Below are 286,363 nucleotides of genomic sequence, written 5' to 3' on the forward strand. Positions count from 1 at the left end.
CAGTGAGTCTTATTGTAGAAATATTTAACAAAGAGGTCCCTAGATTTGCCCTTTAAGTAACATTAAACACGGCATGTGGGTGAGGAGTTTTATTAAAAAAGAGAGAAGTGGATTTGGCAGGGCTTTCATGGTGTAGATGGAAACCTTTTCTGTTTTACTGCTCTTTGGAAGGGAAGGCTAAAATAAACAGACTGGTTTCATTGTCTACAAGCGAGTGGAACTGAAGAGTGTGAAGTGTGATCAGTCTGAGTTCAGTGCATTTTCGATTTATTCTATTTAATGAATTTTATGAGCTGGTTGCTGTGGCATCTGGGCACGTGACACAAATTAAAATCAAGCAACAGGTTTAAATTGCCTAGAGTAGACACCAAGGACACCCTCACTCCCTGTACAGAGCCATGCCAGCCCATCATAAGCCAACCACCACCATCCCCAGCAAAGGTCCATATAATCAGAGTCATGCTTGATCAGAGAGGTATGCCTTGCATTGTGCATTCATGTTGAGACTCCCCAACTGCAGTGGGCCTGGTGGCTGATGGGAGCTTATCTCACAGCTGGGAACCCTCTGTCTCCAATCTCCCAGGAATGCATTTTAGGGGAGGATGAGCCAAAGCAGCTTAGCTTAGTGGGTGCATAGACAGAGAGGTCACCTGTAACAAAGCCAGGACCGAAGCTATATCTAGGACCTTAGAGTTGGAAACCAATGCCTTGAATGTCCCCTAGCAGCAAAGGGGAAAACAGTGCAGTTCAACATGCTTATTAATTTGGTTTTAAATACACTCAACTAGAAATAAGGGACCTTTTAATAGCAAGGGTAAGTAACCATTGGAACAATTTACCTAGAGATGTGGTGGATTCTCCATCACCTGAAGTCTTTAAATCAAGGCTGGATAGCTTTCTAAAAGAGGTGGTCTAGCTCACCTGGAAGTTATGGGCTTGATGCAGAAATTATTAGGTGGGGATTTTAGGCCTGCTATGCAGGAGGCCAGATTAGATTATCACAATGGACACTTCTGGCCTTAAAAATCTAAGAGTAAAAGAGCCCACCCTGGTATGAATTAATACAGTGCATAACCCTGCTCAAGCGTACCCAACCTGAAAGGGAACCAAATCCCTGGGCTCTCGTCGCTAGGAAACTCGACATCCAGGCGGACCAAGTCAGCTGTTCCACGTGCATCCTGGCCAATAAAACCTCAGTCCCCAGGTGCTCATCCCCAGGGATCTCACCAGGTTTGCAGAGGTAGAGAGTTCTCCTTTCCTTCTGTACCAGCCTGAAATGTGATAAGCAAAGTGCCCTGTGCTGACTCATGGTATGTCTACACTATGAAGTTAGGTCAAATTTATAGAAGGCGATCTTTTAGAAGGCGATTTTATACAGTCGATTGTGTGTGTCCCCACATTAAGGCATTAAGCACATTGTATATCTAAGGGCGGAGTCGGCGGAGTGTGTCCACACTACCGAGGCGAGCGTTGACTTCCAGAGCGTTGCACTGTGGGTAGCTATCCCACAGTTCCAGCAATCTCCACCTCCCATTGGAACTCTGAGTTAAGCTCTCAATGCCTGATGGGGCGAAAACATTGTCGCAGGTGGTTTGGGGTACATGTCGCCAGTCGCCCCTCCCTCCGTGAAAGCAACTGCAGACAATCGTTTTGCGCCTTTTTTCTGTGTGGGCGCCATACTGCTTTCAGCAGACAGTGCAGTAGGACTGCCAACCATTGTCATCGTCATCCACCACTTCCGCTGCCACTCTGCTTTCCTGATGCTACGAATCCACCTTGCAGGTCCTCTATACGACCGTCGTCATCCACTGCTTCCTTGGCACTCTGCTCTCCTGGTGGTCTCGCAGGGCCGCTTCCGCTGCAGCTCCGCTCGGCTGCTCTTGTCTCACCATACCACGGCAAGCATGCAGCCCACTCAGCTGTTGTGTCCTGGCAGCAGACGGTGCAGTAGGTCTGCAAAACTGGTCATCCAACCACCGCTTCCCCTGCAACCCTGCTCTCCTGCAGACGCCATACCGCGGCAAGCATGGAGCCCACTCAGATCACTACGGCAGTTATGAGCATTGTAAACACCTCGCGCATTATCATGCAGTATATGCAGAACCAGAACATGCAAAAGCAGGCGAGGAGGCGACGGCAGTGCGGTGCCGAGAGTGATGAGGACATGGACACAGACTTCTCTCAAAGCACGGGCCCCGGCAATTTGGACATCCTGGTGGCAATGGGGCAGGCTCATGCTGTGGAACGCTGATTCTGGGCCCGAGAAACAAGCACAGACTGGTGGGACCGCATAGTGTTGCAGGTCTGCGATGGTTCCCAGTGGCTGCAAAACTTTTGGATGTGTAAGGGCACTTCATGGAACTTTGTGACTTGCTTTCCCCTGCCCTGAAGCTCAAGAATACCAAGATGAGAGCAGCCCTCGCAGTTCACAAACGAGTGGCGATAGCCCTGTGGAAGCTTGCAACGCCAGACAGCTACTGGTCAGTCGGGAATCAATTTTGGAGTGGGCAAATCTACTGTGGGGGCTGCTGTGATCCAAGTAGCCAACGCAATCACTGAGCTGCTGCTATCAAGGGTAGTGACACTAGGAAACATGCAGGTCATAGTGGATGGCTTTGCTGCAATGGCTTTCCCTAACTGTGGTGGGGCTATAGACGGAACGCATATCCCTATCTTGGGACCGGAGCACCAAGGCAGCCAGTACATAAACCGCAAGGGGTACTTTTCAATGGTGCTGCAAGCACTGGTGGATCACAAGGGACGTTTCACCAACATCAATGTGGGATGGCCGGGAAAAGTTCATGACGCTCACGTCTTCAGGAACTCTAGTCTGTATGAACAACTGCAGCAAAGGACTTACTTTCCAGACCAGAAAATAACCGTTGGGGATGTTGAAATGCTTATAGTTATCCTTGGGGACCTAGCCTACCCCTTAATGCCATGGCTCATGAAGCTGTACACAGGCAGCCTGGACAGTAGTCAGGAGCAGTTCAACTACAGGCTTAGCAAGTGCAGAAGGGTGGCAGAATGTGCATTTGGATATTTAAAAGCACGCTAGTGCAGTTCACTGACTCGGTTAGACCTCAGTGAAACCAGTATTCTCACTGTTATTACGGCTTGCTGTGAGCTCCATAATATCTGTGAGAGTAAGGGGGAGATGTTTATGGCGGGGTGGGAAGTTGAGGCAAATCGTCTGGCTGCTGATGACATGCAGCCAGACACCAGGCGGTTAGAAGAGCACAGCAGGGCGTGCTGCACATCAGAGAAGCTTTGAAAACCAGTTTCATGGCTGGCCAGGCTATGGTGTGACAGTTCTGTCTGTTTCTCCTTGATGAAAACCTGCCGCCTTGATTCACTCTACTTCCCTGTAAGCCAACTGCCCTCCCCTCCCCCCTTCGATCACCACTTGCAGAGGCAATAAAGTCGTCACTGTTTCAAATTCATGCATTCTTTATTAATTCGTCACACAAATAGGGGGATAACTGCCAAGGTAGCCCGGGAGGGGTGGTGGATGAGGGGAGGAGGGAAGGACAAGGCCATGCTGCACTTCAAAACTTATTGAATGCCAGCCTTCTGTTGCTTGGGCAGTCCTCTGGGGTGGAGTAGTTGGGTGCCTGGAGCCGCCCCCACTCTGCGTTCTCGGCGTCTGGGCGAGGAGGCTGTGGAACTTGGGGAGGAGGCCGGTTGGTTAGACAGGGGCTGCAGTGGCAGTCTGTCCCTTTTCTGCACCTCAACCATACGCCAGAGCAGATCAGTTTGATCCTCCAGTAGCCTCAGCATTGCATACTGCCTCCTCTCATCATATTGCCGCCCCCTCTCCTGTTGCTCCAGCAATCTGTCCTTTCGCACATCCCTCCTGTCCTCACGGTCCTTTAGTGCTTTCCTGGACTCTGCCATTGTCTGCCTCCACACATTGTGCTGGGCTCTGTCAGTTTGGGTGGACTGCATGAGCTCAGAGAACATTTCATCACAGGTGCGGTTTTTTCGCCTTCTTATCTGCACTAGCCTCTGGGACGGAGATGCTAGTTGCAGCGTTGAAATATTTGCAGCTGCGGGAGGAAAAAAAGGGAAATTAAGATTGAAAAAGACACACTGGCCATTTAAAAGGAGGGGGCTGATGTTTTCAGGTTAACGTGCAGCACAAACCCAACTAACCCTCCCCTCGCCCCCCAATTCTCTGGGATGATTGCTTCACCCCTCCCCCCACCGCGTAGCTAACAGCAGGGATGATTTCTTTTCAGCCACAGGCAAACAGCCCAGCAGGAACGGCCACCTCTGATGTCCCCTTAATAAAATTCCTCTATTTAAACCAGGTTACCATGAATGATATCACTCTCCTGAGGATAACACAGAGAGAGAGAGAACGGATGTTGCTTGAATGCCAGCAAACACCAGGACCACACGCTGCCATGCTTTCTTATGCAATGATTCCAGACTGCATGCTACTGGCCTGCTGTGGCCTACCATGGAGGACACAATAAGGCTGCCCTCCCCAGAAGCCTTTTGCAAAGACTTTGGGAGTACCTCCAGGACAGCTTCATGGAGATGTCCCTGGAGGATTTCTGCCCCATCCCCAGACACATTAACAGACTTTTCCAGTAGCTGTACTGGCCACGAATGCATCCCAAGTCTTCAGGGCAAATTAATCATTAAACATGCTTGCTTTTAAACCGTGTATTATATTTACAAAGGTACACTCACCAGAGCTGCCTTCAAGGTCCGGGAGCCCAGGTTGGGAGGGTATTGAATCCAGGGTGATAAACAGTTCCTGGCTGTCAGGGAGAATGGTTTCTCCGCTTGCCTGGTGTGCGCTATCTTCAACCTCCCCCTCCTCCTCATCTTCCTCATCCCCAAAACCCTCATCCCTGTTGCGTGAGACTCCCCCCTTGCAGGAGTCCACGTACAGGGGAGGGGCAGTGGTAGGGGCACCCTCTAGAATTGCATGCAGCTCATCATAGAAGCGGCATGTCTGGAGCTCTGACCCCAAGCAGGCATTGCCTCTTGGGTTTTTTGGTAGGCTTGCCTAAGCTCCTTAAGTTTCACACGGCACTGCTGCAGGTCCCTGTGATAGCCTCTGTCCTTCATGCCCTTGGAGATTTTTGCAAATATTTTGGCATTTCATCTTTTGGATCAGAGTTCTGATAGCACGGATTCGTCTCCCTATAGAGTGATCAGATCCAGTACCTCCCATTCGGTCCATGCTGGAGCTCTCTTGCTATTCTGGGACTCCATGGTCACCTCTGCTGATGAGCTTGCCACACTGGCCAAACAGGAAATGAAATTCAAAAGTTCGCGGTCCTTTTCCTGTCTACCTGGCCAGTGCATCTGAGTTGAGAGTGCTGTCCAAAGTGGTCACAATGGAGCACTGTGGGATAGCTCCCGGAGGCCAATACCGTCAAATTTCATCCACATTAACCCAAATTCGACCCGGTGATGTCGATTTCAGCGCTAATCCCCTCGTCGGGAGGAGTACAGAAATCGATTTTAAGAGCCCATTAAGTCGACAAAAATGGCTTCGTTATGTGGATGGGTGCAGGGTTAAATCGATCCAATGCTGCTAAATTCGACCTAAACTCGTAGTGTAGACCAGGGCTCAGTGTGGTCAAGCCCTTCAAGGTAAATATTAAGGGATGAAAACATTCAGCTCAACTAAATGTTTCTTCATAGGAAGGCTGAGCATCTCCCAAGGCCTGGATTTCTGGATGGAAGCATCCTCCTAGAAGAGATCCTTTGTCCCCTGTCAGAAAAGTCTATTAGACAAGCAGTGTAGCTGTAGCTGTGTCGCCCTTGGAGGTGGGATGACGTGACCCGCTAGTGTGGACCACGAACTGCTCTCGCAGTGTCCAATTGCAAAGTAGACAAAATTCCCTTTCTTCTGCCAGCGCCTGATCCTGCACTGTTTGTACTTGCAGACTGGAGTCACAGCTTGCACTAGCTGTGTGTGCATCAGGATCTGAAAAGAGATTTCAGATGATGATGTGAAGCCATTAACAGCCCTGGAACCCGTTAATGGTACTGGCTAGATTTCTATCGGAAGTGTTTACCTTGCTTTGCCAGTGGACGGCTCCCCTGCTTTGAGCCGTTCCTGGTGTTTAGATTGTTGCATAGTTTTCTGTTGAATGAACATGTGCTCTGGAGTCTAAAATGCTTTTCTCTCTCTTCACGGTTTCCAATTTTAATTTCTCTTTGTTAAGAGGATAAAATACCAGAGTGGGCCAAAATGCCAAGTGCAAACTCTCTGATGTTCTGCTGCTCAGTAAATCTGCTGTGAACGGCACTTATTTCTGTTGGAGTCTAGTTCCTATGGTTGGAATAAATGAGCCCTTAAAAGCTGTTACACCTTGTTAAATTACCTTTCTTATTGTTTATTTCCTGCTTCTGCTGCTCCAGGAAAGGTCATTTCCATAGGCACTGAGCATGTCAGGCCAGCATTCACCTCCCAGAGCCAGTCGCCAGCCAGGGTTACCCCAGAGCCTTTTGAAGGGAGGAGAAGTGAGAATGCCACTGACACTACTGAGAGGTTCTGGGATTTGTGCTGAGGGCGGGGGATGAAAGGCCGAGACAGGTGCTAAGGCCACATGTACACCCATCGTTCAGCTGGGAATAGGCTCATTTCCCCCATTTCTCTGCGCTGCCGCGGTTTCTCCTTCACAGACCATTAGCTAAAAGCAGGAAAAACCTGGTAAATCTATTTTCACTTTTTGAAAGCTTCAAGCAAGATTCCTGAAGAGGAGGTGGTGGTGGCGTGTTTGACCCATATGCCTCTGCCATAAAGCTCTGAGATTGCTGACCTCCAAGATGTTTTTGAACTAATAAATTATCATAGACATTAAGGGCTCGAAGAGACGGTTTGGGTCGCTCAATGTGACCTCTGTGCAATTCACAGGATCTTTGCCCGCATTATTCCCTCTCACAGCATTTGGCTGTCTGGAAGTCTCCCCTCCAAATACCACCCTCTGCTCTGCTTAACTTGTCATGTAATGTTTTAATGCTTGGCTCATTTCTTCCTGAAGAAGCTGCCTGGTATGAAATCTAGCCACACTCATGGTCGTGCAGCGTCAGTAACGGCTGACACCTTGAGAGCTTTATTGCAACTGGTAGGGAGATTTGTAGTTTTCAACACAAGTCACTCTCAGAACGAGCCTGGGCCAGATTCCTGAAGGATGCATGTTCCTTTGCCATTCTTACACCTTTTCCTTAGGCTGCATTTCTCCATGTCTTCTGATGAGTTTGCCCTGGATCTTACCAGCATGTTCTAAACCCCACCTCCTCAGAGACCTAACCTGAAATGCTGTGGGGCCAGCAGAGCAGCTGGAGAACAGGGAGGGGGAGGAGGTGTGAGGATGGGGGGAATGAGTGGAGGGGGAAAAAGACAAGGGAGTACATTATTCATGTCAGGGTTGGCCCTGGCCACGGGTTCTGGGCTTTGCTTGGCTTTCTCAGGGTGCTTGCTCTGCAGGCTGTGTCAGCAGGACCTTGTCCAGGAGCAGGGAAAGCCCTAAGGAGTCCTAGCCCTGTCCCCACCATGGGAAGGGATTTCTTTAATCATCCATCGGTTCCCACGTGCATGGAACTGGATGCGGCTGAGAATGCCTGGAAGCAGAGCAGAGTCATGCAGCGTGGCTCAGGGGCTTGCTAATGGGACACACGAGCCTAAGTTGCCCACTCAAACCCATCCCACCCCATTAGTCAGTCCCATCCATGGGATACTCAGCAGCCTCCGTGTGCTACATTGGGTAGGCAGGCTCCAACTGGACAGGCATCATAGAAACCACCACCTCTGGCAATAATTCATACCTGCTGGCATCCTCTTAATGCAGCGCCCTGGAGTCACTGGCCTGGCCGGGGCTGAGGCATGGTAGTGGGGCAGTGGAGGGAGGTTAGCTATGCTGCTGCTTGCGTTTGTACCAAGAGCCGGAAACCTGGCTACTCTCACCAGCACTAAATCCCCAAATACTGCTGTTTGCTGCTGGCATGGACTGGCGCCAGGCTGCTATTTTACTGTTCAGCTTTTCGCTCCTCCCTTGGCACCCATCCCGAAAGTGTTGATTGCACAGTGTGTTAGGGAACACCCTGCATCCACCGGGCTGATCCCAACTCTGCTAAGAGCTGATGGGGCCCAGCACTGTCCGAGTTCAGGCCTGTATCCCACAGCGTTAGAGCTCCTCTTTCATCCCGATGTCACTAAAGAGACTGGCCTAGGACGAGTACAGTTTACAAGAGTTTATTCAACTGGTTTCTGACTTTAGTTCTACCAAGTGGGTGCTGAACAGTTACAAGCTCCATCTGGTTCAGTTACAGCCATCTAACAAAACAAAACAAAAAGACAACTTGGAAAAAAATAAGAAAATCCACAACTTTTTCACGTCATTAAATATATTCATATATAATAACCATAATATATTAGTATGCATTGTAAAGAAACATTGCCCAAAACAGTATGTAATGGTCATAACTAAACAACATTTACAATTCAAGATATTAACAGAGATAAAAAACACAGGTTTTTCTGCCAGGTCTGTGTAACAGGAGAAAAGGTGGGTGGTGTGTGCGGGGGAGGGGGGAAGGGACACAGAATGAAACAAACAAAACAACTTTTGTTTAATACTACTGTCGAGTGATGATTGTTTTGGCATTTCAGCTGCTTTCCAGAATCGCTTGGTTGGCACCGCAGCCCTTTTACCCTGTTACAAATTCCACGTTACACGTCCTCAGGGGACCTCGGGATCTATTTACTTATTTTTGTGTTATTCAAGTTACCATAATGTTCCACCGTTGTGTGTGACCCTTAATGATAACTGCCGGTACAGAACTCTCCGAAAGCCCTTCACCCTCTCCCTGGGCCCCCGGGTTTTTCTCTCGTTGGCCTGGATGATTATTTTGGTTCTTTCCCCTGTAAGACTCAGATGCGGGTTTTTTTCACATCAGTGGAATGTTCTGACAAGGGGGAGCAGCACAGCGTGACTTTTTTAATTCACATCAGCCACTGGGCTAGCAGGGCCGAACTAATCAAGTGGATCGGTGGCTGCTTTTAGGTGGTGGGTATAAATTCCTTGCTGGCTTATTGGCTACCTCCAAATGAAGAGCTGTAGGATTCTTCTGAGGAGAAGTTGTTACCCAAAAGTTACCCATGGAAGTTGTTACCCAAAGACTATAATCCTGGCCCTTCTAAAGTCCAGGGGGGTTGTCCTTAAAGAGAAGCCAGCAACCTCTAGGAAATACGTACTTCATAAGACACCCCCTGAAAAGTAGATTGTTTTGCTTCGCTTTACCTAGTGGTAACGGAGATTGTATACGTTATGCACGCTCAGTATTCTGTATGATCGTATTACGCACAGCTAAAGAGGGATACTTGTTAGCTGTGGGCAGAGCCAAACAAGCCCCTCAGACTTGTTGGTAAGCACAAAAGTAAAAAAACAAAACCAAAAAAGACAGTATTTCTTACTAGGCTTGCACGGCAGGGGTGGGGCTTTGTTTAGAAAATCTACATTATTACGCTTCTGGTTAATAAAATTTCTGAGCGCTAGTTTGTTTTACATCTCATACTAACTATACAAACTTCTTGGTTTTCTTTTTATTTATTTTCTTTTTACTGTCTGGAGTACCCATGGCCCGTTACAGCTTTTCAGCGTATAAATATCCTCTGTTGGAGGCGTGAACATTTACTGTGTGTTCTTCCGGGGGTTCTTCCAAAAATGTTAAAGGCAGTAGTCTGAGGGTTGGGGCTTTTCTTTTTAAAGTTAAATTTTTTGTTTTGAATGCTGTCCTAGGTGCCGGGCTCCAGGTTAATAATGCTAGCTCCACAAACCCAAGCATGGAAATGTCTGCTATTCTCCGGCTAGCCATTGCGGTGAATGCGGCAAGTCCGCTTGGAAGGCAAAGCTGCGGCCCCCGAGTGACCTTGCTGCAATTCAATGCGCATTTGGGAAATGCGAGGGCAGGAGGAATGTGCTGCGTGCCAGCCAAACCTCAGAGACTGGGGCGGATACCTGTGCTTTGATGTTATACTAAATGCAAACTTGGGGGCTGGGGTTCTAAAAGGCACCAAAGGGTGCCCACCTACCACTGAAACTCACTAGGGGTTGGGCTCCTCACTCCAGCCACAGGCTACCTTGGAAATCTCAGTCAGAAAACGTCTTTAGCCAGTTGAATGAGCTTTAGGATTATCAACAGAGCATCCTCATAGCGTTACACAGCGGCCTGCCTAGAGGTCTCCTAGAATAGCAGGGGATTTTTTTTGCAAATGTTCCTTAGCTGGAGATAAGGTTTTACCGCATGTAGTGGCAGGGTGATGGGACTCAACTGGGGGTGCTGTACCTAGGAATATCCCACACCACAAGGGCGTACAGAACAGCCGGGTGCCATGAAGCACAGATAGATCTCCAAGCCAATGCAGGCTCTCAAGGACTGTACTTTGGCCCAGTCTAATTTGATCAGTTTGGCCAAAATGTTATGCTCTCAAGTACATATTTAGGCCCCTGAGGGTGAGATTTTCAAAAGCATGCAAGTGACTTAGGAGCACTAGTCCCATTGACTTCAAAATCGTTTGCCTTTAATACCAGTTGCCTTTCTTCTTTCTGTCCCACAGTCAGTAAAAGGGGATGCGGGATAAATACTTGGTTTTGCTGAACGCTCATTGCCAAGGAGCGTTCTGCATATTTTCTCTCCTAATGACTAAATTTACTTTAGTTAGTTAAGCCTTGTAATTCACACCACGGGTCAGACGAGCTCACAGGAGCTGGTTTCCCTATCCCAGCCTTGAATTTCAACTCCACAAGCCTGCTCTGCATTTCAGTGGGCACCTCTCCATTTTACACCTATTTACATCGCTGCCTTGCTTTAGAGCAGTTTATGTCATTATATAAATATTGTCAATTGCTATAAAACCAGGCCAAACTGCTGGAAAATGTCATAAAATGGATGTTTCCAAGTTTCCTAACAGGAAAAGTATCAGGGAGGTTTTGATTTTTGTAGCATGGGCATCGTAGAAATTTGAGTTTGAATTGTGCATCCAAGTTGCGCCCATTTTTTGTTGTTGTTTTACAACCAGTTGCTTGTACAAGTTGTGTGTGAGTGCAAATCTCCTTCTCTCCTTATGAGTCTAATGTGGAAGCTAAGAAAAATCTGCACCGTGGCTTTAACAAAGCAGAAGTGCCACAGGCTCCATGCAGGAGTTAAGCCCCTCAAACCCGAGTCTCAGCTGATCTGCCCCAACCTCTCCACCTAGCAGAGTGTTATAATGGTGAGGTGCTGAATATCAGCAATGCCTACAGGAAGCCAAGGGAGTTGAATACAGCCTCTATCTAGAAGAATTGACCTCTGTGGACTGCAGAGGTTCTCTCATTTATATTGGCAGATTATTGTCCTGTTTTGGGAAAGTTTTGTTTCTACAGTGGCTAAATGGGTAGAGCCTTTTGCATATAGTCACTTTGGCTAGTGTTTCTCCTGATGCAGGGCTATGCATCGTTTACACCAACTGGGGCTGAAGTAGTACACAGGTCTTTTATGCTGGCCCCTCAGCACAGGTGAATCTGCGTTTGAAGCATTGCATTATTACCTGCTGCTGTAGCACAAATCCCCAAAAGACGCACATTCAACCTGATGCTGAACAAAAATCTCCACCTCTCGTCGTCACTGGCATGAGAAATGAGACGACAGGCGGCCAGCTGTTCTCAGGGACACATGGGGACTCTCAGGGGCAGGAAGTAACGTGACTGTGTGGGCTTCCCAGCAGTTTGCCCAGTGGGGCCTTCATCTTCTGAGTAACATTTAAAGGCTGGGACAGGGGCGGGAGGGTTGGGGAAGGCGCAGAGGACTGTGAAGGGCTAGTTGGGTACAGAAGTGAAGCTACTGCCAGCAAAGACTTGGAAAGAAGCCTCTAAGCAAAGCCTGGGCACCAACCTCCCTTAGGTGCTTCTGCAAATCTTACCCTCCTGTCTCCTCAACTCTCTGGATTTAACGCAGCGATGACTGGCCATTGGCAAATGGGACCTGGATTATTAAACGCTAGACTGAGGATTGTCAGCTGGGAGGTGGATCCATATGTACCGTGATGTGGTTCCGTGCATATCTTGTGCTAACCAGCTGGCATCTAAACAGCATGCAGCTCTCCTTTGAAAACCTGGATTTGAATCCGACAGGAATAGCTGGGCCATGCTTTCAAAGTTAGGTGCATGTGTAACCCACCGACGATTGTGTCTTCTTCTAGCGGCTGCTCCACATACAGTGTGAAAGGCCTGCTGTTGTGTGGGTGCAAGCAGGTACTAATAAACAAGCACCATCACACACGCTCAACTTTGAAAATCTAGCCCTGTCTCTTAGATACTGTACAGCAGGCAATTGATTATTAGAACTATATTTTACTGAAGACCATTCAAGTAACCAGTGTTAATTGATCCTCAAATATGTCCTCAGTGATCAATTTCTAATTAGTTCCCCTACAATAATTGTCTCCTTCAACCTAAGATGAGAAAATGTGATTCAGGGGTAGGGAAGTTAATTTCCAGCAGTGCCGTTGGTTAGTTTCTTGGCTTTGGAACTAGCAGGCGTTAGCAGTTTTAAGGCAGTTTGGCGTCTGTGATCTCTTAGACACAAAGGGGCGAAATAAGCGAGGGGACCACGGGAACTGGTAACTGAACAAGCCTGGGTGCTGTGGCGATCGAGGCAGTGCAGGCCCCAATCCGGCCTCGTGGCGCAATGGTTTCTTTTTGTGAGTGTTTGTGATTTTTTTTTTCTGTACTATGAGGTGCAAACTTGGCAGTCCCACAGAAGTGATTCCCCTACATCCCACCCCCCGCCCCCCCCGACACACACAAACTGCAAAGTGAGTTCCTTCACAAAATCCCTAAGCCCAATCCCTATCTGCTCCAGGTTCTACACAAAGCAGCATGCACAGTCTCTCTTTCTCTCGCGCTCCGCTGCCACCTCTTCCTTTAGGCTTTCTTACACTTCCCCTTCTTCTCCCGTTGCTGGAACTTCCTGAGCCTCCGAGCCCATGTGTCCCTCCACTGTATCACCAAGCTGCTCTTGTCCGCTACGATCCCATTCTGGTCCGGCGAGTCTTCGTCATTGCCCAGCAGCAAGTACTTCTTCATGGGCTTGATTTTCGGGCACTTGCATGCTATGTCCTTGGAGCGGATCCACAGGATCTGGTCTCCACGCCGTATCCGGTTGGTCCCTTGTTTGTACACAGAGATGATGTTGACGGTGAACTTCCACCAGTCGCCAGCTTTGTCGGCCTTCAGGATGTGGATCTGCACAGCTAGAAATAGACAAGAAAAGGAAGCAAGTTGAGGCTTATTTTTAACTCCAGCTAATAAAGCACTTGGGACAAGGACCTGTCACCTCTGGTGACCAGCCTCTGGAGGGAGGAGCCAAAGGTCAAATAGCTTTGTGGTGACCACATGTGAAATGAGCTATTGTCTGAAGCCAAATCCCCCTGAGCCAAAGTCCACGTTGCAAAAGCCACCACACCAGTCACTGCTAATTAACTGCTATGCAGGCCATCTGAACAATGATGCCAACCATTGCCTGAGCCACAAAGAATGTGCTCCGGTCATACCCCTTAGGCGTGGTCCCAGCAAGTCAGGGATGAGGCTTGTTAGTGAGATGCTTGGAGAGAAGTTTTGCCCTGCTACTCATGAGGTACCTATTCTGGGCCTAAACACAGGGCATCAGGCTCCAGGGCCATCAGTTCAGGAGACTTTCTGAGCACAAACATCTGAAACACTAGACTTACCCCCCACCCCCAAAGCACTTGTTTGGGAGCAGTGAGGATTGCTGCACATACAGCATGTCTGAGGATGAACTGTAAAAGCAAGGAAAGGAAAAGTGCATCCCCTCTCATCTGCTCAGGCACCCACCTTACCATCACCACAGCTACTGTACACCACAGAGTATGCACTAGTGCCTTAACACCACCCCCTGGCTCCTTCTGCCCCAGACTGGTCTCTCCCAGAATCCATGACTGGTAGGTGTGAATGTCTGGGGAAGTGGTACAGAGGGTGGTGCGACCTGGCAGAAAGGTCTGAGCTTTGCGGGGTCAGTGGAGGTTTCAGCTAGATGGAATAGGCTCACTCCTACCTGAGAGTGGCAATTAAAGGGACCTGGTTCAAAGTGGTCATCTGACTCATGGCAGAGAGAGGGGCCACAGGGAGACCCCCCCAGCAGGTCAAGGTGGAGGCAGACATCAGCAGCCCAGGTGCAGAGCTGCCAGTATTCTAGCAGGGGGTGTCCTGCAGAGTCAGGGAGCGTTTGGCCTGGGTATCAGGAAATGGTTCCTGGGATAGGGTGTCGGCCTTGGAAGAGTCTCCCAAGGGAAGGGATGGAAGCCCCAGTGCCTGTGACTAGAAACGGGGCTGCGGGGAATGCTCCTGCCCTGTAGGGTCACGGACTGGCTGATCTGACAGGCCTTCATCACTCCTCTCTAAGTGGAAGGAAGAAAGCTAGAAATACGGTGGCTTCTGAATGCTGCCCATGGGAGCCTTGGTTCCAACTAGTGCCCAAGTGCTGGGCGCTGCGTATAACACTCAGATACACACAGATGCACCCAGGGCACTGGACTTCCATTCAGCCCCTCAGAGCCTTCAGTTTGCTGTGTCTTAGCTATGGACACTAACAATGGAACAAGCCAGAGCCCTCTCTGCCTGATGGCTCTGTGACCACCTCGCTGCTTGGTTTCCATGGGTGCTGATCTCTCCCTATAAGGCATTGGTTTGTTTACCAAGGGGAGTACAAGTAGGAGCAAGTGTAACTGTTTCAGACCATGGAGAGATGGCTCCTTAGCTGATGTAAATCCACAAAGTTCAAAGGGCTTCGGTGGAGCTACACTTGATTTATGGTAGCTCAGCACCTGGCTATTGTTGTTTCTGGTAGAATTATTTGCAGGCCCCTGTTGGAATTTGGTGAAGCCCTGGCCTCCAAGGTAGAAGCCTGTATGGGCCTGGGATGCGCTCTCCTTTGGACCATCCTGCCTTCAGACAGCTCAGGGTGGAGTTCTCTGCTGTGATTCCCTCCATACCTGCCCCTCTCCATTATTCAAAGCACTGCTGTTCCACCCGGGGCAGGGGAGGGGGGGTGAGGGGCAGGGATAAGGGCCAGGAGTGTCGAAGATGCACACGGACAAAGTTCAGAGTTATTCGTGGTTCTTGTGGTGAGAGAGACCTGTCCAACTTTTCTCTCAGATGTTTCTGGGCATCCTGAACTTTGCACTCCAGGCTCCATGTTCCAAACACGGCTATGATGGTAACCGTTGCCATGTTTGCCTCACCAAGGGATTTGACACTCATTATGAACTTTAAAACAATAAATAAAATAAAAAGTAAATTGGGTTCATGTTTGACTGAAGTCATGAAGGTAACCATGGTGACAAAATGCACCCCTTCTGCTTAAAGCAACAGGGAGAGAAGTGGGGGAAATAAACCATCCAGAACCCTTATTTTCCTTGGACAGAGCTGGCCAGGACTGTGCAACGAATTTCATTGCAAGATATTCTCAACATTTACTCAGCAAAACGGCTGCTTGTTAGCCTGCTCCTAGGGCTCATTGCCTTCTCCCCGGGCGCAGGACAGCTGGGGTGGTAACACGCAGCGGAGAACAAACACAATTCTCACACACACACCCAGGTCTAGAATCCCCTCTACTATTTGAGCACCTTGAGGTGGCATTAATGTGCTTATCCTCCTTGTACACCTGCCACTGAGCGGCGATGTGATCTCTTACACCCAAAACCAATACTTGGCAGTGCAAGTTAGGCATGTACATGAAAGAATGGCCATACTCCTAAAATGGGAGTAGCAAAGGTACTTAGGTGCCTAACTCCCATGGATTTCAATGGGAGTTAGGTGCCTAAATATCTCCCTAGATTGTGACATTGCAAGTCACTGCTTTTAAGATGCTATCCCTTGTACAGGCCACTCCTGGGGCATGGGGAGTTCGCCATGTTGGATGATACACTACGTGAATCTACATCAAATCTGCTATTTAGTCTGATACCTGAGCTGCTTTGATGAGGTATGTGGGCCTATTCTGCACAAATCACCAGCGTTTATGGAACATACAGCGAGCCCGATGCTCACAGGACAAGCTTGGATGCCCGAATGCACCTCAACACCATGACTTTGCAGCCAGGGCTGCTGGGTTGGGCATGAGAACGGCCCTTGAAAATGGAAGGCCTGTTACATGGCCGTGAGTGAGTGAGAAGTGGGATTTCTGTGGCTGGAGAATTTGGGCTTGGGGGTTATCTTTTGTTTAGGTTTTTGAGGAATATTTTTCCTTGGCCTTGCAGATGAGTGAGATTAGTGAAGGAGAATGTAAAATGAATGGCTAGTTTGATAGTGGCCTGCAGCTCTGCATTATCTGGACTAGTGGCTCAGTGTCCTAAGATGTCAATCTCTTTCCAGACCTAAATCTGAACTGCATGACAAGTCACGTGAGTATGGTGACCTCCATGTGCGTTCATCTAGCCATGTCGCCTAACCAAAAGGCACACGGACACCAGGGATAGTCTCTGGTTAGAACAGGCTCTGCACTGGATTAGCAAAGGAGTGCAGCTGGTCAGGAATGTAAAGGAGCTGATGGAGCTGGAGAAGGCCTGGTCGTGGCATGATGGAGGGGGTGGAGGGTGCTGCCACTCAGGACAGAGATGTGGCCACAGCACTGTGGGGGGATGCAAGGGAGTGATGTGACCATACCCTTTGGGGATTAGCTGCAACAGAAGCTGGGCTGGCCCAAGGAAATCAGAGTGGGCTAGCAAAGGGCAGCTTGCGTGACAGCTGCCCAATCTCCTTGTACAACTGGCCCATTTTCCAGGAGAGAGTCACAGCCCAGGCTGAGGCAGGTTCTGGTAACGCAGCACTTGCAAGCAGCCCTTTCTTCCCAAGACTTGATTTCCCCATTGGGAGGCTGTTACAGGATGCATTTAGCAGCTGAGTTAAATGTCCGGCATCTCCTGTGAACTCAGCCCATTCGCTTTCTGAAGGAAACAGGATCTAGGATATCTCCCACAGAGATCTCTCTTCGCAGGAGAGAGGACACACCTGGGGTTATATTGACCAGCTGCGCAGAGACCAGGTGGCTGGAAGACAGTTTAGACTAGGACAGCCTCCCCATTATTAACACAGGACTTCAGCCAGTATTAACAGTACAACATCCTCATCACCCCTCCCTCCCGGCCAGTTTGTTCCAGCTGTTTGGACAACGTGCTTTTGGAAATAGCTCTGTGTTCAGAGCTGGATCCCAGCCCTTGCGACTGCTCAGATTCAGAAGTATGCAGGGGAATTGGTTTGACCCATTCTTTCATGGGCCCATGCTGCACTGAGCCCAGGCAGCTGGGCAGCACGATCTTATAAGTGTCTCCCCTCTCCAGCTGCATCCTGGCACCACTGAGCAAACAAGACACTGTCCTTGTGTTCATGTCACTTTCTGCAAGGGAGGGAAGTACCTAGAATGGAGGTGAACAAGCCCTAAGTCCCAGGCTGACCCCATGGTTTCAGCTTCCCTTCTCTGTGCCCCTGGCCTGTTGCATTTGATCTGAGGCAGTGTCTCAGGTGCCATTCAACTGAATTAGAAACTGAATAAGTGGATCCGGCCCTTCCAGAGCAGAACACTAACCCCGCTGCCCAGAACAGCAGAACATGCGTAGATGTTACCAGCTGACTCCACGCAAGTCTCATCATACCACACCCGCCCAGTCTAACCTTCCATCTTCACAACCCCACTACTGGTGACAATGGCTGCCCAAGGTGTGCACAGCATGGGATGGGAGGGAAATAGAGCCATGTAAGCCTCTACCAAGCTGCAGAAGTTTAAGCTCCCTCCGCTTATAACCTGGGGACTACAGGAGGGGATAGTGCATCTGAGTTCAGCCTGGCTGCTGCAACTCCAAGAGGAAATGGTCCAGAGGAGTTGTAACCACCTTCCTTTTTTATGGGACAGGAAAGGAAAAGGTCTCTTACCATTGGGGGGGGGGGGAATCTGTAAAGGGAGTTGAGTAGCAGCTATTGTGCTGCCTCGCAGAACAAACCGCTCCTCCCTTATGATGCTCACTTATGTGCAGCATTCTGCACCCAGCGTATGTCAGTCAGGGCTTAAATCAACAAGGTCTGAACATCAGATGGAAGCCTTGCTGGGAAAAGGAGCTGGGTCTCTGCCAACCGCCCAAGGACCTGGATTTCCAAGAGCATCGAAAGGTGGTCCCAATGTCCATGACCAATCTGGGATTGCTGTCTTATTAGCACTTCACTGGCCAGGCTCTGGTTTTGTCCATCTTATTTGCAGAGGCCATCTGAGGCCGCAACACTGATTGGCTGCTGATGCCCACACCAGCAGCCAGCTGGAAATGTTGAGGGCGGAAGGAAAATTAGCTGGGAGTCAGCTCAGAGAAGTGGACTGAGCTGGAGCCCAAAATCCCTGCTTTTATTGCACAAGACTCTCTCCTGCCAAGAGGAAGCACAGGCTGTTGGTCAGTTACCATCTATTAAATTTGTATTAAAAATCAACCAAGCAGGCAGCTTAGCCCTGGGCAGAGACCTCTTCATGGGGATGGTGCTTGCAGCTCGATCTCAGCTTCCCCAAAGTTGAGGGAAAGGTTCTGGTTTGGTCCACTGTAAAGAGATTGGCTTGAGCCAATGTTTGGCCCCAGATTTGAATCTTCACAAAGTCCAAGGAGGCTTGGATCTGGGGTTCAGTGCAGGCTCATCTCTGCTAGCACCTTTCAGCAATGACCCCTATTGCTAATTACAGCCCATTGCTAATGGTCTTGTAAAGATATGCTGTTGAGATCTGCACAAGCAGAGGAATGAGGTAGTGATATAGGGCTCGAGGGCTGCAATCAGGCTTGGTGAAACTCCAAAGCCATGAAGTTCATGTGTTCATAAGCAAGAAGAAGAATTTTGGATGCTTATCTGTTCCTTTGAAAATGTTGGGATGAGGAGATGGTTCTTAGTTTAGCTGAGGCAGTTCACCAATCTCTGGCTGGGGTGTAGAGAGGCAGAAATTTAGAGATGGGCCAAACCAAATCCCCAGATCCAAACACCCAGACCTGGATCTGGCAGATAATGGGTAGTTTGTTTCATATCAACAAAGCCCAGTGCATGTTTCTGATCAATTTTTTTGATTGGCCAAACAGGGCTGTTCTACTCCTGCCTATCTCCCACTTCCTGAGCATACAGGTACAATGCAGTGCTGGTGTGTGCCTGTGTAAAGATGAGATGGTTTTTTTTGGCCTACATTATCTGCAGAATCTATGATCCAAAGGTTCAGTCCCTAGTCTAAGAGAGTTCAGTGCAGAAATGGTGCTATCCTTTCAGCACCACAACTGACATTTCATAGCCCAAGCGGAGACACTAACAGGTGCCATCAGGGCACGATCAGCAAGAAAATGGAAACGTCAGCTGACTGTTCCTGGGAAATCCCTCGCTCAGTTTTGGATTCTGTCATTTATGGGATGCAGGGAGCGGAAAGTGGAATGACGGTGACCCCTGGGGACATCTCGTAAGACATTCAGTGGTGTGGTGCACTGCTATCTGCCATCCCTATGGCATCTTTCACACTGAAGAACCCAAAAGCACAGTGCAAACTACTACTTGTATATTGCGGTATCCTTTCACCCACATGCAGTCACCTCTGGAGTGGAACGCAGAGGCTGTTTAACAGTGCCTAATAGCACTACTTCAACATTACACAACAAAGGTGACGTTACATCATAATCTAAAGATAGCGGGAACAGGCCTCTTCCTGGTGTCCTTTCAGAGGATCCAAAAACTAGGCCCTGTGATTGACAAGGGCTTTCTTCCAGCTCCCTTGAGTTTACACCTGTGTTCTGATACCTTCAGGATACTAGACTGCACCTGCCATGGCAACATTCAGAAGGTCCAGGAGCAACCATAGTTCTTCCATGCCTAAGAGCTGGTTGATCAGAGCTAGGGTTTGGATCTGGCTCAGGTGCTGAGTGGGATGCAGTGTAGGTTATGAAACATCTTCTGCTACACCGGATCATTGCATTATACACTAGCTTCAGCCCCTTTGTGAGACCATGTCTGGACCTAGCCAGTAGGGTGCTGGGTACTGGTGTTGGTTCTGATCCACTCTCCAGTGGTTCTGGGATGAACTGGAACCTCCTTATGGAGGAGGCAGGCTGCTTGATAGTTGTCACGCAGCCACCTCCTTCGTGTTACCACCAGCCCCTTTTATTGTTTGCGTGCCCACTTCCATGGATGCTGCCTCTGTCCCAGCCCATGTCCACTTCTTTTTGACATGTGGCCCAAACAGAACACTAATCACCCACACTGCCCTGTGCCCAGGGATCCACTCTACTGCCATCTTCACCCAGATACTCCACCACAAGCCATCCACTTTGCACCACTCAGGCAGCTGATTTAATATGTCTCAAGTTGAGCACTGAAATTGTAGGTACCCCAAATCTCTCAAATCACTTCTGAAAACCCTAGGTCATTGTCCCTACTCAGAGCTCACCCACAGCAATGGAACCAGAGGTGCATTATAAAGCCCTATCCAACTCCTTCGGTTATCAACTGCCTGATAAGAGTTTTTGGCAGCTATTGTTTACCCAAACAATTCACTGCACAAGCTACTTACTTTGTTATACTTATTTAAAGCACCAGTTCATGATATAGATTCACAGACATTTCCGGGTGGAGAAACCCATCCATTCACCTAGCCCATCCTGTGCCACTTTCACCAGAAGTGAATGCATTTCAAACAGGAGACAAACACCGGCTCTGGGCCCTGAGGTCTGCACAGAAACTTAGTCTCCGTTGCTGCCATGAACTACTGTAGGGTTGCCAGATTGGTGATGCGTGGTGCAGTCGGAATTTCCATTCATAAAAATGTCAGTGTTGTGGATTCAGTTTCAAACCACAAGGAGAGAAGGAAAACTGATTTCATTACTCGAGTAATGGAGCATTCCGAGTCGCTGCGTGTTGATGAAACAGAGCTGAAATCTGGAGGCACCTTCCTTTGGCTTGTTAACCTGTTTGTTTCTTTTGAAGAGCTGTCAGTCAAACGAAACCCATGGCAGCTGTAAGCAGAAAACGGAAGAGGAATGGGCGACCCTGCTGTATGTTGCAAAAAGTTGACATAACATGTCTCTTATTTTTGTCTTTCCTCCGATGAGGAAACTTCTTACTAAGTTGGCTTCCAGGAAAGTGCCTCGTGCGGAAATGATTATGCAGACTTCATGTATTTATTTGCTAATTGTGAGCTGAGAGGAATCAATAAAACCAGAGAGAGGGAGAAAAAATCCACTGGAAGTTACAGCACTGGACAGGAGACAAAATAAAGAGAAATCACTTTATGGGAGATCCAAGCTGGCTCGGCCCAGAGGATGTAATCATGCCACTTTTTCCGTTTTCCAACCTGCCTTTGTAGTTCTCAACAACAAAACACTTTTGATTGGATTTTATTTTTCGCCTTCCAACCTCTTCATTTACAATGCAGCCTCTTTATCCATCTGTCTGTCTGTAAGATTTACCATGAGCCATGTCAATCCTGGAGGGATGCAACCTTTGTTACGTAGGTTGAAAAAAGCCCTAATCAACCACCCAAACAAAAATCTCTGACCTGTTTAGATGACAAATGAACATTCAATCCACTGAATTAACACTTGTCAGAGCAACACATCTGCATCGAAGGCCTCATATGCAACACGATTTAATGCTAAAAAGTGTGTGTTGGGTGGAAGCTGGTAAGTCCACAAATACCTTTACAAAATTGCAAAATACATATATTTTTTAAAAAGGGCATCATGAGTGCCAGATGCTTTCATGAAATCTGAGCTCTGACCACATATTTCCCAGACTAATGTGAAGGTAAGAAAATGTGAGGATGAGCCAGTTTTTTATTTTTTTGGAAACAAGTCTTTCCAAAAAAACTTAAACCTTTGGCCGGCCCTGATCCGCACTGACAGAATGGAGAAAATTAATGCAAAGGAACTGAACAGAGGTGGTTACAGGAAACGTGGTTTGTCTAAAAATACAGTCTGTATATTTTGATGTCAAAGTCCTCTTTTTTTTTTTTTTTTTTTAATTAATGAAGTGGAAGGACTGAAGGCTTAGGTGAAAGCTTGGCTGGCACAGTCACTGCTGTTTTCATTGACAGAAAGTTTTATGCTCCAACCTTGCATCTAGAACATGTGGTTTCCCTGGAGCTGAAGGAAAAGAAATGGTCTTTCAAATATTATTTCCTCTAACTGGTGGGTGACTGTGGCCAAACGTCTGTCACCCACCTCTGGGGTTCCCGAAGGAAGCTCCTGCAGTCAGAAGGGGAGTGAAAACTCAAACCTTTGCCTTTGGTTTTCTAGTGGTAGTGTGGAGTCATCTTCCATGTCACCAGGGAGGGCTGAGTTTGGGCAGGATGATCCCCCAATGGCACATTTAGATGGACTTCTCTCCTAGGGGTGAGGGGAGACTTTCACTGTCTGCCTTTGGTTAGCATGTTAGCTGGGATGAGCCACAAAGGTCAGGGGGGTCAGTTTTCAAAAGCACCTACATGACTTAGGAGCATAAGTCTGATTTTCAAAAGTGACTTAAGAGCCCACTGACTTTCAATGAACCTTAAGTTTCTGAGGGCCAGATGTTCCAAGGTATTTAGCAGCCTAAATATGTGGATAGACGTCTACTGGGATTTTCAAAAGCACCTAAGCAGGTGAGGTGCCTAATGCTCACGCATTTCATTAGGAGATCCAGTCCTAACCTGCTTTTGGAGCCAAAGTCACTTAGGTGCTTTTGGAAGTGTCACCCCAGATCACCAGTGCACACCCCTACCCCAGATCACCAATGCACACCCCTAGTGTAAATGAGCTGCTTTGGTGCAAATTACTCTTTTTAAATGTCTGGAGTAAACCACACTGGGGTAAGCCGCCTTGTACATCAGGGCAGCACATCTGCATTGGGGGTTGCACCACGGAAATGGCATTGTTTTAGTTACCCCAGTGCATTAAAAAACAGGGCCTAAGACTGCAGGGACCCTGTTGCCCCTCAACTTGTGTCCTTGTTTACCCCCATGCAAAGTGGGGGGTCAGTGTGGAATGTTAGCAGGCCGGGGTTTTATACCCACTTCCACTCATTTGGATGGATGTTAACGATGACATAAGTTGCGAGATAACACGATAAGAATAGTCATAAGCAATAATAATAATGTTGTTATTGCTTTAAATTGCCATAAACAAGTTGTCACCTAGACAAGGTGCAGAGCAATGAAGAATCAGATACAAATCTTCAGACTCAGATCCTCAAAGGTGCCTAATTCCCACTGAAATCAATCCCATGGGAGTTTGGTGCCTAAATACTTTTGAGGACCTCGGCCGAATTCCAGAGGGAGGCGAAGGCCCTATCTTGGTTAGGAGAAAAGGTGCTTTTCCAAGGAGCGTTAGCAAATGTGGTGAGAACCACTGAGGGCACCCACTTTCTCTCACCTGTGCAAGGCCATTAGCTGCGTGTGTTGCAACCCACATCAAACCCAATGAGGCCGCTTGTTTCCATAGCTACATGTGCACCGTGTACCATAACCGCCGTGGGCCGGAGGGCAACTGAAGGACCAAACCCACGTCTCAAACTGTTCTCCCCAGCTCCACCTCAGGGGCAACCACCCAGCTCCCCCCTCAGGCTGTCTCCTCAACAGCCTCTCTAGCCTCACGTGACCCTAAGAGCCCCTCAGTGCCAACTGGCCAGGGTGATACAGGAAGATCCTGCTCCTGGGCTGTACATTCTGGTTCGCCAAAGAATATCATGTGACATCTGAAATCAAACAGTCATTAATACCATTGGGAAATGTACGGACAGATACTATGTCAGGTGTCTGCCGGTACCACGTCCCTGCAGTCTGTATCAAGGGCAGCATTGACAAGTGAGTTTCTGCTGGACGCAAGGTGATTATGCCCGTCTCTGATGCTCACATGTATATTAAGCATTGTAGGCCAGCACAGTGGAAGCTTCATTTGCATATGAAGTCAGTGAGGGGTGGGAAGTTAACAGGGAGGGTGCACACTGGACAATAAGCTCCAGGGGCTCATCCTTACTCTGGGAACAGACCATGAACTTTGGGCCTACAAGGCAAAGGCCAGGGTGACACCCCTTCTCCTGTACCTGCCAAGCAAACAGTGCATTGATAGTCATGAAAACAGGATCTGAAAACGCCAGAGGACATTTGAGGTGGGATAAATTGATTTAGCCTGCAGGTTAGCCTGCAAGGGTTGGACTGTAGAAAGCATGTTATAATTTGGTTTTATATGTAACCCTTTTGTTACCATTACCCCTGCTCCCTCTCTCTGAAATGATGATCTGTGATAATGAACTGATGGCTGGTTTCACTATAACTATATCTCAGTGCTGTGGCATTAAATGAGGTGCGGCACCTGTGATGAATCACATATGCTGGTGTGTGCACTGGTTCCTTGGGGACAGAAGACCTGTTCGTTCTGTGAGTGCTCAGTGGAGAAGGTGCTGGATGCTACAGGGGACCACCTGAAAGGTGCGCATGGATGGGGGGGGGGTGCACCTACTGGTAGCCTGCAGGGGAAAGCCCAGAGGTGCCTGTTTGGGTGGCTAATGGGCTGGTGGTGTCACGGAGCTGTCACACCTTGTCTCACTGATTTTTCTCATTGGGCCTCATTGGCTAGGCCTGCAGGTCTTGTCTGAAAATAGCCTAACATCAAACTTTGAACCCAACAAGAGGAAAATTAGCAGTGTGCATCACTTTGGGGTGGGGAGAGGGGGGCAGGAGGGCAGCTCAGTGCAACGTGGCCTCTGCGACAGCTCCAATGTTTTCCAGTCACTTGGAACCTCCCAGAGGGCAGAGAAGCCAGTGACAAATATCACTGCCGGGCGCTGTGGCCTCTCTGCAATGATGATCCCGCTGTGGTGGCCCATGAGCCCAGCATTCCAGAGTCGGCAGACAGGCCATGCTCCTATTCCACAGATGTTTACTCCACTAGCTCCTGAACCATTCCCCTGACAGAGCTGGACAACTAAGGGCTAGGGCATGTCCCTCTCGCTTCCGATCTCAGTGCAAGCTACTGCTGGGCACCCTTGTGGAGTATGATCTCATCAGAGCCTTTTGGGGTTGATTAACAACTTAACTACCTCCCTCTTTCCCCCTGCCTGGCCCCACTGGGAACTAGCTTGGCGAAGCACATGGCCAGACAGCGCAGCAAAGCTCAGGAGAGAGACATGCACATTCGCAGCCCATTCCTCCTCCCATCGTCGCTCGGAGGCCCAGCCAGCCAGCAGGGAGATCAAATCAGCATTTAGCCAAAGGAAGCTTTGACAAGCCAGCTGGTTAACAGGACTGGTAACCTCTCCCAGCGGGGAAGAAGGGAACTTCCCGCTGCAAGGCATCACCCCCATTGCATTCACAGTGGTGCTCACATGGCAAGCCACAAAGCCCACCCGATGATCAGAGGCAAAGTGGATTAGTCTGAGCCCTGGCATAAGAAATACATGATGGGCGAAATTGCTGTAATTTGTAATTGAGGCGAGCTGTTGAAGCAACCAGCGGGTGCCCCGTAAGCAGCCATGTGATGCTGCTAAGTTCCAGCAATGTACCCCCTGAGGGGAGAACAAAATCAAATGAGTCACAGCTTTCACAGAGCTCTGGCTGCAGCCTGGGCTGATGACACCAGTTTTCAACACGGAATGGCTTCTGTCCAGTTCCTGAATAGAATACCTTGGGAGCGCACAGCTCCAGCGGCCAAGAGCAGAGCAGGCATCCCTCTGGCTGCCTTCGCCTGCTTGTTTGCTTTGGGCTTTGAAAAATCAGCTAGCCACCTTCTTCTTAACTTCTCCCCTAGCCCTGCATTTGCAAAACTGGCTGTTGCTTTCCAGGCTCCCAGCCGGTGGCGCAGGTACCCAGGCAGGCCCACTACTAACTCAAGCTAGTGAAATCTGCAGGTGTGGTAGCTCAGGGTTAATTCCACAGGACAGCGCCTCGTTTGGGTCAGCAATGGGGATTCTTTCCTTAGACCATTTATGCACTCCTCTCTCAGGCAAAAGGCACATTGGCCTTGATGAGATGTCTGTCTGACTCAGGAATGAGTCAAACCAGAGTAAAGACCTTGTTTGTCTCCAAGGCCTGGTCTACACACACAGTTAGAATCATAGAATATCAGGGTTGGAAGGGACCTCAGGAGGTCATCTAGTCCAACCCCCTGCTCGAAGCAGGACCAATCCCCAATTAAATCATCCCAGCCAGGGCTTTGTCAAGCCTGCCTGGGTTTAACTAAAGATGGGGTGTGAAACTAATTCAATTAAACCGGTGCAGCTTTGTGCGTGGATGCTCTTAACTCGTTGGAAACCTGGTTTATAGCTGTTTGGCTTGCCGCTGCAAATTAACCAGTTTTGAACTGATACAAGTGTATCTACACACTGGTTTGCATTGGTTTCACTTAAATCCTGATTTAAGTGAAACCAATGCAACTTCCATCTATTGCCAGGCCTTTTGTTGTGGTTAAAGCTCTCAGAGATACAGCCCCGGAGAACGAAACGCTCTGCCTGAATACAGGACAGGTACAGCACGGGCGGCTGCAGGACTAGCCACCCACCTCTGCACTACAGCACTAACATGCCTCAGCCAGGATGGTGAGGGACTCTCCAGAGGTGGGAAGGATGCTCAGTTGTTATGGGCCATTCTGCCCTAGGTCCCTCTCAAGTTGTGGTGGCATGGACACCTCGTCGCTGGGAACTGAATCGAAACCACCGAATTTACTTTAGACACACCCTGAAACAGCCAACAGATGGCAATACGCTGCGGTGATCTTTGAACAGGGTAAGAACCGGCAGCCCCTCCCCTGTTAGTGCAGGTTACAGTTTCATGTGACATAGCTCCTGACGTCCTCCAAAGGTCGGTCTGAGGTCTTTGAACTACGAGGATGATGTGAGGACCGGATATGTCAATTAAAAAAATAGATTTTAAAAAAATGTTGGAGGCCATCATCATAAAACACCAAATGAAAGCAGCACTGTCAACCCCAAGAATTCAAAAAGCTTGAGTCAGGTCCTGAAAATCATGAGGTTGCCTTAAAAAAATCAGGAAATTTTCAGATGTACCAATTTGAGATTCTTTTTATTTGCCTTCTGGTTCCTGAATCTTTAGGGTCCCTGTTTTTAAGCTTTTCTCCTCAGTTACGAGGCCTAGAAATTTACTACTTAAAAAACAAAAACACCCGCTGCCCCTCAAGGAGCTTCTGACATAATCACAGGACTCCAGAAGCTAGAGCTTTAAGAAAGGCATCAAATAGTGTGAGAGTTGGCCATACTGTAAAAGGGTAACATTTCCTAAAATGTTCGAGCTTCAATGTTCATCTTTAATGATAATGTTAAAAATAACAGGCTGAACTTACTTTTGGGTGGCGTGTGTGTGAATTTATTGCAGAGAAGGTCTTGGTATCTTGTGGAAAGAGTCTCCAAAGAACCCCAGATGGCAGGTACTTGATGGAAAATGCCACCATGCAAACTGGGGTATCTAGCATCTCATTTTATTGTGAGCAATAACATATTAAGGGAAATGCACTGATTGCACAGGATTACTGCAATGCTTAATCAGTCAACGTTTGTAAACCACTCTGAGTGCCTCAGGTGGAAGGTGCTGGTGAAGGCTAAAGTGTGGCTGGGTTGAATCCTGGAGAATCTCAGATGGGTTTTGCTTTTGCAAGCCCTAACCCAAACCCAGTGGTGGCTCAGGGCCAGGTTCCATGCTAAGTTCATGAGGGTTTGACCTGTTTTTATAAGTGACACAGGTATCAGTTTATTCACTAATAAGCCTGACTGTGGGCTACACCCAACTATCCTTGTGGTAGCTGGGCACCCCACAAACACTAATGTATTTACCCACATTGCACTCCTGTGCTGTAGGGACATATCATCCTTGTTTGATAGCTCAGGAACTGAACCACAGAGAGATCATGTGACTTGCCCAAGGTCACACAGGAAGCCAGTCAAGAGCCAGGATCTGAACCTAAATCTAGCCAACTTTAGTCCAGACCCTTATGTGCATCTGTTCGCTTTTCACTAACCAGGGTTGGGGAATGCAAATTCTGCTACCATTGAAGTCAATGGCTGTTTTGCCACAGATGGCAATAGCAGCAGAAACAAATCCCCTGTTCCTAGCTCATCTAAACTTTCCATGTTTAAGGGCAGTCCTGTCAGCTGGTTCTAGTTCCATCCCGCCTCTCCAGCAGCGTTCATACCAGTGTTGGAAGACAGCGTTTACGCTGCGGCATTGTTTTATTGGTTAGGTTCACCCGTGTCATACCAGTTTAATATCAGAGATTTATAAGGTTTAATCTCTTGCTGTTTGAGAGGGTGTGACCCATTCAGGCCCTTTCCTTTTCGCACGGTCTAATTCATTCATGGGCCAGTTTTATTACAGCCCTGGAGGAGCAGGTTACCTCAGTGCTCCTCTCCCCCAGAATTTTCCTTTGTCACACAGCGTTCCAGAGCATATGGACGCAGTTATGCTGGGGATTTCACAGCCATTCACTCCCGCTCCGTGGACCTTCCCCCTGCATTCAGAAATATGGTTTCTCCACAGTAATACGGAGAAGAGGTCTCTCTTTTGGAGAGAGGCTTTATAAAAAGCAGAGGTATGGGTTATCCCCTGCCTCGCTCTCTCAGTCTGTCCCTAGGGGCCTCCTCAGAACGGATCGTTTTAGGTTTCTATGTGGAATACTTTTTAAAAGTTGCCTTTTCAAAACATATTTTGATTTTTCCATGTGCCGCTGCCAAGATGCCTTTCAACAAAGGGGTGGCTAACCGAAGTCTCAGCGAAGGAAGGATTTTTCCAAGAAAGGGCAGAGTGAGAAGATGATCTCACCTTTTCGAATAGGATCCCACCGTCTCCCCCAGCCCCTCTTCCAAATGTTGATTGGGAAGGGACTGGTGAGTCAAGGGAGTGGGGGTCGGCCAGCTGCTGGGCAGCATGGTACGCAATGGCAGTCAAGTGATTTGCTGGTGGAAGGCTGCCCCCCTGTCCCACTAATTCCTCTTGCTCCCCTGGGTGTGCTAAAGGGATGTGGGTGTTGGGGGGGGTCACTTCCTGCTACACTCGGAAAGGGGCTGAGCTCTCTGCTCTCAAGGAGTTTGCTGCATGGTGCACAGGGAGGACAGCTTTGGCTTTTGCTTTAAGAAGGGGCTTGTGGTTGCCTCCCCTTCCTGGGCAAGCGAAACTGTTCAAAGCCGAAGAGCACTCGCAGGCAAGGCTGGATAGCCCCCGAGATGTCAGTGGGAGTGGACAGCATTGGGTCCCTCTGGAGAGGCAGGAGGAAGGGTTCACTCCTAGTTTGGTGACACTGTTCACACTGGGATCCCCATGAAGAGGCTACAAATCTGCTCCCTCTGGTTTCAGTTGTGCAGGATTGGGTCCATGCTGGGGCAAAGGGAACCCTCCCAAGCGAGGTCAGAAGGACTGTGAACAAGAAGTCTCAATGCCCGGGGTTCCTGGGCGTAGATTTATTTTTGCATTTGGAGAGGAAGGGAGGGGGGGTGAGAGAGAGAGAGAGAGAGGAAGGAAGAGGGAGAGGGAGAGAATGTATAATGCACATGTCCGAAAGAATTAAGAGATTAACAGCTCTGGAAATTGAAACCCTCTGTTTATTCACAGGCCAGGTGTGGTGCAGCACAAACATACCAAGGGGCAGTTAATCTTTCCTTCCTTGGCCTCCTAATGACCTCAGCTTTGACCTGGAGGTGCTACCTTCTCTAGAGGTCAATACCCGTTCACTTTCTATGCTGACCCAGGCCTGTCCTCAGCCCCTCCAAAGCCACCAATTAGCCCATATCCTATTGTGCTAGGGCATGGAGCCGGGAATCCCTACAAATTCAGCCTGTGGTTTTGCTTTCTCCTTCATGGCTGCTCAGGGTTTGGCTTCACTGGGCCCGGTGCCAGAGCCTTCAGGTGAGGACAGAGCGTCTGGGACTGCCAAAGAGATTGTAATGGAGATTCCGAAGCTGAGCTGGAAATGACAGTATGCTTCCCTCCTCGGAGAGCGGAACAGCCAGAGACTCGAGGGATGGAAAAGGGCTATTTAATCCCGTCCATCTCCCTGCCAGCGCCAGACTGGCCTGTCCAGCTCTGTGCTACGTGGGCCAGGCAACAGGGGGATCCCTTAGGAAACTTATTCCATGGGAAGTTTATATTCAGTCTAAAAGTCTCCATACTTCACTAAATTATTCCTCTGCCTCTTTGGACTTCAGACCCTTCTAATACCTGCAGATTGTTACTGTGCTTCACGCTATGCGGATTTACCTCCTTCAGCTTGGCCACATGAAGTCATAACCACTTTGGGTTTCTCTTCTCTGAACTCCCTCCAACTTGCCTATATCTTTTAGTAAATAGTTGACCAGAAATGATCATCACAATTGGCCCAATTCTCTTCTCCCTCCCAGCAGTGTAAAACTGCAGTAACTCCACTAAAGCCCATGGTAAGAATAGAATCAGGCTAATATTCCAGAGCTGCAGAGAGAGGGGCCTCGGGCTTCCCTGCTTTGTGATGGTGTGTGCCTCTCTATCTGCATCCCCAAAACTAGACTAGCCCTTTTTCTTTTGGCAGCTGCTATTTCTCCCCACATGTATGAGCAGCTGGGTTCCAAACTGAATCTCGTGGTGATCTTTCTTGCTCAAATCTCTAACAGCCTTGGCCAGGGCCGGCTTTACCGTTTTTGCCGCCCCAAGCAGTGAAAAAAACTGTCGCCAACTAATTGCCGCCACGGATGGCAAAGGGAAGAAGCTACCGCTGAATTGCTGCCGCGGCCGGCAGAACAGAGAAGCTGCCACCGAATTGCCGCAGCAATGGAAACACTGCCGTCCCTTTCTGACTGCCGCCCCAAGCACCTGCTTGGAACCCTGGTGCCTGGAGCTGGCCCTGGCCTTGGCACAGATCTTCAACGGTATTAGGTACCGAATTCCCGTTTTTCAATAGGAGTGAGACACCTAAATACCTTTGAGGATCGGGATCCTTAGCCATTGCCCACTGATGCCAGTAACGAGACTCCCACTGACTTTCATAGGCCCTACCTCCCTTTGTGTTATTTCGCTCCCCTCACTGCTCCTTCACAGAGTCACAGATCCCAGGGCCAGAAAGGCCCATGTGATCATTTAGTCACAGGCACAGAGACCTGTCCCCAAACAATTCCCAGAGCAGAGCTTTTAGACAAACATCCATTCTAGATTTAAAAATTGTCAGTGAGGGAGAATCCACCACAGCCCTTGGTAAATTGTTCCAGTGGTTACTTACTCTCCCTGTTAAAAATGTACTCCTTATTTCCACCCTGAATTTGTCTAGCTTCAACTTCCAGCCATTGGCTCATGTTAGATCTTTCTCTGCCCCCTGTTGAATTGATGAGCCCACTGTTAAATATTTGCTCCCCATGTAGGTACTTATAGGCTGTAATCAAGTCACCTTAATCTTCTTTTTGTTAAACTAAATAGATGGAGCTCTGTCACTATAAAGCAGGTTTTCTAATCCATTAATCAATCATTCTTGTGGATCTTCTCTGAACCCTCTCCAATTTATCAACATCCCTCCTGAATTATGGATGCCAGAACTGGCCACAATATTCCAGCCACAGTCACACCAGTGCCAAACACAGAAGTAAAAAAACAATCTCTGTAATCCCACTCAAGGTTTCCCTGTTTATGCGTTCCAGGGTCGCATTAGCACTTTGGGCCACAGCATTACACTAGGAGCTCATGTTCAGCTGCTTATCCACCACAACCCCCAAATCTTTTTCAGAGTCACTGCTTCCCATCCTCTAACTAAGGCCTATATTCTTTGTTCCTAGATGTATATATTTACATTTAGCTATAGTAAAATGCATAGTGTTTCCTTGCAGCTAGTTTATTAAACAATCCAGATTGTTCTTTATCACTGATGCATCATCTTCATTATTTACTCCTCTCCCAATTTGTGTCATCTACAGACTTTATCTGTGATGATTTTATGTTTTTTTCCACGTCATTGATAAAAATGTTAAATAGCGTAGGGCCAGGAACCGATTCCTGTGGGACCCAACTAGAAACACGCAGTTTACAATTAGATTTTGAGACATATTGGTTAGTGAGCTTTTAATGTGTATCATGTTAGTTTTGTATCTTTCTAGTTTTTTATCAGAATATCATGTGCTACCAAGTCAAACACCTTGCCGAAGTCTGTGCCCTGGTCTACACTAGGACTTTAGGTCGAATTTAGCAGCGTTAAATTGATGTAAACCCGCACCCGTCCACACAATGAAGCCCTTTATTTCGACTTAAAGGGCTCTTAAAATCGATTTCCTTACTCCACCCCTGACAAGTGGATTAGCGCTTAAATCGGCCTTGCCGGCTCGAATTTGAGGTACTGTGGACACAATTCGACAGTATTGGCCTCCGGGAGCTATCCCAGAGTGCTCCATTGTGACCGCTCTGGACAGCACTCTCAACTCAGATGCACTGGCCAGGTAGACAGGAAAAGAACCGCGAACTTTTGAATCTCATTTCCTGTTTGGCCAGTGTGGCAAGCTGCAGGTGACCATGCAGAGCTCATCAGCAGAGGTGACCATGATGGAGTCCCAGAATCGCAAAAGAGCTCCAGCATGGACCGAACGGGAGGTACAGGATCTGATCGCTGTTTGGGGAGAGGAATCCGTGCTATCAGAACTCCGTTCCAGTTTTCGAAATGCCAAAACCTTTGTCAAAATCTCCCAGGGCATGAAGGACAGAGGCCATAACAGGGACCCGAAGCAGTGACGCGTGAAACTTAAGGAGCTGAGGCAAGCCTACCAGAAAACCAGAGAGGCGAACGGCCGCTCCGGGTCAGAGCCCCAAACATGCCGCTTCTATGATGAGCTGCATGCCATTTTAGGGGGTTCAGCCACCACTACCTCAGCCGTGTTATTTGACTCCTTCAATGGAGATGGAGGCAACACGGAAGCAGGTTTTGGGGACGAAGAAGATGATGATGATGATGTTGAGGTTGTAGATAGCTCACAGCAAGCAAGCGGAGAAACCGGTTTTCCCGACAGCCAGGAACTGTTTCTCACCCTGGACCTGGAGCCAGTACCCCCTGAACCCACCCAAGGCTGCTTCCTGGACCCGGCAGGCGGAGAAGGGACCTCCGGTGAATGTACCTTTTAAAATACTATACATGGTTTAAAAGCAAGCATGTGAAAGGATTACTTTGCCCTGGCATTCACGGCTCTCCTGGATGTACTCCCAAAGCCTTTGCAAAAGGTTTCTGGGGAGGGCAGCCTTATTGCATCCTTCATGGTAGGACACTTTACCACTCCAGGCCAGTAACACGTACTCGGGAATCACTGTACAACAAAGCATTGCAGTGTATGTTTGCTGGCATTCAAACAACATCCGTTCTTTATCTCTCTGTGTTATCCTCAGGAGAGTGAGATATAATTCATGGTCACCTGGTTGAAATAGAGTGCTTTTCTTCAGGGGACACTCAGAGGAGCCCGTTCCTGCTGGGCTGTTTGCCTGTGTCTAAACAGAAATGTTCCCCGCTGTTAGCCACGGGGAGGGGAGAGGGTTGAGGGGGTAGCCACGCGGTGGGGAGAGGCAAAATGCGACCTTGTAACGAAAGCACATGTGCTATGTATGTAATGTTAACAGCAAGTTTTACCCTGAAAGAGTGTAGCCACTATTTTATAAAATGTGTCTTTTTAAATACCACTGTCCCTTTTTTTTCCTCCATCAGCTGCATGTGTTTCACAGGATCTTCTCCTTCCCAGAGGCTAGTGAAGCTTAGAAAGAAAAAAAAACGCACTCGAGATGAAATGTTCTCCGAGCTCATGCTGTCCTCCCGCACTGACAGAGCACAGACGAATGCGTGGAGGCAAATAATGTCAGAGTGCAGGAAAGCACAAAATAACCGGGAGGAGAGGTGGTGGGCTGAAGACAGGGCTGAAGCTCAAATGTGGTGGCAGAGTGATGAGAGGAGGCAGGATTCAATGCTGAGGCTGCTGGAGGACCAAACCAGTATGCTTCAGTGTATGGTTGAGCTGCAGCAAAGGCAGCTGGAGCACAGACTGCCACTACAGCCCCTGTGTAACCAACCGCCCTCCTCCCCAAGTTCCATAGCCTCCACACCCAGACGCCCAAGAATGCGGTGGGGGGGCCACCGGCCAACCAGCCACTCCGCCATAGAGGATTGCCCAAAAAACAGAAGGCTGGCATTCAATAAATTTTAAAGTTGTAAACTTTTGAAGTGCTGTGTGGCATTTTCCTTCCCTCCTCCACCACCCCTCCTGGGCTACCTTGGTAGTCATCCCCCTATTTGTGTGATGAATGAATAAAGAATGCATGAATGTGAAGCAACAATGACTTTATTGCCTCTGCAAGCAGTGATCGAAGGGAGGAGGGGAGGGTGGTTAGCTTACAGGGAAGTAGAGTGAACCAAGGGGCGGGGGGTTTCATCAAGGAGAAACAAACAGAACTTTCACACCGTAGCCTGGCCAGTCACAAAACTGGTTTTCAAAGCTTCTCTGATGTGTACCGCGCCCTCCTGTGCTCTTCTAACCGCCCTGGTATCTGGCTGCGCGTAACCAGCAGCCAGGCGATTTGCCTCAACCTCCCACCCCACCATAAACGTCTCCCCCTTACTCTCACAGATATTGTGGAGCGCACAGCAAGCAGTAATAACAGTGGGAATACTGGTTTCACTGAGGTCTAAGCGAGTCAGTAAACTGCGCCAGCGCGCCTTTAAACGTCCAAATGCACATTCTACCACCATTCTGCACTTGCTCAGCCTGTAGTTGAACAGCTCCTGACTACTGTCCAGGCTGCCTGTGTATGGCTTCATGAGCCATGCCATTAAGGGGTAGGCTGGGTCCCCAAGGATACATATAGGCATTTCAACATCCCCAACAGTTATTTTCTGGTCTGAAAATAAAGTCCCTTCCTGCAGCTTTTGAAACAGACCAGAGTTCCTGAAGATGCGAGCGTCATGTACCTTTCCCGGCCATCCCACATTGTTGATGGTGAAACGTCCCTTGTGATCCACCAGAGCTTGCAGCACTATTGAAAAGTACCCCTTGCGGTTTATGTACTCGGCGGCTTGGTGCTCCGGTGCCAAGATAGGGATATGGGTTCCGTCTATGGCCCCACCACAGTTAGGGAATCCCATTGCAGCAAAGCCATCCACTATGACCTGCACATTTCCCAGGGTCACTACCCTTGATAGCAGCAGATCTTTGATTGCGTGGGCTACTTGCATCACAGCAGCCCCAACAGTAGATTTGCCCACTCCAAATTGATTCCCAACTAACCGGTAGCTGTCTGGCGTTGCAAGCTTCCACAGGGCTATCGCCACTCGCTTCTCAACTGTGAGGGCTGCTCTCATCTTGGTATTCATGCGCTTTAGGGCAGGGGAAAGCAAGTCACAAAGTTCCATGAAAGTGCCCTTACGCATGCGAAAGTTTCGCAGCCACTGGGAATCGTCCCAGACCTGCAACACTGTGCGGTCCCACCAGTCTGTGCTTGTTTCCAGAGCCCAGAATCGGCGTTCCACAGCATGAACCTGCCCCATTAGCACCATGATGCATACATTGGGAGGGCCCATGCTTTCAGAGAAATCTGTGTCCATGTCCTGATCACTCACGTGACTGTGCTGACGTCGCCTCCTCGCCTGGTATCGCTTTGCCAGGTTCTGGTGCTGCATATACTGCTGGATAATGCGTGTGGTTCTGAATGTGCTCCTAATTGCCAAAGTGAGCTGAGCGGCCTCCATGCTTGCCTTGGTATGGCGTCTGTACAGAAAAAAGGCGCAGAACGATTGTCTGCCGTTGCTCTGACGGAGGGAGGGGCGACTGGCGACATGGCTTAGAGGGTTGGCTTCAGGGGGCTAAAATCAACAAAGGGGGTGGCTTTACATCAAGGAGTATTTCAGGCAGGACTTCACGGAGGGTTCCAATAAGAAATGGTGCACCTAAGTTATTGTTCTTATTGGAACAAGGAGGTTAGCCTGGCCTCTGATTGATACATGGCTAGATTTACCTCGCTGCACCTTCCCTGTGAGTGACTGCACTGTGATCTAGAGGAATGAGTCCCCTAGACGGGGGAAGGAGGCAAATGAGTACAAAACAAATCTGGTCTATTTCTTGTTTTGATCCACTCCATCTATCTTTTACATCTTTGGCTGGCAGCAGACGGTGCAGAAGGACTGCATGCCATCCACATCTCATGGCTGCTCGGCAGAAGATGGTGCAATAGGACTGCTAGCAATCTGTATCACCTGCCTGCTCACCATAAGACGGTTCAATAGGACTGACTGCAGGACTAAAGAGAATGACCTGGTCAAGTCACTCCAAATTTAGTCCCTGCGCCCATGTCTGCCCAGGCGCTCCCAGCCGACGTGGCCAGGAGCACCTCGGACACGACGCTGATGGCTACCAGTCGTATTGCACCGTCTGCTGTCAGAAGGCAAGGGGTTGCTGCTACTGTGTAGCAATGCCATACCGCGTCTGCCAGCACCCAGAAGACATACGGTGACGGTTACCTGAGCGGGCTCCATGCTTGCTGTGATATGGCGTCTGCACAGGTAACTCAGGAAAAAAGGTGCGAAATGATTGTCTGCCCTTGCTTTCACGGAGGGAGGGAGGGAACGGGGGCCTGACGATATGTACCCAGAACCACCCGCGACAATGTTTTAGCCCCATCAGGCATTGGGATCTCAACCCAGAATTCCAATGGGCAGCGGAGACTGCGGGAACTTTGGGATAGCTACCCACAGTGCAACGCTCCGGAAGTCGACTCTAGCCTCAGTACTGTGGAAGCACTCCGCCGAGTTAATGCACTTCATGCACTTTGAGCATTTTCTGTGGGGACACACACACTCGAATATATAAAACCGATTTCTAAAAAACCGACTTCTATAAATTCGACCTTATTCCGTAGTGTAGACATACCCTATGTATATTACATCAATACTATTACCTTTAGCAGCCAAACTTCAGAAATAGACATCAAGTTGACATATTTATTTTCCATAAACCCGTCTTGACTGGAATTAGTGATATTATCCTCCTTTAATTCTCTATTAATCGAGTCCTCTCACCCGCTTAATGCTGTCAGTGAATGCTTCAACATATCCAGTAGCTCTAGCTGCTTGGGCTCAGCCCCTTGGAGCGGGAGGCAGTTTAACATAGTTCCTGTTCATCACTAGTTAGGCACAGACAGGAAAACCAAGGCTTGAAATGTAGGGATCTAAATAAGTGGCTGGCTTTTCAGAGGTGCTGAGCACCCATCACTCCTTCAGGTCCAATACTGATGCCATGTACCTGATCCAGGTTCCCAGTTGTGCTGGCAGAAAGGCAGATTCTCTAGTGATGCTGATGCAGCCAGCAGCATCCTATAGAATATCAGGGTTGGAAGGGACCCCAGAAGGTCATCTAGTCCAACCCCCTGCTCGAAGCAGGACCAATTCCCAGTTAAATCATCCCAGCCAGGGCTTTGTCAAGCCTGACCTTAAAAACCTCTAAGGAAGGAGATTCTACCACCTCCCTAGGTAACACATTCCAGTGTTTCACCACCCTCTTAGTGAAAAAGTTTTTCCTAATATCCAATCTAAACCTCCCCCACTGCAACTTGAGACCATTGAGAACAGTCTAGAGCCATCCTCTTTGGAACCCCCTTTCAGGTAGTTAAAAGCAGCTATCAAATCCCCCCTCATTCTTCTCTTCTGCAGGCTAAACAATCCTAGCTCCCTCAGCCTCTCCTCATAAGTCATGTGTTCCAGACCCCTAATCATTTTTGTTGCCCTTCGCTGGACTCTCTCCAATTTATCCACATCCTTCTTGTAGTGTGGGGCCCAAAACTGGACACAGTACTCCAGATGAGGCCTCACCAATGTCGAATAGAGGGGAACGATCACGTCCCTCGATCTGCTCGCTATGCCCCTACTTATACATCCCAAAATGCCATTGGCCTTCTTGGCAACAAGGGCACACTGCTGACTCAACTCAATCCTGGACAAGTGTAGCTCGAAATTCTCACCGGTGACCACAGAACTGCTGCCTGAGATCTCCATGGGCTTGGAGTCAGGCACCAATGCTCACCCTGGAGTCACATGGGCAGAAACTTCCCTGGGCCAAATTCCCTGTCCAGTTATGGTTGCTTTGTGTGTCTCCCATAGGGAAAAGCAGCTTTAAAGCTAGCTTAACTGGACAGTGTAGGATTCCTCTTGGATTGGGGAACCCTCCACGGTGTAAGGCTAGCAAAGCAGCTCCAATGCTCCCCCCGCTACCCAGCATTTGAGGCCAGGCTGGGGAATCTCAACACCTCTCTGATCCTGGATTTGGGATTGGCCCTCTGAGACCACAAGCAGCTGGAGTAAAGTAGAGCAACCCTGAGGCTGATCTAATTTGCCCAGGCAGTAGCCTGGTGGTCAGACAGCTCTGAATGGAGTAGGCACAAAGGGTGGCTTAAAGAATGGCTCAATACTTGAATCTGATGGGGGATTGCATCACATTCTAGTGCTGAGCACAACTCGGTTGGACCAGAGTATCTGGTCTAAGACCAGGCCTATGCTTTTACTAGTACAGCAACGTTGGTTGGGGGGGGGGTTTCCTACATTACTATACTGGCACAAGCTTTAGTGTGATGCAGTTATGCAAGCCTGAAAGGGCTTTTGCTGGCATAGCTTAATCTGCTTGCTGCCCTGGTATCAGCATTACCGGCAAAATAACTTTTTCGCCAGTAACCACACCTGCACTAGGAGCGTTAGCTGGTGTAGCTATAGAGGTGGAACTAAACTGGCAAACCTTTACTAGTGTAGACCTGGCCTATGCCACTGTGAATAAACAGAAGACAAATGGAGCTGCAGCAGACCAAGTACATTTGACTCCAGGGGCTGGCCTGCAGAGAAGGCTGCACCTCCATTAGAATAGAAACCCAGGGTGTAATTCTCCTTTCCCTTGCACGTTGCGTGTCATTCACCCCTGTGGAAAGTGGGAGTAAAATGCTATCCGGTCAGAATCCTCTTCTCACTCACACCATAGTGCGAGTGTCCCACACCCTCTTTGCACAACTGAGAACGACCACACAAGGTGCAAAGCAGCTGAGAAGTAATCTCTGCCATGCACTTCTTCACTAGGCCAGGAAGATGGGGGGAGGGCGTTCTCCTCACCAACTTCACCCCCAAACCTAGATACCCTCACAAACCCAAGGCTTCCCAGTACATCGCTTACAAAGCCCTGAGCTCAGAAAGTTTAACCTCCCAGTTTACCAGCTCGGTCTTGTTTTCTGTGTAACAGGGATTTAGCAAAGTCATTAACTAATTCCACTTAGTAGTAAAGTAAAAAGAATTTTGCTCTACCCCAAGTCTCATTGAGGTTTAAATTGAAGTTGAGTCCCTCTTACATGGCTTAGCTCAAAATATTTGTACAGAATATACTTTGCGGGAAACAGCCTTTTTTAAAAAAAGCACAAATAGATAAAAAATAAATAAATAAAAAGATCTGCTTTGAGTCACTGAATTAAAAAGGAAGATAAAAAGCCCTATTGAACAGAGCTATCCAGATGATAGCTTCCCGCTTTAGCTCACAAGAGAAGTAACCATGTTCAACCTAATTAGGGCCTTTTAGGACATTCAGAGCTGCTATCATTCTGTAAAGTTGAGGCAAACTGTTTCCTAATTGGCTTCCCGCTTGGGTGTCAGTCAAAAAGTCTTTATTATCACTCCGGGCGCCTTTTCAATCCTTTATTCCCTCCTGGAATGTTTCGGAAGCTGGGCTGCCCTCACCTAATGCATGCTTACAAGGCCCCGCCAGCATGAGTGCCGGCTAGCCTATGTGGCTGGGATTGCTCTCCCCCACCCTCTTCTCCTTGTTTCATATCCAAGGAGTACACATTTTGACACCCTTGGATGTTCCTTCCTTTGACTTGATACCGTTTGGTACGTTCACTCAGACACCACTGATTGAAAAAGTAGAGTCCCAAATGTTCTTTAGCCCCCAACTAAGATGGTCTACTGACCGTAGGCCTGTTTGGGCATGGGAAACTGGTATGAACTGCATTATGGGTGTGATCCTGGGGGGCACTGAGCACCTCCACTTCAGAGCCCCTTCAGTGGAAGTGAAGGGATGCTCCACTTCCCAGCAGGGTCTCAGCGCGTCACAGGATAGGATCGGAACCCAACCCCTACACAAACTTCCTTGGGACGTTGTTGGGTTGTTGTGGTTTTTTTAAACAAATGTTGCCACCGGATGGAACAAAAAATAAACAAAATATTGCAACTTCCAAAGCTCCCTCTTTCTTCCTATGCATCCCGCTAGGGTGCTTCATTGCAAGTATAGGTTTTTGTACTGTTCTATACAGGTTTTCATATTGTCTTCACAACTGTAGTATCTGACAAGAGGTTTCCCCCTTAAAGCAATAGCATGAGATTCTTGAAGCCTAAAACTTCAGTTCTTCTTTTAAAAAAATGTTTCACAAAAACCTAATAGAGATTTTTTTAGAAAAATAAATAAATAAAAACAAGATTTTTGGGGGGTGAAACAACCCTAACCATTGCCATGCTGTAAAATTCCTGCACTGCAAGACTCTGCTAGTGCGTGAGACCCAGGATCTGTAACTGACTGGAAATGATGTTGAAACTAACTTGTGAAATGCAAAAAGTCAACACACAGCTTCAAAGCTGAAAAGTGCATGTGATGTTTAAAATTATTTCCCTGTAATAAGTGAAGGCGCTACTTGTAAGTAACACTAAGGAAGACATTTGTGACAGATTTTAAATAGGATTTCAACTCCCTGGGGCTCGTGTATCAGTGGAGCAGAATTTGGCAGGGTCCTTTTTAATAATTCTGTAGTGAATGCATTCCAGCCCTGCCTGTTCATTGTTGCAGAATGGGAATGGTCTCGCATTTAAACTTCAGAACACATTTGCCATGTGGTATAAAGCAAGAATAAACAGGCAGATTTTGCATTCAAACCCTGCACGGTGGGACTGGCTGGGAAAGTCTTGATTGCTGCTGTTTCAAAGTTTGCCCTCTCCCCCCCCCTTCCCCATGTTAGAAAACAAAGATTATAAATTATTCAGGGTTTAATTCTGTAAATGCACGATGGAATTTTATTTCAGAGGGAGGGAGGATGGGTGAGAGCTGTGGGGGGGGTGGAAGAGGAGGTGAGTATATGTACAAGAACAGGGCCCTCTTCTTACTGCCCCTCTGTGCGTGCTTGGTCCCGTGAGTTCACATGAAGCTGTCAGAATACAAAGCCAAAGCAGAGCATCTCAGAACACAGCAATTTCTGCCACTGCCAGGAATTCCCTTGTATGAAAAAGATGTTGTGAAGGAGTGTTAAATGGAAATTAGTTCTGCGTTTGCAAACACTTCCAGGATGTGCCGGGCGGCTGGTGTGACTACACGTTCCGAACGAGGAGGAGGAGGTGCCATTACCACTGCTGCTGGAAACTTTGATACAGAGAGGATGCCTTTTTATTTTTTTTCCAGAGGCCTCCAGCATTCAGCTTAGCTCATCGGGGCTTGCTCCAGGCATCACATTAAAAACTGGCCCCGGATTGACACAGCAACAGTTTGAAATCAACATGTACAAGTATGCTGATCAGCCCCAAACATGACACGGGTAGGGTACGGGGCTTGGACGATAATATCTTAGCCCCCCAGCAAGGGAGACAATGGGATGGGGATACAATGCGCCACTTGTGGTGAATGGGAGGAGTGGGGATGAAATCAAGACACCCACAGAAATAAAACATGGCCAAAGAGTGTCTTGTAATTACTTCATTATTCATTGAAGACCTGATTTTAAAATATGCCTGGTACATCTCTAGGAGCATGTACAATACTGAACCTAACAGGCAACAATTACAAACAAAAGGCCCTAATAAATACCCTAGGCCAGCTCCTAAGTGGATTAGCACTGTTGAGATCACTGGAGCAGTGTATGCAATGCATGCGTGTGTGCCCCTGAACCAGCTGTGCCCATAGGAGGATTCCATGTGCCCCCGAACGCACCTGGAGGATGCCATGTTCTAGACCTACATGGCAGGCTACGCACAGTGTGGGCTCGTATCACATGAGCGAGGTCATGCTGCAGGGAGGATGCCATTTTGCATGCCCATGTAGAACTGCATGCCTGACTAAAAATGTCGGGCCCTGCCCCTGCAATGTGCTGAGTTTCACCAGCTGTGGATCTGAACACTTTTACATAGTGTATTATACATCAGTCCACTCCCCCGCTACATACAGGCAACAGCCAGTGCGTAGAGATGGACTCTGAAGATCAATATACACAGGAGGCTGATTCTCATTTAGACAAAGGCCTCTTTACCCCACTCGAGCAGCATCAAGGGGCTTTAAAGTGAATACAACTGTAATTCACACACACTTTAAGTCTTCTTTACTCTGCCACAGTGAGGTAAAGGGGCTTCCATTTAAGGGAGAAGGTGGCCCAGCTCTGCCAGGGCCCAATTCAGTTTCCATTACAGTCAACGGGAAGATTCCCATTGACCTCAATAGAAGTTGGCTCAGGGCCTCATCCTAGTGAATTCAGGACTGCAGAGGCCTTGACTGCACACAGCCTGCTGCCCCCAGTCTCCCACCCTAATAGGAAAGCCCCCATGGAATTAAACAGAAAATGATCAATTATCTGTAGGATTTTTGGACTATCCTATAAAATGTAATAGCATATTAGATCCCTAATGTAAAATTCCATGGGTGACTTTAAAAAAAACCAACCCTATAGAAATGGTCTCAGTCCCTGTAGGCATGTTTGAAGTCATTGCTACAAACTTCAGTTACATTTCTACAGAGCCCTATTGATTCCATCCCTAACAGATTGCACGGGAATTTTCCATCAATCTGATTCCTAGCACCTAGAATACCCTCAGCTAATTGCAACTGCAATGGCAACACTTGGGAAGCAGGGCTGATGTTCCCAAAAGCCAAGACTCAAACAGAGTCTAACCTCATTTAACTTCAGCTAAGCCCACAGTAAGTCTATTTACTTCTTTGGAGACCCCTCAGTGAAATGCTACCAGAGTATCTAGGATCAGAATGAGGCCCATTGGGCTCCATAGATGAGACTCAACACTTTGAATTGCATCTGACACTGGCCCAAGAACTTGTCAAAGATATTGATGATGTAATTAAATTACAGCTCCATTACAAACTTCTTTTTGTAAAGATATCTTCATGACCAAGGATCTAAGCATCAACCTATCATTAAAGGGTACAAGAAACACAAAGGGTTGATGTTTGGCTCAATACAGAAGTAAAATTCTATGGTCTGTGTTTATAGACTACATGAGCTCAGAGTCTCTTCTGTCCTTAAAAATCTATGATACTTCTCTCACATACACTAGTATGAATCAGGAGTAACTCCATAGAAGTCACTGGCAAAACTAGTGTTACAAATGAATCAGACCGTTTAGCGTAAGTATATCAGTTCCATCTGGTATTTAGCTGTGACTCTCTTATACCTTTCCCAGACCTGAAGAAGAGCTCTGTGTAGCTTGAAAGTTTGTCTCTCTCACCAACAGAAGTTGGTCCAATAAAGCTTGTCCCCTACATTTTAGGGGCAGATAGTTTAGCTTAGGATCTCATTGGGTTCATTTTATCTACATTAAATCAAAACAAAAAACAAAAGTGTGTAACCAACAGCTAACCCTTAGGGGCCAGGCTCTCTGCTGGTATTAACTGGCACTGCAACATTGACTGCAGGGGCCTCTGTACTGCTACGTCATGCAATGTGACGCATCACTTCCCCTCTTGCCAAATTATCTCGCTACTCTGCCCAGGAAGTGCCCGAGTGTAGGAAGTTAGGGCTCTGGAAGTGGAAAAGCATGGATGATCTTAACCTTTGAAGCTGGGCTTTTGATTAGATGTTCCCATCTGATCTGGAAAACTGTAACTTTCCAGACAAATGAGATGGGAGAGCTTTTGATTGTGCAAGGTCTGACTTTCCCAATGAACTGAACTCCATCCTAGCTTGAACAATCATTAAAATCCTACTGCATGAAACACACAGTATTCTCTTGCTAAGACACAGCCGACCGGTCACTGTGTCTGCAGACATTTCTCTTCCCCTACCCCTTGTTTCAGTCACTCTGAAAATTGCTAAGCACTAACGATAACCTGTAGCATGGAGACCAAACCATGAGACTTCCGTGCTATGGGGGGAGTTGTGCCTGGTGTAGCTGGATGGGGAAGAGTATATGCACTCAGATGACAAAGCAGCATTGGCCACTTGTTTTCCAAAGCCTAAAACAATTTTTAAAAGGTCACTGCCATAACTGAGTATGCAACATTTGGGCTGAGGCGTGGGCATGGCTGCAGGGGACTCTAGGTAACAGAGAATGCAGTGCTGGGCTGGGCAAGGACCCTGGGGAAATGGTATTCACTGTTCATTGCACATACTTTTAAAGCATCACTGTGTGTTTTAGAAGTGTCATTGCACACACATGCATCGCTGCGATTTAGAGCCTTGCTTAGGGCGGCTGATTTCATCTCTAAACCATAGGAAAATAATGCCTAAAATACAGGTTACACTAAAATACAGGTTACACTAAAGCATGGGGCAGGAAGGAGCAGAGATGAAGCTGTACAGGAATCCTGACCTTTCTGCTCCTTCCATATGTACCGAGTTCTTCCAAGGTGCACCTGGAAATGCACGTGGTCCCTTCCACATACACGCCCCTCACCTGCACAATCTGTGACTACGCTGGGCAGAATACATCCTGGGTTCAGACATGCTAGAGCTCATCCCTTGCAGTCTCATCTAATACAAATGAGGCCAATTGCATTTGTGGAAAGAGATGTTTTTTAAAAATCCCCCTCACTTTAAAAATGCTGAGAAGGCCAAGAATGCACAACTCACCATAGTCTTTCTTGCAGTATTTCTTCATGTTAATCTTCAGCTTCCCCTTGGACGCCTTGCAGTATGAGTCACAATCTGTAGGGGGGAGAGAAAGCGAGAGGGCAAGAAAAGATTAACAAAACAAATTAGCCTTAAAAATGCATAAAAGGCTGGGGGAGGGGGAAGCGAGAAAAGCTGCAGGCTGCCATGAATAAGCAGCATGCCTGTGATATCCATCTGCCAGGCCCCGATTGGGTCGTCTAGCAGGGGCATTCAGCAAAACCTTCCTTTCTAAAGAAAGCCTTTTACAAAGGAAGCCATCCTCCCTCCTCCCCGCCTGACGAATCCCTTTAGCTGTCTTCGCCGGGCTGCCTCTGCCTTCATGGGAGAGCCCAGGGCCTCCCTTATTGTGCCACCCAGCTCTTTTGAGAGCCACACAAATTCCCCCTGTTCTTAAACTGCAAACTGGAGCCTGATTAAAGCCCACAGAGGCCTCATTGTCACCCCTAACCCAGGCCTGTGGCAGGCTTTGGCATTCATTGCAGAGAGATTCTGGCTGGGGTCATGCTCCAACAAAAGAGGTCAGAGAGGAAATTAGCAGCCCATGAAGCATTAGCAAAGCCTTTTGGTGTCCACTCTACTGGAGTGTGCAAATAAAATACCCCAGTAGGAACATTTCATTTCTAATGGGCCCTACTGCTGTGACATGATGATTTTACTCCTCGGAACATCGGCCTGTGTTCCACTGCCACTAATGTGATGGAGCCGGGACTGTTGCTCTGGCAGCGCTGGCAACATAGTGCTGTGCTGGCTGCATTTCAGCCCACTGGGTACGGAGTTATTCCCGGTACGTCGGCGGCTCCTCCCGGCTCGGATTTTGGCAGAGCCATTCCAGTTTTGACAGGGTGGGTCTAAGTCTGGCCACATGGCTGGAGCAGACAACACAGCCTGAGGCATACGTGCTGCAACGTGATGACGTAACAGCAGTACACTGCATTGCCATAAGAACGTAAGAGCAGCCAGGCTGGGTCAGACCAAAGGTCCATCTAGCCCGGTGTCCTGTCTTCCGACAGTGGCCAGTGCCAGGTGCAACAGAGGGCAAGAACGGAACAGGTCATCAGCAAATGATCCATCCCCTGTCGCCATGACACTCCACTGTGATGCGCAAATATATTGGCACAAGGTGGTGACAAACTAACATCACATGCAACCATGCGATGGCCATGTTGTCACGGCCACACTGCACCTTGGCACTGTAACAATTTTAAATGACTTTGATGTTGGTGCTTCCACCATTGGCTTTAGAGGTTCTCCCCGAAGGGAGGAAGAAATGTAAAGGGAGTGAAAGTTTGACTCAGGCAGGAGGCCAGACTGAACCAGGGCAGATATCAACACAAAAATACCCACTCTCCAGCATCTCTCTCACCCCTCTCCCATTTTTAAGCAGTTGTTTTGTAATCCTTAAAAAAATGCAAATGCCATTGAAATGCCACTGAGAGGCACCAGAGCTCTGTGACTGAGGGCTGGGGAGGAGGAAAGCAGGAAAGGGAAGCAGTGTCAGTAAAGGGCAAGGCTGCCAGGGCACAAGCAGCTGATGGGAAGTTGCAGGTGACTTTCTAACACACCTCCCCGAGCTCATGTTCTGACCCGATTCAATCTGCTGCTGGAGAGAAGCCTTTGGAATGTTCTAAAGAGAACCGTGCAGTTTCTGCCTGCATCTCCGCTAGCGCTGGACCCGATCTTCTGAAGCTGCTTGTAGCACCATTGCCGCTTACAACCTTGTGGCCATTCTACCTCTATTTCCCCTTCATACAGGCCCCTTAAAGAACTCACTCAGTCTCCAGTGACCTTGTAAGGTCAAATCCCCTAATTCACTCTTCACCAGCACTCCTCAGGCTGACAACAGATTTTGTCAAATGTCCAGAACAAACACACAGCTTCTCAGCTTACCTTCTCTCCTGTAACTCCAGCATGGTCTGGCTAGGACTCTGAACCAGCATAACTTGCTCCTCATAGCTGCTCTGTCCATCAGCCCCAGCTCCACACAACATCCTGTTTCCAGAGCATCCCCTGTTTACACCCAGGCCACCTGTACTGCCTCTGGCAAGCTCAGCTACTTTCCCAGCCATGCCCCTCTCTGCAGCATCCTGCTGCCTTTTATATCAGAATCACTAGATTCCTCTCAGGTGGGGTTCATCTTGCAATCAGGGCTGCCTTAGCCCCAGGCTTTCCAACCCATACACAAGCCACCCTGTTACACTGCTCTTATTATTTGCATTACGGTAGTGCCTGGAGGCTTCAGCTGAGATCAGGGCCTCATTGTGGTAGGTCTTGTCCAAACCCATAGGGAGAAATGGCCCTTGCCTGGAAGACCTCACAATCTAAATAGACCAAGGGTAAAGGGGTAACAGAGGCACAGCGTGGGGAAGTGACTGGGAACTAGGAACACCTTACCCACCACTCTCCTAACCTTGGAGAGGTGCAGAAAGAATGAGAGGTTTCTAAGCCCACTAGGGCCTTTGTAGTTGCAATAGCTATTTGAAACTTGAGTTACTCTCCAGAATTGCTGGGGAAGTTTGTTCTATTGAACCTGTGCTGACTCTGGTGGGAAGTCAGCACTCCAATGCGTGACGAAAACACAGACCTCTGCATTAGCCCACTGACTTCTGCTGGGACATACCAGGCATGCCTAAGTAGAAAGCATCAATTGTGCCAGCCTTACTCCTCAGTGTATGTATCCTACTCCATGAGTACTGCCACAGATTTCTATGGAGCAAGTTACTACTCAACAGGAGCAAGAGTATCAAAATACAGTCCTGTGTTAGGTAGAACCAGTTGGAATGCACCTCCTGTATTGCTAAATATACAAGGTACAGCCAGGAGAAGTGCAGTTGCCCAACACCTTAATGTTCCATTAGTTTCAAAGAAATTTCAGTGGAATGGTATCAAATCAGCACCTATCCCAAAGGACCAGGAGTCAGGTTTTCAAAGGTATTTAGGCCCCTAAAGATGCAGATAGGCACTTAGTGGAATTTTCAAAATGTTTAGATGCCTAACTTGATGGGAGTTAGGTGCCTCGGTGCTTTACAAATCTGGGAGAATTCAAATCACCTGATCCCAGACCTGGCCAATTGTTTTGGTGCCAGGTCATGTTTAAACCCAGAAGCAGATTATTTTCTGGTTCTGGTTGGGATGTGGCCACAGTCTTGCTAAGAGACCAAGATGATAAAAATTCCATGATGGCTAATCTTCCAGACTTCCACCAATTAGGGCTAAAATCTTGCAAGATCTCAAAATCTAACTCTGATTCCACCTCCAACCCAAGCCCTAGCCCCCAGGCTAATCCTAACCAAATACACACATGGCCTCATCAGCCCATCTCCATTCGCTCCTATTGTTCTCCAGACACTAGTCTCTTGACTGCTATCAACTTTATTCCCATCCCTCAGAAGAGTGCAAATGATGATAAATTGCTTTGTGCTCTCTAAATATGATCTAATCAAAGTTGGGGCCAGAAGCAAAACCTATCATTTGAAACAACACGGTTTTCCATGCCAGAAGCCCTGCTGAGATTCCCTACCATGTTCCCAACCTGCCAAGAACCTTTTAAATGGAAAAGAATAGCCGAGGGCCAACGGATTACAGAAATCATTACGGCTTTTTGTTTTCTTCTTCTAATGTGACCCTGAATGTCAAGCAAGACTTGAAGTTTGTCCAATAAAAGATATTACCTCACCCACCTTGTCTCTCTAAGCAAGACTTGAAACACACTGGAACAGAGAGTGGATATCCCATAAAAGCATTGGCAGAAAGCTTTAGCTGGAATCTTTTATAATATCTAGCCCTTTCTTTCACTAACCCTATAGGGCTTGCATTCTGACAATCATTCAACTGCTCCATCCTCAGAGGTTTCCTGTGTAATCCTTAAACCAGTCTGCGTGTCATACCCTCTGTAGGGGTAGAGAAGGGCCAGAACTTGGTTGCAATTCATATAAAGGAGATTCTTTATGGAGGCTGCAGTCACAGACAGATCCCATGGTTCTCTCTGGCTCTCAAATTGTACTGACTAATGTCACCATGAAGAGCTACCCTAAGTCCTGGCCTGAACTTTGCAGTCATGGAAGGAACTGCTGATTACCCTGAATTCCCTTTGTTCAGACTACAGGAGATGCACTCTCCTCTTTTTGCAGTGACACTAAATGGCAGGCCAATGTTTGCAGTGGGCCAGACAACACCAGACCATCCTTTGAGGGCACCGGCCATGTCCAAGATGGGTTATTTTAATGTCGACAATGCTGAGGTCCTGTGAAAGGTTCCAGATGATGAACACTGAAAGAAAACTTGTGTGGAAGAGTCTGCAAAGAGAACAAGGCCCTGACCTAACCAGAACAGACAGGGCTCTGCCCGAACACATCTGGCTAAGCAACATGCAGATCTGAGACAAGCAATCAGATTCATTGAATATGCAGCTAATGGGATTCTAGTCAGGAACAATGGGCAGGATGTTTTCTGGATACTAATGCACTACGATGATGATTATTACCAACACTTTGCCTTCCTATAGCACTTGTCATTGCAAGATCTCTAAGCTTTATAAATACTCACTAATTAGGCTTTGTAATACCCATTTCACAGAAGAGAAAATGATGCACAGAGAGATGATTTATCCAAGGCCATACAGCAAGTTAGTAGCAGAAGAAACTAAAACCCAGGAGTTCTATCAATCTGCTGCCCTAACGGCAAGACAACACAGGGAGCAAGTTACCACATCCTGATACTTGTACCAAATGAAGTGAATGAAATGAGCAGCAGGGGTATAATGTTAGTTATAAGCTAGAGCAAAAATACCCTCTTGGATGAATGGCTAATGGTTGCCCAGCCAAATCTACCCCTGATGGTGGAGGCTGCCTTGTGTCTGCTAGCTGGTGGGGGGACATGACGAGTAGACAGAGTCCCTGATCTGGGTCAAAGCTCACTTTGGGAGTGCACCACCTCTGCTAAAACCAAACAGGAGATTGTCATTGACTGAGCCAGCAGGAGCCGTTCTGAGCATGTCAATATGGGAAGGCTTTCTGTCCATCTCCTATAGCTTGCCCTGTCTTAGCATCAGGTCCAGAAGTACTGCTGCTAGAGAAAGTGGGATTAATCCCAAACCAAGAATCACCCTGGCGTTTGTCTGGAACCATGCATCTCTTCAGGAGCTTCAGAGAAGTTCAGCAATCTTTTCTCGTGGCTTAAATTCTCTGCATTTCTCAATCACCAGGCTGTTCTCATAGTATTTTCAGTTGGGCTGAGATTAGGCACTCCAAGAAACCTGCCCTTGTGAGGTTTCCAAACCCATGAGCCTGGGATAAGATTCAGAGAAGTATCCAGACTCAACTGACTCTCCAGACCGTATGAGCTCGGCCAGCCAGTATGTACTTCCTAAACGGATATCACATTGAGTCAGCAATCAGCACATTCGAGCACCGAGGGCTCAGTCCTGCTTTTAGGGCAGGGAGTAGCATTGGGGCTGGTGATTTTTAACATGACAGGAAACAGCCTAACGGTGCCCAGCAGGGATTGCTGGTAGCTGTGGTGTGAAAACATCCTCCCTGCTTCAGCAGCTGTGGATATGGAGATACTGTGAGCCTCATGCACCAGGTGGAACCAGTTTAGTTCTTAATTAACTATCTAGTTCTCTGTTCTGGGCCTGGCACTCCCTGGCTTTCATCACTGTCAATGAAGAGTAATTCCACTGAAGTAAGGGAGAGCTGGATCAGACCTTCCTACTCTGTCCTCTCTTCCTTTTTCTTCCTCCTCACATCTCTACTTTCTGGGCCAGGGCCTCAACTGGGTTAAATAGAACTCAATGGGCCAATTCCCCAGCTGGTATAAATCAGCATAGCGCTAAAGAAATCAGGAGGGCCAGATCCCAACTCATGTAAATCAACGTAGCTCCAGTGAAGTCAATGGGTCAGATCCCAGCAGGTGTGAATCCGCAGAGCTCCACTGGAAATCAGTGCTGATTTACATCATTAGTGGATCGGGTCCCCTGGCTTTCTCTCTCTGTCTTTCACCTTCTGAGCTCTCTCCTTTCTCAGACTGCTAGATAACCCACTGGAGACTGTTTCGGATGACAAATTAAATCTCTGAAACAAAGCTCAGATTTTGTGTTTGCGAATGAGCTGTTCGCATACTTAATATTAAAAAGGTTACCTTTTAGCCAAGCCAAATGCACACAGAGAGAGCTGTAGTTTATTACACTAACGTTGCCTAATGATTAAAAAAAGATTCCGCTCGAGTCCATGAAACATCATTTCAACAGCTCAGACTCCGGTGGAAAGATTTACTGTGCTGCTGCTCCCTTGCTGAAAGCTGATCGCCGAGCCAAGCTCCAAGGGTTGCTGGGTGCGGCGGTCGGAAGTGGGGAGGAGACGCGACTTGCTGACAACTGGAATACGCTGAGCACTGCTGCAACGCATACAGACCATTAAAGGGATGCAGGATTCTCCCTGCCTCAATTATTTCTCCCTGTGTTCTTCCTCGCCATACGCCCATTGCCTACCAGGCTGAGTGGGAGTGGTCTGATCGTGAAAGGTGCTGAGTATCCACAGCTCCCACTGGCTTCCATGAGAGATGCGGGTACTGTCTTGCACACCTCATGGGTTAACAAGGGCCACCCATGGGGTAATCCTCTCTAGACGAAGGACATGGCTGAAGCATCAAGAGAGGGAGCTGCTTAGCAAATAGGTGAATAATTTTCACCTTAGACATTCTACTCACCCACTGTCTCCAGATGTAGTGATAGAGACCAGGATGACACAGGGCCTGCTGCAAGAGGGAGGGGAACCTGTAGTGTAGTGTAGGAACTGAGCTGTAAGGGCAATGGGGAAGAGTTGAGTTGCCATTTGTCCTGGTCCCATGGGGAGCAGTCCTGGGCTTGAGGTTTTGCCCTCTACTCTGCCTCTCAGAGATGGGCTGGAGGACAGAATCAATCCTAGCTTTTTCTTAACCATTACAGCTGCTGCCATGTCACTGTTCGGTAATGTTTTGGCGGCCATAGCGCTAAAGGGCCAGGTGACTTCCTTGAGTGGGTGGAGACTTTCCACCCCAAACAACTCCTTTGTTTTGAACCTTGCTTCTCCGGCGAGAAAGCTGGGTTCTCCCATCTCTTCTTGCCTGACAGACAGGATCTCTTGCTTGAGAACCTAGCGTGCTCTCCCCCTGTACCCAGCCAGCACAAATTGCATCTGGGATCCGCTGACTCACAAGGTTACACTGGCGCTCTCATGGATTAAAATCTATTTAACAAGGAGCAGGGCCGTCCCTAGTTATTCTGGGGCCCTACGCAGCCCCCCACAGGGGGTGGTGTGGGGCCCCAGGCCTCTGTGGGGAGGTGAGTGGGCAGGCTGGCCCCAGACCTCTGTGGGGGGGGGGTCTGGATTGGGGGATAGGGGGGAACCACCCCCCCAGCACTCACCACTGGCGCACCTGTGGCCAGGTTGCTGCACTTCCTGCGGCCGGTGAGTGCAAACCCGGCCCTGCTGCAGAGCTCAGGGAAGTGGGGGCAGGGCTGGAGCGGGGAAGAGGCGGGGTGGGGACGGAGCAGGAATAGGGGCCCTGGGGAAGAGCCGGAGCAGGGACTGGAGCAGCACGCAGCTGCGCAGGGCACCGGGAAATTTGAGGCACCAAATTTCCCGGTGCCCTAAGCAGCTGCATACTTTGCATATGGGTAAGGACGGCCCTGACAAGGAGAAACCACAGTACAACTCAACACTGGTCACTAATCCAGCATCTTCCATCTGAGGGCTCAAGTGCATTACAAACCTGAACTAACCGAACCATAAAAACTCCCTTCATTGTATCATCCCTGTTGCCGACAGATGGGGAAATCAGGGCCCAGAGAGGTTTAAAGAGCCAGTTTTCAAACGTGGACACCTAAATCCATATCCTTGACTCTAAATACCCATTTTAAGCACCTAAGTTCTGATTTAAGGGAGTAGATCAGCATTTGGGTGGCAAACAAAGGACATCAAATGCCTACTTTAGGCATCTATTTAGAAAATTGAAAATACAGGAAATCTGAGGCAGGGCTAAAACCCAAACCTCAAAATTCCCAGATATATGTTCCTCCCACCAGCCCATGCTTCCCTTTTCGATGGGCTGAAGACCTGCCAATATCAAAGAGAGGGAAAACATCATGAAAAAAATCCTACCATTTATAATGGGAGTGACTGGATGGTTTTCCATGAGAAAACACGAACTGGGAAGGCAGTTGATGAGTCTGAGTGTAAACTGAGCAAGAGGGAGTTTGGAAAGACGCAATTGGTACTACTTGTTTTGAGAGTGATTCAAGGTCTTAGAGCAGGTAGCAGGCAGCTGTTTTGTGTCCTTTTCAGCTTAGTAAAATATGTCAGCAATGCATTTACAGGCTTCATGGCTCTGCCTGTCCCCTTGATCTAGCTAACTCTCTGGCCGTGTGAAGGGCTTCCGCGGCTAAACACCTTGTTTGTTTTATTAATTTTTTTTTCTCCTGAAAAAAATCACTTTAGTTTAAAAAACAATGTTCTCCCTCCATCTTTTCAGGGAGTGTTAGTGCTGGTGAGAGCCAGGCATGGTGCAGTCAGGTGCTGGACAACCAGCCACACTCAGCTCAACCAGTGCACCTCCTTCCTGATCTGGGAGTAAGCTGAGTGAATAAGGGCTTTTTTGGTTCAGGAACTAACCTGAAAAGTCCAAAAAAAATTTCAGATCGATTCAAACTGAAACTATATTTTTGGATTTTTTGCTGAATCAAAAAAAAAAAAAAAGAAAAACTTTCATCTAGGTCAACCCAAAACAAGATTTTTTGTTTTTTCATTTTGTTTTGGTTAATTTTTGGGTGGTTTCCTTCCTCCCCCCTTTTTTTTTCTAAATGAACCACCTTTCTAAGAAAAATGCTTTTTGAAACCGAAAAATGGAAATAAAATGTTTTGAAATGGTCAAAATGAAATATTTGACTTTTCAGAATTTTTTTTTGACATTTTTTTCAGGCCAAACTGTTGTCAAATTCAATCCAAATTCACTAATTGTTTCAATGCTCCCCAAAATGTATTTTTTCTCCAAATTTAGTATTTGCCAAACATTTTCTGCCCAGCTCTAGCTGGAACACGTGCAAGGCAGGGACTTCCCATCATACCCAGTTGCACCCTGGCTTTAGGATGCCTACTAGTGTTCACAAGGGGAGGCTAAGCTGCAACCAGGAAACTTACTTCACTTGTGATTTAAAGATGATCTTCACAACACTACTAAAACCATACTGCCGTAGTGGAAACCAAATGCCGCTCAGATATAAAGTGTTAGAAACATTTAAAATCATTTTCAGATTTGGGTGCCTAACCTAATACTGATGTAACTACCTAAATATAGATTTAGGTGCTTAACATTAAGCAACCAGATTTGAACATTTGGCTTTAGCCCATCAGTGACTGAAACTCACCCCCAGGCCCCGCTCCTGCTGCACAGTCACAAGGTTCAGATGCACCATGGATTGCCATCTTTCACCTGCTACAACTCAGAAAGCCTCCCCTCCATGAGAAGGCTGCAGAAGTTCTAGAATTAGTGCATACAGGCTGTCTGCTGGTGTGAGGTGAATCTGGTTGTCCCCCCCAACCCCCCAGTAGTAAGCATTCTTCAAAGTGTTCGAGTTTCTTGTTCTGCGCCTTTTGGGTATGAAGTCTGGCTGTCATAGAGCAGAGCAGGGACTACGGAGTGTTTGGATTTCAAATGCTCCCAACTCTGGCACTTCATCCTATTACAAAGATCGGGTTAGTCTGAGAAATTCAGATCTGGGTCTTGCTTTGTATCTCAGACACCCCCAAAGGGTTCTGGATCTGGGGTTTTGGTTTGGGCCTCTCTGTTAAAAAGACAAGACTATAGGGAAAAACAGGCTTCACCCCCCCCTCCTCTCCATCCCCCTCCTTCACCTTTTCCCCCCAGATGCCCCCTGTACGCTCCAGTGCTGCTGTATTGTAGATGTGACTAGTAGAATGAATGAGAGGAAGGCTGTATCAAGAGGCAGCTGATGGAAAGTAAAAGACCCCATTTCAACTCGTTATGTAGCAGAATGGCTCCTACCCTGTTTATCTATTGTGCAGGTTTTAAAGAAAGGCTAAATGAGGTTTATAAAGTGCTTTGCAATTAGGGTTGCCAACTTTCTACTTGCACAAAACCAAACACCCTTACCCCGCCCCTGCCCCACCCCCTTCTCTAAGGCCCTGCCCCCACTCACTCCATCCCCCTCTTCCTCTGTCACTCATTCTCCCCACCCTCACTCACTGGCTCATTTTCACGGGGCTGGCTCAGGGGGCTAGGGTGCGGGAGAGGGTGAGGGCTCCAGCTGGGAGTGTGGGTTCTGGGGTGAGCCCAGAAATGAGGAGTTCAGGGTGCAGAAGGGGGATCAGGGCTGGGGCAGGAGGTTGGAGCACGGGCTCCAGCTGGGGGTGCAAACTCTGGGGTAGGGCTGGAGATGAGGAGGTTGGAGTGTAGGAGGGTGAGCTGGGCTGTGACTGAGGGGTTCGGAGGGCAGGAGGAGGATCAGGGCTGGGGCAGGGGGTTGGGATGAGGGTGTGTGTGTGAGGTCTCCGGCTGGGGGTGCGGGCTCTGTGGTGGGGATGGAGGGTTAGGGGTGCAGCAGGCTGGGATCGAGGGGTTCGGAGGACAGGAGGAGGATCAGGGTTGGGGCAGGGGTTTGGAGCCTGGAGGGTGGTCGGGGTGCAGGCTCCAGGTAGTGCTTACCTCAAGCAGCTCCCGGAAGCAACAGCATGTCCAGCCTTCTGGCTCCTACACGGAGACGCAGCCAGGTGGCTCTGCACGTTGCCCTGTCCACAGGCGCCGCCCCCGCAGTTCCCACTGGCTGCGGTTCCTGGCCAATGGGAGCTACTGGGGTGGCACTTTGGGCAGAGCAGCGCACAGAGCCAACCAGACAGACAAAGGCCCAGTCAGCAGTGCTGACCCGAGCCACCAGGATCCCTTTTCGACTGGGTGTTACAGTTAAAAAGCAGACACCTGGTCACCCTATCTGCAATGGTAAAGTACCAGGTGAGTGCTATGTATGATTGCTAAGGTTCCCAGCTAATACCTGACCGTCTACTGAAATAAAAGGAGTTAGAGCAGTGAGGAATTTGGCCCTGAACTTTTGGACACTTCTTCAAGGTGACCATCCAAATCTTTTGTGCTTTGCCCAGCACTAGAACCACATCAGGCTCCCATCCAAGGAGGACGGTTTTAATATTTCTGCAATTTTACCACAGCTGATGTTTCAGTAGCAACCATTAGAATAATTCTATAGAATGCCCGTTGTGCTGCCCAGACATGCTCCCTCCACACTAGCTGCTACTTTATGTCCTTTGCCGGCCTTACGTCCCAGGGGAGGGGAGAGGAAGGGATGCTGCAGGAATTGCCTTTTTATTTGCATACTTAGATATTGGACATGGATGGGGGGGTGTTAAAAATTTACTGTGCCTAAAGCACAAATGGCGGATCATTTTGGCACTGCAGAGGAATTCAATACAAAGCCTGGGTGGGTTTATTAGAGGGCTGAGTGACTTGCTGATTACTTTCAGATTTTGCATTGTGTGAATTGCAATATGAGGCACAGCCATACAGGGGACATCATCTCTTGGGATTCAGACAGAATTGTGGAGACAAGGAAAGGAATATGTATTATTCTGGTTATTTATTTTGGCTTGGAACTGATCAGATTATTATATTTCAGAGCATCCTTCTTTCTTTAGCATAAAAGCAACCTAGTGACAGCCCTTACTGTAGTCACTTTAAGAGCCATGGTTTTAACACTGTTAATTTCTTCTGCATCACCCCACACACTTTATAATATCATTGACAGGGAAATGCTGAGCGTTACCATGAAATATGGTTATCTGCAGAGTCAGTTTAAATCAGGGTGGACCCCTGTAGCTGTGATGAATTACAGTAGTTAATATGTGTAACATGCTTTGAAAATATGAAGTTCTACATAACTGCAAATTATAATTCTTAATTATTATGATTATTGCATTAGAGTGGAATTGCACGCCACTGATATGAACCCCAAATGCACCTCAAAACTCAAAGTTTGGGGAACATTTGCAAGCTATGCTTTTGGGCTGAGCCTGGGATTAAGGTGCCATAATAATATCGTAATACTTAGTATTTTATAGGGCTTTCTATGGGCAAAATACTGCACAGATATCCACGAAGGTGGGTTAAAGGACGTGGGTAAAGATTATTATCCCTATTTTACAGATGGGGAAACTGAGACAGAAAGGTGAAATGACTTACCCAAGGCCATCCGATACTTCGGTCTACACTGGACAATTACACTGTTAGAACAAAGTACCCTAGCATGATATTAAACACTCAGGCTCTGTTCAGACTTGGAAAAGGAAGTGTTTAGCAAACATATCAGCTAACAAGGAGAATGGTGTTCAGAAGGGGTGATGCTCACATGTCCAAGGACATGACAGTGCTGGTTTATACTGAGTTAGGTTCTAATATGATACAGTTTTCCAGTGCAGACAAAGCCACACAGAACCAGGATTCAGAACTCAGGACTTTCCATGGCCCAGCACTGGTCTCATTCCTCCAGGGCACGCTCCCTAATATCTGCCACCTCCTGACTTTGTCCCTGGGCCACAGGCATGAAAGGGTAAAGTCGTTGCACCAATGCAAATCGACTCAAATGTTACAATGTAGCATTGATACAGTGTCACTAGCCCAGCTTTTCTCAAACTGGGGTTCCTGACCCAAAAAGGGGTCGCAAGCTTATTGCAGCGGAGTCGCGGTATTGCCACCCTTACTTCTGCGCTACCTTCAGAGCTGGGCGGCCGGAGAGTAGCAGCTGCTGGCAGGGTACCCAGCTCGGAAACAAGCATCACTGCCAGTGGCAGCGCAGAAGTAAGGGTGGTCTGGTATGCAGTGGGGGAAGGATCATCACAGCCTTCATTCACTGTCCTCTGAGATCCAGCTCCATCAGACTCAGCCTTGTCTACACTAGCAAGGGTTGTCCGGTAGAGCTATAACGGAAAACTCTTCTAAGGCTTATTTTGCAGGTATAGCTGATACCACTTCCTTGAGATAAATTAGCTACACCTGCAAAAGGACTATTTTGCCTGCATAACTGCACCTACAGGGCTTTTGCCAGCACAGCTGTGTCAGTTAAGGGGCAGGGCCGGATTAACTGGGAGATACCATGATCACAAAGGTGGTTTTCCCAGGGCGAGGCTCATCCATTGCACTGCGGGTGTGCTGACCCCTGCGATTTCCCCAAATGCAGGAAACTTGACTATATAATTTGTGTTAGTGGGGGACTGCATTCATCCTCTCCCCTGGAAAAAAAACCAAACTCCTAGGCTAATAAAACTATAGCCTTAGGCCCTCCTATTTTCAGGCCCTGCTGTAGGCCCTCCATTCCATACTGAAGTAACAGCTGAGTGACAGTAGCAGGGCCATCGGAAATCTTTCCTCATTAGATATTGCTTTGTACAAATTAATCCATCAGGATTGTGAAATCAATGTATGGTGGTTGAAATATTTTTTGCAATATGTAATTCATATTTAGGCCTTTCCTTCCCATTAGCCTTTGGCCCCTCATAACCTTAATCCGGCCCTGTTCAGGCGGTGATTTTTTCATATTCCTGACATAGCTATGCCAGTAAAACTTTGAAGTGTAGACCAGGCCTAAGGCCACAGGCCAAAGACCGAGTCTACACTTCAAAGTTACGTCACATGAACTATGTTTGTATGGTTAAAGTGGAACCCCCCAGGGCAGATCCAGTGATACTGGTATAAAAGTGCTCATAGCAGTGTAGCTTTTTCAGGGTCAGCAAAGCACAATACGCTATACCGGTGCTTTATAACAGTATAACTCCATCTGCTTCAGTGCTTTCAAAGTGCTTCAGTGCTTTCTAAATAAAGAAAAAGACAAAAAGCCCCAGCCCTCACTGACATAGTTATGCCGGTAAAATTTTAGAAGTGCAGCCCAAACCTAAGATCTGGTCTATGGAGGAAAAGTGTACTGATTTAATAAATCAGTTGGATTTACTGAGCCAATCTAACCTGATCTGGATGAAGCTTAACCCGGTGTAGGTGCATCTGCGGCTGGGGGTTTGCATCAGTTTAACTAGATTGACTTTGAAATGGATCTAGTTAAACCAATACCCTCGACTAGCATAGATAAGGCCTGTTTCAAAGAGACACTTATGTTGCAGCGGGGCTGTTCCGTAGCTGAATAACTCTGCACTGATGAGTGCCATAGGAAGATAAGGTTCAAAATGGCACTCACTCAGGGCAGGACGTGTCAGATGCAAAGAGGGAGCCAAACTGAGTGAGGTCTGCAGCCCCACAGGCAATTCCAGCAAGGAATAACTGCCATTAACCTCACTCTTGGAACAAGAAGGTGCAGATAAGCCCACAGCAATGTCCTTTCTTCTGGCTGACAAGAAGGTGCAGATAAGCCCACAGCAATGTCCTTTCTTCTGGCTGAACAAGATTGATTGAAAAACAAATTGGCGCAAATAAAGCATGTAATTAGATTAAAGCCTCTTGCCCAGAGCTGCCGGGTTGGAAACCGAAGCCCAGGCTTGTTGCAGGAGCCAAGGCCCTATTAGTATTCCCATCTCTGCCCCTTTCATCCCCTGCAGCCCGGCGAGAATGCCACATCCAGAAGGTTCTGTTTGCCACCATGTAGTTATAACCCAGCAAGCAGGATCCTTTTGCGCCCCACTGAAGGATGCATATTGGAATAATCGTCAAAAGTCCCCACCCAGAACCTCTCTCCCCTCCCCTGCACTGCTCTGGAAACAATCGCAGCTGGAGCTTCCTCGGGGCAAGAGGAAGGCCTGACGGCTCCAACACCAGTAGCTGAAGCTAAGATGCCCCATTTAGAGCAAACATTTCGATGGAGCATCCGCCTGACTGTGCCTCTCTTTCAGTCTAGAGTTAATCTGTGTCTGGCTGAGAGGAGTGACACATGGAACTCACCCACCCCACCCCGGTACTTGGACACCCAGACAGGCCAGCAGTCCCTGGGCTTGGGGGAGTAATGGGATTGTCCCCTCCTAGAGCCTGCAGGAGTGCCAGTCCCAAAGGGTTGGGGGAGAAGCAAGGCCCCCTGGCCCCGTCTCATTGTGCAGCGCTGGCCAGACTGTGCACAGGGAGAGCAGAATCACGGTGTGCACCCTCCCCGCCAAGCACCGGGGAAGGGATCGTGTCTCACACCTGGGGAGGGATGGCCATGCAGCATCTCCAGCATGGGCCAGCGCCACAACCCAGCCCTTAACGTAATACCCGTTAATGGCCATTAACTCTTTCACTGCTGGTTCCCCATTGCCCCTGCCTGTGCTGCCATCATCTGTCCATATTCCCTGGGAAAACAAAGGGCTGTTAAACCTTCACCAGCAATGGTCTCCTTCCTCACTCTCTGCATGGAACTCTCGAGCAAGCTGCTTTGGCCACAAGCTTGGCAGTTCTTGGGGATGCCCAAACAGCCCACGAGAGAACACAGGAGAGGCTGAGCTGCCCCATGCCCCTCCCGAGCTGTACTTCCCCAGAATTCACAGCTGTCTGGTTCAGAGGCAGCAGGTCCAGAGCTGGGCCTGGAGGCTGAGGCTCCTTTCCCGCAACGTTCTGGGTTCACTGGATCAGGCACTGAGGTTTGCTCCAGTCTATTGTTATTGTTCCAGACGCAGGCAGGCAGAGGGCCCCTGAGACACATATTGTAAAGCACCAAAGCGGAGACAACAGGGAGTGATCCTGAATGAATTGGACCTCTGCCCCCAACACTTGCACATGGCCGTTCATGCTACATCGGAATCCCCCGCACTGCGTGCTCCCCTGGGCTCCTCTTTGCACCTCCAGATTCCACAGCTCAGAATGCCGAGGTGCCCCCTGCGGAGAGTGATGGGATAGGTTCCCGGGACGCTCAGCTGCCTGGAAGGCACAGTCTGCCCCAGCATGCCTGGGGTGCTCAAGCTACAGTCAAGCAGCTGAAGTGAAAGTCTGAGAACACCAGGAGGACACTAGAAAACAAGCCACCATATAAGCAACTAGGCTTTGCAGTCATTTGTGCCTTCATGTCAATGGGTGGCCACATGTCACCCCCCCCCCCCATAGCCTCAGGTCACTCTGCAGTGAAACTGCCTCAGTTTCCCCCATCAAGGAGCTTCTTAAATAAATGCCACACACAGGCTTTCCATCCAGTACCACTTGTTCCTTGGGGCCTGAGGATTTATTAATAAAACAGTCCAAAATATAAAATCCCTTCTCAACACCATCCATCTACCCGTCACTCCCAGGCCTTTTCTGCCTGTAGTCTTACTCCCAAGCAAGTTTCAGCAACCTCTGTAATCCACCCTAGTCTCCCTGAACTCCCACCTCTGCAGGTTCCTGCTGCCCTTTATAGGGGAATCAGCTGATTCCTGCTCCTTAGCTACAGGATTGGCTGGTCCGAAGCCTCTAGCCCTTAAGGGGCAAGCCACCCTGTTATATTCCACCAGAGTCTTTACTCACTTGCTTCCTTTTAAATTTGAAACAGCCACATTCCCTATCTCCAGATCCGAACCACACAGACAGTGCAGCCCTGCTCCCCAATATTTCTTTGTACACACCATCCCACCATTAACCAGATCAATTACATCCCAGCAGCCAGGCCCCAAGGTGCAGCTGCCATTGGCAACTTCTCTCCGGAGTGAATTTAAACCCTGAAGCTTTTGGCTTGTTTACTAAGATTCCTGAGTCAAACTGCAAGTGCTCAGCCTCCCTGCATCCTCACAGGAGAAAAGGATCAAATCCGAATGGTCAAAAATATTACATTGGCTGAAGGTTGGGGGGTGGGGGGGATCAGCCTGCAGCAAGTGCCTGGAAAATGCCTCATATATCCGCTGAAAGATACAAAGCGAATGAATGCAAGTCTCTCTGCTGGAGAGTCGGAAATCTCATGCGGGCGAGGAGTGACTGGGTGTGAGTCCACTCTTCACTCCATCCAGCTGAGCTTGCCTGGTGCAGGGTATAATGCGTACTGCATCCTATAAAATGGAGCAGTAGTGGCAGCCTTTCACCCTGTGCTCTCACAGTCACCGTGCTGGATTCAGGCCACTGCTCCTGAGAGTATGTCTACACTGCAGCTGCTGGTGTAATTTCCAGTTCAGCTGGACGGATGTACACCAGCTTTGGTTGAACTAGCATGCTAAAAATAGCAATGTAGCCACGGTAGCACAATCAAGACACCCAAGTACAATCCCTCCAGAGAACCTAGGTACATATTCAAGTGGCTAGCCAATGCCACCATGGCTACACTGTTATTTTTAGTGCACCAGCTCTATCAAAGCTAATGTATGTATATCTACCTGAGCTGCATCTGCAGTGTAGACATACCCTCAGGAGCCATGCCTCTTGGAGCTTGTCCTGCAGAGGTGAGCCTGAGAGCTGGTCCACACACTGAGTTGCACTGGTTTAATGTAAGGTGTGATTTTCAACTGATTTAGCTAAGCCTGTGAACAAGGCTGAGCAGCAATGCTTATTTCGCTTTAATCCAGGTTTATTTTGATTTATTTTAAAGAACAGGTTTACATTAAACCAAAATAAGCCACTCTTTAACCAAAAAAAGTATCCAACCAAGGGTTTGCACCAGTTTAAGTAAACTGATTTAACAAAACCAATTTAACTGAACCGGTGCAATTTTGTGTGTAGACAAGGCCTCATATGCACACACATATGCATGCATGCACAAATGTACACACACAGGCACGAATGCATGTACACAAAGGGACATATACACACATATGAGCGCACACACATATACACACACTCATGCACATGCACAGACATTCACACATGTGAACACACACGCACAGAGATACTCAGGCAGATACACAAGCACAGAGACATGCATGCACACCCACACATCTGCACACACAGTGAAGCTTCAAGCCAGGGTTTAATCGCATGAAACTTACAAAACACTTCTCTCCAGCCCAAACCACATTTTGTCACCAAGGGAACACAGCCGGGAGCTTTTCCTCTGGAGAGCCAGCCACAAGCCACAAGCCTTTATTCCTTGAAGAGCAAGAGCCCCCGAATTTGTGCTCCAACTGCTGACATACTTCAGAATTCCCTATTACAGCTGCCCTCCAGGATACCAACTTGCAGAAAGCTCTAGTCTGCGTGATTAAATACATTAATAGGAAACCATCTGTCTTCAGTAGCATTGGCCACTTTATAAATTACCAGCCAGCCAGCAGCTCCCTGTCAGAACGGCCCATGCACTGTACCAGCGCAGTGAGGCATGGAGCATGTACAGATGGAAAGGTTGTAACCCAGAGGCGGAGTCCGTTGCTTATTGGAATACAGTGAAAGTTTCTCTTTAGAGGTGAGCTGAACATTTTAATCCATCATCTGACGTATTTACAATCCAGGATCATTAGCAGCATACACACACTGGGCAGAATTAGTTACGCAGAGACGCCAGTGTAAATCCAGAGTCACTCTGCTGACATCAACAGAATGACTCAGATTTATATCATAGAACCTTAAAGTAGAATTTCGCCCATGGATTTTAACATAAACACATTTTAAAAGATTTATACTCAGTCCCCTTCCATTCCCCTAAACCAAGGCCTTGTCTGGGCATAGAAATTGCACTGGTTCAAAAAATGGTTTAGCTAACCCCATTTAGCAAATCCCAGTATGGACACACATATGATGGTTTAAAACTAGTTATTGTGGAGTGGTTATAGAATTCCTGGTCCTCCACAATTACCAGAGAGAACCAGCATGTGTTGCAGCAGGGAGCGTAAAAATGTAGGAACTTCCTGGTTTGGGAGGTCTCCACTTGCTGTTTAAAACATGGCTCTTGGTATCTGTGTCTACATGGTGTCAGGAGTGAATCCCTCTCTCCAAAAAAGGAGTTGTGACACTGGCAGGCCAGGTGCCAGCTTGTGCCAAGGTCCCCATGTCTCTGCTGGGGACTTCTGCTGGAATCTGTCTGGCTCACGTGAGGGTTAATATTGATAAAATAGGTATTAGAATTATAAGCAAGTGTGTAATGTCTGGACTCTTATTGAATGCCTGTGAGTTGCTGCCTGTATTAATCTTACTTGTAATATCTGTGCTCCCTATTGTAATGTACCATTTGAGCAGTTGTCTTGTGAGCCTCTGTGACTGTGTGAATCGCCCTACAGGGGAGGGACATTAATCAGTGTGAAGATTTGCTCTTCTACAGAAATTGTTATGCCCCTCCCAAAAGAGGAGACCCATCAATACCAGATAGGCTATGGGTGGATCTTACAACTGGAAATGCCCCACATCTGGATTGAGGAATCGTCAACAAAAGGAGTAACGCCTCCCATTGTTGTATTGCTCTCGTCCCTGAGAAGATGCGTCATGCAAGTGGACTCCTTCCATCAGCTGATTTTGCGGCTCAGAGCACATGGCAGGACAAGGATAAAAACCCCAAACCAAAGGAACTAAGGATCTCTATGCTGCTTGGACTCTGGGGGGAAAAGTGTTTGTAGGCATAGAAAGAGATCCCCAGCTATTTAGCCTGAGTTAGCCCTAAAGATCAACTAGAGCTTGCTGATGATAGAAGTCTCCCCATGCTGCGCTGGGCATCACAGCATGGGGAGTAGATGGCCAGCCCTCTGTGGAGAAAGAGGTGGTTAGGGACTATTTAGAAAAGCTGGACGTGCACAAGTCCATGGGGCCGGACGAGTTGCATCCGACAGTGCTAAAGGAATTGGCGGCTGTGATTGCAGAGCCATTGGCCATTATCTTTGAAAACTCGTGGCGAACAGGGGAAGTCCCAGATGACTGGAAAAAGGCTAATGTAGTGTCAATCTTTAAAAAAGGGAAGAAGGAAGATCCTGGGAAGTACAGGCCAGTCAGCCTCACCTCAGTCCCCAGAAAAATTATGGAGCAGGTCCTCAAAGAATCAATCCTGAAGCACTTACATGAGAGGAAAGTGATCAGGAACAGTCAGCATGGATTCACCAAGGGAAGGTCATGCCTGACTAATCTGATCGCCTTCTATGATGAGATTACTGGTTCTGTGGATGAAGGGAAAGCAGTGGATGTATTGTTTCTTGACTTTAGCAAAGCTTTTGACTCGGTCTCCCACAGTATTCTTGTCAGCAAGTTAAAGAAGTATGGGCTGGATGAATGCACTATAAGGTGGGTAGAAAGTTGGCTAGATAGTCAGGCTCAACGGGTAGTGATCAATGGCTCCATGTCTAGTTAGCAGCTGGTGTCAAGTGGAGTGCCCCAGGGGTCAGTCCTGGGGCCGGTTTTGTTCAATATCTTCATAAATGATCTGGAGGATGGTGTGGATTGCACTCTCAGCAAATTTGCGGATGATACTAAACTAGGAGGAGTGGTAGATACGCTGGAGGGCAGGGATAGGATACAGAGGGACCTAGACAAATTGGAGGATTGGGCCAAAAGAAATCTGATGAAGTTCAATAAGGATAAGTGCAGGGTCCTGCACTTAGGACAGAAGAACCCAATGCACCGCTACAGACTAGGGACCGAATGGCTAGGCAGCAGTTCTGCGGAAAAGGACCTAGGGGTGACAGTGGACGAGAAGCTGGATATGAGTCAGCAGTGTGCCCTTGTTGCCAAGAAGGCCAATGGCATTTTGGGATGTATAAGTAGGGGCATAGCGAGCAGATCGAGGGACGTGATCGTTCCCCTCTATTCGACATTGGTGAGGCCTCATCTGGAGTACTGTGTCCAGTTTTGGGCCCCACACTACAAGAAGGATGTGGATAAATTGGAGAGAGTCCAGCGAAGGGCAACAAAAATGATTAGGGGTCTGGAACACATGACTTATGAGGAGAGGCTGAGGGAACTGGAATTGTTTAGCCTGCAGAAGAGAAGAATGAGGGGGGATTTGATAGCTGCTTTCAACTACCTGAGAGGTGTTTCCAGAGAGGATGGTTCTAGACTATTCTCAGTGGTAGAAGAGGACAGGACAAGGAGTAATGGTCTCAAGTTGCAGTGGGGGAGGTTTAGATTGGATATTAGGAAAAACTTTTTCACTAGGAGGGTGGTGAAACACTGGAATGCGTTACCGAGGGAGGTGGTAGAATCTCCTTCCTTAGACGTTTTTAAGGTCAGGCTTGACAAAGCCCTGGCTGGGATGATTTAATTGGGGATTGGTCCTGCTTTGAGCAGGGGGTTGGACTAGATGACCTCCTGAGGTCCCTTCCAACCCTGATATTCTATGATTCTATGATTCTCTATTATCTTTTGAAACATAAGGCAGTGACTAATTTGTGTGTCTATGTTTGCTTGTTTTAACATTTTAAATAACTCTCTAATTTCCTTTTCCTATTTAATACATCTTTATATAGTTTATTATAGGACTGGCTATAAGCCAGTATACATGGTATAAGCCAATATACACCTGAGATTAACTGAAGCTGTGCAGATGAGCTGGTGTTTCTTACACCAATAACTATCAGTTAGACCCAGATCTCACCTAGCAAAAGTTATAGCAAAAGTCAGAATGCAAGAAACTACAAAGAACAGCAATGTGACTTACATGTTAGCAGCAGAGGGGACAATACTGATAAAGTAAAGAGAAAAGACACAAATGTGAAAGGAGCAATCAGACCAAATTTATAACATACATAGAGTGCAGATCTAGAGCGTCTGAGACCAAAGAACCTTAATAGGAGGAAAGCTTGGGAAAGCTCTGGAAGATGTGGCAAGACACCAAGCCACAGATGGCAAAAATATCCAGCAAAAGAGACAGAATGTAGTAGCTGTTATAAAATGGGACATTTTGCAATAGTATGCACGTCACCAAGAGTAGTGGAAACAATCCCAGATGGAGTGTTGTCATCAGATGACAATGAGTTCATACTTCTCAATAGAACAGACAGCACCTTGGTACACAAGCATTAAAGCATTAATCTAAACCAGGGGGTCTCAAACAGGGGTCATGAAGTTATTACATGGGGTGTCGCGAGCTGTCAGCCTCCACCCCAAACCCCACTTTTTCTCCAGCATCTATAATGGTGTTAAATATATAAAAATGTATTCTTAATTTATAAGGGAGGGTTAAACTCAGAGCCTTGCTATGTGAAAGGGGTCACCAGTACAAAAGTTTCAGAACCACTGATCTAAACAGTGAAAACCTTAAATTTAAAATTGATACTGGGGCAGCCATCACTGCAATTCTAAAAAAGATTATAACTGATGCCAGGATGGATATCTGCAAAAACCAAATAAAATGTTATGTGGGACTAGTAACAAAACATTGAATGTTTGTGGCCAGTTCCTTGGGAAACTAGAGAAACGATGGAAAATTCTTCATCAAATAATAAATGTAATACAAGGACTGACAACTCCTCTACTAGAGTTGCCAGCAATACAAGACTACATGTCATAGAGAAACTGCAGTGCACTAATGGCAAAAAGCAAACTAAATAGGAGATGTAACCACATGTCTTCACAGGCTGGGAAAGCTGTCAGGGCAGTGCAAAATAAATTTGGTCCGCTGTCTCACACTGCATTCCTATACTCTTGCTAGGGAAAGTCAAAGAAGAATGAAAGAGAATGGAAGATATGGGAGTTATCTCCCAGAGAGAAGAACCCACTCACTGGCGTGTGAGGATTGTAGTAGTACCAAAGCTCAATGGAAAAAACTGAATTTGTGTCAACCTGACACAACTTAATGGAAGTGTGTGCAGAAAAAGACACGTGCTTATTTTGTACTGCCCTGACAGCTTTCCTCGCCTAGTGACCAGATACTGTCAAGTTACCAGAAGCCAAAGTCTTCTCAAAGTTAGCTGCTATAGCAGACTTCTGGCAAATCCCCCTTGCTAAAGAATCTACACCATTAACTACATTAATCACCCTGTTTGGAAGGTACTGTTTCACTTGTCTTCCATTTGGCATATCTTCAGCCTAGAACATTTCCAAAAGAGAATCTCTCCGATTGTGTCAGGTTTGCCTGGCATCCTTTGCTAGGCGGATGATGTGTTAGTATTGGTATCATAGATGCTGGCTTCCTCTGGGCTCAGGGGGTGCTCAACCCCCCAGCTCCACCCCAAGCCCTGCCCCCCCGACCCCTTCTCCCAAGTCCCCACCTCTGATCTGCCTCTTCCCACCCCCGCCCCACCTCTTCCCACCCAGTTCCACCCCCTTCTCAGAGTGTGCCCCATCCCCACTCCTCCCCCTCCCCTCCAGCACCTCCTGAATGCCATGAAACAGCTGATTGTGGCAGCCGGGAGGTGCTGGGGGGAGGGGAAGGGGGAGCTGGCTTCCAGTGGGCACTAAGCATATGCTAATTTTTTTCCCTGGGTGCTCCAGCCCTGGAGCACCCATGGAGTCAATGCCTATGTGGTATATGACAAAGATAAAAATGAACATGATGAACGACTACATGCAGTTTTGAGATGCTTCCAGCAAGCTGGCCTCACTCTGAATGAGAAATGTGAATTTGGAAAGGAGCAGATAAAATATGTATGACATGTAATTAGCAAACAGAATTCAGACAAACTGAAGGCATTACTCACCTTACCCAAACCCAAAGATATTTCTGCTGTAAGAAGATTCCTGGGCATGTTGATTCATTTTGGGAAAACCTTACCAAATGTAGCTCATCTAACAATCGACGTCCTTAATGGTCACAATATGTGTATTTAGGGTAGCCAACAACTAAACGCATTTAATAAAATAAAAGAACTACTGACATCTCCACCTATTGTGGCACAATATTCGATAAATTATCCAGCAATGGTAGCAGCTGACACATCTTCTTATGATTTAAGAATTCACACAAAAGCAGCCAGAAGGAGACCAGAGACCTGTTTCATTCATAATAAGAAGCCTCACGGAAACTGAGCAGTGGTATGCTCAACTGGAAAAGGAAGTTCTAGTAGTCACTTGGACCTGTGAATGGCTCAAAGCATATCTGTTTGGCTTGAATTTTAACATAGAAGCAGACCACAGGCCCTTAGTGGCATTATTGGGTTAAAAACCACAGGCTGACCCTTTCATCTAGGATTAAAAGATTTTGACTATGGCTGATGACGTGATTTTCTTTCAACATTGAGCACATACCAGGGAAAGCACTCACAGAAGCAAACACTCTATCTAGAGCCCCAGTTGAGCATCCATCAATGGAAGGAGGAAAAGCTTTAGAGAAATGTCAAAATGTACACTGACCTTGTTCTGCCAGAAATTCCAGCATCTACCAGCTGATTTCAGCAAATTAGAGATGAACAACTAAAGGATGAGACTTGCCAGAAACAGACTCAACTCTGCCAAAGAATTCGGCTGCGAGTCAACTTCCAACAGATCTGGCAGGACCAAAATGACCTTCACATGGTCAGTGGCTTACTTCTGAAAGGATGGCACATTCTTATCTCTGCGGTAGTTCAGAAAATGATGCTCTCCAAAATCCATGAGGGACACCAAGGTATAAACAAGTGCAGTGCACACGCACAAAACTCCATATGGTGGCCCTGCCTGAGTAGGCAAATTCAGATGTTAGCAGAGGGCTGCTAGTTGTGTAACAAGGGGGAAAAAAACTAATCACCAGAACCATTACTTTCTACAGAGCTATCTGGCAGACCTTGGCAGGGGATAGCCAGATTTGTTTTCCTGACAAGGACACACATACGTTACTGTAGTCAACTACTTCTCCAGATACATTGACTTGGCTATATTTACCCAGACAGCATCGGCACAGGTCATCCAGAAACAAAAGTCAATATTTGCAAGACCTGGAGTCCTGAAATCCTAATAGCAGATAATGGGACTCGATTTACTGCTGAAATATTCTTAGCATTTGCTCAGGACTTTGATTGTGAATATTGTACTTGTAATCCACATTTCCCCCCAAGCAACGGGGAGGTGGAGAGAGCAGTGCAGAGTTTAGAGAGACTTCTACAAAAATCAGTGGATCCATATAAAGCACTCCTGGCATATCAGTCAACAATGCCTGGGCCTGGACTATCGCCAGCAGACTAAGGATACCTTTACCTGTGGCCCCAATGCAGCTTAAACCTAAGTGGCCTGACCTGTAGGAATTTTGAAAATGGGATGCTGAAATAAAAATTTGGCAGGAACAAAACTTCAATGTTTGGCCCTGAACAAAAGCACTTTGTGAACTGAGACCAGGGAACACGGTTTGGCTCTAAAGCTCCCAGACGTTTGGAGCAGTTCAGAATCAGGCAGAAACTCCCCAGGTCCTACCCAGCAGAGACTCCAAAAGGACTTCTTCAGAGGAATCGGGTTCATCTTCAGTATTTCCCAACACAATGAAGAGACGATCTAGGACCTGCAGGTATTCTGTCAGGAAGTTCCACAGGGAACTTCACGTGCAAGCTTAACAGACGTGAGAACATGCTCTGAAGGACTGTTCAGACCCTTTCCCCCCCACCGATCTTTAGAATACTGCTCAGGACTATTTAAATGCAACTGATAAGAGTACAGAGTAGTGTAAATAGTTTTAAGGAATCTGGAGTTTATTTTGAATTGTCTGTATATATATTGGTTTATATTTTAAGTTTTAATCTTTTATTATAAAGAAAGGGAGATGTGGAATGGTTATTGAGTTCCTGGTCCTCCATAGGTACTAGAGAGCACAGGATGTGTTGTAGAGGGGAGCTTAATAAATGTAGGAACTTCCTGGTTAAGGAGTTCTCTAGTTGCTACTTAAAGCATGGCTCTTTGTTTTTATGTCTTCACACTACACTTATAAAGGTTTAGTAGTGCCTTAAAATTTACCACACAAGCTAAACTGATATATGCTGGGATTAAATCAGTATAAAACAAAGGCTTCGCTGCCCCTAAAGGTGGTTCTTTAAAGCAATATAAATAATGTGCATTAGCAATCCCACTGTATGATCCTAGTGGAGACAAGAATTTACCGTGATGTAGCTAGGCAACCTCAACACTATGTTTCACCCCTGGGGTTGACCTTGCTGAGCTACAGTGCCTTGTTTCCACAGAGGGAGAGGTAACACACCTGAGCTATCTTGCTGTAAGAGCACACCTTTTTTGGCAACGATGACATAACCTAAGAGTGCCAACTCAGGGTTGTACACTGGTTTAACTTAACTGGTTAAAAAATGAACTTGAGTTAACCTGGTACGACTTTGTGTGTAGACCAGACCGGTAAAGGGCAAGCACCTTTTCTGTGCTAAGTTAGTTTCTTACTATTTTATGAAGGTTGGTTGAGTGCACAGTGGAAGGGGAATTTTGTGATTTCACCAGATCTGTGGACAATTCCAGTTTGAAATCAGATACCTCCTTAAGCCTTTCCTTACCTGACATATTGTCCAGAAAGAACAAAATAAAGCTGTATATGAGATATTTTGCTTGTCCTTTTAATTCTGAATTTGCAAGTAGAAAAATATAGAACATTATGGGAAACTGACCTGTTAAAATGATCCACTTCCCATGCACAGAAACAAGCACACGTCAGAAATATTTCAGACCTGCTAAAGAAACAACATGAATGCCTGACACTGCTGGGCACCGTTCCCCAGTCATTCACATCCTTCACCTCTGGGCTCCTGGTTGGTCCTGTTCCATTGAGAGGGCTGTGCAATCACAGGTCTCTCCTGTGTAACTTGTGCCAAGCCAATCTTTTGCCACCAGAAAACCCCACAGCATCTCAGGGCAAGTTCAAGATTCACAGGATGTGGCTGTTGCTGCAGCTATGCATGCTGAGGATGGTTAACGCAAGCTCCTTGGAGCACAAGGCAAAATCCTTGTTACACAAGGCAAAGAGCAGGCCTCTGAGTTTGGGACAATTTCAGCAGGGAGCTGAAAATTCATCCCATAGGCCTGCTGAGCCAGCTGTTTGGCCCCAGCCTGAGAGCATGGTAAGGACCCCTCAGAGAGGTCAGCACAAAGACCTGGTGCCATCCTGGAACTGACATGTCTTCTGCTGCTTACCAAATCCATCCCTCTGCTGGTGTAAGTCAGAGCTCCTGCAGCCTGCCACTGCCCAGTGCAGAATCACTGTCGTGTAAGAACTCCCTGTCCACTCCCAGTCTGTCTCAAAGAATTCCCTTCCCCTGCGGAATTCACCGGCAGCCTGGCAGGGGCACTCTGGGTGGTTGTGGGTTGGAGACAGTTCTGAAATCTTGGCTGAAATACCATAAGCTGAAGCCAGCAAGTAACTCCTGTCTAGTCTTAGACTAGACCTGGAAGTACAACCACAGAGGAGAGTCTGGATCTGGAGGTTCCAATTTTAACTTAACCAAAGTTCAAAGGGCTTCAGGCTCAAGGGTCTGATTTGGGGCCAACTCTGAGAAAAATACGTTGGTTGTTTTTTGACTCTTAGCCCTGCATCACTTTCACATTGCCTTGCTCTTGGTGCTGGAAATCCAAGAGCCCCATGAACTGGGAGCACAGTCTGTAAGTGAAGGAAATATCCCCAGTTACTTTCATTCCACTTAAAAATACGAAGCAAAACCAAACCTAGCTGAGGACATCTTCAGTACACACCCCAGAGAAGAAACCTCCTCCTGCCTCCAGCCTTTCCCTTCCAGATGCTTCAATCTCTCCATGGGAATGCCATCAAAAATAATAAATCCCTCCCCGGCAACAGAAAAGGTGATCTTGGCTGCCCTGCATTCTGAGGAGACCGACACAAAGACTCTAACAAGACTCGACTCCCAAGACAAAATAAAAGCCTCCATAGAAGGACTTTTGCTTTGCAAGGGATAAGGGTGGGTGTGGGGAGGGGGAGTGAGATGCACTTATAAAGGCCATCCATGCTCGCTCCCCCTGCCCTCCAACTCCTACCAAGATGCCCCATTGTTGCAAAGTAGCAGCATCCACCTGCAACACCAAAGCAGAGCAAAAATAATAAGAACTGGAGGGGGAAAGGCAGACAGCTTTCCTTTGTGTTGGTTGGGGAGTCCCTAGTGACCCCTCACAGCCTTCTAACCTTTGGCACAACCTTTGGCTTCCTCCATTATAAAGGGATCTCATTGTGAGGTGTTATTGTTTAGAGCAGGAGTTGGGTGTTAAACATGCTGAACGCAGCAAAGGAGCCTGGAGTTAAGAAGACAGCAATAGGTGGAGCAAATGAAAGGGCTAATGGAGCCATGCCCAGGGAGAGGTCCCTGAGACGTAAAGGCCCAATTTGTCTTCTAATAATACTGTTTAATACAGCGCCCCATCAAAAGATTATGACAGGATGTTTGGGAGTCTCTAAATCTCTTGAGCCTTTTCTTTTGGAGGGCAGGGGCAATGTGATTGTTGGATTGAACATGGGGTTGGGAGCTAGTTCCAGTCCCATCTCTGACAGATTTCCTCTCTGGATTTGGGCAAGTCACTTATGCCAACTTTTTAATACCCGGACTCCTAAAGGAAGGCCCTTAAATCTATACTTAGGCACGTGATTATGTGCTGAGTGTCTGCAGCTGCCATTAACTTTAACTGGAGTTACAGGGGATTAGCACCTCTGACCTGATTTTCACTTAGTTAGGTGCCTGACTATGGACAAAGGTGCGTAACTTCAGGCACCCCCATTCGGAAATGTTTCCCTTAGTTTATTAATTCTAGGCACTAAGTCACCTAGTGGTGGAGTGACACTTCCCTAGTATAATTATGGATTTTATTCAGATTATGGTAGCACCTCCAGTGTGCTGCTTAGTGCTTTCTAAACAAGGAATTTACAATCTATGAAAGAATTGTTGGCTCTTGGGAAGTATCCACTGGGAAATGGGAAATGGCTACTGGGAATTGCTTGGCATGGGCATTGACAAGAGCTTAGTATGAGATTAGCTGTGACCAGTAGAACCCACCACCCACTCTGCACACAAACATAAAGAGATGAACAAAATATGTGCCTGTTCCATTCATAAGCAAGAGCAATTTTGGCATGAAGAGCAGATATTTAATCATGGTAAAACCAGTCATGTTACTGGGAGGGGAGACCATGGGTCTAGTAGGATCGGGACATTTGGTTTATGTTCACACGGTTGATTTATGACTTTATCAACCCCTGGAATCTTTTAATGAACGCTTCCTCCAAATCCCTCCCTCTAGAGTATGTCGCCATAAGAACTTGGGTGTAGCCAGTAACCCCGCTCCCATCCACACACAAAACCCTTTCACCCATGGTTCATGGTGCTTTCAACCCAGACTAGCTGGTTTGGGTGGGGATGTGGGATAGAGCCTGGGTTCTGCTTTCACTTGGGCTGGGAACCTCCCCACTTTGCAGTGAAAATGCAGCTTAAACCCCTTGAATGTTGATAGTCCTCCACTGCCTTCCCACAATTCACCCCGTATGCCCAGAAGGGCAGACAAGATTTCCCACAATTCATGAAGAAAGACGCATACAGAGGCTCTGCTTACTGCAGCACAGAGAACCATGGGATATGGTCCCAGAAATCCTGGTGACACACATGGGAGTGTGCAGCACCAGTGAGGACGTGGCAGGGCTTTGCCATGCGGCTGCTCACACCCAGGCTAGGCTAGGTGAGGGACTCAAACCCCGGTGCCGATCACTCTGGCTAACTCTGAAGTGAAGACATACCTTGTGATTCACAGTGACCAGCCTCCCCAAAATATCTGAGCCATAAGATTTTTCCTGTGAATACAATTGTGTGTTATTTGTAAGGATTTGGGCATTTTCAATGGTGACATTTCCATACAAATGGGTGGATAGTTGACATGTTTTGAAGAGAATGACAATGCTGTTCTCTGCATTAACACAAAGATGGGCTCACAGGGGTTGATTTCAATTTCTATGAGCCCAAGATAACAACCAACATTCTCTTGTGTCTCTGCCCCTCCTCCTTCCCCTCCACTCCCCCTCCATGAGATCACATTTGCATCAGTTCACAGAAATGGAATTGACTTCCTCCATCCTCCTGCCAGTGCAGGAATGTTCCCTACAGTATGTTCTCCAGGGTTTTCCCCATCCAGTTTTCAATAACCCTGGCACTTGAATAATCATGTTTCACAACAGCTCTTGCAAATTAAATGTCACAGTTTTACACAACAAAGGGGATGAGTAAGGTCATTGGAAACCTCCAGGAACTGTTGCTCCATTCTGCACCCGGATCCTGTGGTAAACCTTGGAAACATGACAAGTCTGCCCACCCTGCACCATGGAATTTCTCTGGTGTGTTTTTCCAGTTCCCCGGTGGTGACCTAGCTGTGCGTCATTGGCCTGGGATGGCATCTCACACAGAGGCTCTCAGTCCAGGAAGGAACTTGGGATCAGAAGGAGGGGTTGTGAGTGTGGGTGTCTGGGGACACAGCAGGAAGGCGGAATTACAGTACACTAGCCAAAGGGCAGTCCTATAGGGATGAGAAGCCGATTTGTGAAACACCCCACATTGCTATTGGAGAGGAGCCTCAATCAGAGCCCCAGACATTAGTCCTCTCAAACTTGGGGAAGGACTAAATATAGTCTAAATATAGTGCCCATATTTAAAAAAGGGAAGAAAGAGAACCTGGGGAACTATAGACCAGTCAGCCTCATGTCAGTCCCTGGCAAAATTATAGAGCAGGTCCTCAAGGAACCCATTTTGAAGCACTTGGAGGAGAAGAAGGTGATCAGGAACAGTCAACATGGATTCACCAAGGGCAAGTCATGCCTGACCAACTTGTTTGTCTTCTATGATGAGATAACTGGCTCTGTGGATATGGGGAAAGTGGTGGATGTGATATATCTTGACTTTAGCAAAGCTTTTGATACGGTCTCCCACAGTATTCTTGCCAGCAAGTTAAAGAAGTACGTATTGGATGAATGGACTATAAGCTGGATAGAAAGCTGGTCAGATTGTCGGGCTCAACGGGTAGTGATCAATGGCTCTATGTCAGTTGGCAGCTGGTATCAAGTGGAGTGCCTCAGGGGTTGGTCCTGGGGCCGGTTTTGTTCAACATCTTTATTAATGATCTGGATGATGGGATTGCACCCTTAGCAAGTTTGCAGATGACACTAAGAGAGGTAGATACGCTGGAGGGTAGGGATAGGGTCCAGAGTGACCTAGACAAATTGGAGAATTGGGCCAAAAGAAATCTGATGCAGTTCAACAAGGACAAGTGCAGAGTCCTGCACTTAGGACGGAAGAATCCCATGCACCGCTACAGGCTGGAGACCGACTGGCTAAGCAGCAGTTCTCCAGAAAAGGACCTAGGGATTACAGTGGACGAGAAGCTGAATATGAGTCAGCAGTGTGCCCTTGTTGCCAAGAAGGCCAACGGCATATTGGGCTGTATTAGTAGGAGCATTGCCCGCAGATCAAGGGAAGTGATTATTCCCCTCTATTCAGCACTGGTGAGGCCACACCTGGAGTATTGTGTCCACTTTTGGTCCCCCAGCTACAGAAGGGATGTGGACAAATTGGAGAGAGTCCTGCGGAGGGCAATGAAAATGAATAAGGGGCTGGGACACATGACTTACGAGGAGAGACTGAGGGAACTGGGGTTATTTAGTCTGCAGAAAAGAAAAGTGAGGGGGGATTTGATAGCAGCCCTCAACTACCTAAAGAGGGGTTCCAAAGAGGATGGAGCTAGGCTGTTCTCAGTGGTGGCAGATGACAGAACAAGGAGCAAAGGTCTCAAGTTGCAGTGGGGGAGGTCTAGGCTGGAAATTAGGAAACACTATTTCACTAGGATGGTGGTGAAGCACTGGAATGGGTTACCTAGGGAGGTGGTAGAATCTCCATCCTTAGAGGTTTTTAAGGCCCAACTTGACAAAGCTCTGGCTGGAATGATTTAGTTGGGGGTTGGTCCTGCTTTGAGCAGGGGGTTGGACTAGATAACCTCCTGAGGTTTCTTCCAACCCTAATCTTTATGATTCTATGATTCTAAGGTTCGGATCTGGTCCTGGACTTTGCAGCTCTGGCCCAACTCTAGTCATTATTGAGATGTTGGCCCACTAAGGAGGAGCTCAGAGCTGGGGAAAAGGGTGCTGTAAACACATCTATTTGCACAACATACCAGCCAGTCCAGGTTGCTCACACGCCTTGGGCTCTCCCAGGGGTAAATCGCCTGCTCCTTTATCCAGAAATAATTGTTGATCAGAGAAGAAAGAGCTAAAAGGAGCCAAATCCAGTCTTTCCTCAGCCCAAACCCCCATTGACTTCAATGGGAGAATTTGATCCAAGCTGATAGAAGGCAGGGGCTGGCAGGAGCTGACAGCAGCTAATGCAAACATAGGGAGACAGGGCCGGATTCTCAGCCATGGACAATGTGTAATGCTCTGCCCAGGCTCCGACTTTCAGCTACGGCTGTGTAACCAGTTAGAAGGATCATCACTTTAACCAGTTACAGGTCACCTGGCTCAGTCTGTGTCCAACCAGCTGTGTTACTGCCATCCTAGCTGTGTCTGTCACGTTGACTCATCCAGGTTGGTATCAGTGCAAGTCCCACTTGACATTCTCTTAAAAAAACTAGGGAAATGTGGTCTAGATGAAATTACTATAAGGTGGGTGCACAACTGGTTGAAAGACCAGACTCAAAGACTAGTTATCAATGGTTCACTGTCAAACTGTGAGGACGTATCTAGTGGGGGCCTGCAGGGGTCCGTCCTGGATCTGGTACGATTCAATATTTTTATTAATAACTTGGCTATTTGAGTGGATAATATGCTTATAAAATTTGCAGATGACAACAAGCTGGGTGGGGTTGCAAACACTTTGGAAGACAGGATTAGAATTCAAAACAACCTTGACAAATTGGAGAACTGGTCTGAAATCAATAGGATGAAATTCAATAGATAAGTGCAAAGTACTTCACTTAGGAAGGAAAAATCAAATGTACAACTACAAAATGGGAATAGCTGGCAAGGTGATAGTATTGCTGAAAAGGATTGGTGGATTATAATGGATCACACATTTATTATGAGTCTAGAATGTGATGCAGTTGCAAAAAAGGCTAACATCATTCTGGGGTGTATTAACAAGAGTGTTGTATGCAAGACATGGCAGGTAGCTGTCCCACTCTATTCGGCACTGGTGAGGCCTCAGCTGGAGTAGTGTGTCCAGTTCTGGGTGCCACACGTTAGGAGAGGTGTGGACAAATTGGAGAGTCCAGAAGAGAACAACAGAAGTGATAAAGGGTTTAGAAAACCTGACCTGTGAGAAAGGTTAAAACAACTGGGCATGTTTAGTCTTGAGAAACGAAGACTGAGGGGGGACCTGATCACAGTCTTCAAATATGTGAAGGGCAGTTCTAAAGAGGATGGGGATCAGCTGTTCTCCGTGTCCACCGAAGGTTGTACAATGTTGGGCAATTGGGATGAGGACAGTCTAACTTAGTGGTCAGAGCAGGCATTGGGACCCAAGCTTTGGAACCAGAGACTAAGTTCAAGCTAGAGTCAGTAGTCGGTAGCCAGAGCCATGGGGCAAGCTGGAGATCAGGAACTGGCTATCAGAGCTCAGGGTCAAGCTGGAGTCGAAAGTCAGAAGCTGGAGCCCAGGGTCAAGCCAGAGGTCTGGAACTGGAGGGAGCAGGGGAGCAGGCAAGGAGGGGTTCAAGGCAGGGGCAGGACCGAGGCAAGGATGGGTGTAAGGCAGTAGCAGCAGAAACAAGGTAAGACAGGAGCAGGGGCAGTGGTGGGCATGAGCATGGCAAAGCCAGTGAGCTGCTGCTGCTGGCTGGCTGGCTTAAGAGCCAGCCTGCTGGCCCTCCGGTGGGGTGGCCAATCCAGCTGCCTGCTGCAGGCCAGCTGCAGTGATGCGGTTGCCTGAAGACAAGCTCTGATGCAGGCCCTGACTCCTGACAGACAAGCAGTAATGGGCTTAATCTGCAGCAAGGGAGAATTAGGTTACATATTAGGAAAATCTTTCTAACTCTAAGGGTAGCTAAGCTCTGGAACAGGCTCCCAAGGGAGGCTGTGAAATCCCCATCATTGGAGGTTTTAAAGAACAGGTTGGACAAACACCTGTCAGGGATGGTCTAGATTTACTTGCTTCTGCCTCAGTGCGGGGGGCTGGACTTGATGACCTCTCAAGGTCCTTTTCCAGCCCTACATTTGGAGCAGAGTATCCCAGGGACATGCCCAAGAAATGCCAATGCACCCTGGATGGTGTCCTAGTGCACACAGAGCAGGGAGGAAGAAGAGCCAGTCAAACCAGTTACACAGAGTTAGGGTTTCCTGTCTGAGTTAGAATCTGAATCCTTCCTGCACCATCAGACATTGCTGTCTGCACTGCTAAAAAACAGTATTTCAAAGCGGTTCCTGGAAGATAAACATATGCTTCCCACCAGGGTGGCATACTGCCATGCTACTGAGTATTAACCACTCGGTGTATAGGCACAAACGACACTCCAAGCCAACGCTGTCACTAATTGGTGACAAAGTCCGATAAACGTTGTACTGTAGAGAGGACTAATACGCTGATGTCCCTGGAGTTACTGCAGATTTACATTGGTATAAAAGAGATCAGAATCTGGTCCATGGGTTTCTCCCACTAATATCAAGTGAAGTATCATGCCTTCAGCAGCAGATAATATGTTACACTTCAGAGAAAGGTGGGCCCCTCTCATCCTTCCCTTCATGGGCCTGCACCATTGTGTAGGTTGAACAGGAGGGTGTGGGATTGTCTCCTAACCTCTGCAGTGACCAGCTGATTGCCCCTCCCAGTCAGATTTGAGTGCCCTTATCTCAGCACATGACTGCAGACATTATTATCAGCCCAACAAAGTCTAGCCACCACATTGCCTCTAGGGGCTGAACTCCACTGAAGTTAATGGGAGGTTGCCACTGATGTCTCCAGGAGTAAGAGTGGGTCCAATGATTTAGGTAATTGATCGAGAATGGGCCCAAGTTTCAAAGTTTAGATCCAGACCCAGACTATCCCCAAGTCTGGGGTGCTTGGATATCTGTGTTTTGGTTTGGGCCCTAAGTTCTGGAGGGGCTCAGTGGAATTCCATAGATCATCAGCTTCCAAACTGTACTCTGTGTTCCTTGCACCCCTTGCTGATGTTACTTACAGAGCAGGGAGGTCCCATAGCGCTGGCCACTTGTTGCCAGATGCTAAACCGTACTAGAAGATCCTAACAAGACATTAAACCCTTTCCTAATGGCACTTTGCCATGTAGGCAATTGCTGCAGTTACTGCCAGGGGAGTTATGTGACTGTGAATGGGAGGATCGTGTGCCTATGAATGCTCATGAATGCGAGTGGAGGTTGCCTTAAGACACGCTCCCCATTAAGCTGTGCTCAACACTATGGAAACGTCCATTTAACTTTCTGCCCTAGAGCCTTTCCGGCCACAGGGCATGTACGTCTGCGCAGGTGGAGAACATTGTCGGCTTCCTGTGGAAGCCCCCTAATCTCTCTTGCCATTCTGGATTGTTTGGGAGCAATGGCGGCTGGTACGTCTCTGCAATGCTGATCTGCAATGGAGAACAGGCAGATGAAATTAAACCCCTCTGACCTTCATCCAGACTGGAACCTGGCATGTTAGTTAGTTGTTGATTTTTTTAGTTTAGGTTCAGAAATAGTTTGGTCACTTGATGCTGCTGCTGTCTCCCTTTTGAACGGTATTTCTTTCGGGCTTCCTGGTCCTGGCCAGACCCAGAGGCCGGGGTGCTAGAACACCATGAGAGAGGCTGTTTCTCTTGTTTTCTGGGCCCACTGCAGGCAGGAAGTATCAGCAAAGTCAGCTCCAGCTGAAACTTACAGACCCAAGAGGTTCAGAGAAGCAGTGAACATTTTGCAGGCGGAGACCGAAATAATAGTGTAAAGTGGGTTTCTGCTTGGCTAGGGGAGTGCTGCCTATGCTTTTCCAAGTACGACAGAAAGTGATCTGAGTCTCTGGATGAACATGAGGGGCCCAATCCTGTGGTGTGCAGAGCCCCTCTCAAGAAGTGCTAACCCTCCTGATCTGTCACATAAGTCAGTGGGAGTTGAGGGTGCTCAGCACCATGCAGTATCAAGCCTTTGGCTCCCATACTCTGCCCGTCCTTGCAACTGGCAACTCCTGTATCAGAGTCCTGCGCTGATCTTTATTTTGGAGTCGCTTTAAGGACAAATACAAAACCGTCGATAAGGCTGCTGGGTGGATCAGCTCAGCATGTGAGCTGGAAAGAGAGTTTTCCCTCCTGGAGAAATGATGTTTTTAAATGAATGTTTTCTAATATTTCTTATAAAGTTTCTGTTTGCCCAGACTGGAGCCACAGCTCGTGCTTGTGTTTTTTTCCAACTGAGGCTTAGTAATAGGAACTGTCTCAAAAGGCTCTCCCAGCTTGCAGGAGTTTGGTTTTTTCCTCCCCTCGAATCGATTTCAAATTGTTCCAACACAGAGAGCAGCTGTCTGCCTCACATCTCAGGAGCTGATTCCGGAAGATATCAATCCTGGCTGCACACTACAGGAACTCCAGCTGGGCCTGATTCAAACTCCATATTGGATCCTCCCCAAACAGAGGGAACATTTGGATCTGGAGCCTAACTTTGCAGCTGGCTCCTATTTCTCTAACAGCTGCATAGAGCATTCCATGGCTGACGAGTCTAGGCCAGGATTTAGGAAGATCCTATGGAGGCAGCCCAGTGTGTGTGGGTCAGCTTGCAAGACAGTCAGAGATCCACAGGGTCAGCAGCCTCAGTAAAGACTATCTTTTATATTCACTGCTCTAAATCCCACCTCTTCCTTAGCGGTAGGAAATCAGAGGGCCAAACCCAAACCCTGGAGCCAGTCACCTTTTGGGAAAGTTCAGATCTAGACGTGGAATTTGCTAGACCTATTTCCAGTGGGAAGTCATTCAAGGCTGCATATGACCCCAAATCACCTGTATTTATTTATTTAGGTAAACTTACTAGTTGAAATCATCCACCTAAGATAATTGTTTCCAAGACAATCTGGGCCAGATTCAGATAACAGAAGAACTGACTGGCAGCTTTGCTCCAGCTTTGTAAAACTTCCCTCACGCCTCATTGTTTTTCTCCTTTACTGTGCCTCTGTCTGGACCTTCCATGTTGCAGATAGGATGGGATGCCAGGAAAGGCTGTGCTCATTTCTGTCCTGGCTAGCAGCAGGCAGCAACAAAAATCCCCAGATATTCTGGCCTGTGCAGCAGACCCTAGAGGGTGACAGAGTGTGCACACAGCTCGTACGAGCAATGGAATTTGAGCTGCTTTACCAAACTGATCCAGAACTGTTAGGGACAAACAGAACATTCTGCAACCCCACTGAAGTCAATCTTGTTTTGCCAACTTACACCAGAGCTGAATTTGGCCCATCCTCTTTTGAGACTAGCCCAACTGTACCTTAGATCCTCAGAGACTTTAAGGCCAGAAGAGACCATCGTGATCATCTAGTCTGATCTCCTGCACATCGCAGGCCACAGAACCTCACCCACCCACTCCTGTTAGAGACCCCTAACCTCTGGATGAGTTACTGAAGTCCTCCAATCTTGATTGAAAGACTTCAAAGTACAGCGAATCCACCATTTGCTCTAGTTCAAACCAGTAAGTGACCCGTGCCCCATGCTGCAAAGGACGATGCAAACCCCCAGTGCCTCTCTGCCAACCTGACGGGGGGGGGGAAATTCTTTCGCAATCTCAAATATGTTGTGTGGGCAAGCCCCGCCAGGAAGACACTTGGGAAAGAATACACTGTAGTAACTCAGAGCCCTCCATCCCTAGAGTCCCAGCGCTGAATATTGGAGATATTTGCAAATAGCAGTCAGGGATGTGCTGCATGCCACTGTAGGCAACCTCATCATACCAGCCCCTCCATAAACTTATCAAGCTCAGTCTTGAAGCCAGTTAGGTTTTTTGCCCCCCACTGCTCCCCTTGGGAGGCTGTTCCAGGACTTCACTCCTCCGATGTTTAGAAACCTTTGCCTAATTTCAAGCGTAAATTTGAAAACTTGATGGCCAGTTTATATCCATTTGATCTTGTGCCAACACTGGCTGTTAACTTAAATAACTTCTCCCACTCCCTGGTATTTATCCCTCTGATGTATTTATAAAGAGCAATCATATCTCCCCTCAGCCTTCCTTTGTTAGGCTAAACAAGCCAAGCTCTTTAAGTCTTCTTTCCTTGGAGACACTAATTCAGTTGTTGGCTAGGAAGCCACTTTCTGCCAGTTTTAGCTACAAACCAAATTAAAGGAAGCATCATTCCAGGAGCTGGTTTCAGAAAACCTCCCCCTAGATTTCTCTCTGGATTTCAAGTTGAGTGGCCCTTTGCAGCCGTACCACAGGAGCCCTGGCTACTTCTCCTGGAGCAGCAGCCTGCAAAGACGCTGACTTACAGATTGTCTAGGAAATGCTGTGGATTTCAGCAGGCTGCCTCGGAGGATGTGTGCAGCGGTGGAATCTAAACGGCGCCGAGATCCAGAGCTGTCTGACGCTTTGGCCAGATAATGAAACGGAAGGAATAATATATGGAAGGTTCAAGCTCCCCAGCTGAAGTGGTGCTTAAAAAGTCCAATAAAAATTGTTATAAAAGAATTATTATCAGGCGCTCGGGCATGCCCAGCCAATCAGATTGCTCAATTTGGCTGAACCTTCCTTGTGCTTTTAAAGAGAGGGTGCCTTGTGCTATGATCAGCTTCTGAAAAGATGGATTGTTCCATTGTAACTGATCCAGGCAGGGGAACAAGGAAATCCTAATTTCAAACAATAAAGGAATCCAAAAGACACCGCTGAGTCGTTTTTCATAGTTCCCAGATTGTTGGGATTCTTGGTTTGCTCTCCAGTCTGTTTGTAACACTCTTCTAGCCGTCCGAAAATAAGAATTTCCTTTCCTGCTTTAGCCCTCAATCAACAAAGCACTTAAACATGTGCTTAACTTTAAGTACTTTGCCCAATATAGATTTTTTTAAAAAAATATTTATTTTATTAAAGCTCAGAAAAGTAACAATAATCCACATACAAGTTAGCTCACGAAATAAACTGTAGTTAGAGCCATCTCTCTGTGCAAGATGCACATGGCTACAGGCACTGGATAATGACACTGTGGACATCAGTGAAACAATGAGTAATAACAAATGCTCAGCTATATTCCCATGGGGCCTTTCATTTCAAAATCCCTCAGAGTGTTATACACAAGGATCACTTCACCTGTCACTGAAATGCAGGCTAAACAGGGCAGCTGTGCGGTGCTTAATTTGTAATGAAAGAGGGGCCGGGGCTCAAGCAATTTTTTTACCTTCCTAAGTGATGCAGTAAGCCCAGAGGTGCCAGGGCTACGCACTCCGAAGCCCAGAGGTGCTGGGGCTACGCACGCCCAAGCCTAGAGGTGCCAGATTCAGCCCTGGCAAGCCCTGGCACAAATTAAGCACTGCAGCTGGGTAACTGCACAGCAATGCTAATAGGGGTGATGAGCACGGATAGAGGGCTTTAAATGTCCAGTGTTTTGAGGCTCTGGGTTCAATTCACCCTGGCTGGAGCACCAATCTGTGCTCCAGGATGATTTTCCCAGGAGGCATGGGAGCAGGCAGTCTTGCCACCGGTGCCCTCCCACAGGGCTTACACCCAGAGACGAACTTCTGTTGGTTGAAAGCTTGTCTCTTTCACCACAGAAATTGGACCAGTAAAAGATATTACCTCCCACACCTTGCCTCTGTGGAACAACTCAGGGCAGGGTGTGAAGAATACTGTATCCAATCAATGTGGCAAGAGGAATTTCGGGTAGTCAGCTACAATTACCCGAGTTGGAATTTGGCCAGGTCATTGCAGCTGACTCTTGACTTTACAAAAAGAGCTGTTTTCTCTCTGATTTTCTCCTGACTTTGAAATCAGCACTCGGATTGGGGAGGCATGTCACCTGCAGACACTCGGCACTGTGTAGTCACCTGAAACACAGGTGGAGAATAACAGTCTATTATGCCCCTTTAAACGGGAGTGCTGTCTGACAGAGACCGGCAAAGAGTGCAAGAAATATCCACCCAGCCTGGATTCATTGGGGCTGCATGTGTATCCCCTTTGCATTCACTCCCTGTGAAGATTTGAGAGGTTGAGTTTACTGGCAGGAAGAATGGCCATGAGGGAGAGAGTGAGCATTTTCAGAAAGCAAATTTGAGGCTCATAAAGATGAATATTCGCAGCAGAGACCCAATCCCAAGAGCTACACTCATCCAATCAGAGGTCAAAGAGACACCAGGTGACCTGTATGTCCAATCAAAACTAACTGAATAACTTGAATTTCTGATACCGAATCCTTGGGCTTTAAGGTGCTTGCAAGTAATCCCCAGGCTAAGGATCATGTTTAGAGATGAGCTGACGGGTGAGGTGACCGATGAGGAATGTATTGGAACAGAGTGTAGGCAATCTGCACACAGAGACCTGGACTGAACCAGTTCCTTGTGCAATGCTCATCATCATCATGTTCCCATTACGCCTCTGGCGGTTAGGGCAGCGACGAAGCTCCTCCGCTCCTCTGCTCCTATCCATTTCTGGCAAGTCTTCCAATGGTTCCCGAGCTGTGCCCCAGGTTTTTCAGCTCAGCTTCCACAGCTCTCTTCCATGTTGTTTTCGGGTGCCTCATTTTGGCTTGCCTTCAGGTGTCCATCTTATTGCTATTCTGGTGATGGAATCAGTTTCTATCTGAAGCACATGCCTCCTGGTAATGATGGTGCTCATATCTTCTTGGCTGCACTGTGTGAATAGGTCTTGGTTTGAGATTGTTCTGAGTCAAAAGATACAGAGGATTTTTCTGAGGCAAGTTTTATGGAATGAAGACAATTTGGACATGTCATACTTTCTCATTCCCCAGCATTCTGCACTATAAAAGTACGCAGCTCTGATAAATCTTGAGTTTGGTTTTGGTGTTGTATTTTGATGATTTCCAGTCTGTATTTAAGCTCCTGAAGGTGTTCCTGCCTTTATTGATTCTGTTCCAGATGTGCTGGTTTATTCCACCATCCTGGCTGATGGTGCTGCCCAATTATGTGAATGTTTCAACATGGTGAGAACATAATCCTCCAACCATACTGGTGATGGTGAGGCAATATTAAAGGTCGAGATATCTGTCTTATTGCAGTTGATTTTCAGTCCAATTTGCTGGCTGAATGTGTTGAATCGAGTTTTTTTTCTTGTATATGGTGTTGGGTATGTGATAGGAGAGCGAGATCATCCGTGAAGTCCAGGTCTTCAAGGGATGAGAAGGGTGTCCATTTCATGCCTCTTGGCATGTCTTCTGTTGTATGCCAAATTACAGTCGATCGCAATGTTAAAGAGAATTGCAGACATGACACACCCCTGACGTACGCCTGTTTGACTTCAAAACCGAGCTCACTGTGATCAACACTGCATGTAAAGTTGAAATAAAAGCTTTCTATGATGTTGATTATATGGAGCGGGATTCCATATGCCCCCAGAATGTGCCATAGGCTGGTCCTGTGAATGCTATCAAAAGCCTTCTCAAAGTCTATGAAGTTTAGGTAGAGTTGCCGTTGCCATTCTATTCATTGTTCTATTATGTATCGTAGAATGAAGTTCTGGTCTCTGCATCCACGACCTTTCCGAAAACTGGCTTGCTCTTTTCTGAGAACGCTAGCAACTGTCTCTGATATACGCTGGACTATGATCTTACATGATACCTTGCTTGGCACAGATAAAAGTGTGATACCAAGCCAGTTATTACAATTGCTGAGAGTCCCTTTCTTTGGTATCTTCACTATAACCGCATTGGTCCACTCATCCTTTCCCCCCAGAGCCCAACCATGCTCCCCCCCATCCCGGCCCAGATACCCGCACCCCCTCCCCACCATAGCCCAGCCATGGGGTCCCCCCCTTGCCCAGATATCCAAACCCCTTTCCCCTCAGAGCCCAGCCACAGGGCCCCCCCCGTCCACTCACATTGGTCCACTCATCTGGCACTTTTTCCCTTTCCCAGACTGCTATAAATAGAGGGGCCAGGATAGATGCTGCTAACTCAGGATTTACCTTGAACAATTCTGCATTCAAATAATCCTTGCTAGGAGCTTTCCCATTTTTTAAGGATTTGAGGGCTTGAACGGTCTTTTCCTTAGTTGGTGTGTCTGTGTTGATATCAAGATCTTCTTCTGCTTCCCGGATGTTTGCTTCCTCTTTAGGTGGCTCTCTGTTCAGCAATTCTTTGAAGTGCTCTGTGCATTTCTTGTTCTTTTTCTGTTGTCAGTAAGTGGCCTTGTTTGTCCCTCATGAGGGTGTTTGTTGGTGTCTGTTGTTTACCACTGATAAGCCGTGTCATTTTGTAAATGTTCCCTTGTTCATCATGAGCAGCTGTATCTTCTGCTTGTGTTGTCAGATTATCAATATAATGTCATTTGTCCGCTCTCACAAGGCATTTGACCTCCCCATATGCCTTGCTATACCACTCATGATATTTGTCCTTTAGCTTCTGGGATTTTGTGTCTAAAACTTTTTTCTTCAGGGCTCGTCTAGTTTCTACATCCATGTACGGGATGTAATCCACTCCTTTCTTCTCTTCTGCCTGTAGCCTAGACAGGCTTCACTGCTTTGTTTATAGATTGTTGTTACTTTGTCCCACTTCTTGTTGATCTCCTCATCTCCATTCCCCTCCTCTTTATCAAGGTCTGCAAGTGCCTGAAACCTGTTGTTTAAATACAGAATGAAGGCTTTCTGTATTTCAGGGGACTTTAGCTTGTCAATGTGATAATGTCTATGGCCCTTGTTTGGTGGACCCACACTTCTCAGTTTTAGCTTGATGGAGGCTGTCACAAGGTGGTGGTTGCTGCCAGCATCTGCTCCCCTTCTCACGTTCACATCTGTCAGTGAGCATCGCTATTTGCCATTGATCATCATATGGTCAATCTGGTTCTTATCTCTGACATTTGGAGAACACCATGTCAGCTTGTGAATTTCACAATGTTGAAAAAGGGTTCCGCTGATGACTACGTCATTCATACTGCAGAAATCACAAGTCTCTCTCCATTTTCATTCATGGTGCCACACCCATGTCTTCCCATTGCTCTGTCATTGTTTGTGTTGTCCTTACTGACCTTGGCATTCAGGTCTCCCATGACGATAGTTAGGTCGTGGCATGGTACTCTCTCTAACTCCACCTAATGTAAGGTAAAATTTGTCCTTTGCTTCTTTATCACTGTCATTTATCGGACCATAGCACTGAATCAGGGTGATATTATTGTGTTTCCCTTTCAGTCTGGCTCTCATAAGTCTGCTGCTGATGGACGTCCATTCAAGCAGAGACTGCTCCACTCACTTCTTCAAAAGGATGGCAACACCCTCATGGTGTTGTCCACCATCCCGTCCAGAATACAGAAAAGTTTCTCTGAAGGCTGTTGTTAATCTCACTGATCCTGTCCATCTGCTATCACTGACACCCAGGATATGTAAGCTGTAGCGTCTCATCTCTGCTGTGACCTGAGCTAATTTCCCTGCTTCGTACATTGTCCGTACATTCCAAAAACCAAGTTTGGTTTTTGTCTTGGTGTTGAGCACTTCAGTCTTCATGCCAGTGGCTTCCTTTTGGCTGTCACCACTGGCAGTCATATGGATCATTGACTTCTGAAGGCCATCGAGCACAGTAATGGTCGATCTCTCCAACACTGTTTCCTTAACATATTTCGTTTTTTACGGGACAGGATTGTTAGCCCTGTGCCTAACCACCAACGTGGAGGACCAGGGTGTCTGTTTTGTCTGGCCCCTCCCCCACAGACCAAACCAGCATGGTTGAACCTGCCAGGAGCAAAAAGCCCCCAGCGACACAGGCTCTGGGGATCATTAGAGCACACAACCTGCCCCGCCACGACAAGGGACAGACATCAGCAGATGGCAATGCAGCAACAACAAATTCAATATACTGGTATATAGCCCCTTAAGCTTGAGCCTGTGCAGCAAAGGTACGGAATGTGGCATGTATTTGGGCATACGTAAAAGTCTGAGAGCCTGCATGAATGTGTGCTGCTTCATTGCAACCGGGCAGGAATGGGGCCTGAATGGGGAGAGCATTGCTAGGCACCTCAGTAGCAAGACGATCATGCTATGGCTAGTGTCATCTCAGACACACCCGTTCTTCACCCTTTATGCTTCCTGTTAGCCTTTGCTCTTGCTAAACACTTACCACAGCTCAGTGCAGCCGGCTGCACCTTGCATACTATAACTCATGCCTGAGCGTAGCCTCCTTTCATCCTCCACCTCGAGCTAGCTTCTGCACACCACACAAAGACTTGCAGAATCCAGGCCCTTGCATCACCCCAAGCCATCACTGCATGTGTTCCCAGCGTGGGCGATGCCAGGGACGGTCATGTGAACCAGCTGTAACAAAATACCACCCAACCCAACCAGTTTTGTAACATACGTGTTGATCTATCTGTAACAAGTCCCCAGTGTCCTGGCTGAAAGTAGCTCACTTTCAGTTCTAGGGCCTGAGTCTGCTCTCATTTACACCAGTGCACTGATCATTTACACTGATGTCAGGAAGGTAACATCAGTGTAAAGCCCAAGGGAGATCAGAATCAGGCCAACAGGTGCCTTGGACACAGCTCAGGCAACCGGGTGAGACCTGCCCAGCTGATCTGCTGGCTGCTCAGATGACCGTGTGAAAAGAATTGTTGGTGTAAGTTCAGTTCCAAGAGGGCAAGTGTCAATGGTATCAAATGCACCATGACGTGGGACACTAACTGACTGTCTCGGTAATTCAGGGCAAATACTGGGGAACCCGTGCAGACTGAATCGCCCTCTGAGCCCCCAACCCAGGGCAGGACTGTGGTACACTGGTGGGGAAGAAGGGGCAGTGGAATATTGGGGTGGGCCAAGCTTGTATCACTGCTGCCAGGGGCTGGGGAGGATATCAGCCTCCAGCACTCCCAACCCAGCAGAGTCCACATATGCATCTCCGTGGCTACAGAATATCCATATTCATTGGCATGGCCTGTGATACACGTACCAGTGTTTTGGTATGACATTGATCACACTGCAGTGTATTGGGACGTGGCTGTGAGAGGGCCCCGACGCATAACATAAAAACCATACTGTTCCCTGGCCTCGAGACAGCATGCTAGTTCCACCCTGTGAGCATCAAATTTAATGTTCCATCTGCCTTGCTCTATCCGGGTCTGAGCCAGACCTTATGCTGGAATTTACCATTGTCTGATGGAGCCGACTCGGTTTTACTACAAACTGCAGCCTGCGAAATCTCCTAATGGACTTGCTGTCAAACCCCCACTGGCATACTGGCAGGATTAGCCCCTTCGCTGCACATTGATGTACATTTATGTACTCCTCTTAATCTGAGACCTTTTGGGAGTCCCCCAGACTGAGATTGGGTTCTTGTACATTCCCACACATTTCAAGAACAGCCGAGATGTCCCTCAGCACCTTCATCATATGTATCGCACCCCAAAGGAGGCTTAACATACAGCACCAGCGAGGGCTTTGGCTTTAGCTCCTTTGGCAATTTGCTTTCCTGTCAAGAGAGAGCAATGGGACAAACTTTCCCTTAGCATTCCAACCAGATTGTCACAAGCATATTTCCAGATTAGCCCTTTAGATCCTGTTCCCCCTGGCACCTGTTGCACTGCTGTCACTCATTAGCATCCCATGGAAATCATTAGGGTTTTTGGATATACCTGATATTGTGCATTCAGCAGCACAGCAGTTGTGCTGCCCCTGGAAGTAACTGATGCATTTGATAGCTTTGACTGGTGTGTTTTGCCTTGAGACGTATCATTCATTTTAGCAGCAGCCCAGCAAGCGTGCTCCACCTCTATGCACCTGCAATGATTAGCAGCTCAGCAGGTGCTCTCTGCCCAGTTGTACCTGGAACACTCAACAACACAAGCAGATGCACTCTGCCTGGATGCGTCTAGACGGTTTGGCTGCTATCAGACAGCTGACAGCTTTTAATCTTTACACTGCAACAGATGAAAAATTGTACAACATTTCAAAGGTCCTAGAAAGGGTCATTTTTCTCCAGGATTTCATAGCACACTACTGGGGGCAAAGGGATAACCAGAGGCTTTTTATCTGGACAGCTAAACAAATAAACAGCATCGTACGTCTTATTCATCTCCTCTCCGTTTGTGATGCTCACTTTCTCACCAGTGCTGAACTGCAGGATGGTTATCCATGATCAGTCTCAAGTTGCTTTCTTTCTCTAAATATAGATTGTCTGAAACCACTGCCACAGTTACTGGTTAAACTTCGAAAACAAATACATTACAAAGAGAAATGCCAATGTAAAATACAGCGCTCTTATCCTTATTTTGAATCCAGTCCATTTTATCACTGTCAGAAACCTTGGTAAGGCCACATGAGTTAATTTTTCGCAATATCACCGATTGGTACATGTTTTCCCATAAACTGGTGGCATAGGGTCATTCTTTGGTCACTTACTTATGTCAAGCATTTCTTAACTCTGTGGCCTAGTATGGCTAAACTAAAATCTTACAGGCCTCAGCCTATAGGCCTTGTGTTTCAGCCCTACTTACTTATATACCAAAAACCTAATGATCTCTTCTAACTACTGATCCATCTTATACTTCTATAATCCTATACTGTGTGGTCACTTCCCTTGGACTTTGTGTGTTCCTAGAGACTCTACATCTGAAGCAAGTAGCAGAGGTGACTTTCACTCTACTGAGTTTGAAACTGTAGCCACCAGAGCTGAACCTACAGTGGTATAACACCCCAGTACAAAATTTGCTTTAAATAAAATAAAAGGCTACATATGCATTTCCACTGAGAACAGTCATGTCCCTAGGAAGGAACTATTACCTCTGTTCAGTATCAGTGAGAGGCTTCAATCAGGGAAGCATGTTTAGTACTGGGGACTTTGCACAAGAATGGGGTATTTGCAAACTTAGAGAAACTCATAACAAAGCAGCAAAGACGAAGAAAAGTTGGAAAATAACCTTCTGGAGGAACTCTGAGAGTCTGAGAAGATAATTGCTCAGAGGTGCACCATGACAGCCTAAGGAGGAAAGGGAGCAATAGCTCTTCCCAGTGAAAGACAATAAGACAAAAGAAAACAGGCTGGAGCTGTAACAAGGAATGTTTAGATTTGTGGTTGTGAAATGTGGAACAAAGACCCAAACATCCAGTGTTTTCAACTTAGTTGTTCCAATTCTTCACAACTGCCTCTGTTGCTAATCCTTCTTACCACTGCTTTATTTACTGTTGAAACACTCATGAATCTCTTCTCATCTCATGTACGAATTTGCTGACCTTAAAAGACAACAGCTAACAAACTGACCTAATGTCAGTGCAAGCTCTCAACCCCAAACCCAGGTTAAGTTGCATGCAGTTTGGGGGAAATTTGTTTCTGCACAGATTCATACTTCGTACCTGGGCCAGGGAGACTGCAGTTCAGTGAACAGTTTTCATGAGGCACCGACGAGAGTTACAGACTCCAGGCCCTCAGATATTTCTTGCCCTGAGCAACAGATTTCCCCTCTTTAATCCGGGCCACCAATCAACCCAACAAGACAAGTTGAAATTCAGTGTTGCTGCTGCTGTGACTGAATGACACAGGAGGAAGAGAGCAAAGGCTTAAGCGCCACTGCTAAAGAAAACACTGAGCATGCTCAACTTTCCATGACACTGAAAACTAAAGCCTTCGCCCTTTCGCTTTCCAGATATCCCTGTCCTGGGAAGGGTTACTAAGTACCGAGCAATGTGACTGGCCTGAAAGTTCACTGGGTGAAAAGTCCTGCCACCGAACAGTGTGAGGGACTCTGAGTTCAAGTCAAGGTGACATCCATCACTTTTAGTACAAAATCCCTAATTTATGAATCCTCCTACACTGCTGGGACAAAAGTAAACAATCTCTGCTCCTGAAGTCCCGCACAGAGACAGTACTGTTCAAATACTGCAGGAATCTACAAGCCTTTGGACATCATCAGTTACCATGTCCACTTTCCTGGGGGACTCTTGCTTGCATTGTGATTGCTGTTGAGACATGTTAGGAAACTATATATAAATCTCTGGCAAATCACTTTGTGACACAGGAGCAGGGGTGAGGGGTGGGCATTCTTCTACGACATACGCTGGTATTAATCAGGAGCAACTCCATTGTAGTCAGTGGGATTGCACCGTTGTAAAGATGGTGTGAGTGAGAGGAGAATCAGCTCTGGGGTCTTCAGCACCGACATCTGCACAGTATAAAAGTATTTGTTTCTCGTGCAAGGAGGAGGAGCATGTATGGGAAAATAAGAGGGTTCACATGTCATGAGGTGCCTGGGCTGTCTCAGAAAGACTTGGGTTTATCCTGGATCTGAGCCGTTGTACTGAGGCTGTCAATCTGGACATTATAACAAATCCACAGCCACCTAAATATTCCACGGTTATCCCATGGCCCCTTGGAACTCCATTGCAACAGACGGGCTGGAAGCCAGATGATCCTGCTTTACAGCTCAGACTCCTATTGTGATTATCCTCTAGCCCTTACTAGTGTTGGGTGTAAGGCAGTGGAGGGCAGTGGTGCAAGTCCATGCACATCTATCCACGCCCCTCCCACCCCGCCCAAGCCAGCACCTTGCCCTGAATCTCTGTCCCAAACCTAGCCCAGCTGCTCTTTGACTATGGAGGGAAGCCCTTCCATACGCCCTGGCTTAATCGGCTGTAAGGAGGGAACGTGCCATCCTGGCTTGCCCGTGGGTTTGGGGCAAGCAAAAGACAATCACTTTTGCCCTGCTGATGAAGAACAATTGAGCTGGGCACTGTGGTTCCAGTGTCCCTAGACAAGAGAAGATTTGTAACCATGCAGGTGAAGCTTGGCTTCTAGTCCTTATCTCAGTCTGGCCATTATGTTTCAGTTCCAGGCGCCCCTCTGGGCAACCCCAGACTAGAACGTCATATACATTGGCAAATACATACAAACCCAGTCAATGCAGTCACAATGTGTCTCCTCCGAAAAGTCTCCCTGCGTTTCTGTCTGTGCATTCACATGATGCAGGGTCCCGGAAGTGCCCACCTGCACAGGCATTTTGGAGCTTCTCTCTGCAAGCACGTTCTGGGCTTTAATTGGTATTAGTTTATTCCAGTTCAGGTAACAGAACCAAGGGGGTACTTGTGGAGCGATAACCTCCCATTTCCCCTGCCTTCCTCCCCAAAATGACTTTTACTCTTGCTTATCTATCCAGGAAGCCTCCCTCCTCTGCCCACTGAAACCCTTTTCCATCAGTGCATCCGTCAGTGGAGTGGATTAAAAAAGAAAGGACAATAACATACCTGCAGGTTCTTCTGTGCTGCTGGCTGCAGTGGTGGGTGGAGCAACAGGAATCTCTGTGCAGGAGAACGAGAGACAGGAGGGGAAGAGAAAGGATAAAAAAGGGGGGGGTGGGCATTATTTCAAGCTCTGGAGAAGACTGAGCTATGCACACATCCCACTTGCTTTTACTAACTCCATCTGCACGGGAGTTGCTTGCACAGTCTTACATGTGTCACAGTAAGAAAGCAAAGGGTTACACTTGAGAGCCAATGGTGCGAGATACAGAACCTGCCCCAGGTTGACAACTGCTTGTGTTGCCCAGATGGGTGTAATATAGGAATTGGGAGTTCATCTCTTTATTTTTTAAAATAAATAAGAAAAAGTGCTTAATTCAAGATATGGCCTGGGGCTACAGCAGCCAGTTTTAACCGTATTCTAGCCAATGTCAAACAAACTGAAAGAGAGAACGATGCTAATGTTTGCTTCTTCTGCTTAGTTGTTGTGTGGATGCATGTTTCAGGAAGTGATCTTTGCAAATCATTTATTTCCAGTGCAGTAGGCTATGCCATGTGTCAAGTATGCACCTTATTGTATCTCCTTGGTGGGACAGACATTTTATCTCACATCTTGAAGGAAATACAAATACCTCTATTGCTAGTGAAATGTTCCCTGCTTTAATTTCCTAGTCACCGGATTTTAAGTATTTTCATACATATTTGAGGCCCTATAATGCCCTGGATCTGCATGACCAACTCTAACTGAGCACAGCGATGTCAATAGGATGGAATGCAGGATATGATCCTAAGTGCAGTGGGATGATCTATTCTTCCCTCAGTGCACATGGAATGAAAACTTACATATTTAGAGCAAAGTGCTGGGATTTCTGTGCATATGCGAAAATCCTGATAGGAGAAGAGAATATGAGTCGAAATCCTCCATGTGAATCTGAGAGCAGAATTTAGTCAGGGGAAAACAGCATACATACTAAGGCTTGAAATCTTTCTCTTCATGACTTGTGTGGCTCCCTCTGAAATCAGTATAAACCATACAAATGTTTGTGTTGGATATTTGGCCGTAAGTGTATTCCTGTTTGTTACATGGGCTGTAAATTTTATGAAAGATGGAAGTCTACTGGATTTTGAATGGGGAAAATATAGGCAATGGTAAATCAGAGAGTTAAATCAGAAAGTTAAAGACAGATGGAGGAACCTGTTCTAGTCAAACTTTACCTGCTTCCTCCCTGTCTGTGTCATGAAAAAAATGCTTAGTACAAAAACCATTGCTCTGCATTCAAAGTATCTATTATGCTGGTTGACATTTTCTAAGGATGAAACTGTGCTTGAAAAAATCAGAGATCATTGTGAGCAGAATTTATATAAGTTTTAACAGTTTTGGCTGCATATATTTGGCATATGTATATTTCATTATATATTGGCCCTGCAAAATTCTAGTTGTCCTCTTACCCTGGGGCAAGAAATTTTTACTGATGGGCAAGTAAAATACACTTTCCTCCCCATGATCACAATTGTAAAGAATATTCACTAATTGTAAATTGTCGTGACAATATATACATATAGAAACAGGATTTGTAACTAGTCGTCGGCTCTGAAATTATTCAAAATGTACCCCCAAAATGTGTGGGTTCCTTAAAACAATATTTTACAATGAAAAAGAATTAAAACCCAGTAATACGGAAAAAAAATCTCCTGTGGAAGTGCTTAAAAGCCTTCACGCACCATCACATTTTCTGTCAAAGGCAGAGCAGAGTGCCTGGATGTTCTTTAAAATGCCAGCAATATGCAAAGCCAGACATCCAGCCACTAGAGAGCAGCTTAGCATTCTAGCAGGCTGATACTCCAGCAACCTGACTGTCTCTCAGGCTGATTCCATGAGTTGGCATGAACATGCTCCTCATTGTGCTCACTTTGATAATGTTGAAATTCTGTCTGTCTTTATGTAGTGCAATGCAACCCAGAGGAGGTGATGCAAGGATCAACTTACCCTCTGATTTACCATGGCTGTTGGGGACGGTAGTGATAAACCTTTGCACACATCCATTGCAAAACACACTGGAGTGTCAAGACTATGGCATCTTGGGAAACAAGCATCTGCTTTTGGCTCCTGCTGTCCCATTGCAACTTGAGAAAGAATGAATCTCAAATGACCAAAACCCACCATGGAATGCATACTTGATTCAGTAATAAAAGTGGAAAAGGGGTATCTCTCCATACTTAGAAACAGTCATCATCTCAGCCAGACCTTGGGAATAGACAATGCTGAAATAGACCCATGGTCTCTGATAAAGACTTGATTCTTTCAACCTTCATCTTCCTTTTTGTCTTAACACCAGGAAGTTAGCAGGCAAGGAAGGCTGCTGTCTACTGCCCCTCCTGCTTTCCAAGACTACTGTGGTTTTATTTTTTTGTTTTGCTTTTTAAGTTTAGAATTTTGACATTTGGTTTCTGTTACAGAAGTAGAGAAGGAGGGACTGAAACAACCCATATGCACATAACAGACGCACAGAGTTATCCAACAACAGCAAAGACAACAGGCAGCACAGCGAATGGTTCAATTGAAGAGCTTAGGGGTTAGCATTCGACTGAAACACAGAACACACTGGCTAGCTGTGCAGATGTGGCTCTCCCTAAGATTGGTTTGCAAGGGGGTATAAAAAGGGGGCTGGGGTTTTACAAAGGGAGAAAAAAAAGGAGGATGCAGCCTGGTGCTTGTTGCTGTTGTTGTTTTTAAAGTGTATTTTAAATCAGAAGATTAATAAAAACTTTAAAAGACAAATAAAAATGTCAAATGTTCCACATTTCTGGCTGGATCATGTGAGGGTACAGTCCCATTTAACAGTCTGGGTGTGCGTGCTTGTAGAGCGCTCAGCTGCTTTCGATATGCTTTTAGGATGACAGCAACTGTTAATAATGAACCCAGGCAATCTGCTGGGTTCAGTCAAAGGGCCTTGACAATACAAGGCAAGGAAAGAAAAACATCAGAGCAATTTGCCATAGGAACCAGGATTGTGGTGGCATCTCAAAGGAAATAAACACTCAGGACACCCTTTGCATTACAGAAGTATTTGCAAAGCAAAAATCAAGCCCTTTTTTAAAGCACCCAGCTGTTTGATTAAGTGGGTTTTAGATTGCACTCACATAACCTAACCAGTGTGGCAAATGATATGCATGTAATCTGTGCATATATCTACGGCATATATGCACACACTGCATGCAATCTGTCCAGCTAGGAGTTCACAAATGTGTTTTCAATTAAACACTGGTAATTGAGCATGTAAAATCTGGTGTTAGTAACCATTCAACCCATTTGGGTTTCAGTGGCTGAGCTGCTGTTGGCTTTTTTAAAGGTTAATTCCACTATGCTACAGACTTCAAAAAGAGTGGTCCACGTACTTATGCAAGGGGCAATGGGAGATCGGCTTTGCTGGTAGCCTTTGGCACATCGATTGCACGTGATGCCAGTCACACCATCTTTACAGGGACATTGACCTGTGGTTTGATTACAGGTTTTGCCAGCTGCACCCACGGGATGGCAATCGCATGCTGTGGGGGGAACACACAACAAAAGGGTCAGAGTGGGGGAGGGGGAAAATGTACAATGTCATCTAGCAACAATATCAAAGAGCGCCACCTATGGTATGAGACAGTATTACACTAGAGCTGCAGGACTAGGCAGAAGCAGCAGTGATTGCCACAAGGTTTCCACAGTCATCCGTCCAATATAACGCTACTGCATTTCTGTAGCCAGCAATCCCGTCAACCTGAAACGAAGGTGGCAATTTATAGAGGTTGATTTAAACAGTCACTAGGCAAGTCAGAGGGGATGAACAAGCCCACAATGCAGTTGCTGAGGACATGGCGAAGGCAAACCGTTCTGAAAGCAAAACATGCACCTAGTTATGTCAAACCAAGTGGACAGTGTTTAGTGGAGGCTTTATCTGCCTCCCGATCTGAGCAGCCGAGGTAGCCCGGGGTCTTTTAGAGCATTGCTGTGATGACATCCACCCTGTGATGTTGCATTAATTCCAGGAGTTCTGGGGTTGGGAACGATGGTCCCATGGCTGGGAGCGCCAGGAGAGGGAGAGGCAGATAAACATGGTGATTCAGGAATCTACACTGCCAGGGTCACTGCAAAGTCACACCGCATGTGCTATTGGCCAGTTCATTAACAGAGGAGAACGACTTCTGAGAGGAGTTGCACATCTGCCGGGTGGGTTTTAGCTGGAAACTATTTGGTTTCAGAAAGGCCCTGAATTCATTTCACCTCTTATGTAAGAACCTACTTTTCTTACTTTGCCTTTCACCCTGTCCCTGCGGACCAGCACCCCCTGCAGCTGGTACTGTGGGCGTAGGAAGGAAATGCCCTGGTCTTTTTTTCCCAGCCTGGGGTACCCGCTTCCTGGCTTGTCCCACGGTTCCATTTCAGGTGGATGGAGGTTTGAGTGCAGGTGTGAAGGGCGCGAAAGGGAATGCAAAATCTGCACTTGAAATGACACTGCGTTACTTTCCCACGTCACTTACTGTGCAGCTGTTTGTAAAAAGCATCAGGGATTGTAACCATCACAGCGCTTCATGAACACAGGCTCAGAGGCTCATTAACCTCCCTGTTTTTCATATGCTACACACTTAGGGCCCGATTGTGGCCTGCCCCGCAGAGATGGGCAGTGATGAGGAAGATGTGAGGAGCTCTCCTTCCCTCCTCTAGCATTCTCCTGCAGGATCCAGTCACAATCCCCCTAAGAAGCACAGACCCCACTCCCTTTGAGTGTCCCATTTGCTGCTAGCGACCCTAGGCGTTCGGTGAGGGCAGGGCAACGGCTGTCCCTGCTTCCTATGCCCAAAGGCCAGCAGAACTGAGTGGGTATGGGAAGGGGAGTGTGTGATACAGCTGAATTCCACCTGAGGACTCCAGCCTGTTAGCATCAGTTTGAGCATGTAACTCCCACTGGTGCTAATCATGGACTCTTGAGAGGGCCCATCCAGGAGGTCCTCTTGTGCATCCCTGTTCCCCATTGTGGCAGTCTGTATCCCTTCACCCGATCAAGGGGAGACCAGGTCTCTCTGGGACACTCTGTGCTCCGATCTGCACTATGGCCCCCTTTTGAACAGCCAGTGACCATCCCGTGCATGCAGCTTCGCTCCATGAAACCTCGTGACTCCCTCCAGTTTGTCCCGATGCCACTCGTCTCACCGAACGCATTGCCAAAGCCCCATTTTCTGTGCTTCGTTTGTGCCTATTCTGGAGTGTCCTTGACTGGAACAACACCTCTGAGACATCTAGACATCCAGACCCCCCTCCCCATACACATACACACCGGTCATCTCTTAACCACACGTTACATAGTCAACGCCTCAGCTGTACTGGAGTCAGTCCCTCCATCCTGCTACATGTTGTTGTTCCTCTCTTACCCCTGCTCTGTGTGGCAGGCTTGCCTGGGATGGGGTACAGAATGGAGCACAGTGTCCCAGAGGGAGGGCTCACACCCCAGTGCATAGAGGGGTGCTGTCCCCCGGAATCCGCTGGCAGTGGCAGCCTGGAAATGCCCCCAGCTGCCATGGCAAGTAGAAGAAGGCAGTGACCACAGACCCCTTAACCCTGCACACACACCCCCTACACTGGCCCTGGAACCGCCCCAGCCTGTCCTGACACCATCGAGGCAAATCTTCTCTGAACTGCCCCTCTCCATTTCAGTAACAGGTTGGGGAGTCATTTGGGCCCAAGGTTGGGTGGGGGAAAAGAGTGGGGCACAAAGCTGACTCTGCAGACCTGAATTCCTGCTGCCCTTCCGCTCTCCTCACAAAATCCCCCTGCCCCTCCTCCGGCATCCTCCCCCCCTCAAATTCTTGCTTTCCCCCCCTCTGGCTTCTTTTTTCTTCTTCAAATTCCCCATGCCCCAGCTCTCCTCTGAAATGCCCTCCCCTCCCTCAAATTCCACCTTCCCCATCAAATTCCTTCCACCCCCACTCCTTTCCCTGCCAGCAAACTCCCTCTCCACCACCCTCTCTGGCTTCCATATTCTGCCCTGAAGTCTCTCTCCCCCTCTTCAGTTTCCTCCTTCCCCTCCCCGCAGCCTCTTTCTTCCCTCCCCCATCTTTCCCCTTGGAGTTCTGGGAGGAGCAAGTGGGCAGCCTGCAGAGGGGCAGCTGCCTCGTCTCTGCCGTCTCTGCCATTCCCCTGCTGCCCAGCTGCGGGCAGAGCCAACCGCCAGGAACTGCTAAGCTGCTCCTCAGCTATCAAGGAGCGGTTCAGGTTGGGGGGGGAGTGCAGCAGGATGCACCATTGTCCTCCATTCCCCCCTATGCCTTCTCCCCACTTCCACGTCTACATGGCTGAGAGTTTGGGGGAGGGGAGACAAGTGTCCCCCTCTACTTAAAATTTGGGATGGATGAAAATGCCCCTTCCACCTTCCCTCTATTCATGTCCCTAGTCACTTGAAGGACTTGTGGCAGCGTGAGGCAAAGGAAAAAATCTGGTAAAATGCCACCCTCCCCCGGCTTCTCGCAGAGCTGGTCAGGAAAAGTGGGGAGGGAGAAGAGTTTCCTGCAGAAAATTTTGACAGAAATTGACATTTTAATCAAAAAATTGAAAACTGCAAGTTTTTGTCTGATGTGGGGTGGGTTTTTAACTAAAGGTCAAAATTTTTCACAGAAAGCAGGCACTTTTGGTGAAACATTTAGTTTAATCAAACCCCAATTTTCCATCAAAAGACAGTTTTGATGGAAAATTTTTGGCAATCAGACTTAAGATCAAAAGAGACAGGCTGTCTCTTCTGGGGAGGGAGCAGTGTGAGGAGGGGTATCAGGAACAAGCTACTCAGAAATCAGGGAAGGGTTGGCAGCAATAAGATATAGTTTAAAACTGTAAAAGGTTATAAAGGAAAACAATAAAAAGGGAATTGGGAAAGGGTTGAAAGAAATACATAATAAGGAAAAGGTTAAAGATCAAAGACTAGCAGACAGGACAGGGTTCAGAACCAGGGATTTCCCTACACCCCCCCGAATTTCCTCCCCCCCCCATTTTGTAAACTAGTTACATGCAGTGTTGCCAATTTAGTGATTGTTTGGAAATTTGAATTGAAATTGAAACATTAATATACACTTTAAAAGCATATAAAGTGTATCATAAAATATGTGTATCTGAAAAAGTATAATAGATTTGAAAAGTATGAACATAGACTAGCTTCCTTATACAGCTGTTGTTTTTATGACCATGTCAGTGCATTCATTTTGGTGATGTTGGCCAACCTAATAATTTCAAATTATGATTTGTAAGAAAGTCTAAATGAGCTCTCCCTGACAGCTAGTGATGAGCTGGGGGCTAGGGAGAAACGCTTCAGGACCAGATTGTATTTACATTCACACCTAATCTACCTAGGTATCCAGCAGATAGAGCTGTGTTGCCCAAGTGATAGATTTTGTCTGGGGTTGGGCTACAAATCACTTGAATGCAGGGGGGTAAATGTTGTTATTCTTACTGTATGAGTACAGGGCAGTAGAACGTTACTTAGCCTGTGCTGATTGAGGGCATCAAGAGAGAGGCTGGGGACAGGTGTTTGGCTTGATGGTCTGCCTGAGTCACAAGTACTATTTGACCTGCCCCTCTCCACTGTTTAAAGACAGAGCTGATTAGGCTCCATAGAGAGTCTTTTGTTCTGTTAAGTGACCACTAAGCTGAAATCAGGTCTAAGTGCTTAGACCTGCTGTGGGACAGTGTTTCTGTGGAAGAGACAGCCCAGCCTGCACTAGCAGCGAGGTTCCCTCAGTGAGAGCGCAGCTGAAATCACTGAGAGCTGGGTGGAACCTCAAGAGACCAATTCGCAGAGGTCACAGTGGCAGGTGGCAGCAGAAGGTGATGGCGCAGGGCCATTGGCAACAGAGTGATGGAGTGAACAGTGGCACAACGAACAACAGTGGCCAGAGCGAACAGTGAGCAGCTGGAGGAATGAGTAAGGTGCCTTCTTGCTCCCCACCTGGGAGGTGAATTTATGTGAAAACATCTCTGAACTCTGAGTCTCCACTGACCAAGGACAACACTGGTGAGTTCATGCGAACAAACATGGCTGTGGTATAATACTTTCTATTTAGGCAAGAGATACCACACACTACAAACTGGAGGCCAATGTTAAATGCATTGTCATTTGTTCATCCTGAAGTTGAACACTGGTTCCAAACAAGACCAGCAAATGCTCACTGTCTTTCTGCAAGAAACTCAATTGACTGGCTAGACGCATGTGGTGCAAAAGTGAAAGATTCAACAGTTGAAAAAGTGAAGAACTCTCACAGAAAATTTGCATACATGGCTGATGAATGCACCAGTGAAAATGGTCATCAAGTATTAAGTCATTGTGTATGTTATCTTGATGTCAGTGGTAGGCCAGTACATGCATTTTTAGATGTTCAAGTTATAGAAGACAGATTGGCTGCATCTGTGACAACCCACATCTTAGAAGAGTTAGATGCTTGTCAGTTGGACCCCAAACAGATGGCTGCTTGTGCATTTGATGGAGCTGCAAACTCCTCTGGAAGACATGGTGGAGCACAAGCTTTGCTCAGAGAAAAGTGTTACCCTAGTTTCTCCTATACACTCTGCAGAGGCCATCTACTCCAACTAGCACTAGTACGAGCTGCAGACTCTTCAAAAAACATTTAAAAAGCTATACATTTAATGTCTTCATTATATTCTTTTTTCAGCCGGAGTCCAAAAAAAATGAATATCTTGGAAAATATAGAAGATACACTGGGACTGAAGTTCAGATTACTCCAACCTGGGAAAACCCTCTGGCTTTCTCATGAGCGATCCTTGGCTGTTGTCTTAAAATTACTCCAGCCATTATTACTGGCTTTGGAAAGTATCTACGAAGATGGGATGGATCTAAGTAATGAGGCTGGAGGATTACTTTTGCCATTACGTTCAGAGAAGACTATTGCCATTCTCTCTCTTGTAAGTCTAATGTCGAAACCACTTGGGTCATTAAACAATGCCATCCAGGCATCTTCTACAACAGTAGTAGATCTTTGTCTAGCAATAGAAGCTACATTTGGATCAATCAGAGAGTTATCCATTGAAAAAGTACTGGAAGAAGCAAAGACTTCAGTCCAGAAGTTGACTAATGAAGGCATTTATATGGAATCCTTAAGTGAAGAGGACAAGAAGTGTTTGTTAAGACAACTGAAAAAGTACACAGACTTGATTCTTAAAAATCGACAACAGCGACTTCTAGATTCTACTCAACCTTTACGTAGCTTTTACAGATTCCTGTCTTATAAAACACCGACAGTTGAGTGGAGTGAGGCACTACCAGCAATGGGGCAGCCATGTGCTCAGGACAGAATAGAGAATTTGAACACAGAGTGGAATATCATACAACGAATGAATGAAGATTTGACTTCAACTTCTTTTTTATCATCACTAGTTGCTCGACCCGATCTTTATGCTATGTTTCCTGGGCTGAAAGAAGTAGGAATTCATCTCTTGCTATGCCCAGTCACAACAGTTACAGCTGAGCATTCTTTTTCATCATTGAATAGAATTTTGTGTTTTGAAAGAAGTCGCCTTCTGCCTGATCATGTGAATAAACTAATGAGCATATCAATTAAAGGAATGGAAGTACCGGACGTATGAGAAGCCACCAAAGATGAATGCATTGCATTCAAGAAGTTTATTAACAGAGTTGTACAAAATTATAACAAGAAACCAAGAAGGATGTAGATGTAGATAGAAGGCTTGAGTAGCCAACTTTAATTTGTGTGATGATTTTAAAAACTAATAAAATGGTCATGAAACATTTTTCAGTTTTTACTATGGTGCCATACAGCCCACCTTCACCCTCACGGTCTCACCCCTCATCGGCCCTGACCCCCCGTAAATTTGAACACCCCACCTAATTTCAATTCCTGGGGAAAACACTGTTCAGAACAAAGAGTAGCTAGGCAAGGGTTAAATGCAATAAGGCAAATCCAGCAAGGGTTCTGAGTGGAAGACAAAACACTTTGTTGTGCATGCCGCCTCTCCTCCCCTTTGGGCCCATACATTGTTCATATAGGGCAGGAGCCTGCAAGTCCTCCATCCTATGAGTAATCCTTATCCACAGGAATGGCTCCATTGATTGCAATAGGATGGCTTCAGTGAATAAAGATTGCTCATGATGAGTAAGACTCACAGAATCAGGCCCGAAAGGTCAGGGACCTTACAGGAGAGGGGTCTGTCTGTAAAGCACCGCAAGACTTTTGTGGGCACCATATAAATAAATAGCAATATCACCTCCCTCTCCCATGATGTGATACTTTTGTGTATCCTGTCAAAATCTGCTTTTGTCATTTTTATAGCCATATCACATAGTAAACTCATTAGAGAGATAAGGTGGGTGAGGTAAGGTTGTCTCTCTTTCTAACAGAAGTTGGTCCAACAAAAGATATTACCTCACTCACCTTGTCTCTCTAATATCCTGGGACTAGCACGGCTACAACAACACTGCACATAATCAACTCATGTCTAATTGGCTGTCTACTCTCACCACTAGGTCTCCTTCAGCATTAATTATACTTTGCTCTTATAAGCACCTTACAAAGGAAGATCAGTAGCATTATCTTCATTTTGGACGTGAGCACAACACAGGCACAGACGGGGCAGGGATTTGCCCAAGGTCTCACAGAAGGTCAGTGAGCCTGGAATGGAACCCCGACTTCCTTAGGGGCCCTATCAAGTGGGCCCCAATGATTCTCTTCAGCATGAGATCTCAGCCTGTCTTCTGTGACCTCCTGAATGGAGGGCAAATCCTGAATGGATTTCAGAACTCCCTTTCTTTAAGTGGCTCCCAAAACTTTTCTGTTTTGTAGCATGAGACTGAAAAGGAATAGGGAACATTATTAGGGTAAAATTCTTGCATTTGATCCTCACTGGTTACGTAGGACCTGCCCTGCAGATTCTGCAGTCATTCCATGCATAGAATTTCCATGGACAACACAGATACTAAAGGAGTACAGAATATCCCACAGAGATCCATAGGGCAGAGGGGAGAGGAGACTGCTCATCCCAAGATCTGAAAATATGCAGAGTTGTGCAACAATCTTTATAACTAAGCACAAAACTAGGTTTCTGGAGGGGTGTGAATCTTTCACCAAACTTGGGCCAGGCTGAAGAGAGACTCTGGGACCTGAGTTCCAAGTGGGCCCTTGCTGACAGGTGGAAACCATATAAAACTCAGGAGTTTTTATACTGGCCTAGATCAGACAAAGCTTGGTCAGACTTCACTGAAGAGAATGTTGAGGAAATGCTTATCCCAGGTCTACTTTCTGCAGGTAATAAAGTCAGGGCACTGTCAGAGGCTTCAGTATGAAAAACAAGATGTTGAAACAAACTGATAATTTAAACAGTAACAAGTCATCAGGACTGGATGGTGTATGTCCAAGAGGCAGAAGGAATTTAAGAATGAAGTGGATGAGCTACTAACTAAAAGATGTAATCTCTCATTAAAATCTGATATCGTGGAGGACACAAGAGTACCTGATGCTATCCGTATCTTTCAAAAACTCAGCAGAGGTGATGCTGGAAACTACAGAGTGATTGGTCTTACGTCTGTACTGGTAAACTGCTTAAAACAACAACATCACATGACAGGGACAACCAGAGTGGCTTTGATAAAGGAGAACCATACCTCTCCAATCTCTTTCAATTCCTTGAGGGAGTCAACAAAACAGTGGGAAAAGAAGAACTAGTCAATATTATTTATTTGGGATTTCAAACAGTCTTTTACAAAGTCCCTCACAAGAGTCTGCTATTGTTGTTATTATTATTATTAATTACCTGCTATTAATTACTATTAATCACCAAAGAGTCATTGAGTGAGGAATAAAGTTCTGTGATAGTTTAGAAACTGGCTAAGAGACAGAAAACAGTAGGAATGCATGATTTGGTTGGTCACTTTTCAACATGGAAAGAAATTAACAGTGAGGTGCTTCAGTCTACAGGGTCTTGTGTTGCTTGTATTGTATTTATTATTGAACAGGGTGAGAAGGGAGATTGCAAAGTTTGCAGATGACTCAAATTTATTTTGGTCAGTCAAGACTAGGGACGACTGTGAAGAACCTCCAAGAGGCCTAATCACCAAGCTAGGTGAATGGGCAACATAATGGCAGATGAAACTCAATGTGAAAGCAAATGCATTATTGGAAAGAACACAGTGAACTACTCACACATACTGAAGAGTTTTAAATTAAGCATAACCACACAGGAAAAAGATCTAGGAGTCACTGAGGACTATTCAGTGAAAAACATCTGGCTGATTTATAGCGGAGGTCAGAAAAGCAAACCAAATATTAGGTAGTATTACAAAAGGGACAGAGACTAAAAATGAATGTAGTATCATACTATCATCTAAATCAATGGAATGTTCTACCTGGAATACTGGGTTCATCTCAAAAAAGCAGGAATGGAGGCAGCCAACCAAATCAATAAAAGACATAGAAAGGTTTCCACACAAGGAGAGATGGAAAAGATTAGGATTGTTTAGTGAGAAGATGAGTAAAACACTATTGAGGAATGGCAAATAATGTACAGAATATGGAAGGTCAATCAAAATCCAAGAATAAGGGGGCATTCAATGAAATTAAAAGGCAACATATTTTAAATGATAAAACAAAACACTTCTTTTGTGCTGCACATAATTAACTTGTGAAACTCACTGCTACAAGACATTATGGCAAAGGCCCAACAGCAGGATTAGATTAAGAACATCTGCAGTTGCACTAGCTAGGATTAAAATATATACTTGGGATATACAAACCTCCTGTTTCAGGACACAAGCCAACTACTAATTGCCTGGCGATTGGAAGAAATTTCCCCCACGGGCATGGGTAATTGCAAAATTGTCTGTTGTGAGGTTTTATATCTTCCTCTGATCCAATACTGGACACCGCTATAGACATGATTCTGTATTTAGACAGATCACTGGTCTGACTGAGTATAGGCATTATTTTGTTTTTATGCTTCAGCTGAGGTTAGAATGGAGTTTTCAGGCTTTCGAATAAAAAACTCAAAGCAAAACTCAGGGCTGTGAATGAGAGAGTGAGAAAGAAAGAGAGCTATTCCCTTGAAAAGTTTTGGAACTTGTTAGGATCTGTCTGGCTTGTGGCAGGTCACCAAGCAGCCATTACATGTCACAGGTATTCTCAGCTGCTAATCTCCAAACGCATGTGTGTTGAAAGAAAACAGAAGGACAAATTTCCAGGGTTCTCTCTTGTCAAGTGTGACATTTTGGGAGAGTGAAAGGACTTCACATTTTTTGAGAATTAGCATCTTCCTGTGTTAAAGGAACTTGTTTCTTTGCAAATGTGCTGAGAACAGTACAAAGCCCATTTCAATGGATAAAAGACGACTTGATTTCCTGGTATGTGTTTGGATTTCTTCATGTTGCACCATATCTGCAATGATAACTTCACAGCTTTCAGACCTTCCAGTTCCAGACGTAAAACCCCGGGTTTCGAATGACGTGTTCTGTGCTTTGTGGTGAGCAGTAAAATGTCAATATAAATACTGAACTGAGCCCAGAGAAATATCTATTCCTTTGCAGTGGGTAGTGAGTAAGGGTCCAATTCAGGAAAGTATCCTGTTTCAGGAAACCACTTAAGCACATGCTTAACTTTACATATGTGTTTAAGCGCCATTTAAATCAATTTTTCTAAATGTTTGTTTTGTGGGAAATTTTGAAATTTTGGCTTTTTGTTCCAATTCAGAATGAAAACAAATTTTGAAATGTCAGACTATCCCGTGGATCAGAAAGTCTGGTTTCCTATGAGCTTTATCTGGAACGGCAGAAGAATTATTGAGATATTGGGTCCAATCCATCTGGTATATCATATTTAGTAATTCACATATCAGTAAAGCCTGATTCTACTAAATTCACCTGGTTGGGGACTGAAGGTCAATGAAACCACTGAGATCTGCATGATTTCCACCGAAAGCCATAAGGTAAATGTTCATCTGAAACTTGACCCCAGCCTCAAAATTCAGCCACCCATTTTCCAGAAGATTCTGAACCTTGGTAAATGATTTGGTGAATTGCTTTTGGCTTTTAGATTTGCAGTAAAATCCCAGAACAGGAAAGTGTCACATTGTTTGGAGATTCAGGGACATTTCACCCAGATCAGACATCCACACAGTTTCACTTTGAACACTAGACACATTCAAGATGGTGCAAAGAAATATGATTTACAATACCCTAGCTGGACTCTTGCACCTCCAGGGTGATTCATCTTTCGGGAAAGCAGACAGCTCTCCCTTAGGATTTCCAGCAAAGGCGGATTATGTTGTGGAGAGAACTCCGTGGAAGCTGGCTGCTCATGGGAATGCACCAATCCATCACATCCCTTGGCAACCCTGGCCACATCCCTCCCCAACCAGAAACAAACTGTTCACTGCGGGGGGGGGGGGGGAGAGACTTCAGCAAATGTCATAGCAGCTTCAATGTGTTGACTCTGAACACTAATGATGACTATTTAACTACCAACATTGTTAACTAATTTACTGCTGATCATTTTAGCAGAAGCATTCAGCTACATTACCCCTGCAAAGGAATATCTATTTCCTTGAGTTTAGTACAGTATCATCTGGGCTCCTTTCCGCATCGCTTAGGAGATCCCGAGGTTTCTGGCCAACAGAAATACTAAGTCACTTCCTTATCAGGTAAAATCAAATAGCTCCTTTCCACTTCAAAGCGTACCTGCTACTGTGCTGTGTATCAAAGCCCTAATTTCCTGTTTATGGAACTAAAGCTCAGGGCAGCATTGTTAGTGGCCTTATACCAATTTATTTATCATGTCACAACTCAGTCCTTGTACTGGGCATCTTCTCTGTGACATACCACCAGGCAGGTTCCACAAAACCCCCACGGAGCAAGAAATTAAATTAATCCAGAATAAGGATTTGAACAACTGTAATAAATCTAGTCTTTGGTCATTCATGGCATGCGCTAGCTTTGGAGATGCGAACAATGGGACAATTATTAGGGAGCTTGTAAACAAAGCCCATGCCCAACTGCCTATGAGCGATGATCATCATATTAAAGTCCCCACCCACAACAACCTGGCAACAATGATCTCCGTATTACTGACATTTTCAGTAATGAAGAGCTGAAAAAAATCTTCATTTTGTGCTGATCTCTACGGCCTGCTCCACACTTAAAAATTAGATCGACCAAACTATGTCACTCAGGCCTGTGAAGAATTTTGCCCCCTGTGCGACATAGTTAGGTTGACCGAACCCCTGGTGTAGACGTGGCTAGATCAATGGAAGAATTTTTCCATTAACCCAGCAACCACCTCTCAGAGACGTGGATTACCTACACAGATGGAAAAAGAACCTTCCGTCGATGTAGGAAGCATCTGTACTAAGGGCTTGTCTATACCACTGCTAAAGTCGATGTAATTTACGTCACTCAGGGGTGTGAAAAAACCACCCCCCAAGCGACGTAAGTTACATCGACTTAAAGCAGTGTCTACACGGCGCTATGTTGGTGGAAGATGCTCTCCAGCCGACATAGCTTCCACCTCTCATTGCGGTGGAGTAGTTATAGTGCGTTTTCATCACACGTGCTACGTCGGTGCAGCTGCATTGATGCAGCAGTGCCAATGTAGTGCGGTAGTGAAGACAAGCCCTATCTTGCTACAACAGCACAGCTGCTGCAACTTACCTTTACTGCTGCAGTGTAGACATGACCTAAGTGCTTGCGTTCTGTTGCTGCTATTATGCAACTGTTACAAACACAGCACTTCACTCTCTTTGGCTTATTGAGCAAAGCGTACTTGCTAAGCACAGAGGATGAGAAAACTCTGGCAATAGTACAGGGCAGACTGTGGAGAGCAGGGAGCTCCTCCAGTGCTGGAGAGAAAGGGAAGCAAGGCCTGCAGAAATGTTCCGATCGGACCCACTCCTTAAGTCATTTCTAGAGCTCATTGGGAATTTTCTGACAAAACATTTTTCATCAGAAAATGCCGGTTTGTTGAAACCGAAACAGTTCATTTGACCAATTTTTCAGCTCACAAACATTTTGGCAATAGTTTCAAACTTGTCAAAACATTTTGTTTCAACTAATGCACAACAAAAAATTCTGGTTTTCTAGTGTGAAATTTAAGCTAATTATAGTAAAAAAAAAAAAAAAATGGTCAAAAATCAAAATGATGAAAGGGTTTGATTGGCCTGAACCATTTTTTTGTTCGTTTGTTTGCAAATATTTTTGAGGATTTCAACTTTTCATCCTGATTTGGGACCAGAAAATTTTTCGATATCTCAGTGTTTCATGGGACAAGAAAACCATTTCTCGCCTAGGTCTACTTTTTTCTCTCCCTTTTTCCTAGATATGCATGAAGTGCCAGGTTTTCAAAAGTGACCTCAAGTGATTTTGGGGTGCCCATCTTGACACCTGAGGGAGAACTGATTTTCAGAGGCAGGTGCTCAGCACTTTGTGAAAATCTGGTCTCCTTTATGGTGTTTCAAGTTGGCCCTTCAATATGTCTACACCCAAAATCACTAGTCATTTCTGAAAATCTGGGCCAGAACCTGCCTTTAACATTTCATTTTGTAATGTGTTCTTGATGAAAGAATTAAATATAAAGGCCACAATTTTCAAACCTGGGTGCCGGAAGTTTGGCTCCTAAATCTATTTTTAAGCACTGAATTAAAAATGGCCTGAGTTTCTGAAGTGCCAAGAACACACAATGCCTATCGCAGTCTTTTGGATCTGCATGTGCCAAGCATGCTTAAAAAATCAGGTCTCTCTTATTTAGGAGCCTAAATACAGGTTTGGGAGCCCAACTTAAAATATATTTAAATACATATATTAATTATATATTTAAATAGATTTCCCTTTATTTTCATGATTATGTGGGAGATTTTTTAACGTGCTTAGGGGAATGAGGAGCACAAGGCTCATATAAAGTCAGAGACATGCTCCTAAAGCCCTTAGGCAACATTGAAAATCTCTTCTTACATATGTAGGATGAAAGACTGGTCCTACTGAAGTCAAATGAAAATCTCTCATTGACTTCAGTGGGGCCAGGATTTCCCCCAAAGTTTCTAGTGCAGTCCTTGTTCCTTTTGGAGGTGCTTTGGATGCAGAATATTAGTTTTATGTTAGCCCTGTAATTGTTCAGGTCCGTGTTTCTCAATCCTGTTTACCCATCCCTGGTCCTTCATTCCCCCCCCACAATGTCAGGGCTAGCTGTAAAGTAAAGGGTATTTCTAGTCAGTGCAAAGCAGCTTCCTCTAGATTTCTTCTCCACCATGGCTGTGCTCACGTGACGTTGCTGTGTATGCTGCTGCTTTTATTTTGTTGAATGAAACAAGCTCATTCCTGAAAGCCAAATGCCGATGCTATTACTGAGAGAGCATCTGTGGAAGAGCAGCCTGTCTGCACTCCAGCAGGCAGGACACTCAAACACATGTGCGTTGCTGCTAGGCTGAGATATGATCAAAAAGCAGGGGGACTGGGAATACTTCTGATGTAACTGGGCACACTCCGACTTCGGAGATTTCACTGGGGAAGTCGACCGGACATGTCGGAGCAACATTCTGGGAACTGCACCGGAGGTCAGACATTGTTCCAGTGAGATACCGTCTTGTTTATGTCCAGATGTCTTCTCAGTCTTTTCGAAGGGATGTCAAAGGCCCCATCTTGTTCCTGGTCCTCCCCCTCCCCTAAGCTCTATCTGTTTTAAATTTGACACAAGGGATATAAGACAGTCTCAGAAATTTCTGAATCTTCAAGAGAGATGTCCCAGAAGAAAGGGAAGTGTTGCTGAAGAACACCGTGGAAAGACGGCTTTAAAAATGGCATGGTCTTCTGGAGCAATACCTTGGTTTAGAAATTAACTCATTGCCTTGTACTCCCTCTCCCCCATAAAGAAATGAAACCTCAGAGCTCCAGGCCTGCATAGGGCGAAATCTGCAAAGCCAGAGTTCCAGAAAGAGCCTCCTCATCTGAAGAGTTAAAAGGGTTGAAAGGAAATAAAATTATACCAGGATGGAGGCTGGGTGGGAGCAGTATTTGAAATCACTGGTTCCCTGGAGCCTTAAGCCATCCACAGCTGAAGTGATTTCTGGCATCGATGTGACTTCACTGTGATGTTATCACACAAGCATAGACATGGGTTTTTTTTGTTTTTTGGGTTTTTTTTGGTAATGAATTACTGGGCCAACTGGTGAGGATCTGGCGTTTAAGGTTGTGCAGCAGCAGGGAACTTGTGCCTCAGCAGGCAGATGCGTTCAGTCTTCAATGTGCGTGGCAAAGAACATCACCCAGCTCACGTTCCTTCAAGGGGAAATGGCTTTTGCAAAGCCCTGGTCTCTGCCATTCCGCTCGCCCTATATGTATGGCGTTCTCTGAACATACTGGCTCCAATTCAGAATAGCATTTAACTTTAAGCATGTGCTTAAGTGCTGTTCTGCATAGAGATGTTGTCCTGAACTGAGGCCAGGGAGAGAAGGAAGTCAGAGAGGAGCAGGATTCTGACCTAAGTTCAGTGAATTTGCAAAGGAACTTAGAACAAGCACGGACACAGGGACACCCCCAGGGTAAGAGATAGGGAGGATTAGTGTTCCACGAAGAAAGAAAATACTGAAAGCTTTAGCTAAACAAAGATTAAAAATACGAAATGGTGTCATGTTCTCTATGGTTCGTAACAAACCTGGGGAGCAGATCTCAAACACACACCTTTCAACACAGCCACGCACTTGAGTGGAGACAGTGGGTCACTGTTGGTTGTGAAGAGAAAAGAGCCTGTGTAGTTTCCAGTATTTGCTTTTGTTTCTTGCTAATGATAAGGTGGATTATGTTTCATTAGAACCAGAACACATGCGCCAAGGGGAGAACAAGATTGAGGTTTTCTCATGGGATCTCATCTGGCTTGAAAGTATTAGAAAGCATCTAGGTAACTGTGCAGAGCAATAGAAATTCTTCACTGTAGCCCTGATTCAGCAAATTATCGCTATTCAGCATAGCACATAAGCACCTGCTTAACTTTAAGCAAGTGCTTAAGTCCCATTAAAGCAAATACACTTAAAGTTGTGCATATTAAGTGCTGTGATGAACAGGTATGGGCTTTAAGTGTTTTGCTGAATTGGGACCAATATCTTCTCAATTGGTTAAAAATAACTTCAAAGCGCAATCAGACTTAGTACTTTCATCTGAGGCTCTCAAAGTGCTTTACAAAAGGGGCATAAAAATGATCATCCCCATTTTACAGACACGGAACCTAAGGTGAAGTGACCTGTCCAAGGCCAAATGGTTAGCCAGTGACACAACCCTCCCAAAGAGAGAGTTCATTTTACAATAAAACCTGCAGCAATGGTTTGGACAATGACTGTATAAAACGTAGAGGAGTTATATTGTTGTATAAGGAAACCTTCAATGGGATGGTCTGGCACTTCTGTAATTCAGCTCCTTCACTGAATTTGTTTTTCTGATGACAATATTTATAAATAAAACTATGACCTAGTGCTAGATGTTTGTAACCCTATCAAAAACTAAATAACCTACTTGGCCACATGGAACTGGAATACCCAGACATAGACACTGCAGTGATGAGGGTGGTATAAACAGGTAGCTAGATTAGATAAAGTAAGTGCACACCATGGTGAATCTCAGGGAAGGTGTAGCTAGGCTTGGCAGAATCCAATTTGTTATTTTTGTGTAATTTCAATGGATAATAGCAATGCTTATTTTGAAGCATTTTTAATTTTTTAATCTATTTAAGTTTTCACAGGTATGCGAAATTATGGGGGCAGATAATAATTATACAAGAACAGTAAATGCTGAGACTCTAAAAGTTAAAGTTACAACACAAAGTGTCAATATCGCATATCAAAATAGGCAAAGTAAATATCCTTCAATCAAATGGAATGAGTTCTCAAGTAGCATTTTTCTTACTTTGCCTGTCAGTAAATTTTGGTGATTATCGATGGGAATAGTTATTGTTGGTTGGTATATGTATGGTAAAAATCAATGGTTACTGACATTTACTGATAACGGTCTAATTCTTCCAAACCTTGGTGTAGAGCACTGTAGGAAAACAGGGTCTATGCTCTGCAGACCAACGCTAGGGAAGTTTTGGGTCAGTTGAATGTAGCAACAGGAGTTCTTGGGAGACCTCATCAGAAGTTGTGCTGATCAAGCACCAGATCCAAACTCATCCAAACACTGAGGACTGGGCTCATCTCTTGTCTTAATATCAGACTTAGATTCAGCTTCAAGGAGGAAGGGAAAGGAAAAAGGGAGAACTTTTATAAAAGAGGGTGACTCTTTTGGGCCTAATTCTGTTTCAGGCACACAGGGTGACTCCCTCCAAAGGAAATGAGAGCTCCAGGCATGCATCTAAGGGCAGAATTTGTCCCTCTCCTTAACCTGCTGAGGCCAAAGCATGGTGAAAGTTCTGACAATGAAAGGCATCAGAACCAGAGCTGTGCAGGAAGCTGGGAGTAAGACAGAAGCAATTTCTTCAGCATATCTAAGTATTGCCTCTAGGTTCAGTTTCATGATGTAACATTTTGATGTCAGCAACTTGCAATCATAAAAGACAGATGACTACAGATGGGTGATTTCTTGCCTAATTTTGCAGATGCAAAAAGGTTGCAGGTGAGACAGAATTATGGAGGTTAGTTAAGAATGGAGAAGACTGTGAGAACTCCTGACGGATCTAGCCAAGCTAGGTGAGTAGGCAGCATGATATTTGATGGAATTCAGTGTTGGTTGATGTGATGCACCTTTGAACGAATAATTAGAACCACCTTACTTAGTTCTAGGTTAATTTAACAACTCTGGGAAAAGACCTGGGCATCAGTGTGAACATCTACATGGAAACCTCTGCTCAGTGTGAAGCTGCAGTCCAAAAAGTAAACAAAATGTTCGTATGAATAAGGAATGGGATGGAGCATAATACAGAAATATTATGATGCCATTATATAAATCAGTTGTTAGCTCTTACCTGGGGAACTCTGCTCTGTTCTGGTCACCCCATCTCAGAAAGGAAACAGAAGGCAAAAAGGAGGCAACCAGAATGATGAGCGTCATGGAAAAACCAAGATATTGATTGCAAAGACTGGGATTGTTTACTTTAAAGAGGAGATGAATAAAAGGGGACATAAGATATACAAAATACTGAATGGCCCACAGAAAATAGGTCCAGCACATCCATTCACCATTTCTCATAGTACAGGAACAAGGGCACATTCCATGACATTGGAAAGCGGCAAATTAAAATTCGATAAAAGGAAATTCTTCATCGCACAGTGAACAATTGTCCAGGGGAACTCATTGCCACAATATATCACCGAGGCCAAGAGCTTCACAGGATTCAAGAAAGGACTAGACATTTATAGGGCTAACAACAGTGTCCAGAGTTATAATAGTAAGGATTTAAAAAGCAAAACAAACAACTGAATAAAAAAGCAGGCCAAGGGTTCTGGAATGGGGAAATAAACATTCCTGCTTCAGACCACCCTTTGAATGAGGATTAGGAGTGACTTTAACTGTGGACATGTTATTCCACAATTGTCCACTCTGGGTTTCCTTGAACTTTCCTCCAAATCAGCTGGTAGTGGCTACTGTTGAAGACAGGGCACTGGATTAGACGGACCTGTGGTGTGTTTCAATCTGTCACTGCTGATGTTCCTGTGATTTGATAAGTATAAGATACCTATCCAGTCACTTGTGTGCATTTCCTTATTGACCCTGCGATCTGAGCCTTCTTCTGAGGTTTGACCAGCACTAAGCACCCAGTTGAGTGGAAAGGAGGTAAATCTGACTCTAAAACATGGGACAGTTAGGAACAGAGCTTAGGAACACAGGTGTTCCCATCGGATCATTGGTCCATCACATCTCGCATCCTACTTCTGACAGTGGCAAATGTCTTTGTAGAAGAAAGCAAGAAGAAAACATGGATGATGCTCCCTTTAAGTTGTGAAACAAAAGCATTGTACAGACAGTCCATGCAAAAGAGTGGTGCAGGATCAGAACAGAATCTTAACATTTAGCACAACCTTCAACAAAGTCCTCAGCTTTGTCTTGTTTTCTCTTCTCTTCCCTTTAATTTGTTCATTTGCCTTGTTATCTATTTCATACTCACCCTCTCCCTCTTTTCATATTTCCAGTCATTTTATAACAACAAAGGAGCTCAGTATCATTACCCCCATTTTACAGATGGGGAAACTGAGGCACAGAGACTTGTGCAACTTACTCAGAAGACCAGTGACAAAGCCAGGAATGGTCCCAATGGGCAAAACTCCCATTGATGTTCTGAGGAAAGGGCCAAAGTGAAACAACAGAGCTAGCTCTGGGCATTTGGAGGGGCTATGGAGCCCTCTCCCTCTTCTGACCAGGCGGTTTAGAGCCCAGGAGTATCAAAGATGCTGCCCCTTAAATATCTGAAAGGCCCCTTAGGTGATGTTAGTGCCTGCACCATATTTCCTGATACCAAGCAGGAGTTAGGATGGAATCACCCTGTTGTTTAACCAAATGACAGCACAAGGCTTTTGTTAAAGCAAGCATGTTTATTTGCCATTAGGTGGTTCCCTCTTGATCTCAAGGACCCCACAGTCCTCATCTTTATGAAGCTGGCTCTGAACAAAGTTACTGGGATCCAGGCCTGGTGATTATCTCAGCAATAAATAACATGCTGGAGAACAAGTTTCTAGTAGCCTCTTTCACTTCACCTGCAGTGTCTGCCAGCGCATCCATTAGCAGATGTATTACCATTAGCAGCATGCGTGTGTGCAACCTGGGGAAATTGTCACATGCACAGATACCAAACTGTGTGTGCAGATACAAAATGGGGAGTTCTGCACACACACACAGGTGGGAGTGCACACAGCAATCATGGAAATTACATGACAGTTGGCCCAATCTGTCTCCAAAAGGGAAACTTTCCCATTGAGCCTAGATGAGTGAAAGGCAGTAAATTCAGGAAGGATAGGGTCAAACTTTTTACACAGGGTGGGTAATAATCCTTCAGTGAAGATTTACAATTCTGCTCGAACTCTGTGTTGATACTGAGCTAAAATTGCAAGTTGGAAGGGGAAGATTAGTTTTCTTAATGAAATTTTTAATCTTGCATTAGGCGATCTAGCCGTTTCTCCTATCTGTGCCAAATCTCACCCCTCTGCAATAGGTTTACATTGGCAACTTTAGCACAAGTGCATTCATGGTTCATATCACTTGTCATCTTTTCATCAAAACCATGTAAATCCTTTCCCCACAAAGTTCAGAACTGTTTTATGGGAATGCTATAAAACCCTACAGGTTCTCTGTTACAATATAATTACATTAGGACCGATAGTCTGGCAAATATCAGGACTGAATTTAATCAAAAGAGCTAATGGAATCTATTCTACTTATAATAGCTTATGACGGAATCGGTTTACATAGGCTGGAGATGTGGAATTTCACTTGCAACATCATTGAGAGGTGTGTCGGGGTGTGGGGGGGGGGAGTAAATCAAAGTAAGCATGAAGCTTTATTTCGGAGGAAAGACCAATTTTGATTCTATGGTTTAGGGCTTGATCCTGCTTTCACTGAAGTTAGGGAGAGGCGGGGACACAAATGTTTTAAAAACATATTTGTAAAGGTTTTTGCCCAACTGTTTTTCACACACAGTGTCAAGCATATTGGGATAAGTTCCTAGTTCAGCTGCCAGAATATAGGAGCATCCTATTCATTTAGGGCTGATCCAAAGCTCACTGGAATCAGCAGAAAGACGCCTATTGATTTCAATGGGCTTTGGATCAGCCCTATAGTCAGGCCTGCCAGCCAAGAGATACCGGGCTCACTCATGCAATCTGACCTCTAAACCTGAAAGACATGAAGGCCCCTTCCTGACCCACTTGCTTCTCTCATTTTGTCTGACCACCCACCATCAGAAGTAATAGGGCTGCTCCTTTTGCTTCCAGGCTCTGCCCTGGAGAGCTTGGCGTAATCCCAACACTGCCACTTCATGCAATATCCCTTCTCAATCTGGCTCCAGTTCCCTTGCATGTGGTTTGCAGCCAAATTGCAATGTATGGCTGAGCAGGCTGCCAGTCTAGTAAAAAAGTTTTCCATGTGCCTTCATGCCATGTGCTGGCTGTTGCATGGGTCTGGGAAGCAGCTTCTGCATCCATTGAAATCTTTCTTTGTAAGAAGATAACAGGAAGGAAGCAAATGTACAGTAAATCAACATGAACATAAGAGCATAATTCCTTAACAGGACACTATCAGGTTAAAAATCATCCTTACAAGCCCCAAACAAACACACGTTTCCTTACCTGCATTTCCAAGACCACAGTGGATTATTAAAACTGATTTTTTTTTTAAAAGACTGCATTTTCATTATGCTCTTTGTTTGCCTCCCCTCCCCCCCTTTAACAAAAGCTTCACTTAGTCTGGACAGGAGAACTACCTGGGTCATTTTTACTTTCTGTTTACAGCTCATTCACAATTTGATCCTCATACTCTTGCCAAATGTTGCAATGTTGGGAACCAAAACACAACAAGGGACCTATTTATGGGTTTTTTAACAAAATGTTTTAATTGAATTTAAAAAAACAAAACAAAAACCCACCATGCAGACATTTCTAAAAACCCTTTGGTAAAACCCATTTTGTAAAAACCCATCTTTGAGGACCCAACTGAGTATATGAAAGTGTCCTTTTAGAGAAGTGTCCTTTTGTTCATCTAGCATTCTCTTTTACCTTGCCATTAGATATAAAATAAATCGAGAAATGCAATCCTGTTATAGTATGGAGTGAAAGATGAAAAACACATGTATGAGGAAAAGCAATTTAGCTAAATGTGTCTGTTAGGTTGAATTAATGAAGTTGAATTATTACATACAAACATATCCAGCAGATCATTTATCGAGCACGTGTTATAAGTTCACACCAGGCAACATATGCTTGCAAGAATGATTAAGTATGATGCATGCTTGCTTGACAGTTCTCTATCAATTTTATTTTCACAAGACACTGGTATTTTATTAAATGCATTCATTTAAATGTGTTAAACATAAAACGTGAATGGAGCATTGCAATGGTTGAAAGAATCAAGTCTTATAGAGAAACATTATCTGCTCTATGAAATGAAACGTGAGTCATTTGTAAGGCTGATGGCAGATGCAACAGGGTGGTTAATTTCTTAATTTTAAATGCATTCAGTCCACGTGAGATTCTGGGGGAGCCAAGCCCATCAACAGATGGTTTGGTGAGATGATAAATTAATATTGTTATCAATGGAGAAATGGCTGAAATTGTTAGATGATAGCTCTTTTTTAACAATTTTTTTACCATTAAAAATATTTTATAGTAGAGCCAAACTTCATAAAGAACAACAGTGGAAAACGAAAAGCCTCTGTATTATAAAGAGCTCAAGAAAATGATGGTTCAAAGGAATTCCACTTTCTGCAGGAAACTTCATTTCATCTGCGTTTGTATAGGACAATAGATTATACCAACAATAAACCATTCCAACTACTGTGAAATTGTGCTGAATAGCTGGAGAGTCGGGAGCTTCTCAATCATTAGCATATTTATTACGTACCTTTGTATCTATTAGCTCCAATAGCTGGGGTTTTGTTATAAACTATAGAGAGTGGGGAGAAGTATTCAAATTCGTTGAGCTCTAATTTCAAGAGCAGGAGCTATTCAAGAACACGCCACATCAAGATAAACTCATTGCAAAGTGAATTTAGTAGAATTAATTAGGATTGCAAAGTGTTTTACAAAGGTGGGTAAGCATTATTCTCATGGGGAAACTGAGGTATGGAGGGGTTAAGTCACTGTCCAAAAAGACACTGAGTCATTGGCAGAGCTAGAACTAGGATCTCCTTAAACATAACCATGGGCTTTAACCACAAGACCATACTGCCTCCTTTAGGTGGAACTTCATTTTTGTGCCAAGAGATAGCACCTGGTGTATGTACCACCCTGGTGGTGCTGCATGGGACTTGTGCTGTCTCTTTTTAAAGGGACGAATTGCACCTTTTGTGCCTGTGGAAAATGCTGGCTTGACAGGCATGGAGAATAGGTACCTCAGTGGCAATGGAAAACTACTCCATCAGTGAGCTTCGGGTAGGGGGACACCTCTGGGAGATAAAAAGATAAGGCCATTTTCATGGCCATTCTATCCTATGCCCAACCAAATATAATGTTGGAGAAGGAAAAGTCAGCAGTAAAGAACCACCCTCCCGTTCCCCTAGAACACTGATATCAGTGTATCAATAGCAGTCAGCACAACCCAGCACAGGGACTCTGGCCATTGGTGAAAGGCATAATGGAGGCGGCCTATTGATTTGGGCCAAATTTAAGGGACTCCAGGGTTGGAGGAGGGGGAGGGGGAGAAGCATGGGTGTAAATTGCCATTTGGCTGACTGTAGTGAAGTGAGTGAGCTGATGCTACATAAAAAGTCTTTCCTTCCAAGCAGCTGGGCTCACAAGAGCAGCCCATTCCCTGCATAATGGAATCCAATCCTGCTATCACCAAAGTTGATGGCAAAATGTCCATTGACTTCACTGGAAGCAGCATTAGATTTAGACCCTGAACACTGTGACATCTGGATTAGGTGCACCAGATTAGATCAGAAGGGTGCATTCTGCTTCCATCACATGCAGCCAGGAGGCTTGGCCCCCACTGGTAAAGCCAAGCCAAAATAGTTCCTTTCCACTCACTAAAGCTTTAGTGCTTTGGACTGAGCATTGGGCATAATATCCACCATGGGGAAAGGCAGCTAAGAGACTTAGGAACCTACATTCCATTGGGATTTAGGTACTTTGGAAAATTTTATCCGGTTTCTTCCAGAGGTAATAAAAAAAGTTTTATGTTCCACCTGAAAAAAAAAGAACAAGTTAAAACGGCAACAATCCCGGCTTCCAGAGAGAAACTTGCATTCCTTTGAGATCCAGTAACTGACAAAAAATGACAAGCCTGTGTTGGAAATAAAAGTAAGTTAGACATGAAGTCTGCAGCAGCGCTAGCATTAGTGGGTACCAATGGAATGCTCCCAAGAGTAAACAAACAGGAGCAGAATCATCGCTCTGACATAATCAGTAGCATGTAAGCAAATCACTGGGTATTTCAGGGGTAAGGCCATGTCACCAGCTAGTACCAGGCAATCATAGTGTAAACACCAAATTTGCAGGACTTTGCTGCCTATTGCAGGGTATTGAATGACTGTCAGGTTTTCCATAGTAAGCAGGGAGGTGTCGCCCCAAACACCACTCTTTTGGTAAAAATCCCATAGCCAGGTGCACCAGCATACCACCTATGTCTATTTCAGGTAAATTAGAGGGAGGATCAGAGCAACTGAAAGTGACCAGGCCAGGCTGATGGGTCAATATCTGAATCCTACTAGAAGCAGGTATTTAGGGTGTGTGGAAGAGTGAGGGGTGAAGAGAGTGTGACACAGAGGCCCATTGGTGGTTCACTGTTCTGTGTTAGCAACTCAGTGTGTTAGCAACACTGCACCCAGCACACTGTTGTCATGATATATACTCAAAGTGGCATGTAGTACATCACTGGAAAACAAATAACTCACTGATTATTGAGATTACTTTGTGATGTATGTACAGCGTGTGTACTAAGAATTATGGATATGGGCTAGAATTATGTTCTTAAAATGTATTTGGCGAGAAATGCACAGGGCCGGCTCTAGGTGTTTTGCCGCCCCAAGCTCCAAGAGCGCAACTGCCCAAGCAAAAAAAAAAAAAAGAAAAGGGTTGCCGGAATGCCGCCCCTGGAATTGTGCCACCCCAAGCATCTGCGTGTTTTGCTGGTGCCTAGAGCCGGTCCTGGCAATTCATAAGCCCAGTCTGCCCTAGACAAAGAGATGTGTGTTTGTTAGTCTAACCAGCCTGGTCATCAGGCAGAGACAATGTAAGTACATTTACATAAAAGGTAAACAAAGCCATCAACCTAACAAAAAGGTCTGTTTTCCATAGAAAATTTGGAGTTTTAATTGAAAAAATGAAAACCCAAGTCTTTTCAGCCAAAAACCTGCGATTTTTGGCCAAAAATTTTCAGTTTTCAGTCACCATTTTTCAATTTTTTCCACGAGAAGACAAAATTTTCCTGTGGAAAAGAAATACATTTTCCAACCATCCCTACTAACTAGCTATTGTCAGTTGGGTATCTTTGTTTTCTGAACAGGGCATCTCACGCATGTAATTCATCTTCCTCCCACATGATTGGCTGAGAGTTGAAACCAGGCCTGATTTTCATGGTTTTATCCTTCCTTACCCTGTATACACACAATTTAGAAAGGGCTGAGCAGGACTTGGGGTGCTGGGGACCCCAACCCAATGATAGTGAGAGTGCTAATGTGCAGCCACCACCTACACCTGGCTAGTACAAGGCGCACAGCCTAGAAAGTAGACAGCATTGCTAAGTACTTCATCTTCAGTGTCAGAATCCCACCTAAGCCCATGTATCCTCAGACATGCCCATTCTCCACCCACTCCCTGCCCCCTTTGACCATGAACTCTTAAGGGGCACCTCCCCAAGACTAACTGTTGCTCACTGTAACCTAAGTCACCCCCACCCATCGCCTCTGTTCATACGTACACAAAAGGACAGCTGCCTTCCCATTCTGCAGCAGGTTCCTGTCTCAGTATCGCCAAATAAAAATGGTTTGAAAAATCAATGAAAGGGATTTGAGCAGGCCCAGATCGAATGACGACACAATGTCTGTGGAATTCCAGAGTACTAGAATTTCGGGGCTAACCCAACAGATCCTCCTACGCTCTCAAGGAACCCCTAGAGTTCTGGCTCAAGCCCAAATCACCTATGACAGTTTCATTTCCAATGAAAGGGAAAATTAAAACATCACATCAGAAAAATTAAATGATGATTGCCTGGTCTACTGAGCTGTAATAGATCTCCCTGCCTCCCTTTTTATTCTTATTTTGTCCAGAGGAACAAAGCTGTTGGTACGTGGATTAAATGTTCTCTTTTCCTTTCTCTCCCTCATGCTTGTGACCTATGTTGTGTGTACGCAGATATATGGATTCGTAAGAGATATGACCTTTGTCCTCCCTGAAGCTAAGATTGTTGAATGGAGCCCACTGTTTGCTGGTATGCACACCTGTGAGAAGGTGTGGGAGGCGGGGGACCAGAGCTTTGGTTTTTAATGTCAGAGATCCCTTTGCTGATCTGAATAACCGTAGCAATCCGTGAACACCTTTGTCTTTCTTCTCCTTTGGCTGCGTTTTCTTTTCCATGTCATTGTTTGTTCTTGCTTGCCTGGTCACACGTGTTTTGAATAGCTGCTCAAACCCACTGAATATTTGAGTGTGTATGTGTCTCTCTCTTAAGCTATGACAGGTGCAATAAAATACCCCTTTTTCCCCTAATGAGTGAGATTTGAGGGGGGGTCACGTTTGTCAGAAACAGTATCTAAATCTGCACAAGTCAAATTTTTGTCCATGCACATCAGGTAGTTGTGGCTTTGTACCATCTAAATGCTAGGCACAGCTTGGTGTTTGGTTAAGATCTCTTTAAAAATATGACCCAAAACATCTTCTTGAAACAAGCATTGCAAAATCTTTCATCCTCAGAGCAGAGATGCTTTTAAAAGATACCTTCAAACTCTGTTTCTAAATAGCCAGGGCTTGGTAGGTCTGGTGAGTATGGCTGTGGGGAATGAGGGGGTGAAGGAAGAGGTATTTTTGTGGTTTGGCCTTTGAGAGGGTGGAGTGGGAATAGGCTTACAACAGAAACAGCTATAGAGATAGACAGGAAGGGGAGGGTTGGGGGGGAGCAGTCCCTTCAGTATCCCAGCAATCACCTTAGGCACTCCTTCCCTGCGTACCTTTGCATGCTTTCCGATGGGTGATCGGCTTGGTCATGTCCCGGTAGTAGCCCTCTTTGCAGTAGTGGCAATGGCGGCCTGCTGTGTTGTGCCGGCAGTTAAGGCAGACCCCTCCGCTCTTGCGGCCTGAAAGCTTGTAGAGCTCCATGTTAAAGCGGCACCTCCGGGCATGAAGGTTGCAGTTACAAGCTGTGGGAAAGGAGACAAAATGCAGAAAAGTTGCCACTTGTGGTACATGAGTCTCATGAACCAATGCAGAACTGTATCCTAGCCCCTTGATTCCCACTTACAGACTCAACCCCTGATCACGGGGAAACTGGATCTCAGCCATGGACCAAATGTAGGCTACTGGCCATTACCACAGAGGCTGAGGAGGAGGAGGAAGCTGGACATTAGTAGGTCAAGCTGACTTCTATGAACAAGAATCAATCTGAAACGCCCTACAAATATGCAAAGGGACCAGATTTTTCTTTCAGACATTGATGAAAACAAGTCAGTGGTGTTGCTCCAGACTTACACAGCCTAAATTGTAAGCCCCTTGGGGCTGGGAGTTATGTTAACCATATGTTTATACAGCAGCTTGAACAATGGGACCCAGCCTGGTTGGCCCTCAATGCAACGTGCATGTTAAATTTAAATTTAAAAAGAAGGTTATTTGTTACATTCATGATCTTGCACTTGCACCTGAGACTGGGAATGGAAATGCCAAAATACCATGGGAAGGACTGCTTTCCCAGCCTTAAGGGTAGCAAGCCACTGAATAAACCAGCTCCTGAGGGTATGTCTACCCTGCAATTAAAATCCTGCAGCTGGTTGGTGCCAGCTGACTCAGGCTTATGGGGCTGAGGTGATGGGGCTGTTTAATTGCAGTGTAGATGTTTGGGACAAGTTGTGACCCTCTCACCTTGCAGGGTCCTAGATCCCAGGCTCCAGCACAAGCCTGAATATCTGCACCACAATTAAACAGCCCCTTAGCCCAAGCCACGTGAGCCTGAGTCAGCTGGCATGGGCCAGATACAGGTTTTTAACTGTAGTGTAGGCAGACCCTGAGAGATTTCCAATTGAATATTGGAGACTCCTGAGGCAGGGAGTTTGGAGAAGCACATCAGCTTTGGAGGGATCATCCCAATCCTCTGAGGTTACACCCTCACTACGGGATAATAGCGTAGGAAGTGGGACCCCTGGGCCCTCCCCTCTTACAGTCCGTCAGATGGGCCAGAAGTAAGAGCCTGGATCTCAATGTGCTTGAATTTTGGATGCAGATTTGAACTTTGGGGGCGAGGCCCATGTCTAGTTAAAATGGTGGTGCCTGCCTTTTATAGGCTTCTGCCACTTGGGGTCAGAAACTTTTGTGACTGTCAGCTTCACGGGAGTAACAGTATAGTGCCATGTGAACCGTTATCATCTACCCTCTGATTTGCTCTTGAAGCGGCAATGCATTAGCTAGGGTTAAATATAGATCATCCTGCAGCCGGACAGACATCTCCTGAGCCTGTGGAGTCCAGTTCACCAATACAGAATTGTTCAGCACATTCCTAAGACATGCCTCCCCCTCCCCAGTCTCTACCCCACTTTTAAAGTATCAGAAGCAAACTCTCCTTTCCCACCACACACACACGCTGCACAGAGTTAGGAAAGGCTCAGTTTGAGTGCATTTTAAGGATTTGAAATAGTTCTATCAAACCTTCCCCGCTAACATTTCTAAAAAGGTTTGGATTCTGTAGCCGCACCATTTCCTGTGTGTCTAGATCACAACATTACAATGCAACCTCCTGCTCTTTCACACCAGCCGTTCTCAGCCTGCTGCAGGGATTGGGCCAACCTGACATTGTTAGTTAAATACCAAGCAGTCCTCTCTGTTGACAGTTACGCCATGATTGAACCTGCCAGGAGATGCCAGATCTCTCTGCCATATGCAACCTAATGTCAACATGGTGGTTATTTTTAACAAGGGCCAGTACAAAAGAAAACTAAGAAGAGAACATCAAAAGCTCAGCCCCTCCCCTGCCATTCCCCAGAGCTGTCAAGAGGCAGTTGCAAGAACCGTGTGCTTTGCAGAGTACTTTATAGCTTGTTTTCTTTTCCCTTTGCTTTTATTTGCCCTACAGCGCAGAACAATGCAGCAAAGCAATGCAAACCCACATCTGGGCCTCTCAGTTCTGCAAAGGGAAGGCGTCAGAGCTCTCCGCTCGTCACCTTCCTTTAGAGCAGAGACATCTTAATCCCATTCCTTCCTGTTTACCTCATGCTCCTTGCCCAAGACAAAGACTTGCGGTATTTGCTTAATTATCAAATTTCAGCCTAAAAATTACAGTGCGGCTCCATTTTATTTTTTCTAAGCAGTCACTGTTCTACTCCTGACTTGCAACCAACCTATCCCTACTGGGGAGCAAAATACCCTGCCTACCTAGAACAGTAGGGCAGAAAAGGCTTTCTGTGGTTTTGTTCTGTATTTTGTTTCATTCTCTCTGATGCTGTGAGGCTTGCTGGGGCTTGAACTAGCCCCCTCCAATCACAAAGCAGCAGCTCTGCCCCACAGCACTGAGATTATCTTTCAGGATATTCCCAGCCACTGGAATCCTTTAACACCTACCGGCTAGGAGAGTTCAACCCAAACATTCAGACTCGCCTTAGCCGGGTTCATCTGCTAAAAGGGGTGCTACATCTGCCCTGCTAGGAATACAAGGACCTGTTGGTGTGGGGGAATTTCTGCTGGTAGGGTTTTGCCTGCACAACAGATGCATTCACAAATAGTGCAAGTGCAACTAACGAGGCTCTCGTCTAGAGCAAAAATAGGATCGATGCATTCAGCATGTTCTGGATTTTTTTTCTTGCAATTTTTTTCTTGATACAGCTGAAACTACAGTAAGAGGACTTGGTCTGGGGGGGTTACCCTTTTTGTGAGGGGAAAGCACTGAAGTGTTTCGTTTCCAATGTCTCCAAGCCCCAGGCCCTCTCCCCTGTGCTCTGTCATAGCCAGCCTTTCAGGCCCATCATGGCCCCCTCTCCTAAAGCAGGGGCAGCTGAATCTCCGCTCTCACTGCAAAGAAAAACTTTCTAGCCCTTTTCCCTGCAAAGGACCTTGGAAGAAGAAACTAACAGCGGAGGCTGAAAGAAGCAAGCAGCTCAGGCTCCCCGTCAGCAGCAGGAGACTAAAGGGCTTAAAGATCCACATGGCACATACACTCTCACTGCTCAAAGAACATTTGAAGGTACCTCAGAGAACCCCTGGAGGGGACTCCATAGCCCCGCACAGCAGTGGGGAGGAACTGTTGCTGTTGTGGGCCAGCTCTGCATTTTGCCTTCCTCTCTCTCCCGGTTCTCTCTCGTGTGCGCCAGTCTGAAAACCCTGCTCACTTCCGTCTGCCTGGCCTCAGCCTTACCTTCGATGAAAGCACCAAGGTGCCAACCAGCCAGCCTACCCTTCCCAGCAAAATTTCCCTCCCCCCGCCATGGCTCACACTACTGTTAGCTCCAGCAACGTACCAAATGGTCCCCTCCCTCCACCCACACACCAATAGCTTCCACAAGCTTTGTTTCTTGGTTCTCTCGCCCTCTCCACCTCCTTTATCTCCTCCCCTTCTCTTCTTGCTTCCCTCCTCTGTATGCCCAAACTGCTAAAGGATCTTCATTCCCCACAGCTCCATTTCTTGTACACAATACACCCCTGCGCTTAGAGCAAACTTCTGCATTGTTTCTCTTTTTTGGGTGAGGAGGGGGGGTTTGCACCAGGGTACACGTCTCCATCTATGTCCAGCTCAGATATAAAACTTGGGAACCCCTCCCCCACCCCACTATTCCTTTCTGAGCCTGGAGAAGAGGGGGAACTATGAACCATAACATTTAATTTTCCTGCCTCCTTATCCTTGCTGTGGAATGATCACTATGGAGTGTCGGGCAGTGCCAGCTCTGTGGGCTTTTTGTTGGGCCTGCAGCTCCATAATCGTTGTCCTATTTTATGCTGCTGCAGACACCTACACACACACTTGTGCCCATTTATTCCTTCCCCTTCCGATGCACCTGTTTGCAGAAACCATGGCCTGTTAATCAGGCTGGCCATTAGAAGTGCGGCTAATACGGGCTCTAATTTCATGAGAAGACTGGATTTATTAGAAACTATTGTCTTCCAGCCTATTCCTGAATGCCCAGTCACTGAATACTCTGGCACTATGTTCAGCTGGCCATCGGCCAGGACTAACTGGTAATTATAGTAGTTAGCCTGCTGTGCTTTATGATGCCTTTTGGGAAAGGTTTGATCTGACCAAAAAATAGCCATGCCATTTCCCGCTTACAATAGCATGCAGGGAGGGTGGAATAATGGTGGCACATTGAATAAAGATGAATGCAAAGGAACTGAAGCCTAGATGGGCCTTTTGCAAGAGCCATGTTGGGGGATGTGGCTACACCACAGCAGTCCCCTGACACATCCCTAAAAGCATGGGTCATATCTTGAAGTGTAGATGGGGCTGGATCCATGCTTCAGCCTTGAGCAGAGCAGAGCTGGAAGAATTTGAAGATGGTTGGCTCCCATCTATACCTTGGTCATGAGCTATTTCAGGGAGTCTGTCATATCGGAACTGGGTCTCCCAAAACTTTATAGTTTCTACATCATATATATTCATAAATTTTATGTCCAAAAGAGAATTTCACTGGTTCCCTGTGTTGAGCCAAATAACTTGTGTGTGACTAAAGCATATTTTCCTGAAAGGCATCCAGTCGGCATGTGAAGACCTCAGGAGATAGAGAATCCACCACTTCCCTTAGGAGTTTGTTCCAATGGTTAATCACCCTTTGGTATGTTATTTTTCATTTGTCTTTGCCTAGCTTTAATCTCCAGCCATTGGTTCTTATTATACCTGTCTGTGCTTTATTACCTGCTGTTTTCTCTCTGTGAAAGTATTTGTACAACGTAATCAAGTCACCGCTCGATCTTCCTTTTCATGAGCTGTGCCCTAAAAGGCTACCCAATCTTTCCCATGTTATCTCCCGACCTACGTAATTTCTTCCTTTATCAATAGGAATAATAATAATTGTCAATATGGTCAGCAGATGCCTAGCAGACACCCAAACCTACAGGTTAAATATAGAGCAGAAGAACATTGCATTTGCTGAGATCTCTAGAATGCCATTGGGTGTCTCACTGAGCACTGGTACTTGCAGTGACTGTCTCCAAGAGTGCCCGGGACCCGAATTGCCCTATGTTGGCTAATTTTATTCTGCAAACCTGCAAATATTTCCCTCATGTTCTTCTAGAAAGGGCCTTTACCTGGACTACCAGGCCTAAGTGTAAACCAGTTAGTACCAACTAAATGCAGATAGTACAAAAAACAGGGACAGCCAAACCTCAGAAGTCAGAGGTTTGGTTTAGGGCTGGTTGAAAAATTTCAAATGAAACATATTCCTGCTGAAAAATGACTTTTTGTCAAAAGTTTCCACAGCACAAGATTAGTTTTGGTGGAATTTTCCATCAGGAAAACCGAAACGTTTCATTTTGGGTCAGGTTAATATTAATCTCTGCATTTACTTGAGCTGCTGCAGTGCCTCATGGGAGTTGTAGTTCCAGTCCTTCATGCTCCCATTTGCTCCTGAGGGCCCAGCTTCCCAGAGGGATCGCATCCCTCATGGTGCACCATAGCCTCTCCATTTTTCCAATCAGCACTACTTTAGCTAAGCTTCCAAAAGTCTGGTTGCTCATCAAAGCCAGCTGGGCTTTCAAAATTCAGCTGGAAGTCTCCAGTTCAGTTGGGAACACAGAACTGCCTGTGACACAATGGAAGAAAACCCCTTTTTAAAGCTTTTTGGAACCTTGCATAAGGTTCAGATTGTGTTGTAGGTAGAGAGTCAGGATGTGGTTTTAGATGAAAGTTTGGGTCAGATTTTATTTTATCTATGTTTTACCATCCCTTGGAAGAACATGCATAAATAGGCAGTGCATTGGCTAATGTTGGGTGGCCTGGTCCCTGAGGAAAGGGGAATCTGGGAGAGTTTCTTCGGTTCCCACAGACTAGCTAGTCCCATCAGGCATGTGTGGTTTCATTTGGCATATTGGTTTGAGGTTTTAGGTGCAGAAAGATACAAAACCAGAAGCTGAAATGCAGAGGTCCTGAAACTCAAGCAGGCCAAATCTAGCAGGCTTTGCACGGCACTTTCTTTCCCCAGACTGGCAGGAGCTGGGTGTTTTCACTCTATAATGACACCCCCTTTTCTTGCTCTCTGGGCCAGCAAGGCCTGAGTGTGCAGTGGAGGCAGCCTGCCCACTCAGTAGCAAGGTTGCCACCTTCATAAGGGCAAGCTCATTGTGCCACGATATTGCCTCTTCACCTCCTGATGCAAACAAAGGTGCACCCATCTGTCCCTGGTGCTGCTAGCCCTCCCTGTGCAGGGACCCCACCCTGGAGGAATTGAGAGGCTTCCTCAAAGCAGGCAAGGACCCAGCAATGACCTCTTTAGTTGACGTCCCCATAGGTCCGCCAGTGACACCAGCCTCACCCAGCCCTCATAACTGAAGTAAACGCCCTGTGACCCAGCGCTTTGGGGAAAGGGGCTGGGATGTGTGGCAACACCCTCACCCCCAGTGCAGACATTACAAGGGAGTTCAGAAAGTCATCCCTCTACATCACACTGAAATAATAATCAACAGCAACCAGCAATCTATTCCTACTTGCTGTGCTGGCTGACATGCCTCCACCTAGTATAGCGGTTACACAGGCCACAGGGATAAGCCAGAGCTATCCCCACTGCTGCGTATTTGTCATCAACCACAGACTCGCAGCCTAAACCAAATGTAAATCCTTGCCCGGGACAATTTAGTTGCATGTGCTGCACATATGAGTGAGGGAGAGGGGTTGAAATAGATTTGGTTTGCCTGAGCTATCCCACTACGGGGGGAAAAATACATCAGCATATTGTGGCTGTGAAAGGGAGACCTGCTGGCAGCGTGGACAGTCAGAGTGCAGGAGTGCAGTAAAGTCCGCATGATAGAATGGAGACACTACATAATAAACAGCTGTGCTTTGGCAGAGTCCACGAAATCTTCATATGAACACAGGCTGCAGAAGAAAGGAAGAATGGGCACTGTTTATGGACAAATAATGACTCATTAATGTCAAGTTACAATGGAATTTCCCATTACTGCATTGTCTGAGGCTGTGCCAGAGAAATTTGGCGTGCTTATCACCTTCGCATGCCTGCATCACACCACACTGAGGGTAGGTCTACAGGCAATCGGGAGGCGTGACTGCAGCCTGTGCAGACATACCCGAGCTAGCTTAGATGTTAGGCATGTTGCTTAATGCACGACTGGCAGGCGTTTGGATACTGACAAGCACAGCATAAGAACCTATCGGGAACAGAATAAATGAGTGCACAGAGTGATTGGATTAGCAGCTGACGAGGCCGCGCTCACTCAAGCTGTAGCTTGAACCCCCTGAAGAGCCAGCCAAAGCACCACTACACTTGAGTGAAGGGGTTCTGTGTGGGGACAGGGACTCAAGTGGGACTGGGCAACACTTGCATTATAACTCAAGTTAACTCTGTAGCGCAGCCAAGCCCACAGATCGTAATAACAGTAACAAACAGGCACCTCTCTGGGGCTCAGTGTTGCCTCATCTGGAACACAGAGACACTAGTACTTACTGGAGCTGGGTGATTAGCTCAAAGCAGTCTGCAAAACAGTCACTGCAATGAAAAGTGGAATGTGCTTCCTGTGTGCTTGCTCCCCTTACAAGACTGTTTTCCAAAAAGCTTAGCTTACTGGCAGGAAATTCAGAGAAACAGTGAGGCTTGGTCTACACTTGAAAGTCACATCAGCATAATTACCTTGGGCAGGGGTGTGAAAAGACACACCGCTGACTGATGTAGCTATGCCAACGAGACCCCCAGTGTAGACTCAGCTATGTCAGTGGAAGAGGGCTTCTGTTGACATAACGAACTGTCCTTTGGGGAGGTGGTATTCCCAGGCCAACAGAAAAACCCCTTTGATCTGTGTAGGCTGCATCTATACTACGAGACTAATCCCAGCATAGCTATGTAGGTAGGGCCTCCATAGTGCAGACATGCCCAGAATTTTTAAGCAAATATTAGAGAACATTCACAGAGCTTTACAGCGGGAAGTATTCACCCTCCAAAATCTGATTGGAAGAGTTCCCCACATCCAATCTGAGGAGAAGCACAAATCAATGACAGCTGGGTGCCAATCACCACCAACCACCACAGTTCAACATTTGGATAGCAAGAATTCCCAACAGACAATTTGTCAAAAAACTATGGGCCAAGGACTATTCGCTACAATTACCTGGCAGATCATTTGAATAACAAATAGGTTTGAGAAAAGCCTAACCTGCTTGTGAGCAATTTGCAAAGAGAGAAAGGGACGAACCTCATCAAATCAATTACTCTGAGGGTTATTTTCTCAGTTCTAATACTTACCACCTTTGTAAAGAGCTTCAAGATCACAGAATCACAGAATATTAGGGTTGGAAGAGACCTCAGGAAGTCATCTAGTCCAATCCCCTGCTCAAAGCCGGACCAACACCAACTAAATCATCCCTGACAGGGCTCTGTCAAACCGGGCCTTAAAAACCTCTAAGGATGGAAGCTTTGGAAGCTGACCAATAGTCACTACAAACATAGAAAAACCATTCCGTTTCAATCATTCCAGCACCCTGAGTTGCATACGAACCAGGTTGGATACTAAAAGAACTGACTGAAAACACTGCCTATAATGGGAACCTGATTTTACTGTGGTTTGAAAAATGTAGGTTAACTTTGAAAAAATACATCATTTTCATATCTGCCTCTGCACGGCTTAGTTCCAGACAGGACTGGAGTGCTAAAATATCAAGAGCTGTTCCCAGTCTGTCCACATGGTATTTCCAGCCTGTCAGGAAACACCAAGGATCTCATGAGAGAGCTTGTTCCTGTGAGACTTACAGCCCCAATCTGCAGACCCGAAATGTTCAGATAAAAATCCAAACTCTAAACTTTTCAGGTCCGCCAATCACCAGCTGACAGGTGACAAGTAGCGCTTTCAAGCCTATGGGATTCTATGGCATCGTATATTCCTAACTTGTATTCTATGAGACACATCCAATCATATAGAATGGCTCCTTAAGAACTGTAAGTGGTTTATTATATTAAATATCAAATAATAACAATATCTATTTCCAATTACAGTGGATCAGAGTCCTCAAGACCTTACCCTTTGGATCCCATGCATTGTACTGAAATATTACTGGATTCACTGACAACAACTCAAAGTCATTTTTTGCACAGAGAAAAACAGTCTGCAAAGCAGCTATCTGCCCTTTGGAAGTTGTAGAGGTTTGCAGACCAGCACAGGCCTAGAATTAACCTGAATGATTTCTTGTAAAAGGAATGAACAATGTATTTCAATCCAAGTGATGATACTAAAGCGACACTTGTTTTTTTATTTTTAGCACCCTGCACAAATCAAAATGTGATTCTTGAAATGGTTTGAAAAGCATTGTTTATATCCAGTAGTTCAGACTTCAAGCCTAAGGCAAGAGTTAATGCAAGGGTTATCAGAGAAAGTACACAGCAGTTGGCCCCTGAACTTCCAGCTCAAGTTAAACTCCTAGGTGTTTGTTAAGTGTTTATTTAGAGTCCAATTGAATCCACTTGGGAGCAATTTGTCCACTTAAAAACTGCTTGCCCCTGTAGTTACACTCTTTATCTGGTGCAGATCTCAGCAGCAGCCTTCCCAAAGCCACAGGGAGAGAAACAGTGTTTTGGAGTGGTGGAACCTTCTTCAGCTAACTGCTTCCTACAAACACTATTTGCTATTATTACCAGGCACTTATGTAGTATTGCAAATTTGCATGATGCTTTACAAGAAACAGAGGAAGCCAAGTTCCCAGCCCCAAAGAGTTTGCAATCAGTTATTCAGCCCCTAACATTTTTGCACTAGTGTCTTTGAGCTGCTCCAGTAAGATTTTAAGGAATGAGTCAAAGCCACGAAATACAGGTCTGGGTTTGAAAACCCCACAATTGCGGTGTGTTCTGACCCTTGGTTCTGGTTCAGACCCACCTCTAAGATGAAAAGGCTAAGCCCTGAAACTGGATGCACAGAGTTGTTACAAAAGCCATTGTTATGCACTTTGCTATCCTTCCACAGTAGGGGTATTTTACCTGACCAAAACTATCGTTCATTTGGAGTCTCCAGTGAAAGGGCAGATCAATAAGTAGAGTGTTAGAGGCATTGAGAGAACACTAGTTATCAAACACTGCAAAACTAGTAAATTCAGATTTAAGGTTCCAAGAAACTTGAAAGCACACTATAGTTTTAATTAAAATGCCCAAGACAATAAAGTAGCAAAAAGACAGAAAATTATACATTAAAGTGAGCAACCCAGAGAAACCAAGAATGGAGATTCACAGGTAAGGAACTCAAAAACTATCTTAACTCTGCTCCTATAGTTTCCCTGAGAAAATCAGAAACTTGAACTACTTCAGCTGTCCATAACAAACAATTTCATCTTAATGGTGACCACAAAATCTAGAAATTCTTACTCTAGCTGAATAATCTGTTCTCTTGTGTGCATAACTGCTTCATTGTATGACCTGGTGCTATTAATGTGCATCAAATACTGTCCCACACTGAACCACTCAGGAGGCTTATTTCATTTTGCATTGCAGGTCAATAGAGCAGCTATGGTGACTGATGCTCTACAAAGGCAACAGAGAAGCTTTCAGTATGAAACCTGAAGCCAAACAAAACTCCTCTGGCATCAGGTTTTGTTACAAATGCAGAACTCATTATCTGCTGAGTATCCTGGGACTTTCAAGAGAGTCTTGGTCCATTTGTGGTTTCAACTGAAACCAGGGGAAAATCAGCAGCTTCTGAGTTCACCTGGAGGTCTGAGGTGTGTCTGGAATCAGAAGCAGCATGGTTTTGCGGGCTAAGGAAAGGCCAAGGAGCTACAAGCACCTGAGTTCTAATAACTGCTGAGCCACTGACTTGTTCTGTGAACCTGGACGAGTCATCCTGGCATGGAAACATTTTCAGCAAGGTTGGGTTTTACAACATCTTGTTCTTACAAACTTCAATCTGAGGCCTACATTGATGTAGCTTTGCCCCTTTGAATTATTTCCTGCTCTTAGGCACAGTGGGCCCATTGCACCAATTTCAGACTGACTCCAGTGGAGTTACTCCTGGTTTACACCAGTGTAACTGAGAGCAGAATCAGGTCCAACAATCAAGAATTAAGAGTAGTGAATATTCTTCCCTTTTCCTAGATAACAGGGGTCAGGTACTCAGCTGGGGTAAGTGGATGCCTTTTCATTGACTTCATTGGAGCTGCACCCATGTAGACCAGTGGAACACCTTGCCCTATGCAACATCAATATTCTCAAAAGGGATGCTCTGCCTAGATTAAAATATCTGACATGACGCCTGTTAAACTCTGTGGAAAAGACCCCTCTAAATACAGCTGGGTTGAGCAGCTGCATCAAATAAGCCGATGATAGCCCTGTCAGAGACAGAATCAAGGAGGAGCAGCTTTGCCTCACTTATACTATTGTCCCTCAATAGATAAATGCCGCAATCTGGCTGGGTAGAGGTCCAACCTGTCTGTGCCGAGATGGCCACTCAGTCGCCGGGATTGATTTTTCCCACAGCCAGCTCAGCACAAATACATCTTTCCCCTTCTTGGTCTCCTGCTTTGTGCAAGAGAAACAGAACGCAGTGCAAGCCTTTGGGGAGCATCTATTGAGCCCTCCTCCCCTTCCCAATGGATTACAGACCTCGGCTTGGCCACTTGATGTGCCAGACACAGTAACACCAGTTTAACAGATTACAGCTCTTGGGAGGATGCATTTTGGTGTCCCTCTGAGGCCAGGCTGGCTCAGGGCAAAGGCTGGCAGATCAGCCGGTCATCCAGCAGAGCAAACCGAATATTTGTGCTGCCACAAGGGAGCTAGGCTGAACGTCTCCTGTTACAAGGGGGAATTTGGAGTTTGTTTCATGATGGGATAAGCAACATTCAGCAGCTGTGCTCAGTCACTGTTTTTCAAGCAAAGGGAAGGTTTCCCCGAAAACTTGCAGCCACTGACTATAGTCTGAAAAAGGGGGCCAGCCACTTGATCTTCCATGGTACCTCCTATACTCTTATCTTCACCGGCCCTACACTCCAGATAAGGAGGACTAGATACCATTCCAACCAACAGCCAAAAGGGGCTGAACAAGAGCAAGGAGAAGTGCTGTCATCTACCCCCTCCTCCAGATGGTTTAGGCACTTCTAACCCTGCCAAAAGACCAGAACAGGGACCAAGGTCCTTGTGAAGGCTTTAGTTGCTTGGGCTGAACCAAATACCCCTTTTTATTTTAATTTAAATCATAAAATGTTTTCCAAAATATGAGAACCCTCCAAAGAGAATAAAGTCTCCTAGGTTGATTGATGGTTTGTTGTGCAAATAAGAGTTGATGTCAGGGTCTGGAGATCAAAAATGGGCTTCTGGCCTTCATACAGAGGTTCTCTAATCAGCTATGAGGTTCTCTAATCAATTTGAGCTTGTCATTCACCTCTGCTGAATGCATTGCTCCATTGCAGCAGAAAAGGCATCGCTTTAAGGGTCAGATCTTGCACTCATTGAAGTCAGTGGGGGTTTTGCCACTGACTTCAATGACTGCAAGATCAGGTCCTAAGACAGGAAGAAGAGTGTCTTTTATGGGACAGGGACGTCTCCTTTGCCAAAGTGGGAATAAGAAATGTTCAGCATCTCAGACTCTGCCCCTGTCAAAACGCCAGGACCCAATCAGGCGCCACAGTAATTCCCAGGTGTCTCAGAATGTTAGTATTCCGAGAAGAGACTCCATTTCTCTCTGTGTTGTCCATACTGTTTGTCACTGAAGAATCTCTAGTATAATGTAAGAGGCAGTAAAACAGCTTGGCAGCAGAGTACAGCATATGGCAGCGTAGCAAGGAGCTGTTTCAGATTATGCTAGCCAGATCTTGGATTTTACTAGCAAACCACTCTATTGATCCAGATGTGTATTAAGAATCTGGCATTCCAGTAAGCCCAGGAATAAATACTAACACGTCTCCTTATCATTACCTTGATGAAATGTGACATGCTGGTGAGAAATCATACCTCATTCAATCAACTAGGCAGTACCTCGATGGCATGGTGATTGGCACCGTATAAACATCTAACGCAGACAGAGACACACACAAGGGAGGGGAGTTGTGTTGTAATAACAATGGCAAGCCAAATGCTGAGGTATTTAGGTACATATAAAATGACGTGGTCTAAACTTGCTGTTACCACTCAAGAAAGAGATCTTGGAGTCATCCTGGATAGTTCTCTGAAAACATCCATTCAATGTGCAGTGGAGGTCAAAAAAGCAAACAGAATGTTGGGAATCATTAAGAAAGGGATGGATATTAAGACTGAAAATATCAGATTGCCTCTATATAAATCCATGGTACCCCCACATCTTGAATACTGTGTGCAGATTTGGTCGCCCCATCTCAAAAAAGATATATTGGAATTGGAAAGAGTACAGAAAAGGGCAACAAAAACAATTAGGGGCATGGAATGGCTGTCATATGAGGAGAGATTAATAAGACTCGAACTGTTCAGCTTGGAAGAGAGATGACTAAGGGGGATACAACTGAACTCTATAAAACAATGACTGTTGTAGAGAAAGTAAATAAGGAAGTGTTATTTACTCCTTCTCATAACACAAGAACTAGGGGCCACCAAATGAAATTAATAGGCAGCAGGTTTAAAACAAACAAAAGGAAGTATTTCTTAACACAACGCACATTCAACCTGTGGAACTCTTTGCCAGAGGATGTTGTGAAGGCCAAGACTATAACAGGGTTCAAAAAAGAACTAGATAAGTTCATGGAGGATAGGTCCATCAATGGCTATTAGCCAGGATGGACAGGGATAGTGTCCCTAGCCTCTGTTTGCCAGAAGCTGGGAATGGGCAACAGGGGATGGATCACTCCATGATTTCCTGCTCTGTTCATTCCCCTGAAGCACCTGGCACTGGCCACTGTCAGAAGACAGGATAGGGGCTAGATAGACCTTTGGTCTGATCCAGTATGGTAATTTTATGATATTCCCATTTTCCAGAGGCTCAGAGATTAAATAACTCACTCAAAGCAAAGCCAACCACTAAGAGGGCAAGGAATAGAATTCAAGTCTCCTCATTCCTGGGTCTGTGCCTAACCACTAGACCACACTGCATCTCTTGATGTGCAAGCTTGGAACTTAATGGGAACACTTGGCTGCTTCCCCAAGCCTCCTAGCCATCGCTCATGTATATCAACAAACCTGGAGCCTTACACTTGTCACTAAGGGAATTCTGTGCCCCAGAAAGGGAACACCACAAACTAACATTAAACTCCTTAAAAAGACGCAACAAATGTATATAAATGAAGCCTTTGCTATGGATTTGTTGCTGTCATGTGTGTTAGACTCTTCATTCTACCAACCATCTGGATTATTTGCTACCATTTTCCTTGCCTGGTAGGATGCCTTGAGTAATTATTCTCTTCTCTAATTGATCCCCACTTCTTGATGTGACAGTTTTGGTCTTAGTTCCCTGGACCACATCAGGAAAGTGACCCCTATGCAGATCACATACTCCCCTCAACAAGGAGCAGCTAGCTCCTCATTCTGAAATGCCACCCTTACACCACTGAACGGAAACACATTTGCCATTTGTTTTCTGCATAGGGGCACTGCAATAGTTTATGTACGCCATCCCTGCAGGAGCCCTGCAACTTTCTCCGCTCTTGCTTCTCAGTAAAACAAGACCATTTCCATCACTCTAGCCTCCACCGCCCTATCCCCTCCCCCCCCCCACTCCCAGCGGACTGGCAGCCTCATCCATTGTGAATAGTGAAATTCTGTGCCCCCGGGACTAATTGGTGCAGCTTCATGTAGTGTAGAAGATCAGCCTACAAAGCTGGGAGTCAGGACTCCTAGGTTCTAGTCCTGGCTCTGCTACTTGCTAGCAAAGCCATCCCACTTCTGTGCCTCAGTTTCCTCTTTCCGTGAGGTGGGTGTGATATTTCTGTACCATCCCTCGTGGGACCATTATGAAGCTTTTTGATATCTGTAAAGAATGCTGAGCTCTTCAGATCAAAGTGGCACATAGGATTACATTTAGAGACAAACAAGCAGATGGTTTCCTATCAGTCAAAACTGTCTGCAAGAAGAAAATTGAGGCAACAACGGAAAATGTTCTGTTTTCTCACAACCCCCTGAAAAAGGTTACATCGGAGTCAAACGGGGCTGGTTTGAACATTCAAAATGAATGGGGATTGGGAAAGCCTTGATTTCAATGGATTTGTAGTTCTGCATCCAAGTTTTCCAAAACCTGAGATAATTTTGTAAAAATGTGTAGCTTTGTCACCTGTTTGAAAATATTTATGAACTGCAGGCCCAGCGATGTACCAGGTAAAGCATTATGGACTTGTTAAACAGCCTGGGGTGTTGATTATAGCAAACCATCCAAAGTAAATCAATACCCCATTGAAGGTGCAGACGGAACAGCAGCACTCTCATCAGCAGCTCTGTCGCTAGGAAGCTACCCCTCCACTGTATGTACCCAGTGAAGGGCTGTGCTGCAGCCAGAAGTGATCCCCCTGGTTACGGTCACAAGACAGAAGAGTTACCTCTGAAATGTGCTACACACATAGAGGAAGGAGCAAACTTCCCAGGCAATGTACCATGAACCAGCTTTACAGCCAGTAATGTCAACAAGGCTGGCCAGAGAAAGCTAGACCCCACCACCCTGTCTGGAATAGTGGGGGCTACATGCAAAGGGCCTGTGATCTACCCTTCTTTTCTTCCTTTCTTCTTTCCTGATGTTTGCTCTGCTCACAAAGGCATTAACCCTGGATCCCTCATGTCAGGCCTGGGCTGTGCTTTCAAAACATCGAACAGGTGTGAAGAGCTTGTTACAGTTGTATTTGTTCAGCTATATTCCTACCCCTTAAGGACTGTTGACATAGCGCTCCTTTGTGACCAGAGGCTAGCTAAACCACAATCAACATAGCAGAGGTATGTCCAGGGATTTTATCAATGGGATCTAAGAAAGGAGGAAAACTGCAGCTTATATGACTGACACCTTGCTCAGTGTTATCACTGACTTGGGCATGAAAGTGTTTGAAAGTGTCAGGACAAGCTCTTTTCTCTCCCTAGTCCCCACGTCTGTTTTGATGTTTCACGTCTGTTCAGCACACCCATAACAGAGGCGAAAACAAGCAGGCATTACACGAAATAGAAGAGCGATTGTAGCTTTGGGTTTTTGTCTCCTGCAAGTCCCCTGTGCATTTTATGCTGGAGATTGGGTTTATCAAGAGTAAACAAGCTTAGCCTGTGTAATCAGGAGAGCAAAGCTACTATTCTCTGCAACAGATGATCCCTCCCGGAAAAATCTTGGACTGTTGTCTCAGCTTGATCAGGTCTAGATGGGGAATTTCAGGGAAGGTAACTTACAAGGTTGATTTCAGAGTAGCAGCCGTGTTAGTCTGTATCCGCAAAAAGAAAAGGAGTATTTGTGGCACCTTAGAGACTAACAGATTTATTTGAGCATAAGCTTTTCCGATGAAGTGAGCTGTAGCTCACGAAAGCTTATGCACAAATAAATTTGTTAGTCTCTAGGGTGCCACAAGTCCTGCTGTTCTTTTTACAAGGTTGAGGAGTCAATGGATAATTCCTTTGCAGAAGGAAGATCTGTTGTCTCACTGGTATGCATGGGAGCTACGTGTACTGTTCAGAGATGCAGAAAACCAAGGCCCTGACCACTGTGAACATTAAAGATCAGATAACATCTTCCGCAGAAGCAAGGTTAACCCAACTGTCCTGCATAAATCCCAGTGGGCTATTGTATTTTGTCTCCCAGAATTCCTCTGCAATTGCCACTGGATATTTATTTTTCACTTCCTGTCCCAAAGTGCTGAGCAGTGACACTCTGCACTGTCTAAAAGCTCTTACGTTTCACCCCAGAAGTGGCTGTAGTCCAGTGATGAATGAAGTACTATTATTTACATTGCAGTAGTGCCTATCTATCTTGTGTCCTCCATTACCATAGTATCTGTGCACCTCATCATGTATTTGTCTTCACAACACTTCTTTGAGTGAGGACAACACTATTATCCCCATTTCACAGGCAGGGAAGTAGAGGCACAGAGAAACTAGGCGACTTGCCAAGGTCAGTCTGATGGAACCAGGGAACTGAATGTGGGTCTCTCAAGTTCCAAGCTAGTGCTCGAACCACTGAAGTACCCTTTCTCCTACGGGTCACAGTCATGGACCAGGATTCTGTTTTGCTGGGCTCTGTACAAAAACATATATAAAAAGGTCACCCTTGCCCCCAAAAGCTTACAATCCAAATATAAGACAAGAGATGGATACAGACAGTCAGGGGAAGCACAAGGGAATAGCGAGGTCAGGAGGGCAGGTAGCGGATGCCAGCAACGACTCTGAAAATAGCATTGAAAGCCATTTAGCTGCCAGTGTAGACGGCCTTTTCAGCTCTGTTACAGACTGTGCGACTGAGACATGTTGGGATAAGCCGTCTGTCCCCACTTCTGTAACAGCTTTGCCACGTCTAAGGAACTGACCTCTTGGGACCACTAAGGACTCAGTTCTACAAGGGGTGAGGCATTGACCCTGCACTCAGCTCTTCAGAGCATCAGACTGTAAACCTCGGGGAAACCATCTCCATTACTAGGCCAGGGGAGCCAAAGATGACTCATGGCCAGCAGCCACTCTCAGCAACGGGTCATTGTTCTAGTGTAGACTGACCCAAACCAAGGGACACCCACTGAAGTATGCTGATGCCTTTCCAACCTCAGCACCTGTCTGAAGGCCTTCCAAAAAGAGAGCACCCAGTAAGGGTTGCCTGTCCCTTTCCTAGGAGTGTCTGGTATTGAACAGCACAGCAATCCCACTGAACCATGGCACATTTGCCAAGCTCTCATCTCTGGGTCCTGAGGGAGGACAGGAATGAGGTAGTCAGACATTTGGATGCGTCTGAGGCAGGCCCAGCAGCCAACACCTGAAGCTATAGCTCACCAGACACAGTCACTGTTCTGACAGTAGTGGCAAAGCCCCAGGCAAAGAATGTTACTGAAAACTGGAGGCAATGCAAATATTAGAAAATCCCAAAAGCTTTTAAGAGCTGCTTTGGGCAAATTTTACATGTAAAAGCCAAACACAAGAATTCAACATTCATATGTCATTTTCTTTATTTCTTCTGATATTTTTTAAAATGTTTAGCAAAGAATAATCAAGGATGGGAATTTCCCCATCCCAAATAGAGAGAACCTGCTCATCCCACGGCACCCACCACATCCCTCAGTCGATCTCCCTTATCTTTGCCTCTTTTCCCCCCTAGATATGGGATTAATGTGGGTACATTGTGAAAACGAGGGACATAAAGATAATCATTTTGCTGCGAGCAAATTTGTGTCCAAAGAGAAGGGTGGTTGCAATGCACTAGGCAGTAGTAGTAAGGGAGATTTGAGAATTATCCTGCTAATAGCAGGTTTCAGAGTAACAGCCGTGTTAGTCTGTATTCGCAAAAAGAAAACGAGTACTTCTGGCACCTTAGAGACTAACCAATTTATTTGAACATAAGCTTTCGTGATGCATCCGATGAAGTGAGCTGTAGCTCACGAAAGCTTATGCTCAAATAAATTGGTTAGTCCCTACTAATAGCAATGTATCAGAGCCACACCTGCCAGAATCCTAGCTGACATCTCATAATGTCACCTCCTCCTGTCTCCTGGGAGCCACTGTGGGGCTGGGTTCCAGGCAGCCTCTCTGCCTCACTTCACAGTTCCTCTCCCACTCCGCATCCCAATATCCCCCTGGGCATTAGGCCAGTGTGGCGCCTCGACAGATTCTCTGCATGCCTGGGAGGGGAGAGGGGGCTGAAAGGGAAGGGGCACTCCCACCAGCCCATCAGAAAGGACTTCCACTGCCCCACCCCCCCAAACTGTCCCCAGGTTCCCACTGTCCCCCCTCAACAACTCCAAGGCCTCCACTACCGCCCAAGCTTCCAGCCTCCCAGTGCCCCCCAACACCTCCCAGGTTCCCACTGTCCCCCCAGTAGGGTTGCCAGGTGTCCGTTCAGGTCGAAAAGGGACGCTGGCAGCTCTGGTCAGCACAGCTGACTGGGCTGTTAAAACTCTGGTTGGCGGCTCTGGCAGGCTCCCTACCTGGCTCTGAAGGGCTCCCAAAAGTGGCGACATGTCCCTCTGATCTCCGAGGCAGCCAGGGAGGCTCTGTGCACTGCAGCCAATGGGAGCAGTGGGAGCAATGCCTGCACCAGCAGGGGCAGCATGCAGCTCGCAGAGCCGCCTGGCTGCCCTTACACCTAGGAGCCAAGGACATGTCACTGTTTCTGGGGAGCCCCCTGAAGTAAGCGCTCCCCAGAGCCCATACCACACACCCCCTCCCAGACCCCAACCCCCTGCCCCAGCCTGGAACCCCCTCCTGCACCCAAACTCCCTTCAGCCCATACCCTCTCCCACACCCCAACCCCTTACCCCAGCCTTGAGCCCCATCCTGCATCCAAACTCCCTCCCAGAGCCCGCACACACCCCAACCCCCTGCACGAGCCTTGAACTCCCTCCCACACTCAAATTCCCTCCTGGAGCCTGCACACACCCCCACACACCCCCCCCAACCCCCTGTCCCAGCTCCAGACCCCCTCCTTCACCCTGAATCCCTCCATTTCTGGCCCTACTCCAGAGCTCACACCCCCAGCTGGAGACCTCATCCCCTCCTGCACCCCAACCCCCTGCCGCAGCCTGCTGAAAATCAGCAAGTGAGTGAGAGTTGCGGGGTGTGTGTGTGTGTGTGTGTTCAGTTTTGTGCGATTAGAAAGTTGGCAACCCTACTGATCCCCCAAGCTTCTACTGCCCCCCCCCCAACATTCCCCTAGCTTACCAGGCTCCTGTTGCCCACAAAAGGGCCCCTGGTCCCCATTGTTATCTCCCTCCAACAAATCCCTCGGCCCCAAGCTCCAATAGCAGCCCCCCCCAGGCGCTCACTGCTTCCCACCACTACAAATAGCTCCCTGGGCTTTCCCATCCATTCAAGTGTAACTCTACCCAGAAGGGAGATCTTGCCTTTTTGCTTCTAACATAGGGACAGCCTATAATGGCCAGCTGCAGCCAATACATTGCAGGCAGGTATTTTTGGTTCACCACACAGCTTTGCCAACCCTCATGATTTTAACAGAAGTCTTGTTTTGTCAAAGCCCCAGCTCCTGGAATCATGTGATCACACGAGAATCTCAGCTTTCCTTTTAAAAATAAATACATTTCTTCGTCCCTTGGTTGCAGAGAGAAGCTTGACAATGGCTCTGAACCAAAGAGCTCTGAAACTGAGCTGAGCATGTAACTGATTTTGGTGGCTGAACTGCAAAATCTGGGGTGTGGGAAAATTGGGGTTATTTTGAACCAAAATGAAAAACTGAACAACTCTGTTTGGGTGAAATGAAACAAACAATTGAAATGGCTCCACTTTGGAAATGTTGAAATGAACCATTTTCAAAAAAATGTTCTTCGTTTTTCATTTGGTGGAAACTCTTTGCTAAATCTGACCCAAACAGGTGAATAGCTTTGGGTGCCCCTGCATTTTTTCAGAGAATTTACCATTTGCGGGAAAATGTTTCCCCAGCTCTCCTCAGAAAACAGACGGCAAATAGAAAGACCTTAGAATGTTGGTTCCCCCCGTTCTGATCTCATTTTGAAGCCAATCTCATGATTTTTGACTCATACTGTCCTCTGTGTGTTTTAGGACTAGGACGGGCAGTAGGGAAAAATCCCCATTGTACTTTAAGTTCTTCAACCTCTGTCTCAATGGAGATTCTCCCTGTGAGACCAGAAAACAAGCCAAAGCTTAGGCCATGCCTTAGATCTGGGAAGATCCCCTATGGCTTTGAAGCTTCAGACCTCTGGGTTGCACCCGCCTGTGTAGGCAAAAGAAGCTGTTACAAGTTTCCCAACTCCATTCTAAACTAAGAAGAATATTTGCTGCTAGTAACGGTTGCCACCAGGTGCTGGCTGGAGTTTATGGGGAGCTCATGTTTCAGAGAGGGAGAGATGATGTTGCTGGGGGGAAGGGACCTGGGTTACTGATGTTCTGGGGAGATGTTTTTGCAGAGGACTGTCTGAGGTTTGGAGGAGTGGGGCCAGATGAGGATTTGCACAATTTTAAACAAGGCTGTTAATTCTCTAAAGTACCTATATCCAGGCAGACTCAGGAGGAAAGAGCTTGCAGTAAAAAGCTAACCACGATCCTGTCACTCCAAGTGCATGAGAACCCGAAAGCCTCTTTTCTTTGCTTTCATTTTAGCAAAAAATTAAGAATTGCACATGGCTGTGGCATTTCCGAGGATATATTTGCATGCTTCATGGCATTATCTGGACAAAGGTATGTGCCAGAGCCCTCCAATGTCTCAAGAATCCATAAGAGTCCAGCAGAACTGAGCCTTCTGCAAGGTCCCGTGTGCCTGCCTGGAGTACCACTGGTCATGTTTATAACCCTGCCTCACTGTCAAAAAGAAGTGCTGGGAAGTGGAACTGAAGAATGACAAAGGAGGGCAAGGAAAGGAGCCAGGCTAGAGCCCAGCAATGGTATTGACAAGCTGTGGAGCGAGGGGCAGCTGGGAGGGAAAGAATGAAGCGATTTGTGCAGCTCAGCCAGCCTCTCTCCATTTCCCCACTGGGGAGGGCTCAGCCACTGGATTCCCAAGAGTCTACAAGGCAGATTTTATCAGACCCATTTAATTAGTTTATCACAGGCAATTAGCTTCATCGCTTAGACTCCCCCTAGAGCAGCTTACAGACCTGGAATGTGTCAAAGCCATTGACTTAGAGACTTGTGTTTCTCAAGCCAAGAAACAAGACATCCTGGAAATAGAAATCCTCTAAGCCGCCACCCGGGAGAGACAGACATGAGAGGTTTGGCTAAGACCTTGATGTCACATAGCAGGGTACAGTGGGGCTTCTACCTTAGCTGGCACAAGGAGTCTTGGGTTGCTTCAAGAGCTGATCAGTTTCCATCATGGAGCGATTGGCGAATGGGCACTTTGCAGGCTCCTCAGAGCTAGCCACTTGTCTGGGAGGTGTGATACAGCATGGCCAGAAGGCAGCAGGAGAGTGATATAGGAGAGATATGTAAGTCCCAGGATGAGGAGAAGCCTTATTCCCTGTAGAGGGAAGAAAGGTTTCTATAGATTAATTAAAAGCACCTGAAGTCAATTAGAGACCTGCAGCTAGTCACCTGATAAAACCCCCCTGCTTCAATCAGCTAGGGGAAGGAGTTGAAGTAGAGGAGAGTTTGGAGAAGTGCTGTGGCTGGGTAGAAGATCAAGACCTTAGGTAAAGAGACACCTGGCTTGTGCAGAGAGAGAGAGGGGGCAGGAAGCCCCACAAGCTGAAGAGCAGGAGAGGGAAGTAGCCCAGGGGAAGGAAGCACTAGTTCAGGCCCTGGCTGGGATGATTTAATTGGGGATTGGTCCTGCTTTGAGCAGGGGGTTGGACTAGATGACCTCCTGAGGTCCCTTCCATCCCTGATATTCTATGATTCTAAGTGGTTTACCACTATCCCTAGGGCCCCTGGGCTGGGACCCGGAGTAGAGGGCGGGCCTGGGTCCCTCCCTCTCCACTACCCTTCTCTGGGTTACTAGTGGGACAGTAGATACCCTAGTTCAGGGGCAGGAAACTGTGATCTGAACCCCTCTGCCCCCAAGAAGAGGAAGCATGGGACCCATCATAGTCATACTGGCAATTTGCCACAGAGGGATCACATGCAGGGAAGACTACTGCTGTAGGTACATGGCAATAGGAAAGGCCTGATCACAGATAGGGTCCCCTCAAATCCTAAAGCCATTCACATTTCTATATAAGCCACAAACACTCAGATACAATAAAAATGGTCTTTATTCTTACTGAGCTTTTGGGGCCTTCTGTGGGTACCAACAAAGAGTTGAATGCTCCATTACCTTGCTCCTTTTCTACTCATTTATACTTGTACAAAGTGGTGCAAAATGCTATCACTGGTGTAAGTGAGTGGAACACCAGAATTCTGATCTGGAATCATTCTACACCCCCCAAGCACAGGGGTGAGTGGCCTGGGAATCTAGGAAACAAGGAGAGCATGCCCTTTTTGTTTCCTTTTATCTTTTTTTCAAATATTCCACTCCCCTGCAGTTCAATCCACTGTGTTACCTACCAAGGCACACCATGGTGTAAGACCAAACATCTCTTTGGGAGCTCTCCTCTCTGCTTCAGCTTTGTTCATGAATTCAGCCTAGTGCAGAATTTTGCCCAGGTTTTGCAGAGAGGAGATTGCATTTCCACTAGTTACTGGAAGATACTGGGAGTGAAGACTCCTGTGCTTTAGTCTGGGCTCTGACGCTGACTTGTGGATGCTTCTCTGAGCCTCACCTTGGGTCCTCTCACAGTTCATTTTCCAGTGCATCTGCCTCACAAACTTTGTAAATCAATTTTTCATACAGAATTCTTTTTGCTTGATGGATGCAGTGGGAAAATCTTTCCCAAACAGGAGAGGGGATTCCCTCCCCCTCCCCCCCGGTGGATGTTTTTAATAACATCAATCATCTGGAAAAGACTTATTCCTTTCTGACCTCAAAACAACTCCTTGTTAGTGCATTCCACCCAGGCCACAAAACCAGTTTGAATTACTCCACATGGGCAGTCAAGAAGTTTTCCATAACAATGCACAATTAACAAAGGCCAAGATCCTGTGAGGTGCCGAACTACCTCTTACTGCCATTGACTTTGATGGGAACGGTAGAAGCTCAGCACCTCTCAGGATAACACCCGGAGTGCCTTGTGCCAGCTGTGTTTTCATCAACCTATCAGTTAGGGCAGAGCTGCACCAGACAATGTGCAGCCTCCCTAATTCTCAGGCATTTCCTTCCATCTTCCCTGTGTAGCCTGTAAGGACAACCTTGATTGTCCTGGGCCACTTTGCACAACATCACTTAAAGATGTTGTGTCAACCAGCGTTTCCGATGCGTGTGACTCCCTCTTGTTTTAAGGAGAGAGCCTTGAGCAGCGAAACATGCTTACTGAACATTCCACCACACTCAGCCTTCCCACAGGGTGGGCGATCGAGGGGGACAGCTGGGAGGTGACAGGCCATGCCCCAGTATCCGGGCTTGGGCCTTCTCTCCTGGCTGCTGGTGCTCGTTTCCTCACGTGGCTGAAGGCCTGTCAGCACCACACCCTAAGGACGTGTGAGGCATGCCCAGAAAACCAGCCGAGATACACATTAGTGCAGCCATTGAAACACATTTCTAAGATCCCGCCAACCTGGCTTTTTCCAGTGTGGCTGGGCACTACAAAATACCATTATCCCTGGGCAAGCAACTTTTCCTCTGCCCTGTACTGCATGGGTACAGACTGTTGTATGGTAAGATACATTAAGCAGGACCCAAAAATCACAATTACATGCACAAATCAACTGTTTCTCCCAACAGCCAGTCATGCATCTTACTTGTCCTTTATATGTGCCAATGCCTGGTTTGGGCGGATGCTGGATCATATTAAAGAAGTTCTGTATTAAAATCACAAATGAGTTTGATTCCCCAGAGTTTAAATTCCAGGGTATTACTAATTAAGAGGTCTCTTGGTTTTTGGTACTGTTTCTCTCCCTCTATGTGTGAAACTTGCAAGCTGCTAACTGTGTTAGTACATTCTAAGAGAGTCTGTTCTCAAAGCAATTCACAGAGAGACTCAAAGCAATACTCTAACAACAGAAACAGCACCCAGAGGCTCCCCTCCCTTTTGTTGTATTAACAATTGTGATTAAAATAGTGATAGAGGATGTATGTGGATGGATGCTTGGTGTGGATAATAACTGAATGATCAGGGAGGTGCCAGCCTAAGAATCCAGTGTCCATTGGCTGAAGAAGGCGTCAAGTGGAAATAACCAGAGGACCCCCCCGGAGGGCAGACTGGAATCCACCCAACAGCTTCAAGAATGGGAGAACCAAAGAACAAGATAACATCTAGCAGCACAGAGCTGTCAGGAATGTGCTATCTGCTGATTGATTCAGCAACAGCATGATGAAGCAATTCCAATAGACTGGCATAGGAAGAAATTCCTATAAAAAGAGACTCTTAAAAAGTGAGAACTTTGGGATCTGATTCTGCAAACCAACTTCCAGGAGCATCAGATGAGCATCTGACAAGGCCCTGCTCCCTCCTCATGTCCAGGCCACCTGGCCAGTGGCTTGGCATGAGCAACTCTAAGGCTGGTAACTATGATAACAACCTTGCAGAACCTGTGTGTGTGTGTGTGTGTGTGTGTGTGTGTGTGTGTGTGTGTGTGTGTGTGTGTGTGTGTGTGTGTGTGAATAAATATGAGATTGAATGGAATGTTATAGCTGTAACTAACTGCTTACTATGATTCTTTCTGTATTCACAATAAATGTGGTATTTTGCCTTTTTCCCTTTAATAAGATCCTGCTGGTTTTTAATTTATTGGTATAACATTTTGGTGGAGAACTGCGAAAGGGGGAATATTGGTAAAAAACCTCAGTTATTGTAAATATTGGTATGCACACCGCCAGCTCTAGTGAGCTAGGCATTTCTATTAGGTTAACCAGACCTGCTGGCCTCCAGGAAGGTAGCAGGGGAAAAACGCATAGATTAAGTTATGATTTCAGAATCTAGGCTGTGTCACTTGCTAAGTAATACCAGGAGTGACAAAGAGATATTTAAAAGAAAACAGGGTAAGCCAGTACCAGAGGGAGGAATAGAGTCAGAAGGAACTCCAACCTCACCTTTTGTTAAAGAAATCACACCTTTTAAACAAATCCTTCAAAAATTTGGGCACAGTCCTTGGACCAAACAAGCCCTAGCTGATGTCTGCAGTATTTCGGACCTAGAGGATAGATTGGCTCAGTATATCCTCATATACAAACCTTCTAGTGCTGCCAAAAGAGATGCAGCAGCAATTTGGTTGTTTTGGGAGGCATGTAAGGATTCTTTCCTCCGCTTGTCTTCATGGAAAGAGGAAAAGGCACAAACGGAAAAGGGAGCAGACAATTGGAAGGTGCTGGCTACAAATACCCAAAGCCAGCTGAAAATAGTGAAAGAGGAACTCCAGGAATACAAAAAGAGTGAAAAAGTTAACTCTGCAGAGGCTGGAGGGAGGCAGGTAAAGGGGGAGAAGGTCCTATGTATGGCACCCCCAGGCATAATTACAAAGAGAAAGAGTAAAAAAAAAAAAGTTAACTCTGCAGAGGCTGGTGGGAATTAAGCAGCTAAACTTTGTGAAAATGTTAAAAAGGAAAAGTGTTAGAGAAAGAGCATTCTTCGTTTCTTTGCAGCCATTCTGAAGGGAAAATGGGCCCTTTTCCAAAGGAATGTCTGTAAATTAGCCAGGCAAAAATAAACTATCTGATTAAAATCATTTGACTGGACAATTTAGTCAAATTTGCTAAAAGAACATAAGGGGGTTCTGTTGGAACTTAGCTGCCTCAAATGTATAAAGGGAATGTAAGATGTAAAAAAACAAAACAAAACAAACAAAAAAAAACAGAGCAGTGTGGAAGGGATGTTAAGGAAAGGAAAATGTGTATGTATCTATCTATCTATGTGTGTGTAAATATGTAAAGTTCTAAGGACCAATTGGTTTTGTTTTTAATAATGCCACTAAAAATCCATCTGACATTTTAATTCAAAGTTGCAAAACTGACAGACCTTTTTGCTAGACACAGGTAATTAGTGTTGTTTGGCTTTGGGATTTGGCATTTAACCCTTAAAAGGTAACTCAGTGCTTTACAAAATTTAAAATGTTTTTAAGTTGTGGCTGCAGCAGGGCAGTCAAAATCAGGAGAATAGAAAAAAAAATTGGATTCTTTTTGTTTGGTTGGTTTTTGTTTGTTTGTTTGATTTTGTAACAATAGCAGATGAGAGCTGTAGTAAAAAAAATAAATAATACGAAATTTAAAAAAGATAGTGGCCCTCTGAAGCAACAGCAGGGGTGAGGTACACAAAACAAAAAGAAGCAATGTTAGAAACACTGAGTCTTAAAATGGCTGAGTAATCAGACTGTCACTTTGATAAAGGTACATGAAAACTCTGTAAGCAAAAAAAAAGAAATAGTTACACCTTATGTAAAAATTGATATGGATAATGTTATAGAAGTTAAACTATGGAAGGAATATGCATTTGCCCCAGAACATGCGCAGGGTATATTGTAGAAGAGGCAAAAGAAATGCAAACATACCATGCTACTTAATTAAAATGCTATTAGGGCTCCAAAGGGAGCCACAATAGGTTGGGTTTTCTTTTTCAGATTGCTGTGTGTTTTGGAAGCAGAAGTTAAAAGTAATCAAAACTCTGGTGAAAGTTGATTGTGCCCCTTTTAAGATAGAGTCTCTGAGCTGCTGATGGCTTTAAATCCAAAAGCAGGAAGTGTCTGTGAAAATGCAAATTACCTAAATGATAAAGGAAGGAAAGAACTAGCAGCACAAAGGAGCTGCAGATAAAGGACATACCTGGTCAGCAAACAAATTGCCTAAATAAAAGGCATGGGATAACAAGATAATTTTAATAAATTTAATGATAATAAGTATCCCTGTAACAACGTATAGTATGTATGATTTTTGGAAAAACCCTTTAAGGTCATGTGGTAATGATGCTTCTCAGTTATTACCTATAAATAAAACTTAAAGCTTAACACAGCAGGAAAAACATTATAAACTTGGTCTGCTGTATAAGAAGGAAAACTCAGGGATTTAATGACTAAACAGTGGGATAATTTCCCCATAACCCTTAAAAGATAAAAGCCATTGAAACCTGGCCTGCCTATAGAACAAAAACAGGAAAATGTGGGGGCAATTCCTCTGTTTTGCCTGCAATCAGCAAGGGTATTTGTAAAAGAAATATTTTAAGCAATAATCTGCCACCCCAAAAAGGGGTAGAAACATGTTCTTTTTGTCTTTCAGAAAATCAGGAAAAGCTGATGCCAGCTGAAAAGCAACCCAATACCATGAATCTACTGTCACAATAGAAATTGTGTTTTTTGTTCTGTGTTTTGTCTTGTTGCTAGCACTGTTGTGTGTTTAAAAAAAAAATGCTGAAGACCTGCAGGAACTTAAAAATAAATTAAGTTTTCTGTCCCAGCTACAGGACAGCCTGATACAAAAACAAGTACATGCCAATGTAGACTTGGTCCAAATTGGTCTGGGTAACCTAAAAGGCCGATGGAATCTTTGGTAATGGCTTAATACTACCACATGGCTTATCCATTTAAAAAAAAAAATTAGAAATACGAAACTACACAGCCATAGCTATGGGATGCACTGAAATGCAGATACTTGCCCTAGCTACTTTGGAACACAAAATGTTCTGGGTCATATTGGGAAATATTAAGGGTTTGATGCATTTGTTAAAAAAGAAAGAGATCATTGTTTGACACTTATCAATATGAATGGATGCAATATGTTTCCAGTATTGTAAACCAGACTTGTTAATGGGAGAAATTGTTGTCAAAATTGCACATCAGCAGTCCCTGGAGGCAAAGGTATTGAAGGTTAACCCATTCCCCATATTACACATGGGATCCTTTTGGCTACCCTGGACCTTGAGCCAGTGGGCTGGGGAGGGAGGGAAGATATTGGACACTAGAGGTTGTACCGAATGGACTCCTCAAAAGTGGGTGTGCCTCACCTTGCCTGTTGCCCCAGAACCTTGTTGTAAAGATACATGACTAGGATTATGTATGTGGCATGAATTGGAATCACAAACTCAAATTGCCTCACAGTACCTTCTCTTGAATAGGCTACATAGAAAGTGACACTGATGATTATAAATCTTAGTGTCAAAAGGGGGATTATGTTGGATCATATTAAAGAAGTTCTGTATTAAAATCACAAATGAGTTTGATTCCCCAGAGTTTAAATTCCAGGGTATTACTAATTAAGAGGTCTCTTGGTTTTTGGTACTGTTTCTCTCCCTCTGTGTGTTAAACTCGCAAGCTGCTAATTGCGTTAGTACATTCTAAGACAGAATAAATGGAAACAAATCAGATGTCAAGAATTATAACATTCATAAACCAGTCGGAGAACACTTCAATCTCTCTGGTCACGCAATCACAGACATGAAGGTCGCTATCTTAAAACAAAAAAACTTCAAATCCAGACTCCAGCGAGAAACTGCTGAATTGGAATTCATTTGCAAATTGGATACTATTAATTTAGGCTTAAATAGAGACTGGGAGTGGCTAAGTCATTATGCAAGGTAGCCTATTTCCCCTTGTTTTTTCCTAACCCCCCCGCCCCAGACGTTCTGGTTAAACTTGGATTTAAACTTGGAGAGTGGTCAGTTTGGATGAGCTATTGCCAGCAGGAGAGTGAGTTTGTATGTGTGTGTGTGTCCCCGGGAAAAAAGGGGGAGGGGGTAAGAGAGCCTGGATTTGTGCTGGACATGGCCCACCTTGATTACTATGCACATTGTAGGGACAGTGATCACTTTGGATGAGCTATTACCAGCAGGAGAGTGAGTTTGTGTGTGTATGGGGATGGGGGGGTGAGAAAACCTGGATTTGTGCTGGAAATGGCCCAACTTGATGATCACTTTAGATAAGCTATTACCAGCAGGACAGTGGGGTGGGAGGAGGTATTGTTTCATGATCTCTGTGTGTATATAAAGTCTGCTGCAGTTTCCACGGTATGCATCCGATGAAGTGAGCTGTAGCTCACGAAAGCTCATGCTCAAATAAATTGGTTAGTCTCTAAGGTGCCACAAGTACTCCTTTTCTTTTTGTGAATACAGACTAACACGGCTGTTACTCTGAAATCTGTTCTCAAAGCAATTCACAGAGAGAGAGAGAGAGACTCAAAGCAATACTCTAACAACAGAAACGGCACCCAGAGACTCCCCTCCCTTTTGTTGTATTAACAATTGTGATTAAAATAGAGATAGAGGATGTATGTGGATGGATGCTTGGTGTGGATAATAACTGAATGATCAGGGAGGTGCCAGCCTAAGAATCCAGTGTCCATCGGCTGAAGAAGGCATCAAGTGGAAATAACCAGAGGACCCCCAGAGGGCAGACTGGAATCCACCCAACAGCCTCAAGAATGGGAGAACCAAAGAACAAGATAACATCTAGCAGCACCTAGAGCCCTCAGGAATGTGCTATCTGCTGATTGATTCAGCAACAGCATGATGAAGTAATTCCCATAGACTGGCATAGGAAGAAATTCCTATAAAAAGAGACTTAAAAAGTGAGAACTTTGGGATCTGATTCTGCAAACCAACTTCCAGGAGCATCAGATGAGCATCTGACAAGGCCCTGCTCCCTCCTCATGTCCAGGCCACCTGGCCAGTGGCTTGGCATGAGCAATTCTAAGGCTGGTAACTATGATAACTACCTTTCAGAGCCTCTCTGTGTGTGTGTGAATGAATGTGTGAATAAATATGAGATTGAATGGAATGTTATAGCTGTAACTAACTGCTTACTATGGTTCTTTCTGTATTCACAATAAATGTGGTATTTTGCCTTTTTCCCTTTAATAAGATCCTGCTGGTTTTTAATTTATTGGTATAACATGGATGTGTAATCCCAATATTAGTGCAGGCAAACTAGCCATTCCAATGCACATCTGACTTCTTGAGAATCAGACCCTGTGAGACTGGTTCAAGGTCACACAAGTAGGTAACGTAGAGAACCCAGGCCCCCTGACTCGCTGTCCTCTGCTTTAACTACTAGACCACCCTTTCTTTCATACATGACAGCTGAAAAAGTTAAGGGATTGTCCAAACCGGAAAATTACATGGTGTTAGGGCTTGTCTTCACTGCAGAATTCACTCAAGTTATAACTCAAGTGTTGCTCCTAACTCGAGTCCCATGCATGCACAAAAGTCCTTAACTCCATTGTGGTGGTGTTTTTAACTCAAGTTGGCTGGCTGGCTTGAGAGGGGGCACGGGCTAAAACTCAAGTGAGCACAACTCATCACCTGCTAACATGACCACCCTATAGTTTGGCTGTATGATGAGTGGCACTCAAGTGCAGATAGTCCTCCAATGCCTTCCCACAATTCCTCCTCCCCTCGCCCCCCACAGAAGCCCAGAAAGGATACATAAGTTCTCCCACAATTCACAGGGAAAGAACATATAGTACGAGCCCTAAGAACCAGAGAATGTGCCCCTAGAAGTTCTATCAACACACAAGAGTGAGTACAGCACCAGTGTGAACCCAGCAACTTGTGTGGCCGGTCTTGCTTGAGCCAGGCCAACTCAGGAGGAGTAACTCAAGTGTCGATAACTCTGCAGTGAAGACAGATCTTTAATTACCACGACTCCTCGAGGGCATGTTGTAAGGGCACATCTACATGTACAGCGCATCTGGTGCAGACGCTCTATGCTGACGGGAGAGAGCTCTCCCATCGGCATGATAAAACCACCTCTGCGAGTGACAGTAGCTCTGTCGGCGGGAGAAGCTCTCTCACCGCCATAGCGCTGTCCACAGCGGCACTTCCGTCGGTGTAAATTACGTTGCTTGGGGAGAGGTGGTTTAGTCACACCCCTAAGTGACATAAGTTCTGCTGACATAACCTGTAGTGTAGACATAGGCTAACACTAAGTGAAATGTGACGTAGCATTCAATGTAGACAGAGACTACCGTGTTTAACACCATGGCAGTAGGAGCACATCCAAATGCTGTGCTAGGAGAGAGATGCTCAAAGAGCCAGCCTGGAGCTCAGGGTTCCCTAGTGCTCAGGGCCACGCATAGCAGCTAGGTGTGCAGAAACCACTCTTGCCTCTGTCCTTTGTTAATGGCTCAGAACTACACGGTGGGTGCTACAGCAGCGTAGCTATGCCACGATAGCGCGGTAGCGTAGATGCTTCCTACCGAGACCAAGGGGGGGTTTCTGTAGCTGGAGCATCTTTCCATCTACCTAGCTGCGACTACACCGGGGGTTAGGGCGAAATAGCTATCATGCTCAGGGGGGTGAATCTGAGTACTGTTGCTATGTCTATCTCAATGTTAAGTGCAGACCAGGCCTTAGCATGTCTTAGGGTATGTCTACACTGGCAAATTTCTGTGCCACAAGTTATACCAATTTCATTAAAATGCTGGAATTAAACCGCTGTTACGAGTCCAAACTGTGCTCGTGACGGTGGAGCGCATCCACATGAGCAGCTCTTGGAACGGCAAAGCCAGCAGTGCCTCGTGGTAGCTACCCCGGAGTGCACGTGGCCACAGGGCGCTTTGGGAAGGGTTGGCAATGCCTCATGGGGCAGGTACAGTGTCACATGATGCAGGTTTCCCAGTCCCATTGTTCCATGGGCATCCCACTACCTTGCCAGCTGCTTTTCAACTGAAGCGGGGGCGGGGGAAGGGAGTGTGTGTATGGAGGGGGGGAGACAGACAGTGTGTTTTGGGGGACAGAGTGTGTGTCAGCATGCTGTCTTGTAAGTTCAGACGGCGGCAGGAAGCAACCAGTCCTGAGGCAGGGGGAGGGGGAAACCCCGACATCATCCCCCACCTCCCTCCCTGGGCTCTCTGCCGGCAATCTCTCTCTTGCTCTCTCTGCCACACACACACACATTAATGGTTTGCTTTGTGTCCTGGAGCAGATCAGCACAGTACGCTATGGCTGTCAGAAACGGTGCTTTGAAATGGGAGGGGTGCATGTCTCCAGGACAGCTGAGTTCAAAACAATGAGCAGAGCGGTCACTCGGGGCATTATGGGACAGCTCCAGAGGCCAATTACAGCAGGGAACGCAATCAGGTGTCTACACTGGCAATAGAGCGCTGGACCCTCTGCGCAAATAGCCTTATGACTCTCGTCGACGTGGGTTTTTTTGCAGCGCTGCAACTGAGGAGTTTCTGCGCACAAAGTGGCTTGGCAGTGTGTACACGTCTGCAGTTTGAGCGTAAAAAGCTGCTTTACTGCGCAGAAAATTGCCTGTGTAGACAAACCCATAGGGCTCATCTATACGCAGACTGAAGCCAAACCAATGAAATCAGTTTACATTCACATCTTTCGTTATTTCAGAGCAAACTTGTGTGCACACTGATTTCAGATTAAGAGGGTCGGTTCAATTTAACTTATCTGTAAAAAAAAATCTCTCCCCCTTGTATTGTTCAGAGGTGTTTTAGTTGGGTGGATCCAGTTGGAAATAGTTTTTCTGATGATTTCAAAAGCAGGAGAGAGCTTTCCCCGTTTCAGAGAGAAGCTTAGCTGCAGGTTAAGAGCTTTACAGCTTGCAGAAGGCACATTAGAGCCAATTCTAACTTAAGTGACCTAGCTTGGTATTAAAACAATAAGACAAGTTTGCTCTCTTGGTAGAGATGAGATTTTGTCTTTTTGCTTGTGCCTGATTTAGGAAGCTGAAGGGTCATGGATCTGCTCCAGGTGAAGGGTTCTGCCATTGACTTCGGTGACCGTCAGTCTGACACACAACATGACAATCATAAACCATTATGGGCCAAATTCAGCCCTGGTTTAAGGTGTTGCAGTTCCATTGACTTCAACTGAGTTAGAAGTGTTTACGCAAGGCCTGAGTTTTTCCCTAGGGTAGTCTCAGCCAGAACATCCCCTTAGCACCTCAGACACGTCATGAGCTCTCATCTTGCCCGAAATTGTATTGCTTCGTACTGAGAATTTTCTCCTTGGTTTATAATCCTTATTGGTTTAATAATACATCACTATTGCTCTGGTTCCCCCCACCCCAAACCCAGATGTTATAGTCAGGGTGATATTCCAATGAATACCATAGGGCTAGTCTTCAGCTAAGCTCTGCAGTCTATAAACAGCATTTAAACCACTGCTTCCTAATGTAGTAACATTCCTCCAGGCCCGTAACATTCCTGAGATCTGTCTGAATGCAGTGCACTGGAGCAGTGCTTCCGTTACAAACATCTGGGCTCCTAGGAAATGCAGTGCTTTGCTACCCACTCTGCGCTCTCTGTTAACACTTATTACATTCTATTTGTTTCCTGCTGCGAGGATCATGCTTCAGCTCAGGCTTACTTCCAGGGCTGTGGTGAACGTTGTGCCAGAGATCCAAACTATGGCAAACAAGTGCTTTGTGGTATTTTCTGGTTCAAAATCATTACAATAAACATAGTAGCAGAGACTTTGCATTTGAGTTTCTAGCCCCAGCTGATTTATTTGGACATAAGTTTTCGTGGGTAAAAAACCCACTTCTTCAGATGCATGGAGTGAAAATTACAGATACAGGCATAAATATACTGGCCGTGAAGAGAAGGGAGTTACCTCACAAGTGGAGAACCAGTGTTGACAAGGCCAATTCAGACAGGGTGGATGTGGTTCACTCCCAATAACGGATGAGGAGGTGTCAATACCAAGAGAGGGGAAATTGTCAACATAGTGACAATTGTAAAGTCCTGGTTAGCCACCGATTCATTACACCAGTGTCAAGCATTGGACTGTAACTGATGTGAATCCTTAATGCTGCATGACAAGCTTTCTTTCACTAGTAGCTTATGTAATGATCTGCCCAGTGTATATGTGTAACCAGTACCCTCCACTGAGTGGCGCTAACCTCTCAGCTGTGTGTCATGTCCTCTATACTGCTAACAGCGAAAGGAGAAGTGATGGCAATCTCATGAAACAGCAGAATCCCATGAAATTTCTAGAGCAAGTTCAGCTGATCAGACCTTTTGAGGTCACCAGCCTTCAGGGTGCAGATAGTGTGTTAGCAAAGCTCGTTTTCCAGTTAATAGCAAAGCTAACATCCTCTGTCCCATGAAATGTATTTAATTAAAGGCTACATCTGGCAGAGTGGACATGCAGAAGGAAATGGGAATGGGAGAGTGGCCATTTGTCTTGATAAAATGTCGTTGCAATAATAATGCTGTGCATTTCTGTGGTGTTTTCCCATTACAAATCTCAATGCACTTGACAAACATGCATGAATTGGACCTCACAAGTCCCCTCTGATTAGGTATTACAATCTCTAGTTTACTGAGGGAGAGGCTGAGGCACAGGGAATTTCAATGACACTCAGAAATTCACATAAGTCCGTGACAGAGCCAGAAAAAGAGCCCAGATCTCCTGATTCTGTGGCCTTGACCCTACATTTCAGCTTTACTCTCTCTGGGCAGGAAGCATCTTTTTGTTCTGGGTTTACACCATTCCTAGCCCAATGGGGTCCTAGTCCATGGCTGAGTCTTTTAGGTGCTACCACAATAGCAATAATAAATATGTTTATTGAAGTGGGAAAGTTCCCATTGACTTTAATGGTACAGAATCAGGAAATAAAATAGATCGGCTCTAGGAATTATTCTGAGGAAGTTCTATGGCCTGTGTTATACAGGAGATGAGATCAGATAATCACAATGGTCCCTTTTGGCCTAAATCTATGAAAAATAAACACTGTACTGCTACTGTGATCTAAACGGGCTGTGTTGTCTCATACAATCATAGGACTGGAAGGGACCTCGAGAGGTCATCTAGTCCAGTCCCCTGCACTCATGGCAGGACTAAGTATTATCTAGACCAGGGATAGGCAACCTTTGGTACGCGGCCCATCAGGGAAATCCGCTGGCGGGTCAGGACAGTTTGTTTACCTGCAGTGTCCACAGGTTCGGCTGAGCGCAGCTCCCACTGGCTGTGGTTCGCCATTCCAGGCCGATGCAGGCTGCGGGAAGCGGTGGCCAGCACATCCCTCAGCACATGCTGCTTCCCGCAGCCCCATTGGCCTGGAATGTCAAACCGCTGCCAGTGGGAGCTGCGATCAGCTGAACCTGCCAACACTGCAGGTAAACAAACCAGCCCGGCCCGCCAGCGGATTTCCCTGATGGGCCCCGTGCCAAAGGTTGCCGATACCTGATCTAGACCATTCCTGACAGGTGTTTGTCCAACCTGTTCTTAAAAATCTCAAATGATGGAGATTCCACAACCTCCCTAGGCAATTTATTTCAGTGCTTAATCAGACTGGAAACAAAGTGTAAATGTTTAACAGTGAAGGTAAGTAACCATTGAACAGTTTACCAAGGGTCATTGTGGATTCCCCATCACTGGCAATTTTTAAATTGAGACTGGATGTTTTTCTAGAAGATTGGCTCTAGAAATTCTTTTGGGACAGCTCTGTGGCCTGTGTTACATAGTAGGTCAGACAACCTGATCACAGTGGTCCCTTTTGGCCTTGGAACCTACAAATCTCTAGGATTGTGAAGTGCTCAGATACCCATGGTAATGGGGACCATATGAGAACATAGGATAGATGGATTCCAAACATTTATATAGAAACACAGGTATTATTCTCTGGTGAAACCTAACCAACTCCCATGCTGAATCGAATCAACACCTGTCATTTATACTAGAGAGAGAAAAAGTAGTACACTGGTTCTGAGCTATAAACACACATTGCGGGACACTTATAACATCACACTGACTTCATCTAGCTTGGGACCCCTGGGGACCCTCAGAGGCATGCACATCTTTAGTCGCAATTCTCCTGTCAAGTATCTTGACAGGTTTGAAGGTCACGTCACAAATGATGACAAAGTAATGAAAATCATGAGTGAACTGTTCCTTTGCCCTGATCCCTCTGAACCTGAACCCAGGTCTCTTGGCCTTGAATCTCATCCTATATTTATTTCTTGTGAGATTTCTCTTTCTTTCTTTGTTAAGGAACAAGAGGGTGCTGTTTTTAAAATTAGTTTGGTTTCAAGACAGCTCTACACCTGGAAGAGCCTCTGTGACCTTCTGTGGCTAACTGACTTCCTGAGATTCCCTGACCTGTGATTCCAAACTCTTTCTCTAATTAAACAGTCAAATCCTATTCTCCAAGCCTTCTAGCTCCTACCCTGCATCCCTGGCTATATGCAGAATCTTCTCCCAGAATCTTGGCCATTATTTGTAACTCTCTGGCTCTGGCAGACTTCTAGATGACCCTGTGTGGCCTATTTTAACTTTGGCTCTACTGTGTTTGCCTTTGCAGATTGCAACTGGCCAGGAAGTGTCTGTAATCTTCTGAGTAAACCACACTGCAGGAAAAAGTGAACTGTATTTTTGGTTGCGCTCAGTCATCCAGGATAACTCAGCCAGTTACATACAGTTTGCTTCACAGAGTGTTAGAAGAAAAAAGTATAAAAGACTTTTCATATCAGCCTCTAGGATTAGTGCAAAATTGTTCTAGTAATCGGCAACAAGTTTTCTAGTGCTCTGTCCGACCTACTTTTAAATGCACCAAGAGATGAGGCGTCCAGCCCTTCCCTTCAACAACAGTTCCATAACCTAACAGAATTAATTTCATTCCCTACCATTCCTTGTTAAACCCCTCGAACACCTATAATAAATTCCATTGGAATCTCCACTGGATCTTTAATGGCCACGACCCCTGTTCTACATCTCCCCCGAAAGACATCACCACCAGCTTCCTGCTGGTGCACTGGGCCCAGATCCATGAAGGGACTTAGGCATTGGCCCCAGATCCATGAAGGGACTTCGGGGGGGAGGGATAGCTCAGTGGTTTGAGCATTGGCCTGCTAAACCCAGGGTTGTGAGTTCAATCCTTGAGGGGGCCATTTAGGGAACTGGGGCAAAAATTGGGGATTGGTCCTGCTTTGAGCAGGGGGTTGGACTAGATGACCTCCTGAGGTCCCTTCCAACCCTGATATTCTATGATTCATTGCAACGCTGATTGTCACGGTGCCTCGTAAAATCACAGGAACTGTACTGCGAACCACAGAGGCTGAGTCAGGCACTTAGGCAGCCTGTACAATAAATGGGGGGAGAGAGGTGCTTTTAGAATGTGATCTACAAAAGCCAGCATGCTAGGCAGAGAGCCACCTCCACCAGCCATGGGAGATGCCCGTGACAGGGGGGTTTGCTAAGCCCTTCCCCTCTCACAGAGATAAGTGCCTATGTCTGGGCACCTCTTTCTGCTTGGTGATCTGCAAACGGGAACCTGTTTCCTAGAGCTAGGCAGCTTAGACACCTAAGCAGCTTCCTGCAGGAATGAGTTAGGGGCTGGCCTCGCGCCACACAAGACCAGCAGTGGTGGTGGTGCCCATCTTATAACTTTCAGCCCAGTGGTTAGAGTACTCACCTGGGATGTGGAAGACCCAGGTTCAATTCCTCCCCCTGCTTGAGGGAAAGGATTTGAGCAGGGATCTCCCACCTCTCCAGGGAGTGCTCTCACCACTGACCTCTACTATATTCTGATGTGGGGCTCTCTCCTCTTGAAACCGTTCCACTGTGGGTGTGGATAAATAATGAAAGAGTGGTTGGAGCAGGGGGTCTAGACCAAGGGTCTCCTTCCTTGCAGCTGGATGCTCTAGCCACTGCACTACAGAGTCCTTCTCGCTCGCTCTCTTTATCTCTCCAAGAAATAATGTGGGCAGCGGCACCACACTACCTCCAACGGCCAGATTCTGAATGGGACCCAATCCAGTAGGCAGCCTCTGAGCACACCTCCTGGATTGTGCCCCACCCACAACTTGGACGGGCAAACACCTGTCTTCCCCTGGTTTGTGGCTCACTCTGGGGCTTAGGCAGGAGATAGGCATCCGAATGATAGAGGCAGCGATGTGCCTGCCCAGAGCCAGGAACACAGGTGCCAAGGAACTTTTACCCTGAAGACTTGGGCACCGAGCAAATTTAGGTACTTGCAGGGTTTGTCAGGGGTTTTGGGGGTGGCAGTGAAGCCTAAAACTGGGGCTTAGGCCCCCAAACCCAAGACTTCAGTGCCAACATCTGGGGTTTAGGTGCCTAAGTCCCCTTGTGCATTGAAGCTTTGTCCAGCACTGAATCAATCACTAAGACAACGTGTATTTGATTTTTACAACAAACTGTGTCTTTAAAACAAACTGTGTCATGCACCAGAAGAAGTGTGTATTTTACCCACGAAAGCTTATGTCCAAATAAATCTGTTAGTCTTTAAGGTGCCACCGGACTCCTTGTTGGTTTTTTGTCTTCAGGAACAGTCCAAAGAACTGTCAATGGGTGCAATATATGAATGGTGAGATGTGCTTATTAGTTAGCTCAACCAGTGTATTACCTTTGTGTCTTCTAACTTGTAGGCTATTCTGTTCTGTGCAGGTTCTAAAACTGAGCATTCTTCATGGCCCCCAGCACCACGGCCTCTCACCTCCCAGTGAGGTAGGGGAACAAAACACACTAAGATCTGGGTTTTCAAAGGTAGTTAGACATATAAAGGTGCCTCATGGGATTTGCAAAAGCTCCAAAGCACCTCAATGTCTAACTCTAATTCAAACATATGGGAGTCACGTGCTTAACTTATTTTGGCATTTTAAATAATCCCACTACACAACTATCTGCACAGTTAGGCCCCTAAATACCTTTGAAATGCTGGGTGTAAATGACTTTCCCAAGGTCACACAGGAGATCTGTGGCAGAACAGGGAACTAAAGCCAGGTTTTCGAGGCTGGCACCCTAACCCCTGGCCTAACCATCTGTGGGCTCGTGTGTCGATGAAATAGTCCATGTTCCCTGCCCCTCCCCCGCCCCCCTGGCCAGGCAGAGTGTTGCACTAGAGTTCACACAGTCTGGCTAGGCCATCAGTCAGTCCCCGCTACCTGAGTCCCGCTGGGGAGTATGTGTTTTCTCCTTAGTCCTGGCAAGGTCAGCTAGTCCTGGTGCCCAAAGGGTCTGGAAACCCCCACAGTTCTTAAGTCTCTGGTAGGGTTCCAGCCTGGGCCCTTAAGCCAGCCACGCAGGATCAGAACTCAGTGACTCTGGCCATGCCCCAAGCTCCTTCTAACCTTCAGTGCTTAATTTGTAACAAAAGAGGTGCCAGAGCTCAAGCAATTTTTTTACTTTCCTAACTAATGCAGCAAACCAGGGATGCCAGGGCTATGAACTGCCAAGCCCAGAGGTGCTAGGACTCAGCCCTGGCAAACCTTGGCACAAAGTAAGCGCTGCCTACCTCCCCTGGTTTCCACAGACTTTTCATCCTGTAGAGCCAGTTGTCTTGTCTCAGGGTGCTATCCCTGCACAGCTCTCGGCAGCCTGCTGGCAGGAGTTCTCTTCTCCAACCAACACACTCCCCTGGTAGCCACCCTGCCCCTTTGCTTCCCAGCTCTTTTATTCTCCGAGCTTCTGTGAAGCTTCCAATCAGCACTAGCCAGCAGTACCTGTATTAACCCCTTGATTGTTCAGCCAGCATGGGGTATATACACCCCTTGACATCATCCCATTGAGGTCTACAATCCCTTACAAAGGAAAGATTCACTGTGGTATCTGCCCACAGTGCAGTAAGGTGGGACTTAAGCTAACTTCCCGCTAGCCGTCAGGATAACAGGTCCAGTTTAGTTGCATTTTAGGCAGAGATGGAATTGAAATGGAAGCCCAGATCCAAACTTCTTGGGCCTGATTCTTATCTCACTTAAACGTAAATCAGGAGTTAACTCTGCTGGAATCAATGGAATTACACTGGTGAAAATCCAGTCTGAGTGAGCTCCGAATATCTGGCTCCAATGGGTCAAATAGGTCCCAGCCTGAAATCCAGCTCAAAATCCAAACTTTCCCAAATGCTGGGGGGCTGTGAATTCTGTGTGAAGACTTGGTCTGATTATGGACAAATATATGAGCTGCCAACTTGGATCTGACTCTGAATTTGGGAGTTTGAGCCAGGCCCTTCATTGATTTCAGTTTGGGCCAGTCGTTACCCATACTGGTCACAGCCAAAACACCATCGAGACAGGGAGAGGCCTCATGTCACCTGATTCAGAGCAAGAGGCCAGATCCTCAGCTGCTGTACTTGGATTGGAGCTGCTGGCTCTAGGAGTGTAATGTAAACTGTACTGCTCTAGTTTTCCTTTCTCACTCTCCTTCCACTGCCTCCTCCAAAAACTGACTGTTCGCTTCACCTCTCTCACTCATGGCTGTTTGGGCCAAAATGAACAAGACCTCACAGTGTAAGCAGCTATGAGCTATGTCTGTGCATCGTTCTGCTTAAGTGAAAACAACCATGCTGTGCCAGTTTAAATACAATTCCCCTTTTCTTACTTATAGAATGTGGGAACCTTCTTCCAGCAAATTCACTTAATTCCCAGCCCAGTGCTGTACTATGAAGCCCTTAGATTTCTTGGTGACAATGGCAGAGACTCTCAGAGGACAGCAGAGCTGCTACAATCAGTCTTGCTAGTTTGGTGTTAAGTGTTGGATGTTTGCTAAGTGCCCTGGGTCAACGGTAAGTACCCAGGGCCTGCTTCTTTGCCCACTCTCTGTTCTGAATCACTGCATGATTTCTCTTACTTGGGACCCACTCAATGCACATGTTTCATGCCAGTCTGTTTGACTGAGCTGTTTGACAGAAGCTGGGAATGGGTGACGGGCTGGATCACTTGATGATTACCTGTTCTGTTCATTCCCTCTGGGGCACCTGGCACTGGCCTCTGTCAGAAGACAGGATACTGGGCTAGATGGACCTTTGGTCTGACCCAATATGGCCGTGCTTATATTCTTATGCGCTGCCTTTATGCCAGCTCACCAGGACACCTGGCATCCCCTCTGGCCACATTCCTGAACCATTGTGGAAAGCTTGAGGGTTTTGTTTTCTCCTGTGAGGCTGGGATCTTGGTTTTGCACAAGGCAGAGGAGAGTAAGGGCTTGCCTACGCTTGAAATGCTTCAGCGACACAGTAGCTGCACTGCGGTAGCACTTCAGTGTAGACACTACCTATGCCAATGGGAGCAGAGGGGTTCTCCAGCTGACGTAGGTATTCCATCTCCCTGAGAGGTGGTAGCTAGGTCGACAGAAGAATTCTTCCATTGATCTAGTGCTGTCTGCACTGGGAGTTAGGTCGGCTTAACTCTCAGGGGAATGGATTTTTTTATATCCCTGACCAACGCAGCTGGGTCAACCTAACTTTTTAGCTTTCAGCCTGGGCCCCTGTGATGGGATGTACAAACCCCACAGTGGAGAGGAAGGGGTTAAGGAGCTGCTCTGGGCCCAGGCACAGGCTGGAGAAGGAACTTGCAAAGGGGAGCAGAGGAGCTCAGCAGCAGGCAGACAATGGAGGTGCGCTGACCCTGCACTCTCAGTTCCTGAGAAGGAGCACCACAGGGATGCTGCCTGAGGCCTGGTTATAGAGACCTGACCAAGCCTGCAGAGGAGGGATTCGTGATTCTCTGCATGTAGAGACTGTATCTTTCTGGTTTAGTTCTTTACTTTACCCTGGGAGAAGAGAGGGAATGGGTAGGAAGCAATGCAGGGAGGCAGCGCATAGCATCCCAAGGTGCAGGGTGCCTGCTAGTGGGCCCTGGATTGGAGCCTGGTGCAGAGTGTGGGCTGGGGTCCCCTACCGCCCCTAAAGAAGGACAACGACAGAAGTCTATCCCTTACCCAGGAACCTAGCTGGGGAAGACCCTGTAAGTACAGGGGAAAGCCCTGAATCAATTGCCAACTTCTGAAAACTTCTCCATTATCAGACCCTTTATCACACTTTCAGAACTTGAAAGTGTGGCTTGGCTTTAGGGCTAAGTCACTGAAAGGCTGGACCACCATGGGGTGGAGCTGTAAAAAAAAAAAGGGGGGGACGCCCAGGAGGAAGACAACCTGCCACACACCCCTGCCTGTCCATTAGGTGGCAGTGACGGTGGCTGTCCCCCCTCCCAGCCCCTCACAATAACACTGTAACAGAGTCCATATCCACAGGTCATAGACAGGGGCTCCAGATGGAGCCCTGGGTGATTCCTGAAGAAAATGAAGTATAACAGGCTTAAGAGCAATGCGAGAGCTCCCCATCACCAGCTCCGGGGATGGTGGGTGGGGACAGATGGTTGCATGAGATCCAAGGGATAAGAGCATCACAAGTGGATCTCACTCTCCCACTGGATGGTAGGTAAGTGCCTGCCCAGCCAGTTCATTAAGATGGCCATTATTTTGGAAAGGTGTCGTTAGCCGATGGTTTTCCAAGAACCTCAGAACCCTGGCAAGACCCAAGCCGCAGTTTATTAGGTTAACAAAATAACCTTGTGGTACAGACGAGCGCTCTAATTCCTCAAAGAAACCTTCTTGGGGCAGCTACTGTCCTTACCATGGGGACTCGTCCAGGTTAAAGAGCCGTCCCCTTCCCTCTCCTCCCCCAGCCCTGAAGGAGTTCCACTGTCTATCCATGGAAACCCTTGTGCTATCCCTATAGACTCAGACGTGGCCGTTCTCCTCAGCAGTCTGAGAGACAGCAAGTGCCCCAGCTCCTACAGGCACTTATCCACTACAAACGCATGCTGCAGCCAAGAGCAACCTTTCAAATGCCCAACTCTGTCTCCCTAGGAGGTACTCAGCCTGCAGCAGTGGGAGTCTCCGGGGACAGGCCCTGATGGAAATGTCATTAGCATGTGTCACCTCTCCCTGCCTGGAAGGATTAATCAGTGTGAGAAGCTCAGCTTTAACAAGCCCTTCTTGGTGTGTAATTGAGAGATATTTAAAAAGGCCCGACTGAAACAGATTTTCCAATAAAATTTATAGAGCATGAAAATGGCTTCAAGCTGGTGCTGCTGGCATTAAAGTTCAGAGGGTATTGGCCTTTCACATGTCAAGGCATGACCTCCTCCTCTGAGAAGAAGGAAACAAGCAAACAAAGAACCCCACGGCCAGATTAGTTAAGTCACCTCTGCAATGGCGAATGAATGAATCACTTTTGTCTGTGAATGACAAAATGTGCAAACTTGTCCTTTCCAGAAATCTCTGCGTAGTTCTCTTATTACACAGGCTGTATTGCAGGAGCACCTGGAGACCTCAGCCAAGATCAGGGCCCCGTAGTGCCAGGTGCTGCACATACAGATGGCAGGAGATAGTCCCTGGCTTGCTGAGTTTATACTCTAGATAGACGAGATAGACCGGGAGCTGGACTGAAACTCACCAACCTTCAGCCACTACCAGCTTTTGGGCACCATACCCCGAGGAATCCAGTCATCACTTGAGTGTAATATTTACGATTTTCTGGGAGCACCGTTTTTTATGGCGAAACTAGGTGAGTTTTAATCCTTCACCGAGCCGTCTATGGACACCCCGCTGGTTTCCTCTTCCCAACTGCTCCCTCCATACTAGAGATCAGAGCAGGCCTGAGACTGGATGTGGGAACTCTGTTTGTGGTAGGCTTTCAGGATTGGGACCATCATGTTCAATAGCCAACCTGCTGTGGGAGTTCATGGTTCCCCTGTAGGGTAAAGGGGAGAGAACAAAGTACATCCTCCCTCCAGTTCCCAAGTTCAGGTTGTCAGGACCCACAATTCCTTTGAGCTGTGGCAGGTACCCTTCCTCCCTTTCAAAGAAATGTATCAATCATAATAGTCAGAAATCCTTTGCTGGCTTTGTGGAGGGCAGACACGCACACCAAGTCTCAGAGGATCTCCATCGTTCTGTATATATCTGCAATCCTCAAAGATTCAAAATATGAATCCTGCAGTTCGTACAGACTCTCTGGGGCGGACAGACCCACCCTGTTCAAACCACAGGTAAAGTAATAATCAGGGAATCATGGAAATGTAGGGCTGGAATGGATCTCAAGAGGTCATCTGGTCTATCCCCCTACAGAGTGGCAGGATTAAGTACACTTACACCATCCCTGACAGGTGTTTGTCTAACCTGTTCTTATAAACCTCCAATGATGGGGATTCCACAACCTCCCCAGGTAACCGGTTCCAGTGCTTAACTACCCTGACAGTTACAGTAGAACCTCAGAGTTATGAACACTTCAGGAATGGAAGTTGTTCATAACTCTGAACAAAATGTTATGGTTGTTCTTTCAAAAGTTTACAACTGAACATTGACTTAATACAGCTTTGAAACTTTACTATGCATAAGAAAAATGCTGCTCTCCCTTTATTTTTTTAGCAGTTTATGTTTAACACAATATTGTACTGTATTTGCTCTCTCCCCCCCCCCCGTCTTTGCTGCTGCCTGATTGCGTACTTCCGGTTCCAAATGAGGTGTGTGGTTGACTGGTCAGTTTGTAACTCTGATGTTCTTAACGCTGAGGTTCTACTGTAACAAGTTTTATCTAACCTGTTTCTTGCTCCAAACTAAGTCATTTTCTTTTTGTTCTACCCTGCTGGACATAGAGAATTCTTGCAATTCAGACTTGTAACTTCTTTGCCTCTTATTTGTTTAACAACTTATTTTTCCTATTTGATTTTTAATGATTCACCAAATCAACCCAACAATGCTCAGCTGATATTCTTTAGATAAAAGTTAAGTTATTGTTTTTTTCCCCACTGTTAGGCCAGAATGCACATTTTGGGATTCATGTTTTCCTTACTAGTGTCCTTCGGGGTAGCCCAGATGGAGCCAACAATTACAAACAAGATTGTTCAGGGAATAGCCACTGAACTGGAATGCCTGGATGAGAACTGATTTCTGTAATACTCTGAATATATTAAACTCCATTTTGTTGGAGCACTTTTAAGCAGTCCTGGCTCTGAACAGAGTTGTTTTTCTGCTCTCATTTACACTAGTGTAAATCTGGATTAGAACTGGTCAGATTCTCAATATTCTCATTCTCAATATATCATTCTCAATATTCACTGTGACTTTAGATCTTCTTTCTCTTACTGAATTGCTAAGATGCGTCTATTTGCTGTTCAAAATTATACAGTTTGTGCAAACAAATTTCAGACTCTGCATCATTCTCAGTCTGCTTGCTTCAAGGATTCACTATTGGTGGTGTGTGTGAGTCATCATCTAAATCATATGGTATTCTTTGCTCCTCCCTGACTGGATGTCTGAGGGGGAGAGATTTAGGTTCTCTCTGCTCCTTCTCAGGTGAAACAAAGGGAGTCAAAACCTCTGCTGCACATGCTTCTGGTTGGGGGAGCAGGTGTAAATTCAGTGGAGTCAACTCCTACCCCTCCCTCAGAGAGAGGGTGTTGGGATGGGCAGGGGAGCAGCCAAAGGACTTCAATCCCTGTTGTCTGGTCCTTTAGGAAGCCCCTAGGAATCACAGACCACCTGGTGCAGTTTAGAATAGCCTCCAGGCTACCCTAAACTGCTCTGGGGACAGAGCAGATTCTCAGAGAGCCATGACTAATTTCCTGACAGTCTCCCCCTCTGCTGTACCAGAATCTCGCCATGAAATTTCTTAAAAAGGGGAACTAACTTATAGGGAATAATAAATAATGACGAATGCTCTGGTTCACTCTAACTGCCTTTGTTGCATTGCACATGAATATGGATATTCCTACAGAGAAGAGCAACCCCCAAACATCTGTGCCAAGAAAACCCACTGCCACAAATGTTTCAAACAGAAAGAAACAAGGTGCTCCTAAATGTAGCCACTGGAGATACTGCGCCTGGTCAGATCAGGAGTGCGGGGCCATGAAATTAAGTCCTGTTTCCTGCCAGCAGGCCTGAGTGTCAGACCTAGGTGATCAAAAAATCTAATTTTATTTCTGCAAAAAAAATTCAAATGAAACAACCTTGAAATTTTTTGTGGGAAAATTTTGAATTTCCAGTGAAAAATGTGGAAATGAAACAGTAAAAAACCATGTTTTCCATTTCAAGTGGAAATTGTCATTTAGTTTTGGTTTTCGAAAACCAAAGCAAACCTTTAATTAAAAGTAAACAAAAAGATTTCTGGGTTTTAAATTTTTTTCCAGCAAAATCATAAAAAAATTCATCAGAATCAAACAGGTTTCACAAAACATTTTGATGAAACTGACGTTTTCAATAAATAAAAAACGAACAGCTGAAAATTGTTGAGTAGCTCCCTCATTACAGGCACAGAGCTGGTCCGGCTGGAATGCCCGTGAACCCTCTGCAGTGCTCTACCAGCCCTGGTGTGGAGTAACTCCAATAAAGCATCCATTCATGCAGGTGTTGCGGTGTTTGGGTGCCCACTTGAGAGACAGAGGATTTGATTTTCAGAGGTGCTGAATGCCCCCAACTCCATTTGACATCAACAGGAGCTGTGGTTGCCCATCACTTCTGAAAATCAAGCCCATGATGTCTCCACTGGACACTGAACTGCCCCAAATTAGTAGCTCCTGTGGAACATTTTAGCCACAATCTTGTGGTTGTATATGATTATTTGTATTACCAGAGCACTTAGGAGCCCTAGTCATGGATCAGGTATTAGGTGCTGTACAAACACCAAAAAAAAAAAAAAAGTGGTAAAATTACAAACTGTAAAATGGGGATAATAACATTAACTCGTCTTTGCAATCCAGGGATGAAAAGTGATACAGAGGTGCTAAGAATTATTAGTATTTTATCATTTCTGCTTTCTGCTATTTTCTCTTTTCTTCTTCGCTGTTTAGTAGAGGGCAGAAAGGACTCATGAAGCTTGGGGGTTAGTTTTTTAATCCTCACAATATTTATTAAAGAGCTAAAATGGGGAAAGGAAGCGGCCAATCGCGTGTAGGAATTGAAATGAAAAGGTCCGGATCCCCAGTGGGACAGGAAAGCGTCTAAGGGGAGGCACACGTAGCTACACATTGTTTCTCGATTCAAACATGGGATGGTGCACAAAAGGGGGCGAATAATATCACTCTCCCAGGCCTTGCTGGTGATAATAATAAATAAAAAAGATGCCAGCAAGAAACATGATTCGGGATTAACAGCTCCCATGTCCCACCTGCTGGCTCGGGGTATTCTTCCATTTAATAGGCCTCCGGCTTCCTCCAACCCCACGCACCCCAGGAGAGGGTCTATCCCTTTCCGGGCCGCCATTCACATGCCCTGGGATCAAAATGCCTTAGGAAAAATTCCCGGCGAGCTGATCGTGTGAATAAAAGGACAATCTGTCAGTGATTCCACTTGAGCACAAACGCTTGGGAAATGGAGATGGGGGCAGCTCGGATTTCCTGGGAGGTGGGGTCAGTGGGGGGAGGGAGCAGCACAATAAGTTCCAGTTAATGACTCAACTGAACCAGCGTGTGCTGGTCCCAGGAAGTGCAGGCAGCTCAGTGACTTCCCATGGACTCCTAATCTGCCATTATGTCGCCTCTTTAAGATGGCTTTCCTCTGAGCGTGGGTCCCGTCTTGGCCGCTTTGCTCTGAGGAACGAGGGCAGGGATGGATTGCCGGCCCCTTCCCCAACACCAAGATGTGTTGACAATGGTCAATTTTCTACTGACTTGTCAATTACACTGACAATATTCTGAGCACAAAGCAAGGCAGTTGACTGATTGGCATGACTGCTGCTTCCATGAATAGGCAAACCTCAGGGAGCTTGAGGGCCCAGTGAGTTCCTGAGCTAGTCTGGGAGACTTTTCAGTGATTTAACACTTGTTTTTTTCTCCACAAGGTGAATAAGTTAAAAAAATAAAGAGCTTTTCTAACTGGTGTGCAGCCTGGGCCCACTGGGCGAGATGGTGCTGGAGGAACCGGCAGAGCATTAACAGCACTGCCCCAGGAATGTTACAATTCCACCCCGGGCTCCCTGGTAGCAATTTTACTGCAGTCCTGAAAAGGTGCAACTCTTGTCTCCCCACTTTCCACCCCTCCTACCTGCACCCTGGAAGGCACCATGTAGAGCACAGGACTGGGATCCAAGCTCCTGGCAACCCTAAGAGAGTCCTATGGAGAATCCTTATTACTCTGCTGCATGGTCACTTTAAGGGGAGGCAAAATCTACCCCTATTTTGGAGAGAGAAGAATCCCCCGCAAGGGCAGGCTGGTCAGACTGGGTGCCCTATATACAAGGGACCTAATTCCCATGTACACAAAAGCCATTTTACACCACTCTGGGAGGGTTAAGGGGCCTCAGAGAGAGCATGAATTATAGAGTAACTGAGAATCAGGCCTATGGTCTATTGACTGGTTGTTTTGTCCTTGGAAAGTTCTCCTCTTCCTCTTCTCACTGTCCCTTTGCTCACACACTCTCTGTAGCTGGCTTTCGTTCTACCCCCACTCTCTCATCCATTTTTACTACAGGTGTTGTTGAAACCTTTCTCTCTCTCTACTCCTTTCCCCACAGACTGCCCCAATCCAAGCACAAACCCTCTACAACTGGAGCCTGAGAATCACACCATGTTTCAGTGGGTCAGAAATGAGCCAACCCCAATTTGCCCAGCCAACATTCATACAGCCCTTCCTGCGGTATGCCTGGTGCACTGCAAACATGGGGCCTGTCCTCAGGAGGTGCCAAGAGCTTTTAATTATCGTTGAAATCAGTGGGGCTGGACGGACACACCAGCCTATTTCCCAAAGCACCAAAGGGAAAGATTTAGATGGGTTCTCATTGAATCCAGGCAGATTCACTCATCCTTCGAGGTGGGATCTTCATTTAGAAACACCAAGGGAAATCAAGGGCCCAGGATTTCAAGCCACATGGCGTAAAATGCTCCATTCAGATTTCCAGAGTGAACCTTTTTGTCTTCCTCCTGCAGCCGCTGTTCTGTCTTCACCTCCTCCCCTCATCCTGCCCCATTGCCCCCTCTACTCCACTAACTTTTACAATGTGAACCATAACCTGAAATGACCAGCACTGCAGAGACCCCCAATTTCATCCTTACTTGCTTTCCAATGAGCAGCCTCCAAATCCCAAACATCACAGGATTGCAACATGCTGCTTTGACACTCTTGTTCTTTTTTTTTTTCCTGTCCAGTTTTGTTAACATCATTACACACACAGGTCCATGAGATTGTCACTTTAAGCACAGCTCTGGGTGAGTGTGGTAGGGAGGCACATAAACTGCAGTACCCCAGAAGACAAGACAAAGACTAGGGTATGCAGAGTGCAGCATGGATGCGTGAGTGCAGGTGTGAGACCCTTGTCCAGAACCTGTATACCCAGGGTCACTAATCAGTGCGGACACTCAAGCATGGGCTTAGAAATACCAGGTCTGTGGACTTGAGTCCCATAGTCCCTGGACTTACACTGATCTATAAATATATCCAAGACACACACCTGAGTCACAATTCCACCCAAGCTTGTTCCGGAGGTGGGGTTACAGTGGCAATGGTAATCTACTGCTGGCCTATACCAGCAATAGCCTGATGATCGTTAACAACAGTCCCTTGCCCCTACATAGACCCTATTGCTTAGTCTTTCTGGTTTTCAGGGGCAGAGAAGCCATCTTTATCTGCACTGCAAACAATCTACAACTAATAAATAATAAATGTGGGAGTACCACGATTTGATCAAGTACCTTAAACCAGCAAAACCTCAGTTTAGCAGCTTGACAATTTGGTGGCAGATATCTATTTTAGGTGTTGATAGGATGCCACTTAGTACCAGATAAGAGAGAGTTATTGCTGTATTATCTAGTTACAACAAGGGCTGTGCAAATAACAGATTTTTCAGTTCACTGGCAATTCCAAAACATTGGGGAAAAAATCATTTCAGGTTGACTCAAAAACGAAAATTTTGGTGAACCACAAAGTTGAAAAAAAATCATTTCGATGTTGTGCTTTTTAAAAAAGGGTTTATCTAAAAAATAACAAAAATTGAAGGAAATTTTGAAATGAAACACTGTTTCAAATAGAAAAATCAAAACATCTCATTTTGAAAATGTCAAGACAAAACATTTTGCTTTTTTCTGAATTTGTGTTTGTTAGTTTGTTTTTCGACCAAAACAACTGGATGAAATTGACAGGAATTTGCTAAATGTTCGGATGTCACCAAATCTGCACTTTTTGCCAGCATGAGTAAAGGTTGTAAGAGGGGACCCAAATTGAATACCACGTATGGAAAGGAGGACAAGGAAACACTTCCTGACTCCTTCTGCATTTGCCCAAAATTGTCTGATAGCAGCTGCTGTTACATTTTAAATTCTAGATACCCAATACGAATAAGGTCATTTACTGTACTCACCACAAACTAGTACTTCCTCACGAACTTCTAAAGGTCTAACAAAAACTGTTACCCCAGGGCTGTTCAGAGCATAGCTGTGCGGTCCTAAAATTAGGATGTCTCACTGGATAGGCTTGTAATAGTCTCAAGCACCTACTCAAGGCACCTATCCGGGCATTCTCTGATTTCCCCATGTCAGCTACACCATGTGCAGGTCCTAGTGCTGGAGGGAGAGCAGTCTCCTGGGCAAGTGAGCAGGGAATGGGCAGAGCCCCCCACAATGTGCCAGCCATCACAGCTAGGCCAGGACATGGTAGGGGGAGGGAGTAATCGGCACCAGCTATAGGACTAGCATAGATTATTTCCCATCCAGCCCCAGAGAAAGGGCAGAACTGGGGACCAGACTGTAACTCAATCTGAGTCACAGTCTGGTTGTTGATATGCTCATGGGGTGGCACAACTGTGCTCTGCCCTTACTCAGAGCTTGTAGCAAAGCCACAGTTTAGCTCAGAACAGGACAGGAGGAAATGGGGCAATGTTTTTTTCCAGCAGATATCACAGTGATTGGCATGTTAAGGGCCTCGATAAAACAGGGAGAAGAGAAATATGGGCCTGATTCTCTTCTTATTTACACCTGTTTTACATCACTGTGACTCCATTGGCTAGAAAGATTTACTCCTCTTTTGCACCAGTGTGAGTGACGAGAGAATCAGGCCCTCAGAGTCTTTTGTTTGTAGAGCTGTCCTGGGACTGTCTGCTGGAGTGTTCCTCCCAGTTTGTATGATATTTGCACCTGGGGGGAGGGTTGAGTGCATCAGTCCAGAAGAAAATCAGAACTCCCCACCCCCTTTGAGCCATTTTGAGAACCAAATCTTTCCTCTAGCTGTTTGTTTTCCCTCCCTTCCCGTACCACCCACACTTCAGCCCCCATTTTCCATTCAGATCAGGATTTACAGTGGGATTTCAGATTACTTTGAAATACTCTGGTTCCTGAGCTAGTTTTAAAGCACCCTGCTGAGAGCTGACCAGGCAATCCGGTATGACACAACATGTTACTGTGTGTGACTCTCAAATTCAGTCCCGTGCCACTGAGTCCAGCAGTGTTTGGGAGTGCTACTGTTCAAGGAGCACTTTGTATCACCCAGTAGCAGTGACTTCTCTAGCCAGCTCAGGAGTAGCCCTGACAGCAGGTTCAGAATTAAGCCCCATCCAGTCTTCATCAGCCAGATAGTCAGTTGCATAGACAAAGTGTTGGGACAGTAGGAAGAGCAAAAGAGGGGAAAAAAGGCGTTGGGGGAAGATGGGGGGACTGAGATATGGCTGAGCCTCTGTGCAAAACAAAATAAACACTTTGTGGAGTCTCCCAGCCACTTTGGAATTCTGTAGGGAATCCAAACTGGAGCGTTCTGCCCTTTAAACTGAATGCAGTGGACACTTTTCAGACAACATCTCTTTATTCAGCCACGACGTGGTGTGCATCAAGGCACGCACGCTGAATATAAAATACAGGTAATTCTGAGTGCAGCGCTAGGACTGCTCTGTGTGTGGAGAAACATAACACTTTCTATCTTCTGGCCCAATCCTGCTCCCATGGAAATCAACGGCATAGCTTCAATGGCCCAGACATCATAATCTTCTCTGTGTATCTTTACTCAGCACTGAGTGCACTGTTGGCATGCCATAAATCAATAATAAGCAGTGTTATTATATTGTTTTAAATCAAAGCCTGATAGGAAACCTAACCCTTTAATAGCCCCGAGGGACTCTGCTATTTGTGCATAATGGGCCTGGTTTGTGCAACATGTTGCGCAACTGTCAGGTGTTTTAATGAAAAATAATTTACATGCCGCAGCTGTAACTAGATCCCTGGATAATCCCCCGATAGGTTATATAATGATACACTACTTTTCACAACTTGGAAGCAGGGTTTGACTCATACCACAATGCATAGCTAAGATCCCAGAGGAAAAGGAAGAGGACGTATAAAGGGTCTCTGGATTCCAGGAGCTCAGCTTTGTCTATCACAAAGGCAACATCTGTATTACAGTCATTAGGGAAAGATCAAGTATTCCCGAGTGCATAGAGTAAAATGCCTATGTGTCCTAAAGACGTGTGTCATGGGATGAGCTGGCCCTTTAAGATGGGTTCAAGGCCCAGCTCTGGCCCTGTTCCTAGTTTAGCCCAGAATCAAGGTATTCTGGGACTTGTAGTCCAGAGAGACCATTGGCGTTGTAGGCTGGGTATGCTTGGAAAGCCGGCAGGGATGTAACTGAGCTCCTTTTTCCCTAGTAAGAGAGAGACTGGAGAAGGCTGAGACATCTAGTTGGCCTCTCTACCTGAAAGGAACAGGACCTGCTGTTGGGTCTTTCTAGGCCAAGAGAGTGGAGAGAGGTCTAGAAGGGCGACCAAAGAGCTGGAAAAGGAAGGGTGTGTTTTGAGCTAGGAAGAATAGAACTGGCTGGAACCTTAAAAGAGCAAGAGCAGCTTATAGGTGTGCCCACAGGCTGTGGGAGAAGCCCAGCGGCAATGGACTGACCGGGGGTGGCACTAAAGGCTGAGGTTTGCAGCTTGTGTTGGACTTTTTGTTTTGCTGGACTTCTGAAGGGGAGGCATTGGGGGATGTGACCAGAGGGATGAGCTACCCAACCACTGAGGGGAAAATGAGGCAAAGACTGTGCTGTCAGGAAGAAAAGTCCCCGCTATGGTCTCACACACAGCGATGCTTGTAAAAGACTGGCCTCTTCTCCTTCACCCTAGTCATAAGTCATGTCTCGGGACTACAAAAGGTTAATATCCCTGTGAGATGACAGAGGTTAGTGTAGTGGACACTGCTACAACCTCCCCTTCGAAAAGACAGACCAATCAATCAATAAAACATAATAACAACTGGAAACAACCACCACAAACTAATACAGCCAGTTAATGAAACACAATGGAGATGTCTAGCATGGCGGAAGGCAGGGGGAGGACCTGGATCCCACTGACAGTCAACAGGATTATTCTACCTTTTATTAGGCATCGGTTTAATAACCCCCATTTCTGACTCTCTGGCTTTTGAGCATGCAGCCACTTCTAGTTCTCTAAACAGTTCAGACTGATGTACCCAGTTCAGACACTAAAATGGATCCACCCCTTGGAGTCCAGGTTTGCAGCTCTCTGATGTTTGTCATTTTCACGGATTGGGCGGGTGGATGCTGCTTCTGTCGGTTCACAAGCGCTGTCTAATATTCCTCAAGAAGCAGCCAGAGTCCCCCTTGGCTTTTATTAGATGTCTTAGGACCAATGGGACATGATGGCATATGTCCTAGCTAGGATGGTATAGCTGTTACCTTAGTAGGTTGCCAGCAACTTTCTGATTGGAATCCAACATTTTCTCTCACTTGCAGTGGAGTAATGGTTCAGCATACCTGGCACAGTATTTCTTCTGTTGTGGTTTCCTGACATGTAACTCTTGTGTAAGTATTTCAGGTAGAATGTTTTTCGCTCTAGAAATTTGTTAGATGTTGACACCAAGGGTCTTGTTCTTCTTCCCATACCTTTCTGAACTGCTGATTCTAATAAAACATGGAGAGGCATGTTGTTCTGACCTAACAATGTGTCCTGAGCCGACAATGCCAAGCATGGATCCCTCCAAGCCACCAGGCCCTTTTTTCATCCATTTTAAAGCCAGAAGGAACCATTCTGATGATCTAGTCTGACCTCCTGCATAACACAGTCCAGAGAACCTCACCCAATAATTTCTATATCAAGCCTATCTTGTTGAGCTACAACATGCCTTTTAAAAAGTTATCAAGTCTTGATTTAAAGGCTTCATGTGATGGAGAATTCACCTTGTCCCTAACTAAGTTATACCAATGGTTAATTTCCCTCACTGTTAAAATTTTCACTTTATTTCTCCTCTAAATTTGTCTAGCTTCAACTTACAACTATTGGGGCTCTTTCTCCTAGATTAAAGAGCCATCTACTATACTTTGCACCTAACTCTTTCCTATTTATGCTGACTTTTCGATTAACCCCATTGAATGTGAACAGAATAGGCCTGAAGTGATGACCACATGAACAGATATGTCAAAGAGAATTGCCAAAACAAGTCACTTGTGAACTATGGACCTGTTATCTGTTGTTGATGCCTCTCAAATGCCATGGTGAGTGAGGACACTACGATTCAAATAAATTTTTCCATCACTACCCAAAGTGTTGTGCAAAAGCTCAGTTTAAACACAACTCTGAGCAGTAGTACGCTACTAAGAGGTAATTTTCCCATTTAGATCAAATAAATCTGCACCCAACTTATACCAATGACAGCTGGGAATCTCCTGAGGTTTCAGTGGTTCTTTTGTGTTCTATTGCCTATATTTATTGCAAAAAGAAAAGGAGTACTTGTGGCACCTTAGAGACTAACCAATTTATTTGAGCATAAGCTTTTGTGAGCTACAGTTCACTTTATCGGATGCATTCAGTGCTGTAGCTCATGAAAGCTCACGCTCAAATAAATTGGTTAGTCTCTAAGGTGCCACAAGTACTCCTTGTCTTTTTGCGAATACAGACTAACACGGCTGCTACTCTGAAACCTATATTGATTGCAGATTTCACACTTAGATCTTCAATGGTAGCATTCACACATGGCTAGAATAGAATAGCTCAGGCTCTGTTCTTAAACTGCTTACTACCTACATACGTACTATGGATTATGCTTAGACCTTCTGAGTTTATGTTGGTGCAATATTATGACACAATATCATTTGCACAGAATCCATCCAGTGTAGCAATTTGATCTCAGTAGTCCCAAAAATATTTTATATTTGGAAATGTCTGGGATTTTCCTGTTATCCATCTAGCATTACTTCCTCAAATTCATGTAAGGTTGTGTTGTGTTGAGGTTTCTCATTTTAATTCTTCATATTTTGTTTTGAAAATGGGCAGTTCTTTAATCATAATTGCTTGAGTCTCCTGCTGCTTTGCTCAATGGCTTTTGTAATATGGCTTCTATAAACTTATGGGGTAAAATCCTGGCTCCATTGAAGTCAGTGGCAAAATTCCCATTGACTTCAATAAGGCCAGGATTTCACCCTTGGTCTGTTTCTACCACAACCAATTTCTGCCATAAACATCCATAAAACTGCTCACTTAAATAACGGTCTGCATTTCTTCTTCCATCTGAACATAGTTGTGGTGTGTTCCAGTCAGTGGTTTGGAAGCACATGAATGCAAGCCATCATCTTCTAGAAGGAGGCCTCCAATCAGTTTCGTGATATTTTGTGACAACATTTTACTTTCCAAGATCTTATTTCTTGCAAATTATCCTAAAACTGTATTGCCTGGATTGCCCTCTGGCAGTATTCTGGGTGCCACTTTAAAAACAAATGAAGGGCGAATTTGCTTAAATATGTTAACATGCCCATGAATCCGCTCAATCCTCCTTGTTCTGGGATCTTACCATTTGTACAATTGTTCCTGCATTTCTTCTGCTGAGACAAACTCTTTGTGTTACTAAGTATGTGTCCTACATAACTAATCTAATTTAGCCTGATTGGGTATTTGTTCCCATTTGATTTAAGTTTCTTTGCTTTGGTATGCTGCTGGACATTGCACAGTTTATCGCTGTGTTGTTAAATATTTGCATCCAGCAGAGTATTAACAATTATCTCCAGCCGTCCAGATCTGGAACATGGTGATTTGATATACCATGGGTACTGAGGCAATCCTAAAGGGAAGCTACTTCAACCTATATCTACCAAAACCAGAGTTAAAGGGTCAGAGTTTTGCACTTTCTGTTTCCAGTTAGACTGGCTAAAACCTTTGGATTGCACCCAAAACTTCATTTGAATGTGAAATTGGAAATGGAACTCAGGTGTGCAAACCTAATGCGGACCTGAAGAACATGAAGCCCTTTGAGTGAAACTGATGAGCTTCTTATAGAGACAAGCCTGAGCCAAGGGACTCAGATCTACTTCTAGACATCCCTGAAGCTTGGAAGTATTTAGGTTTTGTGGTCCTTCTTGGGGTCCATCTCTAGACTCCAGCTGTGCCCACTTTCCCTTGACAGGAAAGTTCTAAGCCGAGTGGCTCTACGTGGCAGGATAGTCCCTCATTCCTGGTCTTCTAGCTTTTCTATTCTAATAGGAACCCTGTTTTCAAGGTTCTGCATTTCATCTCAATCATAAAATTAATGTTAGGCGGAATACTTGGCTCAGCCTGAGGATCTTGAGCTATAAATCTGCACAATTCCCCCCTGTTTACGCCCCCGCTGAGCTATTGTCACTTTGCCCATTTTAAGTTGAAAAACAAACCAGGACATTTCCCAGGTGCAGATGCGTTTGTCTCTTTGCTCTGCTCCTTTCCAGAGGTCTTCGTCCTCTCTCTCTTTTTAATAAAGAGATTTTGCAGGCGCTTCATCTGCATGGAAATGCATAGCCTTGAATGGAAAGGAAGGAAGGAAGGAAATCATGACTTGTGACACAGCAGCCACACTATTGAACTGATCTGCTGAGTAGTGGGCCTGGAAGTCACATCCTATAAAGGGAACAAGTTTTCATTGTCCCACTGCAGAGAGAGGCAGAGATGTTTAGGAGGGTGGCCAGTTGCTTGAAAGCTAGTAGCTACGTCAAGAAGCAAAGCAAGCTGACTAGCACTGGTGGGAACATTGCAGAGCCTGCTGACTTGCCCCAGAAATAGTGGGAAAAGGTAGGACAATTACAGAGGAAGCTGAGCTCTCAGGAGTTTTCTGCCAGTGAAGTGTGTTGGACAAAGTGGAAGGAAGGCTGGTCTTGTGGGTATTGGACTGGTGTTCAAGTGTTCAGAGTTCAATTTCTGCTTCTGCTACAGACTCACCGTATAACCTCAGGCAAGTCTTAATGCCCAGTTCTCCATTGTCCTGCAACTTACGTAGTCGGTGTCAAATTTTGCCAGCTCAGAATGGCAGTGTCTTACACACCCTTTGCTCGGATGTAAATGATACAAAGGTGCAGGGCAACTGAGAATGAGGCCCTTAGTCTCTGTGGCCATGTCTTCACTTGGGAAATGGTGTCTTTTTAACATGAGTTAGTTAACCTGTGTTAAAATCAGTGTAGACAAGGCAGCTGTAATTTTAACGTTTGTTATCCAGTCCAGGTATACCGTAAGGGGGACTATGTGTCTGTGCAGTGCCTAGGACAATGGGGCTCCCATCTCATTTGAGGCCGCCAGGTGCTATCATAAACCTAACAGCAATAAAATGGCCAAGTTCTAGAGAGATATGCATGTATTGCTCCTCTGCTTAGCCAAATGCTCTATCAGCCAGCTCTGCTGGGGTGGGGGAACTCCAGCACCCCAGCCCATAAGGCGGCTGGGTGATAGTTATAGCTTGTTGTCTCCTTGGTGCCAGAAGCTGGTCTGTCTCTTAATACAATTGTAAAAATGGGGGAGGGTGTCTTATTTATTCATCTGGTGCCAAAAGACCCCTGTTTGGATTGAACGGCGATAAGAGATGACTGGGGCTCATCATGACATTGCTTTATGAGCTGATGACACTTTTATGCACTATGAAAGTCCCCAGAGAATTCTACGTGTTGATGCATTAGAGATGCCAAGATCTTCCCAAGTGAATGAACTTCACGTACTTTAATAGCTGGAGACTTTGGAATGTGGTTTCTCTTCTCCACGGCACTGGAGTCCTCTACTCTCCTCTTGCCCAGCCCAGAGATGGATTCCAACCACCTCCCTTATCTGTAACCTCTTTATCTCCCATCTCTGGCCCTCCCTGCAGTGTCTTAACTCTCATGCTCCAGACAAGGAGGGCTGAAAGGGACTCCTTTGGAAGCCTTCTAACTGACCAGTTACTCTTTCCTGGCGCCCACTGCCCTGTCTGTGATTATGGCTCCTACTCACCCAGAGAGAGGCTGGGAAATGCTTACTTTCAGCATCACAGAAATCTATGGGGCTTTGCTGGTTTGCATTTGCTGAATCCAGAGCTTTTGAGATCTGACTTCAGGAGAATGGATTATTAAAACACATGTAACCTAGCATATACAAACAGCCGACAAGCTGTTCGCTCATATCAAGGAGGCCACTAGATGGTGAAGTGAAAGTGAATTTAGGGTTTTATCTTAATCCCTGCCTGCAGACACTACAAAATTAAGGAACCATTTATACAAACCATTTATACCAATCACAGGATTGGTAAACTCCCAGGACTAGCAAAACACCAGTGACACAGGTCAGGATTGGGACCCATGGCAGAGCCATGTCAGGGGCTGGAATGGCCAGTGGGGACCACAGGTGATGCAAGTCAGGATATCATCCATTTTTTGAGGGGTGCAAGATTGGAATAGTAGCGGGGTTGCTGCAGGTGAGATTTGAGATATACTGTGGAGCTGTGTATACTATTGTAAGGATAAATCCTACCTCTCTAACCTGTCAGATTGTTCTGGAAAAGCTAACAAAGAAGTGGATGAATGTGAGCCAGGGGATATAAATAATCCAGACTTTCCAAAGAGTTTGATAAAGTTCTGCACAAAAATCTATTAAGGAAACTTCATAGCCACAGAGTAAGAAGCAAAGTCCCTTTGTAGATTAACATTTGATTCAGAGAGCAGAAACAAAGGGTATGACTAAATGGCCAATGATTGGCATGCAGAGAGGTTAATAGTAGGGTAGCCAGGCCTCAGTAATAACTAATAATAATACATAGCACTTTTCTCTATTTTCAAAGCACTTTGCAAACATGAATTAGCTAATTAGTCAGTAATTTACTAATTAACTAGCACAGGGACCAATGGCACTCAGTATGATTAATGATCTGGAGAAGGGCTAGATAGCTTGAGGAAACATTTGTTGATGAAACAATAATATAGAATCATAGAATCATAGAATATCAGGGTTGGAAGGGACCTCAGGGAACTTTAGTGTGAGCAAGAGCGGAGAGGATGGAGAGGAGCTTGAGGAACTAACAAAGTGAGGTGACTGGACAGCATGAGAAAAGAGACGTTCTGATGTAGACAAGTTTAGGATATTATTTAATAACCTCACGGTCCCAGCAAATACAAGAGGAACAAACACTGTACACCTACTCTTTCAGAGCTGCTGTCCCATTCTCACCTTACGAATAATGGGTAAAAGTTTCAGAAGTACCTTAGTCACTTGGGGTTAGATTTTTAAGTCTGTAAGTGCCTCCTGTGGACCTTTCACTGCCTCTTAGGTCATCAGTTCCCCCTAGCTGGACAGGAATCCCCAGGAAATACCCTGCACCTGAACCTTAGTTTTAATATCACATGATATAGAGCTCGGGAGCCCAGTTCTCATCTCGCATCCATGGGTGTAAATCAGGAGTCAGAATTACACTAGTGCACGACCAGTGTAATGACAGGAGAACCAGGCCCACGGTTTCTAGTGGCTTACATAGTGGAATGGGAACTGCCACTCTTTGGGGGCAAGTCCCACCCCCTACTCCATGCTTCGGTTTCCCCATCTGTAAAATGGGAATATTATGTATGACCTGTGCAGTAAGATTTCGTGCTTTAAAATCTGTAAAGCCATGTTGCATTGTTAATCATGGATTTGGGTTAGAAAATCACAGGAATCAGGTCAAAGGCATTTCCCCCATCTTCTCTCAGAAATTACCTGACAACTTCCGTGGAATGTGTTAGTTCTCCTGGGAACACCACCACCCAACTGTGCGGGTTTTTTGAAAGGTCATAGTGATGCCAGGGATTCTGTATTTCAATCAGTGTAAATTCATGGCTTGGAAAAAACCTGCACTTCAATTCCTGCCCTAAACTATCACATGGCATTGCTTTGTATTATTACACAGCTGCCATGTTCCACCTCACAGGTGGCTGCATTCCAGTGGCTGAGGTTAAATTATTCTTGTCTATAGTTTGTGTATCAATTTGTCAAGTCTATAGAGCCCTTTTGAATTCTCTGGATGAAAGCTGCAATATAATTAAGAACTATAAATATATAACGTAGTATATTACATATATATTATAAACAAACAAAATATTTTCCTATCAACGCAAATGTTATTAAAATGCTTAACCATACTGATTCTTGCTCACAAGTGCAGGGTTGAGCTAAACATCAAATTCGCATCTGGAAGGAACTTTCCCTGCAAGGGAAATTAGCAAGGGTTTAGGGAGATTTTCTCTGTCCTCTAGGGCATTAAGCAGAGATCAGCTGTCAGGCTCATGTAGGCATCCCTTATGGAAAATTCCTATCAAATGTAAGCTTTCTGTGGACTTTTGAAAACTTCCTATGCAATCAAATATCTGTCTGTCTAGACTCCGTGGTATCTGAGCACTTCACAAATTCATCAATTTGTACACAAAGTAGAATAGAAAATGTAAATCTCTGCCACAGAATTCTATCGGACAGCTGTAAAAACCTACAGAAGGGTCTGATTTTAGAGTGATTCCTATAGAACTCTATTGGTTTCATTCCTATTCAGATCTACGGGACCTTTTCCCCAAGGGGTATCCCCATGGCTGATTTGCCAGAACATGATTCTACTCATCTTTGCTTTCTGCAGGTACCCAAAGGAATGACTTCAAGAGCACAGGGAATGTAATGATGCAGGTGTTACCCTGCTAATGGCTCCAAGACAATCTATCCTTATTGGGACCTGAACCATCACAGAGGTATCTGGATAAGCTTTTCCTCCGCTGTCCGCTGGGCACTGAGAATTTCAAATCCGGCCTGCCATTGGCCAAACGGCAGCAGACTGAATTAATTGTTTGCTGGTGGGTAGCAAAAGTTTTCAACTGCAAACACTTGATTCTGCAGATTCTGCAGAGAAAGAAAGAAAGAAAGAAAGAAAGAAAGAAAGAAAGAAAGAAAGAAAGAAAGAAAGAAAGAAAGAAAGAAAGAAAGAAAGAAAGAAAGAAAGAAAGAAAGAAAATTCTCCCATGCAGAACACTGTTCCAAGGTCAATAGAGAAAAACCCTGTGGCCTGAATATCCAATCCGGGGAGAATTCGGAGCCTGGCAGGAACCCTTGAGGGTTGGGTGTCTGTGTTGTCACACTTGTAGCCAGGTTACCATGGCTCATCCATCGTGCATCCACACCCTGGGGGTCCGCTTCTCTCCCTCATTCAATGGGGCTCTGCTCTTCCAGCATTGAGGAGGACAGTTGATTTGCAGAAGAAAAGAGAGTCCTTAGTGGCGCTGTCATGTCATCACCCCAGGGTTCACAATGGATTGTGGGTGCCGTGCATAATAGAGCTGGCTGTCTCTGTCCGCGCTGTGCTGGACCGTTCTCATGGCTCGGATTCCCAGAAGGCACAAATCCCATTCTCATGCTCTGCAGATGGATGCTGAGCAGAGAAGAGAGTGGAGTGTGTGCTGGGGAGAGAGGGGGGGCTGTTCTTGAGGATTTCTCCTCCTTGTTCTCACCTTTTCCTGGGGTGTCCACTAAAAACCATCTGAAGTAGTCAGGGTAAAAAGATATTTGTAACAGAAAAGTTCCAAACTGATTGTTCTCTTGACTTGCCCCTAGATGGCTAACACCTGGGTTACTTCTCAGGATCCACTGCCACATTCTCTCTGTGTCCTTAAAAACTGTGGGCGACATCCTCAACCACTGTAAATCAGCACGGACTTCAATAGAGTTACATTGATTTAAATTCACTAGATAAACATATGGCCCCCTGTCCAATTTGATAAACCACTGAACCCAACCCACAAAGGATACAAACAAGGGAGGTGAGGTTACCCTTCCTCTCTTCAAACCTGGCTAGAGGATTAAGACAAGAAGTGATGGAAGAAACAGATCAGGGAATTTGATAATGACATTCATACTGCATCTGAGCTGCATGCCCAGGGAATCTGAATTCATTGCTGGCCCCTCTAGTCCCCTCCACCCCCGCCCTTGGAGCCAGCCTCTTGCTTGGCTCTTCTGATGGGGCTTCTCTCCATGTAATCTTGTTGGGACTGCGTTTGGGATTCTAGGTCTGTTGCTGGTGGGGGAGGGGAGTTGGGTGCTTTGGACTTTGCTCCCCTTCCCACCTCCCAGGGGAAGAAAACTGAAATAAAAGGTCCATTTCTTTAGAAAACAGGACTGACTATGTTTCCATGCAGCTTTCCCATACTCCCCATCCGCTTTGAGTAATCTCACTTCTGGGCCTGAATTCATTCAGACATTGTGAGGGATTAGCTGACCTTTCTTTCAGCGCTGGGTAAGCTTGTGATGTTAAAGCTTCCCAAAAATTAAACTCTCAGGAGAATGTTTCAGAGGCTGGAAAGCCTGGAAGCTTGTTCATTTTGTACCAGCTGTTTCCCCATTGTCTGTTTCCGGGGCAGTAACAGTCAATCATTCACAGAAGATGTATTGTCCATTTCTGCTGGAAAATGGAGAATTCTACCAACAGTCCTATCAAATGTTAGAAAACCAGTTAACGATGGTATTGCCAACCCCAAGTGTTAAAGCGACTTGGAGTGGCTAGAGGCATTCTATATGTGCAGTCAGAGCCAAATCCTGAGCATAAAGTAGTTTGACTTAGTGCAAAATGTCACAAGCTCACAAAGAGCGCGCTCTCTATATTGGCATAGCATGCTCTCCAGCCATATTACCAGATGGGCAAAAGCATCCCAACACACAGTGCTCTCAAACTCCCCATCAACGTGAGAAGGGGTGCATGCCCAGACCCCACCTGGCGTCACCCTTAGGGCCACCCAGTGAATTCGCAGGATTGAGCCAGATCTGGGAACTTCATAACACAATGTCTGGCACCATGCCATTAACCAAGTCAGGCTGACACAACGAGCCTTAGACTATGCATGTTCGATGATGATACAGTGTTAAAAAAATCACAAGTTAACCTTCCCATAGCAAAATCAGAAGGTTGGCTTACGTATCATCAGATTTTTAAAAAATATATAAAATGTGGGCTGTCTTTATTTGCCACCTTGTTTTTGAACATCTAAGAAGTCACATTTTCAAGCTTTTCTCCACATCCATGAGGGCTAGAAACGTACTATTTTTTAAAAAAATGTTGAGATTCTCATGTGATCCCATGACTCCAGGAGCTGGGGCTTTAGGAACACCAGTGGCCAGGCATACATTAAAAGGGCCAAAAATTTCCCTGGTGTAGCTTCACTGATTTCACTGGACTTCCATTAGTGCTGAATTTGGCCCAATGAGTCCAGCTGGAGGAATCTGCTAATGGTCTCCCGTGATATACCATCTGTCCCAGCATACACATGGCCCAGCTGGGGCACAGCTTCCCTACAGCCCTCTTCTTTATTGCTTGACCAGAAGCTCACAAGCACTCCTGGAACAGGACCAACAATATGGGATATACCTAGGAATGACATGACAATATGCAAAGAAACTGACTGGCTGATATTTTGTGACATCATGGCTGGAAGTCCCACTTCCAACTCTAAGAGGTGGTATTTCTGGAACTGACACTGGTTTCCACAGGTTTCAGCTTTTTCTGATGCAGGTGTACTACGTGTGTGTATGCTTGTAGCACACCTGTACGTGTCTCTGCAGCTGTATGGGCACAAGTCTCCTGTTGTTTGCAGCAGTGTGACTCCACTGAGTTCAATATCATCACTCCCTGAGGGCGCGGTCCTGGCCACATTATGTGTGCAGCCAAATAGCAAGACATCTTGCTTCACCATTTCATCTCAAAGCCACATCAAAAACGCCAGCTAAAGTCAATTTCCCCCACCCTTTCTGAAACAGTTGAGCCTCTCAGACTGTACATCAGACATGACCTTTCTAAGAAACAATGGCACCCCGCAGTGCGGGACTATATTTTGGATTGACGGCGCATTTCTTGGTAGATAGACAACTCAGATCTGCATCCCCTCATCTCTCTGGATCAGCTCTTGCACGCTCCTTAGAACAACCCCATGAACCTAAAGATCCTTCTGTCTTACAATAGGACACATTGTGGTCACAGGGTGGTTTAACTCACAGCTTTACCACTGGGGCTTCTGGCGCTCCCTGTGAGCTCAACAACAAACAGCTATCTTGTTATGGACTGCCCTCTTTAGTATCATGATAGTGGATGGATTTACTTGACATCTCCAATGATGCTGCCGTGACAACGGCTACATCACTTACACAACATCTAATTCATTGTTTGTACCATCAGATGCTAATGCCAGAAGAAGACTCCCTGATTTTCACTGGTGTCAATAGGAGGAGAATCAGGCCCTACATATACATACAGCTATTAGACATTTAAACACCTGTGCTATCATGTTCTCTTCTGAAGAACCATCTCCTGAAAGTGTGGTTTACGGGAATGGTACCACACTGTACTGGTGGGTCGGTCCTGCCAGACACACTCTTCCTAAATGCATCCGCCTTTACTGATCCTTATTTGGCCCATGTTTATGACTTCATAGACTATCTCAAATCTAATTATATTTACTATGAGGAAAAACAGCCAGTTCATCTATGTCTGTGAGGTGCCTAGCACAATAGGGCCCTGATCTCAGCAGGTGCTTCTAGGCATTATAGGAATACAAATAATAAATAATAACTGAATAGTAGGAATAAGGGCCTGACCTAGAGCCCATTGAAGTAAGTGGACGTATGTAGTCAGATATAAGCAAGAAGCCCCTTCAGTCTTCTCATCCCTCTTGCTTTCTCTGTACATATAATCTGACCCAAAATGTTTCCCATGCCAAATTTTTTTTTAAACCCAAGTGATCTGATGAACACTGGAGCGAAACAACGATCATGTTTTTGGTTTTTAGTTTGTTTAAAATGTCCAGAAAATTTATCAGTATTTTAAATTTAAATTTTAATTTTAAAATAGCTGAAAATCGGTGCAAAAATTAACAGTTTTCTGGGTAAATATTGGGGCTAATAGTGGGTGATGGGAGGACAATCTGTACTGCCAAGGTTACCTAGCTGCCATCTCTCCTTCTGGAGAGAAGAGCCAGGTCCAGGAAGTTCCTGCACTTCCAAAATTCAGGTGAAAATTGATAAAAACCAAATAATGGCCTTTGTAGAACCCGGGAAATTTTCAGTAAAAATCAATAGAAACTGAAAATGAAGAACCTTTAACAATGCTGTAATCTCTATAAAAGCAGCCACATTAGAAAAGGCTAGTCCTTGAAACGTCAAGTTAAACATGACTACTATATAGGAGCTGTGAATTGTGGAAGAGGAACTAATGTTTAGTTTAAATTGTCCATCTAAATGGATAGCCTCTTTCCAAACTGGCTAGTTTTACAGACCTCATATCCTTATATGGCTATTCTTTCTTTGGAGCCTTGACTCCCTACCCATCACTTCCAGTATTTGAACTATTTGGGATTAGATAATACTCGTAGCTGAAAAAAGTGAGTCTGATGTTAAAATCAGGGTAAAAATGAACACATCTATAGCTGCGCGGAAGGAAAAGTTACAAGTAATTTGAACAACCATAAGTACAACTTGAGGTAGATTTGAATACAGTATGTTAGATACAGGAGCTGGTTTGTTTATCCACTAGGCTGACGTCTTTGATTATTCTTTGTTGAAACTTATTTACTCCTTCACAGAACACAAGAACCAGGGGTCACCCAATTAAATTAATAGGCAGCAGGTTTAAAACAAATATAAGGAAGTATTTCTTCACATGACGCACAGTCAACCTGTGGAACTCCTTGCCAGAGGATGTTTTGAAGGCCAAAAGTATAACTGGGTTCAAAAGAATTAGATAAACTTGCTATTAGCCAAGATGGTCAGGAACACAACCTCATGCTCTGAGTATCTCTATAAGCTCTGACTGCCAGAAGCCGGGACTGGACGACAGTGGATGGCTCACTTGATAACTGCCCTGTTCTGTCCATTCCCTCTGAAGCATCTGGCACTGGCCATTGTCAGAAGACAGGATACTGGGCTAGATGGACCATTAGTCTGACCCAATATGGCCATTGTTATATTCTTATCTTTGATAAGCATTACAGGTTCTTCTGCTGAGCCTTTCAAAAGTGGCCTCTGGATTCCTTCACCAGCTGGAACTCCTACAAGTACTTGGTGTGTCTAAATGGTGAGTGAATGTTTGTACTAAATTGCTAGGTGGGGAAGTAACTGTGGGCTAGATGTTGATCTCAGCTACAGTGGTATAAATCTGGACCCACCACCCTGAAATTAGCTGGAGTGACTCTGGATTGTCACCATTATATACAGGTTTTGATCTGGCCCTGGATCTCTTTATACGTTTGCACAGTGCTGAGTGTGCGGTTGGCATTAAACCAATAATGTTAATTTGCCCATCAGAAGCCGGATCTAATTAGCCTTCAGTGCTGTATAATTACACTGAAAATTACAAGAAAAAAGGTGAACCTATGGGCTATGGTATTGAAACGGGAACTAGAATTTGCCCTTCGTTACATATACTCATAACTGAAGGCCCCCAAAGCATGTTTTCTGGTTCCTGACGTATCCTGCAGAAATGCAACTCTGAATGAAAATCTTGTTCCAATTAATGCACATTTTGCTGCAATAAAAAAACAAGAAGCCAAAAAAGGAATGTTTGCTTCTTGTTTTCTACATGTTTGCTCTACATTTCCCCCATTAATAGAGAACTTATGAATATGGCTTTCCTGCAGTGAAGCTGCAGTGATTATATCTGCAGAATCACACAAAGAATACAGTCCGAATGCTTAATATTGTCAGGGCAATGAGAGCCCTGAGCCCCGTGAGCCAGCTCCTTTATAGCTAGCAACTCTTCTCAAGTCCTCACTGTGAGTCTCTCTGTTCTTTTGCTCTTTCCCACACTTTAGCAGGGCAGTGCACTCCTGACTGGTGACCTCTGCATTATTTTAACTAGCAAATATCTGTGTATCAGTGTATACACATCCTTTTTCCAGTTTGCCAACGCTGTCCAAACACAATGCAACTAACAAGGGATCTTTCACCAGCAATGAACGTGTGGTTATTCTGCTTCTCAAATCCAGCGAGAGGGAAGATTTTAGAATACGCTGGAAATCCACTAAACTGTGGCCTTGACTGCATTTTGTTTTTTAAGGAAACAGAGTGATACTGCTCCAACACGACCAGCCCCATGCTGCAGTTCTCTCATTAACAATCCTGCAAACCTGTTTCTAATCCCAAGGCTTGCTGGGCATGCGTTAAGACCCCACTAGCTAGCAATTGTTAAGAAAGCTGCTGGTCTAGCACAGGAACAGTTTCAATACTTACACAAGGCCAATGACCTCACATTTCAGCACATTTCTCTTCCAACTATCCCAAACATGATCAGTGTTCAGGCTGGCTCAATCTCACTTAGCCTTTCTTCAGAAGCATTTCAGAGACTATGGGCCCGAGCCGTCTCCTACTGAAGGCGATGGAAACGTTGCCACTGATCTCATTGGGAGCAGAATCAAACCCTCTGGGCCTGATTTTCACAGGTGCTGAGCACCCACAAGTACAGCTGAAGCCAGAGGAAGCTGTGGGTGCTCAGAGCCTCTGGACATCAAGTTCTATGTTAGCTAAAAGAGAAAAACCCGGGTGTTTTCTTTCTTTCTTTCTTTCTTTCTTTCTTTCTTTCTTTCTTTCTTTCTTTCTTTCCCTGGGCAGTTTGCAGAAGGCTCAGCTGACCTACATGTACTGTACATCCTATGTCTGTAGAAGTGCTGCATCTCCAGGCCCCACTGACTCTGACTTTATGCTGCTTTGCAACTTTCACCCCAAGCTACTGTGCTGTGTTAAATTTTACATTTCCCAGCTTGTCAGGAGCAGGTAGTGAAATATCTGAAAGAGTCTGAACAATGGTTAGAGTACAGTTATTTTGTAAGCTGTTTAAAATACATGTGGTGTGATCTATGGAAACTCCTTTAAAAATGGCTGAGTGCCATGCTAAAGTCTCCTTCATTGAAAATGTTAATTCGCTGACACAGTGCATGTAAAAGCTGTAACTTTACAGCAAGGTTAGAAGCATGTACATTTATCACAATCATTGATATTGACTCAGAAACATCTGGTAAAGTTCTCCCCATCATGGAAACTCCATCTGCCCTAAAGCATCAGGGGAAAACACCAAATAACATAAATGAAATAAATGTTCAGTCTAAAGCCAGATTGCTCAAGTACAATCTGAAATTTACCAAACTCGGACTCCTATGGACCAGCTGTTACTGAGTATCCACACCAGCTATAGCAGGAAACTTGCTGCCTACATGCAAAGCATTACATGGTCTCCTCAGTTCTTTTCATGAATACTCAACAGATACTAAATGACTCTCCAATCAAGGCTCCATTCAAGCGAGTCCAGAATTGGATCCCAAGTATCTGTATTAGACAATCTAATGTAACGCCTACGGGATGTGGGATGTCTTGCTGCTACTAATCAACATGCCGACCTTTTCAACCATGACTTGGGTCAAGCTGTCGTACTATTCATTGCAAATAAATTAACCACAAATTTACTCCCACTGTAAGTCTCTTTAGCACTGCCTTGGTGGTGCAAAGGAGCCTTAGTGGAAATAAGAATCTGGCCCAGTGCAAACTCCAAATCCAGGTCTCAGTCTTTGCTATAATGACACTATAATATATATTTTACAGACATTAAACTCATCCATATTGGTTAAACTCTCTGTTATAAAATTATACTCATTCTGCATTTGGCCTTCTTTGGATAGCAAATAATTCATGAGCCAGTCCTGATTCTCTTTGGATAATGAATTCAATATCTATAAAGATTTACTAGATAATTTGGATGAATCGTTTTTGGTTTACGGGCTGTTCACAATGTTTTCACTTCAGCTATTCTCTAGTCATTATTTGTTGTGTGTCATAGGTCAGCCAAGTCACATGATATTGTTTTTGTTTCTTGATCGGCTGATCAAATTTTTTTAAACAGGAGACCAACACAGTGCAAACAAAGCACTTTTGGGCACTGATGTTTGGATGAATCATCATTGATGAAAATTTCTGATCTCATAAACATTTTTGTGACCATCTGGTGATTGTCCACATGCTTGTGAAATACAAATAATGTGAAGCAAAGTTATAACTGGGTGTTATATTTATGGTTTTAAAATTTTCAACTATTTAATTAGCTCTAATTATTTTAAATCTGATTATTAAGCAGCCTTTTTTTTTTCAATGACTGCTGCCCACTTGGGAGAAATCTTGTTGCCACTAAACTCTTTGACTAGAATATTGGTGGAAAGTGGACTTAAAAGTGGCACAAACTCAGCTGAAGCCAATTTGCTTTAAAATTCTAATGAACAGTTGTAGATTATTTAAAGATACAATTCACCACGCTCTGCTTATCACAGTCATTTTCACAACAGAATAAGGCCCTGATGCTACATTATTGAAGACAACAGAAGCTTCATGTGACTGTAGAGTTCCTCCAGCACATAGCATAAAGCAGGATTAAAGCCTACCTCTCATGAACACAAGGCCATGTCTGGAGGTGGATGCATCCAGTTGGAAAGAAAACACCTGAATAATGACCCATTGCTAATGATGTTTAACTCTTTGCAGTTTCAAAGCACTCTACAAATATGAACTAAATTTTCCTGGCAGCCCTGTGAGGACGAAGTATTAGCCCCACTTTGCAGTTAGGACAGCTGAAGCCCAGAGAAGGTCAAAATTTTCACACTTGAGTGTCTGAAGTTTAGCCCCTAAATCCATGCTAAGGAAAAGTGGCCAGCTTTTCAGAAGTGCTCTATGCACACAATTTCCACTGAACTCCGTAAGAGTTTCAGCACCTCTAAAAAGCAACCCAGAACTGGCTTGCCCAGGGCTACAAAGTGGTTAGAGCTGGATGAAAGTATTTTGGAAAATAGTAAATTTGCCAAAAAAATGCATTTTTAAGGGCACTGAAACTGTTTGCAAATTTGGGTTGAATCTGGCGAATAGTTTCAGCCCAAAAGAAAAAATGGGGAAACAATTTGTTTCAACATTTTTGAAATAAATCATTTCAACATTACATTTTAAATTGACTTTTTTCAAAATGATGTTTAAAAGGTTTCATTCGACCCAAATGAAATTGTTCTGGTTTCACATTTCAGTGAATAAAACAGAAAAAATTCAGTTTCAGCTTGAATCAAACTTAAGCTGAAAAAAAAAAATTATTTGCTCAGTTCTAAAAATGAGCAAAGCTGGAGCAAAATTGACATTAGAACCCAGGCACTCCTGATTCCAGTCCTGTGATCATGGCAGTGCTGCACCGTACTGCATTCATTGAAGTCAATAGGGCTGTGCCGATTTGCCAGCCAAAGATTTGGACCAATATTTTTAAGGTTTTGTCAATTTTTGTGACTAAGTTTTCACTTCCATGTTCTGGACCTGTTATGACAGTGCTGAAATAGCCCATGAACTGGTTGTTCTCACACCACCACTCGCTCAGACCAAATGCAGAAGGGCCTGGATTCCAGCAAGAAAGCATGCTGTAGCCCAGTTTCTCAGACTCAAAAGCTTCCAGCATCCAAATTCTGAGGTGCTTATCCAAACCCAACTCTGAACCTTGTGACATTTCACTAACCCCAATTACAACTCCAGCGCAGAAATCTTTGTGAAGGAAAAACACTAGATTCCAGAATGACTGCTGAAGTATTAGCTGAGTTACAAAAACAAACAAACAAAACCCCATATAAGGCCATTTCATTTATCCTCCTTTGTCCAGTTTTGCTTCAGTGTGAAAGTCGCTCTTTAAACTTCAGCCGTTGGGTTACAACTGGCTGGGTCTCTGCTCCAAAGCGTCGCGCCGAGAGCTTTCCAAAGGAATGTTTGCACAGTTCAATTTATTTCAAAATATTCAGCAGTTTCCCTCTCTCCAACCCTTGGGTGACTCTCTGCCCAGGATCGGAGGGTGTAAAGTAAAGGGCTTGGGATCCTGGTCCACAGAGCCATTGTGTGCAAACACAAGCTGCTGTTTGTATTTGTCTTCACACTGTCGGAACTCAATTGTGCAAAGTGCAATGCCTGCTGCCAGTCTGCCTTCAATATCTGCTCATCTCTCCCTGCCTGCCAGAGACCCTCTCCACCTCCTCTCCACCTCCCACCCCGTCCCTTTTCACTTTGAAGCAAAGTGATTTAATTTCACGAGACTTTTGGTAATCATATTAGAATCTCAAACATTAACCAGAACCAACTCCCTACTGCAGAGGGGGGAAAAGACAGAAGAAACAGCCTGGCTCAGGATAGCCACAAATACAAGAGGAAGACAAAAATCAGAGCAGCTGCCTTGCTGGTTCTCATGTCAGCATCTGATTATGCCAATAAACAATAGCCTCTTGCCAAAGGTTTGAAAGCAAGGAAGCTGGGTTTGGCAGGGACTGAGGATGACGCTCAACAGGTTAATCAGCTAATTTCACAGGATGTTTGTTGTGCAAGATTTGACTTCGTTTTAAAAAGCAGCTCTTTTCCCTCCACTATAATCGTTTCCTTGCATTCCTCTCACCTCTCATCACTGCCTATTGCATATATAGTATATCCATACCTCTGTAAAAGCCACCACAGTGAACTGGCTTCTGAAACAAGCTCACCTGCTCAGGTACCTTCTGACTTTCAGTTATTATTTTTATGACAGTAGCCACTAAAGGATCCAACTGAGATCAGGGCCCCATTGTGCCAGGTGCTGCACAAACACAGAGTAGGAGACAGTCACTGATCTTACATGTGAGCAAGGAGAACTAAGACAGAGAGAGATTACGGGCACATCTACACTGGAAAAAAAACCAACCCATGGCAGTGAGTCTCCGAGCCTGGGTCAAATGACTTGGCCTTGCAGGGTTCATGCAATGGGTTAAAAATAGCAGTGTAGACCTCCCTGCAGGGATGAGGTTTCAGAGCTGGAGAGGGAACAGCTACACTACTATTTTTAGCCCCGTAGCGCAAGCCTGAGTCAGCTGACCCAGACTTTGAGAGTCAGCATGGAGGATTTTATTTTTTTTAGCAGTGTAAACATACCGGAAGTGCCTTGCACCAGGTCACACTCAGGGTCTGTGGCCTCACAGGGAACTGAACCCAAACCTCCTGATTCCCAGTCCATTTCCTGAATCACAGGAGCTTTCTTCCACCCCTGACCTAGACGAGCTGCTGCCCATGACCCCTGAGACTCCCACTTTGAGCTTGGACTACGGTACCACTCAGGATGTTCACACACAGAGGCCTTGTCTGCGCTAACATTGCTCTAGCATCTGTACGGAATCCCATAGTGGACAAGACCACGTGAATCTGGCTGCCACCTGATGGGGCATTTTGCTAAAAGACTCTGGTGTGTGGCTCCTAGCTGGAAGACTTTGTGGCCTCCTCCATTTTCCTTTAAATAAAGTTTATGGCAGTTGGGGAGATGGGTCAGGAAGGGTGGATGACTGGAAGACTGGGTGTGGGAAAAGACAGAGGAAGGGTTTGCAGATGTTTGTGGGGTTAGCGTGTGGCCAGCTCAATCCACCTCTGGATTTTCAGGGAAGACCAGTGAGTTTTATGCTGACCAGCTATGTAAGGAAGACCCTGTAAATGTAAAGCTCCTCCTGTCCAGGGGTTCTTCCATGACATGAAATGCAACAAAGCATACCTGACCTGATTCCAAACAGTAGCATATCTTACAGGGTAATTATCATAATTGCAATTTGAGCAGTGTGTTTCTTAGCTGGTTCTTTTTTACTTTTGCTATTTTTAAACTCTCTTTGTCTATTAAGACATGGGAGACGAACAAAAAAATGTTAAATAGCTGGGGAGGGACGAACGAGAGAGTGATGCACACAGCGAGCGAGAGAGATGGCAGCAAACACTGCCTATAAACAAATGCCGAATGGGATGGTGAGGGAGAGCCCAGCACTCCCAGAGAATGACAACAACTATCAGAAATTAAACAGCTACCCTGTAAAAGCGGCAAAGAGTCCTGTGGCACCTTATAGACTAACAGACGTATTGGAGCATAAGCTTTCGTGGGTGAATACCCACTTCGTCAGATGCATGTAGTGGAAATTTCCAGAGGCAGGTATAAATATGCAAGCAAGAATCAGGCTAGGGATAACGAGGTTAGTTCAATCAGGGAGGATGAGGCCCTTTTCTAGCAGTTGAGGTGTGAACACCAAGGGAGGAGAAACTGCTTTTGCAGTTGGCGAGCCATTCACAGTCTTTGTTTAATCCTGAGCTGATGGTGTCAAATTTGCAAATGAACTGAAGATCAGTAAAAAGAAAAGGAGTACTTGTGGCACCTTACAGACTAACCAATTTATTTGAGCATGAGCTTTCGTGAGCTACAGCTCACTTCTCTTTGAAGTCTGGTCCTGAAGTGTTTTTGCAGCAGGATGGCTACCTTTAAATCTGCTATTGTCTGTCCAGGGAGATTGAAGTGTTCTCCTACAGGTTTTTGTATATTGCCATTCCTAATACCTGATTTGCATCCATTTATCCTTTTATGTAGGGACTGTACACTGGCAAGCTTTGCTATACAAACAGAGAACCACACAAGGGAAGAGCCCTGTTGAAAATAGAGCGATCAGGTCAACTTGGACTCTAAAGAGCTGGATTTAGTTCCTGGCTGTGCCACAGGCTTCCTCTGTGATCTTGGGCAAGACACTTTACCTCTCTGTACCTCAGTTTCCCCACCTATAAAATGAGGATAATAATATTTCTTTTTCCCAACAATTGTCTGTCTTGTTCATTTTAATTGTAAGTCTGTGTTGAGGCCTCTAAGTGCAACTGTGGCATTAATTATTAATTTATTATTATTACATTTAAATAATGAAGTGCTCATACAATAATAATTCTTTTAAATCAACTGCACCAGTGAGCTACGCACACTCCTAAACTGCATAACTCCGTAAACCTATTGTGTTTGCCCTCCATCAGCTCACCCTCTTCCTACTGTTTGTCAGCCTGCACCCCATGTCTTTGGTTAGACTCATCACATCTCTAATGTAAGGGACACAAAGATTTAAGGGATCCAGTTGATCATAGGTGGATCACAGAGGGAGAGGGGAACTTGGGGCTTTGGATAGGGTAACTAGCACCTTGAATTTCACTCAGAAGATGATTGGCAGCCAGTTCAGATTGCAGAGCATAAGGGTAACATTCTCTTGCTGGTTCACCTTGCTCAGAAGGCAGCTGTGCTAGCTTCCATGACAAGCTGCAGGCAGATCCTGGTACAATTGTCCAGCTTAGAATTGTCTAGCAGCAGCACAGATACATGTGGCGAGGCCTGTATCTGAGAGGAATGAGTGCAACATCATGGGCAACCAAAGATGAAAAGAGAAGTGTTTCTATCATTGATGCATTCTGGAAACCAAGGGGCAGAGATGAGTTAGACCCTGAGACCGAAACCACTCTGACAATAGATGGGCTGATGTCCTCAGTGGAGGGAGCCATCACAGACTCAAAATATGTCCACTTCCCTGTCAGTGTCACCCCTGCCTTACCCAGGCTGGTCTTGCACCAGCTGGCTTTCACCCAGGCTCCTACCTCTGCAAGACATCAGGAGAGTGAGGCAAGGAATACACCTAGCACTGATGGAAAGGCAAGACAGAACCCAAGGCAGTGCAGCTCTCACCACCTCTCAGCCTTCCCCAGCCATTTCACATAAATGAGAAACAGGGATGACAAGCCTGGGCCCTATAGAACTCCACAGCTTAGGGCTCAGAAAGGAAAGCAGCCACTCATCATTCCCTCTGGGACCTCTCTGACAGAAATGAGCAAAACCTTCTGAAAGCTATTCCTTCTGCCCCTGACTGGTGCCACGTCACCTCATGTCAGTGGTCCCAACGTTCACTGAAGGATCTAGAAGTATTACCAAGGATGTCTGACATCTGTCTACTGTCTGAGGATATCATCATCTATAGAGGCTAATCTTGGTGTCAGGTGTTTTTATTGCAGTGTAGCTGTACCCAACATGGTGGCAACCTGAGCTGATCAGATACCCTCCCAGTCCCATCCAAGACAATTCCACTGGGCAGGTGAAAGAAGAACTCTTAGAGTCCATTCCAGCAATTGTTCTATCCAGTACTTGACTTCAAAGTTAAAATAAATAGGTGGCATTTAAGGGAACTTGCCTTCTGAATGGACAGACAGCAGAAAGGTAAAGATGGACTTTATTAAGAAAATTGGGAAACTAGACGCATGTGTGTGTGTGTGTTGTGTGTGTGTGCGTGTGTGTTTAAAATAATTACAAAAAATGCCATCACCAAAGAAAAGCTCTTGTGAATGGCCAGCTCCACACAGACTAACATTAGGTCTACGGCAATGAAGGAACAGTGATTTGACACCCTTCCATCAATCAAGAATGGTCCTGGGTTATAGAAATCAATCCTGTAGTGATACAGCAGGATGGACTCAGTGAGCCAAGGGAGATTCCTTCCAACACAAGCAATGGTTCTATAACCAAGGGCTTATAAAAAGCTCAGCACCATTTCACCTTCTTCACGCCCCAAGGAGGTTCTCAGCCATTTGGCTACTGCACAGCGATTGATTTGTGCTGGGCCTGTCCCAGTCTCCAATGGAGAGCTGCAATGTGAATAGCGTATCTGTCTGCCCTAGGTGTTAATATAGCAGCAATCGCCGTAGTACTCAGGTGCTGACATATAGGTCTTGGCACATTGGTGACATTGTAAGTTGCTTCCTAGACACACAAAAAGGTGACCTGGAGATCTTCTCCTCTCCTTCAGCATTACCCACTCCCGTCAGCTTGGACCCATCCTCTTGTCATTGCCATGATTAGAACCCTTGCCTTTGGAATGCCATCCCTGCGTTCTCTGCTGCATCCCCCTGACTCTCTCAGCTCCAGTCTCTTCTCCAAAGGGAACAACTTTCCCTCTGCCCCAGCCCAGGGCATCCAAACCACAGCCCTGGCTTGCACCTGGCATCCTCCTCTTTCACTGCTTCTCCCGAGCCACTGGAGGATATCTAGGGACCGTGCAGAAAGCCTGCACTGCAAATCCAGCCACTCCTCTTCCAGCACTGCCCCCTTCCTAGCAAAGCAGCTTCACTCTTCCTCCCTCAGTGAATCCAATGCTTACAGCCCCATGGCCTGATTGTCAGCTCTAGCTCCTTCCTCCAGCCTTCTCTCTTTCTCCATTAGTCCCCTCCCTCTCTCAGTTCTGCCATGTTTCGCCCTTCACTTTTCTCCCAACTCTCCCCTCACCTCCTCCCAACATCCTCTCCTCTTCCTCCTCAGCCACATACGTTCAGATCTCTCCTCTCTCAGACTTTCATCCCAACACCTTGCTCTTATACTGTCCTAACTACTAACCTCACTTGCTCCTATGTTCCATCTCCCTCACCCTGAATCTTCCCTTCCCTCTGGATCCTTCACCGCTCTATAAGCATGTCCTAGTGTCCCGCTTTTCACGTTGCTAAGAGAAAACCCAGAACTCTGAACCCAACACTTTGCAGGTCACAAGGAGATTTCCAGCCATTTCATTTTAAAATGTATTGATCTGTAATTCTGAGGTCTGTGCATAGACTCTGTTGATGAGTTGGGAATCTTAGACTTGTTTAAAGCTTTGCAGTTCACCTCCAAAGACTGGTTTAATTTTCATTTCTTGGAGATTGTTAATGTTTGTTAAATGATTAATGAGTGGTCTTGTAAAATATCATTTTCTTCTTGCATAATTGTTAAACCTAACAGGGCCACATTCTGTTCTCATTAAAGTCAATGGAAAAACTCATTGCATCCAATAGGAATAGGGCTGGGCCCAAAATAGATATTTTGAACAATCAGTCAGTATGAACTATGATATACACAAATAGTCTTAACTGGTCGAAGGGAAATTCAGATTGAAATTATTCATTCAGCACCTGGTAGTGCTGGCTTTTTATATATATGGCACATGGATAACAAGCTTATAAGTGCTCTTGAAGTACCATCAGGTACACTGGGGAGACTTTTCAGCTATGCTTTCATCCACATGGCTGTCAGTTTCATTGGAGAGACATGTGCAAAGATAGTGACCAGAGAACAATCAGGAATGTGAACAACTACCATCACTTTACGAAATCTTAGGTTCATTATCAGAGTCCAGATGCACTGCAGGTAGGGGACACTGCAGAGTGTGATAAACCTATGAAATTTTGAAACTTCCCTGTGCATGTCTTCTTCCTATGTCTAATTCCCATCTGGGGACAGCAACTGTCAAGTCCTGCTAACACCTCTGCATGTGAGCAATTGGCGGTGATCTTTTCTGGCTATGATACAGATTTAGACAAATCAACCTGTTCACTTCTCAGTGCATGAGGCAACCAAACAAGGGGTGACAGTCGGATTTCTCATCCCAACATCTCCCTTACGCAGATAAAAAAGAATCAATTTACTGTTAAAACAAGACAAACAAACTCCATTTACTCTATCACGTACCCATGCTCCAGTTTGATGACTCAACCTCTAGCCTACAGATGGGCTTGTAGGCTTCACCAGGTAGCCCTTAAAGGTGAAGATATTGGCTGGTGAGTCAGTGAGTCAATAAGCGCTAGGTGTGTGTGTGTATGAGCTCATGTTCTTCCTACTGTACCAGAAGAACATCGCAGTTTTTGCCCTGGGGAAGGGAAAGCGCATCTCACAGGCTTGCATGAAACTTCTTCCCCAGTGATTTCACATCCCAAGAGGAATGTGCCAGCTCACCTTTCTGCCCACACATCTCATCAGTGCACTGCCCTACCTCACAGGGGACTGACAACAAGGCCCAAGACCTTTTCTTACAGCTCATCGGATCACCTGTCCCTTAGCTTTGGCAATTGCTCAGCTGTAGATTTCATGCCTAGTGGGTTAGAAGCAGAGATACTTGACTCACACAAAACTTAGATCATCTCCAATAAAATTTATATGTCAGAGACATCCATTGCTCAGCGAATTCCTGATTGTTTTGGATATTTATTGAAGTTGGCCTGAAAACTACATGAGTGTACAGCAGTCCCCGGGACCTCACTTTTCTGCTCTATTTTTCCATTTGGGTGTAAGAGAAGTCTAAAATGTCCTTGATACAGCTCGCAAAATTTGTCCTCAACTACAAATCCCCTAAAGGCCAACAGGAGTGGCAGGATTCAAACTAACTTTGGGCCAAATCATTGCCTGATGTTGATTGGTGCAAGGATTAAGGGGATGTAAGGGCCTGGCGCTGGCTACCCACATCAGAAACACCTATGGCCCCTCCCTGTGTAGGCAGGCAGGAGAGGGCAAGGAGTGGGCAGTTCCATTGTTCTGCCACCTAATAGTGCTGGCCAGCTGGGGCATCAAGCAGCATGCAACTCACCAGATACAACTACAGTTCACTACCTCCCTGGAACAGTGGAGAAACTGGCAAGACACTGTGATTCCCTACGCTGCTCCAGAGACAGCTGAACAACCCACTGCCCCTTGCTGAGGGCCAATCATCTGGTCACAATCTGGCCCTGAAGATGTCTCTTTGGCCTGTTATGCAGGAGATCAGGATCAAATAGATCCCTTCTGGTCTTAAATTCCATCAATCTACTGACTGCTTTAGCAAGGCCATCTGCTTTTAATGGGGGAGTGAGCTATTCCATCAGCCTCAATCACTGTGTTAATTTTTAACATTCCATTATAAGCGATATCCCTGAAAAAAGTTTGAAAGCGAAAGTCCTATCCCTCCCAATGGTGTTCTTACCCATTTAAGGCAGAGTGATTTTCCATGTCTTCCTAGAAAAGTCTGATATTAAACTTAGCTCTTTTTGTATTTTGGTGTTCGCCCACTGGCCTTTCCAGTGATGCCATCCAATCTCTGAGAACAATGTTTGTAAGTTAACAGCGACGATCAGTAGAGAGGGGGCTGAGCCACAAATTTCAGATATGGATCCAAAGTTTTCCAGAAGTAGAGATCCAGAGTTTTGGTTCTGGTCCTTCTTCAGCCCGTGGAGAGAACAAAAAAATGCTGCTTTTTATGGGTAGGCCCTAATGAAACATCAGCTTGTGAGCTGCTTCTGGGTTACACCGTCTCTCAGGATATTCTGTAATTATCAGGGGTCCTCCTTTGAAAAAGCTTCTGGAGTTTAGGGCTTTATCTTGACTGATTTCTCACTTACACCAGGGCTGCTAGGACTGGCATTCTGGGGGCCAGTTCCGATACAGCCCATGAGTTTGTTAGGTTTCCTCCTCCCTGAACAGGCTATAGCCTAAGAACAAATGTATCCAAGTCTAGGCAATAGGAAAGAGAGGACCAATGAGTTGGGATTTGCCAGAGCCAGAAAAAACATGGTTGTATGCCCAGCAGTTTCTCATGGTTGGAACAGAGCTGAGACAGCAATGAGGAACCCTTCGTGGCCATGCCCAGAACAACCTTGAGACTACCCTGGCGCATGCCCTGGGAGTGAAGCTGAAAAGCTATTGGTGTGAGGGAGGAGAGGACGGGTGAAAAGAGACATGGTCAAGGGACAGCTGGATGCACCCTCCCATGGCGTGCCAGCTGGGAAGCAGCCCAGGTAAAAAGATCTAAACCAAATGTTGCCCTCAGCCACACCCATACAACCCAGGTAAAAATCAGTGGGATTGTGTAAGTGTAAATGGAGGCCCAATTTGAGCCTCTATATTTAAAATGTCTCCTGGTCTGTTGTGACACTTTTCTATGGGAGAATACACCCAGACCCTGTGAGGTGCCAAGCATTTATACTGGGGTTTAATTACACGGGGGCGGGGGGAGAGTGTAGGAGCCTTATGTCAGGGTGCTATAACAGAGAGGCCTCATAAAGAGGCACAGGGTGCTGTACTAGACACAGACTCTGCTAGTCACATGTCAGTGGCGGATTTTTCAGAGGAAAAGGTAACGCCCTGATGTTGAACAATTTATGCGATACTACAGTATGTTCTTTCCGGACTGTGGCTGAGGCCGGGGGATTGCTAGCCCTTATCATTTTCTCCTAGATAACACTGCTTGGCATTTCTAAACCTACCTAGAAAGGGAAAGATGTTTTAATGAGTTTAATAAATATGCATAACATTAATCTGAAAATTGATTAATACGCATACCATAAATTCTCTCCAATCTGTCAGTTCTTTGGGGCAGCGAACTTACTCTTTGTGTTAAAGAACCAAATAAATGTTAGTCATTATTGCAATGATTATTAGTAACCACAGTGTATAAGTGTTTCCTGTCCTAATCTTCGTCTAAGGTGTGGCAGCCTGAGAGGTGTTGGCTTTGGGAGATTGGCTGTGTTTTTGTTGGCGCACACTCCACTGAAGGCAGAAATGAGGCCGCGTCAGTGCTTGCTTCCCAGATAACATCCCAGTACACAATTTTGCATTGTGGACTGTCCCTATGCCCTACCTGGGGCCATCCCACATTTACGCCTGCAATTCAATAGCACCAGAAATGCTAAGCTGGCCACAAATTTTCACAGAAAATCTTACAGACCGGAGAAGATTTCACACCATTTCAAAGGTCCTGATGTAAGGCTTGTGCTTCCCCACTTCAATAATCCATCGCTGGGTACTGGAACTGGCAAAGAGGGGGCTAGTTCCCAGCCAGGACTTCTTGCTTCCCACATGTGGCCATAAAGAGAAAGTGTTAGTGTGCTTTGGGAAAATAAGGCAGGGCTCAGACAGCCCAGCAACCTTGGTATCATTGGGAAACCAGTCAAGAGAGAAGAGCCTAAACTCCAGATGCTTTTTTCAAAGCGAGATCCCTGATAATCACAGAAGATCGGATTTTGCTCAGTCCTCTCACAGGCTGAACTTCCCTTGTAGCCAATGGGAGTGTGTATCAATCAGGACAGAATAAGGATGTCATGCTTTGGCCCAGAGAGAGGAGAGCAGAGATTAGCAGTGGACAAGCTAAAGGGAAGGCAAACCTCCAAGACTGGTTTTGTTTTAGCTTAACTGTGCTGGTTTTGTTTGTGTAAAAACCTTTTTGTTGGAAATTAGTTTAACTTTAAGCTTCCCGAGAATAAAAGGCTGTGAGAAAGCTCTCCCAGTGCAAGGCTCACTTGTGAGACTACAGTTAGCAACTCTGCCAGCTTATAGGCCAATACTTCTATGGATATTGCTTCCCATCTGGTCCTTCATAACAATGTCATCCATACCTATTATACCATTCTGCCTCATGTGGCAGAATGAACCTTCCTTAGGCTGTCCCAGGATTTAGGGCCTGATCCTAAGGGGTGCTGAGCACTTGGAAGTTGATCGAAATTATGGGTGCTCAGTAATGCTTGGGATCAAATGTTTCTTCTGAAACAAATTCTCCTACACAGAATGGATTTTGAAGTAGAATTCCTGTAGACCATCCCAGCCAGAGGCTTTGCTTTTACTCCACTTAGTCCATGCAGCTCATTTGACTGCATCATTGACCTCACTTGCCATTTTTCTCTTGAAAAAACTCATACTGAACACATAGGCATAGTAATAATAAATAGCACTTTTCACCCACACTCCACAGCACTGTACAAGAGAGGGTATTGCATTGCCCTCCCCTCATCACAGATGGGTAAACTGAGGCACAGAAAGGGGGAAGAGGTTGATTTCCAGAGGTGATGAGCACCCACAATTCCTACAGAATGCAATAAGATGTGGGTTTTCATCATTTCTGAAAAGCAGGCCCTGTGCAACTAGCCCTGTCTTTGTTTTATGCCAGTTGTATATAAATGCTGTTATTTCAAGCACCACACTGATGTGTTGCTCTCAGACAGGATAAGAATGTCTGCAAAGACAGCTTGAAGATCCTGCTTCAAGGGTCTGTGGTTAGTGAAGTGCATGTGTCTCCACTCATCACAGGAAAAAACAGCTGCTTCAAAGCTTCCACCTGCCATCAGCATGTGATATCCACCGATGAGCAGGACGAATGCCCAAGCTGCAGTACTGCTTCTGGCTTCCTGGACATTTGCATGGCCATTTCTTCACAGCTTCTTTCTCACTTCTCTTCCATGGGGTCCTGAGCTGAAGAATGAGTGTGACAGACCCTGCCCCCAACATAATGATTATCTGTGCAGCTGTCTGACGACAGCATCCAAACCCCTTCATGACAAGTACCAGCTCTGGCTTCCGCTCCAATCCATGTGTATGAAACATTAGCCTCTGTATTAATAATCCCTAGCTTTATATATATATATATATATATATATATATATATATATATATACACACACACACAAAGAAAGAGGGAGAGAGAACTTATCATCAGTAGATCTCAAAGTGCTTTGCAAAGGAGATACATATCACAAGCCCCATTTTACATAGGGGAAACTGAGGCATTGGGAGAAGAAGTGAATTGCCTAAGGTCACCCAGCAGGCTAGTGGCACGCCTGGGACTAGAACCCAGAGTCCCAGTCCAGTGCTCTAGATACCAGCCCACACTGCCTCTAAGACTGAATGAGGGTAAAACTCAGCTAAAGGTAAGAAAACATGAGGTGAAGGGTAAGGAAATACAACACTTTGGATGTTGGGTCTTTGCCCACTTTGATTTGAGAACATTGTCGACACTAATATAAAAATACCACATTCAGGTCCATATAGAGATGCTGGCACACTTAAATCACAGCAGCACAGAATCCACTGGCTCAGAAGGGGCTCCAGAGCTCAGCAAATCCCCCTCAGATTTGCTTCCCATGAATTTCAGCATGAAATCTTGGAGCCACCTATCTCACTGACTAAGTCTCTCTTCACTCTGTGAGCCAGATCCTCAGCAGGTGTCAACTGGGATAGCTCCACTGAAGTCAAGGGAACTATGCTAAGATACGCCAGCTGAGGATCTGGCCCTTTGTCTTCAGTGCTGAGGGAAGCATGGTCTGTCTTCTGCTCGTACTGGGAAATATGAATAGACCCAATATTAGGGCATGTCAAATGTGCCCAGATTCCACTATGATGGGCTCCCTATATGCATGTAGTAAATAAATACAATTGCAGTGGACCTCGTCCCCAGAGCCGCATAAGCCTCGAGTGCAGAAAAAATTAGGCACGTTAGCGGTTTCTCTATGAGACAGAAGAATTTTATCCTGAGCAGTTTGTTCCATTGCTGAACTGTCCTCTGAGTTATTATAAAATTTAAGCAAATGTTTAACCTTTATTTTCCCATCCCTGCTTCTTCCCTCCTCCTTGATTAATGAAAATATTTTTCATGCAGCAGGTTTTCTAGAAAAAATCACAGGAATCAGGCATTTAAATTGGCAAGTTGATAAATAACTAAATGTGTTATAATCCCCAAAGCACTGTTCCCCATTGCCAGGCAGGCACCTGCATGCATTTTCCAGGCCAGCATGGGATGTGGGGTTGGTCCAATGGCTTATGGAATAGCGCCATGGGTTGCCACAGGCCTGACTCGGACTCAGTTGCCAGTCTCAGCTTCTCATTCCTTGACCCACGGAGCTGGGAGAGATAGTCTTCTGCTGCTAAACAGCATCCCCTCAGGCTGATTGAAGAGAAATGTTGATGGGAAGAATTCAGTGCTTCATTTGTGCCAGGGCTTGCCAGGGCTGAGCCCCGGCACCTCTAGGATTGGCAGTTCACAACCCCAGCACCTCTGGGATTGCTGCATCAGTTATGAATGCTTGAGGCCCGGCACCTCTTTCTTTACAAATTAGGCACTTGAATAATGATGACTGTGACATGAAGCTTTGAGGGCAGGAAGATTAAAGCTGGTTAAAATGAAGGGTACCCTAGGGTTTAATAAAGCACCTGAGGAACTCCTTGGGGAAAAATACAACAGACCTCAAATGCCTGTGTAGAATTACAGCCAGATCCTCAGCAGGTGTCAATCAATGAAGCTCTGTTGAAGTCAATGGGGCTAGGCTGAGTGACACGAGCTAAAGATCTGTCTCAGAATAGTTTTTCTAATCGGTTTGCCCTGAAAACTTTTTCCCAGCAGCAACAACTGAAATACTAAAGTCCAGCCCCAGGTTCATTGGAGAGGAAGTTATTCATTGGTAGGATTTTGCATTTACAGTTTTCCAAGAGTCTATCAGTTACCCCTCGCCCAGTAAGCCTGACCTGCGGTTTCCCTTTAGCTGAGGAACATCGTTACCAGCAGACTGTTCTCACATCTAACTGTAGGATCCAACTCAGGCATGGGAAGGCTGCTATGGCAAACAAGGCTCTCTCCAGCCTAATGCAACGAGAGACTTAATGTGCATCTTGTGCCAGCTCCTGTAGCTGAAAAAACAATATGTTTCCCTTTTCACACTGTGATTGCAGTTGTTATTGTTAAACATTTTCTAGGCGAACAAAAATATAGAGCCAAAATCTGAGAGGCAAAGGGCACCTGCAAGTGCCATTGACGTCAGAGAGATGTGCAGGTGCTTACTTCATCTCACGCCCTGGCCCCATAGATTAAGCCAATGGTATGGGAACAAATTACAGAGGTCATGTTCAAAGTGCTTGCTCAATACAATGCAGTATATATTTATCTAATTGTGTTTCCCATATCCAAGGAAACCATGAGGGAATTTTATTCATGTTAATGGGAGTTTTAGAAGTGTTTTACAGCGGTTCTTATCTCTAACACTAAAAAAATTAATGAAAAGTTACAGAGCAAACTAGTGGCTCTAATTTACTGATGCTACTAAATCTGTTAAAAGTACGGGCAAGGTTCCCTGTCCTCTTTCGCAAGCATTACCATGGTCTAGCAAATATTTGAGCTCAGAAGCCATTTCACTGGTGAATTCTTTCACCAGTCCCTTCCCACTATAAAGGACTTGGATGCTTTATAACAGTTTGGGCTGGCATGCAATTGGCTTGGGTTGGCCAGACGCTGACGGGAATGGAACAGATCAAATAGTGCAATTTGCAGTGTTGTTGTAGCCGTGTTGGTCCCAGGATATTAGAGAGACAAGATGGGCGAGGGAATATCCTTTATTGGACGAACTTCTGTTGGCGAAAGAGACAAACTTTAGCACTACACAGAGCTATTCTTCAGTGCAGAGCAGATGATACCTGAAGAACCAAGGTTGAGAGGGGAGAGCAACACAGAAATATTATGTAACTAACTACTAGTATGTTGGTATGCCCTCTGCAATAGTAAACAAACCACCGTGCCCAAGTCTGTACCAAGTCAGGGACTGTGTCACTTGCATCACTTTAAAACACTGTTTAAAAAAATCCTATTTGATTCACCAGGTTGTACATCTAACTAACTAACGACAATAATATATCTCCAAGCCATGTCCTTTCTCACCCTCCTCTTCCTGGAGCATGTTATTGTCTCACTTCCATGCCACATCCATCCTTTAAGCCCTGATTCTGCAAAGAGGTCCACATGGGTAGATCAGGTCTGGAGGGAGTTCCACTGATGTTTGATGGGACTCCAAAAAGGTGAAAGGTGTGGGTGCGTGGATCCCTTTGCAGAATTGGATCCTTAGATGATAAGCTCTTTGGGCCCAGGACCTGTCTTTTCCATGTGAAGCTTCTAACACACTGGTGGGCCCCTTGAAATAATAAATAAGAATTAGAACTGGTCAGGAAAAGTGTTTTTTTCCCCCAGGGAATATTTTGACTTTTCATCAAAAAGCCAAAAGTGTGAACATTGATTTTTTTTCCAGCCAAACAATAGCAAAAATGGAAACATTTGAGGCTGACAACTGAAATTTTGGTTTTCAGGTTCTCTGATGAAAAATTTAAAATTTTCAAGGAAAGCAGATACTTTCTGTGAAAATTTTCATTTAGTTGAGAACCCAGCTTTCCATCAAAGGAGACAAAAAAGTTCCAGTGGAAGATGTCTGACCAGTCCAGTAATAAGAATAACAAAACTGACTTCAGGCTAATTCAGGTTTCAATGGCAGGGAACCTGGCATTCTGAACACTGCTTCTGTGAGGGATTTCACCTTCTCCACCTACTGAAGAAGATTTCAGAGTGAAGCAGGAAGTATCACTCTACTTCTGCTGACTTTTTCACCTTTCGTTCCCAACCTCTGTCTGCCTAAGCCCGGGTCTGTTACCCTTCAATGCATGTTGCAATTCCCATCTTTGCTCTCTGGATTTTGATCGTGATCCTGCTGCTGAGAGTGGGAGGAGTATTGCTGGGAAGTTGGTGGTGATTGAATAGGTTTATTATGATTGTTATCTATGGGTGATTATTCTAGGCTGTATGGTCTTGGCAGGGCAGTTTGTTTGTTTTGTTGTGTTTGGTAGTGGATTTTATTTAGAACTGGTGTATTCTAATTCATACAGTACCTAGGGCGCTCTACAAACTGAAATACATAATCCCACTTTGAAATGTTGGTTTATAGCAGTTTTACTCTTCCAAAGCACTTGCTTCCTGATAAGTGTAGGGCATTTGTTGGAAAAGATGAACCGGTATGTAACTCAGAAATCTGAGGTCTAAGATCTGCTCGACACTACAGAGTTAGGTTTGTGCAAGGCAGCTTATGTCGACCTAACTATGGAAGTGTCTACAGTTAAATTTTGCTCCTGCCAATGTAATTGCCCCACTATGCCAACTTAATAACTCCACCTCCCCGAGTGATGTAAAGTCAAGGTCAAAGTAGTTAGGTTGACACAGTGACAGTGTAGACACTGTGTTGATTATGTCAACTGTTACTGGCTTTCAGGAGCCATTCCACATTGACTCACCCTGACAGTACAATCGATACAAGCACTCCTGGTGAGGACACACACTTCCGACAGAAGGAGCAAAGTGAAGACATGCACAAACAATGTAATTACTGCAGCCGCTGTATGCCGAAATATGTTAGGTCAACTTAATTTTGTAGTATAGACATAGCCTAAGAGAAAGTGGTGTTTTCTGAAGAATCCACTAATAGAATTATTAAAACAAATTTAAGCCCAATACACAGTAGCTTCTGGCATGAACTCCATGAGCTTCATCAGAATTACACACTCATTTCCTCTATCTCACAAGCTAATTTGGAACAAGAAAAGAAGGTGAGTGTCATATTGACTCCTGGAATGGCTGAATGTGCTAGGGCAAAGGTTCTCAAGCTGTGGTCCGCGGACCACCAGTGGTCCACGAACTCCATTCAGGTGGTCCGCGGATAGTTCCCTCTAAGGTGCACACCTGGGTGGCAACACATGAGAGAATGAAGGGCCACCCACCTAATTAGTGGAGCCGAGCAGGCATGTCCACTAATTAGGTGCCTGGACCCTGGAGAAGACACACATGTAAGGTGAGGTGGTGGCCTTGGGGAGAATAGGGGGTAGGTGGGAGGGGGCAGTGAGGTGAGAAGAGGGGGTGGGGGGAATTTGGGATGTGCAGGGCTGCGGCGGCCAGAGAAAGAGGTGACTTTCCCCAGCTCCAGGGCTGCAGCTGCCAGGGAGAGACAGCCCTCCTTCCCAGCCCCAGCTCTGTGGCTTCTGTGGCGGGGAAGAGATCCCCTCTTCCCAGCCCCAGCTTGGGGGCTGCCGCAGCAGGGGAGAGAGGGCACATCCATCACATTAGAAAGGTAAGACTACTGATATTAAAATATGAGTTGTGTGCTTTTATTCGTAGAACAAAAAAATGTTAATTATTATTACGGGTTTTTTTATATAGTGCTTTTATCCAAAGTGTTTTACAATAGTTAGCTAATGGTACAAACAACATTTGGAAAGATCATTAAGTGGTCCGCCAAGACCATCACCAATTTTCAAGTGGTCCGCGAAAAAAAAAGTTTGAGAACCACTGTGCTAGGGAATTTCCAGGAAGTATTACCAGTTCAAATGCATTGGGCCCTCTTACTCAGGCAAACAGATCTTACTCACGCAGGTAATCCCACTGCAGTCAATGGAACTACTCCGGTGAGTAAGGACTTGTGTGAGTTGTAAGATTGGGCTGTATTTTAAGTATTGTCTATAGCGGTAAAGCACATAATTGGGAGTCAGGATTGAATCAAGGGCTTGGCTCTGTGTCATCTTGTGTGTGTGTCATCCTGAGCAATGTTGTTGTGGCCGTGTCAGTCCCAGGATATTAGAGAGACAAGGTGGGGGACGGAATATCTTTTATTGGACCGGTTTCTGTTGGTGAGAGAGATAAGCTTTTGAGCTTACACAAAGCTCTTCTACAGGTCTGGGAAACTTCAGGCTTGTCTACACTATGGCGCTGTGATGCTTCAATGCAGACACTACTTACACCAACACAGAATTGAGAGGGATTCTCCCATCAGTGTAGGTAACCTCCCCAAGAGGCGGTACCCCAAGGCGGTAGAACTACCCCAAGAGGCGGAAGCTCTACATGGTCAGTATAATTACATCGCTCAGGGGTGTGGCTTTTCACACCCTTGAATGACGTAGTTATACCAATATAGGTCTGTAGTGTAGACCTGGCCTAATTTTCCAGTGTAGACCAGGCTTAAGTGTAGACAAGCACTTACTCAAGAGCGTCACAGTTAAATACAAGATGGAACAGATTGTTTAGCATAAGCAGTTATCACATATTTCAAGGAACCATTCAAGGTGAAGTGGCCCATTATCACCCCTCCAGTCACTGGGAGAAAAGGAAGGGGGTTGTTAGTGGGGTTATAGATTGTTGTAACAACGTCTAGCAAAGTTATGAATTTAAGCTCCTAGATTCATTGTTTGAAAGTGTTGGGCCAGTTTCCTTTAAGAATGAGGATACTGGATTTATGGCTTATTATAACAATCTATACAGGAAGAAAAGGAGTCCTTGTGGCACCTTAGAGACTAACCAATTTATTTGAGCTGCTACTCTGAAACCAATCTATACAGGGCTGTCCCTAGCTATTTTGGTGCCCTACGCAGCCCCCCCCACAGGGAGGCTGTGTGAGGCCCCAGGCCTCCGAGGGGGGTCTGTGTGGAGCCCCACCCCAGGCCTCTGCGGGGGGGATCGGGGGTGGGGGGGCTGGCCCCAGGCCTCCATAGGGGATGGGGGGAGGGGGGCTGGCCACTTCCTGTGGGAAGTAGAGTGACCTGGCCCCAGCCTGCTTTGCTCCCCTGCCTCCCAGGCTTGGCCTAGTGAGTGCAGGGAGCCCAACCACTTCTGGAGTCCTCAGGGGAGTGGGGGCGGGGCTGGGGCAGAGCAGGGGCAGGGAAGAGGCGGGGCTCGGGCAGAGCAGGGGCAGGGAAGAGGCGGGGCTCGGGCGGAGCAGGGGCAGGGAAGAGGCGGGGCTCGGGCAGAGCAGGGGCAGGGAAGAGGCGGGGCTGGGGCGGAGCAGGGGCAGGGAAGAGGCGGGGCTCGGGCAGAGCAGGGGCAGGGAAGAGGCGGGGCTCGGGCAGAGCAGGGGCAGGGAAGAGGCGGGGCTGGGGCGGAGCAGGGGCAGGGAAGAGGCGGGGCTCGGGCGGAGCAGGGGCAGGGAAGAGGCGGGGCTCGGGCAGAGCAGGGGCAGGGAAGAGGCGGGGCTCGGGCAGAGCAGGGGCAGGGAAGAGGCGGGGCTGGGGCGGAGCAGGGGCAGGGAAGAGGCGGGGCTCGGGCGGAGCAGGGGCAGGGAAGAGGCGGGGCTCGGGCAGAGCAGGGGCAGGGAAGAGGCGGGGCTCGGACAGAGCAGGGGCAGGGAAGAGGCGGGGCTCGGGCAGAGCAGGGGCAGAGAAGAGGCGGGGCTGGGGCAGAGCAGGGGCGGGGGCCTGGGGAAGAACCAGAGCAGGGGCTGGAGCAGCACGCAGCTGCGCAGGAGCTGGTGTCCCAAATTTCCTGGTGCCTTGTGCAAGTGTGTGCTTTGCCTATGGGTAAGGACGGCCCTGAATCTATACCCCTGTAACAAACTCCCCAGCTCCCTGACTGGAAGGGTGTTAATGGGCCACTCCAGCTTGAAAGGTCCCTTGAAATATGTGTTAACTACTTATGCTCAACAATCTGTTCCACCTTGTATTTAGCTGTGGCACTCTGAGCAAGGCTATGTCTACACCGCATTTTGTGGTTAAAACTTTTTTCCGCCCAGGGGTGTGAAAAAACACCCCCTCTGAACAACAGAAGTTTTAACCATGAAGAGCACTGGTGTGGACAGCACTTCATCGGTGGGAGCCATGCTCCCATCGATGAAGCTACTGCCCCTCGTTGGGGGTGGTTTTATTTTGTCATCAGGAGACCTCTCTCCTGGCGACAAAGAGCGGCTACACTGTGTACTTTACAACGGCGTGGCTGTAGCAGCACTTCCGCACCGTTGTAAAGTGTGCAGTGTAGACATAGCCTAAGTTTCCCAGACCTGACAAAGAGCTCTGTGTAGCTCAAAAGCTTGTCTCGCTCACCAACAGGAGTTGGTCCAGCAGAAGATATTACCTCACCCACCTTGTCTCTCATCTTGAACAAGTCATTTCATATCCCAGTGCCTATTTACCAATCTCTAAAATAAGGAAAATAGCACTCATCTACCTTACAGTGGTGTGAGCTTAGTTAGGAGTGAAATTTATGCTAGGGAGCAGATTATTCTGTAATTATCTTCTACAGGGTTTCTTGCACCTTACTCTGAAGCATTTAATATTGGCCACTTTCAGAGACAGGACATTGGACTAGATGAACCAATGCTCTGATACAGCAATTCCTATGTTCCTAACAAATGCTTGTAAAAACGCTTTGAGAATCTTTGATTAAAGAGCTGTATGCATGGAAAGTGGTTAGTTTTGGGGATGTTTCTTATGGGTAAGAAAGCTATTTGGAATTCATGTAACTATAAATTAGACCCAAAGAGCAATGTAATGTGGTGATTGTATATTGTACAACAGACATAGAAAGAAATTATCATGTTGACAGAGAAGAACACCAAATCAAGTGGACTTTTTGAAGTGTAAACATATAAGACTATTAAGGATGTGATCTTGAATTAATTCCAAGACATACATTCACTTAACAAAAAACATAGCTCATCTTAAGGGGAAAAAAATAGGTACCAACTGTGGTGAGAAAGACTGGCATTCCTCAGGAACGAGATATGATTTTCACTGCCTTTCCAACATCCACCCTGGGAATACACATTTTAAAGCACCTTCTTCTGTGTCTTCTTTTACCTTTGGCGGCCGGAGAGAAGTTTGGGTGATTGCTTTTCAGAAGTAAAATACTCAGCGAGACCAAAGGAAAGAAACTGGCTTATTGAGAGGTTTCAGAGTAGCAGCCGTGTTAGCCTGTATTCACAAAAAGAAAAGGAGGACTTGTGGCACCTTAGAGACTAACCAATTTATTTGAGCATGAGCTTTCGTGAGCTACAGCTCACTTCCATGGTATGCATCCGATGAAGTGAGCTGTAGCTCACGAAAGCTCATGCTCAAATAAATTGGTTAGTCTCTAAGGTGCCACAAGTCCTCCTTTTCTATTTGAGCATAAGCTTTCATGAGCTACAGCTCACTTCATTGGATGCATTTGATGAAGTGAGCTGTAGCTCACGAAAGCTTATGCTCAAATAAATTCGTTAGTCTTTAAGGTGCCTCAAGTACTCCTTTTCTTTTGGCTTATTGAAATGGCAGCTCTGGCATGACAAAGGTAGTGCAGCATGGCAGAAAGGGGCTCTCTTTAGCTTGTGGCGAGCCTGGTATATTGTTCATGTGAATAGCTGGAGGATCCTGGTCACTAGGTGTTAATGAGAATCCCAGCAGTGGCTCTGCTCCAGATGTTGTAGGCTAACTGAGATACATGACAGCTCTATACTGTTTACACATTTAAACAGCACTTACTAGCTTCACACTAGGGACTTGGAGATGCTATTTCCCACGGAGACCCACTGGCTAATCATGTTGCACCTGTTAACTCCTTCATTACTGCCACTCTTTAATCTACCCGGTTATTTCTATGCTGGTCATTAATTGTATTAAAAATGAAAGTTATTCAGAACTCCATTGTGTTTGTAGTTTCACACCATACACAGAGCACAAAACCAAAGAAAGCTAATCTCACAATAAGAGGAGGAGCTGGACCATGCTTCCCTGTAGCCCTCAGATTTTCAAGGCCAAAAGAGATCATTGTGATCATCTAGTCCAACCTCCTATATATCACAGGCCAGAGAAATTCCACAAAATAATTCCTAGAGCAGATGTTAGAAAAAAATCCCCTCTTGATTTAAAAACTGTCAGTGATGGAAACTCCACTACAACCATTGGTAAATTGTTCCAATGGTTAATTACACTCAATGTTAAATATTAACACCTTCTGTCCAGTCTGAATTGTCTAGCTTCAGCTTCCAGCCACTGAATCACGTTAGACCTTTCTCTGCTAGACTGAAGATCCCATTATTAAATATTTGTTCCCCATGTAGTTACGTATAGACTGCAATCAAGTCACCCCTTAGTTGTCTCTTTAAGTGACACAGATTGAGCTCCTTGAGTCTATCACTATAAGGCAGGTTTTCTAATCCTTTAATCATTCGCATGGCTCTTTTCTGAACTCTCTCCAATTTATCAGCTTCCTCCTTGAATTGTGGGCACCAGAACTTGACACAATATTCCAGCAGTGGTCACATCAGTGCCAAATATAGAGATAAAATAACCTCTTCCATTCGAGATTCCCCTCTTTATGCATCTTAGGATCACAGTAGCTCTTTGGGCCACAGTATCATATTGGGAGCTCATGCTCAGTTGATTATCCACCATGACCCCCAAATCTTTTTCTAAGTCCCTGCTTCCCAGGATAGAGTCCCCCATCCTGTAAGTATGCCAGACATCATTTGTTCATAGTGGTATACATTTATATTTAGCCATATTCAAATGCATATTGTTTGCTTGCACCCAGTTTACTAAACAATCCAGATTGCTCTGAATCAGCGATGTGTCTTCATCATTATTTACCACTCCCACAGTTTGTGTGTCATCTGTAAACTTTATCAGTGATGATTTAACATTTTCTTCCAGATCATTGATAAAATGTGAAATAGTGTAAGGCCAAGAACTGATCCCTATGGGATCCCACTGGAAAAACACCTGCTCAATGACAATTCCCCATTTACGATTACACTTTGAGACCTATCAGTTAGCCAGTTTTTAATCCACATAATGTCTGCTGTATTAATTTTATATCATTCTGGTCTTTTAAAGACATAGGGCCAGATTTGCCAGCATGCTCTGGCTGCTATGTGCCATGCCAGTGACAGAAAACAGCCATCAACCCAGTTTAACTGGTCAGAAAAGAAGAGGTTAGGTGTTGCGAAAGTGGCACAAAGCAGTCAGAGTGTATGTGTGAATCTGGACTCCGTTCCCTTCGGCCACTTCTATACCCTGGCAATTCCATGGACTTCACTGAAGCTGCTCCAGATTTACACTGATGTGAGTGGGATCAGAATCAGGCCCTAAGGGATTGGTTTTACCACCTCCTTTGAAGACTTGGGATTTGGTGTCCTCAAACAGCAATACATGGTTAATGCCAATAAGCCACTTTTTACACAAGGGTAGAAATTATAAGCATAAAAACCAAGGAATGTGTGTAATGAGCATACTCACGGTAAAGAGACAAACCTTTCCCTTTGTAGTCATTCCTTTCCTGTGAATTTAATCTTCCTAGTACTCCTGTGACCAAGGATTCCATTAACTTCCACAGTGAGAATTAAACCCTAATATTATTCTGCATCAAAGCTATTCCAATATACTCTATAGAATTATCTTCAGCAGCAAAGCATTTGAGTCCTGCAGCTGAGAGAACAGTCAAATAAAGAGCACACTCACATAGCTCTGTTTGTGTCATTATTACCATTGTAACACAGGTAGACACCCAACAGACAAACTGAACTACAGGGCACCAAGGAGCTCATTTCACACAGCCATCTTTGGCGTAGGGTTTAAATAACAACTGTGCTATGCAAATCCGTGGTTTCGGCTGCAGAACTAGTTTTCATAAACTATAGCCCAGCCGCAGACTTGGGAAGATCTCGGAGCATTTGTCTTATGTGATTTATTTTTAATAATTATTTTCAGCAAAAATACAATGCCGAAGTGGCACATAGGAAGTTCTAAATTTCACAGGACGTTTATTAAAACCCCAGTAACTCATTTATGAAATATAGCTCCTTGTCTTCCATCTGTGAAAAACAGTGGTGCCTAAAAATTCACAGGGATCGTGAATACCCCTTCCACAAGCCTCAATTCATCCAGAATAAAATATCCATTAAAAGAAAGATCGGTACCACCACTCTTTCAGATTACACACATGTGTGTATAGATTACATATACCTACATACACATTCTGGACTAGATCCTCAGATGGTGTAAATCAGCACAGTTCAGTGGACTTTAACAGAACTCTGCTGAGTTACCCCAGTCGAAGATCTAATGCATGGATGAATGAAACATTTCCTGTATTCTGCTAAGTGTCACCAACCCTGAAACATTATATTTTTCTCTTTCATGCTGTTTAGGATTATTTCTGGAAGAAATTCAAAGTTTCACTAAAGAGAAGAATCTAGCTTTCCTACATCCATGAGTAATTTTTTTATTGTAAAAAGAAAAGGAGGACTTGTGACACCTCAGAGACTAACAAATTTATTTGAACATAAGCTTTTGTGAGCTGCAGCTCACTTCATCGGATGCATGTAGCTCATGAAACTTATGCTCAAATAAATTTGTTAATCTCTAAGGTGCCACAAGTCCTCCTTTTCTTTTTGCGGATACAGACTAACACGGCTGCTACTCTGAAACCTTTTTTATTGTATACACACATACATCAGTAACTGCTGTGCAGTTAAGACTGTGTTGTAATTTCCATTTAAAACTGGACTAAATTCTTCTTTTTCTGTCTATCTATCTATCTATCTATCTATCTATCTATCTATCTATCTATCTATCTATCTATCTATCTATCTATCTATCAAATCTGGTAGATTGATAGCAGAAGAGAGAGAACGTGTGTATGTTGGCAGAGTAGAATTCTACTAAAATGTAGACTTGACATGACAGGTTTAGAAAAGGTTTTGCAAAGCACATATGTCTGCATTCTGTATTAACCTTGAAGTATCTTAGCTGTATTAATTTTCTAAAGGAAGAAGACATAGTGAGCCAAATAACCCTGTGCATTGCCAGTATTTTTCTTTGTTATTATTCTTGGTGTTCAAGAGGAAGACACAGAAATTAAATACTCTTTAAAGTCACATCTGATTATGATTTAAGCAAAGGAAAAACAAACTGTTCGGAGATGCTGCACAATGTTATTCTTATCACTGGAGCGGAATATTTTGGATGACAGGGCAAGTGATATATACTTTCTTTGTAAATAATGTGATTAAATATTCACAAATGATACAAGCACTCAGAAAAAGTTTCTCTCCAAGGGCTAGATTCTGTTTATGGTGGTGTAACCCCAGAGGAATGCCATCAATGTCAATGGAGTCACAGTGGTAGAAAACCAGTGTAAGAAGGATCAGAGACTTATGTATCATCAATGGCTAGAATTTGATGCAGAAATGAATAATACAGCATTAAGGCACTTTTAATAAAAGAGGTCCTCAGCTAGTGTAAATCAGCATAGCTCCACTGACTCCAATTTACACCAGTTGAGAATCTACCCAAGATATGCAAGTGCTAAAACACATGTGATGCTGCTGAAGCATTTTATAAGTGAGTATTGTTATATGTTAACTAGTCTTGGAATGTGGCTTAGATGACAAGTAAAAATGAGTTATAGCTGAGTCTCAGTTTAATCTCTGGTGGGCAAGTTTTCATACCGCAGCATTACCAGCGTGTGACATGACTAAGTCTCTGGCTAGAAGACCCCAAAGACTAGAATGGTAGAACTGGCTGGGGATTTTTCATAGGAAAATGCTGATTCATCACAACTGAAACTTTTCATGGAAATGTAGGAGAGAGAGAGAGAGAGAGAGAGAGAGAGAGAGAGAGAGAGAGAGAGAGAGAGAGAGAGAGAGAGAGAGATTCACCACAGAAAAGCCATGGCCTAGGGCACTTACTTGGTTCTCTCACATTTCAGGTGAGTGTCCAAACCACTGGGCTACTTTGGGGTGGGTCTCACTCACTCTTGTTCTCTTTGATTTTTTGCACAAATATTTTGAAAGAACTAGTTTTTGCTCCAGTGCAAAACCAAAACAAATGCTGAAACCTCTCTTCTTTTTTTTTTTTTTTTCGTTCTGGCCAGCCCTGTAGAATAGGGTTGCTACAGGCCAACTTTAAAATGTATTAATATGATGTGGGGTATGGGAGCATGACTGGAAAAGAGGGGCGGTTGTAGGTTAGATTAGAAGATTACTGGCAATGCTGGGAGTGAGGGGCAAAAGTGAAAATGTCTACAGGTCAGAATTTAGGTGAATGGGCAAAGCTGGGGGAGATGCCCTCGGGACAAGAATGGGAGGGGGTTTGCTGTGGGACAGGATTAAGGTGCATTAGCAGAGATGTGGGGGACTCAGGACAAGGGAGTGTTGCAGATCAGCATTGGCAGAGCTGAATGCAGGAGCCTCAGGATCAGACTATAAGGGGGTGCTGGAGATCAGGAATAAGGTGCACGCCAAAGCTGTGTGGGAGCCCAAGAATGGGATAGCAGGGCATGCTACAGGCCAGGAGAGAGATACTTCAGCAAGAGCTGTGCAAGTCATGGGCTAGGAGAGGAAGGGTTCCTCTGAGTGGTGTTTGATGAGCTATCTGTGCCCACCTTATACTTGCCAATTTCTCACTCACTTGTCTTCTTGAATGTCAACATCACCTTTTAAAGGGAAAGGGAAAGCTGGGATGGGTGAAGCCTTCCTAACTGCTCCAGGAATATCTGCGCCTTGTCTGAGAACATGCAACTAACTACACACCACCAACCACAAAGCATCCTCCTGCCTGTCATTCTCAGGAACAACCCATGCCGGAATATTGCAGCACTGCCTGTAAATACGCTAAGAATCTTTCTTGAATGATAACCTAGATTATTGGAATTGTTTACAGCCAAGAGGATCTATATTTCTTGCCTCAGGCCCAGTTAAATAAATCATCCCCCAAGCACACTGCTGTTTCTCATTTCAGCCTTGGTCCTCATTCAAGTCCCTCATTAGAGACCCACAGTATTATTGGCTTGGCCAGTGTTTCTGCCTGAGACAGAAATGACACAAACACATCAACTCCACACAAACCCTCCTTTGCTCTCTCCTATTCATGGACCAATTGAAGGCACTTCACAGGGCTGGGACAACATCTTCAGAGGGAGTTGCTGCTTTAATTGATTTCATATAAAGTCAGCTGGAGAAAACACCACCTACTGTGTTCTCAGAAGGCGACTCATTGCCAGAGCTCTGTCAGTTCTTTGGAGCTATAAAGCCACTGAAACGTTCCTGATGCACAGCTTTATGAGCTGGAGGCTTCTCAGCTAGGCTATAACAGTCTGCCTTAAAAGCCGCCTGGATGGCCCACAACTGAGGAATTATTTACATTTAGGCAGGACTAGAAAGTGACCCTGCCCTTCTGGAGCTGTCATTGGATAAATATTTACTAACAATCCTAACCTCGCGCACGTCTGAATGCAATTCATTTGAGTCAGGCTTGACAGTGTATAGTCTGAGCTAACCGATGCAATTGCTCCCTAGGCTCGAACTCCTCTGCATCACAACTTATGGGGAGGCACCTGTGTAGCGTGGGCTGGGGCCTTAGTCTGTGCCCGGTAGATGTGTCACTAGCAGGCTTATTCCCCACCCAGAACTCATGAGACATGACCTGTCCCGGCTGCAGCGGGTTATGTGATCTTGGTGAGCCGGGACAAGGCACCTTTCTGCCTGGGCTTTCCCCGGCCATCTCTGACCCAACACCGCCAGCGTGCGGGGGCACTAACCCCGACCCCGCTGCAGCATTCCTCTCGGCCACCTACCACGTGCGCTAGCAGCTTGCGGGGCCCGACGCCGAGCCCCCCGATCCGCCTTCCTGCCCCACCCAGCCCCCCGGGGCACCGTTCAGCGGCACCGGGCATGGGAGCGGTGGGGGGGGGGGGATTAACCTGCACCCAGGGCTTGGCCAGGGTCGGCTGAGCGTCCTCTCCTAGGTCTCAGGGCTGGAAGGAAGGCTCCATGCCCGGCTGGATCTCCCGCCCGCTTGCGAGTCTCCCCTGGGCCAGGGCCCCGCGTCCCGCGCTCTCCGGGGTCCCTGCGGCCGGGCACACCCGCCTCCCCACGCGCCTTAGCCCCGGCGCTCTCGGGCCGGGGCCGGGGGCTTGACTTACCCACGCACTCGTTGGCCTCCCGCGCCGTGGCCCGCTGCCAGGGCCGGTCGTAGTGGAAGGGCTTGCAGCGGTCGCACTCGGGCCCGGCCGTGTTGTGCTTGCAGTCGCAGACCAGGTGGTCGTCGCGGTCGCGGACGCAGCGGGACGCGTGGCCGTTGCACTTGCAGCGGCCGCCCACCTGCAGGTCGGAGACGGCGTAGAAGTAGGAGTCGCGGGCCAGCTCGGAGTCGTCCTCGTTCTCGTCGCCGAAGGTGTGGAGGCGGCTGAAGGCCACCTTGATGTCGGTGGCCGTGACCCAGTCCTGCAGCACGGGCGAGTTGTCGAAGTCGTGGGCCGAGGGGCGGCCGTCCAGGGTGCTGAAGGCGATGAGGCCGCCGGCCAGCGGCCGCATGTCGGTGTGGGAGTCGGTGCAGATGGCCTCCTGCTCGTTCTGCTTGGTGATGGCGGCGCGGCTGGGCTTGGCGTACATCTTGCGGCACTGGGCCGAGTAGAACTGGAAGGGCACCCAGCTGCGGCCGTAGTCCATGGACTTGTAGATGGCCATGGACTCGGGGCGCGGCGAGCAGAACTGCAGGCTCACGTAGGTCACCTCGAACTTCTTGCCCAGCGAGAGGGTGAGCGTGACGTTGTGCGGGTGCTGCACGAAGTTCTCCGACTGCCAGCAGGTCAGGTTGTGCGGGTTGTTGAGGTCGGTGAGGAAGGCGGGCGGGTGGGCCCGCCGCGGCTCCGAGGCGTTGCAGAGGTGGCAGGTCCGCACGCGCTCCTCGCCCTTCTCGCTCACCACGCAGTAGCGGGCCGGCGGCCTGCCGCAGGTGCTGGACACCTTCACCTCCTTGCCGAAGGCGGAGTTGACGAAGTCCGGGATGCACCGCCGCGGGTGGCCGTTCTCGTCGTAGCAGGGGTCCGGCTGCGCCGTCTGCACCGCGAACATGCTCATGCCGTAGCCGCCGCGCGCGCCGCCCGCCAGGCACCACAGCCACAGCAGCGTGACCAGAACCCGCCAGCACTTCCCGGGCATCCTGCGGGCGCCTCCTCCGGGGAGCCTGGCGGCAAACAGAGAGAGAGAGAGAGAGAGAGAAGCGGGGAGGTGAAGCCGCCGTCACAAACCCAAGGGCTCCGCTACCCGGGCCGGCGAGGGAAGGCTGCAGCCCGGCAGATGGGGCGCGGAGCGCAGCCCGGCCCGCTCTGCTGGGGACCGGCTCTGCAAGCCGGGCGCTTCCCATCCAGCGGGATCGCTGCCCAGGCAGCGAACGGGAAGAGCCTCCCGTGCCAGGGCACTGCCCAGGAAACCCAGCCTGCAGCCCGGCGGGAAGCTGGCGGGTTGGAAGGAGAACTTTGCGCCTGCTGGAGGCAGAGAAACCCTGGCTGGATCAGAAGCGCAAAGCGACCCCGGCCCCCCTCTCCCAAGCTAGCCCCCGCCGCGAAGGCTGGTGGCTTTAACCCCCCTGCAGCTGTAGCCGTCGGAGACCAACAGGTGGGACGCTACCTTCTTCGCTCGTTTGGTTTTCCTCCTGAGGCACAAGGGTAACGTTTCTGGAGCTCCCGGGGAAGGTGGCACAGCCCGTCTTCAAGCTCTCAGCCGAGCGCTCCTGGCTTGTGGAGTGGAAGCGCTGGATGCTGAACGGTGTGTGGTTCAAAGAGCCCAGAGCATTCCCATCCTCAGACCAAAAAAAACAAACAAACCCACACACACACCCAAAAACACCCTAGTGGCGGGACTCTGTCCTTCCCTGCCTCCCTCTCCGCGCCTTGCAGAGAGCCTGAATGACGTTCCCAGCTTCTGCTGAGTTTGAGGTCATCTTAAAGGAGTGACATTCCGCTCACACAAGGAACACAACGACATCCACTGGTAGTTTATCAATAGGATGGGGAGGGGGGGAAACCAGGCAAAGCATCTAATTCAGAGAGAGGGGAGAGGAGCGCGTTGGGAGGGGGCAGGGGGCGACGGAGCAGACAGAAGGAATCGGGGAGAGCAGACTCTTTACTGCACATCGGCTATTTGAAAGCAAAGTTTTACAGCGCAGCAAAGACGAACCTTAGGCAAAGGAAGAGAGGAGCCGAGGCAGGGGGAGGGGTTTGCCGTTCCCACCCACTGCAATGGCAGCAGGATCGGGCCCTGCTCTCTTCCTTTGACTGTAGTAAGGACCTTCCTCGTGCTCTCCCTTGGGAAGTGCTGGTGTGTGTGTGTGGGGGGGGGGGGGGGGTCCTCAGGCACAAACTCTGCTCTCGGTTACTCTATCGGCTCCGCAGGGGGTTGTACTGGGGGTCCTGAAGGGATCTGGCCGTCAGCCTTTAGCTCCTCGTTAGGTCCTTACTGTTATTTACCTCTCTGCACTCTGTCCGCGGGGCGAAGGGTTTTGTGTCATGCCAGGCACGGGGTGTAAAGACAAAGTCAGAGCAGAGCTTTCTGCAAGTCTGTTCGGGAAGCTATTGGGAAGGAGCAGCTGCGCCTGTTCAGAGGGAGCCGGGGAAATCATGTCTAAATAAACAAGTAGGTGCTGGGAGGGGGACTGCGCTGGTGTCTGAGGTTGAGAAAAGCCTTGGCACGCTGCTGAGTCGGTGGAAAGAGGAGTCTAGAGAAAGTTAGAGCAGAATCGGTACCCATCAGCTTCAGTGAACACAGGATCGGGACCCTTTCCACCCAGGGTTCGGTCCCGCTCTTCGGGCTCAGGCAGAACGTCCATCGGCTGCTCCGGCCTCTCCCTGGGCGTTTTGCCCCAGGAAAGAGTGCAGGATCGGGCCCCTACAGCTGTGCTCTCAAGGACAACTCTTATGCAAGGCCCTACGGGGCACTCCGTGGTTATACTGGGCGAGCCGGCACGAATTGGTCACTCTCGAGGCAGAGAACAGAGGCAAATCTACCCCGCCGGGGTTAGTCAGAGCGTTTGGGAGAAGACAGGGACCCTACGATAGGATCCATCCAGGTTTATAGAGCTGGAAATGTCCGCAGGCCCTAGCAGAGCACCGGAGCCCCCCCGAGACCTGGGCAGCCTCACGGGTTCCCGTCTCAGGTATATTCTCCGGGGAGCACATTGTCCGGGGGAAATAAAAAAACACCTACAAGGAAATTGTATGTGGGCGGGGGGCGGGGGGACGGGACTTTTTAAACTGCATAAAAGAAGTTCCCAGCGACTGTTGGGGCGATGGGTCCTGGCAGGACAGGGCCTCTTAGCCGCCTGCCGGGAAGATGTCAGAAAGGGGCGCAGATTTCAACACCCTCCCCCGCAAGACTGCTTTCCGAAACCCTGCTATTCACTTTATTCCCCCCCTCCCCCGAATCAGAGAGCTCCTTCCACCCCAATCGCTTTATATACACACCCACACACACATTGTATACACACACACAGTACACACAACTCACACACATTGTACACACACACAGTACACACAACACACACACATTGTATACACACACACAGTGCATACTACACACAGTGTACACACACACGTCTACACAGTACACACTACACAGACACACACACACTGCACACACATATTGTACACACACGTACCCAGGCGCGCTGTATAAAGTTCAGCGTATTTGTGCCGTTAGGGTACTTTCCATGGTGAAGGTCACTTCGCTGAACTTGCCGAGGATTCACTATTATGACCAGGGCCACCCCAGTTATGAGGGCCCCTGCAGGCTGGCTCTTCCCCAAGAAGCCCCTTTTAAGCCAGTTGTGGGTGCGCGAACAATGGGCGCTTATTGTATTTGGTAGCGCAACGCCTGCTCCTGCCCCCCTCGCTCACCCCCAAACTCCTCTGGACTCCAATTCCCCTTGCGCCGGGTGTTTTGGTGAATTGTTACCTCGCTTCAGAACAGCTAGGAGCGCTAATCATGCTGCATTAGCAAATGCAAGGGCTCCCGTCGGGCATGGGAGGGAAAAGGTCCAAATCAACCACTTGTTTGCATCCCGGGGATGAATCACAGCGTGTTTGGGCTTCAGCTAGACACCTGGAAATGCTTCTTGGGACGTTCATTTCCACCGACAAGTCACACCCTGCGTGGAAGAAGCTCCCTGCTCAGCCCTGTCTTCCCGACTGTCTGTAAAAACACAGCCGAGCCCCCTCCGTCAACCCGTAGCCCTTTCTTCCAGCTAAGGCTGCATCTCATGCTTGCTCTCGAGTGCGCAAATGAAAGGAAGCCCCCAGACTCCGCATCGGATTCCTTATCACCTGTGCTCCGGCTTTGGTAGTTCCTCACTAATTAGACCCACTGGATTATGTTACAGTGTAGATTATACAATAGAGGTGTCTATAATTAACAAGTTATCATGAATAACTAGCAAATAATCATACTTCATAGCTTCATCCTGAAAGAGTGAAACATATCTATATTCTGAATGAACCTATGAACGTGTCACTAATATTGATATGGTGTGTGTATTGTGAGCAGTGTTTCACTCTTTCTTACTGAAACTCCCAGCTCTTAGGACACTGATTACAGGTAAAGGAAAAGCCATCAATAATTTAAGAATAAACCGAAGAATAAATCAAAATGAGATCAGGGGACTGGCCCGGGTGACTTTCTATGGAATACCAAGATTTTGGATAGAATGGTTGTGCCTTTACCCACCCCCCTCCCATCCAGGATCACAGAAGATAGCTTGTGGGGGGGGGGGGTGCCAAACTGCCTGAGTTGTCGCTAAACAGTGCACACTAGATAGCCTCTGTCCTCAGCTCACAGCACTGGGCCCCGGCAGGTAAAAGTTATTTTGTCCGTTAAAAGCGTGGCGGCCCCTTTAAAATCTTTCACATCAAACTCTTTCTAAAAGGCACGCGTGTCATTTTTTTGTCGGTTGTTCTCGTGGGCTGAATTCCCTCCGGTCTCAGTCCAACTTGGGGCCGCATCAGAAGACTAATTCCCCCCCACACGCCGCCCAGTTTCTCTGCCAGGCGGATCTACTAACTCCGGAAAGACACGGAGACTTGTTCAAAGTTAGTGGGCCGAGCTATTCTCGCGTGTTCCCAGCGGCTCTCGCTAGTTCACACTAGCTGCGTTCGACTCCATGGGGGTGTTCACCCTCAACGGGTTGTTTCCTCTCCCTGAACCCAAGGTGTCATTCCCGTGTGCGTGGGAACAAGCCCATTCTCCGGGAGCACGCCAGTACTCGAATCCGGACTGCTAGGGTTCTGTTCTAAAGCGTGTAGACAAGGATCAGACGCCTTTCGGGGGGTGAATCAGACATGATTTTGCAGAGGCTCACTGACATACCCAGCACATTCCCCACACCATGCCACCGGCCAATACAAGAGGTGAGATATTGCTAGACCTAAACGCTGCCAGGCACCAGGAAAGTCCGATCCAAAGCCACTGAGTCCATGGCAGCCTCCCTTCTCTGGGGCTCTGAGCATCCCCAGGAGATGGCTCCCTGCTGGATAGATGCACTGGGTGGGAGGGGTGTCCGCAGGCCGGGTGCTGTGCCCAGCGCTCTAGGCTGGTGGGCTTAGCTGTGCACCGCCAGGATGCCCTCAGTGGGTGCGGGGCTGGCACAGCTTTCCGCCCCATTGCCAACCCCAGCGCCCTGCCCTGTTTACCGTCCCCCACCCCCGCCTGCGTTCCGCCGAGCCCCTTGATTAAAAGGGCAGTTCTATTTCTCCAACGGAGGTGCCCTTTCTGCGCGGGCTCCCTATGCATTTGTCACTCAATCTCCTGGGCTCTGGCGCTCCGCAAGCTGCCCCCTGTCTCTGCAAACCGCCGCGGTGACAAGCATTGCTCGGGGGATGGAAAGCGACGCGAATAGCCGCCTCCTCCCCTCCCCCCGCCCCTCTCCCTCTTTGAATTCCTTGCCACCGAGCTGAATAAAAGGGGTTGTTGTAAATTGAATTAGGGCCTGATTAATCTGCTCCCGCTCCTGCTCAGCCCAGCGGGGCGTCTTTGGCAGTGCAACCGCTCTCCCTGCAGGGCAGCCGGGCTCCGGCAGCCTGAGCGCAGCTTCCCTCCGGCCCCCGGCCCCCAGCCCTCTCCCCCTTGACAGCCCTGCTGCTGGATGGATTTGTTAACTCTTCGCCGTGAAACAGCCCGAAAGCCTCCCCCCCCCCCGGGCGCTCTTACAGCTCCATCTCCCCAGGCAGCGCCAAGGCAGGATTACAGGAGCCTCATTAAAAGCCACGTTAACCCAGGACTCGGAATCGCCACGGGAGTTAGAGAGATTTGCCTGTCCCACACCCCACCCCCGCTCCCCGCACATACACCGAGGCAGAGGTGCAAGCCATGTTCCTGGCGCCCCCAAAGCCATGGCTCTAGGGACAGGCTCCCCCTTTATATGGAGCACATTTCAGGGTCCCCGGGGAGCTGGCTCAGGGAGAGGGGCTGGGGTGCGGGGTTACACTGTCCTCACTGCAACCACCCCTTTGTTCAAAGCATTTTCCAAAGCAACCGGAGGGTGGGGATGGCTTCAGGTCCGACGCATCCTGCTGCTTCGAGGGGAAAACTAAGCAAAACGTGGGGGAGGAAGAAGTGGCGTAGGTGGGTGCGAACCGAACACCTCCAAATCTCCTTTCCACTTTGGAGGTGACTTCTCAGGGAGACCCACCCGAGGCTCCCTGCTCTCTGGGTTTCTCCCCCAGGGAAAGGAGCTTGTTTTAAAATTATATTTTTAAGCGCAGGGAAGTTTGAGGCTCCCCTCCCCCGAACGATGCGGTCTGACTGATCCTTTTCTAGTGCGTGAAACTGACACCCAGGCCAGCGGCTTGGTCGCGGGCTAGGGGGAGGAGGGGCTGGGCGGTGGGTTTGATGTTAAAATGATAGGTTGCGCAGCGTGGAAGCTGCGGGGTTGCTCCGATTTGTTTTCTTAGCTCTGGTCCAGTGACACCTTCACACTCAGTCAAAAGCCGAGCTAGAATTTAAAATACAAACTAGACCCTCCGACCCATCCCCTCCTGTTTTCTTTGATTGATTTCCCAAGTTAGTAGAGACTCCGGTTTCAAAAGTCTCGTTTGAGTCTTTCAAAAGTCTCCAGTCGGTCTAGTTAAGGGGTCCCGATGCAGTGAAAAGTGTGGCTAGGCACTGGGAGATATTACATGCGTAATCGTGTTTCTGCAGCGTATTACATATAACTTTACACGTGTATGAATATTATATATGTGAGTATCAGAGAGTGTATTTACAAAAACCAGGCTTCTTTCGCCCTCTTTACCATCAAAGTAATTTTAAAAAATCATACGAAATGTCACACAATTACACCGGGACCACCGTCTAATTTAACGATTAGGAACACCCTGCAGTCAGTGTAAACCAGGATTGAGTTAGCAAGAAGTATGTCCCAGCGAGGTCAGCGGGAGGTGCATTTTTCAACTGAGGGGCTTTGCAGACAACGTCAACCTGAGAGTGGAGATCGACCCTTTAATAAAAGCGGACCACTGGAAGCTGCATTTATTGATTAATCTTGTCCTGGATTTATTTATGTCTATTTGTTCATGCTCGGTCGGCAACGACCGTGTAAATGTCAAAGTTTCTAGCCGCTTGTTCGCATCGTTTTACGTCGCTGTGGCTTTATCGATTTGATCCGGTACAAATCGCTTTCTCTGGAATAAAATCTTATTCTTAGATTTAAAAGTGCAGCGATGACAAAAAAAACAAATCTAAAATAGTTCGAAGTGAACTCGAGAGGCCCTGGGGCGCCGCAGGTTTAAACGAATTCGCTTGGCTGGCCTTTCGATAACTGGGGTGACTTGGGAACCGACGCGGAGAAGCGGTGGCTGTTTACGCGATTCCTGTGCTTTGTTCACATGCTCGGTGACTGCTGATCGTGCTAGTCGGTTTCGCTCTCCAGGGAATTTTTTAAAAGACGGTTTTGCTGCAGTTTAGCAAATGCAATATATTTTAATCTATTCTGTCTTCAATAACTATCTAATGCCCATTAAGATGAGTGGGGGGGGATCACTTGCCATCTATGGAAACAGCGGGCCCTTCGTGACAAACTGAAGTCCCATTGCCGGATCTCAAGGGAGTTTTGCCTGAGGGCCCGATCCTTCAAATCCTAACCCAAGTGACTAGTCCTTGCTCATGCCATGGATTGCAGAGAGAAAGAAAGAGACTCCTCCGACAGCTTTTCAGCCGGCTACGGCTTTGCCGGATCAGGACCTTCAGGATGCGGCCCTATTTAATTAGCCTCTTTTTGTATTAAAAAAAAAAAGGCGACGCACCCAGGGGCCCGATCCGGCAGTTCACCTAGGACCGCGTGGGAAAGCGCCGCTCAGGTGGGCACTTTCTGATGCAAAATTCCTCCTGGTAACATGAGTGAGCGCTCGGGTGGGCGCTGGAGCGGGACCCCCGGCGAGGGCTGGGGAAAGTGAGTGCGGGGCGGGCTACCCCTAAGACCTCTCCCGTTAGCCCGGGCGGGGCGGGGGGGTCAGGTACAGCTACCCCGCGCATTCCCGCCGGCCTCGCTCGGTGCAGCCCAGAGTTCAGACAGCTCATCGCTGGAGTCAGCACAAAAGGGTCCCTGTTTCGTTGGCCACTCGTCCAGTGGTGGCCGGCTGCAGCTCACACCCGTCCCCTTTGGATCAGCCCCGTCACGGGTACGGGAGCGGACCCAGAGGCAGATGCTCCCACACGCGGTTTGGGATAGCTACGCAAAGACCCTCCCAGAGAGGTTGTTAGAAAGCTCAGACATTTGTGCTTAGGAAAGGAAAGGGGTAAAGTGACTGGGAGGGGGTGTGTGTGTCGGCGGGGGAGTGGTGTGGGTGAGTGGTACTGAAGGAAGGAGAAACAGAGAGATTTCCTTTGTTAGACAGCAGGAAGAAGTTTTCTTTTTTAACCCCCGCCCGTGTAACGTTAGACCCCAGCGCTCCGGATTCATTCAGTATAAAAATCCATAACAACTGCATTCAGTGACACCCAAGTGCCGAAGTCTGGCGGTACAAGGCCGACAGGACCCAGCCCTTGGTTCCACACCGAATGCAGCACCGTCTTGTGGTATTTCTCTAATTTAGTTAAATAAGTGGCAGGAGAATTTAAGAGAATTGTACGGGTATCAGAGTGAAATCTGCCGGGTGGGGTATCAGTAGGGACGGCGGATTCTAACTTCTACTTCCTCTGTAGCAAACACTGTAAATGGGAGACCTTTGCATAACACATTCCTATTCATTATACTACAGCTCGTCTTTTAAATGCCCAGCGAGGGATTTCTTAGGCCAGACAACTCACAGCAAGTATTTCTTCAGTTGTCTTCAACTCTAGCATATGTTTCTAGCTAAACTACTCCAGATCAAGTTGCTGTTGTTTGAAAAATGTTGTTTATGAACCTGATCCATGAAACAAACCATTTGACATGAATGATTAACGCTCTCCTTTTGCCTCCTTCAAACCAAACCCACAGGAATACAGCGCCAAGCTGACAGCCATGAACAAGGACAAGGTACAGTATCAGAGGGGTAGCCCTTAGTCTGTATGAGCAAAACCAGCAAGGAGTCCTTGTGGCACCTTAGAGACTAACACATTTATTTGGGGCTATAAACCACTTCATCAGATGCCTACTGTATTTTTCACTCCATGCATCTGATGAAGTGGGTTTTAGCCCAGGAAAGCTTATGCCCAAATAAATTTGTTAGTCTCTAAGGTGCCATAAGGTACAGTGTGTCACATTTGGCTGAAGACAACTATTTCTCTTCTGCTACTGAATATTCCTCCTGAATCAGATGGCAAAATGCATGACTTGACTGCCTGTATCTCTGCCCTGGTTTCCAGAGGGAATCCCAGTTCATTATTTAAATATAGCCTGACAAAGGCTTTGGGACAACTTTGTGCTGGTAAAACAATGGGAGGTGAATGGAAAGGAGCAGAATGTGGGAATGTCAGGACTTGTTGATGTGTGCTTGCATGCTTGTTTTTCCCCCTCCTCTCCATGAAAAGGGTCTGATTTTCACATCATCTGGATACTTTTAGCTCTCCACAGCAATGGGATGAACTGGGCTGACCTTCCTGGAGGTTTGCTTAGGGACAGAACAATGTTTGTCTTGTCCAAACACTATGAATTACTCAGTGCTCCATGACCAGCCCCACAATCAACTGATACAAATAACATGCACAATTAGGGGAACCCTTTTGGAAGAGGGAAAACAATATATAATAATAAAGTGCAGTGAAAGAGAGAGGCAGGCTTAATCCAGCCGCTATGGCTGGGCTGAGAATGGGGTGTCTGTGTTTATAGCAGTGTACACAGACAAGTGAGTTTGTGAGTACCTGCTAATACATGCTTTATGGCTGGGGTTTTAAAGGAGTTGGGTGGCCAAATCCCTGTTAATTTCATCTGCTCTTTGGAAATCCAAGACATATGTGGGAGTCTCTTGCTCAGAAGAAAATATCGGATGAAATCTTGGCCCTACTGTAGTCAATGGCAAAATGTTCACTGACATCAATAGGGCCAAGATTTCACCCAGAATGGAGTGACACATTATTCTCATCAGATGGCCTAATAACCCACCAGTGGCAGAGGAGGGAGATCCACTTCTGGGTTATGGAGGGTCACCAGTGAGGAGCAAGGATAAATAACGTATCCAGATCTAACCCACTGTACACTTTGTTTACATGGCACCATTTTGACCTTTTCCTCTTAGTGGGCTGGGAATAGAGCTGGGTGAAGATTTTTTGGTGAATAGTAAATGTGCTGAAAAAAGCATTCTGAGGGCACTGCAGCTATTCATGAATTTGGGCCAAACTCAGCAAACAGTTGTGGCTGAAAACCCTCCCTGACAACAACAATTTTTGAAATATCAAAATGATTCATTTTGAAAAAAAAAAAATCAAAATGAATTTCAAAATGAAGTGTTAATTCAAAATGATATTTTCAGAATGAAAAGTGTCATTTTGATTGCACATTTCTTTTCACAATATCATTTCAAATCGACAATCAGAATGTTTTATTTTGATCCATTCACCCTGTTGTTTTTTGGTTTTTTGTTTTTCATTTCAATCAGAAAAAACAGGGCAAAATCAGTTTTTTTCAAAATGAACAGATTTTTTTATTTCACCTTCTGAACCAAAAAATCAATTATTTGCTTAGCTCATTTGGGAACAATCTGAGTTTTTAGTTGCAGCATCTGGTGCCCCAAGAAGGAGGAATAATATGGGAAACAGGATGCTTTGGAGTGTCTGAATACATAAATGACATTTTGGTTGTTTTTTCCTTCTTGTGGGATTTTTTAAAAATTAAATAGCTCCCAGGATTCAAGGAAGGCTTTTGACTCTCCAGGGGGTGGGGTCTTCCATCTCCCAGTGGTGGTTAGAAGTGACAAAACAAGGTAGAAAATGTTTAGATATGGTTATTTTACAACTATAGACTTATATACACTGGGCCGCAATTCATTGTTAACCAAAGGCACCTAAAACAGTACTTCCTAGATGCATAGATTCATTGATTCCAAGGCCAGAAGTGACCACTGTGGTCATCTAGTCTGACCTCCTGCATCACACAGGCCATAGATAATTCTGGAATAATTCCTTTTGAACCAGACTGTATCTTTAACAAAAAACAAAACCCAGTCTTGATTTAAAATCTCCAGTGACAGAGAATGCACCATGACCATTGGCAAATTGTTCCAATGGTTAACGACCCTCCCTTATGCATATGCAGTGGTGACAGCCATCTGACAAACTGCATCTACCATTTACCTGTGACTCCTTCCTCTTCACTCTGCCTATGAATCCCGGGCTTCTCAAATGTTTTCAGAGGGTACCACATCCTAAAAGAGATTGCCTCATAGACACTTTCCCCCCCAATTCACCATCACACAACAGCCCTGTGGCAACTACAGAAACGAGTTTCATGGAAATGTCTTATCAAGAAAGGATTTAATGTATTTTCAGTTTCTTTTAATGTGATTTAGAGTCCGGAAACAACCGTGTGACACACAAGCTGTCCAAGTATCCATTTTAGGATTTTATACCACTGTTCATCACAGTATATGAGGCTCACATTGTAAAGGTATTTAGACACCTAACTCCCATTCAGTGGGAGCTAGATATCTAAATAGCTTTTAGGATCTGGCCTCAGTGCCTAGGGTGGGATCCACAAGAGTATTTAGGATCCTAGACCTCAGACTTAAGTGCACAAGTCCCAGTTTGGGACCCATTGTTACCCGCAGAATTCCCGCTGAACCCTGCAGGTGCCTAAACTCATTCAGCACCCAAGTTTTTCAGAGTAAAAATTCCCTCTGCACCTAGGATTCTGCCCCTGGACCTGTGCACTGCTGCCTCCCTGTGGTTGTCCGGGCACCTATCTCCCACCTGACCCCTAGAGCAATTCACAAACTGGGGGAAAGATAGGAGTTCAGCTGCTTAAGTTGCTTGCAGGGCCTGACCCCGTAGGCATGGAGAGAAGCTGCTTACTAGATTGGGTTCCATTCAAAACCCAGGAGGAGGAAGAGTTGCCCACCTTATAATTTTCAGCCCAGTGCTTAGAGCACTCCCCTGGGATGTGGGAGACCCAGGTTCAGGTCTCCCCGCTATGCTGAAGAGGAAGAGTGCGCCAACGCTGGTCTATAGGATATACTGATGTGTGGCTCCCTCACTCTCTTCTGTTGAAGTCATTGTACTGAGGATAAATAATGAAAAATTGAAGCAGGGAGGCTGGCTGTGGGGTCTTCCATCTCCCAGGTGGTCTCATAACCACTGGATTACCCATTATGTCTCTCTTGGGCCCAGTGACTATTTTAGTATTTATCCACAGTGGAATAGTCACTGGGTGAGAGTGTCTGAGATCAGCCCCCTGCTCCAGCCACTCTTTCATTATGCATTCACGGTGCAACAGCTTCAACAGGAGAGACTGAGGAATCCCCACATTGCAATATCCCGCAGCTGAGTAGCTAGAGAATGCTTGACGGAGACCCTTGTCCAAAGTCTCTCTCCCCTTCTGACAGAAAGGGGGGAATTCAACTTGAATCTCACACACTGAGAGGAGTGCTTGAACCACGGGGCTAAAAGTTATAAGATGAGCACTGACACCACTACCACCATCTCCTCCTCCATTTGGTGCGGAGCGAGGCGGGCGCCTAACTTATGCCACACAAAGTCAGCTTCTCCCAAATGTGGGATGTCCTATCCAAAGCCAGAATGGACTGTGTAGTGAGTCAGAGTGGCCTCCCTCCAAGCCTGACAGTGAGGGACCACTACACAGCCCTGGTGGGTGGAACCGAACCAGCCCCGCCCCTGCCGAAGTGCACAGGCAGGACAGGAAGTATAGAGAGGTCCCCACAGCTCAGTTGGGGCCAACTTAGGGAACGAGGCAGACATCTCAAGCCCTCTGCAGGACTCCAGACTAGGCCCCGAGCCGCCCCACACCCTGCCACCGGACAAGAGGAGTTACTGGGACTGCCATCAGCCATCTGCCCAGAAGCCACTAAGGGTGTGTGGCCCATGAAGCCGTGCCAACGGACTGCAGTAGGAAGTAGCCCAGGAGAACCAGATGTTAGTCAGGTTTGTGCTGTCGCAGTACAAATCAGTGTGTTTCGGTGGGACCCACCCTCCACTGTTAGGGCCCTGGGCTGGGACTCCCTGCCACCTACCCCACCCCCAGGTTGGCTGCCTACTCACCCCAGGCTGGAAGACCTGTGCCTTGTCTGTGGCCTGCCCCAACCAGGAGGCTGTGGGCCCCTAGACTGTGATTGCTGTCTGCTCCAGCCCGAAGGCTGATGCTAAAGACTGCTTGCTGCTCTACCCCGCCCAGAGGGTCAGAGCCCCAGACTAGTACTTGCTGTCTGCCCCAGCCAGGAGGCCTTTGGCAAAAGACTGCTCCTGTCTCTGCCCCGCTCAGAGGGCCAGAGCTATAAATGGTGAATTGCTGTCTGCCCCTGCCAAGAGGCTTGGGCTAGAGACTGCTTGGCCCCACCCAGAGAGCCGGAGCCTCTAGAGCATCAATTGGCTGTTTGCTGTCTGATGCGATAAGGCAGAGTGGCCTACCTCCAAGCCTGACAGTGAGGGACCACTACAGACTACATTACATTTGCACATCTGGTAATACTCATCCATCCAATATGGGCTAATATATCTCATGAAATGCTGGGGTTAGAAATGGGTCCTTGATTTTACAGATGAGCTGGGGCTGCCCCTTTCTAATGGGATACAGCACTTGTTTCTAGCTTTGGAGATCATGAAATAGCAACTCTGAAGGGCTGGGAATTTCAAAACAGCATAAAGGATTTGTACACTTAGTTCCCATTAATTTAAATGGGAACTGGGCATCTAAATCTTTTTGGTGGAAACCACCTTTACTTTTATTAAAAAGCTACTTTGAAGACTGAAGTGGTTTCAGTTGAATTTTTAGCACAAAGGCAGCCTGGCTCTAGAAAGGAAGGATATTAATTTTAGGCCACAATTTAACAACGTAGGAAAATAAAAGATATAAAAGACTGCAAAGTGACTGCAGGGGAGACTTATAAGTCAACATAGACCTCTCATCTTAGATATGTTTCTTCAAATGAAGACACAGAGAATATCAAAGGGGGTAACACCACAGATAAGGTGGCAAACACTACAGGCTGAGAAGGACTTTAGGGAGTTGATTATGGAGAAGATGAGGTCAGCAACACATGAGGAAGGAATGGATAAATTTGGGAATTTTATGGCAACAAATATATTGGAAAGTGCTAAACAAATAGTGGGTGAATCAAAAGGAAAAACCTTTATTAAAAAATAAACTTGGTGGTGGAGTGAAAAAGTACAAGAAGTGATAAAAGATAAGAGAAAAAAGTTTAAACTCTGGCAAAGGAGTAGGAGCAAAGGAGACCTGGGGGAATACAAGGCAGTGAAGAAATTGGCCAGGAATGTAGTTGAGAAAGCAAAGGTCTTTGAAGAACTTTATGCTAGACTTGGAAGAAAGAAAGGGGAAAAAGATGCATATAGACTGGTGAAAGCATGGGACAGAAGTACTAAATATATAAAGGAAGTAAAGTTCATCAAAGATGAAACTGGTATTGTGTTGACTGATGAGTCGTATAAAAGATCAATGGAAAAGGTATTCTGAACTGCTTTTAAATGAAGAAAACCCAGGAGAGCAATGCAACTTCAAAGTGATTAATTTAGATCTAGTGGAGCCTATCACGCCAGATAAAGTGGCAAATGCTGTGAAAGAAAATGAAAAATAATAAGGTCCTAAGCTCAGATGGAATCCCTAAGAAAAAGCTTGGAATAGAAGGCATCCATCTCCTGAGATCCCTGTTCAATTCAATCATGAGGTGGGAAAAGATACCAAATGTGTCAAGGAAAAGTATCTTGGAGCCAATATACAAGGAAAAAGGTGATGCTGCTGGCAATGGTACAAATTATAGACGTATAAAGCTGATGAGTCATGCAATGAAATTGTGGAAGAGAGTCATCCTTAAGAGACCAAGAAGGGAAGTAAATATTAGTGCAAATCAATATGGCTTCATGCCAGGAAGGAAGGTTGACAATAGATGCTGTTTTTGCCCTGAGGCAGCTAGTAGAAAAAATTAGCGAGAAAAGGAAAAATATTCACATGGTGTTGGTTGATCTGGAAAAGGTCTTTGACCAGGTTTCAAGAGAACTCATATGGTGGGGTCTGAGGGAGAAAATGGTACCAGAACTTTATGTGTGGCTCTTTCAAGCCATGTATATAGGTGCAACATTAATAGTCAGAACCTCTGGTGGTGAAATAGATGAACTATGGGTAAAAGGTCAGAGTGCACCAGAGATCAGCACCAAGCCCTTTCTGGTTTATCCTTGTTCTGAATACCCACACAAGCAACGTATGGATGGAGGCAGCTTGGTACATGCTGTTTGCAGATGCTGTCATTCTATGCAGTGAGGGAAAATATAGTTTCAAAGAGGATCTTGATAAATGGAGAAATGTGTTGGAGAGACATGGGCTCAAAATACGCAAAGGAAAAACAGAGTATTATGATATGTAATTTCAATATTGTGAACACTGAAGAATTATCCTTGAAATTAGATGTGCAAACAATACTGAAAACGCAGTTTCAGGTATCTGGGTTCCAGAATCCAGGAAAATGGAGGATGAAATTAGAGCTGGGATAAAAAATTCCTGGCTCAAATGGAGAGAGATAAGTGGTGTGCTACATGACAGGAAGATACCATTAAGATTAAAAAAGAAAGTCTAGAAAACAGTGGTCTGTTCAGTTTTAATGTATGGTGCTGAGTGCTGGGCAACAAAGAAGAAATGTGAGCAAAAGATCTGTTCCACAGAAACGCAACAATTGAGAAGGATGAGTCGTGCAAGCAAGAAAGACCATGCGAGGAATGTGTGTATTAGAGACATGATCAAAGTAACACCCACAACTGAAAAAATGAGGGCAGGCTCAGATGGTCAGTCATGGAAAGCTCAGTCCTGACAACTAAGTGGATAAGAAAGTCCAATAGACAGAAGGAAAGTCCAACTCTGAAGGAAAAAGTCAGAGAGGCCGTCCCCAGAAGAAGTGGTGGGATGTCATAAAGGCAGATACATTAGCATGTAGTGCCATAGAGGATACGTTTCTGAGCAGAGCACTTTGGAGGGAGAGGGCTCGCAGAGTAGACCCCATTTGATGGGACTAACTCAAGGAAGAAGAAGAATTTAACAAAGTAGATAAGCACTTGGCTGACTTTAAGCAAGTCAGTCCCGCTCACTCCAATGGGACTACTCACATGCTTAAAATGAACAAGTGCTAAATACTTTGCTGAATTGGAGCCATAGTAACCAAATCATATTATCATTTTAATTGCCTCAGCATTTTGAAAATAATCTTCCTGTAAAACATGGAAATCCAGGACACTGTGGCATGATTTTCTCTTTTCCCCAGTCTAGGTCCCACCCTAAAAAGCAGCTAACCTGCAAAAACGTATTTCCATCCACACATCAGCCTGCCCTGCTGCTACAGTTGTAGACAGATGTTAAAGTGGCCAGGTCATACGTGAGCAGCAGGCTGATGAGCCCATTGCAATGGTACAGGAAGGGTGCCAGCTCGTAAGAGTTCTCAAGTTGAAAGCCCTTTGTGCAAGGAGATATGGTTTATTTGCTGCTTTCAACTTCTTAGTGAAAAGGTGCATTCCCCTGTGGCAGCATCTTTGTCTACCCCTTGGACTGGTCTGTGCAGAGAATTATGACCTGTTTGCTCATTTGGCACCTGTACTGCTTGCACTGGAATCAATGAGAGCTTTATGATTGATTTCAATGAAGATCTAGTCTGCGATGCTGGACCTGATCTCCATGCTCTCCATCAATGCCTAAGGTCCAGATCCTGCAGAAACTTATGCACATGCTTAGTTTTACACATTGTGAGTAGTGCTATTGATATTAATGGGGCTACTCCCAGTGCAAAACATTGAGCACATGTGCAAGTCTCTGTAGGATCGGTGCCTGAGTCAAGGAATCAGAATGAGGCCCATAGTGACAGGCAGTGTTTAGTTTTGTATGGTTCTCAAGCTGCTTCCCTACACAGTTTGAAATCAGGATTCTCCACCCTCATGGTGCACTGGTTTTGTTTTACACTTACATGAACAAGGATGTGTGAAGAATGCCTGGTGTGTATGCATAGTTATTTGGTTAACACTGTACTTAGGCTTGGAAGGATTCAGTTTTTATCTGTAAATGTCGATTGACTTCACCATGCACACACACTGATGAAAAAATATTTCCATCCATAATAATTGAAATTTACAGATAGGCAAAGTAAGAAAAGTGCTGCTTGAGAATTGATTAGGGTTTGATTTAAGGCCATTTACTTTGTGTATTTTGATGTATGATGTTGACAAATTAGTGTTTTAGCAGTTATAAAACTTTAACATTTTGAATCTCAGCATCTAGTGTCATAAAATAAGAATGGTAAAACCCATAATTTCGCACAACTATGAAAATTAAATTGATAAAAATGTTAAAAATGCTTAAAAGTGAAAATAGACACGATCCATCAAAGTTATATAAAAAAATATCGAATTCTGCCCATCCTGACTTTACTATATAGATTGAGGAGCGGTGGCTGAGTTGTTAAGGTTCTTGACTACAGTTGTGAGTTGGACGATCTCACACTCAAAGGCTTTCTCCAGTTCACCCAGCTGCAAAACAAGTGCCTGATCCATTAGGTTAGAGACACGAGAGGTGGTCAGATGTGATGCTGGCCAAAACACTCCCTTGTGTGTCGATGGCTATGGACACTGATGCACCTGTGTCAGCCTCGTGAACCATCTGTAGCTTGAAGCAAACTTTGACTTTGATATAAGGTGGGCATTTATAGGCCCTAGTTCAGCAAAGTAGTTAAGCACATGCCTAACTTTAAGCATGTGAGTAGTCGCAGTAAAATCAATGGAATTACTCACATGCTTAAAGTTAGGTATGTGTTTAAATACCTTGCTGAATGGAGCCATAATTACCCCAAAACGGAATGCAATTAATTGCTGTTCTTATATACTAGGTTTCATTAACTGAAAATTTGATACTCACCTTGTAGAACCTTTCTCAGATGCATTTCTCTAATCCACACACTTTATGATCCTTACAAAAAAACCCAGGCAGTCTCTAAACATCTGTCAATAAAGATTTACTAGTAGAGGTGCCATAGCAGTGAGGGCTCATACTTCTAAGATTTTGTTATTTTTACAATATACTGTACTATGCTTATAAGGGCCTTATAGTGGATGGCCATAAACCATGCTGAACAATTGTCAAAATAAGTGGAAAAAGTACATCTGGTGATGCATTAGTCTTGATTTTTACAGTATTTGCTAACTTGCTTGGTAATTCACAGTAGTCAATAATTTGTAACAGTCTTGTCATTAGTCTGAATTAGTAAGAGTCTCCTATTATATATTATTGGGTGCATTCACTTCTTGAATGCCTCTGGCGGCTGCATGCAGTATTACAGGCCTTTTCCTGCTCCCGGCACCCCTGTAGGTTATCAGCCTCACTTATAGATTCATAGATACTAAGGTCAGAAGGGACCATTATGACCTCCTGCACAACGCAGGCCACAGAATTTCATCCACCCACCCCTGCGAAAAACCTCTCACCTACGTCTGAGCTACTGAAGTCTTCAAATTGTGGTTTGAAGACTTCAAGGAGCAGAGAATCCTCCAGCAAGTGACCTGTGCCCCATGATACAGAGGAAGGCGAAAAACCTCCAGGGCCTCTTCCAATCCGCCCTGGAGGAAAATTCCTTCCCGACCCCAGATATGGCAATCAGCTAAACCCTGAGCATATGGGCAAGAGTCACCAGCCAGATACTACAGAAAATTCTTTCCTGGGTAACTCAGATCCCACCCCATCTAATATCCCATCACTGGCCATTGGACCTATTTACCATGAATATTTAATTACCAAAACCATGTTATCCCATCATACCATCTCCTCCATAAACTTATGAAGTTTAATCTTAAAGCCAGATAGATCTTTTGCCCCCACTGCTTCCCTTGGAAGGCTATTCCAAAACTTCACTCCTCTGATGGTTAGAAACCTTCGTCTAATTTCAAGTCTAAACTTCCTGGTGGCCAGTTTATATCCATTTGTTCTTGACAGGAGTGGCATAGCCGGGTCATACAATCAAAGTGAATCCCTTCAGGGGTAGCAAAACTGCAACAAACCTATCTGCCCTCACTAGGGTCTTCAGCCCCAGCTCTGGGCCCTTTAAATTCAGACCTCCACTTAGGCTTTCAAACGAGACTTGTGCACTTCTCCGGGCCAAGTCCTATATTTTTACCCATTCCTTCTAGATTTTAAGATCTCTGGGGCAGGAACTAGCTTGACATTGGAGTACAGAGCAGCACAGACTACACTGATCAGATTGGAGAGGTGATAAATAGGAGTAACATTTCCTTACATATATAAAACTCCCATTTCATTGACTATTTTGAATGAGTAAGGCTGAGCAGGATTGGGCCTTTTAATAAGGTGCGTGCACACACATTCAACATATAAAATGCTCAGATTTAACTCACAAGGAGAGAAATCTCCAGCCATGTATGTTGCTTGGGGCATGATGTGTCCACTAGCCAGGTTTTTTTTAAAATGATCTAGAGATGATCACAATGGTCCCTTCTGGGTTTATACTCTGTGAATCTGTAACGCCAATTCAGTATCCAAAATAATGAGTTTAAATGGCAAAAACAAAGCTGCAGTCTCTACAGAGATACCCCATGGCATACAAAGACTCCAGTGCCAATGAATAATTGAAATTTGCTAGGGCTTCAGTGTCACTCCCTAATCTTAAATTATAGAATGATAGAAACGTAGGGCACGAAGGGACCTTGAGAGATCATCTAGTCCAGCCCCCTGTGCTGAGGACAGAACCGAGTAAACTTAGGCCATGCCTGACAGGTGTTTGTCCAACCTCTTGTTAAAAACCCCCAGTGACCCCACAATCTCCCTTGGAAGTCTATTCCAGAGCTTAATAAACCTTATTGTTAGAAAGTTTTTCCCTAATATCTACCCTACATCTCCCTTGCTGCAGATTAAGCGCTTTACTTTTTAACCTACCTTCAGTGGACATGGAGAACAATTGATCACCTTCCTCTTTAGAACAGCCCCTTTAGCATATTTGAAGACTGTTATCAGGTCCCATCTCAGTCTTCTTTTCTCAAGGATAAACATGACCACTTATTTTAACCTTTCTCCATACGTCAGGTTTTCAAAACCTTTTATCATTTCTGTTGCCCTCCTCTGGACTCTCTCCAATTTTTCCACATCTTGCCTAAAGTATGATGCCCCAAACTGGACACAGTACTCCAGCTGAGGCCTCAACAGTGCCAAATAGAGAGGAACAATTACTTCATGTGTCTTATGTACAGCACTTCAGTTAATTGACCCCAGTGTATTAGAGTTTTTTGCAACTGTATCATATTGTTGGCTCCTATTTAATTTATGATATACTATAACCTCCCGATCCTTTTCAGCAGTTATTCCCCATTTTGGAGTTCTGCCTTTGATTTTTCCTTCTCAAGGGTAGTACTTTGCACTTGTTTTTACTGAATTTCATTTTTATTGCTTTCAGACCAATTTTCCAATTTGTCAACATCTTTTTGTTTCTAACCCTGTCCCCCAAAGAGCTTGCAGCCCCTCCCAGCTTGGTCTCATTTGCAAATTTTATAAGCAATACTCTCCACTCCAATATCCAAGTCATTCAAGAAAATGTTGAATAATAGCAGACCCAGGGCAGGCCCTTGCAGGTCCCCACAAGATACACCCTCAGTGTTTGATAGTGAACCACTGACCATGGTTTTTGGCCAGCTGTGTACCCACCTTATAATAATTTCATCTAGACCAGTGGTTCTCAAACTTTTGTAGTGGTGACCCCTTTCACCCAGCAAACCTCTGACTGCGACCCCCACCCCCATAAATTAAAACCACCTTTTTTATATTTAGCACTATTATAAATGCTGGAGGCAAAGCGGGGCTTGGGGTGGAGGCTGACAGCTCACGACCTCCCTGAGGGGTCATGACTCCCAGTTTGAGAACCCCTGATCTAGACCACATTCCCTAGTTTGCTTATGAGAATGTCATATGGGACATACAAATCAAGACATAGCACATCTACTGCTTTCCCCTGTTCACTGGGCCCGTAACCTTGTAAAAGAAAGAAATTAGCTTGGTTTGGCATGATTTGTTCTTGACACATCCATGTTGGTTATTGCTTACTACCCTATTTTCCTCTAAGTGCTTACAAATTGAATATTTAATAGTATTTTTCCAGTACCTTTCTAGGTATTAAAGTTACGCTGACTGGTCTATAATTCCTGAGGTCCTCTTTGTTCTCCTTTTTAAAGACAGATGCTATGTTTGCCCTTCTCCAGTCCTCTAGGACCTCACCCGTCTTCCATGAGTTCTCAAAGACAACTACTAATAGTTTCAAGATTTCTTTGCTTAGTTCCTTAAGAACCCTAGGGTTAATATCATCAGACCCTGCCGACTTGAATACATCTAACTTATCTAAACTCTTTAACCTATTCTGGCTTGTGTTCCTTCACCTGTGTTGTTAATATTGTGTTGAGTATCTGGTCACCATTAACCTTTTTTCCCCCAATCAAAATAGGAATTAAACACCTCAGCTTTCTCAATGTCATCCATTATTAGCTGTTCTTCCCCACTAAGTAGTGGATCTACACCAGCCTTCATCTTTCTCTTGCTCGTAATGCATTTATAGAACCTCTTTGTATTGCCTTTTATATCCCTTGCTACTTGTAACTCATTTTGTACCTTAGCCTTTCTGCTTTTGTCCCCCATATGCTTGAACTATTTTTTTTGTACTCATGCTTAGTAATGTGTCCATGTTTTCACTTTTTGTAGGACTTCTTTTTGATTTTCAGGTCATTAAAAAGTTCTTGATGTAAGCATATTGGCCTCTTAGGCTCTGTCTACACTGCAGTTAAAAACCCGTGGCTGGCCCAAGCCAGCTGACTCAGGCGCATAGGGCTCGGGCTAAGGGGCTCTTTAATTGTGGTGCCCCTTAGCCAGAATCCTGCAAGCCAGACTCAGCTGGCATGGGCTAGCTGCAGGTGTCTAATTGCAGTGGAGACACACCCTTACTGTTCTTCCTTTCTTTGCTTTGCACTGGGATAGCTTTCCATTATGCCTTAAATATGGTCTCTTTGAGAAACTGCCAGTTCGCCTGAACTGCTTTTTCCCTTCGATTTTCTTCCCATGGGACCTTACCTACCAGTTCTCTGAGCGTTTAAGTCTGCCAACATGAATACATCTAATTATCTAAATAGTCCTTCACCTGTTCTTTTATGTGCTTTCCTGAAAGAAAAAGGAATACTAGGGAGAAGGCGTCCTACATAAGCCAGTGATATTGGGTCTGGAACTGCGGAATGAAATAAGAGTTGTTGCTGTTCTGACTGCATATGGTTATGTTCTAATCTCAGTCGTCAAGCCCTGATCAAAAAGAAAAAGGAATTGATGAATCTCAGATGGGAAATGCTTATTATCACCATCATCATTATAATCAAGGATAAGATATAACTACATGCAACATGTCTGTGAGCCTGGTGACATACATGGCAGCACTTTAAATGGACATTAAACCTCCTGAGGATATATCAGCTCATGGTTATTAACTGTTATTTATTAATTAATATAATGTCAAATTAACCTTGCGCTGAAATATTTTTCAATGGGTGTAATGTCAAATTAAATCACTAATCAGCAACACAGGCAGCAGGTAGCAACATATTATCACTGATTACTAAGATAAAATATTTTCCCAGCTGAGATTCATAAATTCCTTTTTCTTTGCAATCAATTTGTTATAAAAAGAAGTCTAGAAGAAGAAGAAACTGCAGCAGCGGCAGTATAGGACACAATAAAAGCAGAATCTATTGTGTTGGTATATTCACACAGAAACTTTAAGATGCCTCACTACCATCACGAGACCCCTTTTGTCCCCACGTTTCCTCTCCCCTTTAAGGCTGCGGGATCCCCCCCTTAGGGAGCAGGCCCTGGACACAGGAAGCATCAGGCAAGGCGCTACGCTACCATATGGCTGTGCAGCCCACCAGGAGGGAAGCTGCCTGCCTGAAAAGCCGTCGGCTCCGGGGCTCGCAGAGGGGGCTGGGGGCCAAGCCTGTCACGGGGGCCATGTGTCCAGCTGACTGCGGGGAGGAGCGGACGGGGCTGCCGGTCGATGGGAGGGAAGATGGGTTAGCGGAGGGGGATTAACGGCGACTCTCCTTGCGCCGCATGGAGCCCGCAACCCGGGGGAAGGCCCCAGGAAGAGATCCCGGAGCTCGGGCCGGCCTGGGCTGAGCGAGAGGGCCCCGGAGCGCGGCGCCCTGGCTCGGCTGGAGGCGGACACGTGCTGCGGGCGCAGCCGGAGCTCCGAGCAGCCTCCTGGCCGGGGCAAGCTGGCGCTGTCCGCTCGGAGAAAACCCGCGATCCCTGATGCCCTCGGGGCCTTTGGAGCCCGGGCCGCGGCTTTGCAATGCTGGTCCGCGCTGCAGGGCACCCCCCGGACCGCCCTGGGGCGCGCGGCGCGTTGGCTGGAGAAGGAGCCGGTCCCTGCAGCTCTAGCGTTAATGTCCTGCGCAGATTTCTGCCGGGTGTGAAGAAACCATCCGCTGCCAAGAGCTAGGGGGAAAGGGCCGGTGGCGTGAAACCCGGCCAGCAAACAAACGGCGGCGACTATTGGCTTTAAAAGCCCCAACGCTGGGGTTGGGTTGCTATGGAACAACATAACCACAAGATGCAAACGAATCCGACGGGATCTTAATTTGGGCGATTTAAATTATAAACTGCTAATGCAGGGAAGAGGGTTTCATTGAGTAACTTTCAGAGAGAAAAACATATAGCAAATGAATATATATATTCATTTGTGTATATATATATATATATATAGAGAGAGAGATCTAATTGATTAGTTTTCAGAGGGATATACCATTAAAAATACACGGATATATATTTATATTCAGAAAGGGAAATTCAGTCAGCTAGAGAGAGGGATCGGGCGGATAGATAGATAATTCTGACTGATACAGAAGGCTGAATTTCCATCGGTGGATCTATTTAATGTTTTCCTTAATTCGTTAAAGGCTCTGAGGACACGGCATGCCCGCTAAGCAGAAAGTGTTTGTGGAATCGCTTGCAAGGGAAGAATTTACTACGTAAGAAAAGTGTTTGTCATGTCACGGCAGCGTTTTCTTTTGAACCGAGGGGATTCTTTTAGCCTCTTTCTTGTCGCCGTGCGCGAAGCGGGGATTGATCAAAACGGCCCTATTTGATCATTTGAAATCTCGCCCCCGTTTGGGTGGTGGTTTGTTTTTTTTTAAGTTGAGCAAACTGCAACGCCTGCCGCAGAGCCCGTGAGGCCATGGTGCGTGCCCTCCGATGGGTTTCTTCCCCCCTTTCTCGTGAATCTCGGGAAAGAAATAGCGAATTGTGCACTTAAAACTGAGTACTTTTTCTCAGGCTCGCCTTCAAACACTTGTTGCCCTTGCCTGCACAGGGGTATGGGGACTGGGCGAAACCTGCTGCATTTTTTCCAGTTGTGCCCGCTCCCGCTCCCCGGAAAAAGTTCGCATCATTCATCTGCCTTGCAAAAATTCCTCTGTGGGGAGGAAACAATGGGTGATAGCATAAGATAGCTCTACGAGTTCCTTTTATCCATGACCATCCTTGCATCTGGCTTTTTGGTAACCGCCCTTGCTCATGTCTACCCGAGAGAGGCTGTAAAAGAATCTCCCCTGTCTAGACCAGACTGGGCTTTTGGGGCGGTTGCAAACCGAAAACTCTCACTTCGAGCTAAATTTCACCGTTGCCTCTCAGCCTTCCAGAACCTTTTCCTAAAGGTACCGGTTCAGACCTCTCCAGAATTAGATCCAACGTAAAACCCATTGATCTCGCTCCAGTCCATTTCTTCTCTCTAACGGGAGCTGCTGCCTACTCGGTCCGTTTCAGGGCTAAATATGATTCCCCACAGGAGCCTGTACACGGGGTTATATCACCCCCCCACACACAGCGACACACAAAGTATTAAAAAGAATCCTGAAAATCTGAACATTATAAAGCGGCGTCTAGGGGAGTTCTGCCCCCGCGGAAACTCTCCTGAAGTTAACGGGATCCGATTCTGCTCCCAGTAAAGTCAATGAGGAGTTTTGCCAGGCTTATGAAGTGCAGAAAACGACGGCCCTGCCGAGAGATATGGAAGTTTGATCGCTCTCAGAGTTTAAGGGCAAATGAATATGTTCTACTGCTCTGATACTGTGATCATTTTGTGGGGACTCAATTTTAGGTCCTGCCCCTGTCACCTCGGATTTGAGGCCAGGGTGCGTCGGAGGTGAAAGGAGTGGAAGGGGGGGGGGGGAGGGGGAACTCGATGTAATGTATTTAAATCGCAACTTTTAATAAAATCTACACTATTTCAAAAGTCAAATAACTTTCAATGTTTGCATTCTTTACAGCTTTTTTCTTCTATTTTTAGCAATAAACTATTATTTTCACATCTGTTTGCAAACTATATTTCTTTTTATTTTTAGGGGAGGAGAACACGATAAAATTTTCCCCTCTAAAAAAAAATAATTTTAAAGTTTTTTTTTCTCCCCCAAGTAATTGTAAGTTTTATGGAAATCCAAAGAAGACCCCAGTTTGAAATAATCAGGAGCGATTTATTCCTATAGAGTGACAGTTCTTTTGAACAGTAACCGAATGGCATTTTCTGTCTTTCTGAAAGCTTTTCTTCCAGATTTTGTTCAGATTAGGCTGGGGAGATGAATGCAGGCATTATCCAGCCCAGTAGCTATTCTGAAATGCCAAATTAATTACCAAGGGCTGAATCAAGGCGATGGGGACTGGAAAGAGGGGCGGCGAGGTAGGGGGAACAGTTTTAGGTGTGAAAATATCGGTGTAATATCTTAAATGCAGATAATAGATTGAAAACGCGGACATTCTGACTGGGGTGATAGTGGGGAAAGGGTAGGAATTCTGTTTGGTTCGGTATTGCGGGGGAATTCTCTAAAACCCAGGCCCCTCCAGCCACTTGGTGACTTGCTTTAAATTATTGTTTCCTGTCGCTCAGAAATCAACACACTTTTATAAAGCAGCGATGACCTTTCAGATTTCAGGTGGAAAATGATGTCAGAGGGAAATAACATCGGCTTGCACTAATAATTTAGTGAACACGATTAGCAGTGGGGTGGGGGTGAGGAGTTAGAAGGAGTTTGATAAATTGTTTTTGGCAACAAAAAGAGAGGAAAAAGAGAGGAAAAAAGCTGAAAGAAAGGGGGTAAAGACACCAAACTTCAAACTCAAGGACACTGAATCTCATGACCCAGATATTCACCAGGCTTTGCTTTTATGTCCTCCAGGGCCAGGAGGAGTTTATGCCTGACTTTCCAAACCCGTCGTTTATTTTGTCTCCTTTCTCACAATAGTAAACAAGCCCCCACGAAAAGACACGGGACTTTTTCTGCCTGAACGATACAAACAATTATCTAGACCCCAGTCTGCATGGAAAACGACAGAGCGGACACACAGATACACACGCACAAAGTTTAGCCCACAGGAGAGTCAAACAAGAGAAAGCAGAACGAGAAGCAGGAGCACTGTCATCCTATTATACATCAAATAAAAGGCACTGGATCTCCTCCAGGCAGACTGCAGCCGGCTCTTACCTTCTGAGAGACAGCCCAGTGCTGGAGGAAGTATTAGTGTATTCCGCTATTTAGGTCTCACAATCAGGGAATGATCAAGAGTTTGGGGAGCACGTCCCCTTTAAGATGCTCTTCCAAAATAGCCCACCACGTGGTGTCTAGCCGACTCTCCTCCTTGCAAAGCAGTCCTCTACCTGCAGAGAAGCCCCCAGAGCTGCAAAGGAGACACAGTGAGCTAAGGAGTGGGAACAAGGCTCTGAATGGGCAGGCTGTGTCGCTGAAGTTTGTACCATGTCTGCTGTGGCATTTTGCCTTCGGCTGAGCCATTGGGGAGGGAGACTGTTAGGGATTTCATGCTTCTGTGAGCTCCAAAGGGCTAAATCAGGGAACCCTTGCACATCCAAAAAATGATCAACCAGTTGATTCTCTTGGGCCAGTTTTGTTTTCAATGAAAAGATAAAGGAGGAGGGAGGGAGAGTGTGCGTGTGTGTGTGGGGGTGTTGTTCCAAAAACTTCCCAGCGCACAAACATACCTGGCATGGTTTGCATTGCCCAGTGCCGAAGGTTACAAAAATACCACAGAGAATGGGTGGAAGAATAGAATGCATGATTTAAAACTCTCCTCACAGGAACCAGGAATGCTGAGTGCTTTCAACTTAGCAAGCGCAGGAAAAGGCTGGAAACTTGGACTGGGGGGGATGGGGGGACAGGGACAGAAAAATAACTGTGTGTGTGTGTGGGGGGGGCGGAATTATACTCCTTAGAAGTTGCACAGTAGCAAATTTGCAGGAATGTGTTGACATTTCCATTTGCAATTAGCAAACAGGGAAGGTTTGGTACATAAGGTGTTTAAAGGCTCCAGATCCCACTAGGAATCTAAAGAGGGATAACAGGGAAAATTAGAAAAGGAATTCTGGCTAGCAGAAATTTTCTCTGCTGCCTTCATACACCATGTCTGTGTTGTTACTAACATAAATATATTTCAGCTCACAGTTACATTTTATTAGTAGTATTATGGCAGTGCCTAGAAGCCCGGACTGATCAGGGTCCTGTTTTGCTGGGTGCTGAAAGGACTGAAAACTTGGAAAGCACCTGAACCAGATGGGGTGTATGGATTCTGGCTGAAACACCTAACAACAGTCCATGACTGTTTACCTGAACAACTTAATAAAATGTTTGAAGAATGGGTGCCCAAGATGGAGGGTGACAGGGAGAATCATCCTCATACAAAAAAGGAAAGAAGGCTGCAGTGATCCTGTGAATTATAGACTAATCATGCGTTCACCAACTATGTGGAAACTTCTACCAGCAATTCTGGCAAAGAAGGTCCAGACAGTGCTAGCTCATAATGGAATGCTGCTTCCTGAACAAAAAGTCTGCATAGTAAACATGAGAAGGACAAAAGAGTGCCTCAGGCTGAACACAAGGATCACAGAAGATGCAAAACAAAAAAATAAAAAGGTAGAGATGATGTGGCTAGACTACCAAAAAGCATAGGACAGCATCCCACTTTTGTGGATTGTTGTGACATTGAAATGCACAAGGTTGATCAAAAGATCATTTCCTTTCTGCAACAATCTATGGTTAACTGGAACATATGATTCTAACTGGAAGGGATTCTCATTGATGAGGTCCAAATTAAAAGCAGAATCTTTCAAGGGGATTCCTTATCACCAATGTTGTGCTGCTGCTATTGACATCCATGCTCTGTGAGATAAACTGTGGTTATCATATCAGCAAAGAGCAACCAACCAGTTAACCATTTGCTATATGTGGATGATCTGAACATATATGTATGATTACAAAAGGAGATGCAGAGATAGATAAGGTATAGAAAATTTTGGTGAAGATAGAAGGCATAATTATGTGTTGGTGTCTGTAAAGAGGGGTAAATTGGTACCATAAGATGGCATATAAGTTAACAAAGATACTATCCAAGATATTTCTGAGCATGGCCCCTCCAAATACCTTGGAATCAGGGAATTATTGGAGTTACTACATAAGGAAGTCAAAGAAGAAGTGAGGAAAGAATATTACAGATGAATAAGAACTACTCTAAGGACAAAACTCAACACGAAGAATTTCATCCAAACCATAAATATACATGTGATACCAGTACAGTGGTACACTGCCAGAATGATCAAGTGGAATCAAGAGGAGAAGAAAAATTTGACATGCAAACAAAAAAGCTCCTGGCAATGCAGAGAGCAACGAATATCAAACCAGTCGTGGATGGAATGTGCGTCTCATGATGTGACAGAGGAAAAGGTTCTCTCTCTGTGGAGGAAGCAAATGACAATGAAGATTACAACATCAAAATGTACAAGGAATCAGCCAAAGTAAAAGATCATCTGGCTGCGATAACAAGCAATGGCCAAGTATGCATCCCAGACTAAGAAAGCGTAAAAGAAAGGCGAAAGCAAATTGCCAAAGAAAGACTTGAAAGATTTACACAAAAATTAATGCATGGACAGTGGTGGAGAGAGATGGAACCCATTAGTGATCAAAGATTAACAAATTAATGGCTTGTAGAAGAATACCTCAAAAGAGAAACAGAGATCCTCATTATAAGTGCATAAGAGCAGTCCTTTAAGGCTTAATTATTTGAAACAAAATTTACCAATAGAACTGCTCCACGAACTGCAGAATGTGTTCCAAAAAGGAAGAGATGGTGGAACATGTGTTCAGCACCTGCAGGAGCCTGGCTGGGAGAGAATATATAAACAGACACAGTGAGGTCGCCAAGTGTTTGCATTGGAGCCTCTATGGCAAGTACAGATTTAAATGAACCATGCAGTATTAAGACCACCAAATCGAAAGTGCTCTAGAGAACGAAGAGGCTAAGATTTTATGGGATCTGGCAATTGTCACAGACCAAATGGTGGAGGCAAAGAGGCCAGACATAGTTGTTGTAGAAAAGAAGACAAACCAGACCCTGTTAACTGATATTGCCATACCAGCAGAAAGAAATATAAAAAAGAAACAAGAAGAGAACAAGAAGTGTGAAGAACTCTGCCACAGAGTGGAACGATTATGGAAAACTAGAATAAAGACACCTCCAGTGATCATAGGAGCACTTGCAGTGATCTCTAAGGGCACGAATGGGCAGCTTAAGCATATATTAGGAGTGCAAGACATCATGATCAGTTTTCAGAGTAGCAGCCGTGTTAGTCTGTATCTGCAAAAAGAAAAGGGTTAGGGTTAGTAGCCACAGCTGGGCTGTGGTAAGAGCCGTGGCTGCCCAAGGAGCCGAGGCCACTGTGGGGAGCCCTGGACCCTCCCTCTGCCCTGGGTGGGAGACTGGGCAGCCCGAGACCAGGGCCTGGTTCATGCCTTCCCGCCCAGGGTGCCCCACTCATGGCAGGTGGTGGGTCCAGTCTCCCCACAGCAGCCTGGGTTCCCTGGGCAGCCATGGCTCTTACCACAGCCCAGCTGTGGCTACTGGCCTGGCCAGGGGGTGGGGTCTGAGAGGGGAGAAGAAGAGCAGGGTTTTTTTAAGTTCATTGTCCTTATTCTACTCCTCACTCCTTCCTTTCCTTAGAATCATGAAATCTATCATCTCACGATCACTTTAATCCAGATTGCCTTCCAGCTTCAGATTCACAACTAATTCCTCCCTGTAGGTGAGAATCCACTCTAAAATGGCGATTCCAATGGTTACTTCCTCCACTTTATGAAACAGTTAGTCCCCAATTCCAATAACTTACTGGAAATTTTGGGTTTTGCCATGTTACTTTTTTAAAGTCTCCCATTATTACCAAGTCTTGTGTTTTGGATACTTCTGCTATTTATTCTAGAAATGCCTCATCCACCTCCCGTTCCTGATTTGTGGTCTATAGTAGACCCCTGCCATGACATAACCCCCATTTCCCCCCCTTTTATCTTTACCTAGGGAGGTCTGCCTCTCACCACCTTCTGGACCTCAGAATGAGTGTATATATTCTTGAAGCATAATGCAATTTTTTTCTCCCCTTTTATCTTGTCTGTCCTTCCTGAACCAGTGATACCCCTTTATTACAATATTCCAGGTAGGACATGTATCCCACCAAGTCCCTGTGATGCAAATTAAGTCATATTTTAGTGTGTGTACTAACACTTCCAGTTCTTCCGGCTCATTCCCCATATTCCTTCTATTTGCGTATAGACATCTACGATGTTGAGCTGATTCCTCCACTGATTTCCCTCTTGTTGCTCCTGTGACCCTATTGTAATTTTCCAGGTCACCCACAACATCTAGTCCTTTTTTGTGCTTACCTATGGGCTTTTGTCAGCTGCCTCCTCTGAATCTAGTTTAAAGTCCTGCTCACTAGGTTGGTGAATCGGTGTCCACAGATGCTCTTTCCTTCTTGTTAAGGTGGACCCCCTTTCTTCCCAGCAGTCCTTCCTGGAACAGCATCCCAGGATCAAGGAAGCCAAAGCTCTCCTGTCAAAACCATCTGTGCAGCCATGCATTCATCTCCGGGATATGCATGTCCCTGCCTGGGCCCTAACCCTGAACTGGGAAGATGGATGAGGACACAACTTGTGTCCCAGACTCCTTCACCTTTGCTCCCAGAGCCCTGTAGTCACTGTTGATCTGCCCAGGGATAGACCTGGCAATCTCATTAGTGCCCATGTGGCTGAGTAGCATGGGCTCGTGGTCAGAGGCACAGATGGGCCTCGGCAACCTTTCCATAACATCTCGGATGCGGACTCCAGCAGGTGGCACACCTCCCAGGATATCAGGTCAGGTTGGCAGATGGATGCCTTTGTCCCTCTCAGAAGGCAGTTCCCAACCCCCAGCACCTTAGGCCTACTCCTTTTGGGAGTTGTGATCATGAACCTCCCAGCCTTGGGGGCAGGTGGCTCGTCCTTCTCAGCCACTGGAGTCTGTTCCTCACCAGTACATCATACTGGTTCTTGGCCACAGTGGATGGGGGACCTGAGTGTGGGGTGAAGCACTATCTACTGCATGAGTTGGCCAGCAGCCAGCTTCTCCCCATAGAGCAGCTGGTTCTCCTTCCTACTCTGATGCTGCTGTAGTCATCTGTAGTTGGCTAGCATCCTCTATCCCAGACGTGTGTGTCCTGTCAAAGTCCTCGTGCTCCTGGTTGTTACACAGACAAGCCACCTCTTTCTGCAGCTCTCTTACCTGCTTCTTGAGGGATTCTACCAACAGACACCTACAGTGGGTGGATCCCCCACCTGGCTTTTGTTGGCAGGGACATGCAGGATGCATTCCCAGCAAATCAAGACCAGGGCCTGGGTGGAAGCCTCCAGGGTGAGGCTGTATGCCTGACACAGACCCCCATGTGTGCGGGCAGAGGAAGAGCTACCAGTGGTGTTGATGACACACCATTTTCCTCTCATTGTGGGCTCTCCCTTGTAGAGTACCTGCAAGTTAAGGAACGGAAACTGTGACGGGGCAAGGCCAGATGGCTAAAAAAAGTAGTGGGAGATAGATATATTAGCTCCAGGCTAAACAAATCCCTGGTACCAGGATAAGTGAAATGGCAGCTGCTCCAGGTTAATTAAGACACCTGGGGCCAATTAAGAACTTTCCAGAAGGCAGGGAGAAGGCTAGGTTGATTGGGACACCTGAAGCCAATCGGGGCTGGCTGAAACTAGTTAAAAGCCTCCCAGCCAGTCAGGTGGGTGTGGATGTCAGGAGCTGTGGGAGGAAGTTGTGTTGTTGGAGAGGCTGAGTAGCACACACCATATCAGGCACAAGGAAGGAGGTTCTGAGGTAAGGGTGAAGTGGAGCTTGAGGAATTGAGGGCTGCTGTGGGGGAAGTAGCCCAGGGAATTGTACATGTCATGTTTCTAAAAGGTCAGCTACCATAGCTGATACTATTAGGGTCCCTGGGCTGGAGCCTGGAGTAGAGGGTGGGCCTGGGTTCCCCCCCGCCCGCCACCTTTGCCCCCTGATTAATCACTGAGACTGGGAGACAACAGAGACTGTGCAAGGAAGGATAACTTCTCCTCACCTCCCTTGCTGGCTTATGATGAAAATGGCTCAGTAGGCAGTGACCCTTGTCTCTAAAGAAAGAAGGGTTACGTGGAGGGTCACAGTGAGCCTCTGAGGCTAGCGAAATCTGCCAGGAAACGCGGGACCCACGGAGGCAAGGACAGAGCTTTGTCACAAAACAAACAAACAAACAAAAACCCCCAACAAACCCCTACCTCCCTGTTTTCCTTTAATGGTCAACTCAGATGGCTTATTTATTTTTCTCAGTTGCCTTCGTCTCACCAGCCATGTGTCTGGTGTGGGGCAAATCATTCTCTCCTGTGATTCAAGGTTGAGGTACACCAGTCCTATCAGGGTGATGGTCCATCTTCAGAGATTGATGTAACCAGAGCATTTGCAGAGGGCTGGGCGGGAAAAGTATGTATTGTGCTTCCAACAAGCCACTGCATAGATGTGTTGGCATAACTTTTTAACTATGTTTTGTCCTCCACTCTTGATGAAATGGGCACTAGGTGACCCCTGCCCTGGCTTGTCCCTCACAGATCTCTACAATTCATGGATGATCCATGACAAACAGAGCAGAAGGTAAAACAGTCAGCATGCCCGTGGTAGAAATCTTGGGCTGATTCTAACCAACTCTGTCATAAATATTCCTTGAAATCTTTAATGCTGCGACCCTGCAGGAAGCAAAGCAAAGTTTCTTTGCCTCCAGCAGAGCATCTGCTAAGTCTCAATCAGCAGATTTGGTTCAAGTAGTGGCCTGAGCTTTCTTAATTCACTAGCTCTTACAAGCCTCTCCTATTGTGAAGAAATTTCACATTACTTAGTGGGTAAAACAGAGTGGGCTTGGAATGAACCGGCTGTTTCTGTGGATGCAAGTAATATCTTGAGGGGACAAAGGCTAAGTCTTCTCTGCTTTGAGTTTAGGTCGAAGTTACTCGATGAAGCCAGATTGTGCCCACTTTCTTTGTGTTGAATAGTACCATATTCACTCCCTGGAGCACCACTAGGAATAGAAATGTTGTCATGGCTGTTTAAGTTTCAATGAAAACGTCTTTAATTTAAAATTTCCCCTGCAGTTAGCAACACTGACCTAGACACAACAGCCTAGTTCTAGTATCATATTAGCAAATGAGAGCCAACGTGAAACTAACCTGTCTAATTTCAATGTCCAAGCCAGGTAAAAATTAAACAAGGAGCGTCAATGATCAGAATGCTAAAATAAACAAAATCTTACTATTTCCATAAGGCCATGTGTGCAGTTCTGACCTTTATCTTGCCAGCATCTCTATAAATTACAAAATATCAGTGTGATGCTGTCCATTTCCCACACAGGTGATAAAAGGGTTAATTTGGGCCTATGAGGCCAGTTAGGCGACCTGGCTGCAGCTGGAGGGTGGGCCAGCCTTAATGAAAGATGAGGCCCAGCTGGGGATGGAGCTGGGTGCTGGCTACAAAGAAGGGAAGTGCAGATTAATAGGAGGCTGCAGGGGAAGAACTACAGTCCCTTTCTGAGTAATTGAGAGTGAACCCAGAGAGAGAGAGATGGAGAAGCCACTGGAGTGGAGCCTGCTTTGGTGGTGGGCAGGACCTGGAGCTCCAGGAAAGAAACCCAGGGAGGTGTTCAACTGAAGAGCTTCAGGAGGGAGTTTACATGGTGGGTTGGTCCCTGATGGGAGAGGACAGCGGGGGTGAAGGAGACTCCTGAACTGGGCTTGGGAGAAGGCAGACAGCCTTGGGGATAGATGAGTATGTAGGATGCAGAGTGGAGGTAAGAGTCTAGGGAGGGAACCCTTGAGGCTGTGTGCTGCAGAAGAACTGAGGGCTGGGGAGGACGCATTAAAAGTTTATGCCCAAGGGTGAGGGCAGAGGTTGATTTTGTTGAGTTTGTGTTTCACTTCTGAGTTTGATGTGAAGACTCCAGGGAGAAGCCCTGGGGCCATGAGTCTCCCAGAAGAGTGGGACCCTGGAGAAGTGGAAGTGGTCAGACCGATGACCGGTGTGGCACACTGCCTGTTTGGGACATTGCTACCCCACACTTTGAGGTGACCTGGCTGGAGGGCTGAGGCACAAGAGACAGACCACTGTGGAACTGGAGCAGCCATTGTCAGGGGGCTCTAAAGCAGGAGATCCTGCTAGGGTTGCCCAGCCACATGGGGGCACTCCAGTGGTGAGTCCACCTTTGTACAGTCAGTATAATAAAACAATACTATGGTGATATATATCAGGGATGGGCAACTTTAAGGTACTAGAGGGCCACTAAAAACTTTTAGGTGAGGATGTGATGCTGGGGGCGGATGTCAGGTCCTGCTCCCAGGGCCCTGGGGATGGGGGGTGAGTTAGCATTTCCTGCACTCATGTGTCCATGTGCAGGTCAGGCCCTCCTCCTGTGATACCCCTCCCTGCCCCCTTTCTGGCCCTGGTGCAGCTGGGTTGCCTGCCCTGAACTTGGCTGTGGCAGTCCAAATAAAATGATCTGGTGGGCTGTATGTGACCCCCAGGCGGACAGTTGCCCGTCCCTGATATATACTATAGAATTGGTTATGCCTGACAAGTCATGGTATTAACGTCTGTATACCTTGGGAGGCTCAACTAGCTTCTGCTAAGATTTCCTTCTTTGAATCCATTGTAAATCGTTGCGCTCCCCAGGTTGAGAATTTCTACCTCACCAAAAATCATTTGCAGGACCCTGATGTCTATTTTTATATGAAGCTTGCTAGATGCTCAGAGCTGAAGCCCTGGTCTTGGTATTTTCTCAGAATAGACAATGAAAAGGGATTTGATCTGGTGCAAAGTAAAGATTCCATCTGAGCAAGACTGAGAGGGAGGGAGCATGGCTTCGATTCAGTGTTAGGACCAGAGTTAGCCTCCTCGCGGCTCAAACAACACCCAGGTCGATTTCTAGGTAGGTCTGAAGACAGTCTGGCTTTTCCGTCTGTGTCCCTTATTGGTGATCTTTTAATGCCACTGGAGCTTTTGGTGACCATGTGATCACTAACCGTGTAGTGGCATTCCATGGTGAAAGCACCACAAAGAGGCTATGCCCTTTTGGGGCTTGTCTTGGGGATGACAGGACCAGAGATGGGACTGGAGGAAGGCTTTATTTGCTCTAAGAGCAGTTGTGCTGAAAGCTGGATCTACAAAGCACTTGGTTATAGACTGTCTGTGTGGAAACCAGCACAGAACAACATCACAGGAAATATCCTCATTGTTTCCCTGCCCTATAATAATTCCTGTTGGACAACTGCTATACAAGAGGTGCTTGTGAATGGCTGTCTGAATTCTGAATTGGGGTTTGATTTGACCATATTCCTGCTCATGCTTATTTGCTCTTTGTGAGCAGTTCAGGCAAACACAAGCCCTGTATTGCAGAAGGGAGTACCCCTCACTGCCAATAAACAAGAGAATCCAGTGCCACCAAAGGTATTTGCTATTGGTATTTCCTGTCCTCGGAATCCAAGGATTGATGGTGCCAGAGTGTCTCAGTCTGAGACAGCCCTGCTAGATATGAATCGAGGGACTTCGTGGGTGGAGAGCAATGGGGGGCAAACCTGTCCTGCCACTTGCCAGACTGAACCTATAGTGTGGCTATATAGGACTCCAGCCACAGAGGTGGTCAGCCTAGCACCAAACAGACGCAGCTCTAGTATGCACAGTGTTGAGATAAGAGGCATTTAGGGGGACAGTTAGAAATATAAAAGGCCACCTTGAAGCACGGTGCATGGTACAGCTGCTACATCCGGAGCTTTGCAGAACTGGGGGAAATTTTCTGAATTTTGAAACTTTGACAAAATTTGAAATATTAAGAAAACAAAAAAACCCTAGGGAAATGTTTGGTGACTTTGCCTCCATTTCTCAACCAGTCGTAGAGCTGATCAGGTTTTTTTAATTTAAAAAATTTGTCACAATTTCAGACTTAGGCAAAGCTGGGAAACTTTTTTTCACAATTCCACTCTCCCACACCCCATTTTTCCCTACTGTCTGACCAACACCAGTGCTTAGGCTTTGCAAGCCTTACACTGAGCAGCTGGGTTGCTCTGAGAGCACTCGTGGCATGGAAATACCCCTTGCCAAAGAACTGACTGTTTACATTGCATTACAGTGGTTAGTGGTACCTCAGGGGCTTCTCACAACCTGTAACCTTGGCTGTTCCTTTAGCAGTAGGTAAACAAATCTGCCATTTCCACATTACTGGGGTGAGCAGTTTTGTGGTTTGTTCTGTTGTGCTGCGTTGGTTGTTATGGAGAACCACAATCTGCTTGGCTCAGGAGACACTGATTCAGGCCAGACTCAGAAGGATTTGACCAGACCACTGGGACTAGTAGCTCTGTTCTTGCAAGGAGTGTGGTGTGATCATTACTGACCACAAGTGGTCAGGGCTTCGGTTTAATACGTTCCGCCACCCTCTAGCTCCCATGTTAGAGCATTGCTGACCCCAAGCATCACCTACTGAGTGACCAGTACTCCTAGGAGGTCTTCCAACAGGTCTTCCAAGCATGGGTTAGGCTGAGCCCTGCTTAGTTTGTGAAGACCAGTGGTATCACTTGTTAGGGTTGTATAGAGGATGTCAGAGGTAACATAATGGTGTCACATCATAGTGTATGCACAACATGGTTCAGATGACACATGACAGAGATTCATCACTAAATTTGGTCCACTAGTAGGATCATTAGCTTCCCCAGCTGGGTACTGACTGGGAGTGCAAAGTGAACATTGGTCCAACCCCCCCCCCCCAATGATATCCCATGTCAGGGTGCTATAGATGCAGGTGATAAGTGGAAAATAGATCTAGCTTAAATAGAAAAAGTGGAATAAAATCATGCCAAAGCTTTGCAGACATTACTGCCCATGCATTCAACAGAGCAAATGGAGCCATCTTGGTTGCTGGATGCTGTGAGTTGATCTCTTTAAACAGCAGGAGTGGAGTACCATGCTGACTCCTAGTAGCAAAGGTAATATTGTAATAATAATGCAGATTGATGACTAACACTTTCCCTCCTGCCACCTGCAGATCAAAAGGCCCCTGATACCTATCGGGCCTAAGCTGCTGGCAGTGGCAGAAAGTGAATACTTTGGTTTTGTTTGATGTCCCTGTAACTTGCACAGACTCATTAGGAACACACTTACCCTGTTCTTCAGCCCAACACGTGTTTCCACTGTCTAATCAAATTTGCCAAGTTCTCTTCCTGTTTTTTTGCTGGCTCTGGGCTGTGTGGCTCTCAGCACACCGACCCCTTTCTCTTTGGAAGTGGGCCCCGTTGTCTCTGAAAAAGCAGTGGAACGACCCAATTAGGCTGACTGCAACTCTGCAGCTCTTGAGCCATGGTGAGCTTTCCTGGTGTCCTTTTAATATACCTTTGGGAAGCAAGGCTGCCCGCACTCAAGGCCTGCTCCCATTCCCATTGAAGTCAATGCCACAACTGCTATTGACTTAGTGGGAGCAAGAGCTAGACCCTCTGTCTACTGTGAGTGGATAGGCCTAAATGAAGGAACAGGACAGTGGGAAACCTGTTTTTATTAGCCTTACCCAGAATTTTGCTTAATTAAGTATTTATTAAGTGGAGATTAAGTGGACTTGGAGTGGATATAACCTTTTTTGAAAGAGGAACACACATCCAGGAGGGTTGCTTGTGGACAGGAAATAACAGTATCCAGTTGGGGAGACCTCTTGTATTTCCTGTTCCGAGGAGATAGACCGATCGAGTTGGGTGTGAAAAGTCACTAGGCTGTATTGGCTGCAAAGAGCTCCCCACCACTGGTCCTGGAAATGGCACCGTATGAACAAAGCCTTATCTAAGGGCTGTCTCATAACTTCCTCTCTTTATCAGTTTAATTAATTCTTATTGTTGTCCAAGCCTGGCTAATCAGTGCCCATCAATAGGGTAAGCAAGAGGGGATGGATGCATCTGCTCTGAGCAAGCAGAGTGAACAAAGCTCTGTGTTTGCCCTGGCGGTGTGCTCAGTGCAGTGCAATAATGGCCTGCATCATTCTTGGTTACAGCCGATAACCCTGAGTGAGCTCCCCCTTGCCCAAACATAGCAGGTTATCAATGCCTGGCACGTTTCGGTGGGTACCACCCAGCTTGATCCATCTTCTTTGCAACAACAAAGTCATTGTGAGATGGTTTGTTTGTCGATCCAAATTCCAAGCTTTTTGCTGCGGCTAAGTCACACACCTACCTTCCCACCCCATCCTCTCCCTACTATGTACACACACTTCCTGCTGGCAGAAATGGTTTGAGCTCAATGTGATTCCAACTGAACTAGCAGCAAGCGAGCTGCGGTGAGCTGAAGATACTGCCAAAAGCCCTTCCTGGGAGACAGCAAGGGTAAGATGCTGGACTGGGATTCAGGTGGCCTGGGATCTATTCCCACCTCTGCTAGTTGGTGTTCCTGTGTTCTATGGCAGAAGCCACCAGATCCTGAGACAGCAGCAGTGTATATATTCAGGTAGTTAGGCCTGGTAGGCTTGCATATAGTTAGAATTCACAGTTGTTTAGATTCCAGTCATGTCTATGTGGTTTCCTCATATCCTTAACCTTGTGTGGAGAGTGAAGGCTTCAGCCAGGGACTTCAGCCAAGTGAATTTACTTCTCTGCCTCAACTTCCTCATCTGTAAAGTGGGGATGATACCTACCTTTTTAAAGCTCTTTGAGGTCTATGGATGCAAAGCACAGTGCCACTATTTATCACAGGGAGCGAGAAACTCAGGCTCCATAGAGTTACTGTACATGGTTCCGTAGTAACATACGGATAGGAGCAGGCAATGCATCATTCACGTCTGCCATGGTCTGAGAACTCAAGAGATGGACACCACCTGCTGCCTGAGCCAGAGGCAAAGTATTGAAGTGACTGCTGCCAAGCGGGCCGGGTTGGTGGCTGGTGATTTAAAAACAAAAATATGGGAAAGGAGGAGGCTTATTCAGATATTCGTGGTGGTTTTTTTTAAATGTTCCTTCCATGCTAGAGACAGGCAAAAAGCATTCCCCTGCCAACACACAACCAACCCAGCCTCTGTTTTCAATCCAGATAGAAAACAGCACAGTCTTCCTAAATTCCCTCCCCACCCCCATGGCAGACTATGGCTCCTAGTTCTGAACACAGAATTCACTAATGCCCCCTTAATGGACTAAATTCCACTTAGTGCACTCATCGACTATCAATTCAGTGCATCAGTGCTGCTACATTCTGTCCCATCAAGAGGAAACCCATTCCACAAGTTCCCTGCCCCCTCTGTGAAATAACCTTTCTTTAATGTAGGGAATAAATATAAACACCTTTCTAATTCTGGTCTGTGAGCCAACTTCATATAGACCAGCAGGCTTAATTTTACACTAATCCTTAGCTCATTTAAACACAAGGGGCCAGATTTTTAAAAGGCACTTAAAGATGCAAATAGGTGCTTAGTGGGATTTTCAACAGCACTTAGGAGCCTAGTTTCCCCCTAGTCCCCATCTGCATTTTTAGCTACCTCAGTAATTTTGAAAATCTGAGCTTAGTGTAAATGAGACTCAGATCTTGAGGGTGAAATTCACTCCTGGTCAGGGAGCCTGCTAGGCAGCTCTCTAACACCACATTCTACAGGTCATTACCCTCTGATCCCACTGAGGGTCACCAAAAGAAACTACACCATTTGCTCAAGAAACTCCCTGAAAAAGCACAGGAACAAATCTGCACAGACACCCCCATAGAACCCCGACCAGGGGTATTCTATCTGCTACCCAAGATCCATAAACCTGGAAATCCTGAACGCCCCATCATCTCAGGCACTGGCACCCTGACAGGAGGATTGTCTGGCTATGTAGACTCCCTCCTCAGGCCCTACGCCACCAGCACTCCCAGCTATCTTCGAGACACCACTGACTTCCTGAGGAAACTACAATCCATCGGTGATCTTCCAGAAAACACCATCCTGGCCACTATGGATGTAGAAGCCCTCTACACCAACATTCCACACAAAGATGCAAACAAAACAAAACAAAACAAGCCGTCAGGAACAGTATTTCCGAAAACGTCATAGCAAACCTGGTGACTGAACTTTGTGACTTTGTCCTCATCCATAACTATTTCACATTTGGGGACAATGCATATTTTCAAATCAGCGGCACTGCTATGGGTACCCGCATGGCCTCACAGTATGCCAACATTTTTATGGCTGACTTAGAACAACCCTTCCTCAACTCTCGTCCCCTAACGCCCCTATTCTACTTGCACTACATTGATGACATCTTCATCATCTGGACCCATGGAAAAGAAGCCCTTGAGGAATTCCACCATGATTTCAACAATTTCCATCCCACCATCAACCACAGCCTGGACCAGTCCACACAAGAGATCCACTTCCTGGACACTATAGTGCTAATAAGTGATGGCCACATAAACACCACCCTATACTGGAAACCCTACTGACCTCTACTTACCTACATGCCTCCAGCTTTCATCCAGACCACATCTCATGATCCATTGTCTACAGCCAAGCTCCACGATACAACCGCATTTGCTCCAACCCCTCAGACAGAGACAAACACCTACAAGATCTCTATCAAGCATTTTTAAAACTACAATACCCACCTGCTGAAGTGAAGAAACAGATTGACAGAGCCAGAAGAATCCCAGAAGTTACCTACTCCAGGACAGGCCCAACAAAGAAAGTATCAGAACACCACTAGCTGTCACCTTCAGCCCCCAACTTAAACCTCTCCAGCGCATCATCAAGGATCTACAACCCATCCTGAAGGACGATCCCTCACTCTCACAGATCTTGGGAGACAGGCCAGTCCTCCCTTACCGACAGCCCCCCAACCTGAAGCAAATACTCACCAGCAACTACACACCACATAACAAAAACACTAACCCAGGAACCTACCCTTCCAACAAAGCCCGTTGCCAACTCTGTCCACATATCTATTCAAGGGACACCATCATAAGACCTAATCACATCAGCCACACCATAAGAGGCTCATTCACCTGCACATCTGTCAATGTGATATATGCCATCATGTGCCAACAATGCACCTCTGCCACATACATTGGCCAAACCAGACAATCTTTACGCAAACGAATAATTAGACACAAATCAGACATCAAGAATTATAACATTTAAAAAACCAGTCAGAACACTTCAACCTCCCTGGTCACTCAATTTCAGACCTAAAAGTCGAAATACTTCAACAAAAAACCTTCATAAAACAGACTCCAACAAGAGACTGCAGAATTGGAATTAATTTGAAAACTGGACACCATTAAATTAGGCTTGAATAAAAACTGGGAGTGGATGGGTCATTACACAAAGTAAAAACTATTTCCCCATGCTAATTTCCCCCACCGTTACTCACACCTTCTTGTCAACTGTTTGAAATGAGCCATCCTGATTATCACTACAAAAGGTTTTTTTTCTTCCTGCTGATAATAGCCTACCTTCATTAATTGGTCTCATTACAGTGGGTATGGCAACATCCATTTTTTTCATGGTCTCTGTGTATATATATTTTCCTATTGTATTTTCCACTCCGTGCATCTGATGAAGGGGGTTTTAGCCGATGAAAGCTTATGCCCATATAAATTTGTTAGTCTCTAAACTGCCACAAGTACTCCTCGGTGATTTTTTTTTTTTTTTTTTTTTTTTTGCACTAACACTATGAACCATTTATATCCGGCTTAAGAGCGACGCAAACAGTGCATAGCCCATGTACTGCCCCCTCGGCACAGTGGCGAGTTTCACTTGTAATCATCTTCTCTCAAAACCAAATGATCCCCAGTGTTGTCACTCTCCCCTTCATGTGCTACACTGGACTCCCTGCATCTCACTAAAAGGACAGTCCAGTGGTTAGGGGGCTGACTTGGCAGACTTGGCTTCAAGTCCCTGTTTTGCTGCAGATTTCCTACATTGCACTAGATGTCAGTACAACCTAAGGGGGAGACTGTGGATGAGTCGTAACCACTCTGTGCCTAAGTCTCCTGTCTGTACCACATAGATAATAGCACTCGCAGGTTTGTTGTGCGGGTAAATACATTAAAACTTGTAAGGTGCCCTCAGAAGTGGGCCAGATAGATTAAATGGGACAAGTGGTGCTGGTGTGGTGTCCCTGAATGTATATGCCTCACTCTTTTTGGTACAACATCGCTTTAATCTTTGCCTGCAGTTGTCCATTAACTTTCCTGCTCCCATCAGAAAAGCCTCTAGAAAGTGAGTTTCCTTGGCAAAAACCCTTTGATGCAGGAGAAAACTGTCACAGTAGGCGCTATGTATCTACACTACAAGAGCAATCATACTGGAGATCTGCAGTGTTGCCAGTAGATCATTTAGTATCAATATTGGCATGGAAGCAATCTTGCCAGGTAGCTGTGGAATGAGAGCGCTAAAAAAATTACCAGCACGAGATAAATGCTGGACACTAATTGCATTCCTGTGGAGCTGTTTCACATTTGCATGAATGGCAGCGGTACAGAACCTTGATTAGACCTGTTAATTCTCCAAGCCTGCTCTTGACTGCAGCTCCTCAACACTAGGATTACACTAAAGCTTTTCCTTTTTGTTTTGTGGGGGTGTAATCGCTCCACGCTGAGATCAAGGACAAAGGGCTGCTCAGATTCCACCTTCCACGCCCTTGTTTAATGCTTTGCACCTGCTCCCGGAGATTCAAAAGGAAAGGTTTAAATATCCCAACAAGTTTCCTAACAGAGGAGAGCACCTGGCTATGCCCACCCTGTCCATTCCCACCCAGTTTCTCTTCCTTTCCATGAAACTGTTATCTCTGTGCTATAGATAAATACACGTTTTCCTTTCTGCCTTCTTCTCTTGCCCACACCTTGCATCTTCGCTGTTCCATTGGAGAGAGCTGAGGGACCCGGGCCTACCGAGGGGTGTGTTTTACTGGCTTCCATGATGTGGAGGAAGGACAGGATGGGCCCAGTCCTCTGAGACTTCCAGGGTAAATTTGAGGTCTTGTGCGATTTGGCATGAGTTTTGGAGCTATGATAAGAGCCATGTGCTCAGGGCCACTTCCTATTTGCTGGTTTCCAGTAGTTAACCCTCCCTCCCTTATCTGGGTCTCGCCAGGCTGTGTTAGTTGCTGCTTTGGGGCTAGGAAAGATTTTTTTCCCCATACCTGCAGAGGCTGGTTGGGTTTTTTCACCTTCCTGGCAGTGAAACCTAGGGGTTGAGTTTTGTGAAGCCAGAGGGCAAGAATTCTCCCCTTGCCGAAGCGCACAGTTTGGACCTATGTGAGAGTCATTTAGTCATCACAACTTCTGGCAGGTGCCCAATGCAGGAGCTCACTGATTTAGGCTCCAGATCGAAAAAGGTAACACAGTGGGCATGCCGAGGGCATCTCCTTATGAGATTGGAGCAAATGCAAACCGGGGCCAGGGCACTACCCCAGTATGTAGCAAAGAGAGAGAGAGCCTGGAGCACTGGGCCTGGTGCAAGCAAGAGTTGAGGCCTGAATCAGAGGCTGTGAACCAAAGTCAGGCCATGTATTAGAGCAGATGCTCTCAAGTTCACTGTTCAGTACATGAACTTGGCAAAATTGTTGCTAGTGTACTAGGCTCTAAAGATTTATGTAAATATATTCCCAGTAGTACAGATGTAGCATAGGTCAAGGTCCCCTCTTGCCTCAACCCCCGAAAGGGGGAAGGGATGCTAGTGGGCAAGTGAAGGCAGCCAGAAACTCTCCTGGTATGGTGATTGGTGCCTCCTGGGGTAGGAACCACCAGGATTGGCAAAGGATCCATGGGGTGTGAGTGACTTGCTGGGCCGTCCCCCGTGTAATTTGACTAATAACATTGCAGCCTGGTTAAAACCAGCACCATGTGTCCTTGCCTGCTTCCGTGCGGTGAGCTCACCAAGTTCCAGCTATCTGGCCCAGGGCTGTGCTTTCTGTGGTGATGATTTTGCATTAAAGAGTACACTGTATGGGGGGATTAGTGGGTAAGCAGGCTCTTCCTCTGCTATTGCTATGCTGAGCAAGAGCTGCTAGGAGTATGGCTTTGACGGGCTCAGCAGAAGGGAGGTTCACTTTTGGCTCATTTGCAAGAGCTACTGCCTATGGACCCCCACCCACTCCGCTGTCTCCCAGTTTGTCTCGGGAGAGCATCTTGTGGTGGGTTGGGTAAGAGACCCAGCTAATTGAGTTAAATCAGCTCTAGCATCTGGCCACCAGCTGGTTCAATGAACAATGCCAGTGAAGGATAATTAATGATTAATTCACACGGCTGCTATTGTCATTACAACCCCGATTCTGCAAAGAGCTTAAGCACATGCTTAAATCCGTCCCTGTTCAGCCAAGCACTTAACCATGTTTAATGTTTGGCAGACCTTTGAAGTCAATGGGACTTAAGTGCTCTGCTGAATGATGCTGTAGTGGGAAATACTTGGTTCGCCTCCCAGTGATTACATATCCAGGGGATGGATACCTGCTTTCTCACCATTTGATTCTTGGAAGCTCACTGGGACCTCATTTCACCCTTTCATCAGATTAATGACTGCTTCTTGGAGCAGGTAGTCCTGGAACCCACAAAGGGAAAGGCAATTCTTGATTTAGTCCCAAGTGGAGCACAAGATCTGGTCCAAAAGGTGAATATAAGGCTTTATCTACACTACCAAGTTGTGTCACCAAAAATCGCCTTTTGGCGACAAAACAGTGAGTGTGTACATACTGCAATGCAACTTTTGTCAGGAAAAATGCCCAGTTTTGGCAACAAAGTACTTCCACCCCTATGAGAGACTTTTTTTTTTCTTTTCCCTTCCCTTTATTATCAACAAAGATCCAGTGTCGACACCATGTCTGCTTTAATAGCTTTATTTGGCCTCAAGGAGGTGTCCCACAATGCAGATCCTGACCTCTCTGGTCAGCAGTTTGAACTCCACTGGCCTGCAGCCAGGTAAACAACAACCAACCCCTGCCGCTTGCAAGCCCAAGGAATTTTAAATTTCATTTCCTGCTTGCTGGCTCGGCATAGGGAGGTCTCATGGCATCATGGTAACCATGGCTGGCTATTGCACCAAAGGCTCTCCCGCCTGGACTGCCATGGAGCTGTTGATCGGTGTATGGGGAGAGGAGTCTGTGCAGTCCCAGCTGTGCTGAACGCATAGGAATTGGGATGCCTGTGAGCACGTTTCTCAAGGCGTGTGCGAAAAGGGCTATGATCGGGACACCCAGCCGGGCAGAGCGAAGATCAAGGAGCTGAGGCAGGCGACTGTAAGGCGAGGGAGGCAAACCGGTGCTGCACCTACGACCTACTGTTTCAATAAGGAGCTGAGCAGTGTCCTTGGTGGTGACCATGACTCCATCGCCAAGAGCTGGGCGGATACTTCGGAGGGAACGGAGGTGGCAGAAAGGGAACCTAACCTGGGGGATGAAACTATTGATGAAGAGGTGGAGCACAGGTGCCAACTTTTGTCAGCGCCGGTGGGTGCTCACGTCGGCCTCGCCCCAACTCTGCCCCTCCCTGCCCTTATTTGGCCTTTGGATCCAAAAGGCAGGGGTGGGAAGAGGTGGGGCTGGAGCGGAGCAGGGGTGGGGGCCATGGGGAAGAGGCAGAGCAGGGGCTGGAGCAGCACATAGGTGCGCAGGGCACCAGGAAATTTGGTGCCCCAAAATTTCTTGGCACCCTATGCAGCTGCGTACTTTGCATATGGGTAAGGATGGCCCTGGTCACGCACCTTTCTAGACCACCCTGCATTGATGTCTGTGAAATGCCTGTGGTGATCCACAAGCACCTGCAACATCATGGAGAGGTGCCCCTTCCTATTGATGTACTCTGTTGCAAGGTGGTCTGGCTCTAAAATTGGAATATGTGCATCATCTATTGCCCCTCCACAGTTAGGGAAACCCACCTCTGCAAAGCAGTCTACTATTTCACGCACATTTCCCAGAGTCACGGTCCTTCGTAGCAGGATGTGATTTATTGCCCTGCACACTTGTATTAATGCAGCCCCAATGGTCAACTTCCCCACTCCAAATTGATTTGCGACTGACCAGTAGCAATCTGGAGTCATGAGCTTCCAGACAGTGATTGCCACATGCTTCTCTACCGAGAGGGCAGCTCTCATTCTGGTGTCCTTGTGCCGCAGGTCTGGGCCAGCTCAGCTCACAGTTCCAGGAAGGTGGCTTTACACATTCAAAAGTTCTGTAGCCACTGCTCTTGGTCTCACACTTGCATGATGATGTGATCCCACCATTCAGTGCTGGTTTCTCTAGCCCAACAGTGATGGTCTATCCTATGCAGCTGCTCTGTGAATGCCAAAAGCAATGTAAACTTGCTGCTATCCATACCATACAGAACGTCGGGTACCTCCCAGTCTTCCTCTGTCAGTAATTTCATGAATAAGTGCAGTGCCATGTGTGATGTCCTCATGACACTTAACAGAGCATAAGAGAGAAGTCCAGGATCCATCCCTTCTTACTACAGATGCCAGGATGCACAGCAAAGAATGGCCATATTAAAAATGGCACGAAAGAAAGCTAGAAGCCAAGGGAAGGCTGGGACACAAAGCAATGCATGACAGGACATGCCTTCCCACAATACCTAGCAACAGAAGGTGTCACCCTACACTGTGGGATACATACCCACAGTGCATTGCTCACTCTGTCGATGATGGTGCTCCCAAGGTGGGCGTGATCTGTTGCCAGAGGGTGGTCGTGTGAGCAATCTTTTCTGATTTTTATTAAATTGATTTTTGGGTGTCCATATAAGTGTACTCAACAAAGGCTTTGTCTACACTACCAAGTTAACTGAACTGTGCAGTAATGCCAATCATCATGTAATTAAATTTAACATCCATGTAGGGGAAAAATTACCAAAGAAACCCACCACGGTAGCATTAAACTTCAAAAGGGGGATCTACTAAAAAATGTGGAAGCTAGTTAAGCAGAAATGAAAAGGGACAGTCACAAGAGTGAAATGCCTGTAAGCTGCATGGAAACTATTTAAAAACACCATAATAAAAGGTTCAAATTATAAATATACCCCATATAAAAAAACCTGTAAGAAGACCAAAAAAAAAAAAAAAAAAAAAAAAGCCACCAGGGCTTAAAGTAAAAGAGAGCAGCTAGAAGCAAAAAGACACCCTTTAACAATTGGAAATCAAATCCTACTGAGCAAAATAGAAAGGAGCCTAAACACGAGCAAGTCCTGTATACAAGTATAATCAGGCAGGCCAAAAAATAATTTGAAGAGCAGCTAGCAAAAGACACAAACTAACAGCAATTTTTTTAAGTACAACAAGAAGCAAGACACCTGCCAGTCAGTCAGGCTGCTGGACAATCAACGTCCTAAAGGAGCACTCAGGAAGACAAGGCTGTTGTGGAGAAGCTAAATGAATTATTTGCATTGGTCTTCACTGCAGAGGATTGTAGGGAAATTCCCAGAGCTCAGCCATTCTTTTTAGGTGACAGATCTATTATCTCCTCAGACTGGAACAATTCCTCAGAGGTGGTTTTGGAACAAATTGATCAATTAAACAGTGATAAGTCACCAGGCCCAGATGGTATTCTCCCAAACTCAAATGTGAAATTACAGAACTACTAACTGTGGTACGTAGCCTATCATTTAAATCAACCTCTGTAGCAGATGACTGGAGGATAGCTAATGTAATGCCAATTGCTTAAAGAGGCTCCAGAGATGATCCTGGCAATTGCAGGCCAGTAAGCCTGACTTCAATACCAGGCCAGTTGGTTGAAAAAAACTATAGTAAAGAACAGAATTATCAGACACATAGATAAACACTATATGTTGGGGAAGAATCAACATGGCTTTTGTAAAGAGAAATCACGCCTCACCAATCTATTAGAATTCTTTGAGGGTGTCAAAAAGCATCTGAACAAGGGTGATCTAGTTGATCTAGTGTACTTGGACTTTCAGAAAGCCTGTGACAAGGTCCCACACCAAAGACTCTTGAGGAAAGTAAGCAGTCATGGGATAAGAGGGACCAGTATCTGGGTAAAAGATAGGAAACAAAGGGTGGGAATAAATTGTCACTTTTCACAGTGGGGAGAGGTAAATAGCTGAGTCCCCCAAAGATCTGTACCAGGGCCAGGGTTGTTCAACATATTCATAAATGATCTGGAAAAAGAGGTAAACAGTGAAGTGGCAAAGTCTGCTGATGATACAAAATTACTCAAGATAGTTCAGTCCAAAGCTGATTGAAAAGAGTTACAAAGGGATCTCACTAAACTGCGTGACTGGGCAACAAAATAGCAGATGAAAATCAATGTTGATAAATACAAAGTACTACACATTGGAAAACATAATCCCAGCGATACATACATAATGATGGGGTCTAAATTAGCTGTTTCCACTCAAGAAAGAGAGCTTGGAGTCATCGTGGAGAGTTCTCTGAAAACATCCATGCAATGTGCAGTGGCAGTAAAAAAAGCGAACAGAATGTTAAGTACCATTAGGAAAGGGATAGATAAGAAGACAGAAAATATCACAATACCACTGTATAAATGTATCGTATGCCCACAGCTTGAATACTGCATGCAGTTCTGGTCACCCCATTTCAAAAAAGATATATTAGAATTGGAAAAAGTACAGAAAAGAGCAACAAAAATTATTAGGAGTATGGAACACTTCCATATGAAAGGAGATTAAAAAGGCTGGAACTGTTCAGCTTAGTAGAGAGATGACTAAGGGGGATATGACACAGGTCTATAAAATCATGACTGGTGTGGAGAAAGTGAATAGAGAAGTATTATTTACCCCTTCGCATAATGCACGAACCGGAGTCAACCCATGGAATTAATAGGCGGCAGGCATAAGGAAGTACTTCTTAATACAATGCACAGTCAACCTGTGGAACTCATTCTCAGGTGATATTGTGATGGCCAAAACTATAACTGGGTTAAGAAAAGAATTAGATAAGTACAAGGATAGGTCCATCAATGGCTATTAGCCAAGATGATCAGGGATGCACCCCCATGTTCTGGGTTTCCTGCACCTCTGTTTGCCAGAAGCTGGGAATAGACAAGAGGCGATGGATCACTTGATAAATGCCCTGTTCTGTTTATTCCCTCTGAAGCACCGGGCACCAGCCATTGTCAGAAAACAGGGTATTGGGCTAGATGGACTATTGGTCTGACCCAGTATGGCTGTTCTTATGTTAATATCACAATACTTTAATTTCATGTCCTTTTAATCATAGATATAACAAGATGCTCACCTAAGTCATCTACATCTAATGCCAACCATGCAAATTTAGATAAACTCAGGACAGACTCAAAGCTTCCCCCAAACCTAAAGATCATGCAAACTGTTAAATGCTATTCAAAGACTGCTAATGTTTTTAGAGGGTTTTTTTTTTGGGGGGGGGACTTGGTTCTGTAGGTCCTGGATTTGCCTGGGTCTGGAAACACCCAGACTCTTCTTCTGAGACAGTTGAGAGTGTGATGGGTGAGATTTCCAATTCGAGGTGCTTTCAGATTCTCAGGTGGAAGGTGCTACAAAAGTGTCAGATTTTAGTTTACTTAAGGGAGGGACCCAGCTGAGATCACCACCTCTACCAGCTTCCGCTGAATCCTGCACTGCCTGAGATGCAAATGGGATTGGACTTTAACAGAAACAGTTCCAGCCCATCTCTACTGGTAGAGTTAAAATGGCGCAAGCTTCCTAGTGTGGACCAAATTATACTGGTATAAAGGTGCTTATACCAGTATAGCTTATTCCCTCAGGGATATAACCACGTGCACTCTAGTTGTACTGGTATAAGAATTTTGGTTAAAAAAATCACCTCCCTACTGAAAGAGTAATACTGGGACAAAACCTGCATGCAGAACAGGCCAGAAGGCAGACGTGTTTCAGTCCAGGATACAGTTATTACCATTACTATGTAATATCTCTAGTGTCCTATCTACCAAGCACTGTTCAAACATTAGTTGCTTGATTTTTCTGCAGCATTGAGCACCCACAAATCACACAGAAGTTAATGGGAGCTGCAGGCATTCACCACATCTGGAAAGCACCCTCTAACTCACACCACACCTGCCTGGTAGGTTGTGTTGTTACCATTTTACAGAAGGGGAAGCTGAGTGACATACGGATTAAAGGCTCATTTTTTTGGAAAGAGCTCAGCTGATTGGGTGCATGCTGGGTGCTGAAGACTTCAAAAATCCAGCGCAATTGTGGGTGCTGAATGGCTGTGAAAACCTGATCCTGAACAATTAGTGCAAGACCTCACACTAAGTGTGCAACAGACCTGGGACTTGAACTGGCTGCCAGGCTTGCACCCAGTCCATTAGACCAGGCTGCTTTTGGGCCTCGCTGCAGAACTGGCTTTGCTGTGGCCAGTTGAATTCACACCTAGGACAATAGTGCTGCTTTGATGTTGCTGCCTGACTCCAAGTTTGCTGGACCTTTGGGGACAATTCCATAAGCAAGTTGCCATCCTCCCTCCTTAGGTTTCAGAGTAACAGCCGTGTTAGTCTGTATTCACAAAAAGAAAAGGAGTACTTGTGGCACCTTAGAGACTAACCAATTTATTTGAGCATCAGCTTTCGTGAGCTACAGCTCACTTCATCGAATGCATACTGTGGAAACTGCAGAAGACATTATATACACAGAGACCATGAAACAATACCTCCTCCCACCCCACTCTCCTGCTGGTAATAGCTTATCCAAAGTGACCACTCTCCTTACAACGTGTATGAAAATCAAGGTGGGCCATTTCCAGCACAAATCCTCCTTAGGTTGTACTGACATCTAGTGGAATGCTGCAGAGTGGATGCTGATTGTTTTCAGTAGCATCCAGCTGGAGAACAGGGATGATACAGCCTGATGTGACTGGCCAGGGCGCCAGAAGATGAAACTATAACTTGGACATTGATATCCGATAGGGGACAGGCTGTGTTGTGGATGGTGGTGTGAAAGTGCTCCTATCTAGACACAGGTACCTGCAATAACTGCAGGGATTGGGGAAGGCAATGCAAAACCTAACAGGCCATGGCTAGATACATTGCTCTGCTGGAATATTCCCTCCCTCCTCCCAGTGTATCAATCCCTCTTTTATGAATGTTAATTGCCTTGTTGCTGTCAGGTGCAGGCAGGCCTAATGCGTGGATTAGCCTTCTTCAGCTGTAGACGCCCCCAGCTGAGAAACATTATCTGCATTGGGGGACAGAGAATTTGCTACAGGGCCAGGGATCCTGAAACCTTCACAGCCGCCATGTTCGTCTCTGGGTTTTTTTCTTAGATGATGTCTTGTGAGTTTATTTCCAGTGTGGTGGTCATTTGTCATGCAACTTATATTCAAAACACACTTCTAGGTTATCGCTATCTGTATTACCCCATGAAAATCGGATTGAGATCAGGGCCCCACTGTGCTGGGTGCTGTACGGACAAAAGGTGTGAGGGGAAACAGAGGCAGGAGGTGATCACACAGTAGACCAAAGCTGGGACTAGAACCAAGATCTCTAGACTCCTACATCCTAGCTATTAGACCACACCACCTTTCTAGTGTTAATATCTATCATGCTATTTAAAAAAACCTGTGGATTTTAGCACTAGTGAAGTGTCCTAGCTTGTCAGCCTTGGAGACTGTCAAGACCTCCGTGCACCTTTTAGCTCAAGCCCCATGAACAGCACTGCACATCACCAATCGAATTTGCCACCAACAGAGACATCAAAAACAAATCTCCCAGCAAAGAGGTAATGCAGGCCAGGCCTGGCCTGGAGCATGAACTTATTGGTTACAGCCAACACTTCCAAACCTATGTGCCTAAAATTAGACTCCCAAATCCATATTTAGGCCCCTAAAGAGAAAACTACTGAACATCCAGGGCTGGAGTAACCTTTTGTGGGCCTGGTGCCAAAAATATTTGTGGGCCCCGGTCAAGACTGATTTCCCCACTCTGGCACTTCGAGGGCAGAAGGTGGGGTCCCGCAAGGATTTTAAAAATTAATACTGGCCACTTGAGGCTTGCATTAAACTCCCAAAGTTACAGCTTTTCTCTGATCTTGGGTTGGTAAATGCTGCCACCACCCAAATGCAAAACCCCTTTTGGAACCCAGGAAGACACACTTGGGAATTCCTTCCTGTATGGTACCCTCCAGCCCCTTCACTTCCCCCATCCTCTGGGGAAGAGCTGAGAAAGAAAACAAAGGAAATTAGCTGTTTTCACCAGCTAATTAAACAACATATGCACAAACCTCATAGGACACCAAAAATCCAATCCTGTTCTTAAAAAAAGGTAAATTTTTATTAAAACCAAAAAAGAAAGAAAATATATCTGGAACTTAGGCTTTTGCTAGATTTTAAAAGAGCAATTCCAAAAACTAAGCACCCAAAATAGCTTTCTTGGGGGTTCAGCTTAAAGGTTACAAGCAAAGAAAAGCACCTGGGGTTAGCACAGAGAAGTCCATTAGCCATAGGAAATAAACAGAAATAACCCTAACTGCATCTTTCCAAACATTCATAATCTACTTACACATTTGGGAGTTCCAAATAAGTAGTTCTAGGTATGATCTGACGATTTATGATCATACCTGGCTTAAAGCTTCTCATAGCATAACTGCTCCCTGATCCCCTATTTCCCGGGGAAAAAAAGAGACATAAAAGGGAAGTTTTTTCCCATTTTAAAAAGTTCTAGCCTTCCCATTGGCTCTTTTGGTCAGGTGTCCACTCCCTTTCCTTCACCTGGGGGACTTTGTTAACACTTTACAGGTAAAGCAAGCAGAAAACAGCCACCAAGAGGGACTTTATAGCTAACCGGGTGGGTAGGTGTCATAAAAGGGAGCTACCCCCCTCATCATTTATCACAGCCCCCATGGGGGAAATGGAGCATAGTGCAGAGAGGTTAGTCCCCGAAGTGAGGGGCTGGCCAGGGGCACTGGGGTGTGGCATGGCAGTGGTGGTCCTGCTCTGCCCAGTGCGAGGGCACTGTTTACAAGCTGGCAGCCACGAGACGCACACCTTGTGGGCAGGCCCGTGCTTCATCAGACAGCCTCCCACTCAACAGCCCCCATCTCCCTATGCCCAGCACTCCACCCCCAGACCTTGCTGGGTGTGGGTGCTGGGCTGTGAGGAGGTGGGAGGTGCTGGGCAGCGTGGGAGGTTTGTGTGTTTTGGGGAGCTAGGCAGTGGGGGATTGTTGTTGGAGGGCACTGGGCAATGGGGAAGGTCTGTGTGTGTTGAGGTGCTGGATCTGCCTGCCCATGACGGAGGTGGAGAGGAGCCCTGGGCCAGCCAAAAGGAGCAAACGGTGGTGGGAGGAAGGGCCCAAGACTTGGAGGGGTCAGCATTTTGGGAGTGGAGTGGGCCATGCCGGGGACCCTTTTGAGCATGGGCCTGGCACCATGGAACCACTGTAAACCTGGTACTGTGAGCATCTGTAATTTATGTGAACTTCAGGGGGGCTGGGGATACTCAGTGTCTCTGGGAATATTTCTGTTTCTGTGTGGTGGCCTAAGTGTGGATTTTAGGCACCCAGGTCTGAATATTCTGGTGTTCATACTGGCGACCATCTTGTCCAAAGAGAATATTTTTTATCCCTTCCTTCATCATCCTCATTGTCAACTTTGTGACTAAGACTGCAAAAATCAGCCAACCAACTAACCAACAAACCCCTACCTGGTTTTCACAGAAATATGTTTGCCATTTCACTCTGAACTCTTGTGAAGCCCCCAAATTTTGCAATTTTAGAATATTTTTGTGCAGTGACAGGTTTGGCAGTGAGACAGTCACTCTTTTGAAGTTCCACAGATTTTGTTGCAAGAATCAGTGCATGGAATTTAGAAATGTCAGCACTCATTGCGCTACTTTCTTACAAACCGGGTGAAAACTGTGCTCTGTGCCAGCAATGCAATGCAGTTTTTAATAGGGCTGCCATGAAATGGAGTCAGTTTGTTCCGTGGTTGTGGATATTTCTCACAGCCCAGACAAACCGCAGCATTCAGCTTATTCTCCGAGACTGTCTCTCTGCTGGGATGTGAACTCTGCAGCTGAGCTCATCTAAGGCACCCGTGCTGATGGTACAAGCAAGTGGAAACTCTGTGGGGCAGAGCATTCTTATGGTGGGGTCCTGGAGTTTGGAACTTGCTCCCCCAGGGCTTGGCTTTGGTTGCTGTCAGGGCATCCTATAAGATCCACCTCTTTTCCAGAGCCTTCCTTGGGGAGGGAGGCCGGGGAGGGAGAGACTGGCTAGCTGAGGTTATCAGGGGAGGCTGCATTGGATGCTGACCAGAAGCTGAGGGAGGCCAGTTTCTTTCTGATGTTCTAAAGGTGCAGCCCTTGTCTGGGCACCTTGCCCTGCCTTCTTATTAATGACTCCTGCAATAGGGGCAATGGGTCACATCTCCTGCCCCCGTGCCAGCCCCTTCGTATTGCTGAGGCAGCACAAAGCAGCCTGAAAGCCTTTCCAAACGGGCAGCTGGGAATTCCTCTGACGTCGGGGAATCCTTGGGTGGTAGAAACCCAACATAGCCCCCCAACCTTCCCTGTTCCACGAGGGGTGGGTGGAGGCTTGCTGGGGCAGGGGAACAAATGGATCCTTTGACTGCTCCAATGATCCTTGACTGCTGGAATGATCTTTAGGGAATCGTTCCAGCCCACAAAATTTAAAGCAGCCCTGAGTGTGCACTAAGTTACTGCAGGGGCCAAAATGTACCAGGGCTGGCCCCAAGCTCGGGAAGGTGGAAAGAGGGCTCTGAGCTCCCCCTGCTTCAGCAGTACTAAGCAGAGCTTATCTGCACCTGGTATCTTTGTCTGGCCTTAGGGAGGAACGGGAAATCCCACTGTTCCCTGAGCTGATCCATTGTTACGAGCATACACATATTAATGGTCCAGTAAGGTCTGTGGGATACTAGTACTATGCTTTGTTGACAATAACTCTGGCTGGGTGCCTTTATCCCTTAATTACTTAAATACATTTTCCCATCCTAGTGCAGTTCAGGACCCAGACCACTGTGTGTCAGGCTTCACCAGCCAGAAACAGGCCACCTGCCTTTCCAGAACAAAGGCAAGGTAGGTGAGGTAATATCTTTTATTGGACCAATTTGCAGAACAGGCCGTTTCCCATTTCCAGTGAGTTCTGTGGGGGACTCCTAAGGGCGGGTTCCGAAACGTATTGGGAGCAACAGATGCAGGGAGCTCACACGCTGTAACGTACTCAGGAAATGACCATGATACACGGCCAGGAAAAAGGGGGAGGAGACTGTAGTAGGAAGAGAGCCTGAGACATAAGTCCTTGTATTAAAGACCTGGTATGAGGCAGGACCTCTCACAGAATTTGGCAAAACCAGGGCTGATATTGCAGAAATACACATTCCTAACTGCTAGTCACAGAGTGCTCACGCAAACATCCCGATATTAAGTGGTACCAGAACATCCCAATATCAAGGATAACAGGAACACGCTGACCCCTCCTAAAAGATAAGGTCAGGATGATAGTAAGTAATATAGAGATGTTTTGATTGAACTAACATGTACAAGATGATGGTGGTAACTAGCGACGTCAGGGGGCGGTAACTAACTATGTCAAAGGGGCAGTACTAACTTGTTTGTATCAGGGTATAAAGATGTATCTCGGAGGGAGTATTTTGTCTGGCCTTAGGGAGGAACGGAAAATCCCACTGTTCACTCAGCTGATCCATTGTTACGAGCATACACGTATTAATGGTCCAGTAAGGTCTGTGGGATACTAGTACTATGCTTTGTTGACAATAACTCTGGCCAGGTGCCTTTATCCCTTACTGGATCTTGTGGTCATTGGATGGTTTGCTCGAGATCTGCCATGCCAGCTGTCTGCGCAGGTCTGGGGTGGCATGCAGGGGGAACACACACACACAGCCAAACATCTATCAACACCTAACCACAGAGATGATGGTGGCAACACACTTGCTGGGGCTGGGAAACCCTCATTTCTAGTGCAAGAAATGGTCTATACTGAAGCAGTGAAAGAAGCTGCTCAGGGATATCGGCTGCCAAACCAGTTCTCTTACTATACACACTGCAGCATTATCGTTATCCGTGTGAAATCTGCACTAGACACAGATACCTCACTCTGCGGGCTAACTCCTTCAGCCCCTGTGTGTGCTCTGTTATGCCAATAAAAATATTAAAGTTCAGCCTACACTGTCGCTGTTTCCTTCCCAGCCACTGCTGATGGGAAAGTGGAGTGTGCATCTTTTGGCATAGTACCCCACGCAGGACACAGTCTCAGCTTGTGGTGCCATGTGTCGTAGGGAGACAGAGCCTTCCCAAGGACAGCACCCAGGAAGTAGTTATGGCTCAGGAACTCCTGTGTGTCTCCTCCTTTTATCAGACCTGAATTTGTGGAACTGTAGCTTTGCTCCAGCTTGTGCATCAGGGTCAAGGATGCATTGATACTAGTGAGGCTACACCGGTTGCCAGAGAGGCAGTGTGGCTGAGTGAATACAGCACTGGACTGGGACTTGGGTTCTATTCTTGGCTCAGCCACTGACCTATTTGGTGACCTGGGGCAAATCACTTCAACTTCCTGTGCCTCAGTTGCCTCATCTGGAAAATGGGAATAATGGTGCTTGATGCCTTTGTAAAGCACTTTAGAGTCTACTGATGAGAAGCACTAGATCAGAGCTAGGTGGAGGTGGTATTTTTCTCAGCCTGTGTAAATTGGCATAGCTCTGAGAATTGTTAGTTATGATTTGTATTGTGGTTGTGCCTAGCAACCCTAGTCCTGGACCAGGACCCCATGGTGCTAGGTGCTGTACAAACAGAGCAAAAAGAGCCTTGAAGAGCTGACAATTTAAATAGTCTGGGCCCAGGGCTTCCTGTGTCTTTCTTGGGTTTAAGTGTGTCCTGTCTGCTCAGAGAGGCATCAGGATCTGTTAGGTATTAGCCCCTCACTGTCCACAGGATAAGTGTCCTTTTGCATCAGCATTGCTATCCAACCCACACACCCTATCCTCTGCTGTATGTGCAGTGAGGCATTATAGTTTCAGTACCCAGGCACTAGCCATAAGCAGCAGCATGCTCCAGCCACACACGAGCTGGGAGCCTTACAGTACAAGGCTGGTGTGCTCCAGTGGGTACGCAGGGAGAGGCTGCCTAGCAGTACTGGGTGCAGCCCTCCTCTCCGAGCTGTTGTGAGTCTCAGTCCTGCAGGGCTCTCATTCCTCAACTGTGGAGCACATGGCAAAAGGGGTGGGGGTGTAGAGGGACAGTGGGGGTGTCTGCCAGGATGTTAGCTCAGGGGGGATCCTCACTGCTTAGCAATGACCTGCCTTCTCAGGCCTCCCTTCTGCTCCTTGGCCAGAGTAACCAGTTGGATGCGTAGTTGCACTCTCTCTAATGCTGGATCAGGGTCTCTATCCAGCTTGTATCTCTCTGCACCTGTGCTGGCAGGATCAAGCCCTTTATGTTTTAATATCTGCTTTAAAAGTACTTAGCTGCCAAAATGATATAGCAGCGTGTCTCAGGCTGACAGTCACCAGACTGCTCTAAGGAGGGCACCGGGCAGTGAAGCAGAGCAGTGTGGGTAGAGGACATTGCATGACTTTCATGACATGACAACGAAAGCCTTCCAACACCACAGTGACCCCCGGCACATCTGCAATGTATCGTGAGTCTCTAGTATGGCAGCCAGGTGCTACACCAGGGGCTAAGGCTATGTCTACACTGCACACCTTACAATGGCACGGCTGTACCACTGCAGCCACGTCATTGTAAGGTGTGCTGTGTAGCCAACCAGGAGCGGTAGCTTAGTCGCCAGGAGTGTGGCTCCTGCCGACGAAGCGCTGTCCACACCGGTGCTTTTCGTCGTTAAAACTTTTGTTGTTCAGGGAAGTGTTTTATCACATCCCTGAGTGACAAAAGTTTTAACAACAAATGTGCCAGTTTAGACAAAGCCTAACAAAGATGCCCTTGTGCCCAGCTCTGGCCTCTCTTTCTGCAGTTTAACTGAAAGCCTCTGGGAAATTCCCTGTCATTATCACCTTTAATGGCAGAGATAGTGGGTTCTCCTCTGTGTCAGACAAGGAGGAGGGGACAATTACAGTGAGACTTGGTGTGTATTAGAGCTGGTTTCACTATGTTGATAACAGTCAAAGGGCTCTGAGGCCTCCATCTCTCTCTCTCTCTCTCTGTCTCTCTGAAATGAGGGTCACTTTTCAGGGCTTTATTCAAGGAGAACCCATAAGTTTAGATACTAAAGTGAAGGCAGGGGCAAAGCCTGTTCTCCCTTACACCTGTGCTGCCTCATTGACTTTTGCAATGGGAGCTGTCTGGGGGCTTCTATTCATGGATCTGGCCCAAGACCAGGGCATGTCTTATTTAGCATACGTGAACATCGAAAGCAGCTCACTCAGTAGACAGGAGAAAGGAGCTGTGGCAGGAGAAGGAAGGAGAAAGAAGCCATGAAGTATGAGATGGGACCAATTACCACACAAACAATGGGGGGCAAGATGGAGTTCTGACACGAAGTCTAATGGGAATGTATCTCTGCTCCTCATTTCTGCTCACACTAGCTGCATTTGGGACCTGATTCTACAGAAAACACTTTTGTCTGTAGCTCAGACAAACTCCAGTTACTCCACTTACACCCTAGCTTGGCAGGAGATTCAGAAATACTCAATTACTTCACCTTGAACCTGTTTTACTTCAGTTCCAGCATCCCATCTTCGCTGCCGTGGGCACCACCTCAACCAGACCAACCTGTTCCCCATGTGGCTCAACCATCTCTCCAAGCCACCCAGCCTCACTTGTTCATGTTGTTTTGGTGACATGTTATTTCAAGTAGACTGACGGGGCGCTGTGGGCCTCAGAGACATTGACTGATCCTGTGTGGGGATGATTTTCATAACAGGACACCTGGGCACCATGTGATCAAGAGGTGACAAATTGTTGGCAAATCTTGGCAATATGACAGCCACCATAGCTGTCGGTCCCCACAGACTGCCTGACCATGAACCTGGCTGTGGATGGGCTGTGTCCTTTCTCCTCTTGATCCATTTTACTTCCATCTCCTCTTGGCTTACTGCTGTGGGCTGGCCAATCCTGTATCTCTGACTGCCTGTCCTTTCATTTTCCTACCTTGGGCCTGGAACTTCCCCACCCCCTTCATTTCCAGTCCCATTTCTGAGCCTTCTGCCATGTGGAAAATGCCCTCCCTAGATCTCCTCACCCAGCCACCTCCCCATCCTCATTCAAATCTAGCTGCTGTCTTAGGCCCTGATCCTGCAATCTGATTCACATGGCCAGACCCTTGTACCTGCTGGGGAGTCCCACAGAAGTTTTACCAGCAGTATGCAGAGCATTATGAAGGGGACATTCCTTTGTGGTTTATTATAAATCTGCACACACAAACTAAATACCCAGTTCTGTCCTGTCTCCCCCAAGGAGTCTAAAAAATGACTACAGCCGTATGGCTAGACTGTCAGAGCCAACTGAGAACACGTTGCTTCTCTCTAGCACTCTGGACAGCACCCAAAGACCATCCACCTCCTCTGGAGGTAGTGCTGCAGCACTGTTTGTTTCCATACAGTCCCAACAGAGAACAGCTTCATATGGATTCAGAGCCCGACCTGACCAGCCAGCCAATTACCTGCATTAAAACTTGCTCTGCTCCTGCCCATCCTACTAGCAGGCAATGAGAGCGCCTCTGTTGCATTGTCTGTATGTGATTTGGATTTGGCATCCTTTGTCTCCACTCGGAACCAGTCAAGATCCACAGCCTGATTCTGGTTAGATAATGGATGCTTTTTACCTGCAGCACAGATCACAAGGTTCACACTGTAGGCAGGACACGAAGCATGGGTAGGACTGGCTGCTCTGAGCCTGATACACAATGTTCACAAGGTTCGTAACAGGCAAGCACAGAGTGCAAAGCTAATACACAACATAGCACTGACTTGTGTGAGGGTCCTTGAAGCGATGGACAACGCTGTCTGTAGCAAGCCACATGGAACCTGGAGGGAGGTGCACAGCTTGCAGGAAGGAAGGGTTTGGAGGAGGCACCAGGAAGTCAGTCTGTGTGCACATGACTGGAATGCTAGCTGCAGTTGCAGCATTGCTGTATATCCTTTTCTTACTAAAGGGCCAGTTTAATTTTACAAGCATGGAGTTCTCTCATGTTATTACTCAGCACACTGCCTGACATTGGGTTTGCTCCTTCCTGTTTGGAAGTTTGCAGAGGGCAGTGTTAAGTAATTCCTCTCCTACGTCTGAGGTCCCTTACATCATTCCTCTTGCTCAATGGATATGTGAGGCCACTAGGGCTGTTTGCCAGGTCATGGAGGGTGCCACCAGTATGATAATGGTATTCAGCTCTCTGTCTCCTTTTCACTGGGCCCAGATTCTAATGTCTATGGGCCAGATCCTCAGCTAGCATAAACTGATGTAACTCCATAAAAGTTAATACAGCTACATTGAGTTTCACTGGCAGTGGATCTGGCTCCACATGATTCCCCACACAGTGCTTCACCAAGACCAGGACTTGGGTAAAAGGAAGCTGGGTAAGGCTCAGTTCAGAAGTGATGCTGGTTGGCTGGGGGGAACATTTGGAGGGACGGGTGGGAGCAATGTATGTGCCTCTATTGTTGTCAGGAGACCAGGTCAGAGCAGGAGTCATGCCTAATTGTCAGAGCAGGCATCAGCATCTCAATTCCAAAGCCAAGAGTTGAGATAGTCATCAACAGGAACCAGGGTCAAGAGTCAGAACCATAGTCAGAGTCCGAATGCCAGAGCCCAGGGTGAGACAGAATCAGAGCTAGGAATAGGAGCCAAGGTTCAGAATCAGATTCTCTGGAGTCAGTGAAGGCAGGAGCCAGGCTGGGAAAGGACTGGAACAAGGGTGGGTGCAGGGCAGGGTATAGGCTGGAGCAGGGCTTTGAGTGGGGTGAGCGGAGGGCATGTGCATTGAGCAGCCAGCGAGTTACTGCTGCTGCTGGGCTAAAAACCAGCCTGCTGGCTTCCTCAGCTGATCAGGACTCATTAGAAGACCGAGCAGGTGCAGCTGCAGAGCTGCACTCCTGACAATTGCGCAATGACTTTGCTATTAGCTTTGAGGTCTTAGAGGATCTGTCATCGCCCCTGTCCCAAACACCACTGGCCAGTTAGCTGTAACCTTTGGCTGCAGCTTTTCTTCTCCGAGTCACACATTTCCAATAGCTGTCACATCCAGGCTGGAGTACTGCAATGTGCTTTACATGGGGCTGCTCCCACAATGGCAGCTCCTGATGGTGCCTTTCTGTTACGTGCTTGTGCAGTGGGGCCCCAGTCCAGCTCTTACATGCTACAGCGATCATTGTCAGCATCATCTGTTCTTATGAAACTTTGCAACAGCACACTTACATTAGCAATGGCCAGTTCATTCTGACCAGGGGATGTTCATCATAAAGTTGTATTTGAGATGCTAACTCACAGGCACTAAGTTCTATGGCCCCAGTTAAGTGCCTGTTGAAGACAATGAGTGTCTTTCCATTGATTGTGAGCCAGCCCAAAGTGTCCAGTTTCTGAGCTCAGTTTTGAGTTAACCCTGTGGAAAAATAAAAGTAGCCAGAATTATTATTTCTTAGTAGTAGTATTTTGTAATGGGAAAACATATTTTGGACTCGCTCTAAATCCAAAATTTTATCAGATTGCAGGATCAGGGCCTAAGACAGCAGCAAAATTTTAACCCCTCAGCTCCCCCCACAATGCCTCTCCCCCCCTCCCCATGACAGAATCAAATCATGGAAAATTTTAGTCATGGCTCCAGGAAGCTAAGAGCGTGTGAAGACATGGGGCTAGGATAGAAACTGGTTTGCAACCCGTTGCATAACCATTGTCAGAGCTGCTGAACAGCCACACACAATAGGAACTTGAGAAGAGAGCGTTGCTGCTCATACTGTGTACTGACGTGATGTGAGCCACTGTGATCTTGTTTTGAGTATGATGAGCTGGGTTGATAAAAAAATCAACGATTTAAAAAAAACAACCCTAAATACATAAATGGATTTTTTTAAATTTAAATTGAATTTTTTTTTACTTAAATTGGATTTTTGTCATTTAAATTAAATACAGGTTTATTTTTTTTTAAATCCATTTAAAATTAAAATTGAAATTGATAACCTATGTTAAGGCCTAAACTTGTTATAATCTATTCAAATAACATAAATACAAAAAATAATATTAAGTTGTGCATATTTACTGCCAAGTTTTAAAGAAAGTCAGACCACTGCATGGGTGGAAGTCATTGTCTAAACACCTGGAAAGAGAGTTTGTTGAGTTTCAGAGTAGCAGTCGTGTTAGTCTGTATCCACAAAAAGAAAAGGAGGACTTGTGGCACCTTAGAGACTAACCAATTTATTTGAGCATAAGCTTTCGTGAGCTACAGCTCACTTCATCGGATGCATTCAGTGGAAAATACAGTGGGGAGATTTATATAAAATACAGTGGGGAGAGTTTGTTGAAGTGCTAAACCAGGTTTTGACAACAGTAGCCTCTTCTGCAGGTACAGAGAGAGATTTTCTTTTCATTTCAGTTTATTCAGCTAATTCAGTTCAATGCTAGTTCATTTGAATTTGAGACACTGATTGGGAGTTGAAAAGCAGGGAAGCTTGTTTTCTTCTTCCAATCTACTAATAAATATTAGGTGTGAGAGAATAAGATCTACTAGTTCTTAAACCTTCAAAGACATGTTTACCAGAAATAATCCATTAAACTCACTTAAATTCACTAACTACAGATAATACCTACAGATAATTCCTTCTTTGTTTAATACATCAGTTGGTTTTAAATACAAAACATTTTGATAAACTTTTTTTCCCTTGTGCATCCAGCACATTTAAGGTAGTTTTATTTAATAACAAAATTGAAATGATGTTTTTGCGCATTTTTAATTGGACTTGAATTTCCATTCAAATATAACTTGACACACATCACAAGTAAAAAATTAATCATCATGTAGTAAATACAAAATGCATCATTCACCATTTTCTAACATTAGAAAAATATAAAAAATAAGAATTTGAATACATTAAAGCTAAGCTATATAATTGCTTAAATAAAAGTTATTGGGATAGTTCACCCTCCTGGTTAACAAAAAGAAGCACCAAATTTTAGTGTAAAGGCTGTGTATTTTGTTGCAAACCAACATGTGTTAATTGTTACCAATCAATTAAAACCACCTTTCTTTAGGAAAATAATTAAAAGGAAAGAATAAACAAACCAATTAAAATTGATGATAAAAATCAAAGTT

At 46.1% G+C, this 286,363-nt stretch overlaps 1 protein-coding gene and 1 pseudogene across 1 annotated transcript; one reads left to right on the forward strand and one right to left on the reverse strand.

Annotated features, from left to right (window-relative positions):
* Positions 1-12,835: 12,835 nt before the first annotated feature.
* NTN1 (netrin 1) lies at positions 12,836-223,801 on the reverse strand. Its single transcript, XM_073310452.2, has 7 exons — positions 223,730-223,801; positions 222,244-223,286; positions 123,719-123,907; positions 97,292-97,441; positions 93,902-93,955; positions 44,830-44,904; positions 12,836-13,261 (listed from the first exon to the last, which is right to left on the reverse strand). Exons 2-7 carry the CDS (start codon positions 223,259-223,261, stop codon positions 12,933-12,935), a joined length of 1,815 nt encoding a protein of 604 aa, XP_073166553.2. The 5' UTR covers positions 223,262-223,286; positions 223,730-223,801; the 3' UTR covers positions 12,836-12,932.
* Positions 58,004-58,157, forward strand: LOC140898431 (U1 spliceosomal RNA; annotated as a pseudogene).
* Positions 223,802-286,363: the final 62,562 nt, after the last annotated feature.

Source organism: Lepidochelys kempii, chromosome 14 (genome assembly GCF_965140285.1).
Source record: "Lepidochelys kempii isolate rLepKem1 chromosome 14, rLepKem1.hap1, whole genome shotgun sequence".
NCBI lineage: Eukaryota > Metazoa > Chordata > Testudines > Cheloniidae > Lepidochelys > Lepidochelys kempii.

Coding starts and splice junctions, on each gene's coding strand:
- NTN1 (XM_073310452.2), bottom strand. CDS start 223,261: ATGCCCGGGAAGTGCTGGCGGGTTCTGGTCACGCTGCTGTGGCTGTGG. Junction 123,908..222,243: donor GGAGGCCAACGAGTGCGTGG/GTAAGTCAAGCC, acceptor CCTTTCCCACAG/CTTGTAACTGCAACCTTCAT. Junction 13,262..44,829: donor ATACTGCAAGAAAGACTATG/GTGAGTTGTGCA, acceptor GTCTATTTCTAG/CTGTGCAGATCCACATCCTG.